The sequence below is a fragment of the Pristiophorus japonicus genome, chromosome 21 (assembly GCF_044704955.1).
Source record: "Pristiophorus japonicus isolate sPriJap1 chromosome 21, sPriJap1.hap1, whole genome shotgun sequence".
In the NCBI taxonomy this organism is placed as follows: Eukaryota; Metazoa; Chordata; class Chondrichthyes; family Pristiophoridae; genus Pristiophorus; species Pristiophorus japonicus.
The window spans coordinates 49,097,499-49,341,722 of record NC_091997.1 but is presented as its reverse complement, the minus strand read 5'-3'; the positions used below and the strand labels follow the sequence as shown (position 1 = coordinate 49,341,722).

Here is a 244,224-nt window from a genome sequence, read left to right as displayed (position 1 = left end):
GGCTGAGCCTCAGCACGCGTCTCTGTCACTTGAGGTGATTCCGGCCTGTCCGGGCTGGCCGCAGGGACTGTGCATGCTGAGGGCTGTCTTTGTTGCTCGTACGCTGGCAGTGGTGTGGGTGCTATCTCATCATGCTCTTCTTCCAGTTCCTCCGTGTCTATGCTGAACCTTATCTTTACTTGGTCCAAGTGTTTGCGGCATATCTGCCCACTGTTTAGTCTGACCCTGTTTTCTTCTTTGCCAATTATGGTGCCCTCAAGCCATTTGGGTCCCAAAGCATGGTTAAGAACAAATACCGGGTCCTCTATTTCTATACACCTCTCCCTTGAGCCTTGATCATGGAGCTCGGTTTGGGACTGGCGCTTGCCCTCAACAATGTCTGCCAGGGCTGGGTGAATGAGGGACAGCCGCGTCTTGAGCGTGCGTTTCATGAGGAGTTCCGCTGGTGGGACTCCCGTGAGCGAGTGCGGCCGGGACCTGTTGGCCAGCATGAGACGCGATAGGTGGTACTGAAGGGAGGGTCCTTGGATGCGTAGCATGCCCTGCTTTATGACTTGGACCGCCCGTTCCACCTGGCCATTGGAAGCCGGCTTGAATGGCGCTGTCCGGACGTGCTTGATCCCATTGCCCGACATAAACTCCTGGAATTCATAGTTGGTAAAACACGGGCCATTGTCGCTGACCAGGATTCCGGCAAGCCGTGGGTCACGAAAACCGTACGCAGACTCTCCACAGTGATGGATGTCGTGCACGAGTTCAATATGATGCACTCAATCCACTTTGAGTATACATCGACAACGATCAGGAACATTTTCCCCATGAACGGGCCCGCATAGTCTACGTGAATACAGGGCCATGGGCTGAGTGGAGCCTCCCTGGGGGCATTGCCCAGCTGGGCACACGTCGTGCACCTGCGAACCCAGTGTTCCAGGTTGGAATCAATCCCCGGCCACCATACATGAAGGCAATGGCCTTCATTAACATGATGCAAGGGTACTCGCTGTGGAGTTCACTGATGAACGCTTTCCTTCCTTTCTGGGGCATGACTACCCGGCTGCCCCAGAACAGGCAGTCGGCTTGGCTGGAGAGTTCATCCATCCGTCTCTGAAGCGGCCTGACTTCCTCGGGGCATGCCCTATGTGCAGGCGCCCAATTCCCAGTCAGGACACATTTCTTTATCATGGATAGGAGGGGGTCCCTGTTGGTCCAGAGTTTGATCTGTCGGGCTGTGATGGGGGAGCCCACAGTGTCAAAAGCCTCAACGGCCATGACCATCTCAGCACTCTGCTCCGATGCCTCCTCGGTGGTGGCCAGTGGGAGCCTGCTGAGTGCATCAGCGCAATTATCGGTGCCTGGCCGGTGCCGTATGGTGTAGTCATACGCAGCCAGCGTGAGGGCCCATCGTTTTATGCGAGCTGACACGATAGCGTTGACAGCCTTGCTGTCGGACAACAGGGATGTTAACGGCTTGTGGTCCATCTCTAGCTCGAACTGTCTACCGAAAAGATACTGGTGCATCTTTTTCACACCGTACACACACGCGAGTGTCTCCTTCTCGACCATGCCATATCCACGCTTTGCCTGGGAGAGCGACCTGGAGGCATAAGCCACCAGTTGGAGTCAGCCGTCATCGCTACCCTGCTGCAACACACACCCAACCCCGTAGGATAACGCATCGCATGTTAAAACCAGTTTTTTACAGGAGTCATACAAAGTCAACAGTTTGTTGGAACACAGCAGGTTCCTCGCCTTATTGAAACCCATTCTTGATAATCCCCCCAAAACCATTCACACCCTTTGCGGAGGAGTATGTGTAACGGCTCCAACAATGTGCTTAAGTTCGGCAGAAAGTTCCCAAAATAGTTCAAAAGTCCCAGGAATGATCACAACTCCGACGTGTTGCCGGCCCTGGGCGCCCGGCAAATCGCCTCAGTTTTTGATTCAGTGGGCCAGATCCCGTCTGCGGCAACCCTCCTGCCCAGGAACTCGACCTCTGGTGCCAAAAACACGCACTTGGCCTTTTTCAGCCGCAAGCCTACCCGATCCAATCGGCGTAGCACTTCCTCCAGGTTGCGGAGGTGTTCCTCGGTGTCTCGACCCGTTATAAGGATGTCGTCCTGGAATACGACCGTTCCAGCGATGGACTTGAGCAAGCTTTCCATGTTTCGCTGAAAGATAGCTGCTGCCGAACGAATGCCAAACAGGCACCTGTTGTAGACAAATAATCCTTTGTGCGTCGTGATGGTGGTCAGAAGCTTGGAATCTTTCGCCAGTTCCTGAGTCATGTAGGCCGAAGTGAGGTCCAGCTTCGTGAACAGCTTTCCACCTGCCAGCGTGGCAAAGAGGTCCTCCGCTCTCGGAAGCGGGTATTGGTCTTGCAGCGACACTCAGTTGATGGTGGCTTTGTAGTCGCCACAAATCCTAACCGAGCTATCTGCTTTGAGGACGGGAACGATGGGACTTGCTCAGTCGCTGAATTCAACAGTCGAAATTATGCCCTCTCTGAGCAGTCTGTCCAGTTCACTTTCAATTTTCTCACGCATCACGTACGGCATTGCTCTGGCTTTGTGGTGCACTGGTCTGGCGTCCGGAGTGATGCGTATCACTACTTTAGTGCCCTTGAACGTTCCGACAACGGGTTTAAAGAGTGACTCGAATTTTTGAAATACCTGCGAGCATGAACTTCGCTCCACGGATGAAATGGCGTGCACATCCCCCTATTTCCAATTCATCTCAGCTAGCCAACTCCTCCCCAAAAGCGCGGGACCATTTCCCGGAACAATCCAGAGTGGCAGCCGATTCTGTAATCCATTATGCGTTACCACCAAGTTTGCACTACCCAGCACTGGGATGATCTCTTTGGTGTACGTACGTAGCTGCGCCTCAATGCATTCCAGTTTGGGCCTGCTAGCTCTGTGTGGCCATAGTCTCTCAAATTGTTGGGCACTCATGATTGACTGGCTAGCTCCCGTATCCAGCTCCATCTGCACTGGGATGCCATTCAGTAATTCTTTCATCATCATGGGTGGCGTTTTAGTGTATGAGCTGTGGATGTCAGCCACATGAACTCTCTGAACTTCAGCATCCATGGTTGTTCCCCAGGCCTCATCCTGCATTGCAGACCCCTCATCTGGTTCCTCTGTCTCGCAGATGAGCTCTGTGTGGCCATAGTCTCTCAAATTGTTGGGCACTCATGATTGACTGGCTAGCTCCCGTATCCAGCTCCATCTGCACTGGGATGCCATTCAGTAATTCTTTCATCATCATGGGTGGCGTTTTAGTGTATGAGCTGTGGATGTCAGCCACATGAACTCTCTGAACTTCAGCATCCATGGTTGTTCCCCAGGCCTCATCCTGCATTGCAGACCCCTCATCTGGTTCCTCTGTCTCGCAGATGAGCCTCGCTACTGCCTTTTTGCACATCCTGGCCAAGTGTCCACTGACATTACAAATCCTACAGGTATAAAGCTGGAACCTGCAGCTTTTACATAAGAACATAAGAATTAGGAACAGGAGTAGGCCATCTAACCCCTCGAGCCTGCTCCGCCATTCAACAAGATCATGGCTGATCTGGCCGTGGACTCAGCTCCACTTACCCGCCCGCTCCCCGTAACCCTTAATTCCCTTATTGGTTAAAAATCTACCTATCTGTGATTTGAATACATTCAATGAGCTAGACTCAACTGCTTCCTTGGGCAGAGAATTCCAAAGATTCACAACCCTCTGGGAGAAGAAATTCCTTCTCAACTCAGTTTTAAATTGGCTCCCCCGTATTTTGAGGCTGTGCCCCCTAGTTCTCGTCTCCCCGACCAGTGGAAACAACTTCTCTGCCTCTATCTTGTCTATCCCTTTCATTATTTTAAATGTTTCTAAAAGATTACCCCTCATCCTTCTGAACTCCAACGAGTAAAGACCCAGTCTACTCAATCTATCATCATAAAGTAACCCCCTCATCTCCGGAATCAGCCTAGTGAATCGTCTCTGTACCCCCTCCAAAGCTAGTATATCATTCCTTAAGTAAGGTGACCAAAACTGCACGCAGTACTCCAGGTGCGGCCTCACCAATACCCTGTACAGTTGCAGCAGGACCTCCCTGCTTTTTACTCCATCCCTCTCGCAATGAAGGCCAACATTCCATGCGCCTTCCTGATTACCTGCTGCACCTGCAAACTAACTTTTTGGGATTCATGCACAAGGACCCCCAGGTCCCTCTGCACCGCAGCATGTTGTAATTTCTCCCCATTCAAATAATATTCCCTTTTACTGTTTTTTTTTCCAAGGTGGATGACCTCACACTTTCCGACATTGTATTCCATTTGCCAAACCTTAGCCCATTCGCTTAACCTATCTAAATCTCTTTGCAGCCTCTCTGTGTCCTCTACACAACCCGCTTTCCCACTAATCTTTGTGTCATCTGCAAATTTTGTTACACTACATTCTGTCCCCTCTTCCAGGTCATCTGTGTATATTGTAAACAGTTGTGGTCCCAGCACCGAACCCTGTGGCACACCACAAACCACCGATTTCCAACCCGAAAAGGACCCATTTATCCCGACTTTCTGCTTTCTGTTAGCCAGCCAATTCTCTATCCATGCTAATACATTTCCTCTGACTCCGTGTACCTTTATCTTCTGCAGTGACCTTTTGTGTGGCACCTTATCGAATGCCTTTTGGAAATCTAAATACACCACATCCATCGGTACACCTCTATCCACCAAGCTCGTTATATCCTCAAAGAATTCCAGTAAATTAGTTAAACATGATTTTCCCTTCATGAATCCATATTGCGTCTGCTTGATTGCACTATTCCTATCTAGATGTCCCGCTATTTTTTCCTTAATGATAGCTTCAAGCATTTTCCCTATTACAGATGTTAAACTAACCGGCCTATAGTTACCTGCCTTTTGTCTGCCCCCTTTTTTAAACAGAGGCGTTACATTAGCTGCTTTCCAATCCGCTGGTATCTCCCCAGAGTCCAGAGAATTATGGTAGATTATAACGAATGCATCTGCTATAACTTCCACCATCTCTTTTAATACCCTGGGCTGCATTTCATCAGGACCAGGGGACTTGTCCACCTTGAGTCCCATTAGCCTGTCCAGCACTACCCCCCTCGTGATAGTGATTGTCTTAAGGTCCTCCCTTCCCACATTCCTGTGACCAGCAATTTTTGGCATGGTTTTTGTGTCTTCCACTGTGAAGACCGAAGCAAAATAATTGTTTAAGGTCACTTTCGTAATCTATCTTTCCTTTCTTTATTGCTTTCTTAGTCATTCTTTGCTGTCGTTTAAAATTTTCCCAATCTTCTAGTTTCCCACTAACCTTGGCCACCTTATACGCATTGGTTTTTAATTTGATACTCTCCTTTATTTCCTTGGTTATCCACGGCTGGTTATCCCTTCTCTTACCGCCCTTCTTTTTCACTGGAATATATTTTTGTTGAGCACTATGAAAGAGCTCCTTAAAAGTCCTCCACTGTTCCTCAATTGTGCCACCGTTTAGTCTGCGTTTCCAGTCTACTTTAGCCAACTCTGCCCTCATCCCACTGTAGTCCCCTTTGTTTAAGCATAGTACGCTCGTTTGAGACGCTACTTCCTCACCCTCAGTCTGCATTACAAATTCAACCATACTGTGATCACTCATTCCGAGAGGGTCTTTTACTAGGAGATCGTTTATTTTTCCTGTCTCATTACACAGGGCCAGATCTAAGATCCCTTGTAGGTTCTGTAACATACTGTTCTAAGAAACAGTCCCATATGCATTCTATGAATTCCTCCTCAAGGCTACCCCATGCGATTTGATTTGACCAATCGATACGTAGGTTAAAATCCCCCATGATTACTGCCGTTCCTTTTTCACATGCCTCCATTATTCCCTTGATTATTGCCCGCCCCACCATGAAGTTATTATTTGGGGCCTATAAACTACGCCTACCAGTGACTTTTTCCCCTTACTATCTCTAATCTCCACCCACAATGATTCAACATTTTGTTCATTAGAGCCAATATCGTCTCTCACAACTGCCCTGATATCTTCCTTTATTAACAGAGCTACCCCACCTCCTTTCCCTTCTTGTCTATCTTTCCGAATTTGGCAGTGTGTCTACCCCGACACCTCCAGCATGAGCTGAGATTGCTGTTAACAAAAGGATTATTCCCAGGCATTCCTCTCTGATGGCCTGTTTGACTGCTTCTCAGCATTCTGATGGGGGGTGTTAATGGTCCCATCATGGGATGCATTGTTCCTCGTGATGGCGTAAATTGCCGATCCCCTTTCCATTGTCCCTGTTGCGGGCCCACCCCGGAGCTTGTTGCTGCCTAGGCAGTGTCGAATTGCCCTTGCCTGTCTGCCTGGGCAGTGTCGAATTGTCCTTGCTTGCCTGCGGTGTTCTGTATCACTTTTACAACATTAACTTCCTGGTTCATCACAACGTTAAAACCAGGGCTGCATTCGTAAATTAGCTTGGTCTCCTCTTCCCCTGCCATAAAGGTCTGAGCTATCAACGCCGCCCATTTTAAAGTCAGGTCCTTGGTCTTTATAAGCTTCCTGAAAATGCCGGCATGATTAATGCCCTCGATGAAAAAGTCCCTTAACATCTTCCCCCTGCAGGCATCGGAGAACTTACAGAGACTGGCCAAATGCTAGAGTTCCGCCACGAAATCCGAGATGTTTTGACCCTCCCAAGGCCGGTGAGAGTAGAACTGGTGCCGGGCCATGTGTACGCTACTTGCTGGCTTGAGATGCTTACTGATCAGCTGGCTGAGTTCTTCGAAGGACTTGTCCGCTGGCTTTTGGGGTGCGAGCAGGTCTTTCATCAGCGCATACGTCTGTGGACCACAGCTGGTCAGTAGATGCGCCCTCCGCTTGTCAGCCACTGTCTCTTCCAGCCAGTCCTTTGTGACAAAGCTCTGCTGGAGTCTTTCCACAAAGTTGTCCCAGTCCTCACCCACACAGTAGTGTTCCTCTGTGCCACCAGTGGCCATCCTCGTGGTTCGGTAATTCCCGTTTCTCGTCGCCAAATATAGTGTCTCTGCACCTTGTTGCAAACTCACATGAAGCATGTATATATCAGACACGGTGACCTTCTTCACCTTTATTCCCAGGACCAAGGAGTGCTGACCCTGGGTGGGACCTCCCCTTTTATACCTGGAAACCTAGGTGAGGAGTGTCTCCCACAAGCTCACCTCCTGTGGTCAGGGTGTGCATTTCAAGGGTACAGGTACAGTGTGCATGAGTTACAGTTACATAACTATTGTCATTGCAAGATGGTGAAATACATGACAACCTCAAATTAAAAATTCTCATTGGGCTAAAAATTTGGGGATTAGCGGCACCCGTTACTGACAGATTCAGCGAAAACAATGGAGTCTGCCGTTATTCCGGGTCCTGTGGTGGCCGCCATTTTCGGGTGGCCGGCAGCGCTGCCAATGTCGGCGCTCACCAAAATTATGTAGATGATGCAGATCGTGATGTCAGTGAGTGTACAATGCTCACTTGACGCCCGATCTGTGAGTTTTGACTTCACCGTTCTACTCCCTTTAGGTGCGACCAGCTGAGTCAGAATGCAGTTGACAAGCAGGAAGAAGGCTCCAGCAACAGTTTGCACTTGACATGTTTCTGCAGTTTGACTGGCTCTGGGCATCTCCAGTAGCTTTATTAACTTCTTTCAAGGTTCTAAGGTAACAGGGAATGTCGTTGCAAGTGGAGAATGCCTTCATTCTTATTTAAAGGCTTCTGCTCACAACACTTGCTCACAGTCATGGGAGCACTGGCAGGTCCCCTTGCGCTCGAATACTTAGGGAGAGGGAGCGGAGGCAACAAAGAAGAGAAGGTGTGTGCAGAGGGAGGAGGAGAGCCAGGAAGGCTCTCAAAATAAGACCTAACCCACCAAGGATATTCCAAGAGCACTTCTCATATCGACTGGTGATCACTGAACTCTGCCACCTTCTGCAACCAGAACTGCAGCCCAAGAGCAGGGCCACCACAGCTCTCCCAGTGGCAGTCAAGGTCACCATGGCCCTCATTCTCTTCGCTGGCGGATCCTTCCAGTCTACAGCAGGAGACATAGCTAACATCTAGGAACAGGAGTAGGTCAAGCATGTTCCGCCATTCAATGAGATCATGGTTGATCTGCGGCCTAACTCCATATACCCACCTTAATACCTTTAATTCACAAAAAGCTATCAATCTCAGATTTAAGATTAACAATTGATCTAGCAACAATTGCCATCTGCGGAAGAGCGTTCCAAATTCTGCCACCCTTTGGCTGTCGAAGTGTTTCGTAATTTCGCTCCTGAAACATTGGCTCCAATGTTTGGAGTATGTCCCCTAGTGCTCGAATCCCCAACCAGTGGAAATAATTTCTCTCCAGCTAAGCAATCTGTTCCCATTAATAGCTCGAAAACTTCAATCAGATCGTCCCCTAACCTTCTAAATTATAGGGAATACAACCCTAATTTGTGTAATCTCTCCTCGTAACTTAACCCTTGAAGTCCGGTTATCATTCTGGTAAACCTATGCTCCACTCCCTCCAAGGCCAATATATCCTTCCTAAGGTGCGGTGCAGTACTCTAGGTGTGGTCTTACCAGGGTTTTGTATAGCTGCAGCATAACTTCTACCCCCTTGTATTCTAGTCCACTAGCTATAAAGGCCAGCATTCCATTAGCCTTTTTAATTATTTTCTGTACCTATTCATGAAATTTTAATGATCTATTACCTGTACCCCCAAATCTCACAGTTCGCCATCCATCGCTGCATCTGGGATGTCATTGAGGCTCTCTACACTAGGCGAAGGGCTACTTTTTCTTCTCTCTGAGCACGTATGTGGCTTTGTTGGGATAGCAGGCTTCCCCATGGTGCAGGGTGCCATCGACTGCACCCACGTGGCTTGCAGGCGCCGCATAACAATCCTGAGATGTTCTGTAGCCATAAAGGCTATCACTCATTTAATGTGCAGTTGGTGTACAACCATACCCAGCGCTTCCTGATGGTCAATGCCCGCTATCCTGGCAGCAGTCATGATGTCTTCATCCTGTGTCAGTCACTTTTTTAAAAAGTGGGGTTTAATTGGCTACCCTCCACTCGATAGGAACTGATCCAGAGTCAATGGAATGTTGGAAAATGACTGTCAATGCATCCGCTATTTCCAAGGCCACCTCCTTAAGTACTCTGGGATGCAGTCCATCAGGCCCTGGGGATTTATCGGCCTTCAATCCCATCAATTTCCCCAACACAATTTCCTGACTAATAAAGATTTCCCTCAGTTCCCCCTCCTTACTAGACCCTCTGACCCCTTTTACATCCGGAAGATTGTTTGTGTCCTCCTTAGTGAATACCGAACCAAAGTACTTGTTCAATTGGTCTGCCATTTCTTTGTTCCCCGTTATGACTTCCCCTGATTCTGACTGCAGGGGACCTACGTTTGTCTTTACTAACCTTTTTCTCTTTACATACCTATAGAAACTTTTGCAATCCGCCTTAATGTTCCCTGCAAGCTTCTTCTCGTACTCCATTTTCCCTGCCCTAATCAAACCCTTTGTCCTCCTCTGCTGAGTTCTAAATTTCTCCCAGTCCCCGGGTTCGCTGCTATTTCTGGCCAATTTGTATGCCACTTTAATACTATCCCTGATTTCCCTAGATAGCCACGGTTGAGCCACCTTCCCTTTTTTATTTTTATGCCAGACAGGAATGTACAATTGTTGCAATTCATCCATGCGGTCTCTAAATGTCTGTCATTGCCCATCCACAGTCAACCCCCTAAGTATCATTCGCCAATCTATCCTAGCCAATTCACGCCTCATACCTTCAAAGTTACCCTTCTTTAAGTTCTGGACCATGGTCTCTGAATTAACTGTTTCATTCTCCATCTTAATGCAGAATTCCACCATATTATGGTCACTCTTCCCCAAGGGGCCTCGCACAATGAGATTGCTAATTAATCCTCTCTCATTACACAACACCCAGTCTAAGATGGCCTCCCCCCTAGTTGGTTCCTCGACATATTGGTCTAGAAAACCATCCCTTATGCACTCCAGGAAATCCTCCTCCACCGTATTGCTTCCAGTTTGGCTAGCCCAATCTATGTGCATATTAAAGTCACCCATTATAACTGCTACACCTGCGTTTTTTAACTTAAAACTTCCTACATACAGGACAACACTACAAAGGGTTAAAAAAACGTTCACTCTGTTGAAAAAGTGGGTGGAGCTAATACAGCAGACAACTCCACTAGTTTCCCAAACAGACTTTCATTCATTCAGCAGTCAAAAATTTTACACAAGCACTCTCACTCAAAGACAGACATTCACAAAAGTTTCTCTCCACTCGACAAAGCTTATTGTTTGGCCGGCTCTATTTTTGGATCCATACATCAACTATCAGGTTTTTCTTTTTTTTTCATATTGATTTACTTCCTCTGTTATTTTTACATGGGCTCGAAGAATCGGAACCCAGGCCTTTTTTTTTACTACTGAACCATCGGATGGAAATGGCCTGTTTTCACCGTTAGTCCACTTTACCCAATTTTTAGGTGGTCAATTGAAGACTGGCCACAATTCTGGAGCATAAAATAGGCTGGTGTGCCCTTTGGTGGTGTTTTATTTGCTCCGGCACCCATTCTGGATGATTAAGATCTTTCACATTTTCTGATCTCACAATCCTTTCAGTCAACGAGTTCTCTACGCCCACTTCTCCTGGCCGTCTCGTGGCCTGAAAAGGCTCTTAATTCAGGCTCAGTCTGGGTGTGTGAGAGATGTTGGCATGAACTGTAGTTGATCAATCAGTCACTGTTTCTTTTCTCAATCAATTTTTGTTTTTCTGAATCACAATTTTCCCTAGTGACTCTTCCCGTTTTGTTAACTGCAATATTGCACAAAAGTACTGAACACAACACTATAACAATGACAATTAAGACAAACAACATCCACGCGGGTATACAAATCATAGCCTTAAACTCAATCTAAACATATAGTCAATTCTCAGTCTGCGTTTTACGTCACTACAGACTGAGTCCTTAACTTATCTAAAATGGTCTTATCCCACAAGGACCCCGATCCTGTCTTTCAAGGATCTTGATCCTATCTTTCAAGGATTCTCACAGGGACCCTGTCCCTTCCTCGCACAGGGACCCTGTCCCTTTTTCGATCGATAGCGCTCTTTTACCTTATACTAATGAAGATCTCCCCGGGCTGTTTCCAGATCGGATATTTTCAGGATCAGATCCCTTCTGCCTACAGGCCGAGAAGGAAATGATTATAAAAATAACTTTAGCTCTTAAATGTCGAGTCTCATAGATCGCAGTACCTTCACTGTGGACAACAGATTACATATGCGATTCAACAGTAAAGAGACCCTTTGCGAGCAAAAGGCTCACCTTATTCTGGTCAGTTAAGCCCTTCACTGAAGAAGCATTATGTCCGCGTCTGTTTACTCACAGAATAGAGGGTACGCGATCTTGGTGGAACCTCCAAGAAACTGTCGAAATCTCGACTCTCAATTGAACTAGAAAAAATGAAACTCTGACATAAACAGCTCAGTAGATGTTGCTTTAATAAGTTTTACTTGCTACAAGGAAAAGCCTTGCTAAGTCAAAGGCTCAGCAAAGACTTCTACAGAGGTTCAAAATCACATTATCTTTATACAGAAGAACAAACAAGAAATTATGGTTCCATCACGTGTATCAGTTCTGTTCTTTCGGTCAGCAAATGCAGATAAGGAGTTCTTCAATAATTAATTAACATTACATCCTTGTTTTAATTCCCTACTTATCTATACAGCCTTTATCTAATACTTCTAAGGTTTAGCACAGCGACAGTTACTAATGGGGAGTATAATTCTAACAGGACATTCTTTCTATTAGGGAGGGTAAATTCAAGGTTCCTTCACTCACACAGATGGCTTCTGCCTTTCTTTAATTAGCTATCAGTAAAGGTTACTATGTTCATGCAGAAACAGGCTGTCTGCTGCAGGGGCTTCTGAGAGAACTGAAACTCCATTTTGTTTTATTTCAAAAGGGTACATTTAACAGAAAATGTAACTTTAAAAGTAAATTTCCACAGCGTTTCCACCTCCACTGTGGGCAACGGCAACCGGCTCAAAGCATCGTCACAATTTTCTGTGCCAGGTCTGTGGCGAATGACGTAATCGTAGGCAGATAATGTCAGCGTCCACCTTTGGATGCAGGATGAAGCGTTGCTATTGATACCTTTGCTCTCGGAAAACAATGAAATGAGCGGCTTGTGATCAGTCTCTAGTTCGAACCTCGACTGAACAGGTATTGATGCATCTTTTTAACACCGTACACACACACGCTAAAGCTTCTTTTTCTATCATGCTGTAGGCTCTTTCTGCTTTAGACAAACTTTTGGATGCATACGCAACAGGTTGAAGTTTCCCCGACTCATTGGCTTGTTGGAGTATGCAACCAATTCCATATGACGATGCGTCACAGGCCAAAACTAAACGTTTACATAAGTCATAATGTACCAGAAACTTGTTCGAGCAAAGCAGATTGGTGGCTTTCTCGAAAGCTCTGTCTTGCGATGCGTCCCACAACCAGTTGTTGCCTTTTCTCAATAGCATGTGCAGTGGTTCTAGTAAGGTGCTCAATTTAGGTAGGAAGTTACCAAAGTAATTGAGTAGACCCAGGAACAAACGCAGCTCCGTCACGTTGTGCGGCTTGGATGCATTCTTGATGGCCTTGGCTTTCACGTCAGTAGGTCTGATGCCATCAGTAGCGATTTTCCTCCCGAGGAATTCGATCTCCGGTGCCATGAAGACGCACTTCGAGCGTTTCAGTCTGAGTCCCACTCTATCCAAATGCAGTAGAACCTCTTCCAGGTTGTTCAGATGTTCCTTGGAGTCACGATTGGTGATCAGGATGTCATCTTGGAACACGATGGTTCTGGGAACGGACTTCAGTAGACTTTCCATATTCCTCTGGAATATTGCTGCAGCTGAGTGAATTCCGAAAGTGCACCTGTGGCAAATAAACAGTCCTTTGTGTGTGTTAATGCACGTAAACTTCTTCGACCTCTCGACCAACTCCTGTGTCATATAGGCCGATGTCAAGTCCAGTTTTGTGAACGATTTCCCTCCGGCTAGCGTCGCAAACAAGTCATCAGCCTTCGGTAATGGGTACTGATCTTGTTTTGAAACCCTTTGATCGTAGCCTTGTAATCTCCACAGATTCTGACTGTGTCATCACTTTTCAGCACAGGAACAATGGGGCTGGCCCATTCATTAAATTTGACCGGTGATATGATCCCTTCACGCTGGTGTCTGTCCAGTTCAATTTCGACCTTCTCCCTCATCATATACGGCACTGCCCGAGCTTTATGATGGACAGGTCTTGCATCTGAGTCCACGTGGATCTGCACCTTGGCTCCCGTGAAGTTGCCAATGCCCGGTTCAAACAGCGAGGGGAACTTGCTCAATACTTGGGCACATGTATCATCCTCCGATGACAATGCCTTTATGTCGTTTCAGTGGCATCTGATTTTCTCCAACCAGCTCCTGTCGAGCAGCGTTGGGCCATTGCCTGGAACAATCCACAGTGGTAACTCGTGAACCACACTGTTACACGACACATTAATTTGTGCACTGCCAATCACCTTTATCAGTTCTTTGGTGTACGTGCGCAGCTTGTCGTTAACAGGGCTCAACCTGGGCCTCACAGTCTTAGTATCCCACAACTTATTAAATGCCCTCTCGTTCATGATCGATTGACTCGCCCCAGTGTCCAGTTTCATCGATACCGGTATCCCGTTAAACTTCACGTTAATCAAAATTGGTTTACTCTTGGTTATGAAGTAGTACAGTCCATACATTTCCTCCTTTGGCATCTCGGATTGCGTATCTGGATCCACGCTAGTCTGACTCTCATCCTCCACGTGGTGTGTCGCAGCTCGCTTGCTCATCTGCGGACACTTGCGCTGGAGATGCCCCACTCTCAGACAGCCTTTGCAACTATATTGCTTAAATCGGCACTGCTGGTGCCGATGATTTCTCCCACAACGCCATCACGGAGAATTCGGATACATTCCTGCTGGCGGACTTTGGGCAGCCACAAGTTTTGCGAACTCAGCCAGATAGGCCCTGCCATGTGCTGCTCTGCCGAACGCCGAATCAATCGCATTTACAGTACTTGCCGAGATTTGGTTCTTCACTGCTATTTGCTTTAGACTCCTGTACGTTGTCATACATGATTGAGCGATGTGGATGGCCCTTTTTAAATCCAACTCCTCCACCGTCAGAAGTTTGCGCAGGATCATCTTGTGGTTGATACCGATAACAAAGAAGTCCCGCAGCATGTCTGCCAACACCGTCCCGAACTTGCATGGTCCCGCTAGATGTCTCAGGCCGGCAACAAATTCCGCTGTGCTCTGGCCCTCCGATCGAACGTGTGTATAAAACCTGTATCTCAAGATGATGTTGCCGTCGTCTGGCTTGAGATGCTCCCATGCCAATGTACACAACTCCTCGTACGTTTTTTCTGTTGTATCACTAGGCATGAGTGAATTCTTTATCAGACCGTAGATCTTTGAACCACACACCGTAAGGAACACGGCCCGGCGCCGATCTGCATCGTCGACCCCCTTCATTTTGTTGGCCACGAAGTACTGATTCAAATGGCTCACAAAGTCTGCCCAATCTTCTCCCTCCACGAATTGCTCTAAAAATTCAATCGTGCTCAGTTTGCAAACAAAGGTTCTTGTATTCTCGTCGTCAAATGTTATATATGCAATAAAGGTTCAAACTGAGTACTTAGGCCCAAAAGTGCCTGACTCTTAAAATGGCTGGCCTTTTATACCTGAGCAGCAGCATGACCGTGCTGTTCAGTGGCCTCGAACAATGGCGCCATCTGGTACCTACAAACAGAATGTACATACATGACAGTTGTGAGGTGTGACTGGTGATAGGTAGAGATTGTTGGTAGGTGAGTGCTGGGGGTGTGGTGCATTGAGCAGTGTGAAAGGCTTGTGGTGCAGATGGTGTGATATGGCATTTGCTGAAGCCTTCACTCACCTTGACCTGCCGTGTGAGGTCATAAAACCTCTTGCGGCACTGGATTGTCAACCTGGAGACCACAGAGTATCTCCTGCCAGAACCTTCGGGATGTCTGGGGGCAAGGGCTTCCTGCCAATCTGTGGGAAGAGGACAGCCCACCTTCTCTCCACGGCTCAAGAGCTCCGTCTGAGAATCTGTGAGCTCTCTCCCTGCGCTGGGGCTCAGCCGTCTGCTTCTAGGTGGAGTTGGAACTGGATTTACAATGAGGTGCTGCAGCATCAATGCATCTCCCCTTTAAGTACTGAATAAAGCCTGTGCCAAACATGACTGGAAATTAGAGTGGACCTGATATTGGCCTATCTGGTGGTGGCTGGTTGTAGTTAGGACACTGGCTTACTGGGAGTATGTCAACATTCACAGGCAATAAGTGGTTTTAGCACTGAGATCAAGACTATAATCATATTAATGCGGACTGAGCACAAATTTTGCATGCTACCTGGACCATTTTGACCTGACGCAGCTTAACATTGTTGGGCCATGACACTGACTGTTTTGTGGCCATATCCAATTTTTAGCCCTAGTGTTTAAATCTCTTCATGAACTTGCCCTCCCAATCTCTGTAACCTCCATTAGCCCAATAATCCTCCACTGCTTGTGGAAAGATAGTGGCTGGGTGTGGTTTAGCTGACAGCTGGTGTTGGCTGGCTGTGGTCATCACAGTGGCTCACTGGGAGTATGTCAATATTCACAGGCAATAAGCCACACAGGAAAACTTTGAAAACCCCTATTGAAGAAGAGGTTGGTCATAACCAGTTCTGTTTATTTATACTATGCACTGAAGGTAAACAGTGAAACATAAAATACAACAAATAGATTCTTTGTAGTGATGCAATTAAGGATGAACTGCCATACATATTAGAATGACATTGGACCAAACAAAAATATGGCACAAATCCACAGACCTTCACCAGCACAGAGTGAGGAGCACTCTGTTAATGTTATGACCCTAATAGAGGTCAAAAGTGTCAGGCTTCCTAGCATTGGGAGTGTCTGGCTTAAAGGTAATGGATTGTATAGGTCTACAACTGAGTTAACAAGTACTCAGGAAAATATACAGAACAGTTGTTGCATTGTGCATTTAAAATTCAAATCCTTTCGGCTTTTCAAGTCTGAAGTTACAGTTTGTCATTACTTGTACATTTGTTTATTGTAGCTGATGTCGTACTGTGAAAACTTACATAAACAATTTTTATAAAGCAAAATGTTACTTGAACTAGGGAAGTGATACAAGTTAATCTACACAAGCTAATAAAAAAGGCACAATGAACAAACATAGTCAAGATCAAGGGTTGCCAATTCTGATTAGACGTATTCCTTGAGGTTTCATCACCTGACCTCCCACCTCCACTCAGTCAAACAGCCTCTTTTCCCATTTTATAACTAATAAATTAAAGTATTCAAAGAAAATGAAAATACAATATGCCTACGATTTTTCTCCCTGGGTTGCCTGTTCCAGGAGATTAATCTTCAATCCCTGGAGACTCCAGGACAATCATGGAGGGTTGGCGAAATGGCGACCCGAACCAGAGATCAAACCCCAGCTTTTAAACACGATGAGCATAGTTCACAGAAGTGCATAAGCAAACTGCAGATTTCAAATCACCTGTGCGATCACCAAACACACAGAGGTCGATTTTCACTGCCTTCGCCTGCATAACAGGGCTGTAATGGCCTCAAAATGGGGTTGGTCGCCTTCCCACCCCGTTAACACCAGCGATGTATTCGCCACCATTTTAAAAGGGGTCTAGTGCCGGGTGACAAAAGCGCCACTTGTTTCGGGCAATAGCCCTTTTAATATGGAAAGCGGGGTCCTATGATGTAAATAGGACCCTGATTGCCATTTTAGGTCGGAACTGGTCAGATCGTGGACCATGCACACGCTGATCAGTTTGATGGGTGATGGAAGAGCAGAGGCCTTCTAATGCTAAGTCTTGAATTCTTTTTGTATGTCCATCAGGAGCGATGCGAACATCCCCCCACCCCCGGCACCTCCCACCCTTCCCCGCAACATACCACTCTGGCAGCAGCTCCAGCCTGATTTCCAGTGTTCAGTCTGGCGAGTTGCATTGACACTGGAGGCTGGAGCCTCAAAGTCAAGGAGGGGAGCTGGGTGCACTTCACCATCATCATAGTCAGTCCCTCGGAATCGAGGAAGACTTGCTTCCACTCTTAAAATGAGTCCTTAGGTGGCTGAACAGTCCAATACAAGAGCCACTGTCCCTATCACAGGTCGGACAGATAGTTGTTGAGTGTAAGCGAGGGTGGGACAGGTTTGCAGCACCTCTTTCCGCTGCCTGCACTTGATTTCTGCATGCACTCGGCGATGAGACTCGAGGTGCTCAGCGCCCTCCTGGATGCACTTCCTCTACTTAGGGCGGTCTTTCACCAGGGACTCCCAGGTGTCAGTGGGGATATTGCACTTTATCAGGGAGGCTTTCAGGGTGTCCTTGTAATGTTTCCGCTGCCCACCTTTGGCTCGTTTGCCATGAAGGAGTTCTGAATAGAGCGCTTGCTTTGGGAGTCTCGTGTCTGGCATGTGGACAATGTGGCCTACCCAGCGGAGCTGATCAAGTGTGGTCAGTGCTTCAATGCTGGGGATGTTGGCCTGGTCGAGGAAACTAATGTTGGTGCATCTGTCCTCCCAGGAGATTTGTAGGATCTTGCGGAGACATCGATGGTGGTATTTCTCCAGTGACTTGAGGAGTCTACTGTACATGGTCCATGTCTCTGAGCCATATAGGAGCGTGGGTATTACTACAGCCCTGTAGACCATGAGCTTGGTGGCAGATTTGAGCGCCTGGTCTTCGGACATTCTTTTCCTCAGGCGGCCGAAGGTGCACTGGAGGCGGTGTTGAATCTCGTCGTCAATGTCTGCTCTTGTTGATAAGAGGCTCCAGAGGTATGGGAAATGGTCCACATTGTCCAGGGCCGCGCCGTGGATCTTGATGACTGGGGGGCAGTGCTGTGCGGCGAGGACAGACTGGTGGAGGACCTTTGTCTTACGGATGTTTAGTGTAAGGCCCATGCTTTCGTACGCCTCGGTAAATACGTCGACTATGTCCTAGAGTTCAGCCTCTGTATGTGCGCAGACGCAAACACAGGCACTTCACTACCTGAATGGGTGGTCGACCATCTCACTCCACAATCGGACACCTAAAAGTCAAAATCTCCCCTGCTGTGCGCAAATTGGCTGCCCCGTTTCCTACATTACCACAGTGACTACACTTCAAAAGTAATCCATTGGTTGTAAAGTGCTTTGGGACATCCTGAAGTTGTGAAAGGTGCAATATGAATACAAGTCTTTATTTTTCTTTTGTACCTCAGAGAGAAGTTCCTTCCACTGGCTAAATTTTACAGAAGTAAATCCGCAATAAATGGTAACAAAAAGCTGTAGAAAGTGCAGGTTGATCTTCCTTCTTATTAACCGGATGCCTCCGTTTTTTTCCCAGTGTTTAAAAGCGTTAACGACATTGATGGCAAATAAAAACACACCCTGGCTTATTACGGTCCTATCAGTCTTGAAATGTAAAACCTTTCACTTGGGTTAATAAGGAAGTTATTTATACCAAGCAAACCTGTTGACCAGGTTTTTGCAGAGTTTAGACACGATTTCAACAATTTTGCACAGCCCTGCTAGAAATAAAGCTTTCCTCACCACAGCACGGGCTCATCAACGGGCAGCACCCGTACACAGACCATGGCAGACTTGGGTACCTGCTCTAATGGTCTTCACTACACATACCGTCGACTAAACTCGGCAGTCGAGCACCCACTGAACACATTAAAGAATCCACCGCATTTAAAGAATGGTTAACTTCATATATTGCACATGATGTCATTTTATAGAAAGAATTACAGTGTTTGCCATTATCTGGTCATTGTCTCATTACTGTTTGTGGGACATTGCTGTGCACAAATTGGCTGTAAAGCGCTATGAGATGGTCTGAGGTTGTGAAAGGCGCTAAAGAAATGCAAGTTCTTTCTTTCTGAGTGCATATAATGTAGTTTATGTGGTGTTACAGTGCTTTTGCGATCATCTAGCTTCCCGACTGCGCTTTGGTTCATGTACGTTTGCTCTGCCTGAGGACTGCCAGAGCTGAAGGTTAGCAGTGAGGACTGGTGGCAAAGGCCTATCTGTGATGTATGTAGGGTTGTCAACTCTCCCAGATAGTCCTGAGGGGGCAAAATTGCCCTGCGCCCCGATTGAGGGCAGTAACATACTGGAGCCGGGACTTTTAGCGCCCGGCGCAGAAGGCCCTCAGCCGCCGCTGAATTGTCCTTACTGCCCCTCAAACGAAGCGTAGTGCGATCTGCGTAGTGCTGATGCGCTTCAACGCCCCTCCCCTTCGATTAAAGGGGAGGGCCGCTGTGCTCTCTGCAAGGCCTCTGATGCTGTCTACTCGACTACCAGGGCAGCGTGCGACCAGGCCTGCAGCTCGGCACTCAAGACGGAGCGTTGGGCTGAAAGATGGCGGCCCAGACCATGCTAGAGCTGCCATCGTTGAGCTGACCCACGAGTCGGCCGGCAAAAAAAGATGGCGGCCTGGGGCGCTGACACCTTCCCCTTTAACTAGCACCCCGAGAGTGGAAGGCGGCCAGCTTTGCGACCCGCTAAGCTGGCATTGACATCCGCTTGTGCCAGCCTTGTGGCCCGTGGGGCATTAAGAGGTCGATGTGAGGTGGTGAGGGGTCACCGCACACGGTGAAGACACCATCGGGTGCTAACCGCGAGGCACAGCACTCCACCAACACCCAGGCAATTTCCCAGGAGGTGATAGTGCCTCCCTCTCAGGCGAAAAGTGTCTTATCCCCCGGAGGCACTAACGGGGCTATAAAAAGGGGCAATTTCGCACCCCTGGAGTCTCCCGGACTTGAAGATTAATCTCCTGGGCACTGCTATTATTGGGGCTTTAAAATAAAATTGTGTATTTTTTAAAATTTTCTTTGAGCAATTTTGTTTATTAGTTATAAAAATATTGCAGGTGGGAAAAACTGCTTTTTGACTGGGCGGAACGTTTGGAAGTGAGTGCTCATGTGATTAATCCTCATCCTCCAGGAATACGTCAAACCAGAGTTGGTGACCCTCGATGTATATGCCACAATGGAAAGAGAGTCATGGGCCTGGATTTTAGCCTGGAGGCGCATTCCGTGCGAGGGGGCTGTTTTGGGTTTCCCAAACATTGTACAGTTCTAACTGCAGGGCACATTAAAAAAAATTCTGTCGGTTTCCAGCCCACAGCCACCCTGATTGACAGGCTGGAGGTATGTCAGGCGGGGAGCCTACAGCACAAGTCCGCAGCTGAGGAGAGCCGAGGTCTGGCGGGGGGGGGGGGGGGGGGGGCGGGGAAATGATCATTGTGGGGTAGGTCACGATTGTGGGGTGGGGAGGGTGTGATCAATATCATGGGGATTTCTGATTGCCTGGGTGTTCCGATCGTGAGGGGGGAGTGTTCCGATGCTGGTCGGGTGGAGCAGATGGTGGTCGGGCGGCAGTGGGGGGGGATAGCAGACAGATCACGGGTGTGCAGTTTACTGGGAAGCGTGTTAGGCCTGGAGGAATCACTCCTGCTCCTCCTGGCCCAGCGGTGCAGTAAAGGCACTTACCTCATGCATTCAGCCCTTCATCCCTCCTTTCACCCGCCACATTTCCCAAGGCCTGGGAAAGCTGGCCGATATGAGTTAAAAAGTATGTCTGTTAAAATGAAGGTAAGCAGCATTATTATAATATTTAAGTGACCAACTCGTCTCCTGCAAGCGGATTGGTTGCTTCCCCCCCCTTTCCGCCTCTGTTAAAAGTGGAAATGGACATATTCGAGGTGAGTTGGATTCCTGTTTCAGATTTTTTTGAATTTTATCCCCTGACCTGACCCCAACCCACCCATTTTTGGGAGTTGATCCAGCCCATGGTCTTTGAAAGTCTTTGTAATACCTGTGCTCAAGATTTGCCCAAGACAGGTAAAACCGATCGTGACTGCTCCTTGGACCTTGAACTGCAAAATATTTCTTGCAGCAATGGGATAATTTATGAGAAATGCTCTAGTTATGTTTTTGGCTTGTGTTACTGAGGTCACCAATGTATTTAACATTGGTAGAGGTTGTGATTGGCTGGGTTACTTCTGCCCACATCAACAAATTTGAAGTCAGTGCTTTGCTAATAAGGTAAACAGCAAAAAAAGACAACTTTTAAAATGTGCCTGATAAACCTGAGAGGAAACCACCCCAGTCCCCTGCCTCCACCACAGAAGATAGTTGTGAGAGAGGTGGTCAGGGTTTGAATAAGCAATGCAGTGAATAAGGGCCCCTCTGGGACATTGCATAAGAAGCTAGAGTTAAAGTTGGGTTTTCTAAATTAAACTAGGTAAATTCTGGAATCATTCCAATGGCTCAGTGGGTATGGTAGTCTTGTGGCTTTATTACTGGACCAGTAATCCAGTGTTCTTGGCTAATAATCCAGAGAATTGAGTTCAAATCCCACCATTGAATGAGAATTTGAATTTAGTTTGAAAAATCTGTAAATAGTAAAAGGCTGTTGAAACCCAACTGGTTCACAAATGTCCCTTAGTGGAAGGAAACTTGCCGTCACTTACCCAATCCGGCCTATATGTGACACCAGTTGATTCTAAACTGCTTTCTGAAGTGGCCCAGCAAGCTTTCTCAGGCCTACTAGGGTTGGGCAATAAATGTTGGCCTTTCTAGTGATATTCACATCCTGAGAATGATTTTTTTCACAAGTTTTAAACAAAGGAGGAGAGCAGCAACAACATACATGTTTTGGTACAGTAGAATCTGGTCATCAAATGTCCACTAAACCTGGCTGATTTTAATGGCTGATTCCCACATGTTCTACTAGTCTGCTGCCGGGCAATTTGATCAGCTTCTGAATCGGAAGTTTCCCTCTCTCTGATCCTCTCCTCCTACTTAGTCAGGTTTATTTAGTCCCATTCATTTGATCCCCAACTCGCACTCGGAGCGGAATGCTGCATAGCGCTAACCGGCAATTTAAACCGAGGAGTGGTGTTTACCAGTGAAATCCTCCTCCCCACCACTTTTCTGAAGGAACCTTCAAACAATTAGGCAGCACTGAAAACCAACAGACCGAAATAAACAAGAAGGGGGAAAAAATAGTGTTCAAAATAATCCAAAACTAATTCACTGGAGTTTGTTTGCTATGTAATAAGATTTTAATGAATAACTTTATATGCACTGCTCAAATTTATGTGTTGCACAAAAATATTTTGAAAACAAGCTTCATTTATTTCAGAATATCCTATAGTTCCTCCAACTACAAATTAAATACACTTGTTCATGAACTATTTAGTCACATTAACAAAAGTAATTTCAGAGATATAGGCATGGAAATAGCAATAAATGGTTAACTGATAGCTTTGCTCTATTTGTTCAGTACAAGATCACGTGCTAGAATAATCTCTCACTGCTTGTGAAACTCTATCTACAGTAACAGGTCAGTCAGCATCTGTGAAGAGAACAGACAAGTTATTGTTTCAGGTGCCATCCCTTTGGCAGAACTGGAAGATATTACAGGTGAAAGGCATTCAAATAGGAACCGAACAAAGGGAAAGACGAGAGAAACACACTCACGAGTAAAGAAATAGAATGACTATAAAGTGCTTAAGTGGAAAACAGAAGATGCTTAAATGGCTGAAGTGATTTTAACATAATACAATAGGAGGCACAATGAGAAATTAAAGATATTTTCTGTTTCTTTTTCAGAATTCCAGCATCTGTAGTTTCCAGTTTATTGAGCTACCTGCTGTAATCTTGTTTTAAAGCACTAAGTAGTCACATAAAAAAGAAAGAAAAACTTGCATTTATATAAGTGTCTTTCACAACCACTGGACATCCCAAAGCCAATGAAGTACTTTGTGAAGTGTAGTCACTGTTGTAATGTAGGAAAAACGGCAGTCAATTTGCATACAGCTTTGAAAAGCTTTGCAAGACTTTGAAACAACATGTGAACAGAACACAGCTGTTTCCTGAGAAATTTCACAACAGAAGTTAAGTTCAGGAGACAGTGGGAGTGCCACTGTGATGACCAGACTTTGAACCAGTGAGTGAGGACATGGTCTATGGAATGGAGGAACAATAAGAGGATGTTACCCAGGAGAGTGCTGCCATGGGGTCACCAGGTCCACATTAATGGGAAAAGTTATGTAAAGGAAAGAAGCAATTAAGGGGCGATTTCATAATTATGAAGGATTTTGATAGAGTAAATAAGGAGAAACTGTTTCCACTGGCGGCAGGGCCGGTAATTAGAGGACACAGATTCAAGATAATTGCCAAAAGAACCAGACAGGAGATGAGGAGACATTTTTGATTGGGAATGTACTGCCTGAAAGGGTGATGGAAACAGATTCAATAGTGACTTTTAAAAGAGAATTGGATAAATACTTGAAAAGAAAAATTTGCAAGGCTGTGACAAAGAGCAGGGAGTGGGACTACTTGGATAGCTCTTTCAAAGAGACAGCACAGGCACAATGGACCGAATGGTCTCCTTCTATGCTGTAAGATACTATCGCCCCGATATTTCCCAAACAGCATGTTTAGAACAGGGGTTGGGGAGGGGGAGTAGTGGGAGGAGTTATGGATGGGAAACCCAGTAATAAGGGTTTCCTGAACGACCTGCAGTTTTTAACTGCAGTATGTCTTTTAAATTTATTCTCCAGGTTTCCCGCCCGACAGTTAGGCTTCCTGTTGGGCAGGAAAGCCTGCAGCAGAAGGGTGCAGGGGAGGGGGTGAGGTGCGAGATGGTAGTTGGGGGGGCGCAAGTTAAAGAGGGGGAGTCGATAATCGTGAAGGTGGGGGTCGGACATCGCGGGGGGTATTACAAGGTAGCTTGTTGGGCTGGGAGGAAACACTCCTGCTCCTTCTTACCTTATAGATCCATTGCTTCTCGCCTCCTTTCACCTGCTGGATTTCTTGAGGCTTGGAAACCCGGTCGACATGAGTTAAAATGAAGGCATGCAGTCTTAAAAGCTGTTATGTCCAACCCACTGTCTGACAGCAGATTGGTCGCCCGCCCCTCTGTCCCATCTTCATGAAAATCGGAATTGGGCGGGTTTGAGGGCTTGGGTTTGAAATTTTAAACATTTTAACTTCCCACTTGACCCAAACATATCCATTCTGGGGGGTTAAAATTACCCCTATGATTCTATGATGTCTGAATGAATAAGTTCCAATGCCGAGCTGTTGGTGATCTGTATGAATAACAAGAATATGTAAAACCATTTAGATAGTGACTGGTTGGATGAAAAGCTTGCATAGGAATACTAATCAATTTAAAGCATCCATTGTGTCATACAAACACTGCTCAGTGCTCTGTGTATCAATGCCATCTTCTGCTTGCAGACCAAGTTGGCCTTCAATGAACAATCACACATTGGTATTTACAGTTCAGGCTGTCTCCTAACATTTTTGTCTTCAACTTTATGTGGAAGTGGGGGTTTCCATATGTAGACTGGATCTCCTGTGAAGTGAAACTTGTATCTCTCTATATGCTGTAAATGGGATAATGGCCTGGCGTTTCTGCTAAGTTGCGCTGTTTTTTTAGTGCAATTCACCCAAAATCGGCTAAACCAGCTAACAGGATAGCGGAATTTCAAACGCAGATTACATCCAACGTAAATCGAGTTTCCGCAATCTTTTGCGCTAGTTTAAAAAATATCGTGCTACAATTGGGCCCACCCATAATATTGGCCACGTCCCCAGATCAAACTAAGCAACAATCCGATTTTCCGCTCGTTACATCAGTTGTGAGCTTTTGAGGAGGTTCTTAAAATTAAACAGTTTTTCTAGGCAAGGACACTAATAGGTGTTAATATATTTTAAAAGCTTTTGAATATAATTTAAAAAAAATTTTACTAAGAAACTGACTACTGTACCCCAATATAACTATCAAATGGTTCTGTATAGTTTGTTAAAGTCAATTTCACTTATTAAACATCAGCTGTATTAATTAAACTGCAGCAAGTTACCACCCTTAACTATACCATGGAATATTTTTTAATGCAAATTTAAAAAAATTAACATTTTAAAATGCTGCCCAAATGTGCAGGTTCATGGTAGATTTTGCGCTCGGCAATATGCAAATGAGTTTGAGCGGAAACATAAGGAAAAAGAACACTTCTCAAACCGGGGGCAATTTTGGGCGCAATATGTGCCCGGACCGCTGATTGCGGCCAAAGCAGAAACTCTACTCCAGTATATTTAGGATTAACAATTATGGTTTCGACTACTGTAGGTCACTTTGGCCACCTGCCCACCAGATTCTCATAACTCTTTTGACTTGTGGAAAATACCATGCCATCGAGCGAGTGTATATAACTAATCGATTCATTTCTCGGTGAATGATACATATAAACAGCAAGACACAACGAGGTCCGGTTGTTGTGTACTGCCCCGGGGCGGATCCTAACTCAAGTCTCACACATGAGATTCTTGAGCCATTTACTAAGGAAGAGTAGCTGAGGAGTGGTTTTCTATTATCTCCCTCACAGTTTTTATTGTCGGAGTATCTTCTTCTAGGTGGGCTGCAACCAAGGCTAAAGTGCCCCAGTTGACCAGATAATGTCATTTAATGATATTGGTTGAGGAATAAATATTGGCCAGGACACCAGGGATAACTCCCCTACTTTTCTTCAAAATAGTGCCATGGGATCTTTTACGTCCACATGAGAGAGCAGACGGGGCCTCGGTTTAACGTCTCGTCTGGGGGGGCAACGTCTCCGGCGGTGCAACACTCCCTCAGTACTACACTGGAGTGTCAGCCTAGATTTTGCCTATTATGAGTCTATTATCCAGGCAGAATGTGAATTCATACAGCGTCGTGCCAGTTGATTACTTCACTAATCACTCGTGCCATTTCACAATCTCTCAGGTGCCATCTCAATCCTCTGCATGTTTCCTGTGAGACTTGCTGCTCACCTTTAATCCAGTCTGAAAGAAAATTCATTTTATGAGATGCTGTCTCATAAATTCATTTTCAATTACAGGCACTAACATTGCGCGGTTTCATGAGGCAATTGAAAATGCTTTCCATCTCACAGAGAATTAAACATCTGCAGCAGACATCTGATAAGTCATAAGGGTATCAGCACAGCAGTTAGTTCTATGATTTGTTCATTAATGCGCCACTTTTTGTAACACCTAGATTGGGAAATTCCAGCAATAAAACTGCAAAAATGCAAGAAATAATTTGATAAATGTTTCTGGCAATTAAAACAAACTCCAAATGAGATATACGGAGGATGATATTTTGCCTGGTATTTAATTTTTATGCTGATTTACTGTCACACAGAAATGGCAGTCTTGTTGTTAGTTAGTATTTACACCTGTCCACAAACTCCAACATGCATTTCAGATCACTTGGAGTACACACATTGATTAGATCAATTATTGGATGGAAGTAGATTCGGCTCTGACCAAAACACCTCAGGAAAGTTATATTGGCTTTGGAGTGGGTGCAGCGCAGATTCATCAGAATGATACCGGGACTTAGAGAGTTAAATTATGAGGGCAGGCTGCATAAGTATCGCAGATTGAGGGTTGATGTGTTCAAGGTGTTTACAATGTTATAAGGATACAGGGAGACTATTTCATCTGACGGGGGAATCAAGAATGTGGGGATATCCTCTTAAAATTAGAGCTAGGTCATTTAGGAGGGAAGTCAGGAAGCAATTTTCCACATAAAGGCCCCGCACTTGGTGGGAGCTGCGGCCCGCCCGTTTCTCGACGGTCTCCGGGCGGAATGAGAGTTTTGCCGCCCACTGCCACTGGGGCCAGTCGGGTGGGAGGTTAGTCGTAGGTTCTGTTGGTGGCAGCGGGAGCGGGAGTTGGCGTGCATGAGTGGACGGCAGCAGCAGTGGGCGGTGGGTGCAGGCCTCTCGATTCGGCAAACATTGGAGGCCGTGCACCGCGCATGCGCGAGACTTAGAATTTTTTTTGTAATTTCTTGTGAGCGATGACATCACTTTCCCCCCGATTGGGGCTGATGGCACAGCTGCACATGCGCATAAAAGCTTGCTACTCACTTCCACCTGCCAGTTGCAGAAGGGTCAGATTTGGAGAGAGAAATACGTGATTATCATCAGCCATCCATCTAAGAAAGCTGTCATAAGTCCAAAAAAAGCTTCCAAGAAGTCTAATGGACGGGGGCCCAGAGCTGCCTGGTTTACTGAAGAGCAGCTGGAGGAACTGGTATGTGAGATGGAGCGCCGTTATAAAGATCTCTCCCGGGATGGTCATGGCAAGCCTGCACCACCCCAATATAGATGCATTTGATGGGAGATTGGGGAGGCCATGTCCTCAGTGGGCAACATTGTGCGGGATGGAGACCAGTGCAGGAAACGATGGAATGATATTGCTGCGTCAGCAAGAGTAAGCAAACATGTATTGTTGCACTCCCGTTCTACTCCAAAATATTCTGTGTCCGTTGTGTCGTATGTGTGTGTGTGTGTGTTGCATGAGCAAAATGGTTAAAGGCTACAACTTTTATCTCTGCAGAAGAAAAGAGCATCCAACGTATCAAAGCAGAGTGGCACGGGAGGGAGCCCACTAGATGTCATCAAGGTGACTAGCCTAGAGGAGCATGCCTTGGCTATGGTGGGTGACCACCCCCATGCCACCACACCACAAATGCATCTATATTGGGGTGGTGCAGGCTTGCCACGACCATCCCGGGTGAGGTCTTTATAACGGCGCTCCACCTCACATACAAGTTCCTCCAGCTGCTCTTCAGTAAACCAGGCAGCTCTGGTTTAGATCCCATGGTGCAGATCCCATGCCAGAGCATGGTAAGCGTATCCAAATCGCCGGTCTGTGTCACGCTCATGTCATGCAAGGTCATGTAATGTTATGTCAGATGCTTTTTACTGCACTGCGTGTCGCCCATTAATGATGTGCTCATGTAGTCCTTGAAGTAAGAATATGAAATGTGACGGTACACATGTCAGTATGACCAACAGCACCGATCAATGCACCCCATCCACCTTTGACACACAAAGGCAGTGTCAAACATTAACGCCTTCCACCTCGACGCAGTTAGCGGCCCAAGACATCAATTCCTTCCTCCACCCATGCCACCCCCCCCACCCCCCCGTCCCCCAGATCACCCCTATCCACTGCATCCACCTCCGCCACCCAGAGTCACGAACACAGGAGGAAGAGGAGGGAGGAGTCCCAGTCTTCGTACCACTTAAGGTCGAGGAGTTGCAAAAGAAGGACTCCAGCCTCCTGACATGTGTGCCACCGGTTCGACCAACATTGGTTTCGGGGTCCGAATTGGACGATGCGGGTACAAGTGTCAGGAGGCACAGAAGCCGTGCCGGAAAAGCTACCGAGCCGCAACTACCCATGATGATGCAACAAGCCGATGAGGATGCAGGATGGGTGGCAGCAATCTAGGAAATGGTCCAGTTGTCGAGGACGAGTGTCGAGATAGGTCGAGATTTGCTGCAGGCCATGGCTGGGATAGCTGCCAGCATCGCCACCTTTGCAGAGAAGCATTCTGCCAGTATGTTGCGGCTGATCAGTACGGTGGAGCGAAACACCGATTCTGTAGAGGCCATGCACCAATCGAGTCTATTGGGTCATTTCATGCAACCCCCCGATGACACACCAGCAAGACCGACAGATCCTGAGGAGCCAGAGGTAGCAGCTGATTCCAGCTCACCCCCTACATTCTCTCCAAGACGAGCACGGCAGCAGCATTCCGGCTGCCCTCCTGCACAACGTCATGGAGCAGAGGTGGTGAGAGACAGGTGTGCATGTTGCTGTGGTGAAGGTGGAGCCATGAAAAGGACGATGGGCCTCTCATCGAGGGGGGAAAGAGAGGTGGTGGTAGTGGATAGAGGGTTGGGTGTTGGTGCTGGTGATATTGTTAAGTGTTCATTAAGTTGTTGCTGTTGTTTCACATGTTCGTTTGGATTGTCACTTGATTGGTTTTGAAAATAATGTACACTTTTTGAATTCACTTGTTTGCATGTTCTGTCACTTGGCATGCTGCACTATTCAATGCAGACACATTGTTCACCAACTGGTCTGTGTTTAACTTTTGTATCATCTGGGGTATGTGCTGAGAAACAGACAAATCTCCTTCAGGTGTACTGGTCTCTGAGCAATATTTTGGTGTCCACATATGGTGCGACTCTTTGATGGGTCCTGTCATCAAGCTATCTCGCAACAAGTAAGGGTGACCAATGCAGGAAGGCTGCTATTGAATGAGAGATAGTTGCACAACTTGGACGCCACACATTAACATTTGCACTTCAGTTCACATTTTCATCGCTGAGCCCCACCCCCGATATGACATGTTTTTCAGTGACATCGCAGTCCAATATATATATTGTCCCGTATTCTATACTTGAGCTCATGTTATTCTCAGGTTCACATCCTGCCACCTGACAGAACCTTACATGATCTCATTAATGCCTATTTACTTTGGCATAAGCTCATACCATCTGAACACTCACGTTGTCTCAATAAATCTGTTGTGCCTGCAACGTTGTAAAAGCCCTTATAGCACATCTCCGTTGAGCTCTGCTGTATTTCGCAGCTCAATTCCGCTTTGTATACCACACCTGCCCTTCAATGGAGTACTTTTCATTTACATCTGTGAAGTCTTTCTGTGCAGTTTAATTGCCATGTGTGAACTCATTCTGAGGGTGTGATAATGGTGCAGCATATGTATGTTACCCGGGATGTGCAACTCTGGACCACTCTGCGCGATTGTACCTGGCGCCCGATTTACAGCCAGCTTAGACCACCTTTTTCCCAGCGGTCATTCTGGCAGGCGGGAGCAGCATCTTAGAGGATCCTAGGCCATCAAAATCACATTTTTGGAGCTTCAGGCATGGGCGGGCGGTATGAAATTGCGCTGGTGGTACTTCCCCGAAGAAACTCCCACCGTGCGGGACATGGGTGGTACACGAAGAATCTTGGCAAAAGATTTTTTGAGGCGCTCGCTTGGCGGCTGTGGGTGGTATTGGGTGGCTCATTCGCCAAGTTCGGGCCCAAAGGGTAGTGGAAATCTGGAACTCTCTCCCCCAAACGGCTGTGGATGCTGGGGGCTAATTGGAGATTTCAATACTGAGATTGATCGATTTTTATTAGGTAAGGTTATCAAGGGATATGGAACTGAGGCAGGTAAATGGAGTTGAGGTACAGATCAGCAATGATCTAATGGAATGGCAGGCCCTGAATAGCCTCTTTAGCCTCTTCCTGTTTCTATTTAACTTCAGTCATTATGCAAATTCTGAATAATTATATGCCACACATTCAACTGGAATTACACTCGCCCCTTGATTTAATTCACATTGGAAGAGTAAGTCATTGGAATGGCAGTTGATTTTTTTAATATTGAAAATAATACAGTCAAAATGTGTGTGCATTGCATTCTAATCCATCCAGAGTTAGTTGCAGTAAGACCGATGAGTTTTCAAAACGTTGGAGCCCACGACAATATCTGAGATAACTGCATTTAAAATAAAAAGAGGAGAAATATTAAATAAACAAATCAAACTCAAAGAGGATAAAAACCCCTGGTCTGGACAGATAATATCCGCACATTTTAAAAGAATCTAAAGAGATAGCAAAAGCTACCACACATTTAATAATTCATTAGAACAAGGTATAGTGCCAGAGGATTGGCGGATAGCTAACATAGTACCCTAATTTAAGAAACGAGATAAAACACAACCAGGGACCTATAGACCAGTCAGCTTAACATCAGTGGTAGGAAAAATAATGGAACCACACTAAAGGAGAAAATAGAAGAAATCTAGAAACCAAAAATATAATAATTAATAGTCAGCATGGATTTGAAAAGGGAACGTCTTACTTGACTAACCTCATTGAATTTTTTGAAGAGATAACAGAGAGAGTAGACGGGGTAATGCAGTAGATGTAATTTATCTAGATTTTCAAAAGACCTTCGATAAGGGAAATCATGCTTGATAAATCTTCTGGAATTTTTTGAGGATGTTTCCAGTAGAGTGGACAAGGGAGAACCAGTTGATGTGGTGTATTTGGACTTTCAGAAGGCTTTCGACAAGGTCCCACACAAGAGATTAATGTGCAAAGTTAAAGCACATGGGATTGTGGGTAGTGTGCTGACGTGGACTGAGAATTGGTTGGCAGACAGGAAGCAAAGAATAGGGGTACTTTTCAGAATGGCAGGCAGTGACTAGTGGGGTACCGCAAGGTTCTGTGCTGGGGCCCCAGCTGTTTACATTGTACATTAATGATTTAGACGAGGGAATTAAATGTAGTATCTCCAAATTTGCGGATGACAACAAGTTGGGTGGCAGTGTGAGCTGCGAGGAGGATGCTATGAGGCTGCAGAGTGACTTGAATAGGTTAGGTGAGTGGGCAAATGCATGGCAGATGAAGTATAATGTGGATAAATGTGAGGTTATCCACTTTAGTGGTAAAAACAGAGAGACAGACTATTATCTGAATGGTGACAGATTAGGAAAAGGGGAGGTGCAATGAGACCTGGGTGTCATGGTACATCAGTCATTGAAGGTTGGCATGCAGGTACAGCAGGCGGTTAAGAAAGCAAATGGCATGTTGGCCTTCATAGCGAGGGGATTTGAGTACAGGAGCAGGGAGGTGTTACTGCAGTTGTACAGGGCCTTGGTGAGGCCACACCTGGAGTATTGTGTACAGTTTTGGTCTCCTAACTTGAGGAAGGACATTCTTGCTATTGAGAGAGTGCAGCGAAGGTTCACCAGACTGATTCCCGGGATGGCGGGACTGACATATCAAGAAAGACTGGATCAACTGTATTCACTGGAGTTCAGAAGAATGAGAGGGGATCTCATAGAAACGTTTAAAATTCTGACGGGTTTAGACAGGTTAGATGCAGGAAAAATGTTCCCAATGTTGGTGAAGTCCAGAACCAGGGGTCACAGTCTAAGGATAAGGGGGTAAGCCATCTAGGACTGAGATGAGGAGAAACTTCTTCACCCAGAGAGTGGTGAACCTGTGGAATTCTCTACCACAGGAAGTTGTTGAACTAGGGGGATCAAGGGGTATGGCGAGAAAGCAGGAATGGGGTACTGAAGTTGTATGTTCAGCCATGAACTCATTGAATGGCGGTGCAGGCTTGAAGTGCTGAATGGCCTACTCCTGCACCTATTATTTCTATTTCTATGTTTCTATGAAAAGGTATCACATAATAGACTGATTTCTTATCTTATGTTCTTATAATAGACTGATGAATAAAGTCAAAGTATGCAGAGTCAGGGGACAAGTAGCAGAATGGAGAGCTCGCTGGCTTCAAGACAGAAAGCGGAGACTGAGATAATGGGTAGCTATTCAGACTGACAGAAGGTGGGAAGTGGTATTCCACAGGGATCAGTGTTGGGACCACTGTTGTTCACAATTTATATTAACGATTTAGACTTTGGAATCAAAAGCACAATTTTTAATTTGCAGATGATACCAAACACGGGACGGGGTGGGGCAGGGGGGAGGGGAGGAAATAGTCAACACTGAGAAGGACTGCAAGAAATTACAAGAAGACTTTAATAAACATGAAGAATAGGTATATAATTGGCAAATGAAATTCAACACAGATAAATGTGCGATATTACATTTTGGTAAGAAAAATAGGGAGGTCACACATTGCTTGGAAAAATATGAATCTAACTTGGGTAGAAGAGCAAAGTACAAATAACAAATCACTGAAAGTAGCGACACAGGTTAACAAGGCCATAAAAAAAGCAAACCAAGCATAGGATTTATTTTTAGAGCGATAGAATTGAAAAGTAGTGAAGTTATTCTAAACTTGCATCGAACCTTGGTTAGACCACACTTGGAGTACTGTGTACAATGCTGATCGCCATATTATAAAAAACATATAGAAGCACTGGATAGGGCGCAAAAAAGATTTACAAAGGTGATACCAGAAATGCGAGGGTAAACCTATCAGGAAAGGATGAACAGGCTGGGTCTCTTTTCTCTTGAAAAGAGAAGGCTGAGCTGTGACCTAATAGAGGTCTTTAACATTATGAAAGGTTTTGATAGAGCAGATACAGAGAGTGTTTCCATCTTTGCGGAAGAGCAAAACTAGGGGTCATCAATATAAGATAGGCACCACAAAATCAAATAAGGAATTCAAAAGGAACTTCTTTACTCAGAGTGTGGTGAGAATGTGGAACTCGCTACCACAGGGAATGGTCGAAGCGAATAGCATAGATGCATTTAAGGGGAAGCTAGATAAGCATATGAGGGAGAAGAGAGGAGGGTTATACGATAGGGTTAGAGGCTCGAGTGGGGCATAAACACCAGCATGGATTGGTTGGGCCGAATGGCCTATTTCTGTGCTGTATATCCCATGAAATCCTATGTAACCAACCCTCGGTATATGCCAATATGGAGTATCCCAAGCTACGGCCTGTGAGTAATCGTCTGCTTTTAACGTACGAAACTCAAGCAACTCAGTCCTCGGCTTACAGTTCTTAACTCTATGGTTTGTTCCATTTGAATTTTGTGGACCTGGAGGGCTTTGACATAACTGTTATTGGTGGCATTGCTTCCATGGTGGATAAATCCTAAATCAGAATAGTAACAACCGCAGCTTGTGATATATGCAAATTAACAGGAAAATAGATTTAAATGTGGCCCTTTGATAAGCCACGATGTCAGCTGTGGCTCACTGGTAGCACTCTCCACTTTGAGTCAGAAGGTTGTGGGTTCAAGACCCACTCCAAAGACTTGAGACTTAAGTCTAGGCTGATGTTCCAGTGCAGTACTGAGGGAGCACTGCACTGTCAGAGGTGCTGTCTTTCGGATGAGACGTTAAACTGAAGCCCTATCTGTCCTCTCAGATGGACGTAAAAGATCCACGGTGCAATTTTGAAGAAGAGCAAGTGAATTCCCCCCTGTGTCCTAGTCAATATTTATCCTTCAACCAACTCCATCTGGTCATTATCACATTGCTGTTTGTGGGAGCTTGCTGTGCTGCCATATTTGCTACATTACAACAGTGACTACACTTCAAAAGTACTTTGTTGGCTGTAAAGTGCTTTGGGATGTCCTGAGGTCATGAAAGATGCTATATAACTGTAAGTCTTTCTTTAAATAGCCCTGAAGCTAAAAATGTGGACAGTGCCGTGTTGGTATATTGCTGTGAATGCACAAACGGGGGCAGATTTATAAGAACATAAGAAATAGGAGCAGGAGTAGGCCATCTGGCCCCTCGAGCCTGCTCCACCATTCAATAAGATCATGCCTGATCTGATTTTGGCATCAACTCCATTTCTCTGCCCTTTCCCCATGACCCTTGACTCCCTTATCATTCAGAAATCTGTCGAGCTCCACCTTAAATATATTCAATGACCCAGTCTCCACAGCTCTCTGGGGTAGAGAATTCCAAAGATTTACGACCCTCTGAGAGAAGAAATTCACTCTCATTTCTATTTTAAATGGCCGACCCTTATTCTGAAACTATGCCCTCTAGTTCTAGATTCCCTGAGGGGAAACATCCTCTCTGCATCTAACCTGTCAAGCCCCCTCAGAATCTTGTATGTTTCAATAAGATCACCTCCCATTCTTCTAAACTCCAAGGAATATAGACCCAACCTGCTCAACCTTTCTTCATATGACAACTCCATCATCTCAGGAATCAACATCGTGAACCTTCTCTAAACGGCTTCCAATGCAAGTATATGCCTCCTTAAATAAGGAGACTTAAACTGTACGCAGTACTCCAGGTGCCCACCAACTTGTTTTGGTACAGTTGTAGAAGGACTTCCCTACTTTTATACTCCACCCCCCTTGCAATAAAGGCCAACATTCCATTTGCCTTCATAATTACTTGCTGTACCTGCATGTTAACTTTTTGTGTTTCATGTACAAGGACCCTCAGATCCCTCTGTATTGCAGCATTTTGTAATCTCTGCCCATTTAAATAATAATTTGCTTTTTTATTGTTCCTACCAAAGTGGATAACCTCACATTTTCCTACATTATACTCCGTCTGCCAATTTTTTGCCCACTCACTTTATCTATATCCCTTTACAGATTCTTCGCGACTTGCTTTCCCACCTATCTTTGAATCATCAGCAAATTTGACTACATTACACTCGATCCCTTCATCCAAGTCATTAATATAGATTGTAAATGGTTGAGGCCCCAGAACTGATCCCTGCGGCACCCCACTAGTTACAGTTTTCCAACCTGAAAATGACCCATTTATCCCAACTCTCTGTTTTCTGTTAGTTAGCCAATCCTCTATCCATGCTAATGTATTACCTCCAACCCGTGAGCTCTTATCTTGTGCAGTAACCTTTTATGTGGCACCTTATCGAAGGCCTTCTGGAAATCGAAATACATGATGTTTACTGGTTCCCCTTTATCGACCCTACTTGTTACATCCTCAATGAACTCCAGCAAATTTGTCAAACATGATTTCCCTTTCATAAAAACATGCTGACTGCTTGACTGCATTATGATTTTCTAAATGTCCTACTAGTCCAGCATTTTCCCAGTGACAGACATTAGGCTAACTGGTCTATAGTTCCCTGCTTTCTCTCTCCTTCCTTTCTTAAATAGGGGCATTACATTTGCCGTTTTCCAATCTGCTTGGACCTCTCCAGAATCCAGGGAATTTTGGTAGATTACAACCATTGCATCCCTATCTCTGCAGCCACTTCTTTTAAGACCCTATCAGGCCATCGGGTCCAGGGGACTTGTTCACCTTTAGTCCCATTTGTGTGCCCAGTACTTTTTCTCAAGTGATAGTGATTGTAAGTTCCCCTCCCCCAATAGGCCCTTGATTATCAATTATTGGGATGCTTTTAGTGTCTTCTTTGAGCCTGCTCTGCCATTCAATAAGATCATGATTGATCTTCTACGTCAACTCCACCTTCCTGTACTATTCCCATATCCCTTGATTCCCTTAATATCCAAAAATTTATCGATCGCAGTCTTGAATATACTCAATAACTGAACATCCACAACCCTTTGGGGTCGAGAATTCCAAAGATTCACAACCCTGAGTGAAGGAATTTTGCTTTCACTCAGTCCTAAATGGCTGACCCCTTATTCTGAGACTGTGACCCCTGGTTCTAGACTCCCCAGCCAGGTGAAACATCCTCCCAGTATTTATCCTGTCATGCTCCTTAAGAAGTTTTTTAAGAATTTTGTTTCAATGAAATCACCTCACCTGCTTCTAAACTCGAGGGAATGTATGGCTAGTCTACTCAACCTCTCAGAAGAAATATAAGAAAATAGGAACAGGAGTAGGCCATTCGACCCCTCGAGCCTGCTCTGCCGTTCAGTAATATTATGGCTGATCTTCTCCCTCAACTCCACTTTCCCGCCCGATCTCCATATCCCTTGATTCCCCTAGAGTCCTATCCTCCTAGGACAATCTCCTTATCCTAGGAATCAGTTCAGTGAACCTTTATTGCACTCTCTCTAAGGCAAGTATATCCTCCCCGCTGTCCTGGCTAATATTTATTCCTCAATCAACATAACAAGAACAGACTATCTGATCATTATCATATTGCCGTTTGTGGGAGTTAGCTGTGCGTAATTTGGCTGCCGCGTTTCCCACATTACAACAGTGACTACACTCCAAAAGTACTTAATTGGCTGTAAAGCACTTTGAGATATTCCGGTGGTGGTGAAAGGCGCTATATAAATACAAATCTTTCTTTCTTCTACCATGAAGACTGATAACTTGTAAAACTGGCATCGCGGATAAGCCGTCCATTATAGATACTGCCCAACTTTCATTTCCGTTGACTTCAACATGAATACATTGTAAGCAACACTCAAGGGATATAATTAGAGCAACATGTGAGTAGATATTCCAGAAGATGTAATAGTGACACCTGGGGGGCTGAACAGTCAGAAAGCTGGTAAAGAGAAAAGTGAGAATAATATTATTTTTTTACTTCAAAATAGTAAAATATCACAGATAAATAAAATATTAGAGTTGGGTATAAGATTATCAGTTAGCTCTACTACAACCTGAGGTTCAGGCTTGCATTGATGAGAAAATGGCCGGGAATTTCCTCCAGGCTACTCCTGCTTGTCTACTGTAACCTCACCGAAAATGCAGTGGAAATCCTGTTTTACCGCGGTGAAGTTACAGCAATGGAGTGGGAGCAGCTCCGTGGAAAGTATCGGGCAATGTCTCATTCAAAAAAACGGGATTGATAAATTGATATATCTTTGAAAAGGAAAGAATTGCACGGCTATGGAAAAAGAGCAGAGGAGTGGGACTAATTGGACAGCTCTTTCAGAGAGCCGGCACAGGCATGATGGACCAAATGGTCTCTTTCTCTACTGTACGATTCTATGATTTCTCCTCCTAATGTCTGAAATATTGTGGTAAATCTGTGCTTGACACAAGCATCATGCATGAAAAAGAAACCGTGATGGTAAAGCAGTAATATTGTGATATTAGTTTCCATGATAAGTCTGCAATGGTCAGAGTAAATAAGTGTCTCTTTTCTATTTACAGATTTAATAACCAGGAGACACTGAGCTTTGGGAAGAGCGACCAATGAACGCTGGAGGAGTAGATACCTGCTCTAAAACCTTTCCTGAAAGGCCTTTATATGATTTAAGGGAGCTCTGAACTGAAACATCCAAGAGCAATGTGAAGGACAGTTGTTAGTTATATATCAGTGTTGTAACTTGGTGAGCCCATCTGTTCTGCTACCTGTGCCAAATTATTAATATTATAAAACTGTGTTATGTCATTCTTCATCTGGGTATTCCCACATTACGCACTGGTCGAACATTGTTAAAAGATTGCTTGAGCAGTGAGTACCTTCCTCCACAGGACACTGTGATATTGGTGGGAGGTTGTTGCAAGGCCCAGTACCATGTCTCGTTTCTATGATATATCTCCTTCTCTGTTGCTTATTTGAGGAACATCAGAGAAGGCTCTTTGGAGGAGTTGGTGTCAAGAATGGAGGGAGAGAGAAAACAGGGCAGTTAGCCTGACATCAATCACCGGGAAAATGTTGGAATCCATTATTAAGGAAGTGGTAACGGGGTACTTAAAAAATGATAATATGATTAGGCAGAGTCAACATGGTTTTATAAAAGGGAAATTGTGTTTAACAAATTTATTAGAGATTTTTGAGGATGTAACTAGCAGGGTAGATAAAGGGGAACCAATGGATGTAGTATATTTGGATTTCCAAAAGGCATTCGATAAGGTGTCATATAAAAGGTTGCTAAGCAAGATAAGGAATCGTGGGGTCGGGGGTAATATATTAGCATGGATAGAGGATTGGTTAACGGACAGAAACAGAGAGTAGGGATGAACAGGTAATTTTTGGGTTGGTAGGCTGTAACTAGTGGGGCGCCATGAGAATCAGTGCTTGGACCTCAGCTATTCACAATCTACATTAATGACTTAGATGAAGGGAACGAGTGCAATTTATCAAGTTTACTGATGATACATATAATATGATTCGGCAGAATCAACATGGTTTTATAAAAGGGAAATCATGTTTAACAAATTTATTAGAGATTTTTGAGGATGTAATTAGCAGGGTAGATAAAGGGAACCAGTGAATGTAGTATGTTTGGATTTCCAAAAGGCATTCAATAAGGTACCACATAAAAGATTGCTTTTCCGTGCCAGGGGCTGGGTGGTAAATGTTCTGACCCCGGAAGGTTACCGCCTCCAAACAGCGCGTGGGGCAATTTCGCCCCCATATAAACAGGAGTAGGCCATTCAGTGAAAAAGGAACAAAGTAGTCTTACACGTTAACATTGTGTTTGTATACCATAGTTCTGGGCTCGCAAGCAAAATTAAACTTACACCATCCACACCTCTCAGGATTTGTAACAACTTGGATTGCTCAAATACTATCTCCTGTATAGGAACAGGAGGAGGCCATTCAGCCCCTCAAGCCTACTCTGCCATTCAATTAGATCATGGACCTCAACTCCATTGACCAGCCTTAGCTCCATATCGCTTGATATCCATAGCTAACAAATACCTATGGATCTCAGGCTTGAAAGTTCCAAATGTCCCAGCATCCATTGACTTTTGGGGAGAGAGTTCCAGGTTTCCACTATTCTTTGTGTGAAAAAGTACTTCCTGATTTCACTCCTGAAGATTATGTCCCCTCGTTCTTGATTCCTCCACCAGAGGAAATAGTCTCTCTGTATTTACATTATTGAATCATTTTAACATTTTAAACATCTCGATCATCTAAACGCAAGCCAAGTTTATGCAACCTGTCCTCCCCCTCATCACTGGTATATCCTGCTGTGGGAAAGAAAACAAGATCTGGGGTTCTCTACTGAGCTGCTCTTGCATGCTTTCTGGCAATTAGTTGAGCAATGTACTGTTGAGGGCCTGGGAGCAGGGGGTGCAAGGAGGTATGTGCTCTAATGGAAACCAGGCTGTGAGAAAGTCTGGAGAAAAATGTTGTGTGCTCTCGCGAAAGAGTGCCTACCCTGAGTAAAATGAAGACAGGCGGTATTATTAACATAATTCCATCACCAAGAGGAATACTGCTGGGGGCAGTGCTGCTTCTGACATCTAGTCGGAGGCCAATGCCACTGTATTGTACCCCAAATTGGTAATCCTTTGGGAAGTTATGGCTCCTTTTAAGTTTGCTATTTGTGGTAAGTTGTTGGAAGCAATTATATTCTGGTTTCAGTGAGAAATTTTAATTGAATGCTGCGACAACAAAAATATTTTTTGAATTGTGAAATATTATTCAAAATTAAGTTGCTAATTAAATGTCACATTATGTAGATAAGATAATACATATTATGATATAATTTATTTCTAGGGTCCATTGGGAAGCATGACTCTGACATTACCACGGCCCAAGCACATACTCTGCAGACAGAATTACTTTTTGTCACTACAATTTAATTTAATTTCCATTTGTTTGGAAGATAAAGATGAATAATAATCATTAGATGATTATTTCATTAACATTTAAATTGCTGACACTTTATTCAGACATTTTAAGTGTGAGGCGTGCAGCCATAATCAGAACTCACAAGGTTACGAGCTGAACAGAATAAGCATTACCAATATCATAATCTGAGTTTATCCAGCCGAATGTATAGACATTTCATCTTTGCGCCGCTGGAACGGCTTTATCTCTTCCTGCATTTCCACTGGGACACTGGACCAGCTCCTGTGAAGCACACAGCTTTTGACTAGAGATAATAAGGAGTCCTGGCTTGTCCAGGTTTTGATCTGCCGGGCAGTTATGGGTGATTGCTCACTCTTAAATGCTTCCATAGCCATGGCTAGATCTGTGGGCTGCGACATTTCCACCTCTGTGGTAGGCAATGGCAGCCTACTGAGAGCATCGGCGCAGTTTTCTGTGCCAGGCCTGTGGCGGATGGCGTAGTTGTATGCGGACAACATGAGTGCCCATCTCTGGATGCGGGCCGATGCGTTGGTATTTATCCCTTTAATCTCGGAGAACAGGGATATAAGTGGCTTATGGTCAGTTTCCAATTCGAATTTTAACCCAAACAGGTATTGATGCATTTTCTTTACCGCATAAACACACGCTAACGCTTCTTTCTCAATCATGCTGTAGGCTCTCTCAGTCTTAAACAGACTTCTTTGCATAAGCAACCGGTTGCAGTTTCCCGAAATCATTAGCTTGTTACAGTATACACCTGATACCATAGGACCAGAACCAATGTCCGAGAGGGGGTGTTTGCTAATGCTGTTGGGGAGGAGTTAAACTAATATGGCAGCGGGATGGGAACTTATGCAGGGAGACAGGGGGAAGTAGAATCGGGGCAGAAGCAAAAGATAGAAAGAAGAAAAGTAAAAGTGGAGGGCAAAAACCTAAGGCAAAAAAGCAAAAGGGGCAACATTACAGCACAATTCTAAAGGGGCAAAGTGTGTTAGAAAAACAAGCCTGAAGGCTCTGTGCCTCAATGCGAGGAGTATTCGGAATAAGGTGGACGAATTAACTGCAGTTAACGGGTATGATGTAATTGGCATCAGGGTGACCAAGGCTGGGAACTCAACATCCAGGGGTATTCAACATTTAGGAAGGATAGACAGAAAGGAAAAGGAGGCGGGATGGCATTGTTGTTTAAAGAGGAAATTAATGCAATAGTAAGAAAGGACATTAGCTTAGATGATGTGAAATCGGTATGAGTGGAGCTATGGAATACCAAGGGGCAGAAAACGCTAGTGGAAGTTGTGTACAGACCACCAAACAGTAGTAGTAAGGTTGGGGACAGCATCAAACAAGAAATTAGGGATGCATGTAATAAAGGTGCAGCAGTTATCATAGGTGACTTTAATCTACATATTGATTGGGCTAACCAAACTGGTAGCAATGCGGTGGATTTCCTGGAATGTATTAGGGATGGTTTTCTAGACCAATATGTCGAGGAACCAACTAGGGAGCAGGCCATCCTAGACTGGGTGATGTGTAATGAAAAAGGACTAATTAGCAATCTTGTTGTGCGAGGCCCCTTGGGGAAGAGTGACCATAACATGGTAGAATTCTTTATTAAGATGAAGAGTGACACAGTTAATTCAGAAACTAGGGTCCTGAATTTAAGGAAAGGTAACTTTGATGGTCTGAGGCGTGAATTGGCTAGAATAGATTGGCAAATGATACTTAAAGGGTTGACGGTGGATAGGCAATGGCAAACATTTAAAGGTCACATGGATGAACTTCAGTAATTGTACATCCCTGTCTGGAGTAAAAGTAAAACAGGGAAGGTGGCTAACAGGGGAAATTAAGGATAGCGTTAAATCCAAGGAAGAGGCATATAAATTGGCCAGAAAAAGCAACAAACCTAAGGACTGGGAGAAATTTAGAATTCAGCAGAGGAGGACAAAGGGCTTAATTAAGAGGGGGAAAATAGAGAGCGAGAAGAAGCTTGCCGGGAACATAAAAACTGACTGCAAAAGCTTCTACAGATATGAGAAGAGAAAAATATTAGTAAAGACAAACGTAGGTCCCTTGCAGTCGGATTCAGGTGAATTTATAATGGGGAACAAAGAAATGGCAGACCAATTGAACAAATACTTTGGTTCTGTCTTCACGAAGGAAGACACAAATAACCTTCCGGAAGTACTAGGGGACCGAGGGTCTAGTGAGAAGGAGGAACTGAGGATATCCTTATTAGGCGGGAAATTGTGTTCGGGAAATTGATGCGATTGAAGGCTGATAAATCCCCGGGGCCTGATAGTCTGCATCCCAGAGTACTTAAGGAAGTGGCCCTAGAAATAGTGGATGCATTGGTGATCATTTTCCAACAGTCTATCGACTCTGGATCAGTTCCTATGGACTGGAGAATAGCTAATGTAACACCACTTTTTAAAAAAGGAGGAAGAGAGAAAGCAGGTAATTATACACTGGTTAGCCTGACATCAGTAGTGGAGAAAATGTTGAAATCAATTATTAAAGATGAAATAGCAGCGCATTTGGAAAGCAGTGACAGGATCAGTCCAAGTCAGTATGGATTTATGAAGGGGAAATAATGCTTGACAAATCTTCTGGAATTTTTTGAGGATGAAACTAATAGAGTGGACAAGGGAGAACCAGTGGATATGGTGTATTTGGACTTTCAAAAGGCTTTTGACAAGGTCCCACACAAGAGATTGGTGTGCAAAATCAAAGCACATGGGATTGGGGGTAATATACTCATGTGGATAGAGAACTGGTTGGCAGACAGGAAGCAGAGAGTCGGGATAAACAGGTCCTTTTCAGAATGGCAGGCAGTGACTAGTGGAGTGCCACAGGGCTCAGTGATGGACCCCAGCTCTTTACAATATACATCAATGATTTGGATGAAGGAGTTGAGTGTAATATCTCCAAGTTTGCAGATGACATTAAACTGGGTGGCAGTGTGAGCTGTGACGGGGACGCTAGGAGGCTGCAGCGAGACTTGGAAAGGTTAGATGAATGGGCAAATGCATGGCAAATGCAGTATAATGTGGATAAATGTGAGGTTATCCACTTTGGGGGCAAAAACGCGAAGACAGAATATTATCTGAATGGCGGCTGATTAGGAAAAGGGGAGGTGCAATGAGACCTGGGTGTCATGGTTCATCAATCATTGAAAGTTAGTATGCAGGTGCAGCAGGTGGTGAAGAAGGCAAATGGTATGTTGGTCTTCATAGCGGATTTGAGTATAAGAGCAGGGAGGTCTTACTGCAGTTGTACAGGGCCTTGGTGAGGCCTCACCTGGAATATTGTGTTCAGTTTTGGGCTCCTAATCTGAGGAAGGACGTTCTTGCTATTAAGGGAGTGCAGCGAAGGTTCATAAGACTGATTCCCAGGATGGCAGGACTGACATATGAGGAGAGACTGGGTCAACTGGGCCTTTATACATTGGAGTTTAGAAGGATGAGAGGGGATCTCATAAAAACATATCAGCTTCTGACGGGCCGGGACAGGTTAGATGCGGGTAGAATGTTCCCGATGTTGGGGAAGTCCAGAACCAGGGGACACAGTCTTAGGATAAGGGGTAGGCCATTTAGGACTGAGATGAGGAGAAACTTCTGCACTCAGAGAGTTGTTAACCTGTGAAATTCCCTGCCGCAGAGAGTTGTTGATGCCAGTTCATTGGATATATTCAAGAGGGAGTTAGATATGGTCCTTACGGCTAAGGAGATCAAGGGGTATAGAGAGAAAGCAGGAAAAGGGTACTGAGGGAATGATCAGCCATGAACTTATTGAATGTGATGCAGGCTCGAAGGGCCGAATGGCCTACTCCTGCACCTATTTTCTATGTTTCTACGACGCATCACATGCTAATACCAAACGCTTACATGGATCATACAGCACAAGATATTTGTTTGAGCATAACAATTTTCTCGCTTTTACAAAGGCATTTTCTTGGCTTTTGCCCCAAACCCATTCGTCCCCTTTTCATAGTAAGACATGCAGTGGTTCTAACAATGTGCTGACACCTGATTAGAAGTTACTAAAGTAGTTCAGGAGTCCCAGAAACGACCGCAGCTCCGTCACGTTTGTGGCCTCGGTGCATTCTCGATTGCCTCCGTCATCATGTTGGTGGGCCTGATGCCGTCTGAAGCAATCCTCCTTCCCAGGAACTCCACTTCAGTAACTAGGAAAACGCACTTCGAGCGTTTAACCTGAGCCCCACGTGGTTGAGTCGACTAAGAACCTCCTCCAGGTTCTGCAGATACTCTGCTCGACTGTGTTCTGACCTGTGACCAGGATGTCGTCCTGAAAGACCACGGTGTGTGGTACCGACTTCAGTAAGCTTTCCATGTTTCTCTGGAATATCGCCGCAGCCGATCGGATTCCAAACGGGCATCTGTTATAAACAAAAAGACCTTTGTGCATGTTGATGCAGGTGAGGACCTTTGATGATCCCTCCAGTTCCTGCATCATGTAGGCTGAAGTCAGATCGTGAACGTCTTTCCTCCGCCAGCATTGCAAAGAAGTTGTCGGCCTTTGGTAGTTGGTATTGGTCCTGCAGGGAGAAACGATTGATAGTTACTTTGTAATTGCCACAGATTCTGACGGTGCCGTCTCCCTTGAGGACTGGGACAATAGGATTGGCCCACTCGTTGAACTCGATCAGGGAAATTATGCCCTCTCTTTGCAGCCGGTCTAACTCGATCTCTACCCTTTCTCTCATCATGTACGGTACTGCTCTCGCCTTGCGATGGATGGGTCGCGCCCCCAGAATTAGATGGATCTGCACTTTTGCTCCTTGGAATTTCCCAATGATGCCTGGTTCGAACAGCGAAGGAAATTTGTTCAAGACTGGGCACAGGAAGTGTTGTTAGCGGGCGATAGCGCTTGGACGTCGTCCCAGTTCCAGCGTATCTTTCCCAGCCAGCTGCTGCCGAGCAGCATGGAACCGTCGCCCGGTACCACCCAGAGTGATAGCTTGTGCACTGCTCCATCGTAGGAGACCTTTATGGTAGCACTGCCGATTACAGGAATCAGCTCTTTCGTGTAAGTTCTTAGTTTTGTGTGAACTGGAGTTAAGACTGGCCTTGAGGCCTTGTTGCACCACAACCTTTCGAAAGTCTTTTTGCCCATGATGGACTGGCTCGCGCCCGTGTCCAGCTCCATTGACATCGGGAATCCATTTAGTTCAACATTCAGCATTATCGAGGGACAATTCATGGTGAATGTGTGCACCCCATGTACCTCTGCCTCCTCGATCTGTGGCCCTGGTTCGTCGTGATCCTCTGTGGATCTGTCCTCCTCTACAACATGGTGGTTTGCAGGTTTAACAGGCTTTGTAACTCGCCTGCGCACTCGTTGGAGGTGTCCCATTGTTCCACAGCCCTTGCAAACATACTGTTTGAATCGGCATGAATGGAAACAATGATCACCCCCGCAGCGCCAACAAGGTGTTAATGGTCTTGATGGTGGACTCTGAGACATCTGCGGATGTGTGGCTGCAGGTATGTGTGACCTGGCCTGTATGTTACGATTCGAAAACAACATCACTTTATTCACAGTACTTGTAGCAACACTTGTGTGCTGAGAGATTTGCTTCATATTGTCACTGGTGGCAATGAAAGCCTGGGCTATCGCTATGGCCTTACTCAAAGTTGGGGTCTCTAGAGTCAATAGTTTGTGAAGTATGGTTTCATGGCCAATGCCAAGTACGAAAAAAACCTCTGAGTATGCGCTCCAAATGTCCTTCAAATTCGTAATGTCCTGCAAGGCGTCTTAGCTCGGCGACATAACTCGCCACCTCCAGGCCTTCAGACCTTTTGTAGGTGTAGAACCGGTACCTCGCCATCAGAATGCTTTCCTTCGGGTTCAAATGCTCTCGAACCAGTGTGCACAAATCGTCGTATGATTTCTCCGTGGGTTTCGCTGGCGTGAGCAGATTCTTCATGAGGCCATATGTTGGTGCCCCACAGACGGTGAGGAGGGTCCCCCTTCATTTGGCAGCGCTCTCGTCCCTATCTAAGTCGTTGGCCATGAAGTATTGGTTGAGTCGCTCCACAAAGTTTCCCAATCATTTCCCTTCTAGAATTTCTCCAGGATGCCCACTGTTCTCTGCATCTTTGGGTTCGCTATCCGTGTCTTGTCGTCAGTTGTAGTGTATGGAGAAAGAGTCAGACTGAACACTGTGAGCTCAAAGTAAAGTGTGACCTTAGTCTTTTATTGCAGGTCTCCAGAGTGCCTCTCCAACCTGTGAAGCCTCCTTAAATACCTGTGCTCCCAAGGGATTATGGGATCTCTTGGGACTCCAGGGGATGAGCCTTCTGGTGGCTGTACAGAGTAAATACAAGTTTACATATATAACAACTTTTATACTGGTTAACTGGCAAATTAGAGCCTTGAGAAGTGTAAACGCAGCATTGTTATGAGAGCATTGTGATTGGTTGGTCTTCAGCCACTCTTGTTATCAAGTTCATATTTCATGCAATCAACTGCAGCAAAAATTGGATGCATCCGCCATTTTGATTGGCAAACATTATAAAGAACATTTTCCTCCCTAAATCTAAAAACTTGATGTGGTCATTTATTTCATTTGTTTGTGGGACCTACATTGCAATAGTGACTACACTTAAAGTACTTCATTGTCTGTAAAATGCTTTGGTACGTCCTGAGGTTGTATATAAATGCAAGTTCTTTCATTCTTTAATACACCTGAGCATTGAGGAAAGCTTGAAGAGCCTAGGATTGTTTACTCTGGAGAAAAGAAGGCTCGTGGGAGACATTATTCAAGTATTTCGGATTCTTCAGCGAATAGGTGCTGCTTGGCCTGTTGTCCACTGATTGAAGTGCGGGCAGGTACAGCAGGAGCGGCGAGGTCAGGGCGAAGGAGCGGCAAGAGTTTGTAGAGGGATGTGATCAGGGCCCAGGAGAGGCATGAGTTTGGGGCCCAGAAAAGGCGAGGGCCCAGGGGCAGCACGGGCCAACCCACACTGTGACATGTGTGTGCACTAGCTCCGTGCAACAGAGCTGGTCTCCAGTCGTCTTGGTTAATCCTTTCCACTGGACCAAGACCTAGCTCTTCCAGCCCGTGTGGTGGCTGGTGTGCAATGGCCACCACACGTTAAAAAACTCCACGCACAGGCATCGTCCACCCTTCAGAATGTAGTTCAAGACCTGGAATATTAGGTCCTTAATTGAAACACCTGTGAACTCATCCCTTTTTGGCATCGAAGCAAGTCATCCTCGTTTCGAGGGACCGCCTATGATGATAAAGAAGCCGCACTACCACCTTCTCAGGGTAACTAGGGATGGGCAATAAATGCTTGCCACATTCCGAGAATGAATATAATAATCATTTAATAAAAAAAAGCGTTAAAAAAAAAACCAAGATCTTGGTAAAAGAGGAAAATATCCCTCAATGGCGGGGTCATATCCAGAGACCCAGCAACAAGCCATGTAAATAAATGAGTGTGAACTGGCAGGAAGGGTAAAATCATCACCACCTTGTCAGTGCAAGTAGGGATGATGTTCACAAGCCGAAAATGAAGTAAAAAAAGGTGGACTCACAATTGGGCATATGTTCAAATTACTGATATTTACTTTCCGTGCTCCTCGTGATGTGAAAACGCTGCCAGTAGCACATATAAATTCTGCAATGTAAATGGAGTAAATCCTTGTTTTCAAATCCCTCCAAGGCCTTGCCTCTCCCTATCTCTGTAACCCCCTCCAGTCCTGCAACCCTCCAAGATCTCTGTGCTCCTCCAACTCTGGCCTCTTCCTCATCCCCGATTTCCATCGCTCCACCATTGGTGGCCGAGCCTTCAGCTGCCGAGAGCCTAAGGTCTGGAATTTCCCATCTAAACCTCTCTGCCTCTCTCTCCCCCGATAAGACTCTCCTTAAAACTTTCCTCTCACCTGCTTTAATATCTTCTTATGTGGTTCGGTGTCAAATTGCGTTTGGTAAAGTTTCTGTAAAGTATTTTTGAAAATTTTACTATGTTAAAGGCTCTATATAAATGCAAGTTGTTGTTTTATTGTAGGTGATACAGCATCAAGAGCTGAAGCATACCAGGGAACCGAGTTCGAGAAAGTCACCTCAGTAGTGCCGGTTTTGGCCTTTAAAAAAAAATGGCATCCATCTCGCTTCCATCCACTTCTGGCGCTACCATTTTGATGAGGGCGCTAGCACGGCTGGTACATGTGATGTCTGGCAGTATGCAGAGTAGGCAGATCACGACGTCAGTCAGCGTCTAATGCTGATTTGATGCACGACCTGCCATTTTGGTTGTTGCCGCTGCATTCAACACCCTCTCCTAAACACGCATGTGCGTTCAGCTGACCGAGGGGCCACCCACCAGCACTACTGAAAGGGATACACCCAACTTGTAGCTAAGTTGCTTATTGCTTTTGTACTGGCTCTTGCAGAGTTTGTGGGAATGCTGGGTTGCTGGAAGAGATTTCAAAGGTTGTTGAAGTGTGCAAGGAGTGCTGCTGGATGGAAGGCGTTGGCTGCAACTGGAAGGCCACCTGCTCCCAGTCCCCTTGCGCTGCAGCATGACAGGGAGATGGAGCAGTGGCAACAAAGAAGGCAAGCTGCTCGCAGAGGGAGGAGGGGATCTCTCAGCAGGATGCCTGACCAACTTCGGATCTTCAGGGAGCACATCTCCTTCCTGCACCTAAGCCAGGAGCAGTGTGTTCAGCGGCTCCGCTTCACCAAGGAGGTGGTCACAGAACTCTGCCACCTCCTGGAATCAGACCTGCAGCCTCAGAACAGGGCGATGATGGCACTGCTAGTGGCCCTCAAGGTGACCGTGAATTTTTTCATCAGCGCATCTTTCCAGGCTGGCCTAGCCGATGATTCGCCGTCCATCGCTGCATCTGGGAGGTCAGAGAGGCTCTGTAAGATAGGAGAGGGGATTTCATTGTCTTCTCTCGAAACAAAGAGAAGTAGGAGGAGTATGCACAGGGCTTTGCCAGGATAGCGAGCTTCCCCATCGCGCAAGGCACCATTGACTGCATGCACGTAGCTTTGCTGGCACCACATCTAAATGCTGAGATGTACCGCAACCGCAAAGGTTATACTCGCTGAATGAGCAGTTGATGTGCGACCATGCTCAGCATATCATGACGGTGAATGCCCGATATCCTGGCAGCAGTCAGATGATTTTATTCTGTGCCAGTCCACTGTTCCCTCAGTCATTGAGCCACCAAGACAAACCAGAGGGTGGCTATTGGGTGATAAGGCCTGTCCGTTGATTCTGCTCCGCAAACCAACCACACTTGGGCAGCATGTGTACAATGAGAGCCATGATACCACACAGAATCTGCTAGAGCAGACCATGGCATGTTTAAACAATGCTTCCGCTGCCTGGATTGCGCTACAGTACTCACCAGAACACATCTCAAGATTTCTCGCGGTCTGCTGTCAGCTCCACAACCGCGCCATTAGGGCACAGCTGCCAGGCATACGGCGACCAGCTGAGGAGGCAGAGGAGGAGGGGAGGGAGGCGAAGGAGGAGGAAATTGAAGAGGAGGAAGCAGAAGGGAGGAAGCAACCCAGACAGTCCCTTTCTACCCGGGCTGTCTGTGATCGACTCATCCGTCTGTGGTACCAGTGAACGCAACAGCGAATCCCCATTCAACAACAGTCCCACATCTTACCTTCCCTCTGTTACTGACACAGTGTCCTCGTGACCACAATGCTGAAATAAAAGCCACTACAAAATAAACATTACAATCCACATTTATAAATCAATCAATCCAATATTACATTAAAAAAGTCTACTAATCACTCTTGTGCCTGCGTGTGCCTTGCCTGTCCTAGTGCTCCTACGAGCATGGCTGGAGGAAGGCTGCTGACTTTCAGTAGGGGAGACTGCAGTTGGCCTTACAGGATGACCTCGAGCAACTCTGGGCCTAGAATGGGTGGCAGCAGTCTGGGCACTGGCGGAGTGGCAGTGGTCATCCTGAGAGAGGACCGCATATTCGTGCTCCACTGCCATTCCCCCAGGAATCCTAGTAATCTGTTAGAGGAGAGATTGATGGTCTGCTGTGATACCTTGCAAACCCCTTTCAACACTGCTAAACACAACCGCGATGGCAGCAGTCTGAGCTTGCATGTCAGAAGTCTGAGCTTCCACAGCAGCATTCAGATATTGGATCGCTTCCGCTTGTGCTGCAATGGAAGCTGAAACATTGGCCATCAGACCCTGCGTCATGGTTGGGTCAACAAGTGCGCGAATTGAGTTTCCCATCACTTCCATCCTGGAAATCACGGGCTCCAAGCACTGCACAAAACCCTGAGCAAAGTTAGTGCCGGACTCTCCCATGCTACTTGACAGTGACAATCGGCCTGCAAGTGCAACAAGCATTTCTGTGTGCATGGCCATCACCCTTCTTCTGTAGGCCACTCCATTGATGTCCTCATCTGAGTCCTCTGCAACAGAACTAGTGTGTGACATCGCCCTATGGGAAGCTGACACTTGCGCTTTCCTTTCCCCCTGCCCTGGCTGCAACAACTCATGCCCGGTCACTCACCATGTGCAGATCTTGCCTCTATACCACCCTCTAAAGTACGTGCAGTGCCAGCTTATGAGCTGGTGCGTGTGAGCGTGAGATCGAGTGACAGTGTCTCTCCTTCTCCATACTTTCCTCTTGTTCTTCCTGCACTGGATGCCCAGGTTGGAGTTCTTGGGTATCTGAAAAGGGAAAGGCACAAGGGTCGGGTTGTGGTGAGGGGAGGGGGTAAAGCAAAATTGCATGCTTACACCATCAACAGCTTGTAAGCGAGAAGAGATAGTGGACTGAGGGGGGAGTGGGATGTGAGAAGGAGGATTAGGTATGAGCATACGGTCATCTTCAATGGTTTCAGCCTCGCCGATCACCATGGCCTTAGTAACAGCCCCTCCAATAATGTCGAACACGGTCTCCTCCAGCTGGGTCAGGATACGCAGGCTTGCTCATACCCCGTCGGTTAGCTGCTGCTGCCTGTGGTTATGCCCTGCAAGAGAGAGAGAAGTGTGTCAGTGAATGTGGTGCAGTGTGCTTGGGTGATGTGCTTGCCATAGTTGGCAGCGTGTGCGAGGAGAGATATGGGTGTGAGGCTTGCAGCAGTGGTAAGTATGTGAGGGTGAGGTGAAGCTATGAATGTGAGGTATGAGTCGTGATTGATAGAGATTGTTGGTAGGTGATTGATGCCGGTGTGCTGCATTGAGCAGTGTGCGTGGCGAGTGGTGCAGTTGGTGGGAGACAGCTTTTGAAGATGCATTCACTGACTTGACCACTCATATGAGGCCATTGAACTTCTTTCAGTACTGGATCCAGGACCTCGGGGCAAAACTACTGGCAGTGACTACTTCGGCTATCTGCTCCCAAAGCCTTCTCACTGTATATCTAGAAGGCCTCTGTGCCCCCCGCGAGTAGAGGACCTTTCTCCCCCTTTCTACCCCTTGCACTATGGCCTCTAGTGCTGCGTCTGAGAACCTTGGTGCTCTTTCTCTGCCCTATTGAGCCATTACATTTAGAGTTGCCCTCACAAGCAGTTCCAGCAGCTGCTGAATGTAGAACGCACCTCACTTTTAAGAAGTGTAGGCTGCCTTTAAAAGCTGGAGGTTAGTTTTAAATAGAGCGAGCCTCGCATAAACTTTGGCCCCTGCTCAGCGCTCAGTTACTCAGCAGTGTGCTCAGCGCTGGGCAATTAGCAGGCAGTACGAAGGTCGTGTGTGACCTGCATTACTTTGAACGGGCGCAGGCTGGTTGCACATCGCTATTCCCGCGCCCATTTTTGTGCCTAATTGAATTTTGAGCCCCATTGTCTCCTAATGAGTTCTATAATATATTGGGGTACTGTTCCTAACCAAATATTTATCCAGCTCTTTTGTACTCCTCCTAATTGACAGACTATGCACCTGCTGCCTTTACTGAGAGGATGAATCATTGTGGTACCTGTCTCTTTTGTTCTGTTGCTGAAACCTGATGCACTGATCTTTTATCTTGCAGCGGTTCTGTGAGGATCTGTTGAATATTGCCATGTCACTCAGTCTTTGTGTGTGTCTTCTATTTGTGAGTTAGTAGCAGGAAGTTTTTAAATGTCTCATTCTGCCACCATTAGAATTCTTTTTGTTGCCTGGGATAGGGCTGATAGCTTGAGTGACTAAGCACTTCTTCATTGCTCTTTTGAATATATTGCAGGGTATCAATGTTTTGCACTGTGTCCCTGAGCAGGGTTGTGTTACAGCTGCTGGCACACTTATGTCAGAGAGTTATTGATGCTTCCCTGTTTCTGTAGGTAATATTTCCAGTGTTGTATCTCTCAGTGCCTTGTCTTGTTGCCTTTGCGGTATCAGCTCCAACTGGAATTGACACTAAACTAGTCCAAAGCTGGGCAGGGGCAGGAAATGTGTGGTGTTAAGGTGAGATCATGGTGGAAGCTCTTCAAAAAACAGATTGAGTATTGATGTTCCGGTCTGAGCATAGACTGAGTGGGGAGGATGGGCACACTGGGTTTTGTCATGTTGGATTGGTTGAATGCTGGCCTTGTTACAATCTCCAGGTTCAACGTCAGTATATTTCCAATCAGCTTCTGGGGTTACAAGCAATTGGACGCTCGTTGCTCCTGTGCTTCACGATTTAAGATTGAGCAGAAGGGGAAAGGGTTTCTTTTGCCAATTAAAGTTTCTTGATTCTAGTGCACCATGTACCCTGTAGTTTCCTGGAAGTGTTACCAGAGCTTGTGAGGAAAAAGAGAAGAGCTGCTAGCCTTGGCACAAAACAGCCAGGAGAACATTGTAATGTACAAGGCACGTCAATGCTCAAAGCAACACACAAAAGTTTTGATCCAAGTCCGTTAAAAGTGTAGCAAACACATCAGGGTAATTAAGGTAGGACTGCCCTGCACTTCTTTTAATGATTTCGGGGGCAAAATTGCCCCTTTTTATAGCCCCGTTAGTGCCTCCGGGGGGCGCTAATGGGGCGCAATGGCGTATTCGCCCGGAGGAGGGGGGCGCTGCTGCCTTCGGGAAAATTGTCCCGGCGGTTTGGGGGACGCTGTCTCGGCAGCGCTGCAGGCAAGCCCCGCGATTAGCACCCCGGGCCGGACATCATCACTGAGTATAGAGGCCGTGGAAGGGAAGATCTCCAGAGGCGATAAGGTGAGTGATAATCTGGGAAACGATGGCTTGATTTTTGGTGGTGGGATCACCAGGAGCCTGGGGAGGATGTAAGAAAGGTTGGAAAAGGAACTGGAGGCAAGTGGGGTGGAAGAGAAGGTGAAGAAATGAAAACAAAATATAACGGGAGAGATGTTTGTGTTCATCAGTAAAGTTATCGGTGACACCGGCAACTGGAGTTAATGGCTGCTGAAAATGGCCGCAACGCTAATGGGGCAAAATTAGTCTGGGGGTTCAGCAGGAGATTGTTGGTGCAGTGCTAACCTACCCTGCAATGCCACTCGAGACGTAGTTCCTGTCCAGATGCGGCATTGCAGCTTTCCACAGCCTGTGGAATCGAGGCTGTGGAACTCACAAGAAATTGTGGGTAATGAAGAGGTCTGAGAATTAAAGGGACCGTGCACACTGAAGCAATACAAGTGAATGAAATGAGGCTATGTAGTTTTCAGCCCTTTCTGCCTTAAAAAAAAATTAACATTAAAAAGAAGTCCCAAATGTGAATATTCAGCTCTTAAAGCTGAATTCCCTTCCGAACCTCAAAAAATTGGAATAATGCCTCAGCACTAACACATGGCTCAGCAATCCACAATCCATGCAGCACTCCAGCTTTGTGCAGGGGATCAACACTGCAAGACTGGCCCTCCACCCACAGGGGCCAGGAGGCCCTCCAGAAAGAATGATGTGGGATTACATCACCGAGATCGTCGCTGCCAGCAGTGTGGCCCCTGGTTCCAGTGCCCAAAGAAGCTCCATGATCTCAGACCACTGGTCAAGGTCAGTGAATGCATCTTCAAAAGCCATCTCCTACCAACTATACCACTAGCCTCACACACTGTTCAATGCATGACCCCCACCCCCAATCACTCACTTACCGACATTATGCAGTAAACACGAGGCATATCTCCCATTCCTAGCCTCACCTCACCCCCTTGGAGGAGACGGTGCAGGCCACTCTTGGCAGGGGCATGGCTGAGCCCTTGACCAGCTGGTCTCCTCATACGTTATCCTCCTTCTGGCATGCACCTCATGCTATCCCGCCCTCCCATCACCACAACTCCATACTTGGGCCTTCCTCATTTCATACCCCCAAGGAATGCAGCCTGCCCTGCCAAAAGGTGACCAAGCAGAGGGAGAGGATAGTGAAGAAGAACAAGAACAGAAGAAGATTAATTTGACACTACCTGCCACCACCTCCTCAAGGTCAACCAACAAGGACATTTACAGTGTCTCCCACTGAAAGTCAGTATGTTCCATGAGCCATGCTGCAGCCACTGGGATAGCACTGCGTGACATCAGTAGGATAAGCAAAGACACACACAAGACAGTCATGAAGAAAGTACATTCGGGTGATGAGTTGATTTTTTGATGTCATATTGGATGGATAAATGTATATAGGTGGATTGGGAAATTTGCTTTGTGATGGCTATTATTTCAACATCGTGGTAAAAAGGACATTGTGATGTCAATAGTAGATGGAAGGTAAGGTTTGGGACAAATGTTGAAAGGGGAATTGGGGCTGTGGTCACTGGAACTGGAGGGGGATGATTCCATCCCGGATATCCTGGCTGGGATGCATCAATCCATCTGATTCCTCCTCTTCTGTGTTCTCCTCTTCCTTCTGCGAGCTGATGTTATAAATCTGGAATGACAGCATAAAATGCTGGAAATACTCAGCTGGTCAGGCAGCATCTCAACCGGAGATGTGAATTCTTGTTTTTCTCTCCATGGATGTTGTGTGACCTGCGGAATATTTGCAGCATGTTCTGTCTTATCAAAGACCTTTATTTGCCATCCGAGTCCTTGTAAGCTTCCAGCAGCACTCCCTACATATTTAAAAAACTTTTCACATCTATTGCAGCAAGCCACCCATTCCATAAAATCAACAAAACCGAGTCCAAATCCTTAAATTCCAAACTAACCTGAACAATGTGTGTGCAGACATCGTCATCGTAAGCCTGTTTGTGCACCTGATTAACCTGGCGTGCTTAGGACCCAGCACTGAATTCAGTGCTGAGGTCGACATAAAGTCGGCATTGCACATTGATTTACGTCACAACACCACCATTTGGTTGGGGATAGTGCTACCAATTACCGGGAGCGCGAAAACGGTAGCAGTTGCAGGAATCGCCAGCAGCTGGCTAAAGATCGGCGGCTGCCATTTTAGCGCAATTTACTGGTGCTACGAAGTGGCGCTAAGGCCACGAATTTCTAGTCCATCATTAAGAAAAAGAGATAATTATTGGGCTGAATACAATGCTCCCATTAAGCTGCGCTGCCATGCAGCGGCCGAGAGGTCCCGCACAGCCGGCTCATAAATGGAAAAATCACACATGCGCAGAAATTTGAATAGACTGCGCAGCCCGTTAAAGGGGCCTCGCACACCCAAAAATAATTTAAAGGAATATTGGCTGGATTTTCATCCATGATCCTGCCTAAAATTGAGTTGAATAGTGACAGCGAAGGGAAAGAAAAAAAGTTGGATGGCAAAGCCACATTCCTGCTTGAGCTCCAATAGTATGGACCATATTCCATACCTTGGGAGCCTACTATCAGCAAGGACTGACATTGATGATGAGGTCCAACAACACCTCCAGTGTGCCAGTGCAGCCTTCGGTCGCCTGAGGAAGAGAGTGTTTGAAGACCAGGAGCTCAAATCTGGCACCAAGCTTATAGTCTACAGGGTAGTAGTGATACCTGCCGTCCTATATGGCTCAGAGACGTGGATCATATTCAGCAGTCATCTCAAAGCTCTAGAGAAGTACCATAAACGCTGCCTGTGCAAGATCCTGCAAATCCACTGGGAGGATAGATGCACCAACGTGTGATCTTGCTCAGGCCAACATCCCCAGCATTGAAGCACTGACCACGCTCGACCAACTCTGTTGGGCAGGCCACATCGTCCGCATGCCTGACACGAGACTCCCGATGCAAGCACTCTACTTGGAACTTCTACACGGCAAGCGAGCCCCAGGTTGGTAGAGCACCTTGAGTCTCATCGCTGAGAACATGCAGAAATCAAGCACAGACAACGGAAGGAGCATGCGGCAAACCAGGCTCCCCACCCACTCTTTCCTTCAACCATTGTCTGTCCCACCTGTGAGAGATACTGTAATTCCCGCATTGGACTGTACAGCCACCTGAGAACTAACTTTTAGAGTGGAAGCAAGTCTTCCTCGATTCTGAGGGACTGTGTATGATGATGATGCTTGAGCTCTATTACCCACACTGCCACTGGGACCACTTCCAGCCACCCCATTCCCACCCGCTGCATGTAAATGGCAACAGGGATAGGGCCCAGCTTCCTGGCCGATTTCACTGCCGTCTGCTCCACCTACCCTCCCTACCGATTCTTCGTCCCATATACCCTCCGCCCCACCTATCCTCCACCCCAGCAGCCCTCCGCCCTACCTGCTCTCCGCAGGGCCAGGATAGCGGCAGTAAAGCCTCAAACTTTTTTTCATAGAAGAAGAGGGCCTAGTATAGGCCTCCCTGCTCGCCACTCCAGCTCCAAAATATTATTGGAATCCTTCTCAGGACTCCTCTGCCCCCTTTAAATGTCCGCTGTCCTCTTCAGGTGCTGCAGCGCTTGTCCCTCTCGGATCCACAAATCCTACCAGCAGCCTGCCTTGCATAGATAACCAGCCTTGACCCAGGATTGGTTGGGGTCTCAGTGGTGTCAGGTGGTGGTCAGAAATCCCACCTTCGTGAAAGGAAAATACAGCCAATAAAACTAAAAATCAAACTGACCTGAAGAGAAATGAAAATAAGGGGAAAAACAAAATGGGATCACTACAATATTATGCACAGGGTTAGGAGTAACCATCTCCTCAGTGCCACTAGTGATAGGAGGACTGAATAGCAAGCATTACAATGGTGCCGATTAAAGGTAATAGAAGTAGGTTTTACTATTGTACATTCGGAGTTACAAAAAATAGAAAAAAACTACTGACTCGTGACAACAGGACATAGGAATGATGAGAAAGAAAGATTTGAATTTATATAGGATGTCCCAAAGTGCTTTGTAGCCAATGAAGTACTTTTGAATTGTAGCCACCGTTGGAATAAACAGGAATACGCAAGAAAGAGTGTTAATATATTAAAGATAGAAGATAATTGATCCATAAGATTGCAATGCCAGTCTTCTGAAACACCTCGCCTCTGGCTTGTTTTTGTCTGATATTTGCTCCGACACAGCAAGCTGTTCCAATGTACATCGGCACCGGCAGTAAGTCTGTGAGTGGCAGGCATTATGCCCGACAGGCTTTTTCTGTTGTATGTGTGAAATCCGCCCACAATGATCTGAAACATCAATTACAGATTTAATTAAGAGGTAATTAGGGACACACGTGCAATTTGCCTTTGAGAATCGATGTTATTTAGACAAAGGATGCTCTATTTCTAAAATCACCAGTGTACTGTAAAATAGTTAATAACCAACACAAACAGGCAGCAAGTAAAGAGGGAATGGCTATAATGAAAATCTTGAAGCAATAGGGATATTGGGAAAAGGTAGCATCCTCCAGAAAAAATCTGTTGATACTGCAGTAATTACCTGACTGCAAGGAAGAGGCCATACCTTCAGGCACTTTAGCCTCAACCGACAGCACATCAAGGATATCTATTAAGAACTGCATAGTGTCAGCCGTGGCTTTGGTAGCACTCTCACCTCTGAGTCAGAAGGTTGTAGGTTCTAAGCCTCACTCCAGAGACTTGAGCACAACACTCTAGGCTTTTACTCCGGTGCAGTACTGAGGAAGTGCTGCTCTGTCAGAGGTGCTGTCTTTCAGATGAGAAGTTAAATAGAGCCTCAGTTTGCCCTCTTTGGTGGACGTTAAAGATCCCATGGCTCTGTTTTGATGAAGAGATGGGAAGTTCTCCCTGGTGTTTTAGCCAATATTTATCCTTCAACCAACATCACTGTAATGTCTGCACCTGTGAGTATGCTCACAGGTTTGTAGAGCTGTTGCCTTGTAAAATTTGTTTTTTTTTAGTGCGCTAAAAAAAAAGGACATTTGAAAAGTGTTTGGAGTGTCCCCTCCCCTTTAATAAGGGGGCACTTGATTTAATGTTTATTTATTGTTCTCTCTCAAAAGAGTTGTAGAGCTGTTGCTTTGTTAAATTTGTGTTTTTTTAGTGCCCTAAAAAAAACAAAAAGAAAAAGGCCGTTTGAAAAGTGTTTGGAGTGTCCCCCCCCCCCCCTCCCGCCCTTTAATCAGGGAGCACTAGATTTAATTGATTTATTGTTTTCTACAGAAATAGTTGTAGAGCTGTTGTGCTATCCTGGGTCGACGTAAGGCGCGCAGCCAATGCCATCGAATCGCTAAAAACAACACTAGGCCCTGACTCCGTTAGCTCTGTCGAGGAGGCTCAAGCACGTGGGGAGATACTGTCCGAACTGATCCCCGCCTGGACGGAATTCCTCATCGGCGCCAAGCCCCAAAACCTCCCTCGGGAGCCGGCGCCTCACAACTTGAGCCTCCTCGAGGAAATCCCCTCCGTGCCTTTCAGTTCTACGCGGAGGGATTTCCTGTACAGGCTGCTCCTACACACTCTCCATGTTGCCGTCCTCGTCTGCCGTCCGGACACACCATGGCGTACCATCTTGCCGTCCGGAGGAGGCGGGGGTCCCCAATGGAGTGCACTCTACGCAGGAATCCTCCCACTATGTATTGGGGACTTGGCCTGGAGGGTGATGCACGGAGCAGGCCCGTGCAATAAATTTTTAAGTCGGTTCATGGGCTCCCAGGCCGCCTGCAATTTCTGCGGTCTGGAAGAGTCTGTGTTCCATGTTTTTTATGGAATGTGAGAGGCTGCAGCCCCTATTCCATTACTTAAAGGGGCTGCTTCTCAAATTCTGATTGCACTTCAGTCCCACACTCCTGATCTTTGGGCACCCTGTGCGGAGGGGAGCGGGTAGGTCCGAGGGACTCCTCATAGGACTGCTCCTGGGCATGGCCAAGGGCGCCATCAGCTGGTCCAGGCAGCGGGTGGTCGAGGGGGTCATTCAGCCTGACTGCCTGCCTCTCTTCCGCGGTTACATCCGAGCCAGGGTGTCCCTGGAGATGGAGCACGCAGTGTCGACCGGTACGCTCGCGGCCTTCTGCGAGAGGTGGGCACCGGAGGGACTGGAGTGCATCATCACCCCTGGCAACCAAATTTTAATTTGATTTTATATGTTTTAAAGTTTAATTGGTTTGTTGTGCCAGGTTTTAGTGTCCCCCTCCCCTTTTAGCCAGGGGCACTTGTATAATTTGTAGTTTTAGTGCCCCCAAAAAAACACAACAAAAAACCCCAAAAAACAAAAAAGGGAACTCGAAAACTGCTTGGAGTGTCCCCCCCTTAAATCGGGGGACACTTGATTTAATGTTTGTTTTTGTTTGCAACAACATAGTTGTAGAGCTGTTGCCTTGTCAAATTTGTGATTTTTAGTGCCCTAAAAAACCCCCCCAAAAAACAAAAAAAAAAGGACATTTGAAAAGTGTTTGGAGTGTTCCACCCGCCCTTTAATCAGGGGGCTCTTGATTTAATTGATTTATTGTTTTCTACAGAAATAGTTGTAGAGCTGTGCGCTATCCTGGGTCGACGTCCAGCGCGCGGCCAATGCCATCGAATCACTAAAAACAGCTCTGGGCCCTGACTCCGTTAGCTATGTCGGGGAGGCTCAAGCACGTGGGGAGATCCCGTCCGAATTGACCCCCGTCCGGACGGAATTCCTCGTCAGCGCCAAGCTCCGAAACCTTCCTCGGGAGCCAGCGCCTCACAACTTGAGCCGCCTCGGGGAAATCCCCTCCGTGCCTTTCAGTTCTGCACGGAGGGGTTTCCTGTACGGGCTGCTCCTGCACACTCTCCACCTTGCCGTCCTCATCTGCCGTCCGGACACGCCATGGTGCACCATCTTGCTGTCTGGAGGAGGCAGGGGTCCCCAATGGAGTTCACTCTATGCGGGAGTACTTCCACTATTTATTGGCCTGGAGGGTGGTGCACGGAGCAGTCCCGTGCAATAAATTTTTACGTCAGTTCCCAGGCCGCCTGCAATTTCTGCAGTCTGGAAGAGTCCGTGTTCCACGTTTTCATGGAATGTGCGAGGTTGCAGCCCCTATTCCATTAGTTAAAGGGGCTGCTTCTCAAATTCTGATTGCACTTCAGTCCCACACTCCTGTTCTTTGGGCACCCTGTGCGGAGGGGAGCGGGTAGGTCCGAGGGACTCCTCATAGGACTGCTCCTGGGCATGGCCAAGGGCGCCATCAGCTGGTCCAGACAGCGGGTGGTCGAGGGGGTCATTCAGCCTGACTGCCTGCCTCTCTTCCGCGGTTACATCCGAGCCAGGGTGTCCCTGGAGATGGAGCACGCAGTGTCGACCGGTATGCTTGCGGCCTTCCGCAAGAGGTGGGCACCGGAGGGACTGAAGTGCATCATCACCCCTGGCAACCAAATTTTAATTTGATTTTATATGTTTTAAAGTTTAATTGGTTTGTTGTGCCAGGTTTTAGTGTCCCCCTCCCCTTTTAGCCAGGGGCACTTGTATAATTTGTAGTTTTAGTGCCCTCAAAAAAACACAAAAAAACCCCAAAAAAACAAAAACGGGCACTTGAAAACTGGAGTGTCCCCCCCTTAAATCAGGGGACACTTGATTTAATGTTTGTTTTTGTTTGCAACAACATAGTTGTAGAGCTGTTGCCTTGTCAAATTTGTGATTTTTAGTGCCCTAAAAAACAAAAAAAAAAGGACATTTGAAAAGTGTTTGGAGTGTTCCACCCCGCCCTTTAATCAGGGGGCTCTTGATTTAATTGATTTATTGTTTTCTACAGAAATAGTTGTAGAGCTGTGCGCTATCCTGGGTCGACGTCCAGCGTGTGGCCAATGCCATCGAATCACTAAAAACAGCTCTGGGCCCTGACTCCGTTAGCTATGTCGAGGAGGCTCAAGCACGTGGGGAGATCCCGTCCGAATTGACCCCCGTCCGGACGGAATTCCTCATCAGCGCCAAGCCCCGAAACCTTCCTCGGGAGCCAGCGCCTCACAACTTGAGCCGCCTCGGGGAAATCCCCTCCGTGCCTTTCAGTTCTGCGCGGAGGGGTTTCCTGTACGGGCTGCTCCTGCACACTTTCCACCTTGCCGTCCTCATCTGCCGTCCGGACACGCCATGGTGCACCATCTTGCTGTCTGGAGGAGGCGGGGGTCCCCAATGGCGTTCACTCTATGCGGGAGTCCTTCCACTATTTATTGGCCTGGAGGGTGGTGCATGGAGCAGTCCCGTGCAATAAATTTTTAAGTCGGTTCCCAGGCCGCCTGCAATTTCTGCAGTCTGGAAGAGTCTGTGTTCCACGTTTTCATGGAATGTGCGAGGTTGCAGCCCCTATTCCATTATTTAAAGGGGCTGCTCCTCAAATTCTGGTTGCACTTCAGTCCCACACTCCTGATCTTTGGGCACCCTGTGCGGAGGGGAGCGGGTAGGTCCGAGGGCCTCCTCGTAGGACTGCTCCTGGGCACGGCCAAGGGCACCATCAGCCGGTCCAGGCAGCGGGTGGTCGAGGGGGTTGTTCAGCCCGACTGCCTGCCTCTCTTCCGCACCTGGAGATGGAGCTCGCTGGTGTACACCGTTACGCTCGCGGCCTTCCGCGAGAGGTGGGCGTCGGAGGGACTGGAGTGCATCATCACCCCCGGCAACCAAATTTTAACTTGATTTTATATGTTTAAAGTTTAATTTGTTTATTGTGCCGGTTTTAGTGTCCCCCTCCCCCTTTTTAGCCAGGAGGCACTTGTATAATTTGTGGTTTTATTGCCCAAAAATACCCCCCAAAACCCAAAAAAACCCAAAAAAGGTCACTTGAAATGTGTTTGGTAATTGCCCCCCCACTTTTAATCAGTGGGCACTTGATTTAATTGTTTTTGTTTTGCAACAAAATAGTTGTAGAGCTGTTGCCTTGTAAAATTTGTGTTTTTTTAGTGCCCTAAAAAAAAAGAAAAGGGCATTTTTAAAATGTTTGGAGTGTCCCCCCTCCCCGCCCACCCTTTAATCAGGGGGCACTTGATTTAATTGATTTATTGTTTTCAACAGAAATAGTTGTAGAGCTGTTGCGCTATCCTGGGTCGACGTCCGGCACGCAGCCAATGACATCGAATCGCTAAAAACAGCACTGGGCCCTCAAGAACATGGGGCGATCCCATTCGAACTGATCCCCGTTCGGACGGAATTCCTCATTGGCGCCAAGCCCCAAAACCTCCCTCAGGAGCCAGCACCTTACAACTTGAGCCTCCTCGGGCACATCCCCTCCGTGCCTTTCCTGTACGGGCTGCTCCTGCACACTCTCCACCTTGCCATCCTCATCTGCCGTCCGGACACGCCATGGCGCACCATCTTGCCCTCTGGAGGAGGCGGGGGTCCCCAATGGAGTGCACTCTACGCAGGAGTCCTCCCACTATTTATTGGGGACTTGGCCTGGAGGGTGGTGAATGGAGCAGTCCCGTGCAATAAATTTTAAAGTCGGTTCATGGGTTCCCAGGCCGCCTGCAATTTCTGCGGTCTGGAAGACTCCGTGTTCCATGTTTTTATGGAATCTGCGATGTTGCAGCCCCTATTCCATTTGTTAAAGGGGCTGCTCCTCAAATTCTAGTTGCACTTCAGTCCCACACTCCTGATCTTTGGGCACCCTGTACGGAGGGGAGCGGGTAGGTCCGAGGGCCTCCTCGTAGGACTGCTCCTGGGCACGGCCAAGGGTGCCATCAGCCGGTCCAGGCAGCGGGTGGTCGAGGGGGTCGTTCACCCTGACTGCCTGCCTCTCTTCCGTGCCTACATCTGAGCCAGGGTGTCCCTAGAGATGGAGCACGCGGTGTCCACCGGTACGCTCGCGGCCTTCCGTGAGAGGTGTGTGCCGGAGGGACTGGAGTGCATCATCACCCCCGGCAACCAAATTTTAATTTAATTTTATATGTTTAAAGTTTAATTTGTTTATTGTGCCGGTTTTAGTGTCCCCCTCCCCCTTTTTAGCTAGGGGGCACTTGTATAATTTGTGGTTTTAGTGCCCAAAAAAACCCAAGAAAAAAAAAAACGCAAAAAACAAAAAAAAGCCAAAAAAGGGGACTTGAAAAGTGTTTGGAAATTGTCCCCCCCCCGCCCCCCACTTTTAATCAGGGGGCACTTGATTTAATTGTTTTTGTTTTGCAACAAAATAGTTGTAGAACTGTTGCCTTGTAAAATCTGTGTTTTTTTAGTGTCCTAAAAAAAAAAAAAAAGAAAAGGACATTTTTAAAGTGATTGGAGTGTCCCCCCCCCCGCCCCACTTAAATCAGGGGGCACTTGATTTAATTGATTTATTGTTTTCTACAGAAATAGTTGTAGAGCTGTTGTGCTATCCGGCGCGCAGCCAATGCCATCGAATCGCTAAAAACAGCTCTGGGCCCTGACTCCGTTAGGTGTTTCGAGGATACTCAAGAATGTGGGGCGATCCCATCCGAACTGACCCCCGTCCGGATGGAATTCCTCATCGGCGCCAAGCCCCAAAACCTCCCACTGGAACTGGCGCCTCACAACTTGAGCCACCTCGAGGAAATCTCCTCCGTGCCTTTCAGTTCTGCGCGGAGGGGATTCCTGTACAGGCTGCTCTTGCACACTCTCCACTTTGCCATTCTTGTCTGCCGTCCGGAGAAGGCGAAGGTCCCCAATGGAATGCTCTCTACACGAGAATCCTCCCTTTATTTATTCGGGAATTGGCCTGGAGGGTGTTGCACGGAGCAGTCATGTGCAATAGGTTTTTAAGTCGGTTCACGGACTCCCAGGCCGCTTGCAATTCCTGTGGTCTGGAGGATCCATGTTCCACGTTTATGTCGCCTGTGTGAGGTTGGTAAAGGATAGCTGGATTTTTGTTAGGTAAGTGTATCAAAGGATTTGGATCAAAGGTGGAAAATGGAGTTGAGGTACAGATCAGCCGTGATCTAATTGAATGGTGGAACAGGTTCAAGGTGCTGAATGGCCTACTCAGGATATGTGTATTTTGGACTGTCCCCATTGACAACAATTGTGGTTTACTGCTGAAAGTAACTGGTGATATAGTGTCAGATCAGATCAGATGTCTGAACAATTGCGTTGTTTATAATACATTGAATGGTGTGCATGCTTTGTCTGGTACACAATCAAATGAATTAGCCTTGAATACAACCCTTGTGCTGATTGTAGACAATGTCATTAAGGTTCCTATGGGAGCTCACTGAGAATCGAACCCTAAACTGGGCAGGTGGCTGTAGAAATTCAGTTGAATCTGAATTCTGAGCAGTCAGATGGAGAGGTTCCAGAACGTAAACTGGTGTTACATACACTGTGAGAGAACAACCCAACAACCTGAGAAATAAGGCTGGACTAATTGTGTTTTAAAGCAATAAAAGACTCTCCTGCTGGTGACACTTATTCGCTAGAAATTCCCCAGCCTGTTGTTATTTGCTAAATAACGACAAAATAGTGAATAAATAAGAATAAAAATGTCACAATTTTTTTAAAGGGATAAATTTGGCCACAAAATACGTCTGTTCGTAAAAAGCGGCGTTCCACGACGATTCGCGTTAAAAACTGTGGTGTCGCCAACTTTAGCCCGAGGCCTATCAACGCAAAAAATACAGGCCCTGGGAGGGGAGAAAACACAAAAAAAAATTGCAAAAAACAAAAAATCAAAAATCACAAAACATTTACAAGACCCTTAACTAAGTGATTGGTAAGCAGTTTTTCTTTTTCTTTTCTATATCAGTAAATAACATTTAGCATTGTTGTTGCCAATTTAAGTTTATCTAGGGGTTAAGTCATGGCAGGACAGCTCGGACACGTGTTATGCTCCTCATGTGCTATGTGGGAAGTCAGAGACGCTTCCGGTATCCCTGATGACTACATGTGTGGGAAGTGTATCTGTCTGCAGCTCCTGATGGACCGCATTGCAGCACTGGAGCTGCGGGTGGATTTACTCTGGAGCATCCACGATGCTGAGAATGACGTGAATAGCACGTTTAGTGAGTTGGTCTTACCGCAGGTAAAGGGTACACAGCCAGATAGGGAATGGATGACCAACAGGAAGAGCAGTGCAAGGAAGGTAGTGCAGGGGTTCCCTGTGGTCATCCCCCTGCAAAACAGATACACCGCTTTGGGTACTGTTGAGGGGCTGACTCATCAGGTGAGGGCAGCAGCAGCCAAGTTCATGGCACCGTGGGTGGCTCTGCTGCACAGGAGGGCAGGAAAAAGAGAGGGAGAGCTAAAGTGATAGGGGATTCAACTGTAATGGGAATAGATAGACATTTCTGCGGCCGCAACCGAGGCTCCAGGATTGTATGTTGCCTCCCTGGTGCAAGGGTCAAGGATGTCTTGGAACGGGTGCAGGACATTCTGAAAAGGGAGGGTGAACAGTCAGTTGTTGTGGTGCATATAGATACCAATGATATAAATAAAAAATGGGATGAGGTCCTACGAGACGAATTTAGGAAGCTAGGAGCTAAATTAAAAAGTAGGACCTCAAAAGTAGTAATCTCAGGATTGCTACCAGTGCCACGTGCTAGTCAGAGTAGGAATCGCAGGATAGCTCAGATGAATACGTGGCTTGAGGAGTGGTGCAGAAGGGAGGGATTCAAATTCCTGGGACATTGGACGGTCTGCACCTGGGCAGGACCGGAATCAATGTCCTGGGGGAATGTTTGCTGGTGCTGTTGGGGAGGAGTTAAACTAATATGGTAGGGGGATGGGAACTTATGCAGGGAGACAGAGGAAAGTAGAATGGGGGCAGAAGCAAAAGATAGAAAGAAGAAAAGTAAAAGCAGAGAAACCTAAGGCAAAAAGCAAAAAGGGCTACATTACACCAAAATTCTAAAGGGGCAAAGTGTGTTAGAAAGACAAGCCTGAAGGCTCTGTGCCTCAATTCGAGGAGTATTCGGAATAAGGTGGACGAATTAACTGCGCAGATAGCAGTTAATGGGTCTGACATAATTGGCATCATGGAGTCATGGCTCCAGGGTGACCAAGGCTGGGAACTCAACATCCAGGGTATTCAATGTTTAGGAAGGATAGACAGAAAGGAAAAGGAGGCAGGGTGGCATTGCTGTTTAAAGAGGAAATTAATGCAATAGTAAGAAAGGACATTAGCTTGGAGGATGTGGAATCGGTATGGGTGGAGCTATGGAATACCAAGGGGCAGAAAATGCCAGTGAGAGTTGTGTACAGACCACCAAACAGTAGTAGTAAGGTTGGGGACAGCATCAAACAAGAAATTAGGGATGCGTGCAATAAAGGTACAGCAGTTATCATGGGTGACTTTAATCTACATATTAATTGGGCCCGAGGGCCCAGTGCGTGCAAAGCAGTGACTTGCATACAGAGTATTGCACGGAAAGGTCACCCCCTCTGACGCCAACCCAGCCAGAAAACAGCCATGATCCATCCAGCATGGAGTCTGCCGACGATTGTAATCCCCTGACCTCCGACTGCGGTGGAGGAGGATTTCTTGGAATGTATGAGGGATGGTTTTCTAGACCAATATGTCGAGGAACCAACTAGGGAGCTGGCCATCCGAGACTGGGTGTTGTGTAATGAAAAAGGATTAATTAGCAATCTTGTTGTGCGAGGCCCCTTGGGGAAGAGTGAACATAACATGGTAGAATTCTGTATTAAGATGGAGAGTGACACAGTTAATTCAGAAACTAGGGTCCTGAACTTAATAAAAGGTAACTTTGATGGTTTGAGGGGAGAATTGGCTAGAATAGACTGGCGAGTGATACTTAAAGGGTTGACGGTGGAGATAGGCAATGACAAACATTTAAAGATCACGTGGATGAACTTTAGCAATTGTACATCCCTGTCTGGAGTAAAAATAAAACAGGGAAGGTGGCTCAACCGTGGCTAACAAGGGAAATTAAGGATAGTGTTAAATCTAAGGAAGAGGCATATAAATTGGCCTGAAAAAGCAACAAACCTGAGGACTGGGAGAAATTTAGAATTCAGCAGAGGAGGACTAAGGGTTTAATTAAGAGGGGGAAAATAGAATACGAGAAGAAGCTTGCTGGGATCATTTAAACTGACTGCAAAAGCTTCTACAGATAAGTGAAGAGAAAAAGGTTAGTGAAGACAAACGTAGGTCCCTTGCAGTCGGATTCAGGTGAATTTATAATGGGGAACAAAGAAATGGCAGACCAATTAAACAAATACTTTGGTTCTGTCTTCACGAAGGAAGGTACAAATAACCTTCCGGAACTACTAGGGGACCGAGGGTCTAGTGAGAAGGAGGAACTGAAGGATATCCTTATCAGGCGGGAAATTGTGACAGGGAAATTGATGGGATTGAAGGCCGATAAATCCCAGAGTACTTAAGGAAGTGGCCATAGAAATAGTGGATGCATTGGTGGTCATTTTCCAACAGTCTATCGACTCTGGATCAGTTCCTATGGACTGGAGGGTAGCTAATGTAACACCATTTTTTAAAAAGGGAGGGAGAGAGAAAGCGGGTAATTATAGACCGATTAGCCTGACATCAGTCGTGGGGAAAATGTTGGAATCAATTATTGAGGATGAAATAGCAGCACATTTGGAAAGCAGTGACAGGATCGGTCCATGTCAGCATGGATTTATGAAGGGGAAATCATGCTTGACAAATCTTCTGGAATTTTTTGAGGATGTAACTAGCAGAGTGGACAAGGGAGAACCAGTGGATGTGGTGTATTTGGACTTTCAAAAGGCTTTTGACACACAAGAGATTGGTGTGCAAAATCAAAGCACATGGTATTCGGGGTAATGTATTGACGTAGATAGAGAACTGGTTGGCAGACAGGAAGCAGAGAGTCGGGATAAACGGGTCCTTTTCAGAATGGCAGGCAGCGACTAGTGGAGTGCCGCAGGGCTCAGTGCTGGGACCCCAGCTCTTTACAATATACATCAATGATTTAGATGAAGGAATTGAGTGTAATATCTCCAAGTTTGCAGATGACACTAAACTGGGTGGCGTTGTGAGCTGTGAGGAGGACGCTAGGAGGCTGCAGGGTGACTTGGACAGGTTAGGTGAGTGGGCAAATGCATGGCAGATGCAGTATAACGTGGATAAATGTGAGGTTATCCACTTTGGGGGCAAAAACGCAAAAACAGAATATTATCTGAATGGCGGCAGATTAGGAAACGGGGAGGTGCTATGAGACCTGGATGTCATGGTACATTAGTCTTTGAAAGTTGGCATACAGGTACAGCAGGTGGTGAAGAATGCAAATGGTATGTTGGCCTTCATGGCTAGGGGATTTGAGTATAGGAGCAGGGAGGTCTTACTGCAGTTGCACAGGGCCTTAGTGAGGCCTCACCTGGAATATTGTGTTCAGTTTTGGTCTCCTAATCTGATGAAGGATGTTCATGCTATTGAGGGAGTGCAGCGAAGGTTCACCAGACTGACATATAAGGAGAGACTGGATCGACTGTAATCACTGGAGTTTAGAATGATGAGAGGGGATCTCATAGAAACATATAAGATTCTGAAGGGACTGGACAGGTGAGATGTGGGAAGAATGTTCCCGATGTTGGGGAAGTCCAGAACCAGGGGACACAGTCTTAGGATAAGAGATAGGCCATTTAGGACTGAGATGAGGAGAAACTTCTTCACTCAGAGAGTTGTTAACCTGTGGAATTACCTGCCGCAGAGAGTTGTTGAGGCCAGTTCATTGGATATATTCAAGAGGGAGTTAGATATGGCCCTTATGACTAAGGGGATCAAGGAGTATGGAGAGAAAGCAGGAAAGGGGTAATGAGGGAATGATCAGCCATGATCTTATTGAATAGTGGTGCAGGTTCGAAGGGCCGAATGACCTACTCCTGCACCTATTTTCTATGTTTTTATGTTTCTAAGTCATTGCTGCAAAAGAATTAAAAAATAAAAACTTTACCTTTTTTGCAGATCTTCCTACTTACCGATGTTTCTGAGGCTGCAACGCCTGCTTTTCTTGTGCATGGTTTTTCTTCTAAAAACGGGTTTGTCGAATGGCTAAACTTCGGCAGTATGGTTTTTATTCATGTTGCACCAGGGTACTCTGCTTTTTGGCGATATTTTGAAAACACCATTCTTAAGGTTTACGGAATTTTTTAACATTTCAGTTTAATGCGAATAAATCATGTTAAACCATGCATCTAGATCTTTCTATGTAATCGAAATTCATATTGTGCTGACTGTTGACCTAGACTGATTTATAGTCATTGTGGATTTCTTATGCATCATTGGGTTATTTGGTTAGGAAATAAGATAGTATAATTGCTTTAGGCTGCATGATGCTGGTTTATGTTTCTGGGGTGTGCAGCAGATTGAGAGTGTAGCATGCACCACACCAGGTACTGCAATTGGGTTTAACGTTATACGTAAAGTCACGCAGTATCTGCAGGGGCAGACGATGTATAGATTTCACATTCATATGGGACGAGGTTCACTCACGGGAAGCACTACACAACGATAAGAAGGTAAAACAGTGCTTATAACACACCCCCCAAGTTGTAAAACTATCCAACTGTTGGCTATTATTAGAGACTGGATACACTTCTGTTGTATGCCCGAGAAGACACAGACAGGCTGATGGAATGGGCGCACACGTGGCAAATGAAACACAGAAAAGTGTGACGTGATACATTTTGCTAGGAATAATGGGGAGAGGCAATATAAACTAAAGGGTACAATTCTAAAGAGAGTGCATGAACGCAGTGACCTGGGTGTATATGTGCACAATTCATTGAAGGTGGCAGAGCCGGCTGAGAAAGTGGTTAAAAAAGCATACGGGATCCTGGGCTTCATAAATAGAGGCATAGAGTACATAGAAACATAGAAATTAGATGCAGGAACAGGCTGCACCACCATTCAATAAGATCATGGCTGATCATCACCTCAGTACCCCTTTCCTGCTTTTTCTCCATACCCCTTGATCCCCTTAGCCGTAAGGGCCATATCTAACTCCCTCTTGAATATATCCAATGAACTGGCATCAACAACTCTCTGTGGTAGAGAATTCCACAGGTTAACAACTCTCTGAGAGAAGAAGTTTCTCTTCATCTCGGTCCTAAATGGCTTACCCCTTATCCTGCAACTGTGTCCCCTGGTTCTGGACATCCCCAACATCGGGAACATTCTTCCTGCATCTAACCTGTCCAATCCTGTCAGAATTTTATGTTTCTATGAATCCCCCTCATCCTTCTAAACTCCAGTGAATACTAATATGTCCTTACTATACAATATAAATGCACACGAGGCCCATACTTGAGAGAAAGTCACTCTGTGACCAGTAACCTTTATTAGCCAGCACTGATGTGATGAAGGTGGGTGGAGCTTCCCCTTTTATCTGCGCAGTTAATTCGTCCATCTTATTGCGAATACTCCTTGCATTGAGGCACAGAGCCTTCAGTCTTTTTAGCACCCTTTGCCCCTTTAGAATTTTGGTGTAATGTGGCCCTTTTTGCTTTTTGCATTGGGTTTCTCTGCCCTCCACTTTTACTTTTCTTCTTTCTATCTTTGCTTCTGCCCCCATTCTACTTTCCTCTGTCTCCCTGCATAGGTTCCCATCCCCCTGCCATATTAGTTTAACCCATCCCCAACAGCACTAGCAAACACTCCGCCTCGGACATTGGTTCCAGTCCTGCCCAGGTGCAGACCGTCCGGACTCCCCCAGAACCGGTTCCAATGTCCCAGGGATTTGAATCCCTCCCCTCTGCACCACTCCTCAAGCCACGTATTTATCTGAGCTATACTGCGATTCCTACTTTGACTAGCACGTGGCACTGGTAGCAATCCTGAGATTACTACGTTTGAGGTCCTACATTCCCTAAAACTAAATCCAGAACTGCACCCTCCATGTTGTGCTTGCTACACACTAGCTAAAAAGTTCTCTTTAATGTATTTTAGGAATTCATGCACCCTCTATACCCTTCACACTAATTTGTCCCAGTTAATATTAGGATTGTTAAAATCCCCTACTATTACTGCCCTATAGTTTTTGCACTTCTCAGAAATGTGCCGACATATTCGCTCTTCTATGTCCCTCTCACTGTTTGGGGGCTTTGGATGCTCTGTCTGCTCTGGAGAACTCCCTGATTGGGGAATGCGTGCAGATGTTGGTTGTCTCACCACCTGCTCTGGGTAGTCCTGCATTGTATTAAATCCTTCTTGGATATTTGCACAGAGGATGGCATTGGAATCTATTGTGACCAAGATGGTCCTTGGTGCCTCCATGTGAGTGTGATGCTCCAGAATCCTTCCTCCTAGAGCAGGAACCCAGACATCTGGGTCGCAGACTCAGAAGCTGGGGCCAAGACCTGCAGGATCTTCACTCTTCATTGTCATGTCCCACTTTCACCTTGAACATCTCAGATACCTTGAGATTAATGAATGAGAGTGTCACACATACAGACAGACAGCAAGGAAGGGTCAGTGCCCAGGTACCTTATCATGGCTGCGCTGATGAGTTCATTGAACTTCCAGCATCGCAAAGAAGTTCAGTGAGTCAAGGAGGTGGCAAACGCTGTCACAGCCTGTAATATCTCCTTACTATACAGTACAAATGCACACGAGGCCCATACTTGAGAGAAGATCACTCTGTGACCAGTAACCTTTATTAGCCAGCACTGAAGTGAAGAAGGTAGGTGGAGCTTCCCCTTTTATATCTGAAAGTCGAGGTTAGGTCAGTTTATTCATGGGTTAAAATCACAGTGGAATACATAACATCACCTCCCACCGAAAGTCTTATTGGGATCACAGGTTAAGTCTCTCTGGTTGTTTACGCTCCCTTGTAGAGCGCCTGAGTTGGGGCTCCGGTTGTTGTGCGCTGGCCTGAGTATCTGCTGTTTGCGGTGCCTCAGGCCTGTCCGGACTGCCCACAGTGAGTGGGCTCTCCTCCACTTGGTTCCGGTGTTCGGTCACCTGTGGTGGAGTGAACTCTACATCGTGTTCTTCTTCTGTTTCTTCTATGGGGTAACCTTCTTTTGTTTGATCCACGTATTTGCGGCAGATTTGTCCATTGGTAAGTTTAACTACCAGAATCCTGTTTCCCTCTTTAGCAATCACAGTACCTGCAAGCCTGCAGCGTAGTTGAGGACAAAGACAGGGTCATTGACATCAATACATCACGCCCTCGCATTCCCGTCATGGTAGTCACATTGTGGAACCCCTGTGAGCGAGTGTGGTCAGGATCTATTGGCCAACAGGAGGCGTGATAAGCGGCTTTGTAGGGAACCCCCTTGGATTCTGAGCATTCCCTGTTTGATTATCTGCACTGCTCGTTCCGCCTGGCCATTTGAGGCCGGCTTGAACGGTGCCATTCTGACATGGTTGATACCATTTCCTGCCATGAAGTCCTGGAATTCAATGCTTGTAAAGCACAGGCCATTGTCGCTGACCAAGAAGTCCGGTAGACCATGGGCGGCGAACATTGCCTGTAGACTTTCTACCGTGGTAGAGGATGTGCTTGAATTGAGAATGTCACACTCGATCCATTTGGAGTAGACGTCTACTACAACCAAAAATATTTTTCCCATGAAAGGACCTGCGTAGTCCACATGGATGCGTGACCATGGCTTGGCGGGCCAGGACCAGGGGCTAAGGGCGGCTTCCCTGGGTGCATTGCCCAGCTGGGCACACGTGTTGCACCTGCTAACACAAAGTTCCAGGTCTGCACCTATCCCTGGCCACCAAACGTGTGACCTGGCAATTGCCTTCATCATGACAATGCCTGGGTGCTCATTGTGGAGTTCTCTGATGAACATCTCTCTGCTCATCTGGGGCATAACTACTCGGTTTCTCCATAGTAAGCAATCGGCCTGAATCGAGAGTTCATCCTTGCGCCTGTGAAATGGTTTGAATTCCTCAGGGCATGCCCCGTACGTGGCTGCCCAGTCCCCATTCAGGACACATTTCTTGACTAAAGACAGTAGCAGGTCTCTATTTGTCCAGACTTTGATCTGACGGGCTGTCACGGGTGAGCCTTCGCTTTCGAAAGCTTCAACAGCCATGACCATCTCAGCAGCATGCTCAGTTGCCTCCTCGGTGGTGGCTAGTGGGAGCCTGCTGTGTGCATCGGCGCAGTGTTCAGTGCCTGGTTTGTGCCGAATTGTATAGTCATAGGTGGCTAACGTGAGTGCCCACCTCTGTGTGCGGGCCGATGTATTTGCATTTATAGCCTTGTTGTCGGCCAAAAGGGACATTAGGGGTTTGTGATCTGTCTCCAGCTCAAATTTCCTGCCAAACAGGTACTGGCGCATTTTTTTTACTGCATATACACATGCAAGCGCTTCCTTTTCTACCATCCCGTAGCCCCATTCTGCCTGGGATAGACTTCTGGAGGCATAAGCTACTGGTTGTAACTGACCCTTGGCATTAACATGCTGCAACACATACCTGACCCCATAGGACGACGCATCGCACGTTAAAACAAGTTTCTTACATGGGTCATATAGCGTTAACAGATTGTTGGAGCTTAACAAATTTCGTGCTCAATCAAAAGCACTTTCCTGGCTGTCCCCCCAGACCCATTCGTGACCTTTGCATAGGAGCACGTGTAGCGGCTCTAACAGCGTGCTCAATTTGGGAAGAAAGTTACCAAAATAGTTCAGGAGCCCCAGGAATGAACGCAGCTCTGTCATGTTACGGGGTCTGGGTAATCTCTGGATCGATTCTGTTTTGGACGCAGTAGGTCTGATCCCCTCTGTTGCTACCCTCATCCCCAGGAATTCTACCTCTGGAGCTAGGAAGACGCACTTCGCCTTTTTCAGTCGCAGACCTACCCGGTCCAGTCTGGTAGCATCTGCTCCAGGTTGCGGAGGTGTTCTTCAGTATCGCAACCTGTGATGAGGATGTCGTCTTGAAAGTCCACTGTCCTTGGAATCGACTTGAGGAGGCTTTCCATATTTCGTTGAAAGATCGTGGTGGCTGAGCGGGTCCCAAACGACCCCTTGTGTGTCAAGATGATGGTCAGCTTCTTCGACTCACTCGCCAGCTCCTGGGTCATGTAAGCTGAGGTCAGGTCCAATTTTGAAAAGAGTTTGCCACCGGATAGCGTAGCAAAGAGGTCGTCTGCTCTCGGTAGCGGGTACTGGTCTTGGAGTGACACCCAATTGATGGTGGCCTTGTAATCACCACATATCCTGACCGACCCATCCACCTTGAGCACCAGCACAATCGGGCTTGCCCAGTTACTGAATTCGACTGGCGAGATGATGCCTTCCCTCAGCAGGCAGTCCAATTTGCCTTCTATCTTTTCCCACATCACGTACAGCACCGCTCTGGCCTTGTGGTGTACTGGCCTAGCGTCCGGGTTTATGTGAATCACTACCTTGGCCCTCATGAAAGTGCCAATGCCAGGTTGAAATAGTGAGTCAAATTTGTCCAGAACCTGTGAGCATGATATTCGCTCCACAGAAGAAATTGCATTGATATCGCCCCATTACCAGTTCATGACAGCAAGCCAACTCCTCCCCAGCAGTGCGGGACCGTCCCCCGGGACAATCCAGAGTGGCAACCTGTTCTCTGAATCTTTGTGGGTCATGACTACTGTGGCGCTGCCTAGCACCGGAATGATCTCCTTTGTACATGTCCGTAGCTGTGCGTCAGTCAGCAATAATTTTGGCCTCCTGGCCTTGGACGCCCACAACTTGTCGAACTGTTTGATACTCATCAGGGACTGGCTGGCCCCCATGTCTAGCTCCATTGATACTGGGATGCCATTGAGGAGCACTTTCATCATCATCGTGGCGTCCTGGTGTATGAACTGTATATGTGCTCCATATGTGTTCCAGCAATTTCCCCCAGTGTCCATTTGGCCTCATAGGGCTTATATCGGGCCCGTCCTCCTCGTACATCAACCTGGCTGCAGGCTTCCTGTACATACGTGCCAAGTGACCACTGACGTTGCAGTTCCTGCAGGTATATTGCTGATACCTGCAAGCTCTGGCTGTGTGTTTGCCTCCACACCTCCAACATGAGCTGTTGTTGGAAACAAAAGATCCATTACCCGTCGATCGTCTCTGACTGTCTCTGTAACTGTCCTTAAATGCACCATTGACAGGTGTTGATGGCCCCATTATTGGCCGCATTGTCCCTTGCGATGTCATTAATCGCCGTTCAGATAGCCATTGTCTCTGTTGAATTCCCCTTTTGGGTTCTACTACATGCTCGGGCATGTCCGATTGCCCTTGTCTGCCTGGAGAACTGTGTCCCGCGTTAACAATGTTGACTCCCTGTCCATTTGCTGCATTTAAACCAAGACTTTTGTCAAACATCATTCTGGTCTCTTCCTCCCCTGAGATAAATGTCTGGGCTATCAGAGCCACTGTTTCCAGGGTCAAGTCTTTGGTCTCAATCAGTTTCCTGAAAACCCCAGCGTGCCCGATGCCCTCAATAAAAAAGTCTCGCAGCATCTCCGCTCTGCATGCATCTGGGAACTTACATAGGCTCGCCAGTCGCCGGAAGTCTGCCATAAAGTCTGGAATGCTTTACCCTTCTCGCCGCTGGTGCGTGTAAAACCGGTGTCTCGCCATGTGCATGCTGCTTGTCCGTTTAAAGTGTTTCCCGATCAACTTATTGAACTCTTCAAAATTTTGTCTGCCGGCTTCTCTGGCGCTAAAAGATCCTTCATCAGGGAGTACGTCCTGGATCCACAAACCGTCAGGAGATGAGCCCTGCGTTTGTCGGCCGAATCCTGTCCCAACCATTCCTTGGTGACGAAACTTTGCTGTCGTCTCTCAATAAAATCGTCCCAATCATCACCGACATAGTACCTCTCATCTGTGCTGCTGGTGGCCATGCTTGCATGGTTTAAATCCCAGTTTCTCGTCACCAATAATATGTCCTTACTATACAGTATAAATGCACACGAGGCCCATACTTGAGAGAAGGTCACTGTGTGACCAGTAACCTTTATTAGCCAGCACTGAAGTGATGAAGGTGGGTGGAGCTTACCCTTTTACACCTGAAAGTCCAGGTTAGGAGTGTCTCCCACAAGTTCACCACCGAGTGGTCAGTGTTCTCACGGTGTACAACTTAGGTCAGTTTATACATGGATTACAATTTCAGTAGAATACATGTCAAATACAGGCCTAGTCAATCCAGTCTCTCCTCATATGTCAATCCTGCCATCCTGGGAATCAGTCTAGTGAACCTTCGCTGCACTCCCTCAGTAGCAAGAATGTCCTTCCTCAGATTAGGGGACCAAAACTGAACACAATATTCCAGGTGAGGCCTCACCAAGGCCCTGTACAACTGCAGTAAGACCTCCCTGCTCCTATACACAAATCCCCTAGCTAGGGAATGGAAGACCAGCAGGAAGAGCAGTGCAAGGAAGGTAGTGCAGGGGTCCCCTGCGGTCATCCCCCTGCAAAACAGATACAGCGCTTTGATTACTGTTGAGGGGGATGACTCATCAGGGGAGGGCAGCAGCAGCCAAGTTCATGGCACCGTGGCTGGCTCTGCTGCACAGGAGGGCAGGAAAAAGAGTGGGAGAGTGATAGTGATAGGGGATTCAATTGTAAGGGGAATAGATAGGCGTTTCTGCGGCCAAAAAAACAAAACTCCAGGATGGGGTTGCCTCCCTGGTGTAAGGGTCAAGGATGTCTTGGAGCGGGTGCAGGACATTCTGAAAAGGGAGGGTGAACAGCCAGTTGTTGTGGTGCACATTGGTACCAACGATATAGGTTAAAAATAAGGATGAGGTCCTACGAGACGAAATTTAAGGAGCTAGGAGCTAAATTAAAACGTAGGCCCTCAAAAGTAGTAATCTCAGGATTGCTACCAGTGCCACGTGCTAGTCAGAGTAGGAATCGCAGGATAGCTCAGATTAATACGTGGCTTGAGCAGTGGTGCAGCAACGAGGGATTCAAATTCCTGGGGCATTGTAACCGGTTCTGGGGGAGGTGGGACCAGTACAAATCGGACGGTCTGCACCTGGGCAGGACTGGAACCAATGTCCTAGGGGGAGTGTTTGCTGTTGGGGAGGAATTAAACTAATATGGCAGGGGGATGGGAACCAATGCAGGGAGATAGAGGGAAACAAAATGGAGACAGAAGCAAAAGACAGAAAGGAGATGAGTAAAAGTCGAGGGCAGAGAAACCCAAGGCAAAAAACAAAAAGGGCCACTGTACAGCAAAATTCTAAAGGGTCAAAGTGTAATAAAAAGGCAAGCATGAAAGCTCGGTGCCTCAATGCGAGGAGTATTCGGACCCCAGGAGAGCGCTCTGAGCTAGTTAGAGTGGGTGAGAGCTCAGATGAACAGGACCCCAAGAAAGAATGCAAAAGGCAGGAGGCAACAGAGCAGAGTAGCACTGGGGTAAGTGTAAACCACAAGGTGATAGGAAGGGACAATATGTATGAATATAAAGAGGCTACAGGAGGGGTCAAAACTAAAAATCATGGTTTAAAAACTAGTATTAAAACACTCTACCTAAACGCACGCAGCATTGGAAATAAATAAATGAGTTGACGGCACAAATCATTACAAATGGGTATGATTTGGTGGCCATTACAGAAACATGGTTGCAGGTTGGCCAAGACTGGGAATTAAATATACAGGGGTATCTGACAATTTGGAAAGATAGACAAGAAGGGAAAGGAGGTGGGGTAGCTCTGTTAATAAAGGATGATATCGGGCAGTTGTGAGAGGCGATATTGGCTCTAATGAACAAAATGTTGAATCATTGTGGGTGGAGATCAGAGATAGTAAGGGGAAAATGTCACTGATGGGCGTAGTTTATAGGCCCCCAAATAATAACTTCACGGTGGGGCAGACAGTAATCAAGGGAATAATGGAAGCATGTGAAAATGGAATGGCAGTAATCATGGGGGATTTTAACCTACATATCGATTGGTCAAATCAAATTGCACGGGGTAGCCTTGAGGAGGAATTCATAGAATGCATACGGGATTGTTTCTTAGAACAGTATGTTACAGAACCCACAAGGGAGAAAGCTATCTTAGATCTGTTCCTGTGTAATGAGATCGGAATAATAAACGATCTCCGAGTAAAAGATCCTCTCGGAATGAGTGATCACAGTATGGTTGAATTTGTAATACAGATTGAGGGTGAGGAAGTAATGTCTCAAACAAGCGTACTATGCTTAAACAAAGGGGACTACAGTGGGATGAGGGCAGGGTTGGCTAAAGTAGACTGGAAACACAGACTAAACGGTTGCACAATTGACGAACAGTGGAGGAATTTTAAGGAGCTCTTTCATAGTGCTCAACAAAAATATATTCCAGTGAAAAAGAAGGGCGGTAAGAGAAGGGATAACCAGCCGTGGATAACCAAGGAAATAAAGGAGAGTATCAAATTAAAAACCAATGCATATAAGGTGGCCAAGGTTAGTGGGAAACTAGAAGATTGGGAAAATTTTAAACGACAGCAAAGAATGACTAAGAAAGCAATAAAGAAAAGAAAGATAGATTACGAAAGTAAACTTGCGCAAAACATAAAAACAGATAGTAAAAGCTTTTACCGATATATAAAACGGAAAAGAGTGACTAAAGTAAATGTTGGTCCCTTAAAAGATGAGAAGGGGGATTTAATAATGGGAAATGTGGAAATTGCTGAGACCTTAAACAATTATTTTGCTTCGGTCTTCACAGTGGAAGACACAAAAACCATGCTAAAAATTGCTGATCGCGGGAATGTTGGAAGGGAGGACCTTGAGATAATTATTATCACTAGGGGGGTAGTGCTGGACAGGCTAATGGGACTCAAGGTAGACAAGTCCCCTGGTCCTGATGAAATGCATCCCAGGGTATTAAAAGAGATGGCGGAAGTTATAGCAGATGCATTCGTTATAATCTACCAAAATTCTCTGGACTCTGGGGAGGTACCATCGGATTGGAAAGCAGCTAATGTTAACGCCTCTGTTTAAAAAAGGGGGCAGACAAAAGGCAGGTAACTATAGGCCGATTAGTTTAACATCTGTAGTGGGGAAAATGCTTGAGGCTATCATTAAGGAAGAAATAGCGGGACATCTAGATAGGAATAGTGCAATCAAGCAGACGCAACATGGATTCATGAAGGGGAAATCATGTTTAACTAATTTACTGGAATTCTTTGAGGATATAACGAGCATGGTGGATAGAGGTGTACCGATGGATGTGGTGTATTTAGATTTCCAAAAGGCATTCGATAAGGTGCCACACAAAAGGCAGAAGATAAAGATACGTGGAGTCAGAGGAAATGTATTAGCATAGATCGAGAATTGGCTGGCTAACAGAAAGCAGAGAGTCGGGACAAATGGGTCCTTTTCGGGTTGGAAATCGGTGGTTAGTGGTGTGCTACAGGGATCGGTGCTGGGACCACAACTGTTTACAATATACATAGATGACCTGGAAGAGGGGACAGAGTGTACTGTAACAAAATTTGCAAATGACACAAAGATTAGTGGGAAAGCGGGTTGTGTAGACGACACAGAGAGGCTGCAAAGAGATTTGGATAGGTTAAGCGAATGGGCTAAGGTTTGACATGATGGAATACAAATATCGGAAAATGTGAGGTCATCCACCTTGGGAAAAAAAAACAATAAAAGGGAATATTATTTGAATGGGGAGAAATTACAACATGCTGCGGTGCAGAGGGACCTGGGGGCCCTTGTGCATGAATCCCAAAAAGTTACTTTGCAGGTGCAGCAGGTAATCAGGAAGGCGAATGGAATGTTGGCCTTCATTGTGAGAGGGATGGAGTACAAAAGCAGGGAGGTCCTGCTGCAACTGTACAGGGTATTGGTGAGGCCGCACCTGGAGTACTGCATGTAGTTTTGGTCACCTTACTTAAGGAAGGATATACTAGCTTTGGAGGGGGTACAGAGACGATTTACTAGGCTGATTCTGGAGATGAGGGGGTTACCTTATGATGATAGATTGAGTAGACTGGGTCTGTACTTGTTGGAGTTCAGAAGGATGAGGGGTGATCTTATAGAAACATTTAAAATAATGAAAGGGATAGACAAGATAGAGGCAGAGAGGTTGTTTCCGCTGGTCGGGGAGACTAGAACTAGGGGGCACAGCCTCAAAATATGGGGGAGCCAATTTAAAACTGAGTTGAGAAGGAATTTCTTCTCCCAGAGGGTTGTGAATCTGTGGAATTCTCTGCCCAAGGAAGCAGTTGAGGCTAGCTTATTGAATGTATTCAAGTCACAGATAGATAGATTTTTAACCAATAAGGGAATTAAGGGTTATGGGGAGCGGGCGGGTAAGTGGAGCTGAGTCCACGGCCAGATCATCCATGATCTTGTTGAATGGCGGAGCAGGCTCGAGGGGCTAGATGGCCTACTCCTGTTCCTAATTCTTATGTTCTTATACCATTTGCCTTCTTCACCGCCTGCTGTACCTGCATGCCAACTTCCAATGATTGATGTACTATGACACCCAGGTCTCGTTGCACCTCCCCTTTTCCTAATCTGCCGCCATTCAGATAATATTCTGCCTTCGTGTTTTTGCCACCAAAGTACAAAAAAAAGGAAGTTATAATGAACATTTATAAAACACTGGTTCAGCCTCAACTCGAGTATTGTGTCCATTTCTGGGCACCACACTTTAGGAAGGATGTGAAGGTCTTAGAGAGGGTGCAGAAAAGATTTACGTGTGGTTCCAGCGATAAGGTACTTCGGCTATGTGGATAGTCTGGAGAAGCTGGAACTGTTCTCCTTAGAGCAGAGAACGTTTAGATGAGATTTAATCGAGGTATTCAAAATCATAAGGGGTCCAGATAAAGCAGATAGAGAGATGTCTAGATATCCTGCTCACTGTTCACTATACTTCCAAGTTTTGTGTCATCTGCAAATTTTCAAATTGTGTCCTTCTCTGTGATTCCTGTCACTCAGCCAATTTCATATCCATGGCTCCCGCTCTTGATCGCTGCCAAGCGACTCTTGCTGGAAAGTGCATGTATGTGGACGCCTGTGGACGATAGGGTCAGACACAAGTCAGATACCCTCTACAATTGAATAGTGAGTGGAAACACACCAATATGGCTGCCGACGGCCCTCAAACGTCAGCACTATTAGGAGAGGAAAGGGGTGAAATTAAAAAAGAAAAAATGAGCATTTATAAAGTGACTTTCATGACCCCAGGACAACCCAATGTGCTTTACAACCGATGAAGTACTTTTGAAGTGAATGCACAATTGTTCTGTAGGAAACGTGGCAGCCAATTTACGCACAGTAAGCTCCCACAAATAGCAATGCGATCATCTGTTTTAATGTCGTTTGAGGGATAAATATTGTCCAGACCACATGGGAGCACTCCGCTGCTCTTATTCAAAATAGTGCCAGGTGATCTTTCACATCCACTTGAGAGGACAGACGAGGCCTCGGTTTAATGCCTCATCGGAAAGAAGGCACCTCTGACAGTGTAGCACTCCCTCAGTACTGTACTGGAGTGTCAGCCTAGATTATGTACTCACACATCTGGAGTTGGACATGAACCCATGACCTTGTGACCCAGAGGTGACAAAGATCAGCAGTGTCATCACTAGGTAGGGGTCACTAGGAAGTCAGGAGTTTTATTGGCCTTTCTGCAAAAATTCTTCTAATGCATCAGGCAATATGTTGCCTCTACTTGTGTAATGTAAAGACATTATACATTAAAACATAGAGGCAGTGCCTGTACTAATGATATACTAGCAATATTCTGGCATGATTTTAAATGTCAGAACAGTTGGAAATACTCTACTTTCAATGCAAATACGTTCATCCGAATCCTGCTGTGTTGTGCATTTTTCACTCTACAAAAGGAAAGAGGAGAATACTAACAATTTACACATGATTTAAACCACACGCACAATTTTTCCATACCCTGAGGGGGTCTTTAATATTTATACTATTTGTGAAGCTGTGTCTCCTCTCAATTCAACAAGCAAATGTCAACCTGCTATCGTTTCCACTCTAAGCGATATAAATCATCTGAATGCACACACTAAGTAAAGATCAATCTGCAAAGCAGACTCGTTAAAAACACCAGCTGCGCTTGCAACTAGTCTCCTGTAGCGCACTGAGTTTCAGTTCTGCGCGGAGGGGTTTCCTGTACGGGCTGCTCCTTCACACTCTCAACCTTGCCATCCTCGTCTGCCGTCCGGACACGCCATGGCGTACCATCTTGCCGTCCGGAGGAGGTGGGGGTCCCCGATGGAGTGCACTCTACGCGGGAGTCCTCCCACTGTTTATCGGGGACTTGGCCTGGAGAGTGGTGCACGGAGCAGTCCCGTGCAACAAATTTTTAAGCCGGTTCACGGGCTCCCAGGCCGCCTGCAATTTCTGGAGGAGTCCGTGTTCCATGTTTTTATCGAATGTACGAGGTTGCAGCTCCTGTTCCATTATTTAAAGGGGCTGCTCCTCAATTTCTGGCTGAACTTCAGTCCCACACTCCTGATCTTTGGGCACCCTGTGCGGAGGGGAGCGGGTAGGTCCGAGGGTCTCCTTGTAGGACTGCTCCTGGGCACGGCCAAGGGTGCCATCAGCCGGTCCAGGCAGCGGGCGGTCGAGGGGGTCATTCAGCCTGACTGCCTGCCTCTCTTCCGTGCTTACATCCGGGCCAGGGTGTCCCTAGAGATGAAGCACACGGTGTCCACCGGTACGCTCGCGGCCTTCCACGAGAGGTGGGCGCCGGAGGGACTGGAGTGCATTATCACCCCCGGCAACCAAATTTTAATTTGATTTTACATGTTTTAAAGTTTAATTTGTTTTAATTGCCGGGTTTTTAGTGCCCCCCTCCCCTTTTATAGGGAGCACTTGTCAAATATATAATTTTAATGCCCCCCAAAAAATCACAAAAAAACCCAAAAAAACAAAAAATATAAAAAAAGAGGGCAGTTAAAAGTATCTGGAGTGTCCCCCAGATCGGGGGGGCACTTGATCTAATGTTTATTTTGTTCCCCCCCCCCAAAAGAGTTGTAGCGCACTGAGACACCCCAACAATCCGGCAGCTTCTGCCTGTTGAAGGGCAATACAGTAATGGCAAGTAGCCAAATTGGTGATCTACTCAGAGGCCTGGTGGGTTACCAACCCTCCAGGATTGCCCTGAAGTCTCCAGGAATTAAAGATTAATCTCCAGGACATTGCTGCGAACAATCCAGGAGAAGATTCATCGGGGCGTTAAAAAATTGTGTTTTTAAAAAATTTTCTTTGAACAATTTTGTTTCTGGCATAAAAATATCGGGCATGGTCTTGACAGTCAAGAATCATCCAATCAGGTAATGAAGAGTGTTCACTTTGCGATTGGCGTGGGAAGGTGAAGCACCGTGAGGATGGACACGTTGGGCGACCAATGGCACAGGTGTGGGGGTGGGGTGATTGTCGGCAGGAGGTCATGTGGTGAAACCTCCAGGAATATGTCCAACCCAACTGGTCATGTGTGTTTTCCAGTGGGTCAAGCTGAGCGAAATGCTACCAGACACACCACAAACCAGAGACCATTTTCAATAAACTCACCGCCTTTGCACTAGTTTCAGATTTGGCCCTCTGGGACGGTGTTCTGTGTCTGTAAGATCATATGTAACAAGAAAGCTGCAAATAATTGGATATCAATCTACAAAAAAAAAAGCACTAATGGCTTACTGAACACCCAGGAGTGCAGAGTCTCATCCTTTACAAGAATAGCTTGGAGAAGCTCAAGCCTCTGACAAGGAAGCACTGGCGATTAAAAGCACATCTTTAAAGACCCAGAGGAATAATGGGTATAGATAGCAAATAACTGGGTCATCTATTAATGTACAATATGTGCTGAAAGTATCAGTGTTTTATCACTATCCACACTGCAATGACAAAAGCAATGTTCAGCACACATGGATAGCCTGTGTTTGACCTGTGAGGCATTAACGCTGCTGAGATAGAGTGACATTCGCAGTAAAGAGCTGCTAACTGAGGGAAATGGTGCATGGCATGTAGTGGGGGAGGGATGAAACATGGGCACAGACAAACAAAAAAGATCTACAATATCCCTAACTGCAGTACTATTTCCCTGCAAATAAAATCTGGTTATGTAACTAAGTTTAATGCCTACTGGTGGTGTTCCTTGATTCTCTTGCATCGTTTTCAATGGCATGAACTAATTACAATCCATTGGGTTTGGATGCTGCGCTCAAGCGGTGCAGTTCAGGCACCAAGACCACATTAGAGGGCCGTAACTTTACAAACATTTTTTGAAGCCTTAATGAGATTAGCACATACACAGGGAGATGGGATCTGTACAAACCGGACGGGTTGCACCTCAACAGCGCCGAGATCAATTTCCTCACGAGGAGTTTTGCTCGTTCTGTTGGGAAGAGTTTAAACTAGCTTAGTAGAGGGATGGTAACCTGAGAACAAATTCAATAGGGAAGGAAGTAAAGCTGAAATTGGAAAGCAAGAATGTAGAAAGTGAATCTGTAAGACAGAGGTATCAGTGGGAGAGCACGTGGGTGCCAGTGACCATAATTCAGTCAGATTCAAGGTAGTTATGGATAAGGACAAGGATAGACCAGGAATAAAAGTCCCAAATTGGGGAAAAGCTAACTTTGCTAAGTTCAGAAGTGATTTGGCCACAGTGGACTGGAAACAGCTACTTGTAGGTGTCGGAACAGCGGGAGGCATTCATGGAGAAGATCCGGAGGGCTCAGGCCAAACCTGTGCTCTTAAAGAAAAAGGGCGGGTCGAACAAATCTAGAGCCCCCTGGATGTCTAGGGACTTACAGGGGAGGATAAAGAAAAAAAGAGAAGCTTATGTCATACCGATGGGTAAATACTGTAGAATCCCTGGAGGAATATAGAAAGTTCAGAGGTGAAATTAAAAAGGATATTAGGAATGCTAAGAGAGAGAGAGCATGAAAAATTCTTGGCACGTAAAATCAAGAAAAACCCCAAAATGTTCTATAAATATATTAAGAGCAAGAGGATAACTAAAGAAAGGGTAGGGCCTAACAGAGACCATGCGGGTAATCTGTGTGGAGGCAGATGTGGGTATGGTTCTTAATGAAAACTTTGCTTCTGTTTTCACAAAGCCTTTGCCACACCCTGGGAGGCCATTTCCATGGCTGTAATGGTACTGGTGGTGGTTGCTTACTTACCGATTGACATGTCGTACACTGACTCACGATCTACTCTATATATTTATCAAGACCTGGCCATCATAAATAACTGCGTGCAAAACTCTTGGTCAAGCACATTCCCAGGTGCTGGTCATGGAGGTCTCCGAATAATTTGGACCTGAATTTATTTGATATAACCACTCTTGCACCCCACATGATACAATCTTTATCAACTGATAATTCATTCCTACGAATTAAGAATGGATGTGTATCTTTGTCTGTTATCTGATTTGGCCATCCATTTGCAATATACTCATACACCTTTGACATCACTGGGTCACGTTTGGTTGCTCTACCAATCTCTTCAGCTGTGACTGGCAGTTCATCAATGTATGAAAAATAAAACACTTCTTCCCTATCGGGTGTAACTTGTGATGGGGAAGGCAATCTAGACATTGCATCAGCATTACTGTGATCAGCTGATTGTCTATATTCAGTATCATGTGTATATGCTGACAAAATCAAAGCCCATCTCTGCATTTGGGCTGCAGCTAATGTTGGAACTGGGGACTTTGGATGAAGGATTGCTGTTAGGGGCTTATGGTCCGTAACGATGGTAAACTTACGACCATACAAGTATTTGTGAAACTTCTTGACCCCAAAAATTAATGCCAAAGCTTCCCTTTCAATTTGCACATAATTACTCTCACTGGCACTGAGAGTGCGTGAAGCAAAAGCAATTGGTCTCTCCTCCCCACTACTTGATACATGAGAGATCACTGCCCCAACTCCATACGGAGAGGCATCACATGTTAGCTTAATCTCCTAAGATATGTCATCGTGAACTAACATGGTGCTCTCTACCAATTTGCTTTTACACCCCTTGAATGCTGTATCACATTCTTTTGACCACTTCCAATGGACCTGTTTTTTCAAAAGTTCATTCAGTGGATGTAATACTGTAGCCAAATTTGGTAGGAACGTCCCATAATAGTTCAAAAGACCCAAGAATGAACGAAGTTCAGTGACATTCCTGGGAGTGGGTGTATTTCTAATTGCATCCAATTTTTCCATGGTTGGATGTAAACCATCTTTGTCTACTCTGTACCCTAAGTACTCCACTGAGTTTTTAAATAACTCACACTTACGAGCAGACACTCGTACTCTGTGCTTCTCTAGCCGTTTGAGGACCTCATTCAATATGTTATTATGAATTTACTTATTTGGTGCTGAAATTAGTATGTCATCCAAATAACATACTACCCCTTCAATACCTTGCAAAATCTAGTTCATCACCGCTTGGAATATGATAGGGGTGGAAGACACTCCAAACGGTAGCCTATTAAATTGATATAGGCCTAGATGAGTATTTATAGTCAAACATGACTTGGACTCCTCATCTAGTTCAAGCTGTAAGTAGGCATTCATAAGATCCAGTTTTGAGAAGATCTGACCACCTGTCAGTGTTGTGAACAAATCTTCTATATTCAGCAATGTATTGGAGACATTACCCTCTAGGACCTGGTTTACGGTTACTTTATAATCACCACACAATCTTACCTTACATAGATGACCTGGAAGAGGGGACAGAGTGTAGTGTAACAAAATTTGCAGATGACACAGAGATTAGTGGGAAAGCGGGTTGTGTAGAGGACACAGAGAGGCTGCAAAGAGATTTAGATAGGTTAAGCGAATGGGCTAAGGTTTGGCAGATGGAATACAATGTCAGAAAGTGTGAGGTCATCCACCTTGGGAAAAAAAAACAGTAAAAGGGAATATTATTTGAATGGGGAGAAATTACAACATGCTGTGGTGCAGAGGGACCTGGGGGCCCTTGTGCATGAATCCCAAAAAGTTAGTTTGCAGATGCAGCAGGTAATCAGGAAGGCGAATGGAATGTTGGCCTTCATTGCGAGAGGGATGGAGTACAAAAGCAGGGAGGCCTGCTGCAACTGTACAGGGTATTGGTGAGACTGCACCTGGAGTACTGCTTGCAGTTTTGGTCACCTTACTTAAGGAAGGATATACTAGCTTTGGAGGGGGTACAGAGACGATTCACTAGGCTGATTCTGGAGATGAGGGGGTTACCTTATGATGATAGAGTGAGTAGACTGGGTCTTTACTCGTTGGAGTTCAGAAGGATGAGGAGTGATCTGATAGAAACATTTAAAATAATGAAAGGGATAGACAAGATAGAGGCAGAGAGGTTGTTTCCACTGGTCGGGGAGACTAGAAGTAGGGGGCACAGCCTCAAAATACGGGGGAGCCAATTTAAAACCGAGTTGAGAAGGAATTTCTTCTCCCAGAGGGTTGTGAATCTGTGGAATTCTCTGCTCAGGGAAGCAGTTGAGGCTAGCTCATTGAATGTATTCAAATCACAGATAGATAGATTTTTAACCAATAAGGGAATTAAGGGTTATGGGGAGCGGGCGGGTAAGTGGAGCTGAGTCCACGGCCAGATCAGCCATGATCTTGTTGAGTGGCGGAGCAGGCTTGAGGGGCTAGATGGCCTACTCCTGTTCCTAATTCTTATGTTCTTATATTCTTATGACTTAGGTACAACAACAATGGGTGTAGCCCAATTACATCGATCTATCTTACAAATAATGTTCTCAGTCTCTAGTCTTTTGAGTTCTTGCTCAACTTTCTCATTGAGTGCATATGGTTCGGAACGTGGCTTGTAGTAAACTGATCTAGCGTCCTTCTGTACCCTGACACTCGCCTTGAAGCCTTGGATCGGACTGCCCGATTCGCAGAACACCGTCGGATACTTCTTGATAACCTCATCCGTTGATGAAAATCTCGCTTCCACACAGAAAATCTTACTCCAATCCAACTTCAGTGAGCTCAACCAATTTCTTCCTCGTAAGGCAGACTTGTCTCCTTTCACTACTATTAGAGGCAAGTTCTGAAATTGATCTTTATATTTCACCCGTACGGTGATACGACCTACCACAGGAATTTTCTCTCCCGAGTAGCCTCGCAGCTCTATCTTGGATTTTTCCAGTTGGAAATCACGCAATTTGTCGAGGTACAGCGACTCCGGTACTACACTCACAGATGCACCCGTGTCAATTTCCATTGGTATCTTGAATCCCGCAACATCTATGTGGATTTTGATGCTTTCCGAATTTCTGTCCGTTAACCTCGTGCTCCTGATGATGTATAACTCTAACATCTCCTCGTCCTGTTGTTGTTCTTCCATGCTATGTAGTCTCTTTGGATTTCTACTCATAGCTTTGAACGCTGGACTCACAGCTTTTAAAGCTGGTTTACCCTTCAGTCAGCATGCCTTCTCAAGATGCCCAGTCTTCCTGCAGAAGAAACACTCTGCCTTCACGAATGGGCAACTTTGAGCAATGTGTTGTCCCAGGCACGACTTCGATGCTCTGTTAGAATTTCCAGCTTCTGAGACTTTGGGCCCCCACCATCTTTTACCTTGAACCACAGGTGATTTACCTCGGTTGACTGACGACCGTAATTATTATTTAATTCTTGGGAATATTGTTCGGCCATGCCCATCGACCTCGCTGTCTGACAAGCAATCTCAAAATTCAATCCCTCATCAATAACTTCCTTCTGATCGCATCATTTTTTACCCCACAAACAAAACGATCCCGTAATGCTCGGTTTTGAAAGTTTCCAAAATTACAGTGCATTGATAGCTTTTTTAATGCTACGATGTAATCACTGATACATTCATCAGCCTTTTGATTCCGAATCCCGAAACGATAGCTTTCAGCAATTTCTAATGGTTTGGGGTTATAGTGCTGCTCCAGCTTTGTTAAAATCTCTTTAGCGTTGTGTCCTTTGGCTCGTCAAGCACAAGCAGGTTTACAAGTGTGTCATACAATGCTGGACCTGCCTCCGAAAAGTAGATCGCTTTCTTACATTTCAACACAGCCCGGTTCTGGACTGCATTGTCTGGAAGTTCGATTATGTTATTTGCAGTGAAATACATTTCTAGCCGACCCACATACGCTTTAAAACATTCCCGGTCATGTCTATATTCCCCCAAATGTCCGATTACACCTGCCATTTTAATCTCTAGCTGTTCACACTGTGTGCTGTATTTTACCTCGGATTTTGTAGCTTTTTTCCAAAGTCAGAAACTTCCAAAATCTCTCTGTCGGCTGGCTGAATTCTTCACCAACAAAATTTAAGCTTTAAATCATCCGAAAAAATCCCATCTCACCGCCAAATGTGATATATTCACAGAGCACAAGCACACACAGCAGGCAGCTCTCTCGGAAGCCTCCGGAAATCTGCCTGGTTCTGTTTAATTATTAACTGTGAAATTGCAGTACACAATACGTCCACATCCATAGTGTGGAGCTACAAACATTACAAGCTTACAGACATTACAGCATCCGGGAGGACGCTGAGCACCTCGACTCTCATCGCGAGAGCATGCAGAAATCATGAAAGCGCAGGCAGCGGAAGGAGCATGCGGCAAACCACCCTTTCCCTCAACAGGTATCTGTCCCACCTGTGACAGGGACTGTGGTTCTCGTATTGGACTGTCAGCCATCTAAGGACTCATTTTAAGAGTGGAAGCAAGTCTTCCTCGATTCTGAGGGACTGCCTATGATGATGATGATGATGATGATGATGCTTGTTCATTGTCTGGCAGGGGATGCTTATCACAGCTTCCTGCCGTGGGCTGGCTCTTTGGAGCTCACGTTAATCCAATTTATTTCTTGGTCTGGCATGCTCTTCAGCTCTCACAATGTGCCACTGGACATCTTACGACTCTTCGTTTCTCTGTCATTGTTTGCAATGTGATTGTCCTGGTGTACCACCCATTTCTTAGCTCTGTATTAACTGTTGTATTTGTTATAAAATGGTTAAAGATTTTATTTTTGAAAATATATTTCTTTACAATATGTGAAATTAAGAATCCACTGCTTTAAAAATATAATAAAAATTATCAAATGAATAAACACAGATAAATTTTAAACATTTACACAGCTCCCTATCAAATACAATAAATTACTTTGAAGTTCAGTGACTATTGGTGTATAGAAAATCATCAGTCTCGCACACAGGAATGTCCCACAGACAACAATGAGATAATTAGTCAGTCAATCTGTTTTTTGGTGGTATTGAGGTTAAGGAAGGAATGTTGGCCATTACACCAGATTTCTATTGGATCTTTAATATCTATCAGAACAGGCATATGTTTAGCTGGAGTGTCAGTTTAGATTGTGTACTTAAACCTTGAATGGAGCTTGAACTTAAAATCATCTGAATCAGAAGTGAAAGTGGTACCAATTGAGTTAAACCTATACTGTTAAATGTATTCACTGTACAATATCATGTTCCAAAATAATTTACATCTGTTCTATTGAGTAGGATTTATCTTCAAGCTGGCAGGAAGAGAGCCTGGAGAACTATAAAATGGTTAAAGATTTGTTCTGAAAATGTATTTCTTTACAATTTTTGAAATTAAGAATCCACTGCTTTAAAAATATAACCCCCCCAGAAGCATTTAAATTGTGGCACTTTATTTGGTACCTTTTGGAATTGGATTTTATTTTATACACTTTACATATTTCAAGGTTCACATGAGCGAATACATCTGAGTGAGCAGGACTGAAATCTGTAACAGTGAATCATGTACAGTACACTGTGGTTGATTCTTGATTCTCTGTTTCTGAAATTCACTGTTGGAAATGTTAACATGGCATTTCTTTGTTCACAATTTTAACACAAGATTTAATCCATTTATCTTAAATGGGTTAAAGCCTGCATTAAAATAATGAATAAATGTTAATATGTTGAGTCATTTTGAGGCTTTGGTCTCAAAATGAATCACTGAATTGCATAGTTTTTTTTTAAAGTCCCTCATTAGAATCATAAATCATAGAATAGTTACTGCACAGAAGGAGGCCATTTGAACCTGTGCCAGCTCTCTGCAAGAGCACTTCAGCTAGTCCCACTCCTCCGCCCTTTCCCTGTAGCCCTGCAATTTTTTTTCCTTCAGGTACTTATCCAATTCCCTTTTAAAAGCCACATTTGATTCTGCCTTCACCACTCTTTCAGCCAGTGCATTCCAGATCCTTACACAATCACAGAAACTTGCAATCTTGATCAGAAGATGACTGCCCACATCTTCTCAACCTTCTGCTATTTTCCATCCTGTGCATTTAGAGCCGGGATTGGATGCATTTCTTTGGATCCGACAAGGGAAGAGATGGTCCATTCAGGTTCACTGCCCGAGACTTGCTGTGTTCGAGATGGGGAATGCTGTTTCTTTGCGATTGCCATTTATCTTTCACTGCTCCGTAACTATTCTGCAACTACATGTAGAATTGGGGTTCACTCAAAATTAAAAGTGGATTAACAAGCTCAATGTATATAATAGTAAATATACCATTGCTCTGGCTCTGGCAAAAGCTGGAAGCACATAGCGGGAAATTGCACAATTTCAGCCTGTGATTTTCATCGACTAATGGATGGAAGATTGCAGGCAAAGAGGAGAATAGAGTGATATGGGGGTAGGGTGCGACAAGGTTCGAAGAGTGGAAGGAGGTTCGTATGAAGTATAAACATCGGCATAGAACAGTTCAGTCAAATGGCCGGTTATGTGTTGTAGCTTTTATGTCATTTGTCTTAAGGATTTTTGAGCCTGCAAAAAGGCTCCAACATTTTTTTTATCACCACATGCAGTTACGAGTGGCTTTAATTTGGACCAGCAGGCCATTAAGGGCTGCAAATTCACAAAATTCCTACAGGACACACCTGTTATGTTCAGAATAACTTCACAAGACTGTATTGTAAGCTCAAACTGTTGTGACCTTGGTCTCTTTATTCAGACTCCAGAGTGAGGAAGCAGCATGGTAGATTACCTTTTATACCTGCTTGCCCAGGTGCACAGGTGGCCCTTCGATCTCCCACAGGTGTGCCCCCTGGTGGCAAGTCTTACATATTGGTGAGGTTTACATATATACATAACATCACTCCCCCCCACAAAGTCTTATGTACAAGTTATTTACAAGTTGAGGTGATCTGGCGCTCTGTGTTCCCGGGTCGATCGCCTGAGTTGAAGTCCTGGCATGGGTGAGTTGGTCAGATCATTGCTGCACGGTCGTGCGGCTGGTCTGATCGGACTGTCGGGCATGGTGGGTTCATCCTTGTGGTTAACAGCGAGGTCAATTGTGTTAGTGGGTCGCTGGGGACCAGGTTCTTTCACAGTGGTTCCTGGTTATCTGTAGTTCGCAGGTTGGTCTGGTCCAAATGCTTTCTGTGTTTGCCCATTACATGGTTTCACAACAAACACTCCATTTTCATCACAAACACTCCATTCCCCTCTTTGGCTAATACAGTGCTAGCAGCTCATCTGGAGCCATGAACATGGTCTACATCATTTATTCTGATGTCGCGTGGAGGAGCCGTATGATCATGGTACATTCACTGCTGATAGCATATGGAAGGCTCAGTTCTGAGTGATTCTGTCCGGTGACTGCGTAGCACCCGGGATACCCGGGTCTGTAGGGAGTCTACGTGTAGTGCTTGGCTTTATGATTTGGGCTGCCCGCTCCGGAATATTATCGCTGACCCTAAGGTCTGGCAAGCCATAGATGGCCGATATGGCCTTGAGACTTTCAGTAGTGGTGGGAGGCCGCGTGGTCCCCATGGATCCTGGGCCATGGTATGGATGTCCCGGACCACCGACTGTGTGTAGCCTCCCTGCCTTTCTTTGTAATGTTGCATTGTTGCCCCATAGGGGGCAATCTGATGGGATGAGCATTTCGTCTCTGTGACGGATAAGCTGCAGCATCCCGTCTAGCGGTTCGCCATTAGCAGGCGGCAATGTGGGATCTTGGCTGGTTCAGGTCCTAAACTGGGGAGCCGTTATGGTTGACCCCTCGCTTTCTAGCACTTCCATAACAACGAGCAGGTCTGCGGGCTGCGCCGTTTCCACCCCGATGGTGGACAACAGTAGCCAACTAAGGGCATCAGCGCCGTTCTCAGTGCCTGGCCCGTGGCGGATCATATTACAGTGCACAGACAGTGTTAGACATATTCGAAACAAAGCATTGATAATAGTGCCTCTGCTCTCCAAAAACTGTGAGATTGGCAGCTTATCTGACTCGAGCAAATATTGGGACACTCTTTGGTACGTTTCTTTTGTCCCGTGAACGCAGGCTACTGCCTTGTTAACTTATTGGATACATTGTTGGGGGTGGTGTGTGGGTCAGGTTCACTTCTGACTTTCTGAGCAGTTCGAATCACTCCCACTCCCTGGGTTCTAGACTTTGGGTTTATTTGGGGATGTGACAAAGTGCAGCAGACAACTGGTTTTGTTGCAAGAAACTTTGATTTTATTCAGGAAAGAAAAGTACAATGTCAAAACTTACAATCTCTAGAATAAGGAACACTTTATTACATATACAAAAGGGGTTACAGAAAATAATACACCTCCCACCTCCCAATGCCTAAATCTGACTAGGTTAAACTCGAGGGCAACAGGGATAATGCTCACCAATCCTCTTATTGACAGTTAGCGGTGGTTCACGGTTTCGGGGTTCGCTGGACTCTGCTTGCTGTACCCCGAACATCATGGAAGACTTCGTGCTGCAGTGTCTTCAGTTGGGTTGAGTCCGCTGATGCGGTAAGGTGCGGTTTGGATTTATGGGGTGAGTAACCACTTTCTTCTTGTAGGAGAAGGGCTTTGGGTTACTTTAGGTAATATTTCACCCGTTGTAAGCCAGGAATAGATTGTAGAGTGGAAAACTTTTGAATCTTTGGTTTCTTCTCGAGTAGTTTCTTTCTTAGGATTCATCGATCGCGGTGGTTCGATGTTACCAAGTTGCCTGTGGTCAGTTGTTGCCGCGATGAGTTGGTGATGTCCGAAATCACTGGGAACTGCTTATCTCTGCCTTTTTGATGATGTTCTTCCTTCTTCTTCGGTAGCAGAGCAATGTAACCCAGGAGTGTCGTCAAGGCCGAAGATGCTGATGGAGCGGATAGTGCAGTGAAGGCTCTAGTTGCTCAGAAGGCTCATCAGAAGGTTCGTTAACCCCTAAAACAGAGCCTCAATTATACTTTGAGAGCCTTGCTAATCTGCGCGCCAAATCAAACCCGATTCTTTGTCTTAGTTTTGGCGGGCTTGATAATTCTTTGTTAAATTTTGGCGGGCTCGTTAACGATGACTTGTTTAGGATGGGTCGATCTGTTGGATTCAAGTTGTGATTGTAAAAATTAGTTTTGGTGTTTACGTTGTCTGCCTAGGCCTGGGTTTTCCATGCAGGCCGGAATAATGATTAACATTACGCATGTGCTGAATGCGTTTCATGCTTAGAGCTATAGCTGGCTATCTCTGGGTCAATTGTTGAAATATTAACGTCTCCTAAGGAGCAGACTTTTTGAGTTTACACAATTCCCCAGACAATTTGTTTAGCTCTAATATCCCAGACAGCTCCAATACCCAAAGACTGGCTTTTTCAGAGGTTAGTAGTCCCTGGTTTTGCAGCCCTTTTCCCTTGCAGACCCATGCATCTTTTAAAATCCCAAAGTTCATCTTAAGCAAGTCCAAAATGATCCTTCCTTAGGGTTTCTTCACACAGAGGTGGAATCTTTGAATTTTGAGAAAACTTCGAGTTTTACAACATGTACAACCGATTGGGGCTCACCCGATACTTTGGCTTGCTGTACAACACGCCCAACCCCGTGTGATAATACATCACTTGCTACAAGTACTTTGTCAGATACATATATGACCGGTTGGTGTTCGCTCGCTACTTTGGCTTGTTGTAAGGCACCCCCGTTCCCATATGATAATACATCATTGGCCATGAAAGAGCGCTCACATGGGTTACACAGTGCAAACAACTTATTGGAACGTAGTGAGTTTCTGGCCTTCTCAGCGGCCACCCCTTTACCTTTGCGCCAAGCCCAGTCATCTTCCTTGCTGGGCAACACATGCCTCTGTTTTGTTGCGGCGACATCCCGTGGTTTGGGCGCTCTCTCATCTCATTGGCTGGACGTACTTTCGTCCTGTGGTCTGGATGCTCTTTCTTTCCGTGGTCTGGACGCACTCTTGTCCCGTGGTCTGGATGCACTTTCGTCCAGTGGTCTGGATGCACTCTCGTCTGTGTCCGTGATGCCAACTGCCGCGATTTTCCTCCCCAGGGATTTTGTCTCTGGCATCGGGAAGACGCATTCTGATTGTTTTGGCTGGAGTCCCACTCTGCTTGATCGACCTGGAGCCTCTTCCATCGTCGCGAAGAGGTCGTCGGGTTTGGGTGGTGGGTACCGCGCCTGTACCGCTGCTCGGTTGATCTTTACCTCCTCGTGGTCATGATGAGCAGCCTGTGCCACGGGGATCTGCCAATGGATCTGCACGTCGATGCCTGGTTCAGCTGAAGGTGGGGGCTTGCTCAGCCTTTGAGCAAGGGAGACATTGTTCGCCGGAGAAGGTACACAGAAGTCTTCCCCGTTCCATCGAATCTTCCCCATCCACCTTCTACCAAGCAGCATTGGCCCATCACCTGAAACAATCTACAGTGATAAATCATGCACTGCTCCCTCATGGGATACTCTCATGTCCACACTACCAATAACTGGTATCAATTCCTTGGTGTAGGTGTGCAGTTTTGCCTGAATCAGGATCAGCTCGGGTCATTGTGCTCTGCCCGCAGCCTCTTGAATGCCTTCTGGTTCATTATTGATTGACTCGCCCCCATGTCCAATTCCATGGAGACTGGAGTGCCGTTGAGTTTATCTTTTAACATTATCGGAGGGCTTTTGGTGGTGAAGGTGTGTATCCCATATACTTCCTCTTCATCCTCAGGTTGAATTGCCTCTCCTGCTCGTTCAGCGTGATCCTCGCTGGATCGGTCGTCCTCTGCTGACTCTGCCACGTGGTGAACCACAGGTCATTTGCACATTCGCTGGAAGTGCCCCATTATTCCACAGCTCTTGCACACATAGTGCTTGAATCGACATTGATGGGCTCTATGACTGCCCCCGCAGACCCAACATGGTGTTAATGGATATGTATTCATGCCCTACGGCGGACTCTGGGTCACCCTAGGTCTGGCCTCTGCGGTCGTGTAGGCCCTGCCATGTACAGTTCTATCTGCTGAAGGCATTATTTTATGCATAGTACTTGCCGGTGAGCTTCGATTCTGTGAAGATATCTGTTTCATGTTGTCGCTCGTGGATATGAAAGCCTTGGCTATCGTGATGGTCTTGCTCAGATCTAGGGATTCGGCAGACAGCAGTTTGCGAAGAATGACCTCGTGGTCGATTCCAAGCACTAAAAAGTCCCGCAACATTTTCACCAAAGATCTGGCAAATTCGCACTGTCCCGCAAGGCGTCTTAGGTCGGCGACAAAGCTCGCCACATTCTGGCCCTCGGAGCGATGGTGCATGTAAAAGCGATACCTGGCCATTAAGATGCTCTCCTTCGGCTTGAAGTGTTCCTGAACCAGCGTGCACAGCTCTGTGTAAGTCTTGTCCATTGGTTTGTCCCGTGCCAGCAGATTTTTGAGGAGGCCATATATCGAAGACCCACATACGGTGAGGAGAATTGCCCTGCGCTTGATTCAGCCTTGTCCAGTTCGTGAGCCACGAAGTATTGGTTGAGACACTCAATGAAGGCTTCCCAATCATCACTCTCAACAAATATCTCAAGAATACCAATGGCAGCCATTACCGTGTGAAAGTTCGTGATCTGTTACTCATCGCCAATTGTTATGTTCAGAATAACTCCACAAGACTGTATTGTAAGCTCAAACTGTTGTGACCTTGGTCTCTTTATTCAGAGTGAGGAAGCAGCATGGTAGATTATCTTTTATACCTGCTTGCCTAGGGTGTACAGGTTACCCTTAGGTCTCCCACAGGTGTGCCCCCTGTTGGCAAGTCTTATATATTGGTGAGGTTTACATACAGATATAACAACACCCTTCACCTCACTCCCTGCACAAGGCTCGATCTGTGCAAGGAGCAAATAATAGTAACTAGCTGGCCAGGTCAGTTCATCATTCTGCCAAGGTGTGCCATGGGACTTGCACAACAGTCCCAGCAGCTTTGTAGCCAGGATCGCTGAATCAGCCCTGTAGCTTGTATATTATGCGGAAGGTATATTGATAAAGACTATGCCCAATGTGCTACGTTTAATCCTCATTCATATTTTAGTATCCAAGAATAAGAACTGAGTGCACCCTCCATCACACCCATGATTTGTTCTATTTGAACATTCTACAAAAGGATTTGCTGCCAATCTTTGGGAAGACCCATCAAATTGAAGGAGCCTCCACAGTCATGCACAGTGTTGAAATTGGGGGTGGGGGTGGGGGGTGATGGGGGGAGTCACTTTAACCCAACCCGACCTGGAAGGAACGTGACAGTTTCGGATCCGGTGACCGTTTTACACTCTGCCCGGAGGTAAAATCAAGTGAGGTGTAACGCGGGTGGCCAATCTGATTCTGTCTGTTTCCTGCCATGCCGGTGAGGTTAAAATTACGCCCCAAGAGTCAATGCGCTGTCTCCTGCTCCAATTCGCCTTTTCCTTAGAACTTTACATTTTGGAACTCCTGCCCTCCTTTAATTTTCACTTTTTACAACCGACAGGCTTTTATAACCCAAGCTAGGTATTACCGAATTACTATTTCCTGATCTTCTCAACCTTGGTGGTCTGCAGTACGGCCCTTGCCCCTTCATTTAGGTTTATCAATTAAATAAAAAGGATCACACCTGCAATAGCTATAGAAATGCATTGGTGATGGTCCTACAACCCCTGCAGACAATCTTCAGTGGGTTCGAGAGGGGCAAATGGGGATATCTTGTAGCTGAGAGGAGGAGGGTTACTGGATTCTGATCTGTGAATTAAGACCAAATGTGAGATGTTAAACAGAGGCCCCATATGCCTGTTCTGGTACATATTAAAGATCCTATTAAATTCCAGTGTCCTGGCCAACATTCCTTCCTCGTCCTCAAAACCACCAAAAAACAGCTGAACTGCTTATTCATTTCATGTTTGTTGTACATGGCAGAGTGGAAAACTGCTAGTGTGTTTTTCTACATAATAAGTCACTCCACTTCAAATGTGACCAGCTGATTTGCAAATTGTTATGCAATATGCATCCTATCTTCATGCAGCGAGAGTCACAAACATTTTGAACAGCCTGATGAACCAGGTACATACAGTGTGTGATGTGGAGTGGGGCCAGGACCTGCTGATAGTGGCTGATGAGCCCATCTGCCTTGGACTCTTGGCATGCGCGGCCCCCCAAAAAATTAGGGGGAACATTATCTGTCTGCCTTCTCAGGTGTATGTATAAACTCCCATGGCACTATTTCAAAGAATATCAGAGGAGTTCTTCCCAGTATCCTGGCTAATATTTATTCCTCAACCGAAATCTCTAAAACAAATTATCTGGTCATTACCTCATTTATGGGACCTTGCTGTGCGCAAATGGCTGCTGCATTTCCCTACATTACAACAGTGACTACACTTCAAAAATGTACTTTGTGAACTGTAAAACGCTTAGTGACATCCCGAGGTCGTAAAAGGCATGGTATAAATGCAAATTTTTCTTTCCTTTTTAAAAAAAGAAGCCTTAAATGAAAATATTTTCAGAGGATGACTGGTTTATTTTGATGAAACAATACATCAAATCCATTGTCAAAATGGTTTGAATGAAGACAAAAGTTTGTCAAGCCTGTATCCCTTAACCTACTTTCTTCAATATTACCATGGACCATATCATGAGCAATTCTGCGGGATTAACAGACACTAAAGTTGGTGAGCAGCCAAAGACAATGCAATAAGACCTGGAAATTTGACGATGATGCTGCTTGCGATGCCTCAGATATGCTGGGGGCAGAGGCGGAAACTAGCACAGGGGTAGGACTCAGACCCCCAAACGGACCATGAAAAGAGGGGTGACATGAAAATACCTGGGGAGATTCAGAGACCTGTTGCAGCAGCAGGATATGAAACCTGCTGCTACTTTAAGGGGAAATGGCACCACTGGAGGAAGCATGCAACCTGGTTGTGAGGGATGGCACCAAGATCTGCATGTCTTCATACCGGAAACATAGAGGAGGAGGGATACAACAACAACTTGCATTTATATAGCACCTTTACATAGAAAACATAGAAAAAAGGTGCAGGAGTAGGCCATTCGGCCCTTCGAGCCTGCACCACCATTCAATATGATCATGGCTGATCATGCAACTTCAGTACCCGATTCCTGGTTTCTCTCCATATCCCTTGATCCCTTTAGCGTAAGGGTCACATCTAACTCCCTTTTGATTATATCTAACAAACTGGCCTCAACAACTTTCTGTGGTAGAGAATTCCACAGGTTCACAATTCTCTGAGTGAAGAAGTTTCTCCTCATCTCGGTCCTAAATGGCTTACCCCTTATCCTTAAGACTGTGACCCCGGTTCTGGGTTTCCCCAACATCGGGAACATTCTTCCTGCATCTAACCTGTCCAATCCGGTCAGAATTTTATATGTTTCTATGAGATCCCCTCTCATTCTTCTAAATTCCAGTGAATATAAGCCTAGTCGATCCAGTCTTTCTTCATATGCCAGTCCTGCCATCCCGGGAATCAGTCTGGTGAACCTTCGCTGCACTCCCTCAATAGCAAGAATGCCCTTCCTCAGATTAGGAGACCAAAACTGCACTCAATATTCAAGGTGTGGCCTCACCAAGGCCCTGTACAACTGCAATAAGACCTCCCTGTTCCTATACTTTGAAGGTATGAGGCGCGAATTGGTTGGGATGGAATGGCGAATGATACTTAAGGGGTTGACTGTGGATGGGCAATGGCAGACATTTAGAGACCGCATAGATGAACTACAACAATTGTACATTCCTGTCTGGCATAGAAATAAAAAAGGGAAGGTGGCTCAACCGTGGCTATCAAGGGAAATCAGGGATAGTATTAAAGCCAAGGAAGTGGCATACAAATTGGCCAGAAATAGCAGCGAACCTGGGGACTGGGAGAAATTTAGAACTCAGCAGAGGAGGACAAAGGGTTTGATTAGGGCAGGGAAAATGGAGTATGAGAAGAAGCTTGCAGGGAACATTAAGACGGATTGCAAAAGTTTCTATAGATATGTAAAGAGAAAAAGGTTAGTAAAGACAAACGTAGGTCCCCTGCAGTCAGAATCAGGGGAAGTCATAACGGGGAACAAAGAAATGGCGGACCAATTGAACAAGTACTTTGGTTCGGTATTCACGAAGGAGGACACGAACAACCTTCCGGTTATAAAAGGGGTCGGGGAGTCTAGTAAGGAGGAGGAACTGAGGGAAATCCTTATTAGCCGGGAAATTGTGTTGGGGAAATTGATGGGATTGAAGGCCGATAAATCCCCAGGGCCTGATGGACTGCATCCCAGAGTACTTAAGGAGGTGGCCTTGGAAATAGTGGATGCATTGACAGTCATTTTCCAACATTCCATAGACTCTGAATCAGTTCCTATGGAGTGGAGGGTAGCCAATGTAACCCCACTTTTTAAAAAAGGAGGGAGAGAGAAAACAGGCTGACATCGGTAGTGGGTAAAATGATGGAATCAATTATTAAGGATGTCATAGCAGTGCATTTGGAAAGAGGTGACATGATAGGTCCAAGTCAGCATGGATTTGTGAAAGGGAAATCATGCTTGACAAATCTTCTGGAATTTTTTGAGGATGTTTCCAGTAGAGTGGATAAGGGAGAACCAGTTGATGTGGTATATTTGGACTTTCAGAAGGCGTTCGACAAGGTCCCACACAAGAGATTGATGTGCAAAGTTAGAGCACATGGGATTGGGGGTAGTGTACTGACATGGATTGAGAACTGGTTGTCAGACAGGAAGCAAAGAGTAGGAGTAAATGGGTACTTTTCAGAATGGCAGGCAGTGACTAGTGGGGTACTGCAAGGTTCTGTGCTGGGGCCCCAGCTGTTTACACTGTACATTAATGATTTAGATGAGGGGATTAAATGTAGTATCTCCAAATTTGCGGATGACACTAAGTTGGGTGGCAGTGTGAGCTGCGAGGAGGATGCTGTGAGGCAGGTTAGGTGAGTGGGAAAATGCATGGCAGATGAAGTATAATGTGGATAAATGTGAGGTTATCCACTTTGGTGGTAAAAACAGAGAGACAGACTATTATCTGAATGGTGACAGATTAGGAAAAGGGGAGGTGCAAAGAGACCTGGGTGTCATGGTACATCAGTCATTGAAGGTTGGCATGCAGGTGCAGCAGGCGGTTAAGAAAGCAAATGGCATGTTGGCCTTCATAGCAAGGGGATTTGAGTACAGGGGCAGGGAGGTGTTGCTACAGTTGTACAGGGCATTGGTGAGGCCACACCTGGAGTATTGTGTACAGTTTTGGTCTCCTAACCTGAGGAAGGACATTCTTGCTATTGAGGGAGTGCAGCGAAGGTTCACCAGACTGATTCCCGGGATGGCGGGACTGACCTATCAAGAAAGACTGGATCAACTGGGCTTGTATTCACTGGAGTTCAGAAGAATGAGAGGGGCCCTCATAGAAACATTTAAAATTCTGACGGGGTTAGACAGGTTAGATGCAGGAAGAATGTTCCCAATGTTGGGGAAGTCCAGAACCAGAGGTCACAGTCTAAGGATAAGGGGTAAGCCATTTAGGACCGAGATGCGGAGGAACTTCTTCACCCAGAGAGTGGTGAACCTGTGGAATTCTCTACCACAGAAAGTTGTTGAGGCCAATTCACTAAATATATTCAAAAAGGAGTTAGATGAGGTCCTTACTACTAGCGGGATCAAGGGGTATGGTGAGAAAGCAGGAATGGGGTACTGAAGTTGAATGTTCAGCCATGAACTCATTGAATGGCGGTGCAGGCTAGAAGGGCCGAATGGCCTACTCCTGCACCTATTTTCTATGTTTCTATGTTTCTATACTCAAATCCTCTCGCTATGAAGGCCAACATGACATTTGCCTTCTTCACTGTCTGCTGAACCTGCATGCCAACTTTCAATGATTGATGTACCATGACACGCAGGTCTTGTTGCATCTTCCCTTTTTCTAATCTGTCACCATTCAGATAATATTCTGCCTTCCTGTTTTGCCACCAAAGTGGATAACCTCACATTTATCTACATTATACTGCATCTGTCATGCATTTTCCCACTCACCTAACCTGTCCAAGTCACCCGGCAGCCTCTTAGCATCCTCCTCACAGCTCACACTGCCACCTAGCTTAGTGTCATCTGCAAACTTGAAGATATTACATTCAATTCCTTCGTCTAAAGCATTAATGCATATTGTAAATAGTTGGGGTCCCAGCACTGAACCTTGCGGTACCCGACGAGTCACTGCCTGCCATTCTGAAAAGGACCCGTTTATTCCAACTCTTTGCTTCCTGTCTGCCAACCAGTTCTCTATCTACGTCAATACATTACCCCCAATACCATGTGCTTTAATTTTGCACACTAATCTCTTGTGTGGGACCTTGTCAAAAGCCTTTCGAAAGTCCAAATACACCACATCCACTGGTTCTCCCTTGTCCACTCTACTAGTTACATCCTCAAAAATTCTAGAAGATTTGTCAAGCATGATTTCCCTTTCATAAATCCATGCTGACTTGGACCGATCCTGTCACTGCTTTCCAAATGCGCTGCTATTACATCTTTAATAATTGATTCCAACATTTTCCCCACTACCAATGTCAGGCTAACCGGCCTATAATTCCCTGTTTTCTCTCTCCCTCCTTTGTTAAAAAGTGGGGTTACATTAGCTACCCTCCACTCCATAGGAACTGATCCAGAGTCTATAGAATGTTGGAAAATGATCACCAATGCATCCACTATTTCTAGGGCCACCTCCTTAAGTATTCTGGGATGCAGACTATCAGGCCCTGGGGATTTATCGGCCTTCAAACCCATCAATTTCCTTAACACAATTTCCTGACTAATAAGGATTTCCTTCAGTTCCTCCTTCTCACTCGACCCTCGGTCCCCTATTATTTTCGGGAGGTTATTTGTGTCTTCCTTAGTGAAGACAGAACCAAAGTATTTGTTCAATTGGTCTGCCATTTTCTTGTTCCCCATTATGAATTCACCTGATTCTGACTGCAAGGGACCTACATTAGTCTTCACTAATCTTTTTCTCTTCACATATCTATAGAAGCCATTGCAGTCAGTTTTTATATTCCCTGCTAGATTACGCTCATACTCTATTTTCCCCCTCCTAATGAAACCCTTTGTCCTCCTCTGCTGGATTCTAAATTTCTCCCAGTCCTCAGGTTTGCTGCTTTTTCTGGCCAATTTATATGCCTCTTCCTTGGGTTTAACACTATCCCTAATTTCCCTTGTTAGCCACGGTTGAGCCACCTTCCTCTTTTTATTCTTACGCCAGACAAGGATGTATAATTTTGTAGTTCATCCATGTGATCTTTAAATGTCTGACATTGCCGATCCACCGTCTGCCCTTTAAGTATTATTCGCCAATCTATCATAGCCAATTCACGTCTCATAGCATCGAAGTTACCTTTCTTTAAGTTCAGGACCCTAGTCTCTGAATTAACTGTGTCACTCTCCATCTTAATGAAGAATTCTACCATATTCTGGTCACTCTTCCCCAAAGGGGCCTCGCACAACCAGATTGCTAATTAATCCTCTCTTATTACACAAGACCCAGTCTCGGATGGCCTACTTTCTAGTTGGTTCTTCAACATATTGGTCTAGAAAACCATCCCTTATACACTTCAGGAAATCCTCCTCCACAGTACCGCTACCAGTTTGGTTAGCCCAATCTATATGTAGATTAAAGTCACCCATGATAACTGCTGTACCCTTATTGCACGCGTCCCTAATTTCTTGTTTGATGCCATCCCCAACCTCCCTACTACAATTCCCACTTACGTTTTCTGCTCTTTGGTGTTTCGCAGCTCTATCCTTATAGATTCCACATCATCCAAGCTAATGTCCTTCCTTACTATTGTGTTAATTTCCTCTTTAACCAGTAACGCTACTCCACCTTTTTTTCCTTCCTGTCTATCCTTCCTAAATATTGAATAACCCTGGATGTTGAGTTCCCAGCCTTGGTTACCCTGGAGCCATGTCTCCGTAATCTCAATTACATCATAGCCGTTAACAGCTATCTGCGCAGTTAATTACGAATGCTCCTCACATTGAGACTCAGAGCCTTCAGGCTTGTTTTTGTAACACTCTTTATCCTTTTAGAATTATGTTGTAATGTGGCCCCTTTTGATTTTGATTTTTGCCCTTGATTTCTCTGCCCTCCACTGTTGTTTTTCTCCTTCCTACCTTTTATGCTTCTGCCCCCTTTTTACTTCCCTCTGCCTCCCTGCCTAGATTCCCATCCCCCTGCCATATTAGTTTAAACCCTCCCCAACAGCACTAGCAAACACTCCGCCTAGGACATTGGTTCCGGTCCTGCCCAGGTGCAGACCGTCCGGTTTGTATTGGTCCCACCTCCCCCAGAACCAGTTCCAATGTCCCAGGAATTTGAATCCCTCCCCCTTGCACCACTCTTCAAGCTACGTATTCATCCTAACTATCCTGATATTCCGACTCTGACTAGCACGTGGCACTGGTAGCAATCCTGAAATTACTACCTTTGAGGTCCTACTTTTTAATTTAACTCTGAGCTCCCTAAATTCAGCTTGTAGGACCTCATCCAATGTAGTAAAACATCCCAAGACATTTCACAGAAACGTTATCAGACAAAATTTGACACCGAGCCACATAAGGAGATATTAGGACAAGTGACCAAAAGCTAGCTTTTAAGGAGTGTCTTAAAGGAGGAGAGAGAGGTAGAGAGGCGAAGAAGTTTAGGGAGTGAATTAGAGAGCTTGGGGCCGTGCCAGCTGAAGGCACGGCTGCCAATGGTGGGGCAAATGATATCAGAGATGCACAGGAGGCCGGAATTGGAGAAGTGCAGAGATCTCGTAGGGCTGATGGGGATTACAGAGATAGAGAGGGGCGAAGGTGGTCAAATTCTAGAGACCCATCAAAAATGTGGTACGTATTTTGTGGAGGAAGCAGGCTGTCATGTATTCCACTGTCATTGTAACCCATGTATAAACTGACCTAAGTTGTACACCGTGAGGACACAGACCACAAGGTGGTGAACTTGTGGGAGACACTCCTAACCTGGACTTTCAGGTATAAAAGGGGAAGCTCCACCCACCTTCTTCACTTCAGTGCTGGCAAATAAAGGTTATTGGTCACAGAGTGACCTTCTCTCAAGCATGGGCCTCGTGTGCATTTGTACTGTATAGTAATGATATATTATTGCCGATGAGAAACTGGGATTTAAACCACGCGAGCATGGGCACTAGCAGCACAGACGAGAGGTATTGTGTTGGTGATGATTGGGACGATTTTATTGAGAAACTACAGCAAAGTTTCGTCACTAAGGAATGGCTGGGACAGGATTCGGCCGACAAACGCAGGACTCATCTCCTGACGGTTTGTGGATCCAGGACGTACTCCCTGATGAAGGACCTTCTAGCACCAGAGAAGCCGGCGGACAAAACTTTTGAAGAGCTCATTAAGTTGATCGGGGAACACTTTAAACCGGTGAGCAGCATGCACATGGTGAGACACCAGTTTTATACGCACCGGCGATGAGAAGGGGAAAGCGTTCCAGACTTCGTGGCAGACCTCCGGCGACTGGCGAGCCTATGTAAGTTCTCAGATGCATGCAGAGCGGAGATGCTGCGTGATTTTTTTATTGAGGGCATCGGGCACGCTGGGGTTTTCAGGAAATTGATTGAGACCAAAGACTTAACCCTGGAAATGGCGGCTTTGATGGCTCAGACACTATCTCAGGGGAGGAAGAGACCAGAATGTTGTTTGACATAAATCTTGGTTTAAATGCAGCAAATGGACAGGGAGTCAACATTATTAACGCGGGACACAGTTCTCCAGGCAGACAAGGGCAATCGGACATGCCCGAGCATGTAGTCGAACCCAAAGGGGAATTCAACAGAGACAATGGCTAGTTGAACGGCGATTCATGCCATCGCGAGGGACAATGCGGCCAGTAATGGGGCCATCAACACCTGTTAATGGTGTGCTTAAGGACAGCTGCAGAGACAGTCAGAGATGATCGACTGGTAATGGACCTTTTGATTCCAACAATGGTTCATGTTGGAGGTATGGAGGCAAACACACAGTCAGAGCTTGCATGTATCAGCAATAAACCTGCAGAAACTGCAACGTCAGCGGTCACTTGGCGCGTATGTGCAGGAAACCTGCAGCCAGGTTGATGTACGAGGAGGACGGGCCCGATGTAAGCCCTTCGAGGCCAAATGGACACTGGGGGAAATCGCTGGAAGCTGAAGTTCAGCGAGTTCATGTGGAGCACATATACAGCTCATATACAAGGACGCCACCGATAATGATGAAAGTGCTCCTCAATGGCATCCCAGTATCAATGGAGCTAGACACGGGGGCCAGCCAGTCCCTGATAAGTATCAAACAGTTTGACAAGTTGTGGGAGGCCAAAATTAGTGCCGATTGATGCACAACTACGGACATACACAAAGGAGATCATTCCGGTGCTAGTCAGCGCCACGGTAGTCGTGACCCACAAAGATTCGGAGAATAGGTTGCCACTCTGGATTGTCCCGGGGGATGGTCCCGCACTGCTGGGGAGGAGTTGGCTTGCTATCATGAACTGGAAATGGGGCGATGTCAATGCAATTTCTTTTGTAGAGCGAATATCATGTTCACAGGTCCTGGACAAATTTGACTCACTATTTCAACCCAGCAGTGGCACTTTCATGGGGACCAAGGTAGTGATTCACATAACCCCGGACGCCAGGCCAGTGCACCACACGTTCAGAGCGGTGCCGTACGTGATGCGGGAAAAGATAGAAGATGAATTGGACCGCCTGCTGAGGGAAGGCATCATCTCGCCAGTTGAATTCAGCAACTGGGCGAGCCCGATCGTGCCAGTGCTCAAGGCGGATGGGTCGGTCAGGATATGTGGTGATTACAAGGCCACCATCAATCTGGTGTCACTCCAAGACCAGTACGTGCTACCGAGAGCGGAGGACCTGTTTGCGACGCTATCTGGTGGCAAACCTTTTTCAAAATTAGACCTGACCTCAGCTTACATGACCCATGAGCTGGCGAGTGAGTCGAAGAAGCTGACCACCATCACGACACACAAGGTGCTGTTTGAGTACAACAGATGTCCGTTCAGGAATCGCTCGGCCGCCGCGATCTTTCAACGAAACATGGAAAGCCTCCTCAAGTCGATTCCAAGGACGGTGGTTTTTCAAGACGACATCCTCATCACGGGTTGCGATACTGAAGAACACCTCCACAACATGGAGGAGGTGCTACGCAGACTGGACCGGATAGGTCTGCAACTGAAAAAGGCGAAGTGCGTTTTCCTAGCTCCAGAGGTAGAATTCCTGGGGGTAAGGGTAGCAGCAGACCGGATCAGACCTACTGCGTCCAAAATGGAAGCGATCCAGAGAGCAACCAGAGTTGCGTTCGTTCCTAAGGTTCCTGAAATATTTTGGTAACTTTCTTCCCAAATTGAGCACGCTGTTAGAGCCGCTGCATGTGCTCCTACGCAAAGATCACGATTGGGTCTGCGGGGACAGCCAGGAAAGGGCTTTTAATAGAGCATGCAATTTGTTATGATCCAACAATCTGTTAACGCTATATGACCCATGTAAGAAACTTGTTTTAACGTGCAATGCGTCGTCCTATGGGGTCAGGTGTGTGTTGCAGCATGTTAATGCCAAGAGTCAGTTGCAGCCGGTAGCTTATGCCTCCAGAAGTCTGTCCCAGGCAGAAAGGGGCTACGGGATGGTAGAAAAGGAAGCGCTTGCATGTGTATATGCAGTAAAAAAAATGCGCCAGTACCTGTTTGGCAGGAAATTTGAGCTGGAGACAGATCACAAACCCCTAACGTCCCTTTTGGCCGACAACAAGGCCATGAATGCAAATGCATCGGCCCGCATACAGAGGTTGGCACTCACGTTAGCCGCCTATGAATACACAATTCGGCACAGACCGGGCACTGAAAACTGCGCCGATGCACTCAGCAGGCTCCCACTAGCCACCACTGAGGGGGCAACCGAGCATGCTGCTGAGATGGTCATGGCTGTTGAAGCTTTCGAAAGCGAAGGCTCACCCGTGACAGCCCATCAGATCAAAATCTGGACTAATAGAGACACGCTACTGTCTTTAGTCAAGAAATGTGTCCTGAATGGGGTCTGGGCAACCATGTACGGGGCATGCCCTGAGGAATTTAAACTATTTCACAGGCGCAAGGATGAACTCTCGATTAAGGCCGATTGCCTACTATGGGGTAACCGAGTCATGCCCCGGATGATCAGAGAGGTGTTCATCCGAGAACTCCGCAATGAGCACCCGGGCATTGTCATGATGAAGGCAATTGCCAGGTCACACGTTTGGTGGCCAGGGATAGATGCAGACCTGGAACTTTGTGTTTGCAGGTACAACACGTGTGCCCAGCTGGGCAATATGCCCAGGGAAGCCCCCCTTAGCCCCTGGTCCTGGCCCTCCAAGCCATGGTCACGCATCCATGTGGACTACGCAGGTCCTTTCATGGAAAAAATATTTTTGGTTGTAGTAGACGCCTACTCCAAATGGATCGAGTGTGACATTCTCAATTCAAGCACATCCTCTGCCACGGTAGAAATTCTACGGGCAATGTTCGCCGCCCATGGTCTACTGGATGTCTTGGTCAGCGACAATGACCCGTGCTTTGCAAGCATTGAATTCCAGGACTTCATGGCAGGAAATGGTTTCAACCATGTCAGAATGGCACCGTTCAAGCCGGCCTCAAATGGCCAGGCGGAACGAGCAGTGCAGATAATCAAACAGGGAATGCTCAGAATCCAAGGGGGTTCCCTATAAAGCCGCTTATCACGCCTCCTGTTGGTCAATAGATCCCGACCACACTCGCTCACAGGGGTTCCACCCTCAGAGCTGCTAATGAAAAGGACGCTCAAAACCAGGTTATCCCTTATACACCCCACCATGAAAGAAATTGTTGAGAGCAGGTGCCGGTCACAATGTGACTACCATGACGGGAATGCGAGGGCGTGATGTATTGATGTCAATGACCCTGTCTTTGTCCTCAACTACGCTGCAGGGCCCAAATGGCTTGCAGGTACTGTGATTGCTAAAGAGGGAAACAGGATTCTGGTAGTTAAACTTACCAATGGACAAATCTGCCGCAAACACGTGGATCAAACAAAAGAAGGTTCAGCAACCCCATAGAAGAAGCAGAAGAAGAACACGATGTAGAGTTCACTCCACCACAGGTGACTGAACACCGGAACCAAGTGGAGGAGAGCCCACTCACTGTGGGCAGTCCGGACAGGCCTGAGGCACCGCAAACAGCAGATACTCAGGCCAGCGCACAACAACCGGAGCCCCAACTCAGGCGCTCTACAAGGGAGCGTAAACAACCAGAGAGACTTAACCTGTGATCTCAATAAGACTTTCGGGGGGAGGTGATGTTATGTATTCCACTGTGATTTTAACCCATGAATAAACTGACCTAAGTTGTACACCGTGAGAACACAGACCACTAGGTGGTGAACTTGTGGGAGACACTCCTAACCTCGACTTTCAGATATAAAAGGGGAAGCTCCACCTACCTTCTTCACTTCAGTGCTGGCTAATAAAGGTTACTGGTCACAGAGTGATCTTCTCTCAAGTATGGGCCTCGTGTGCATTTGTACTGTATAGTAAGGACATATTACAGGCTGTGACAGCGTTTGCCACCTCCTTAACTCACTGAACTTCTTTGCAATGCTGGAAGTTCAATTAACTCATCAGCGCAGCCATGATAAGGTATCTGGGCACTGACCCTTCCTTGCTGTCTGTCTGTATGTGTGACACTCTCATTCATTAACCTCAAGGTATCTGAGATGTTCAAGGTGAAAGTGGGACATGACAATGAGGAGTGGAGATCCTGCAGGTCTTGGCCCCAGCTTCTGAGTCTGCGACCCAGATGTCTGGGTTCCTGCTCTAGGAGGAATGATTCTGGAGCATCACACTCACATGGAGGCACCAAGGACCATCTTGGTCACAATAGATTCCAATGCCATCCTCTGTGCAAATATCCAAGAAGGATTTAATACAATGCAGGACTACCCAGAGCAGGTGGTGAGACAACCAACATCTGCACGCATTCCCCAATCAGGGAGTTCTCCAGAGAAGACAGAGCATCCAAAGCCCCCAAACAGTGAGAGGGACATAGAAGAGCGAATATGTCGGCACATTTCTGAGAAGTGCAAAAACTATAGGGCAGTAATAGTAGGGGATTTCAACAATCCTAATATTAACTGGGACAAATTAGTGTGAAGGGTATAGAGGGTGCATGAATTCCTAAAATACATTTAAAGAGAACTTTTTAGCTAGTGTGTAGCAAGCCCAACATGGAGGGGGCAGTTCTGGATTTAGTTTTAGGGAATGTAGGACCTCAAACGTAGTAATCTCGGGATTGCTCCCAGTGCCACGTGCGAGTCAGAGTAGGAATCGCAGGATAGCTCAGATAAATACGTGGCTTGAGGAGTGGTGCAGAGGGGAGGGATTCAAATCCCTGGGACATTGGAACCGGTTCTGGGGGAGTCCGGACGGTCTGCACCTGGGCAGGACTGGAACCAATGTCCGAGGCGGAGTGTTTGCTAGTGCTGTTGGGGATGGGTTAAACTAATATGGCAGGGGGATGGGAACCTATGCAGGGAGACAGAGGAAAGTAGAATGGGGGCAGAAGCAAAGATAGAAAGAAGAAAAGTAAAAGTGGAGGGCAGAGAAACCCAATGCAAAAAGCAAAAAGGGCCACATTACACCAAAATTCTAAAGGGGCAAAGGGTGCTAAAAAGACTGAAGGCTCTGTGCCTCAATGCAAGGAGTATTTGCAATAAGGTGGACGAATTAACTGCGCAGATAGCAATTAACGATATGATGTAATTGGCATCACGGAGACATGGCTCCAGGGTGACCATGGCTCCAGGGGTATTCAACATTTAGACAGAAAGGAAAAGGAGGTGGGGTGGCGTTGTTGGTTAAAGAGGAAATTAATGCAATAGTAAGGAAGGACGTTAGCTTGGATGATGTGGAATCTGTCTGGGTGGAGCTACGGAATATCAAAGGGCAGAAAACATGAGTGGGAGTTGTGTACAGACCACCAAACAGTAGTAGTGAGATTGGGGACAGCATCAAACAAGAAATTAGGGATGCGTGCAATAAAGGTACAGCAGTTATCATGGGTGACTTTAATCTACATATTGAATTGCCTAACCAAACTGGTAGCAATGCGGTGGAGGAGGATTTCCTGGAGTGTATTAGGGATGGTTTTCTACACCAATATGTCGAGGAGCCAACTAGGGAGCAGGCCATCCTAGATTGGGTGATGTGTAATGAGAAAGGAATAATTAGCAATCTTGTTGTGCAAGGTCCCTTGGGGAAGAGTGACGATAATATGATAGAATTCTTTATTAAGCTGGAAAGTGACACAGTTAATTCAGAAACTAGGGTCCTGAACTTAAGGAAGGGTAACTTCGATGGTATGAGTCGTAAATTGGCCAGAATAGACTGGCGAGTGATACTTAGAGGGTTGACGGTAGATAGGCAATGGCAAACATTTAAATATCACATGGATGAACTTCAACAATTGTACATCCCTATCCGGAGTAAAAATAAAACAGAGAAGGTGGCTCAACCGTGGCTAACAAGGGAAATTATGGATAATGTTAAATCTAAGGAAGAGGCACATAAATTGGTCAGAAAAAGCAGCAAACCTGAGGACTGGGAGAATTTTATAATACTGCAGAGAGGTCAAAGGGTTTAATTAGGAGGGGGGAAATAGAGTATGAGAGGAAGCTTGCTGCAAACATAAAAACTGACTGCAAAAGCTTCTATAGATATGTGAAGAGAAAAAGATTAGTGAAGACAAACGTAGGTCCCTTGCAGTCAGATTCAGGTGAATTTATAATGGGGAACAAAGAAATGTCGCACCAGTTAAACAAATACTTTGATTCTGTCTTCACGAAGGAAGACACAAATTACCTTTCGGAAATACTAGGGGACCGAGGGTCTAGTGAGAAGGAGGAACTGAGGGAAATCCTCATTAGTCAGGAAATTGTGCGAGAGAAATTGAAGGGATTGAAGGCCGATAAATCCCCGGGGCCTGGTAGAAGGCCTACTGCATCCCAGAGTATTTAAGAAAGTAGCCCTAGAAATAGTGGAAGCATTGATGATCATTTTCCAACAGTCTATCGACTCTGGATCAGTTCCTATGGACTGGAGGGTAGCTATAATGTAATACCACTTTTTAAGAAAGGAGGGAGAGAGAAGGCGGGTAATTATGGACCGGTTAGCCTGACATCAGTAGTGGGGAAAATGTTGGAATCAATTATTAAAGATGAAATAGCAGCACCTTTGGAAAGCAGTGACGGGATCGGTCCAAGTCAGCATGGATTTATGAAAGGGAAATTCTGCTTGACAAATCTTCTAGAATTTTTTGAGGATGTAACTGGTAGAGTGAACAAGGGAGAACCAGTGGATGTGGTGTATTTGGACTTTCAAAAGGCTTTTGACAAGGTCCCACACAAGAGATTGGTGTGCAAAATTAAATCACATGGTATTGAGGGTAATGTACTGACGTGGATAGAGAACTGTTTGGCAGATGGAAGCAGAGAGGTGGAATAAACAGGTCCTTTTCAGAATGGCAGGCAGTGACTAGTGGGGTGCCGCAGGGCTCAGTGCTGGGACCACAGCTATTTACAATATACATTAATGATTTGGATGAGGAAATTGAGTGTAATATCTCCAAGTTTGCAGATGACACTAAGCTGGGTGGCGGTATGAGCTGTGAGCAGGATGCTAAAAGGCTGCAGGACGACTTGGCCAGGTTAGACGAGTGGGCAAACGAGTGGCAGGTGCAGTATAATGTGGATAAATGTGAGGTTATCCACTTTGGTAGCAAAAAGACGAAGGCAGAATATTATCTGAATGGCGGCAGATTAGGAAAAGGGGAGGTGCAACGAGACCTGGGTATCATGGTACATCAGTTATTGAAAGTTGGCATGCAGGTACAGCAGGCAGTGAAGAAGGCAAATGGTATGTTGGCCTTCATAGCTAGGGGATTTGAGTATAGGAGCAGGGAGGTGTTACTGCAGTTGTACAGGGCCTTAGTGAGGCCTCACCTGGAATATAGTGTTCAGTTTTGGTCTCCTAATCTGAGGAAGGACATTCTTGCTATTGATGGAGTGCAGCGAAGGTTCACCAGACTGATTCCCAGGATGGCAGGACTGACATATGAGGAGAGACTGGATCGACTGAGCCTGTATTCACTGGAGTTTAGAATGATGAGAGGGGATCGCATAGAAACATATAAAATTCTGACGGGACTGGACAGTTTAGATGCAGGAAGATTGTTCCCAATGTTGGGGAAGTCCAGAACCAGGGGACATAGTCTAAGGATAAGGGCTAAGCCATTTAGGACTGAGATGAGGAGAAACTTCTTCACTCAGAGAGTTGTTACCCTGAAGAATTCCCTACCGCAGAGAGTTGTTGATGCCAGTTGGATATATTCAAGAGGGAGTTAGATATGGCCCTTACGGCTAAAGGGATCAAGGGGTATGGAGTGAAAGCAGGAAAGGAGTACTGAGGTGAATCATCAGCCATGATCTTATTGAATGGTGGTGCAGGCTCGAAGGGCCGAATTGCCTACTCCTGCACCTATTTTCTATGTTTCTATGAAGTTGGATAGGTGGAAGGGGTATCATTGGGAGCACATTTAAGTGCTAGTGACCATAATTCAGTTTGATTTAAAGTAGTTATGGAAAAAGACAAGGATAGACCAGGAATAAAAGTTCTAAACTGGGGAAAAGCCAACTTTACTAAGCTGAGAGGTGATTTAGCCATAGTGGACTGGAAACAGATACTTGAAAGTAAATCAGTGTCAGATCAGCAGGAGGCATTCAAAGAGGAGATCCGGAGGGTTCAGTCCAAATATGTGCCCTTAAAGAAAAAGGGTGGGACGAACAAATCTAGAGCCCCCTGGATGTCTAGGGACATGTTGGGTAGGATAAAGAAAAAACGGAGGCTTATGACAAATACCGAGGGTTAAATACTACAGAATCACTAGAGGAGTATAGAAAGTCCAGGGGTGAAATTAAAAAGGATATTGGGAAAACAAAGAGAGTATGAGAAATTCTTTACAAGTAAAATCAAGGAAAACCCAAAGATGTTTTATAAATATATTAAGAGCAAGAGGATAAAAGGTTACTGCACAAGATAAAAGTTCACGGGGCTGGGGGTAATATATTAGCATGGATAGAGGATTTGCTAACTAACAGAAAACAGAGAGTCGGGATAATTAGTTCATTCTTTGGTTGGCAACCAGTAACTACTGAGGTGCCGCAGGGATCAGTGCTGGGTCTCCAACTATTTACAATCTATATTAACGACTTGAAAGAAGGGACTGAGTGTACCATAGCCAAGCTTGCTGACCATACAAAGATGGGAGGAAAAGCAATGTGTGAGGAGGACACAAAAATTCTGCAAAAGGACTAAAAGACAAAAAGACAGGTTAAGTAAGTGGGCAAAAAATTGGCAGATGGAGTATAATGTTGGAAATTGTGAGGTCATGCACTTTGGCATAAAAAATCAAAGAGCAAGTTATTATTTAAATGGAGAAAGATTGAAAAGTGTTGCAGTACAGCGGGACCTGGGGGTACTTGTGCATGAAACACAAAAGGATAGTATGCAGGTACAGCAAATGATCAGGAAGGCCAATGGAATCTTGACCTTTATTGCAAAGGGGATAGAGTGTAAAAGCAGGGAAGTCTTGCTACAGCTATACAGGGTATTGGTGAGGCCACATCTGGAATACTGCGGCAGTTTTAGTTTCCATATTTACAAAAGGATATACTTGCTTTGGAGGCAGTTCAGAAAAGGTTCACTTGGTTGATTCTGGAGATGAGGGGGCTGACTTATGAGAAAAGGTTGAGTAGGTTGGGCCTCTACTCATTGGAATTCAGAAGAATGAGAGGTGATCTTATCGAAACTTATAAGATTATGAGGGGGCTTGATAAGGTGGATGCAGAGAGGATGTTTCCACTGATGGGGGAGACTAGAACTAGAGGGCATGATCTTAGAATAAGGGGCCGCCCATTTAAAACTGAGATGAGGAGAATTTTCTTCTGAGAGGGTTGTAAATCTGTGGAATTCGCTGCCTCAGAGAGCTGTGGAAGCTGGGACATTGAATAAATTTAAGGCAGAAATAGACAGTTCTTAAACGATAAGGGGATAAGGGGTTATGGGGAGAGGGCAGGGAAGTGGAGCTGAGTCCATGATCAGATCATCCAGGATCTTATTAAACGGCAGAGCAGGCTCAAGGGCCGTATGGCCTACTCCTGTTCCTATTTCTTATTTTCTTATGGTCTTCTAACTAAAGAAAGGGTATGGCCTATTAGAGACCATGAGGGTAATCTCTGTGTGGAGGCGGAAGATGTGGGTATGGTTCGTAATGAATACTTTGCGTCTGTTTTCACAAAAGAGAGGGGTAATGCAGGCACTGCTATCAAGGAGGAGGAGCGTGAAATATTAGATGAAATAAACATAGTGAGAGAGGAAGTATTAAGGGGTTTAGCAGCTTTAAAAGTGGATATGTCCCCAGGCCCAGATGAAATGTATCCCAGGCTATTAAGCGAAGCAAAAGAGGTAATAGAAGAGGCTTTGACCATGATTTTCCAATCCTCTCTGGCTTCAGGTGTTGTGCCAAAGGACTGGAGGACTGCTAATGTGGTACCTTTGTTTAAGAAGGGAGAAAGGGATAGACCGAATAATTGCAGACCAGTCAGCCTAACCTCAGTGGTGGGAAAATTATTGGCAAAAATCTTGAAGGACAGGATAACTCTTCATTTAGAAAGACATGGATTAATCAAGGACAGTCAGCACGGATTTGTTAAGGGAAGGTCATGTCTGACTAACTTGATTACATCTTTCGAGGAGGTAACCATGAGGGTCAATAAGGACAATGCCTATGATGTAGTGTATATGGATTTTAGCAAAGCTTTTGATAAGTTCCCACGTAGCAGACTGGTCATGAACGTAAAAGCCCATGGGATCCAGGGCAAAGTGGCAAGTTGGATCCAAAATTGGCTCAGGCAGGAAGCAAAGGGTAATGGTTGATGGGTGTTTTTGTGACTGGAAGGATGTTTTCAGTGGGGTTCAGCAGGGCTCAGTACTACGTCCCTGCTTTTTGTGGTATACATCAATGACCTATACTTGAATATAGGGGTTAGGATTAAGAAGTTTGCAGATGATACTAAAATCGGCTGTGTGGTTGATAATAAAAAAGAAAGCTGCGGAATGCAGGAAGATATCAATCAACTGGTCAGGTGGGCAGAACAGTGTCAAATGGAATTTAATCCTGAGAAGTGTGAGGTAATACATTCGGGGAGGGATAACAAGGAAAGGGAATACACATTAAATGGTAGGACACTGAGAAGTGTAGAGGAACAAAGGGACCAAGGTGCATGTCCCCAGATCCCTGAAGGTAGCAGGCCAGGTAGATAAGGTGGGTAAGAAGGCATACGGAATATTTGCCTTTATTAGCCGAGGCATAGAATACAAGAGCGGGGCGGGGTTATGCTTGAACTGTATAAAACACTGGTTAGGCCACAGCTGGAGCACTGCATGCCATTCTGGTCACTGCATTACAGGAAGGACGTGATTGTACTGGAGAGGGTACAGAGGAGATTTACGAGGATGTTGCCAGGAGTGGAGAATTTTAGCTATGAGGACAGATTGGATTGACTGGGTTTGTTTTTCTTGGAACAGAGGAGGCTGAGGGGAGAACATAAGAAATAGGAGCAGGAGTAAGCCATTTGGCCCCTCGAGCCTGCTCCGCCATTCAATAAGATCATGGCTGATCTGATCATGGACTCAGCTCTATTTCGCTGCCCAGTCCCTATAACCCTTTACTCCCTTATCGCTCAAAAATCTGTCTATCTCCGCCTTAAATATATTCAATGACCCAGCCTCCACAACTCTCTGGGGCAGAGAATTCCATAGAGTTACAACCCTCTGAGAGAAGAAATTCCTCATCATCTAAGTTTTAACTGGGCGGCCCCTTATTCTGAGACTATGTCCCCTAATTTTAGTTTCCCCTATGATTGGAAATATCCTCTCTGCATCCACCTTGTTGAGCCCCCTCATTATCTTACGTGTTTCGATAAGATCACCTCTCATTGTGTATAGGACCAATCTACTCAACCTACCTCATTGAGGTATATAAAAGTATGAGGTGCCCAGATATAGTGGATAGAAAGGTCCTATTTCCCTTAGCAGAGGGGTCAACAACCAGGGGGCATAAATGTAAAATAATTGATAGAAGATTTAGAGGGGATTTGAGGGGTTGTGGGGGTCTGGAAGTCACTGCCTGAAAGGGTGGTAGAGACAGAAACCCTCACCACATTTAAAAAGTGCCATAACCTGCAGGTTTACGGACCTAGAGCTGAAAAGTGAGATTTGGCTGGGTAGCCTCTTGTTGGCCAGCACGGATACGATGGGCCGAAATGACCTCCTTCCGAGCTGTAAACTTCTATGATTCTATGATTCAAAGTGACTGCTTTGACCAGTGGCCTTCAGGTCAAGGGGGAACATTTGGAGAGAATGATGGAAAGCAGCTTCTGAAAGCTTCAAGACACTTTTCAGGGATTGCAGGGTGTAACTGATACCACCAGGGCTGCCACCCTGCTGGTTAGTGGACTCTTAGATCCAGGACCCAGCACATGGCCTGTCTAGAGTCCATCTTCGTGGTGATGAATATCACTAAAACAGATTATCTGATCATTATCACATTAATGTTTGTGGGAGCTTGTTGCGCACTAATTGGCTGTCATGTTGCCTCCATTACAACAATGACTGCACTTCAAAACTACTTTATTGGTTGTAAAGGGATTTGGGATATCCTGAGGTCGTGAAAGGCGCTATATAAATGTCTTTCTTTCTCTCTTTCTTTCTCTCTTTGTTTTTCTTTATCTCCCTTTTTTTTCTTTCCATCCTCTCTCCTGATAACAGCTCATGTGACTTTTCTGTGGCCTCCTTCTGTGCTATTTGATTCTTTGATTCATTCACTTGGCCCAAAATTATCTTACAACCTTGATCTCCATTTCCCCACAGCCGGGATATTGAATCTGTGGGAGAATATATTTTCATTAACTTGCTTTGGACAGTACAGGAACTAAGAGCTTTATAACAACTGAACTGTTCCAGAGTACAGAGAATCAATAATTAATTTAGTTACTTCAACCACCATAAACACGTTTCATAGTATTTATTATTCAGTTAATTTACACTGCAGTTTACACATGGAAAGACACAGATAATTTGAGAGATTGGAGGCAGAGGCCTCGGGCTGGGAATGACAGTCGTTTATTTTTACTGTATTATAGATTTTTTTGGATAGTTTTGTCAATTGATGTAGTATGTTGTAATATAAATGAGTTGTGAACAACAAAACACTGGTGAGCACTGAACAGATTGTGATTATTGCAACATTTCCTACATTGTCCTTGTCGGTTTCTGACATGGAGGGGTGGGGGGGTTGAGAGGGAAATTTTCAATTTACTGCTGGGCTGTAAAACTGATGCGGGGATTGAGCCCATTATTCAAATGGCTCGGTTTTTCTTTCCGTCGAAATCAATAACCGATATCCAACGTGCAACGCCAAGTTTTACACTCCGGCAATTGCTTCCAGATTCCTGTGTTGTAGTGTGAGTGGGGGAGGGGGGAGGAGTCAGTCAGCAATGTTCAGTCCACGATCGGGGCTGGGGGAGTCCGAAGGCTTTGTTGTGAAGCCTGGGTCAAAATTCCTGCTCCACCTGGCCCACAAAGAGCTTAAAAATAGGCAAAGTTGCAAAACGTACCTGGCCCTCTCCTGGCCAGTCAGCTCCTTCCACCGTGTTGCTGTTGCCGGGTAACTGGCTCCGACTGCCAATTTTGAAACGTGCCTTTGAAGTTTTACCCTCCCTCTAGGCCCGAGCAACAGCACTCACGGGCGTCCCTGTGGGAGTCCCTTTGCCACATAGACTGCAGCGGTTCAAGAAGGAGGCTCATCACCACCTTCTCAAGGGCAATTAGGGATGGGCAATAAATGCTGGCCTTGCCAGCGACGCCCACATCCCATAAACAGATCATTTTTTAAAAAATCCTTGGTGCTAGCATTACTAAGGGCAAAATTGAGAAATACATCATGTGATGTGTTTCTCCCATTTAAGCTCCAACGCTAATTCCGCTCCCCTGCCCCTCAGTGCCCCTGTGTCGCAGACCTGCACTCACTAGCTCCAGGGGTTTTAGCACCAGAGAATTCCGAGACAGATGTTTAAAAGCTACACAGTAAAAGACCAATGAAGAGCTGGGAGCTCTTAATACATTAATTGCAACTAGCTGTATTTCCTCATTTTAATGTAATGCTTTTATTGGAATACACCTAACTTTAACTAGCAGGTGAGGAAACCTTCCTGAACCATTATTAGATCATCCGACTGACAACTGAACTCAGTCCAGCCAACAAACGCCAAACTCCCAACGAATGGCGGTGAGGCCGTGCAAAGGTATTGATACTCTGGGCTGTCTCATTCCACCACATTCTTGGGAGATGGCTCTGGTTCTTACCACTCCATGTTCTTGTATCAAGCTTCACGCCTTTCCCTCCATAACCCATAGGTGTTTTTGACACGCTCCACCACTCAATCTGAACATGCGATGGTGCACTGAATTATTGCACACCATCTCTTCACTATTCTCACTGTCAGTGAGTCCATTCAGAACGGGAAAAAGTTACAGATGTAACAGATTTTAAGCAGGTGCAGAGGTCGGGAAAGGGTGGAGGGAAGGAAAGAACAAAAGGGAAGATAGAGTGGAAGGGAGGAGAGATTAAAAGACAAAAGGGTATTGGTGCGAAGCAAAAGGAGATGGTAATGGGACAAGTAAAGAAACAAAAGATGGGTCTAGAAGAGGTGTAAATGGGAATGGCAGAATTATCAACAGCTGCCATCTGAAAAAATAGGGGCAGAGGATATGGTCTGAAATTGTTGAACTCGATGTTGAGTCCAGAGGCTGTAAAGTGCCTAATCAAAAGATGAGGTGCTGTTCCTCGAGCTTACGTTGAGCTTCGTTGGAACAGTGTAAGAGTCCAGGGACAGAGTGGGAGTGGAGTGGAGAATCAAAGTGACAGGAAGCTCGGGGTCACGCTTGCAGACTGAATGGAGGTGTTCCGCAAAGCGGCCACCCAATCTGCGTTTGGTCTCCCCAATGTAGAGGAGACTACATCGTGAGCAGCGAATACAGTACAGGTATACATATTTGCAAGGAGTACAAGTAAATTGCTGTTTCACCTGGAAGGCGTGTTTGGGGCCTTGGACAGTCGAAGGGAAGGTGCCGTGGGCAGGGGAGGAGGTGCTGGGGGTGATTGAGGAGTGGACCAGGTTGTCGCCTTCGGAATGCTGAAAGGGGAGGGGTAGGGAAGATGTGTTTGGTGGTGGGATCACGCTGGAAGTGATGAAAATGGTGGAGGATGATCCGTTGTACGTGGAGGCTGGTGGGGTGAAAGATGAGGACAAGGGGAACCTATCGTGATTCTGAGAGGGAGGGGAAGGGGCGAGGGCAGAGGTGCGGGAAATGGAACGGACACGGTCGAGGGCAATGCCAACCAGAGTAGAGGGGAATCCTTGGTTGAGAAAAAAGGAAGACATATCGGAAGCACAGGTATGGAAAGTTGCATTGTCAGAACAGATGTGATGGAGATGGTGAAACTGGGAGAATGGAATGGAGTCCTTACAGGATGCGGTGTGGGAGGAAGTGTAATATAGGTAGCTGTGGAGTCAGTGGGCTTATAGTGGATGTTTGTCGATAGCTTATCCCAGAAATGGAGACAGAGAAGTCGAGGAAGGAAAGAGTTGGAGATGGGCCATGTGAAGGTGAGGGAAGGGTGGAAATTGGAAGCAAAGTGAATGAAATTTTCTAGTTCAGAGCAGGAAATTGCAGCAATATAGTCATCAATGTATTGGAAAAAGAGGTGAGGGAGGGGACCTGAGTAGGTCTGGAACAAAGAATGTTCCACATACCCCACGAAAGGCAGGCATAGCGAGGACCCACGCGGGTTCCCACAACAACACCTTTAAATTGGAGGAAGAGTCAAAAGAGTAGTTGTTCAATTTGAGAACAAGTTCAGCCAGGCGGAGGAGGGTGGAGGTGGATGGGGAATGGTTGGGCCTCTGTTCAAGGAAGAAGCGGAGCGCCCATCTTTTGGGGGATGGAAGTGTAGAGGGATTGGACCTCCATAGTGTAAAGAAGATGGTTGGGGCCAGGAAACTGGAAACTGTTAAAGTGGCGGAGGGTATTCGAAGAGTGGCGAATGTAGGTGGGAAGAAACTGGACAAGGGGAGAAAAAGTAGAGTCGGAAGAAATTAGTTCGGTGGGTCAACCAGGGCAGTCCTGTTTGTGGATCTTGGGAAGGAGGTAGAAGCGGGCTGTGTGGGGTTGGGGAACTATGAGGTTGGCGGCCGTGGAGGGAAGATCTCCAGAGGCAATGAGGTCAGTGACAGTCTTGGAAACAATGGCTTGATGTTCGGTGTATATTAGTATTTGTATATATTAGTGTTTGTTTCACTCCATAGTGTGAAGATTTTGAAAAACTATCAGCCAACGAGCTGGCCTGCAACTGGCCAAACCAGCTCTATGTCTGGGAGTGGGGTAAACTAAAATTAGCCAGGGCCCACATCACTATGAAGTGATCCCTTCTGGTAAATGCATGTGGGTGGACACCAAGTGAAAGAATGGAAGACTTGTATTTATATCGTGCTTTTCATAACTTCAGGATATCCCAAAGTGCTTTGCAACCAATTAAGGCCTTTTTAAATGTAGTCACTGTTGTAATGTAGTTACCAAAGCAGCCACAAACTGCAATGTGATAAATGACCAGATCATTTGTTTTTTAGTGATGTTGGTTGAGGGACAAATATTGGCCAGGCCACCAGGGAGAACTGCACTGCTCTTCTTGCAGTCAGGCATTAGGTTCAGCTCCATAGTTAGATAGTCACTCGACGCTCACTGTCCATGTACCAGAAGGTGGACAGTGAACGTGAACCCACGCCCCAGTGTAAATCACTGCTTTGAAGAGACAAGGGTATAAAACCGGATTACAAGACAAACAAAAGCCCAGTTTCCGCAATGGAGGAACCTTGGTGCCAACAAAAAAGTTTTGTTGGATCTAACCCATGGGGGAGGAGGGTCTGAATACAAAGCTGCTGGTAATCAGCATGAATGAGGCACAAGTGTTCAGTCAGTACATGTAATGTTCTCCTACCTACTGATGGATTGCTACACAAATGCAGTCTGGTCCCAGTGGGCCAATGCAGTGTTAGATCTGGAACATTATTACAGCCCTTCAAATGCCACATACCATGCACCTTTGCCTGCCTTTGGAGCCGCATCTAAATTAAGAGATCCCAGGGCACCACTCTCGTTAACCACAATAGAGAGCGCAAATCTTTTTACAGAGCCATGAATTATTAATTATTCTCGGACACCCCACCCAACGTTTTATCTTTACTTATACCGGACTCTGTAATTAGTCAAACAACTGCCGGGGCAGGGGATATTACAAGAGCTAAAGGCTGAAACTGTCCCAGGCTAAAGGTCACGGTTTGAGTCCCAGAGGTACCTGCCACTGCGACTGATTGCCTTTAGTCTTGGGTAGGTTATCGGACGGAGCATTGAGTATTGAGAAGGTCTTTAGTCTTGGTGAAGGAAGTAAAACCGTTTTAATTACAGGACAGCCCGGCTTTAGGGCAATTTCAAAAGATGCCTCTTGAAATCATCCATCACCACCAGGAGTCAGGTGGAAAAGGCCACCACCCCTCCTCCCAGGAGTCAGGTGGAAAAGGCCACCACCCCTCCTCCCAGGAGTCAGGTGGAAAAGGCGGCCACCCCTCCTGCCAGGAGTCAGGTGGAAAAGGCCACCACCCCTCCTCCCAGGAGTCAGGTGGAAAAGGCCACCACCCCTCCTCCCAGGAGTCAGGTGGAAAAGGCCATCACCCCTTCTACCAGGAGTCAGGTGGAAAAGGCCACCACCCCTCCTCCCAGGAGTCAGGTGGAAAAGGCCACCACCCCTCCTCCCAGGAGTCAGGTGGAAAAGGCCACCACCCCTCCTCCCAGGAGTCAGGTGGAAAAGGCCATCACCCCTTCTACCAGGAGTCAGGTGGAAAAGGCCACCACCCCTCCTCCCAGGAGTCAGGTGGAAAAGGCCATCACCCCTTCTACCAGGAGTCAGGTGGAAAAGGCCACCACCCCTCCTCCCAGGAGTCAGGTGGAAAAGGCCACCACCCCTCCTCCCAGGAGTCAGGTGGAAAAGGCCATCACCCCTCCTACCAGGAGTCAGGTGGAAAAGGCCATCACCCCTCCTGCCAGGAGTCAGGTGGAAAAGGCCATCACCCCTCCTACCAGGAGTCAGGTGGAAAAGGCCACCACCCCTCCTACCAGGAGTCAGATGGAAAAGGCCACTACCCCTCCTTCCAACATTTTTCTTCTCCCAGATAACCAGCAATAAGCTTGGAAATCACTTCTGAAAGGAAAATATAAAAGGAAATACTTTAAAGACTTGCATTTCCATAGCGCCTTTAATGGCCACCGACCGTTCCAAAGCACTTCACAGCCAATGAAGTACTTTTGAAGTGTAGTCAAGGTTGTAATGTAGGAAACGCGGCAGCCAATTTGCGCACAGCAAGTCCCACAAACCGCAATGTGATAAATGACTGGATCATCTGTTTTTGTGATGTTGCTTGTGGGATAAATATTGTCAAGACACCAGGGGAAACGCCCCTGCTCATCTTCAAATAGTGCAATGGAATCTTTTGCATCCAGCAGAGAGGGCAGACAGAGCCTGGGTTTAACGTCTCATCCAAAAGACGACACCTCCGCCAATGCAGTCCTCCTTCAATATTGCACTAAAGTGTCAGCCTAGACTTTGCACTCAAATCCCTTGAACCTACAACTTTCTGACTCTGAGGCAAGAGTGCTGCAACTGTATAAACTGTGCCAGTAGGAAATGGATGAAGTGAAATGGAGAGCCTTGCTCCAATTTTGGCTTTCTGTTATACTTTGTCAGTCATGTTTTATAAATGTTAGGGTGTCCAGAAAGTCAGCAAATGTTTCAGTATTTCCAGTTTTGTATGTCTTGGGTTTACACCATGGGTGGCTCCAAAAGGTATATTGTTTATCCACAGTTCATTCAAATCACAGTAATCATACTTTTAATTTATTTCAGCATCCTTTTTAATCCAAGATTGTAAAGGAATAACGTAAGTTGTTTTTTTTGTTATTTAAAAATCAGTATTTCTACAACTTATTACATCTAGTACGACCTTATCTCCACCCTCAAGACTGACACTATTATGAATATATCTACTGCTTTTTCCCCCAACATGTTGGAAAATAGACATTTTCACTTCATTATGTAGCTACTAGATAATATTGCATAATATTTACAGCACAAAAGCAGGTCATTTGGCCCAACAGGTCTATGCCGGTGTTTATGCTCTATATGAGCCTCCTCCCACACTCTTCATCTAACCCTATCCTATTCTTTTCTCCCTCATGTTTATCTAGCTTTCCCTTGCATCTATGTTATTCGCCTCAACTACTCCTTGTAGTAGCGAGTTCCACATTCTAACCACTCTCTGTTTAGTTTCTCCTGACTCCTTTATTGGACTTACTGGTGACTGTCTTATACTTATAGCCCCTAGTTTTGGACTCACCCACAAGTGGAAACATTTTCTCTACATCTACCCTATCAAACACTTTCACAATCTTAAAGACCTCTATCAAGTCACCTCTCAACCTTTTCTTTTCTAGAGAAAAGAACCCCAATACAGCATATTCAGTCTTGTTGGTAACAATCAGAGGTTATAGCTGATAGGTATAACCTTTGATTGTTACTAACAATTCAAGCTGTTTGAAACTTTTCCAATATTCCTCAATATTTACAGTCATCTGAAGACTAGATGGAGTTTGCAACTCCTCCATTTCACTCTTTTATCTTTTGATGCACAAGGCCAGTCTTTTTTGAATGCACTGTGATTATTAGTCATTCCAGATCGATGGAAAATAAACTTGATTAAGGTTTTAAACAGTATACACGAGGACATTTGGCCTTTGGTAACAGAACTCCGTCTGGCAGTCTCTTGGGTTGGGGCAATTTGCTTCAGACCAGTCCCTTAATTGAAACTCTGTCAGCTACGATTGCTAAGGGAATATCTCTAAATTACACACTCAAACCAATCTGTAACCTTGATATTTACTGAAGTAAAGAACCTCTATAAATGCTGACATATCATTACAATCACACTGATATTTTGTACGAGTTTCTATGAGAATTTGTTTGGAATCTATCCTCTTTTAGAAAAAAAATGACAGTGCATATTGACAAAATAATTTTTTTTTAAGATTATGGTTTGTAAAATTGATCTTGTTATGAATATTCATATCATGAATCTTTTCCCCTTGCCTTTATTGGGGTGGGGGTTCCCTGGTGTGAAATTACTGATCAATAATCAGCAACCTAACGGTACAGAAGAAAAGAAACACAGGCAGAGGTTTGAAATATTTTAAATTTACCCAATTTTTCACAAGTCTTTAAAATACTTAACCCAATTATTACCAGAATCTAGATCACTCTGATCCATTCAAGGACAACGTCTAGACATCAGATAGGGCACCAGATACGATGCTGGACCTCCGTCCCATCAATTAGGATGATGCACCCCTTCTAATTATTTAGCTGGCTGCTTTTGGCACTTGTCAACAAAACCCGAACCTTTCGTTTAAGGGATGCCAGTTTAGCTGCTGCTCCCTCTAAAGGTTAATTAACCACTTACTAAAGCAGATGCTACTGGTTTGTAAACATGTTTTTTTCCGCTCACAATTGATTCCATATGTTTTATGTAAAGCTTCTATTCCACTTTGTTGTTTCACATTCGACTTCAAATATTTCATGAATCTTTAAATAGCTTGATCTGGCAAATTGCTGAGGGTTTAATATTATGATGAATTTATGCAGTTCAGGGTGCGGGTAGGATCAAATTTAGATTAGCTGATGAAACTGTTTGATGTTATTACAGGGAATATAACCTAACTACTTATTAATTAATTCACTGGCTTTAATTCAAGATATGTGCCTGTGCAAAATGGGTCTTCCACTGTTTAAGCAGATTAAAGGTACATTAAATAAATGGACACGCCATGCTACTGATACAAGAGCTATGTAAACATGTGATGCATGTGTACTTGGTCACAGGATTAACACATAATATGTTTTAACCAAATGATTGATACATTTATTTAAAAAATGGAAAATGTTTATCAAAGACGCTTATGATGGAAAAATTGAGAAAAATGGAAAGACTGATAATAGAGACAGACGGGGATTGAAAATCACAGTGCCATTGTAGGGTGCTCTTGTGCACCTCCTAGTGACCAGCTGAAGAATAGCATCACAAGAAGCATTGGATGAAATTTTTAGTGACATTGGTATCAAGACAACAATAACTTGCATTTATATAGCACCCTTTAACGCAATAAAACATCTCAAGGTGCATTACAGGAGCGTTATCAAACAAAATTTAACATGCGATATAACTGAAAAATATTAATAGGCATTTATTATCTCTTTCCACCAAATACATTGGCACAGGAGAACACTTAAAATGTTCTATGGCTAGTTATACCTCAGCTAGCAACTGTGTCAGCCGTGGCTCAGTGGGTAGCACTCTTGCCTCTGAATCAGAAGGTTGTGCGTTCAGGTCCCACTCCAGAGACTTGAGCACATAAATCTAGACTGTCACCCCACTGCAGTACTAAGGAAGCGCTGTACTGTTGGAGGTGCCGTCTTTCAGATGAGATTTTAAACCAAAGCCCTGTCTGCTCTCTCAGGTGGCCGTGAAAGATCCCACGGCACTATTTCGAAGAAGAGCAGGAGAGTTATCACCAGTATCCTGGTCAAGATTTATCCCTTAACCAACATCACTAAAACAGATTATCTGGTCATTGTCTCATTGCTGTTTGTGGGAGCTTGCTGTGTGCAAGTTGGCTGCTGCATTTCCTACATTACAACAGTGACTACATTTAATTGGCTGTAAAACGTTTTGGGATATTGTGAAAGATGCTATATAAATGCAAGTCTTCCTTTAATAGTCGCATCCTCCTCACTCAGAACATTCTCAGAGCTCTCAAAATGGATATATAATTTTGAGGTGTAATGCTTCCTTGGAGTACAATCACACTATGGCCAGATCCTGGTCTCGTCTGGTCACCACTCTGAGGGAAATGTGCATCTTCAGGGTTTGGAAGACTGGCCTCCTGGGCTTAACCCAACAAGTGAACTCTTTCTGGGCGAAACCTGATTCTATCCAGCCCCACGGGTATGTGTGAATAATTTAGGGACAGTCACCAGAGTGCTCAAACCTTGATATAATCCCATAATAGATAGCAAACAACAATAACTTGCATTTATATAGCGCCTTTAAGTTAGTAAAACGTCCCAAGGCGCTTCACAGGAGCATTGTGAAAGGCAGTATAGCCCCCTACATTCCCAGAGGAGTTGTGGATTTCCTAATGTCAGAGACACACTGAGGCTAAAATGCCGGACTCCCTGGCGAGGCCCTGCAAAAGCCGGTTTTTGGCGCGCAATGTGCATCTGTCAAGATTTGGCTTGACGCATCATCTCAGCCAGGACATTCGCGCAGGATTGGGCTATTTGCCCAACTCTTGCCCAGTGAATGTCCTTAAAACTCTTGCGCCTGATAAAAGCAGGCGCATGGCCTACTTTTACCAGCATAAGAGTTTTAAAACATAAAAATGTGTATTTAAATTTTATTTTTATATGTTAAAAACCCTGCCCACTAAGGTAAGTTTATTTTAAACCGTAATAAAACACTTTTAAAAAAAAATCCAAAAACATTTTTAATTTCTAAAACATTTAATTAACTTTAATTTCAATTAATTTTAAATATGTGAGGTGTTTTTTATTTTTTAATGTTGTGTTTAATGTGTTTTTTTTTCATTGACAGCAATAAGAACTCAGAGATACGGAGTTCTCATTTACCGTACCGTGACTGGTTGTCCAGTTACACATGACTCCAGCTTCTACATGCGAACCTCGAGGACGGAGGCGTGCTCCGAAACGCAGGAAGAGAAGGCCTCCCACCACAATCACAGGCGCCTCCGAGACCATCAGGTACTTTCGTTAAAAATTCTCGGGTGGAAGGCGTTCGTCCAAAGGAAGCCGAATTTCAGGCCCACTATCTTGCAGAGAATGTGTTACATTCAGTGGACCATTCTGAAGCAGGTTTGTCACAATACTTTTTGTTACTCCCAGGTCTCGGGTGGCATAGCACAGCACAGTCTAGGTTTCACTTCCAAGTCTTTTTTTGTCTGCTGCCTTGTAATTCGGAGGTGCAGTAGAATAGCCTTAAGTCCTCCCACCCTCCTCTCGGGGAAGTGTGTAGTCTTCACTTAGAAAGTTTCTGGCAGTTTGGGGCTCTTCCAGAGCCACCTGACGCAGCTCCTGTGTGCAGCTTTGGGGCAGGTTCTGTTTCCAAAGTTGTAGAAACAGACTGCTTTGAAAACTGACCTCCACACCATGGTGGAAGGTCAGCAGGTTCCCAAGATGCCTTTACAATGGGGCTAGTCCATTTTTAATCTCTGTTTTCCTTGAAACTATGATATCATAATTAATGTCCTTAAACATGTTATCGCCTCTCAAATCCGTGCCCATCCTTTCCGCAACTCTGTGTTTGAACTACTCTGATCTGGTTTCCACCCCGCCACAGCACTGAAACAGCCTTAATCAAAGTCACAAATTACATCCTGTGATTGTGACCATCTCGACCTGTTTGCAGCCTTTGACATGGTTGACCACAACATCCTCCTCCAAAGCCTCTACTCCAATGTCCAGCTGGGTGGGACTGTACATGCCTGGTTCCATTCTTTTCTATCCAGTCGTAGCCAGAGAATCACCCGCAATGCCTTCTCTTAACGCTCCTGCACCGTTATCTCCAGAGTCCTTCAAGAATCTATTTTTGGCCCCCTCCTATTTCTCAAATACATGCTGCACTTTGGCGCTATCATCGGAAAACACGTCAGGTTCCACATGTACTCTGGCAATCCAGGTCTACCTCACCACCACCTCTCTCGACCCCTCCACCACCTCTGATTTGTCAGACTGCTTGTCTGCCATCACTAAAACTAAAACTAGGGGACATAGTCTCAGAATAAGGGGCCGCCCATTTAAAACTGAGATGAGGAGGAATTTCTTCTCTCAGTGAGTTGTAAATCTGTGGAATTCTCTGCCCCAGAGAGCTGTGGAGGTTGGGTCATTGAATATATTTAAGGCGGAGATAGACAGATAAGAAAATAAAGGGTTATGGGAAGGGGTCAGGGAAGTGGAGCTGAGTCCATGATCAGATCAGCCAGGATCTTATTAAATGGCGGAGCAGGCTCGAGGTGCCAAATGGCCTACTCCTAATCCTATTTCTTATGTTCTTATCCATTCCTAGATGAGCTGAAATTTCCTCCAATTAAACATTGGGAAGGCCAAAACCATTGTCTTTGGTCCCTGTCACAAACTACGTTCCCTAGCCACTAACTCTATCCCCCTCCCTGGCCACAGTCTCAGGCTGATCACAATTGTTTGCAACCCCAGTGTCCTATTTGATCCGGAGTTGAGCTTCCAACCCCGCATCCTATCAATCACAAAAAACGCCTATTTTCACCTCTGTAACATCACCCATCTCCGCCCCTATCTCAGCTCATCTGTTGCTGAAACCCTCTTCCATGCTTATGTTACATCCAGACTCGACTATTCCAATGCTCTTCAGGTTGGCCTCCCATCTTCTACCCTCCATAAACTTGAGTTCATCCAAAATTCTGCTGCCCGTATCCTAACTCGCACCAAGTCCCGTTCACCCATCAGTCCTGTACTTGCTGACTTACACTGGCTCCAGGTCCAGCAATTTAGCTGTCTTAAAATTCTTATCCTTATGTTCAAATCGCTCCATGGCCTCGCCCCTCCCGATCTCTGTTACCTCCTTCAGCCCTGCAATCTTCCAAGACTCTGCGTTCCTCCAACCCTGGCCTCTTGCATCCCCACTTCCTTCGCCCCACAATTAGCAGCCGGCCTTCAGCAGTCTAGACTAAGAAATGACATTCCTTCTCCAAGCTTCTCTGCATCTCTGCCTCTCTCTTGTCCTTTAAGATGCTGCTAAAAACCTATTTCTTTGATCAAACTTTTGCTCACCTGTCCGATTGTCTGCTTCTTTGGCTCGGAGTCAGTTTTGTCTGATTGCATTCTTGTGAAATGCCTTGGGATGTTTTACGCCCTTAAAGACACTATATAAATGCAAGTTGTTGTTGTTGGTGTGATCAACACTGCCACTTGCAACATTGAATCCTCCTCTATTAACAATATGGTGTGGTATCAGAAGTTACATCACAGTGACAAGGTTCTACAACGCTTGCTACAAAGCCAGGCTTTCTTCAGACTCTTTGATAAATACTCTGCACATATTCAGGGTGGAATCAGCATATTTTCTTCCAGCTGCCGTCTCAGTCGAACGATTGGGATGACTGACTCAGTCATTCCCACAATACAAAAAGTGCCACAGGTGCCTTGTGATGTCTACGCTCTGTTGTCACAAGGTTTACATGCAACAGTCTCTTCCCCTTTCTCTACCATCAGACCGTTTCCTTTCCCCTCCATGAGAGACCCAGGATGTCATTTACTATTCTCTCTCAAACTGCGTTGCGCTATTGAGCCATTCCCCAAGGCCGTTAGTAAACATTATGGAAGCAGAGTGCCCAGGATTGATCTGGCTGGGACTAAATTCATCACTGCCGCACAGCTTGAACTATTACCAGTTACCGCTTTGTATCGGCAACTCAATTCTGTATCCAATTTGCCACCTCACCCTTGATCCCATAAGGCTTCACCTTTGCTGTAAGTCTTTTGTAAATAACCTTCTCAAATGTCTTTTGAAAGTCACAATTTACAGTTTTGCCCTGACGTATATGAGCTCTTTGCATCTTAAAAAAAATGTAACACATAAACTATAACATTCACACAGGACACTGTACACATTTATATAAAGAAAACGAAAGATCTTGCATTTCTATAGCGCTTTTCACGACCTCAAGACAGCTCACATTGCTTTATCGTAAATTAAGTATTTTGAAATGTAGTCACTATTATAATGTAGGAAACGCGGCAGCTAATTTGTGCACAGCAAGCTCCCACGAACAGCCATCATCATCATATTATCATCATGATAATTACCAGACAATTTATTTTTGTTATGTTGATTGAGGAATAAATATTGGCCAGAATACTGGGGAGAACTCCCCTGCTCTTGTTTGAAATAGAGCCATGGAATCTTTTACGTCCTCCTGAGAGAGCAGACGGGGCCTCTGTTTAATGTCTCATCTGAAAAACTGCACTTCTGCAGCGCTCCTTCAGCACTGCACTGGAGCATCAGCCTGGATTTTGTGCTCAAGTTTCTGGAGTGGGACTTGAACCCACAACCTTCTGACTCAGAGGTGCTACCCACTGCTGACAGAACAGTGGCAATAAGACTGTGAGCAAGGTTCAGAACATTGCGACATTCACCTAAAATTAATGAGGTTCAGCATCCCTGTGGAATTCCTGAAGTTATTCCCCCACAAGATTTCAAGCCTCAGGCACTATGATCCCCTTTCCCTCCCTCCAAGCCTCCTGTGTATGGGTAGAATGTGCAGACCGCAGCCTAACAAAGGAGCATCTGAAAAATTGATCAGGCTACAGGATATGCATTTGTAATAAGACCAAACAGTGTGCTTTCCTCTGGCCCCTGAATCTAGAGTTTCAGGGAGTGAGAAAGAGAAAACCAGGTGTCAGTGGGATGATCAACAACAACTTGCATTTGTCTAGCACCTTTACCATAGTAAAACGTCCCAAGTCGCTTCACAGGAGTGCTCACAAACAAAATTTGACATTGAGCTATATAAGGAGTTATTAGGGCAATGACGAAAAGCTTTGTCAAAGAGGTAGGTTTTAAGCAGCATCTTAAAGGAGGAAAGAGAGGTAGAGAGGCAGAGAGGTTTAGGGAGGGAGTTCCAGAGCTTGCGGCCTAGGCAGTGAAGGCACAGCCGCCAATGGTGGAGCAGGGATGCTCAAGAGGCCAGAATTGAAGGAGCGCAGTTATCTCGGAGGGTTGTGGGGCTGGAGGAGATTACAGAGATAGGGAGGGGGCGAGGCCATGGAGGGATTTGAAAACAAGGATGAAAATGTTAAAATTGAGGCGTTGTTTAATGAAGTAGAAGAAACAGAGACTAAAAATAAGGAGTAAAGAAAAGATCTTTTTTAGAAAAGCTGAGAAGTTAACAAGTATCTGGTGTTTTGATTGACGCCTAACCACCGACCCTGTCCCCACCACCCCCACCTCGCTCCTTCCCAGCAATACTTTCTAGCTTTATTTCCAATGTCTTTGGCTACCAACATAACTCTTCACATCAGCACATTTTTTTTACCAAAGAAATAAACTCCAAGCTGGAGCTGTTTGCGACCATCAATGCAGAGAGTGAGAGCAGGAATCTTACTTCTGTGTGTTGCTATGGAACTGGTTCATTTGGAGAGGGGAAAGTTAAGCATATTTGTGCCAGTAACTGCGAAGAAAACCGGCCCTGGGACGAGCTGCTATTGCTTTTCTCCAGTGGTCGGATGTGCTTGCCGTAGCCTTGTTACCATGGCAACGAGGTCAAAGTGATGGAACCAAAGATGGTCTGCAGCGCAAGCAAGGGAATCCACCTCATGGCAGTTTCCCCACAATTCCATCCTGAGGCTTCGCGGAGAATTTGTAGCAGAAACCTCACCACTTGCTGAAGTGCACTTAGAAAAGATTCTTCATTGGCAGATACTAAACATAGATAGAAAGATAAACCTAATAAACAGTTGGAGATTATCGGTAACAGGAACATTTATTGCAGTTGAACTTTGCCCATGTTATTTGTAGCACATATCCTTTAATTACAACATTTGCTGTGGCTGGAGACTTGTCTGTGATCCACACCACCCCCCTCCTTCCTGGCTCACAAAAGATGCTTTTTCTTGCAGATCCAAGCTCTGGTAATTTATTTTGTAACTTAATTTCCTTTTCCTCCCTTAAGTCTTTGCTCAAGAGGGTAGGCAGAAAGGAAAGGTGTCTTTAGGCCTTCTTGTAAGATATGCAAGGTAGGCCCCGGGTAGCCTGGCCTCAGATTTTCTCTTCCTCCCTGTGGCCACTGCCTCTCCCTGAGGTGACAAACCAGAAATGCAGATCCTACCAGGCACATGACAGTGCACCAGCACCATTGCAACCCCTACATCTGAACAGCACCTGCTGCAAGATATTCGGGTAAGGTGATGTACTGGATATGTTACTGGACTTGCAATTCAGAGGCCGAGATTAATAATTCAGATCAAACATGAGTTCAAATCTCACTGTGGTAGTTTGAAAATTTGAATTCAGTTGAAATATACCTGAAAATATAAAGTTTATATTAGGAAAAGTGACCATGAAGCTGTTGGATTGTTGTAAGAACCCAACTGGTTCACGAATGTCCTTTAGGGAAGGAAACCTGCCGTCCTCACCCAGTCTGGACTATTTGTGAATCTAGTCCCACACCAATGTGGTTGACTTTTACTGCCCTCTGAACTGAAACGGCCACTCAATTGTATCAAACGTGAGCAACTAGGGATGGGCAATAACTGCCAGCTTTGCCAGTGATGCCAACACCCTGAGAATGAGTCATTAATCTTCAAATACTAACAGCTGAGCTACAGGTTTATCAAGCTGAGCAATGATATGGATTAAACATGAGGAGACACAGTAGCTTCTGTGTTATAATGCTTTCTGTGGACTTTGTGATGCTGAGTGACCTGCCTTTGGAGGCAATATCACTGATCCTGTCCGGTGGTAGGCTTGTTGAATGTTTTTATTTCATCCTCGATAACTGAAAATGAACCTACAGGCGTATTTAAATTTGTTAGTGGTTACCAGCTTCCTCAGTGCACTTATATAGAACCACATAGAATCCACAGCACAGACACAGACCATTCGACCAACTAGTGTTTATACTCCACACCAGCGTCCTCCCACTTTAATTACCTATTCCCACCCTTAACATGACCCTCTATTCCCATCTCCCTCATGTATGCATCAAACCTCCCCATCAGCTGGCTATCTGCTTCGGGTGGTGATGTCATGACATCACGACTCCGACCACGCACAGTGTCCTGTCTTCAATTCCTGGAATAGCGAGTCTCCAGAAAGACCAACTGCACGTTATAAAGGTGGACTCAGGACAGTGATGCCGTTAGCTCGTGCGCCCAAGACTCGGCCTACAACAAAAAAGCAGCTTGTGATAGAATGGCATTAGTGAGCCATCTGTTCCACACTCACTCGGGGCGGGGTAGGGGGAGAGAGGAAGGAGGGCAGTTGAGCAGAGCGAAAGCAGCATTAGGCATGCTTCAGAAATCTGTGACCCCATATTTGACCTTTTGGGTTTAAATACACTGAATACATTCACAACTAATGAGGGTAAAACTGCACCAATCAGTGCCTTCAAAGCACAGCTAGGTAATGTGTGATAATTAATGAAATTGCGGGATATATGGGTGAGCACAGATCGAGGTGAGCAAATTATACTTCCTGAGATAGTGCTCAGGGTGATATCAAAGAAGGCAACTGGTCTAGGGTGTATAACGCTGAATGTGAGGTTAGAAAGGTGTTCTGGAGTTTTTCTTGGTTTAACTTCTGGAGAATTCCAGAACCTTTCCTTGAGAGATTGATTGGTTTGAGTAGAGTCTGTAGAGGTGGAACAGACTGTATGTGGGTAATTTGCACCTTCACCGGTTGGGCTAGAGACTGTGGAGCCTATCCACCTACCCATTATGGAACCCGCCCGACTTGGCTGTATAACAGGCAATTGATTCCTTCTGCCAATTCACTGCCCAAACGCTGACAGTGTAAATTACCCCCAGTGTATTTACAGTAAGACCAGGTTTAATGGTTTGAATGATCTTTCATTGTTGCATGCTTTAAGTTTTGCATAGAAGCAAGTGACCTTTTCTACAAATGAGAAAATCAATTAAAAATAGATAAAGCTGCACCTCTCTTTGAAAACAATGGGTGGCCATGAGGTAGGAAACCACATCTAACACTGAGCACAAGGATAGAACATGTCATTTTCAAAGAGCTAATTATTTTCCGACACCTGGCCAATCTGCAAACATGTATCTGTTCCTTTTTCTGTCTCTCACCCATCATCGCTTCTCTCTACTCTCTCCTACTGAATCTGATTCTTTAGCCCCAACTTTAACCTAACCCTTCCTGGTGGGAATGAAATGAGTTTGGGTCGGGCACTCATTTTAAATTTTACTGACTTCAAATTGGGTCACACCCAAAGCCACCCAGTTCCTGGCTGGTGGGTTAGGATAAAACCTTCATGTTTCATCCTGACCATGCTGACTCGCTCCTGGTCTGTACTGAAGCCACATTTTAATTCCCTTTCTCAGCAGAGATTGCTGTTAAAGAAAGGCATTGGGATCGAAATTGGATTATCAAACCACCAGTTACCAAGTTATTTGGAAAAGGGAGAGGGGTTAAAAAGAAGAATAAATGTTGGACTTTTTTCTGATCCTGCAGGCAGCATCTCAGAATTGACAAAACCCCAGCAGTTGACAACAAATTGGGGGAATAGTTAATACTGAGGAAGACTGCAACAAATTACAAGACAACATTAATAAACTTGCAGAATGGGTATATATTTGGCAAGTGAAATTCAAAATGTGAGGTATTACATTTTGATAAGAAAAATAGGGAGGTCACATCTAGAGGGATAGAATTGAAGAGTTGAGAAGTTATGCTAATCTTGTATCAAACCTTGGTTAGACCACACTTAGAGTACTGTATACAATTCTAGTCGCCATATTACAAAAAGGATATAGAGGCACTAGAGAGGGTACAAAAAAGAGTTACAAGGATGATATCAGAAATGTGAGGGTATACTTATCAGGAAAGGGTGTACAGGCTGGGTCTCTTTTCTGTTGAAAAGAGAAGGCTGAGGGGTGACCTATTAGAGGTCTTTAAAATTATGGAAGGTTTTGATAGATTAGATGCGGAGAGAGTGTTTCCATTTGTGGGGAAGATCAAAATTAGAGGCCATCAATATAAGATAGTCACCAAGAAATCAAATAGGGAATTCAGCAAAAATGTCTTTATCCAGAGAGTGGTGAAAATGTGGAACTCGCTACCACAGGGAATGGATGAGGCGAATAGTATAGATGCATTTAAGAGCAGGCTAAATAAGCATATGAGGGTGAAGGGAACAGAGGGTTATGCTGATAGGGTTAGATAAAGAAAGATGGGAGGAGGCTCGAGTGGAGCATAAACGCCGGAATGGACTGGTTGGGCCGAATGGCCTGTTTCTGTGCTGTATATCATATCCTATGTAGTTTTTTGTACTTTTTTAATTGCCTTCTCTCTGAGAGAAATTCAAGGAAGTTTAAGGAATGCTCCTCCGCAAGTTGGGAGCAAGTGAGTCACGACCAACTGTGGAGATTGGGCCGTTAGATTTTTCTGAAATACTGCCAAAGGCCAGGCAGACATCTTTTTTCTTGGCGGTTTCCCCTCCCTTTTGTGAGATTAAAATAAATTGAAGAGAAGCCATGATAAGGTGACTTGTACAATGTGTTGTGAAAGGAATGGCCTTTGATGGGGCAACTAACCTGTCACCATGTCATACCCCCATCGCCATCCCTTTAAGGTATCCCAACATCTTCCGTTTGTGTTCATAACACAAAGGGCAGTGTCCATGGGATGGAGAATACATGGTAGGCTCTGGGTGGCTGGCTCCAGGAAACTCAGGCATGGAGACCGGGGACCTGTTTGAAGCACTCAGCTTGCCTCACAGTTGGTGGTGAGTACAAAGGGAGCTGGGAGCCCGCTCACAAGGTGTGTGTGATCGGCTGATCAGGCCCTTTGAGTTCCGTGCACATCCCCAGAATGCAGCGGGAGTGCCTTAGCAATACTCCAGCCACATAGCACCCATCTGAAATGAAACGGGCCGCCACCGAAAAGCAGCATTATCTTTGCCGCAGGAGTTCTTCTTTTCCTGTTCTATTTGTTCTGAATAAAAGAGAGGGGGGAGAAAAGACTTGAAATTCCTGCAGAGCAACGCTTTCCTCTGTGCAAACAAAATAAGATGTGTTCTTATTCAAAATAAGATGCAAGCTTATTTTTAGGAACTCAGAGCGGTTTTGGGAGGCCCTTGATGCGCCGGCTGCTCCAGTCTGCAATCCGCCTGCTCTCCTGAAATGCTGTACCAGTCTAATTGAACAATGGAACGTACCATCCCATGAAAATTTGTGACTCAATTTGTCTCCCCCCTTTTTTTTGTAAAAGACCTGTCAATCTGATGAAAAGGTTATTTATAATGGGGAGGGGGGTGGGGGGACGATGGGGACCAGTGATGTCCCTCACTAAGGGAGAGGCTGAGCTTTTCAACAGTGAAAAACAGCACCCAGCACTTAAAGAGACACTCCCTCCCGCACTGGTCTATGGAGCTCAGAAATCATGAATATTCAGGAGTCGGATTCAGACAAAAGAGATGACACTAATGATGAAAAATGATATGGTGGACAGCCCCAGAGATAGCCTGAGAAATTCAGTGTACATAAATTTCTTCGCACCAAAAAAATAAAGGATTAAGTAGAAATATATCAAGCTCGTGCATGTCACGACTTTCTGCAGTAGAAGATTAAAACCAGACCTGAATGCCAAGTGAGGGAAGTAGGCATTAGTTAATTACACAAGTACCAATCTCATTAGAATGGCTCAATTACTTAGAGTGAACAGAACTGTGCCTGTGGCTGGAAAGAGAGAGAGATGAGAAGAAAGAGATAATTCCGAAATGTGTGTTTGGGTTCCAGCTCTTTTCCTTTGTTCCCAACAAAAAGCTCCATTTCCATGGGGACGGAGAGAACAATAGTGGGGGGTGTTGGCTGGCCGCTCCCTGGAAAGTCAGGTGTGAAGACTCGAGGCCTGAAGCCTACAACCCGCCTGAGGGAACTCAGCCGGCCGAGGGTTCCCAACCCTCCAGGATTGCCCCGGAGTCTCATGAAATTGAAGATTAATCTCCAGGGCACTGCCCGGGAGAAACATAGAGGCATTCAAAAAAAAGGCATGATTTTTTTCCTAATTTTGTTGAACACTATTGGAGATGGGAAAAAATATTTCGACTGATGGTCAAGAACCATCCAAATAGGTAATAAAGCATCTGTTTACTTTCCAATTGTTCTTAGGTTTGTACTTTGTTCCAATGAAGCTCAACCCTCTGGACAGTAACTTCAGACTCAGCTCTATCCTTATTTTCAAAACTGCTTTAATTCCACGGCTGACCCTGAGGTTTTCCACCTCTCCCATCTTCTGGCATTTCCCTTATCTATGCTCACGGCTGCAGAGAGTGACCCTACTATTCCCGGCCAGAATGAAAACAATTGTGTAATTCCCCCGTCAGTCATAGCTGGAGACCACACTGCTGTGTGACTGGGATTGATTTATCACACATCAATTATATTCTTTACCGATCCTCCACTCACTGCATTTTGCTGGGGAAATAACCCTGCTTTTATCAGGAGACGTTGCTGCAGTTCTGGTCATGATTTCTTTTGCTGCAGTTCATAGAGACTCTTTTCAAATAGACTCTTTGCTGCAAAACCGACTGTTTGCCGTGAGTCCTGCCGTAAGTCCCATCCCACCGCCAACTCATTGGCTGACACAGTGATGTCAATACTCACTGTGTATGTTCGCAGCTTTTGGATCTATAATGTATTCTTGCTTCTATCTATTACTTGACTGAGATGATCTGTCGCATCATCCCACTCATGATTCCTCTCAGTGCTTGTCGATTATTTTCCCCTCCCTCCTTCTGTTCACCTCTTATTTTTCACTACCAGGACCCGAAAAGACAGTCACCTCGACATTCCACCTCAACACCCATCAAGCAAATCAAGCTTTGAAAGTCTCCTTTTGCAACGCAGAGGTAAACCATGCCAAAAAACCCTCCAATTTAGGACGCTTGATCGCACCCTGTCATGTAGACAACATAAGAACATAAGAAATAGGAACAGGAGTCGGCCATACGGCCCCTTGAGCCTGTTCCACCATTCAATAAGATCATGGACTCGGCTCCACTTCCCCGCCCGCTCCCCATAACCCCTTATCCCCTTATCGTTTAAGAAACTGTCTATTTCTGTCTTAAATTTATTTAATGTCCCAACTTCCACAGCTCTCTGAGGCAGTGAATTCCACAGATTTACAACCCTCTGAGAGAAGAAATTTCTCCTCATCTCAATTTTAAATGGGTGGCCCCTTATTCTAAGATCGTGCCCTCTAGTTCTAGTCTCCCCCAAGTGGGAACATCTTCTCTGCATCCACCTTGTCAAGCCCCCTCATAATCTTATACGTTTCGATAAGATCACCTTTCATTCTTCTGAATTCCAATGAGTAGAGGCCCAACCTACTCAACCTTTCCTCATAAGTCAAACCCCTCATCCCCGGAATCAACCTAGTGAACCTTCTCTGAACTGCCTCCAAAGCAAGTATATCCTTTCGTAAATATGGAAACCAAAACTGCACGCAGTATTCCAGGTGTGGCCTCACCAATACCTCATATAGCTGTAGCAAGACTTCCCTGCTTTTATACTCCATCCCCTTTGCAATAAAGGCTAAGATACCATTGGCTTTCCTGATCACTTGCTGTACCTGCATACTATCCTTTTGTGTTTCATGCACAAGTACCCCCAGGTCCCGCTGTACTGCGGCACTTTGCAATCTTTCTCCATTTAAATAATAACTTGCTCTTTGATTTTTTTCTGCCAAAATGCATGACCTCACACTTTCCAACATTATACTCCATCTGCCAAATTTTTGCAACTCACTTAGCCTGTTTATGTCCAGAACCTTAGGAAGAAACTAAAGAGTAGGGTCAACTTGATCCAGAAACTCACCGGATCCACATGGGGAGCAGAATCTCAAGCCCTCCTTATGGTGTACTCTACAGAGAACTGCTTTCCGGCATGGCTATTTAGTCCACATATCAAATCCCTTGATGTCCAGCTGAATTCTACTATGAGAATTATCACCGGTATGCTTTTATCGACACCAACACCTTGGCTGCCTGTGCTTAGAAACCACCACACCTAGGCCGCAAATAATAAAACAAAAATGTTCTGGGATGTGGGTGTCGCTGGCAAGGCCAGCATTTATTGTCCATCCCTAATTACTCTTAATGAAGATGGTTCTGAGCTGCCTTCTTGAACAGCTGCAGTCCTTGTGGTGAAGGCACTCCCATAGTGCTGTTAGGGAGGGAGTTCCAGGATTTTGACCCAGGGACAATGTTGGAACAGCGATATATTTCCAAATCAGGATGGTGTGTAACTTGGGAGGGGAATTTGCAGATAATTGTGTTCCCATGTGTCTGCTGCCCTTACTCTTCTAGGTGGTAGAGGTTGCAGTTTGGGAGGTGCTGCTGAAGAAGTCTTGGCGAGTTGCTGCAGTGCATCTTGTAGATGGTACACACTGCAGCCATGGTGCGCCGGTGGTGGAGGGAGTGAATGTTGAAGGTGATGGATGGGCTGCCAATTAACAGGGTTGCTTTGACCCGGATGGTGTTGAGCTTCTTGAGTGTTGTTGAAGCTGCACTTATCCAGGCAAGTGGAGAGTATTCCATCACACTCCTGGGTCAAAATCCTGGAACTCCCTCCCTAACAGCACTATGGGAGTGCCTTGTAGATGATGGAAAGGCTTTGGGGAGTCAGGAAGTGAGACACTGGCTGCAGAATACCCGGCCTCTGACCCGCTCTGTTGCCACAGTATTTATGCGCTGGTCCAGTTAAGTTTCTGGTCAATGGTGAACCCCAGGATGTTGATGGTGGAGGATTCGGCGATGGCAATGCTGTTGAATATCAAGGGAAGGTTGTAAGACTCTTGCTTGATGGAGATTGTCATTGTCTGGCACTTGTGTGGTACGAATGTTACTTGCCACTTATCAGCCCAAGCCTGAATATTGTCCAGGTCTTGCTGCATGCGGGCGTGGACTGCTTCATTTACTGAGGAGTTGCGAATGGAACTGAACACTGTGCAATCATCAGTGAACATCCCCACTTCTAACCTTAAGATGGAGGGAAAGTCATTGATGAGGCAGCTGATGATGTTGGGCCTAGGACACAGCCCTGAGGAAGTCCTGCAGCGATGTCCTGGGTCTGTGATGATTGACCTCCAACAACTACAATCATCTCATTTTGTGCTAGGCATGACTCCACATTCACCTCACCTCTGGAATTCAGCTCTTTTGTCCATGTTTGGACCAAGGCTGTAATGAGGTCTGAAGCCAAGTGGTCCTGGTGGAACCCAAACTGAGCATCGGTGAGCAGGTTATTGATGAGTAAGTGCTTGATAGCACTGTCAATGACACCTTCCATCATTCTGTTGATGATTGAGAGTAGACTAATGGGATGGTAATTGGTCAGATTGGATTTGTCCTGCTTTTTGTGGACAGGACATACCTGGGCAATTTTCCACATTGTCGGGTAGATACCAATGTTGTAGCTGTACTGGAACATGGCTAGAGGCACGGCTAGATCTGGAGCACAACTTTTCAGCACGACAGCCGGGATATTGTCGGGGCCCATAGCCTTTGCCATATCTAGTGCGCTCAGCTGCTTCTTGATATCACGTGGCGTGAATCGAATTAGCTGAAGACTAGCTTCTGTGATGGTGGAAATCTCAGGAGGAGGCCCATAGGGATCATCCAAATTACACTTCTGGCTGAAGATGATTGTAAACACTTCAGCCTTGTCTTTTGCACTTGCGTGCTGGGCTCCACCATCATTGAGGATGGGGATATTCATAGAGCCTGGATGTGGCAGGACTGCAGCACTTTGATCTGATCCATTGATTGTGGGATCGCTTAGCTCTGTTTATAGCAGGCTGCTTCCGCTGCTTAGCATGTATATAGATCTGTGTTGCAACTTCCCCATGTTGGCACCACATTTTTAAGTACACCTGGTGCTGCTCCTGGCATGTTCATCTGCACTTCTCATTGAACCGGGGTTGGTCCCCTGGCTTGGTGATAATGGTAGAGTGAGGGATATGCTGGACCATGTAGTTACAGATTGTGATGGAATATAATTCTGGTGCTGCTGATGGCCCACAGCGCCTGATGGGTGCCCAGTTGTGCGCTGCTGGATCTGTTTTGAATCTATCCCATTTAGCGCGGTGGTAGTGCCACACAACAGGATGGAGGGTGTCCTCAGTGTGAAGATGGGACATCATCTCCACAGTGACTGTGCAGTGATCACTGCTACCAATGCTGTCATGGACAGATGTATCTGCGACAGGTAGATTGGTGAGGACGAAGTCAAGTAGGTTTTTCCCTCATGTTTGTTCTCTCACCACCTGCTGCAGGCCCAGTCTGGCAGTTCTGTCCTTCAGTAATGGTGCTACCAGCCACTCTTGGTGATGGACATTGAAGTCCCCCACCCAGAGTACATTCTGTGCCCTTGCTATCCTCACTGCTTCTTCCAGGTGGTGTTCAACGTGGAGGAGCACTGATTCATCAGCTGAGGGAGGGATGTAGGTGGTAATCAGCAGGTGGTTTCCTTGCCCATGCTTGATCTGAAGCCATGAGACTTCATGAGGTCCGGAGTCAATATTGAGGACTCCCAGGGAAACTCTCTTTCGTCTGTGTACCACTGTGCTTCCACCTCGGGTGGATCTGTCCTGCTGGTTCGATAGGACACACCCAGGGAGGTGATGGAGGAGTCTGGGACATTGGCTAAAAGGTATGATTATGTCAGGCTGTTGCTTGACTAGTTTGTGGGAGAACTCTCCCAATTTTGGCACAAGTCCCCAGATGTTGGTGAGGAGAACTTTGCTGGGCCGATTGGGCTGGGTATGCCGTTTCCATGTCCACAGCCGGTGCCTATGTCAATGTCGGGTGGTTCGTCCGGTTTTATTCTTATTATTGTTTCTTGTAGTGGTTTGTTACAACTGGCAGTTAAGAGTGGCAGTTAAGAGTCAACCACATTGCTGGGTTTGGAGTCACATATAGGTCATATATAGGCCACACCAGGTAAGGATGGTAGATATCCTTCTCTAAAGGACATTAGGTAGTTTCATGGTCACCATTACTGATTTATTTAATTCACTGAATTTAAATTCCACAGCTGGCGTGGTGGGATTTGAACTCACGTCTCCAGATTATTAGTCAAGGCCTCTGGATTACTAGTCCGGTAACTTAACTACTGTACTACCATTCCCTCTAATGCAGAATATGCAGTCTCCAGATAATACAACCACTACACCAGCAAAGACATGCCAATCTAGGCCAACTTGAACAACCTACCACCAACCCATCTCAAATCTACAAGGCCATTTTGGACCATTGCCAAAGATCTTCAGCGATCTCCCCTCAGCCTTGAAGATCGATGCTGAAATGCTTGGACGAACTGCGACATACGGAATGGATTCCTTATAGAAAACCACACAGTACAACCCGAAGGATCAAACTTTCCTCGCAAACAGTGGACAACCATCAACTGCCTCATGGTAGATGATGCCACCTTCTCCATAGATGGAAGATTAATGTATCCCCATCATGTGGCGGTGGAGCTCCTAATCAGACCGTGGGACACATCATTGAACACTACCCTCAAAGGAAATTCGCAGGTGGCCTATAAGATATCCACGCTGTTACACCAGAAGCTTAGGCCTGGATATCTGACTTAGATATTAACATTTGATTTGCTCTGCTACTACCATATGGAAGAAGAAAAACTTGTCAGTTCTCTCCACCGATGCTGACAGACCTGCGGAGTCTTTCCAGGAGTTCCAGCTTCAGTTCTTTCATTGTCCATTTCGGAATTGCTGCTGTGATATCGGAGAGGTCCTAATGGCCAATGAAAACATTCAAAGATACAGGAGATTGAACCGGTGGGTGGGGGGAGGGGGCAGAGGCTGGTGCGGGGGAGGGGGGCTGTGAGAATTTCCAGGGTTTAGCAGTCAGGGAGCTCTCGTACTACAAGTGTGCCTTTTGTGTAAAAGACATTGCAAGTAGCACAGACACCTCGTTCATTGGTGTTTAATCCCTGAGCAAAGATAATTAATAATTCTGGTCAAAACATGAAATCATCAATTTGAAACTTTACTGGCATCAACACAGGTCCCCTGGTGATCTGCGGTATATTATTTTGTCTGACCTTGCTCTGCTGTCACGGAATTTATGTGCCCTTCCCCCTTCCTCCCAGCTTAAGATATTCGAGATGGAGATTTAATATCGTCCTATTGGGTGATCTCCATCCCCCTTCACATATAGACCTTTTTCAAAATACCAACAAGTCTCCACTCCAGATGTTTCCTTGATTCTTCCCTGGGAAAGTGCCAAGATGCTTTTTGAGGAAAGTAGGGGGACGCTATTTTATTCACCTTAGGGTAGAAACAAAATGCTTTGGCTTCCCTGAAGGCCCTGAAGGACCAAGTAACACAAATGAATCGTGTCATAAATCTGATGAGTCCTCGGTAATTGCCTCCCTCCTCACTGCTCACACGGAACACCTGGCTTGTTTTACAAATGCTTCAAATTATGATCACAGGGACAAGCCAAATTGTTTCCTGTTTTACACTGTGTCACGAAGCAGAGCATGTTACCTCCGCCGTGTGTTATAGGGATAGCACTAGGTGCATTTCACATGCAATATCGCTCTAGAGTTTCAAAGCTTCCATTCTGCTTCATACACGTGAGCCTTGCACTACTTCAGAGGTTTATTGATAGACATGTGAATGAGGCACATTCCCTCAGCTGCATCATTTTGATGGCACTGCTCGAACCTCTCCTACTTATTAGAGAGAGTTTATCTTCAAATTAAGAAATATAGGTGAAGGAACGAGGGCAATAGTGCAAGATGCTACAAATGTTGAAATGAGTAGAAGAGATGAGTTTCATTATAGCAATTTTATAATTTGATTACTAAAAGCATATAAGAAAGGCAGACTTCCAATTATATAGCGCCTTTCACAACCTGAGGACATCCCAAAGCGATTTACAGACGGTACTTTTGAAGTGTTGTCACTGTTGTAATGTAAGAAACGAGGCAGCCAATTTGCGCACAGCAAGATCCCACAAACCGATGTGATAATGAACAGATGTTTTTTTTAGTGATGTTGGTTGAGGAATAAATATTGGTCAGATCACAAGGGAGAACTCACCTTCTTAGAAATAGTGCCATGGGATCTTTCATATCTTCCTGGGAGGGCAGACAGGACCTCGGTTCTGGAGCTGCGCCAACCTCAGGCACCTAAAAGCTGCAGCTGTCCATTGAAATCCACCCTTAGCACAAACTTTTATTGATTGATTGGAAAATTGCCTCAGTGGGTAATTATACCATGTGATGTGTTACTGAATGCCGCAGGCTAGCATGGTCCTGAGTTAGTTAATCTCAGGCAATCTGGCAATGAAGACACTAACATTGGTTCTCAGGCAAACGAGAGGGAAAAATTGGGCAGATTTCCTCTCCATGACCTGTCTAGTGATCTCAGCTGGAATGTGTAAGTTTGGAGACTTTAGGTAAAGACAAGATAATGCTGGCCTCTGATACCAGCCTAAGTTGAATAGCTTGGTGTTACGATTTGCTTTTGTAAAAAGTACCGATTTAACCAGTTTCTTTCCCATGAGCAGAGCTTGTGTCTGCGACTTGGAAACTGCACCTTGACGTGAATCTGCCCTTGTAGAGGGCATGTAACCCGGGATTAGCAAATGCCCAATCTGCACTAATCTGCATATTGGACGTTACATTGATGGTTTTATTGTTACTGCCTCATCAAAGATTCAAAAGGATAATTAATTTTCAGTAGACATTCATAACAACATTAATACTATCTTTTTAATTAACTCAACATGGTGAAATCCTGATCCCAGATCCAAGCTTAATTAACTGATGTACTTAGAGTTTACAGAACAGGAAGAAGCAAGTTAAATAAGATGAAGCAATACTAGAACAGTACAATAATCAATCAGAAATATCATTAGAGATGTCACAAGAGATTAATTACTCTTCTGAAACTTCTGGTAAAGTATTGACAATACTGTAGTCTGTTGGATCTCAGTCTTCCCGGCACATTTTATGAACTCCAGTACTGATAGGAACACTCAAATGAAATGCAAAACATAGTCATCAGCCGGGCACAGCTGGTAGCAAACTCACCTCCGGCTCAGCAGGCTGTGTCCAAGTGCCAATCCAGGACTTTAGCATGGAGTCTAGGCTGTACAGTATTCAGTACAGTAGTGAGAGAGTGCTGGATTGTCAGAGGTGCTGTCCGTCACATGAGATGTTAAAACGAGACCTTGTCTGCAGGTTCAGTTTGGACTATTCAAAGAAGGCCAGGACATTCTCCTGGTGCCCTGACCAACATTCTTTCCTCAACTAAAACACCAAAAATCATGAACTGGTCATTCAGCTCATTGTTATTTTTGGGATCTTGCACAAAATGGCTGCCATGTTTTACATAACAACAGTCACTACCAGGGACGGCCTCAGGGAAAATGGTGCCCTGGCCGAACTTGTATTTTGGCGCCTTCCTTTGAGTTCAAGCCTGTAGTAGTATATGTGAAAATTTCTGAAATAAAGCTGTAATCGCAAAAGATTTTTATAATTTAAATAATAAATGATATGAGTCGTAAAAAATAACATTATAGCGAAGTGACAAATAAACTAAACATTAAACATTAGTACTACAGTCCATTGGGAGCAGACTTTGGAGATAGCCAAGTTCTTCGCAGAGGTCGACACCGATAATGTCAACTTGACCACAGTGCTCCCTGACCATGGTGCCCACCTGAAAGGCCGGCCTTGGTCACTGCAATTAATTGCATGTGAAATGTTTAGAGTAGATGAGCTGTTAATTGCCACAGGGATCGGTGCTGGGGCCTCAACTATTTACAGTCTATATTAATGATTTGGATGAAGGGACCGAGTGTGCTGTAGCCAAGTTTGCTGATGATACAAAGATGGGTGGGAAAGCAAGTTGTGAGGAGGACACAAAAAAATCTGCAACGGTATATATACAGGCAAGTGAGTGGGCAAAAATTTATAAAGTGGGAAAGTGTGAGGTTATCCACTAAAAATAAAAAAGTAAATTATTATTTAAATGGAGAAAAATTACAAAATGCTGCAGTACAGAGGGACCTGGGGTTCTTTGTGCATGAAACACAAAAAGTGAGTATGCAGGTAAAGCAAATAATCAGAAAGGCAAATGGAATGTTGGCTTTTATTGCAAAAGGGGATGGAGTATAAAAGCAGAGATGTCCTGCTACAACTGTACAGGGTATTGGTGAGGCCACACCTAGAGTACTGAGTACAATTTTGGTCTCCGCATTTAAGAGGGATTTACTTGCATTGGAGGCACTAGGTTGATTCTTGAGATGAAGGGTTTGACTTATAAGAAAGATTGAGTAGGTTGGGCCTATACTCATTGGAGTTTAGAAGAATGAGAGGTGATCTTATTGAAACATATAACATAATGAAGGGGCTCGACAAGGTAGATGCAGAGAGGATATTTCCACGGATGGGGGAATCTAGAACTAGTGGGCATAGTTTAAAACTGACATGAGCAGGAATTTCTTCTCTGAGGTTGTAAATCTGTGGAATTCTCTGCCCCAGAGAGCTGTGGAGGTTGCTCCTATTTCTTAGGTTCTTATGCAATTACATATAAGTCTTTCTTTTCTCTTTCTATACTGATCTGATTAAACACATACTCAGAGAAAAAATTGCAGGGCTATGGGGAAAGAGCTGGGGAGTAGGAATAATTGGAGAGCTTTCAAAGGGCTGACAGAGGCATGTTGGGCCGAATGGTAACAAGTGTGATGTGTGATTCTACATCTTTTAGTTGGTGGCTTTTCTGCACAATAGCTAAATATTTTAACACATTGCATCAATTGGATAACAGATCAAACATTATATTCCATCTGCCAAATTCTTACCCACTCACTTAGCCTGTTATGTCCTCCTGCAGCCTGTTTATGTCCTCCTCACACATTACCCATCCTCCCATCTTTGTATTGTCAGCAAACTTGGCTACGTTATATTCAGTCCCCTCTTCCAAGTCGTTAATATAGATTGCAAATAGTTGGGGTCCCAACACTGATCTTTGTGGTACCCCACTCGTTACTGATTGCCAACCAGAGAATGAACCATTTATCCCACTCACTGTTTTCTGTTTGCCAGCCAATCTTCTATCCGTGCTAATATATTACCCCCATCATGGATGCTGCCCTGAAATTTTGCATTTACTGCCATTATAATTTGGTTGTGGTCGACAACGAGTTGCACCTTCAGGGAGTGGAATCCCTTTCATTTCCGAAAAACCTTTGCATCCTGAAAAGGTGCCCGCATGGTGGTGCATACAGTCTATTGCTCCCTGCACCTTGGGGAAGCTTGCAATTCTGGAGAATCCTAGAGCCCTCTCAGTATGTGCCTCTTTGGTCATAGGGAAAGTCCATCCTGCATGCGTAACGGGCTTCAGTCACCTGTTGAATGCAGCAATGTGTGGTATGCTGAGTTATAGTGCAAATATTGCCAGCTGAGGCCTGAAAGGAACCCGATGCATAGAAGGAAAGTGTCGCAGTGACCTTGACCTCAACGGACAGTGCGGTCCTGATGGTGCTGGCAGGCTGCAGCTTTCCCCTAATGAGCTGGCATATCTCATTGATAACTTCTTTCCAGAATCGCAATTTCCTGAGGCACGTGTTATCGGACAAATTCAGGTAAGACCGCTCCTCCCTGTAAGTGCGTAGGGTGTAAGTTCTCGTCTTCCTCAGCAGTCTGCCACCTCTTTGATTGGGCACATGATGCTCTTGAATATACCTTCTGCCATCTCTAGTCTGCAGCATGTGCGTAGTTATCAAGACAGACTGAGAAATTACAGGCCCCATTGCAATCACAATCAGTATTATACCTATTGTTTACAAACAATAAATTTACCTACTAAAACACCTAAAATAAATTTAAATCGTCCACAGTATGATAAGATGTTTGTTCAGATGTTCAAATCACCTTAAAATAACTCCAGAATACATCAAAACTCCCCAGAAGTTGAAGCAGCCTTTTAAATGAAACGACCTCCGATTTACAAAATGGCGTCCATACCGCTGGGTTTAGTTCAGGTGAGAGCAACTTTATCTCAGCGTTTTTTTTGGCGAGCGATATTTTCGACGATATGTGGGCGAGGTGCCGAAAGTAACGCTCGGCGATATGGCCGTAGGGTTTGGCTATTCTGATCTTTACGGCAAAAAAAGGTGGGCGTGTGGTATTATTCATTCTTGGCATTAAGTAAATGCCGAAAGTAGCGCTGGGTGATAAGTGAGTGATAAATGGGCGTTAGTTTCCATTTTGTTGCTAAATGGGCGATATCTGGGCAGTATACCTCATCTCAGTGTTAAAATGGACGTTAAGAGGGCGGTATCGATGCAAAACTAATGGAAAGTCTAACCCCTGGAATCTTGGGCTTTGTAAATAGAAGCACAAAAGCCAGGAAGTTATGTTAAACCTATATAAAACACTGCTTCGGCCCCACCTGGAGTATTGTTTCCAATTCTGGCCTTCACACTTTAGGAAGAATGTGAAGACTTTGGAAAGGGTACAGTAGAGATTTACTAGAATGATTCCAGGAATGAGGGATTCCAGTTATATTAATAGACTAGGAAAAGCTGGAATCAATCTCCTTAGAGCAGAGAAGGCTAAGAGGAGATGTGATAAGAGTTGTTTAAAATCATGAATGGTTGAGATAGGGTAAATAAAGAGAAAGGGGACAAAATTACATACCGCTCCCAGGAACAAGAGGGGCGCAAAATATCGCACTCCACAAAGGGCGCAGGGCTACTCGGTGAGACGCGTTGCGCTGCCGCGTAGACAAGGCCCTCCCCTTCATTAAAGGGGAGGGCCAAGCTGCCGATTCTGAATGTGAGAAACAAGGCCATCCCCGAATCACCAGGGAGCGGGATGTCGTGGCAGCAGCACAAGCGGAATGCCGGCCGCAAGATCGTGGCACGGTCCCCGCTATATCGGCCATTTTCTTTATTTTGAACTCAGCACCTCCCCTTTAATTTTCACCCCGCAAGCGGCCTACAGCCCGGTATGCGTCCCCGGAAGCTGTCGCGGGCATTGCCTGCTGCAGCTTCAGATGGTGCTACTGAATTTTCGCTCCAGGGCAAAAACCGGTGCTGATGTCATCGCCGGCGCAGCGAAGCGCTACTGGTTGGAGTGGGATGCGACTGGATACCGCCGCTGCTAAACTCCCATGGAACTTTGCGGGAGCTGGTAATGGCGCCGCGCCCAAGGGTGATAACGGGAGGTGTAAATGTCCCGAATTTCTCCGACAACTGAAGGGTCAATAACCCAAGGGCACAGATTTATGGTGGCAAAAGATCCAGGGGCGACATAAAGAAAAGCTTTCATGCAGAGTGGTTAGGATTTGGAATGCACTGCCTGATAGGGTGATGTATACAGATTCTATAGGAGCCTTCAAAAGGGAATTGGATAAATACTTGAAGGAGAAAAAATTGTAGGGATATGGAGAAGGAGCCGAGGAGTGGGACTAACTGGATTGCTCTTCGATAGAGCCGGTGCAGACTCGATGGGCTGAATGAATCCATAAGTCACTGGTATGGGACTATGAACCCATAACCTTTTGACTTGGAGGCGAGAGTGCTAAACCTGAGCCGTGGCTGACCCTTAGTGGTGCAGAATATTTATCCATCCTCACATCTACATCGTTCAATGGCAGATTCCCTTCAAAAATGCACCTTCCATCCAACAGTGCAGGAACCATCGTACCGTATGAAGTATGTGTGATCAGTTCAGCCTTTACTTCAAAAAAATGTTTAGTTATGCTCACAACCAGATATTTATTCCATTCTCAGATTGAAGAGGTTAATTAACACAGAGCTCTTTGAAATTGATGCTTGCTCTTGTAAGTAACAGAATGATGAGAGTGCGTTTTCACCGACCTCAAGGCAAAACAACTCTGTATGATTCATCAGGTTAGCGTTTGACTCTTGTTTCCAAGAATGGCATTATCATTAAAATGCAGGAGAGAGACCCGTACTTTGAGCTTACCATGTGACACTGTGTTACTGAAGCTAATGGTGGTTGAACCTCAGTGTTCCAGCAGTAAAGATTTATGGCTTCAAGAAACATAAAAGGCTTTCATGTTATTTTCCGCCTAATCTTTGTAAACCTAACCTAATTGCCTTGGTGATGATGGTAAATCTGAAAAACTGTTGTGAAGGAGAATATTTTATCTGCTGTCTGGGCACAGTACGTTGGTGTGGTAACATGAAATGCATTGAAATATGAGAGGTGCCATTCTACACCCAGAAAGTACTCGGTCTCAACTGTACCATCAAGGGGGAAAAGTCCGTAGTAAATTTAGCAGGTCAATAAAAGGAGAAAAAAAGAAAAGACTTCCATTTATACAGCATCTTTCACCACCTCAGGGCATCCCAAAGTGCTTTACAGCCAATGACTAGATAATATTAAATAAGGCTGCCAAGGTAATGACAGGAGTGTATATTGGGAACGGTGAGTTTTGGACTGAGTCAGAAAGAATTTCTTCACACCAAGAATAATCAACACTTGGAATTGACTTCCAGAAGAGTAGTGGAGGCTAAAACCTCGGCGTCCTTCAGGGGACAGTTGGATGCTCTGATACTAAGATGGGCCAAATAGCATTCCTCATCTGCATTTATCTTTTGAGATTGTGAATCAGGGTTCATGATGATGTCTCACCTTGCTATGGCACAATGTACATTTCCTATATTACAAAGACTACACTTCAAGTATTTCATTGGTTGTAAAGTGCTTTGAGACATCCTGAGGTCGTGAAGAGACCTGCATTGATATAATGTCTTTTACAACCTCAGGATATCCCAAAGCACTTTACAGCCAATGAAGTACTTTTGAAGTGTAGTCACTGTTGTAATTTAAGAAATGTTGCAGCCAATTTGCACACAGCAGGGGCCCACAAATAATGTGAAAATGACCTGAAAATCTGTTTTAGTGATGTTGGTTGAGGGATAAATATTGGCCAGGACACCAGGGAGAACTCAGTTTAACATCTCATTAGAAAGACAGCACTTCTGATAGTGCAGCACTCCCTCAGTACTGTACTGAAGTGTCACCTAGATTAATCTACAGCAGGTCACCTGTTCTGGGAATGCCAATACGCTGATGTCTCAAACCCATCAATAATGTCCATAAAAGTTATCAGTGCCAGAAACATTCCGCAGCTCAACAGCACTTTGTGCAGTTCTTCCAGAGGCAAACACCCCTGCTATTCTGTTCACTTTGGCAAATTTTGTCAAATTACCATTTGATAAACAATGTGAATCGATTGCTGCGAGACCTCACTTCGGTGCCTCAGCCACTCGCTTACTCTGACTGAATAAGTCAAATTACATTCTTATTCCATGGGATTTTCACAGGTGTTTTGAGGATTGTATTCCATCCATTTTACTGTGACATCAATCAGTTGCCTTGCTCATTGGCCTGTGGATGGGTTTCATTTTGAAATATTCCCTGACTCCCAGTAACTCTCTGTTTATAAAAATCAAAGGATTATATATCTTTTTGAATAACACAATTTACCTTGGATCATAATGTTGTTTTTGAGTTTAAATTAATCCCTTTTTTGTTCTTTTTCTCCTCTCCTCCTTCCTCCACACTCCATGCTGAGCAACCTATTTCTACACTTCAGTCAATACCACCCTTTGACCAACCCTGGGAGACTGATGAGAACATCCTCCCTCTGATGGTTCATTCACTTGCCACTCCTTGGGTATGGTAGCCTTGTGATTATGGTTCTGGACTAGCACTCCTGAAGTCAAATCCCACTATGATAAATTGTGGGCTGGCACCAGTAAATGACCATCGAAGCTGCCAGATAGTTCGAGAAACTCAACTGTCCTTCAGCGAGGCACTTACCGCCACCCAGTCTGGCCTACTTGTGACTCCAGTCCCACACAATGTGGTTGACTCTTAATGGCCAGTCAATATTGTCTTGCGTCACCCACATCCTAAGAACAAACAAATGAACAAAATTGGGAGTTGATTTTGGTGGACGATCTCCCGATTGTTTACTGTAACTTCAGCGAAAAATCTGCAACATTTTTATTGAGGTTGCCATAGATCTTCCACCAAAGTTACCGCAAACAATCAGGAGAAGGTCCATCAAAATTTAACCCCCCAATTTTGTTCATTTGTTTGTTCTTGGGATGTGGGTGACTCAAGACAGTATTGATTGGCCATTAAGAGTCAACCACATGGTGTGGGACCGTGGAAACTTTGATAAAATGGCATCGATCTTCTGCTGAGGTTACGGCAGTCGATTGGGAAAATCTCTGCAGAATTTCAACTACTTGGTCCTCGCTCAGAGCCGTTCCCTGAGGCTGAGGTTGGTAACTTCACATAAAGGATTTCAGGAGAAAATTTATACTCCACTTCCTATGGTGTAGCTTGTTGATCCATGGTCCCAACATGCTGGCCTAACAATTGATATTTTTCAGTGGTCACTGTGAGCCCCAGTACAACCAGACAGAGTCGCAATACAAGTTTCTAACTGAATTTGGTCGAGCTTGTGCCAATGTCTTTACTGTGCAACTGGCACTTGGTGACCAGAACTGGGGGGCTGAAGGAAGCAACGCTAAAAGGGCTCAACTGCATAGTGGAGAGCAGCCTCCCCCAGGTAATGACACTATCTCTATTCATGAGCCCCACAGTGACTCTCTACTGCAGTGCCTCTGTCTGTCTTTGTACCATTCAGTTTGTGAAGCTTCAAACAGTTGTAAAAGGTCATTTTTTAATTAATTCTTGGGATATGGGCATCACTGGCAAGGTGAGCATTTATTGCCCATCCCTAGTTTCCTTGAATAGGTGGTGGTGGGCCTTCTTCTTGAACAGCTGCATCCGCGTGGTGAAGGTACTCCCAGTGTTAATAATCTTCGTTACTCTGGTTTCAAGGATGATCTGAATGAAACTTAACATTTTGTTCATTTAAACTGATTAATATTTACTGCTGTTGAATACAGTAATAGAACCTTTTTCTTTTTTAACCTAAAGTTAATTTCAACCTTGTAAGGGGTGGTTTTCAGGGGGTCAGCTTTCCCTTCTGACCTTATATGAGCGGTTTCGAATCGCTCCCACACCCTTGGTTCTAAACTCTGGAATTATGAAGGGACTGTGACAGACTTGGACAGACAATCGGTTTCAAGGTAGGAAGCAGGTATGGCTTTATTGTATTTAAAAAGAAGTAAAAGTCACACCTTTAATAACACACAGAATAGTGATTCCAATACACACTGAGGGATACAACACATGAATAAATTGTCAAAATACAGCCTGTGGGGAAAAGAATACAGCTTAAACTCTAAATGGGGTAAAGAGGGGAATGCAGATACAATTACACACATTATTCCAGCCCCCCCCCTTCCAATTCCCCTAACTAACTAAGTTATAGCTCTTGGGGTTCAGGGGCTATGCTCACCAATCCCTTTTGACAGTTGCCGGTGAATCACGGTTTCGGGGTTCACTGCACTTTGCCTTCTAGGCGAGCCGTACTCCGGACGGAGGAGAGGACTTTGGACTGCATAGTCTTCAGTTGGGGTGAGTCCGTTGATGCAATAAGTTGCGTTTTGGATGTATGAGGTAAGTACCCACTTTCTTTGGTTAGGAATAGTTTTAGTTAGTTCTTTTAGGTAATTTCTCACCCATTGGTTGTTCAGAAGTAGATTGTAGAGTGGAAATAAATGTCGATTCTTAGGTTTTTGCTGAGTTGGTTTCGGTTAGTCGTTTCGCTGGTTGTGGTGGCCCGGGTGTCAATTTGGTTGCTGACAACCTTCCATTTCGTTGGCCTCTTGCTGTCGGCATGCTTGGTCGATCCTTGATGGTTTCTTGAAGTTTTCTCCACTACTCCATTTCTTCACACCCCACCTCCTGCTGCTTTTTTTCTTCCCTTGTAAAACTGGGAATAGATATACCCCAAAAAGGCTTCCTTATCTCCCGCCAAATCTGGCCCAGCTCTTTGTTTCAAGGGAGCTGCTCATTAGTTTTGAGCTCTCTTCTTTGTCAGGATTTGGCGGGCTCGTTCAGCAGTAATTTGATTATGATGTGGTAATGTGGAAAATCACCGGTTGGCATTGTTGTAGCAGTGTTTAAACTCTTGAGCCGTTTGGCTGGGCCCATGATTTCTATAGGCCTATTTGCACATGCATGCCAATAAAGGTCTCCGGTGATTAGCCTGATAGCTCTTGATGCGTTTATGTCCTAGGGAGCGAACTTTTATGTCTCACAGTTCTTGTTAGTTATCGATTTCTCCCAGACAAATTGAATTAGCTCCAATACCCAATTCTTGAGTGAAGTCCCACCCTCTGTTCTGGCAGTCTGTTCCAACATGTTCCTTTAGAGATCTTAAACTTGTAAAGCTCTTAGGTGTTTTCCTCAGAGTTTTTCCTAAGATACCAAAATTTCATTGAGTTCCAAATTAAATTCCCTTTCCTATGAGTCCAAACACTGGCGGGGGCGCGGGGCGGGGGGGGGGGGGCGGTGTGGTCTCCATGAATCCATCCCCTTTTATCCCCTGCAGGCCTCGTCTGCCCTTTAAACTCATTTATGTCCCGAAGTTTTTCCTTCCATGTTAAAAGTCCAAAAAGAGATTCTTCTCCTCTGCAGGGGAAAGATACAAGGAATCTTTGCGAAATATTGGTAAATTCTACAACCTCAATATAATCACGCGAAATCTCTTGTCATAATACTGAAATACACACTGTACAGTATAAGATTAATTGACATTCATATATTCTTGCTCAACAGAGGGATTGCACATGCATTCCTTCATTAAAACAGAAGTTATCTATTGCAGTAACCCCACACAACAGAAGCAATTTCTGAACAGCAGTCTGAGGTGTATTGTATCATTTACCACCATGATAGGGTGTCAGCTGTAGCTCAGAGGTAGCACTCTTGTCTTTAAGTCAGAAGGTCGTTGGTTCATGTTCCAATCCAGACACTTAAACGCAAAAATCTAGGCTGGTACTCGAATGCAAAACTGAGGGAGTTGGAGGTGCAAAGGCCGAAATTCACCGTCCCCAAAGGCTACCGCGGAGTTTGGGCAGGTGATTAAAGAAATCAATCGGCCACTACGGTTGGATGATTTTCCCTCCCCGAGCCATATTCAGCTCGGGTTGGTGTTTGAGCGGTGCACTTCCGCTGGAAACGGCGCGGTGAAGCCACTGTAAAGATGACATTCCAGCAGAGAGCTCTGCAGCGTGCGGGCCGCTCAAATGCATCAAGGACAGGGATTTTCAGCAGCAAAAAGATAAAACTTTTCCCAGTAGTGCCCCTGCGAGGTATTCGAGTTGGTGCTCGAACGGGACACCACTGGAGTGTTGCTGCAATCGGGGCCCTTTGGTAGGGAAATTGTTTTATTAATTTTAGTATTTTTATTTAAGATTACAGCTTCCACTGTATTTATCTTTTAATAGTTTTATTAATTATTAGTGTTTTTATTTACGATTACATCATCCACTGTATTTATCATTTAATAGTTTTATTAATTGTTTTGGCTCCATTCAGCCTGCTGAGTGCTGCTCAGAGGTTTGCACATACTTATGTACAACTTTCAGGTCTGACTCTTTAGTGGAGGCCTGTGGGCTGCAGAAACCTGCTTGGCAGGGTTCACCCTGAAGATGAGAGGGTGACACCTGGTACATCTGCTCAGACGCAGGGCGGCACGTAGGAGAAGGCACCTTGCAGACTGGCAGCGGGCAAGGGAGGCAGCAGCCATGATGTGTTCATTCTGCGCCAGACCAGTGTGCCCGCCGTCTTCACCGGCCTGAATCAGAATTGCGGTTGGCTGCTTGGGGATAAGGGATATCCCCTGTCCACTTGGCTGCTCACCCCACTGCAGAACCCCAGGACAGTGCCAGAGCATGTATACAATGATGCTCATTGTGCCACCAGGTGCATCTTCAAGCAGTGCTTAGACATCCTTAAACAGAGGTTCCAATGTCTGGACCACTCTGGTGTCACCTTGCAGTACTCTCCTCAATGGGTCTCCATAATCGACGTGGTCTGCTGCATACTGCACAACCTGGCCATCTTGAGGGGACAGCTGCTTGAGGTTGAGTCAGCAGCACCACCTGAGGAGGAGGAGCCTGCGCAGGAAGAGGAGGAGATGCAGGAGGGGGAGGTAGTGCAGGAGGAGGAGGAGGTGCAGGATGAGGAGGAGGTGGATCCCTGTCACCCCAGAGCTAAGAGGCATCGACCCATTGCCACCCTGGAAGGGCCGGGTGCAGACTAGTCAACACCCTCCTGGGAGGGTGCATCCTCACATATGGAGGTGCCTGACACCTCCCCTGGAATCTCCCTCCATGCATTATGTACTGCCTGTCTCCCAGGTCTCCCTACGTCAGGAAACAATATTCTTCTTCTGTCCTCCACACTGTCCATCAGTGTCTCCAGCTCTATATTAGTGAACCTGTTGGCTCTCCTTGCACCTTACACCAGCCATCCTTCCAAACTCCTTCCCCCCTCAGAGCCTTGCTGCAAACCCTGCCCTTTAAAAAGGCCAGGGAGCAGCTGGCTCATTAGAAACCCTTACCTGCATGCTGAATTTCTCAATGGTGATGAGGTCTGCCCACCATCAGGGGACACTACTGTCGGAGGTCCTAGGGTCATAGGTACACTCGCGCTGGGCCCGGTAAACCTGAACTTCACCTTTGTATCTTCAGTTCTGGAAGCCATTAAAGACAGACCAGGTTACACCTAGTCACTGGCTCACAGTACGGAGTTCATTGTATCATTTCATACACCACAACTGGCGACGAGGCAAATACGAACCCACGGAAAAGTATAGCGAGCACAGCACGAATTCTCGAGAGATTCAATGAGGGAAAGGATTAGGGAGATTTCACGGATCGTCTTGACCAATATTTCATAGCAAACGACCTAAACAAAGACGAGGATGCAGAGAAGCGCAGGGCAGTTCTTCTCTCCGTCTGTGGCCCCACGATCTATGCACTCATCAAGAATCTGCTCTCACCCACTCTTCCTACAGAAAAGGATTACAAAGAACTGTGTGTTCTAGTTCGGGAACACCTTAAACCCACGGAAGGAATCCTCATATCCAGATATCGCTTCTATACGCACATTCATCCAGAAGGCCAGGACGTAGCAGCATTTGTTGCTGACCTGAGATGTCTTGCAGGGCCTTGCAAATTTGGGCCCGCGTTGGAAGACATACTGCGTGACTTTTTTGTGATCGGGGTTAACCATGAGGCGATCTTAAGTAAGCTGCTGGCTGTGGAGACGCCGGACCTCAGCAAGGTCATCATCATCGCCCAGGCTTGCATGTCCACGCAGAAAAGCACGAAGCAGATATCGCGACAAAACAGGAACTCCACGGCAAGTACTGTGTACAAAATTGTATCGACGGCCGACAGAGCTGCACATGGCAGGGCCGCCTTGACTGCATCTGCAAGACTGGGAGCCGCTCAAAGTTCACCATCGAGGGCCTACTTGACTGTATGCGAGAACGGGAGCCGCTCAAAGTTCGCCATCGAGGGCCTATTCGACTGCGTATGCGAGAACGGGAGCCGCTCAAAGCCCGCCATCGGGTGCAAAGCTGAGATTAACGTGTTGGCGTTGCGGGGGCAATCACCGATCCCATCAGTGCCACTTCAGGCAGTATGTATGCAGAGGGTGTGCGAAGACGGGGCATCTTCAGTGGACGTGTTCGCAGCGGAGCAAGCGAGCTGCGACACACCACGTGGATGATGATCAATTCAGCGTGGATCTGGCAATGCAGCCCAAGACATTTGAGAGCTCCGAGGAGGAAGTGTATAGCGTACGTGCGTTCCTAACAAAGAGCCAACCGATAATGATGGAGGTAAAATTAAACGACGTGCCGGTATCCATGGAATTAGACACGGGTGCGAGTCAATCGATAATGAGCCAGAGGACTTTCGAAAAGCTGTTGGAAACCAAGGCAGAGAGACCCAAGCTGAGTCCGATAAATGCAAAGTTGCGTACCTACACCAAAGAGCTCATACCAGTGATCGGTAGTGCAGCAGTAACTGTGTCGTACGAGGGAGCGGTTCATGATCTACTGTTATGGATTATCCCGGGCAACGGCCCATCGTAATTCGGCAGGAGTTGGCTTGAGAAAATAAAATGGAAATGGTACGATATCAAAGCTTTGTCATCAGTGGGTAATGATTTGTGTGCTCAAGTGCTGAGCAAATTTCCCTTACTGTTTGAACCGGGAATTGGCAGCTTCAAGGGAGCCAAGGTACAGATTCGCCTCAGCCCAGTTGCAAGGCCCATCCATCACAAAGCCAGGGTGGTCCCGCACATGATGAGAGAAAAGGTCGAGCTCGAATTAGACAGGCTACAACACGAGGGGAGTCATCTCACCGGTTGAGTTTAATGAATGGGCCAGTCCCATTGTTCCGGTGTTAAAGAGCAATGGCACGGTCAGGATTTGTGGAGACTACAAGGTCACGATCAACCGAGTTTCAAAACCAGATCAGTACCCGCTACCGAAAGCTGATGACTTGTTTGCAACGCTAGCCAGGGGAAAATCATTCACCAAATTGGATCTAATGTCGGCCTACATGACATAGGAACTGGTTGAATCATCAAAGAAACTTACGTGCATCAACATGCACAAAGGACTGTTTATTTACAACACGTGCCCTTTTGATATTCATTCGGCAGCAGCCATATTTTAGAGAAACATGGCGAGCCTATTGAAATCAGTCCCCAGTACCGTTTATTCCAAGACGACATCCTAGTCACAGCTCGTGTTACCGCCGAGCACCTGCACAATCTGGAAGAGGTTCTGCGTCATCTGGACAAAGTGGGACTCAGGCTGAAACGTTCGAAGTGCGTCTTCATGGCACCAGAGGTCGAATTCCTTGGATGAAAGATTGCTGCAGACGGAATCAGGCCTACAGACGTGAAAACAGAGGCCATTAAAAATACACCCAGGCCCCAGAATGTGACGGAGCTGCGTTCGTTCCTGGGTCTTCTCAACTACTTCAGTAACTTCTTACCCAAATTGAGCAGAGTTTTAGAGCCTTTGCACAAGCTGCTCAGGAAAGGAGACGATTGGGTGTGGGGTGAACTTCAAGACAGAGCCTTTAAGAAGGCTAGAAATCTGTTGTGTTCCCACAAGCTACTGGTACTGTATGACCCATGCAAACTGTTGCACCCCGTTCAAACCACTTGCTCACAGGGGTGTCCCTGGCTGAGCTACTCATGAAAAGGACACTTAAAACCAGACTCTCGCTGGTTCACCCCAACCTGCATGATCAGGCAGAGAGCAAGTGGCAGCAACAAAATGTAAACAATGGTCGCACCACTGTGTCATGGGAAATTGATCTGAATGACCCTGTGTATGTGCTAAACTATGGACATGGTCTCAAGTGGATCGCGGGCACGGTGATAGTTAAAGAAGGGAATAGGGTGTTTGTAGTCAAACTAGACAATGGACAAATTTGCAGAAAGCACCTGGACCAAACGAGGCTGCAGTTCACAGACTGCGCTGAACAACTCACAGCAGACACCACCTTTTTCGAGCCCACAACACACACCCAAAGGATCAACGACACCACCCCTGACCAGGAAATCGAACCCATCACGCCCAACAAGGCCAGGCTCACCCAGCAGCCCTGCAGGACCAACAACACACCAGCCCAGCGAGGGCACAGCCAACACACCAGAACAGACATTTGTACCGAGGCGGTCCACCAGGAAAAGAAAGGCTCCCGACCGCCTTACTTTGTAAATGGTTTTCACTTTGACTTTGGGGGGGGGGAGTGATGTTGTGTATCTGTAAAGCATGCACTCCCATGTTTCGCCACCAGGGAGCGCATCCCATGAAGTCCGAAGGGATCCCAGTATCCCTTGGGAGCACTGTATATAAGCCGGCCCCTAAAGCCTGTTCCTCACTCTGGAGTGTCTTAATAAAGACTGAGGTCACTGTTACTTTAACCTCCCTGTGTGCAGTCTCATCTGTGTTAGGAACACAATACAAAACGTCTAGTTTCGACCTGTGATGCATCGTCCTATGGGGTTGGCTGCATACTTCAGCAAGCCAATGAGTCAGGCAAACTACAACCAGTTGCATACGCGTCTCAAAGACTGTCCAAGGTGGAAAGAGCCTACGGCATGGTAGAGAAAGAGGCTTTAGCATGTGTTTATGGGGTAAAAAAAATGCACCAGTACCTGTTTGGGCTTCGCTTCAAGCTGGAAACCGATCACAAGCCGCTTATATCATTGTTCTCGGAACATAAAGGTATCAATACCAACATGTCGTCCCGCACCCAGAGGTGGGTGCTGACATTATCTGCCTATGATTCTGTCATTCACCATAGACCAGGCACCGACAACTGCGCTGATGCATTGAGCCGGTTACCGTTGCCCACACCGGAGGTGGAAACGCCATTGCCCGCAGAACTACTCATGGTCATGGATGCCTTTGAGAGTGAAGGATTGCCTGTCACTGCTCAACAAGTTAAGACCCGGACCAGCCAGGATCCGACCCTATCGGTTGTAAAACGTTGTATTCTTAACGGGGACTGGTCGACCATCCCCAAGGAAATGGGTGATGAAACCAAACTGTACAGCCATCGCAAAGATGAGCTTTTCATCCAGTCCGACTGTTTACTGTGGGGTAATCGTGTTGTAATGCCCAAGAAAGGCAGTGCGAGATTTGTACGGGAGTTACATAGTACGCATCCCGGTATTGTCATGATGGAGGCCATCGGCAGGTCTCATGTTTGGTGGCCTGGAATTGACTCGGACTTAAAGAGTCATGCGTGCATCAGTGCAGCACTTGTATGCAGTTAAGCAATGCCCCAAAGGAAGCTCCGCTCAGTCTGTGGTCATGGCCATCCAAACCGCGGTCTAGAATCCGCATCGACTTTCGGGCCCCTTCCTCGGTAAAATGTTTTTCGTGGTGGTGGAGACATATTCCAAATGGATAGAATGTGTGATCGTGTCATCCAGCACTTCCACTGCCACCTGGCCTGCCAGACATCGTTGTCAGCGACAATGGACCATGTTTCATGAGCCTGGAGTTTCAAGAGTTCATGAAACACAATGTCATAAAACACGTGAGGTCAGCCCCATTCAAACCCGCGTCCAATGGTCAAGCGGAGCGGGCAGTTCAAACCATCAAGCAGAGCCTGAAACGCGTAACTCACGTTCCTTGCACACGCCTGTCATGCATACTGCTCAGTTACAGGACACACACGCTCACCGGGGTCCTGCCTGCAAAACTATTGATAAAGAGAGGCCTCAAAATCAGGCTCTCTCTAGTCCATCCTGACCTTAACGATCATGTTGAAACCCAGCGTCAACGCCAGCAGTAGTATCACGACCGCGCCGCAGTGTCATGTGACATATCTGTAAATGACCCAGTGTATGTACTTAACCATGCTCAAGGACCCAAGTGGCTCCCGGGCAATGTTACGGATAAGGAGGGTAACCGGGTGTATATGGTTAAGCTCAAGAATGGGCAGATGTGCAGGAAACACATTGATCAAATCAAGCTAAGACACACCGACCAGTTGGAAGAAGACACCGCGAGCTTAGACGACCAACCAACTCACGTCCCGCCATCAGCAGAACCCACTGTGGTCAACGCCCAGCCCCAAGTCATGATAGACTCGGAAAGCACTGGGATTGTACTGAGATGGCTAACCAGGGAGCAAAGGGCTCCGGACCATCTGAACTTGTAATATGGACTTATGCCAAGAACTGGGGGTGGAGTGTGGGGAATGATGTACATAAGGTCTGCCCACTACCAAGGGACACTACCGTCGAAGGTCCTAGGGTCATAGGTACACTCGTGCTGGGCCTGGTATACCTGAACTTCACCTTTGTATCTTCAGTTCTGAAAGCCATTAAAGACTGACCAGGTTACACCTAGTCACGGGCTCACAGTACGGAGTTCATTGTATCATTTCATACACCACAATAACGCTCAAATTAAGACAGCCACACAATTGAAAAATCCACTTTGGAAGAGTTCATGAGCGCTGGAACTCATTTGTTCACTTTTGGAGCTGAATATGGGGTGGCCCAGCCACGAAAACATTTTGGCGCTAATAGCCACAAAAAGGTGGGGGAAGCACCAGCTTTCCAGCGGTACTGAATTTCATAAGAACATAAGAAATAGGAACAGGAGTAGGCCATACAGCCCCTCGAGCCTGCTCCGCCATTCAATAAGATCATGGCTGATCTGATCATGGACTCAGCTCCACTTCCCCGCTCGCTCCCCATAATCCCTTATCCCCTTATCGTTTAAGAAACTGTCTATTTCTGTCTTAAATTTATTCAATGTCCTAGTTTCCACAGCGAATTCTACAGATTTACAACCCTCTGAGAGAAGAAATTTCTCATCTCTGTTTTAAATGAGCGGTCCCCTTATTCTAAGATTATGCCCTCTAGTTCTAGTCTCCCCCATCATTGGGAACATCCTCTCTGCATCCACCTTGTCAAGCCCCCTCATAATCTTATACGTTTCGATAAGATCACCTCTCATTCTTCTGAATTCCAATGAGTAGAGGCCCAACCTACTCAACCTTTCCTCATAACTCAACCCCCTCATCCCTGGAATCAACCTAGTGAACCTTCTCTGAACTGCCTCCAAAGCAAGTATATCCTTTCGTAAATATGGAAACCAAAACTGCATTCAGTATTCCAGGTGTGGCCTCACCAATACCTTGTATAGCTGTAGCAAGACTTCCCTGTTTTTATACTCCATCCCCTTTGCAATAAGGGCCAAGATACCATTGGCTTTCCTGATCACTTGCTGTACCTGCATACTATCCTTTTGTGTTTCATGCACAAGTACCCCCAGGTCCCCTCCTGAGTGGTCCAGACATCTGAAGCGCTGCTTAAGCACAGTTATTGTTTTCTGGATCACATTGTATGTGTCTCTGTGGCTCCGGTTGTATCGCTTCTTGGCCTCGGTGTGGGTGTCACGCAGGGGGGTCATCAGCCAGGTGGCTAGGCCACATCGGTTATCACCAAGCATCCAGCATTGTCCTTGTGGCTGATTCTTAAAGATGTCAGAGACAGCGCTCTCATGCAGGATGTGAGCCTCATCGAAGGTGCTCAGAAATTTGGCATTCACTGCCAGTATGATCTAGTTGTGGTCAACAACTAGTTGGACCTTAATGGAGTGAAATCCTTTTCTGTTACGAAAACGCTCCGGGTCCTGAGAAGGTAGCTGCATGGCGATGTGAGTGCAATGTATAGCTCCCTGCACCCTGGGGAACTTAGCAATGCGATATAATGCTCCAGCCCTGTCAGTCTGAGCCTCCGTGGTCATGGGGAAGCTGATAAAGTCCATCCTTCTCTTGTACAGGGCCTCCGTGACATGTCTAATGCAGTGATGGGTTGCATGGTGAGACAGAGGGCAAATCTCGACCACGGAGACCCGAAAGGAACCGGACGCGTAGAATGACAGTGCCGCGGTGACCTAGACGTCGACCGACACTGATGTCCTGATGACAGGCTGAATATGAGGCCTGATGAGCTCACATATTTCATTGATCACCATCTTGTGGAAGCGCAGTCTCCGAAGGCAGGTGTGGTTGGGGACGTCGAAGTAAGACCTCGTTTCCTTGTACATGCGGGGTGTGTATAGTCTGGCCCTCCTCCTCATTCTTGCATGTCTTAAATTGGGGACATAATGATGTGCATCACATATTGAGCCATCTGCACGCTGCAGCATATGCGTGTTAATCGATGCAGGCTGAGAAATGGCTGGCCCCATTGCAATGAAAATATAATAGCGATTGATCAGAAGCAATGATTTCCTCACTAAAATACACCTAGAGTAAACCCTCAATAGTCCAGAGACAGAAAATATGTCTGTTGAGATGGTCACTTCACGTGAGAAGAACTCCAGTGTCAATGCAAACTCCCCCGAAGTTGAAGCGACCTGCGATTTAAAAAATGACAGCCACACCGCTGGCATTCATTCAGAACAGTTCCACTTTTTCTGGGCGTTTTTTTGAGCGAGCCATCTTGTGTGCGAGGTGGTGAAAGTGACGGTGGGCGATTTCCTGGGCGTTAGTTTCGTCAAATGTGCTCTTTACGACAAAAAAAAGTGGGCGGGCGGTATTATTGAATCTCGGCGTTAATTCCGTACGGAAAGTAATGCTGGGCGATATTATGGGCGTTGATTTTGCCCATTCTGTTAATTCCGCCCAAAAAAATGGGCGGGCAGTAATATTTTTTCCCGGTGTTAAGCACATGGGGAAAGTAACGCTTGGCGATAAGTTTCCTAAAAATGCCCGTTGTTTCCATTTTGTGCCAAAATGGGCGATATATGGGCATTATATGTCATTTCAGCGGTAAAATGGGCGTTAAGTGGGCTTTCTAGCCCTTCGTCCCCTAGTTTTAGTTTCCCCTATGAGTGGAAATATCCTCTCTGCATCCACCTTGTCGAGCTCCGCCGTCTTTTAGATGAGACAGATGAGGTTTGTCCTCCTCAGATGGATGTAAAAGATCTATTGCAAGAAGAGCAGGGGAGTTATTCCAGTTCTCTGGCTAACATTTACATCAACCCAGTACCTAAAACAGATGATCTGGTGATTTATTTCCTTGCTGTGTGTGTGGGAGCAAATTGGCTGCCGCGTTTCCTTTATTACAACAGTGACTACACTTCAAAAGTAAAGTGCTTTAGGAAGTACTGAGGTCATGAAAGACACTTATATTAGAACATAACAAATATGGCCCCAAATATGGCTGATCTGATCATGGACTCAGTTCCACTTCCCCGCCCACTCCCCATAATCCCTTATCGTTTAAGAAACTGTCTATTTCTGTCTTAAATTTATTCAATGTCCCAGCTTCCACAGCTCTCTGAGGCAGCGAATTCTAGATTTACAACCCTCTGAGAGAAGAAATTTCTCCTCATCTCTATTTTAAATGAGCGGCCCCTTATTCTAAGATTATGCCCTCTAGTTCTAGTCTCTCCCATTAGTGGAAACATCCTCTCTGCATCCACCTTGTCAAGCCCCCTCATAATAGAAACATAGAAACATAGAAACATAGAAAATAGGTGCAGGAGCAGGCCATTCAGCCCTTCTAGCCTGCACCGCCATTCAATGAGTTCATGGCTGAACATGAAACTTCAGTACCCCCTTCCTGCTTTCTCGCCATAACCCTTGATCCCCCGAGTAGTAAGGACTTCATCTAACTCCTTTTGAATATATTTAGTGAATTGGCCTCAACTACTTTCTGTGGTAGAGAATTCCACAGGTTCACCACTCTCTGGGTGAAGAAGTTTCTCCTCATCTCGGTCCTAAATGGCTTACCCCTTATCCTCAGACTGTGACCCCTGGTTCTGGACTTCCCCAACATTGGGAACATTCTTTCTGCATCTAACCTGTCTAAACCCGTCAGAATTTTAAACGTTTCTATGAGGTCCCCTCTCATTCTTCTGAACTCCAGTGAATACAAGCCCAATTGATCCAATCTTTCTTGATAGGTCAGTCCCGCCATCCCGGGAATCAGTCTGGTGAACCTTCGCTGCACTCCCTCAATAGCAAGAATGTCCTTCCTCAAGTTAGGAGACCAAAACTGTACACAATACTCCAGGTGTGGCCTCACCAAGGCCCTGTACAACTGTAGCAACACCTCCCTGCCCCTGTATTCAAATCCCCTCGCTATGAAGGCCAACATGCCATTTGCTTTCTTAACCGCCTGCTGTACCTGCATGCCAACCTTCAATGACTGATGTACCATGACACCCAGGTCTCGTTGCACCTTCCCTTTTCCTAATCTGTCACCATTCAGATAATAGTCTGTCTCTCTGTTTTTACCACCAAAGTGGATAACCTCACATTTATCCACATTATACTTCATCTGCCATGCATTTGCCCACTCACCTAACCTATCCAAGTCACTCTGCAGCCTAATAGCATCCTCCTCGCAGCTCACACTGCCACCCAACTTAGTATCATCCGCAAATTTGGAGATACTGCATTTAATCCCCTCGTCTAAATCATTAATGTACAATGTAAACAGCTGGGGCCCCAGCACAGAACCTTGCGGCACTCCACTAGTCACTGCCTGCCATTCTGAAAAGTACCCGTTTACTCCTACTCTTTGCTTCCTGTCTGACAACCAGTTCTCAATCCACGTCAGCACACTACCCCCAATCCCATGTGCTTTAACTTTGCACATTAATCTCTTGTGTGGGACCTTGTCGAAAGCCTTCTGAAAGTCCAAATATACCACATCAACTGGTTCTCCTTTGTCCACTTTACTGGAAACATCCTCAAAAAATTCCAGAAGATTTGTCAAGCATGATTTCCCTTTCACAAATCCATGCTGACTTCGACCTATCATGTCACCATTTTCCAGATGCACTGCTATGACATCCTTAATAATTGATTCCATCATTTTACCCACTACTGAGGTCAGGCTGACCGGTCTATAATTCCCTGTTTTCTCTCTCCCTCCTTTTTTAAAAAGTGGGGTTACATTGGCTACCCTCCACTCCATAGGAACTGATCCAGAGTCAATGGAATGTTGGAAAATGACTGTCAATGCATCCGCTATTTCCAAGGCCACCTCCTTAAGTACTCTAGGGTGCAGGCCATCAGGCCCTGGGGATTTATCTGCCTTCAATCCCATCAATTTCCCCAACACAATTTCCCGACTAATAAAGATTTCCCTCAGTTCCTCTTCCTTACTAGACCCTCTGACCCCTTTTATATCCGGAAGGTTGTTTGTATCCTCCTTAGTGAATACCGAACCAAAGTACTTGTTCAATTGATCCGCCATTTCTTTGTTCCCCGTTATGACTTCCCCTGATTCTGACTGCAGGGGACCTACGTTTGTCTTCACCAACCTTTTTCTCTTTACATACCTATAGAAACTTTTGCAATCCGCCTTAATGTTCCCTGCAAGCTTCTTCTCGTACTCCATTTTCCCTGTCCTAATCAAACCCTTTGTCCTCCTCTGCTGAGTTCTAAATTTCTCCCAGTCCCCAGGTTCGCTGCTATTTCTGGCCAATTTGTATGCCACTTCCTTGGCTTTAATACTATCCCTGATTTCCCTAGATAGCCACGGTTGAGCCACCTTCCCCTTTTTATTTTTACGCCAGACAGGAATGTACAATTGTTGTACTTCATCCATGCGGTCTCTAAATGTCTGCCATTGCCCATCCACAGTCAACCCCCTAAGTATCATTCGCCAATCTATCCTAGCCAATTCACGCCTCATACCTTCAAAGTTACCCTTCTTTAAGTTCTGGACCATGGTCTCTGAAATTACTGTTTCATTCTCCATCCTAATGCAGAATTCCACCATATTATGGTCACTCTTCCCCAAGGGGCCTCGCACAATGAGATTGCTAATTAATCCTCTCTCATTACACAACACCCAGTCTAAGATGGCCTCCCCCCTAGTTGGTTCCTCAACATATTGGTCTAGAAAACCATCCCTTATGCACTCCAGGAAATCCTCCTCCACCGTATTGCTTCCAGTTTGGCTAGCCCAATCTATGTGCATATTAAAGTCACCCATTATAACTGCTACACCTTTATTGCATGCACCCCTAATTTCCTGTTTGATGCCCTCCCCAACATCCCTACTACTGTTTGGAGGTCTGTACACAACTCCTACTAACGTTTTTTGCCCTTTGGTGTTCTGCAGCTCTACCCATATAGATTCCACATCATCCAAGCTAATGTCTTTCCTAACTATTGCATTAATCTCCTCTTTAACCAGCAATGCTACCCCACCTCCTTTTCCTTTTATTCTATCCTTCCTGAATGTTGAATACCCCTGAATGTTGAGTTCCCAGCCCTGATCATCCTGGAGCCACGTCTCCGTAATCCCAATCACATCATATTTGTTAACATCTATTTGCACAATTAATTCATCCACCTTATTGCGGATACTCCTTGCATTAAGACACAAAGCCTTCAGGCTTGTTTTATTAACACCCTTTGTCCTTTTAGAATTTTGCTGTACAGTGGCCCTTTTTGTTCTTTGCCTTGGGTTTCTCTGCCCTACACTTTTCCTCATCTCCTTTCTGTCTTTTGCTTTTGGCTCCTTTTTGTTTCCCTCTGTCTCCCTGCATTGGTTCCCATCCCCCTGCCATATTAGTTTAAATCCTCCCCAACAGCACTAGCAAACACTCCCCCTAGGACATTGGTTCCAGTCCTGCCCAGGTGCAGACCGTCCGGTTTGTACTGGTCCCACCTCCCCCAGAACCGGTCCCAATGCCCCAGGAATTTGAATCCCTCCCTGCTGCACCACTGCTCAAGCCACGTATTCATCTGCGCTATCCTGCGATTCCTACTCTGACTATCACGTGGCACTGGTAGCAATCCCGAGATTACTACTTTTGAGGTCCTACTTTTTAATTTAGCTCCTAGCTCCTTAAATTCGTTTCGTAGGACCTCATCCCTTTTTTTGCCTATGTCGTTGGTACCAATGTGCACCACGACAACTGGCTGTTCTCCCTCCCATTTCAGAATGTCCTGCACCCGCTCCGAGACATCCTTGACCCTTGCACCAGGGAGGCAACATACCATCCTGGAGTCTCGGTTGCGGCCGCAGAAACGCCTATCTATTCCCCTCACAATTGAATCCCCTATCACTATCGCTCTCCCACTCTTTTTCTTGCCCTCCTGTGCAGCAGAGCCAGCCACGGTGCCATGAACTTGGCTGCTGCTGCCCTCCCCTGATGAGTCATTCCCCTCAACAGTACCCAAAGCGGTGTATCTGTTTTGCAGGGGGATGACCGCAGGGGACCCCTGCACTACCTTCCTTGCTCTACTCTTCCTGTTGGTCTTCCATTCCCTATCTGGCTGTGGACCCTTTCCCTGCGGTAAGACCAACTCACTACACGTGCTACTCACGTCATTCTCAGCATCGTGGATGCTCCAGAGTGAATCCACCCTCAGCTCCAATTCCGCAACGCGGACCGTCAGGAGCTGGAGGCGGATACACTTCTCACACACGTAGTCGTCAGGGACACCGGAAGCGTCCCTGAGTTCCCACATGGTACAGGAGGAGCATAACACCCGACCGAGCTCTCCTGCCATGACTTAACCCTTAGATACACTTAAACTGGTAATAACAATGTTAAAAGTTACTGACCAATATAAGAAGAAAAAGAAAAACTACTCACCAATCACCAGCCAATCACTTACCCCCTAGGCTGTGACGTCACCTTTGTTTTTTTGCCTTCTCCCTGTAGCTGCACCGGTACGCCTCTCGCCGACCCCGGACTCGCGCTGCTCCGAGCTCCCGCCTCCTCGACTGACTGCTCGACTCCCGCTGGCCTTTATAGGCCTCTCGCCGACCCCGGACTCGCGCTGCTCCGAGCTCCCGCCTCCTCGACTGACTGCTCGACTCCCGCTGGCCTTTATAGGCCTCTCGCCGACCCCGGACTCGCGCTGCTCCGAGCTCCCGCCTCCTCGACTGACTGCTCGACTCCCGCTGGCCTTTATAGGCCTCTCGCCGACCCCGGACTCGCGCTGCTCCGAGCTCCCGCCTCCTCGACTGACTTATACATCTTATACATTTCGATAAGATCACCTCTCATTTATCTGAATTTCAATGAATAGAGGCCCCAACCTACTCAACCTTTTCTCATAAGTCAACCCCCTCATCCCCGGAATCAACCTAGAGAACCTTCTTTGAACCGCCTCCAAAGCAAGTATATCCTTTGATAAATATGGAAACCAAAATTCCACGCAGTATTCCAGGTGTGGCCTCACCAATACCTTATATAGCTGTAGTAAGACTTCCCTGCTTTTATACTCCATCCCCTTTGCAATAAAGGCCAAGATTTCATTGGCCTTCCTGATCACTTGCTGTACCTACATACTATCCTTTCATGTTTCATGCACAAGTACCCCCAGGACCTGCTGTACTGCAGCACTTTGCAATCTTTCTCCATTTAAATAATAACTTGCTCTTTGATTTTTTTTGCCAAAGTGCATGACCTCACACTTTCCAACATTATACCCTATCTGCCAAATTTTTGCCCACTCATTTAGCCTGTCTATGTCCTTTTGCAGATTTTTTGTGTCCTCCTCACACATTGCTTTTCCTCCCATCTTTGTATCATCAGCAAACTTGGCTACGGCCCTTCTTCCAAGTCGTTAATATAGATTGTAAATAGTTGGGGTCCCAGCACTGATCCCTGCGGCACCCCACTAGTTACTGGTTGCCAACCAGAGAATGAACCATTTATCCCGACTCTCTGTTCTCTGTTTGTTAGCCAATCCTCTATCCATGCTAATATATTACCGCCAACCCCATGAACTTTTATCTTGTGCACTAACCTTTTATGTAGCACCTTGTCAAATGCCTTGTGGAAGTCCAAATACACCACATCCACTGGTTCCCCTTCATCCACCCTGTTCGTTACATCTCAAAGAAATCCAGCAAATTTGTCAAACATGACTTCCCCTTCATAAATCCATGCTGACTCTGCCTGACCGAATTTTGCTTTTCCAAATGTCCTGCTACTGCTTCTTTAATAATGGACTCCAACATTTTCCCAACCACAGATGTTAGGCTAACTGGTCTATAGTTTCCTGCTTTTTGTCTGCCTCCTTTTTTATATATATGCTAGTCTTTCACCGCAAAAAATGTGACATACTTTTGCATGCATTTTATACAATCACGCGATAAAACTACTAAAATGAACCCGAATATGTAGATCAATCTGCTGAAGACAAAGAATTAAAGAAACTCTGGATTTATGGGATATTTTGTATGGGAAACTGTTGTAGTTTCCAGGGTTAATGTATCTGCATTTGCTGGATTTGAAGATTTGTTTTTAGTTTTTAAACATACTGCAATAACAATAGTAATCTCCAGTTCGTGCATATTTGATTTTGCACAACAAATGTTGCTTATCCAGCTCTGTAAGAGCAGACCAACGTGTGATCTCGATCCAGGAATGGCAGCTGCTCTGAAGCAATATGCAGGATCAACGAGCTTTCTACATCAATTCACTTTCACTGAAAACAGGCTGCTTGTTTCTGCTGGAATGGGCCGGCCCTTGGTTCCCTTTCACTTCAGTCAGTACTCACTGGAAACTGGGCAGTGACGCCCGTCGACACAACATGAGCAGCTTACATACAGTCAGCAGTGCTCCATTTCTCATCATCATGAGCAGTCCCTCGGAATCGAGGAAGACTTGCTTCCACTCTTGAAGTGAGTTCTGTGGTGGCTGAACAGTCCAATACGAGAGCCACAGACTCTGTCACAGGTGGGACAGGTAGTTATTGAGGGAAGGGGTGGGTGGGACTGGTTCGCCGCATGCTCTTTCCACTGCCTGCGCTTGATTTCTGCATGCTCTCGGCTCAACGCCCTCTCGGATGCACTTCCTTCACTTAGGACGGTCTTGGGCCAGGGACTCCCAGGTGTCAGTGGGGATGTTGCATTTTATCAAGGAGGCTTTGAGGATGTCCTTGTAGCGTTTCTGCTGCCCACCTTTGGCTCGTTTGCCGTGAAGGAGTTCCGAGTTGAACTCTTGCTTTGGGAGTCTTGTGTCTGGCATGTGAATTATGTGGCCTGCCCAGTGGAACTGATCAGTGCTTCAATACTGGGGATGTGAGCCTGGACGAAGATGTTGATGTTGGTGCATCTGTCCTCCCAGGCGATTTGTAGGATCTTGCAGAGACATCGTTGGTGGTACTTCTCCAGCAACTTGAGGTGTCTGCTGTACATGGTGCATGTCTCTGAGCCATACAGGAGGACAGCCCTGTAGACCATGAGCTTGGTGGCAGTTTTGAGGGCCTGGTCTTCAAACACTCTTTCCCTCAGGCGGCACTGGCGCACTGGAGGCGGAGTTGGCTCTCATCGTCGATGCCTGCTCTTGTTGATAGGAGGCTCCCGAGATATAGGAAATGGTCCACGTTTTCCAGGGCCGCGCCATGGATCTTGATGACTGGGGGGCAGTGCTGTGCAGTGAGGACAGGCTGGTAAAGGATCTTTGTCTTACGAATGTTTAGCATAAGGCCCATGCTTTCGTACGCCTCAGTGAATATGTCGACTATGTCCTGGAGTTTAGCCTCTGTATGTGCGCAGACGAAGGCGTCGTCCCCGTACTATAGATCGACGTCGAGCTCCATTGCTACGCTGCTGTTGTCGGGTGAACTAGGACCTCAGCAATACAGACAATTTCAATGTCGACAAATTAAATAAATGAAAACATTTACCAAGAAGAGGAGCTGAGACTTATTTACCAATCATTCTTTCAGTCCCACTCATTAACATCAGCACTGGAATAATGCTCCACAGGACAGCTTTGACTGGGAACAGTTCAGATTTCTTCACAGTTATCCCAAAGATATATCTGTCCAATGGTGTTATTCTAGGAGCATTCTCAACCCTTTTACTGTTAAACAGAGAAGGTGAAATCCTGGTATTCACCAGGAATTTAAACCTGATCGAATTAGTTTTATTGATGAAGATTGACCAAAGCAGGCCAGTGGAGTTGGTCCCAAGTCCTCAGCACGTGCAGATATCTACAGTCGAAGCCATGTGTCCCAGCTCACTCTTTACCCTTTGTAGACTTCAGCTGAATACGGCCAAGCCTTAAAAAAAGTACCGTGTATCCTAGACACTGCACAGCACCGATACAACTCGCAGTGAGTGGGGGAGGTGGGGATGCCAAGGGGCATCACTCACCAAATGCCATTGGCAGGACATCCACATTTCTCGGGCCTCATGATGTCCATCCTGGACTGGTGGGTCTCACAGTCAAAAAATCGTTTAATAAACTTAAGTGAGTTCTTGTTGGACAACTCTAACATTTTCCAATATGTGCAGTCCAAAATAAACCCAACTCTGACACACAACTCTCCTGTGAGCCTGTTATTATAAAAAAAATTAACCAACGCAAGGTGAATTTTCAGGTCTGTAAATGGTTTTCACTTCTGTGACCAAAGTGGTCGAGACTACGCAATATGACTGAAGACGTCCCAGGTCAGGTAGGATATCTGGAAATCAACCCATTCCATCCTACTTATCAGCAGACAAGGCCAATCCAATTACACAGTGCATTCGAGGTGCCATTCATTATCATTAGTATAAGAGAGAGACAAAATTAGGAGTGGTAAATGAGGAGGCTATAACCCCCAGAAAGATTGGAGGGCTGATATTGTTGCCCCACCCCGGCATTGTGTAGGTTTTTCTTTTATTCATTCTCAAGATGTGGGTGATGCTGGTATTTATTGCCCATCCCTAGTGGCCCAGTTTCTGATGGGTTACTTTACTCTAGCATGGAGGATTGTAGGCCTGTAATTGAAATCGAGTGGGTCCGGTGAGGGGCGTGTGATGCTCCTGCCAGATTTTCCCCTCTGGGCTCTGCCCAGCTAATGCACAACACCCAGGTAGTGGAGATGAAAATCTATCCCGGTGTCCTATCCCATTGCAGCCTGTGGTTCAGTATCAGTGGACAATTAATGGCAAAATAAAAACGCTTCACAACATAAACTTAAAAAACTTTATTCTGAGAATCCTGTTTGGCAAATTTCTCTGCCTGCTGTCAATTTTTGCAGCTCCTCAATCACAAAATAAATGTGTATGTTTTGAAAGCTTGAAATAACTTTCAGTACGGGAATGGGTAAAATCCCCTTCTCATTTCCCCACCCCCGAAAAACTAGCGGATTTTATTCTAAGAATATTTGGAACCCCTCAATAGATGAAATTGGGGTCCGAAATTGGATTCCGCCCCAGTCGATGGGGCGGGGAATCAAGTGATTTTGGGCACTTTAGCCTAGGAAAATGAACGGGATGGTGTTGTAGGTGGAAATGGGCTCTGTGGAGCGTTGTGCGGGCAGGATCACCAACTGAGAACCCAATTTGACCTGACTCGCATTCACTCATAACGAGGCAGCTGCTCCCTGGCCTACTTAAAGGAGAAGTCTTTCAGGTAGGTATTGGTCATTCTGATCAGAGCGATTGGTGTGTGTGTTGATTCTCATCTTGAAAAATGGCAAGTAGGAGAGGTGGCTAGAGGGGAAGCAGATTCACAGATGCACAAATTGAGACGGCTGTGCAAGTTGTGGAGGGAAGGAGGTGCCTCCTATTTCCGGCAGGCCGGCTTGGCAGATCTTCAATAATGCTTGGGCAAAGGTGGCTTCAGCTTCTCAGTACTGGATTGGACGGGCATTCAGTGCCGGAAGAGGTTCAATGACATCACTCAAGTGGTGAAAGTGAGTACATGGTCCCCCTATTATTGAGCTTCGCTCTCTGAGCCTGTCCTTCTCCAACTCTTATTTACCTGCTTCTGTTTGCACTGAGTAAAGCACCACTCACCAGTGGTGAGTCATCTATATGTCATGTGTGCATACTGAGAGTTGAGGGCCCCTTTCATTGGTGCCTTACACTTGCATCTAATGAAGCTGCACATCCATTATTTACAGATGCCTAACTGGACTGCTACTCGCCAACCCTTCTTCGCTTTGTAGGCCAAGATGGCACGTAACTGCAGGGAGTAGCAGGAGGCTGGAGGTGGAGAGGCCGTCCTCCAGCAGTTGACCAATGTTGAGGAAAGGGTACTGCGGCTAATTGGACCACAGGTTGCCTGCCAGTGGTCACAGGCTCCGTGGATCCCGCTGGGGGCAGCATTGGTTAAGTCAAGGCCGTCTTTTAATACCATCTGTTCGTAATTGCACAAACGCTTATCAGTAACGTAGTCAGCAATGTGTGCACCTTGGTTGCTGCATGGTCCACCCTCCTCAATCATGCCACTCTTGTCCCATTTATGCTTGCAGATGATGCCCCGGATACGGACCAACATGAGCCTCAGCCCCCTCAGCCAAATGAGGACAGTGACGAAATGTGGGAGAAGTTGGATGCCGAGGGAGAGACAGCTCCAAGCACTGCGTCACTGCTTCTTACACTGCCATGCACTAGCTCAGATATTGGGAGTACGCGTTCATTGCAGTTTAGCTTAGGAGAGGGGTACTCACTGGAAGAATTTCTTCTCTCAGAGGGTTGTAAATCTATGGAATTCTCTGCCCTAGTGAGCTGTGGCGGCTGGGTCATTGAATATATTTAAGGTGGAGATAGACAGATTTTTGAGCGATAAGGGAATAAAGGGTTATGGGGAGCAGGCGGGGAAGTGGAGCTAAGTCCATGATCTTATTAAATGGCAGAGCAGGCTCGAGGGGCCAAATCGCCTACTTCTGCTCCTATTTCTTATGTTCTTATGTAACACGGGCTGCTGAGTCGGGCGTGGTGTAACACGGGCTGCTGATTCGCTGTGAGCCTGTTTCACGTTATCAGTATAGACCAATTTCACCCGCCCCCACCCCGGTATTGTTTGGTTGTCATCAAGACTCTTTGTAGCTTTGTGCACAGTTCAATATCTCAATAAAGTGCCCTACAGAATTCCTGCTACAGGCATCAGATGCAAAATGGAAAAAAAATGTTGGTCTTCTAGTGTTGCAATCCCTTCATCTGAAAGAACATCAGAAAACAGAAAGATTTATCTCCATCTTAACATCTGGGATGCTGTTAACATTCAGGGCATTTCTTCCATTGCTTTGGACCCGCCCCACTCCAATGGAAGCCAAATGAAAGATACTCTACTCTGCCCTTCAATGGGACTCACATAGCTCACTGCTTGACTGACTGGTGTTATTGTCCCTCTCTGTGTTAGCTGACTGTGACCCCTTACCACAAACATACCTTTACTCTTATCCCAGTTGTTATGTATGTAATAACTCGATAGACTGAATACTGTAAACTAACACAGGTACAAACCTGGGTCTGCTTTATTAGGGCCCAAAGTGATTACATTACAATTTCCCTTGTTAGCCACGGTTGAGCCACCTTTCCTGTTTTATTTTTATGTCAGACAGGGATGTACAACCTAGAAGAGGTTCTACATCATCTGGACAAAGTGGGACTCAGACTGAAACATTCGAAGTGCGTCTTCATGGCACCGGAAGTCGAATTCCTGGGGAGGAAAATTGCTGCTGACGGCATCAGGCCTACGACTCGAAAACCAAGGCCATCAAAAATGCAACCAAGCCTTAGAATGTGACAGAGCTGCGTTCGTTCCTTGGTCTACTCAACTACTTCGGTAATTGCCTACCTAGATTGAGCACTTCATTAGAGCCACTGCTGCTAAGAAAAGGCAACAACTGGGTTTGGGGTGCGTCCCAAGATAGAGCTTTTGAGAAAGCTACTAATCTGTTTTGCTCTAACAAGCTGCTGGTACATTATGATCCGTGTAAGTGACTAGTATTGGCCTGTGATGCTTCATCATACAGAGTTGGTTGTGTGCTCCAACAAGCTAATGAGTTAGGTAAACTACAACTTGTTGCGTATGCTTCTAAAGGTTTGTCAAAGGCGGAAAGAGTCTACAGCATGGTAAAAAAAAAGCATTAGCCTGTGTGTATGGGGTTAAAAAGATGCATCAATACCTGTTTGGTCTTCGGTTTAAACTGAAAACAGATCACAAGCCACTCATTTCATTGTTTTCGGAAAACAAAGGTAGAAATACCAATGCATCGTACTTTTGACAAGGTCCCACACAAGAGATTAGTGTGCAAAATTAAGGCACATGGTATTGAGGGTAATGTATTGATGTGGATAGAGAACTGGTTAGCAGACAGGAAGCAAAGAGTGGGAATAAGCGGGTCCTTTTCAGAATGCCAGGCATTGGCTAGTGGGGTGCCGCAAGTTTCAGTGCTGGGACTCCTGCTATTTACAATATACATCAATGATTTAGATGAAGGAATTGAATGTAATATCTCCAAGTTTGCAGATGTGAGGAGGATGTTAAGAGGCTGCAGGGTTAGGTGAATGGGCAAATGCATGGCAGATGCAGTATAATGTGGATAAATGTGAGGTTATCCACTTTGGTGGCAAAAACAGAAAGGCAGATTATTATTTGAATGGTGACAGATTAGTAAAGAAGGAGGTGCAATGAGACCTGGGTGTCATGGTACATCAGTCAGTCACTGAAGGTCGGCGTGCAGGTACAACAGGTAGTAAAGAAAGCAAATGGCATGCTGGCCTTCTTAGCGAGAGGATTTGAGTATAGGAGCAGGGAGGTCTTACTGCAGTTGTACAGGGCCTTGGTGAGATCACACCGAGTATTGTGTGCAGTTTTGGTCTCCTAATCTGAGGAAGGATGTGCTTGCTATTGAGGGAGTGCAGCGAAGGTTCACCAGACTAATTCCCGGGATGGCAGGACTGACATATGAAGAAAGACTGGATCGGCTAGGCTTATACTCACTGGAATTTAGAAGAATAAGAGGGGATCTCATAGAAACATATAAAATTCTTACGGGATTGGACAGGTTAGATGCAGGAAGAATGTTCCCGATGTTGGGGAAGTCCAGAACCAGGGGTCACAGTCTAAGGATAAGGGGTAAGCCATTTAGGACCGAGATGAGGAGTAACTTCTTCACTCAGAGAGTTGTGAACCTGTGGAATTCTCTACCACAGGAAGTTGTTCTGTCCAGTTTGTTGGATATATTCAAGAGGGAGTTAGATGTGGCCCTTATGGCTAAGGGGATCAGGGGGTATGGAGAGTGGGGTACTGAAGTTGCATGATCAGCAATGATCATATTAAATGGCGGTGCAAGCTCGAAGGGCCGAATGGCCTGGTGCTGCACCTATTTTCTATGTTTCTATGTCTATGTTTCTATGTTCAGATGTTCGGCAGTGTCATGGCCTGTGTCCAAGATGTCATCTTGGAACACAACGGTTCTAGGGATGGATTTCAGTAGACTCTGAAATATGGCTGCAGCCGAGCGAATTCCGAAAGGACACCTGTTGTCGATAAACAGTCCTTTATGAGTGTTGATGCACGTAAGTTTCTTCGCCGTCTCGACCAGCTCCTGTGCCATGTAGGCCGACGTCAGATCCAGTTTAGTGAACGTCTTCCCTCTCGGCTAGCGTTGCAAACAGGTCATCAACCTTCGGTAACGGGTATTGATCCTATTTCGAAACTCGGTTGATCGTAACCTTGTAGTCTCCAAAAATCCTGACAGTGCCATCACTCTTCAACATAGGAACAATAGGGCTGGCCCATTCGTTAAATTTGACCGATGATATGACCCCCTTCATGCTGGAGTCTGTCCAGTTCGATTTCAACTTTCTCCCTCATCATGTATGGAACCGCCTAAGCTTTATGATGGATGGGTCTTGCATCCGAGTCCATGTGGATCTGCACCTTGGCTCCGTGAAATTGCCGATGCCTGGTTCAAACAGCAAGGGAAACTTGCTCAGCACTTGAGCACATGGAGTATCATCCTCCGACGACAATGCTTTGATATCATTCCAATTTCATTTGATTTTTTCTAGCCAATTCCTGCCGAACAGCGTTGGACCATTGCCTGGAACAATCCATAATGGTAAATGATGAATCGCACCATCATACGACACCTTGACTACTGCAATGCCAATCAACATTAGTGTATGTACGCAACTTGGCATTGACTGGACTTAACTTAGGCCTTACTGCCTTAGTATCCCATAGCTTGTCGAATGTCCTCTGGCTCATTATTGATTGACTCGCACCCATGTCAATTTCCATCGATACCGGCACACCGTTAAGTTTTACATTAATCATTATCAGTTGGCTCTTTGTTAGGAACGAATACAGTTCATACACTTCCTCCTCTGGTATCGTATTGCAAATCCGAATCAGCACTATACTGGTCATCATCCTCCATGTGGTGTGTCATAGCACGCTTGCTCAGTTGCGGACACATGTGCTGGAGATGCCCCAGTCTCGAACAGCTTTTACAAATGTACTGTTTAAACCACACTGATGAGGCCGATGATTGCCCCTACAATGCCAACACGGTAAAATCGGATTAATTCCCGTTGGCGGACTTTGGGCAGCCACAGGTTTCGCTTACGCAGTCGAGTAGGCCCTGCCATATGCAGCTCTGCCAAATGACGATACAATCTTGTTTACAGTACTTGCCAAGATCCAATTTTTCGATGATATCTGCTTTAAGTTTTTGTCCGTCATCATGCATGCCTGGGCAATCGTGATGGCCTTGCTCAAATCCAGCGTCTCCGCCGCTAGTAGCTTACGTAGGATCACCTTGTGGTTGATGCTGATTGCAAAGAAGTCCTGCAGCATGTCTCCTAACGCGTTTTCAAACACACGATCCAGCTAGACATCTTGGGTCGGCAATAAATTCCGACACATCCTGGCCCTCAGAACGAACGTGCTTGTAGAATCGGTATCGTGAGATGATGATGCCTTCTTCTGGTTTGAGATGGTCACGTATCAGAGCACATAATTCCTCATAGTCCTTGTCTGTTGGACTTGCAGGCGAGAGAAGGTTCTTTATGAGTCCATAGATTTTCAGACCGCAAACTGAGAGGAAGACCAGCCTGCGCCTAACTGCGTCAGTGGGTTCCTCCATTTTGTTGTCAACAAAGTACTGGTCCAGGCGAGCTACAAAATCTGCCCAGTCCTCTCCCGCCACGAATCTCTCCAAAATTCCAATTGTGCTCATTTGTGCATGCAAAAGTTCTTAAGTTACCTCGTCGCCAAATATTATGTATGGAATAAATTGATAGACTGAACACTATAAACTAACACAGGTACAAACCTGGCTCTGCTTTATTAGGGCCCAAAGTGATTACATTACATGATGGCTTGCCTTTTATACCTGGGCCGCACACCCGTGCGTGCAGCCCAATGACCTCCGACGGTGGCGCCACCTGGTGGCTAGTAACTCCAAGCATACACCTACATGACACCAGTCCTCTCAAACCTTGTGGTAAACCTCCCTCACCTTTCCCCCTGCACCATCTCAATATTCTTTCCTGTCTCGGTATTATTCTTCGCCACTGCTTCCAACACACATACAATCTAACTTCTTTTCCAGAGACCCACAGACGATCACCCATAGGAACATCTCACCTGCTCCACCCCCATGTAAGAGGGTTTGGGCAGCCGTGAAAAATGCTCCAAAACCTTGCGATGGCACTGATCAAACCCAGGATGCTCACCCGCTCTTCTGCCAACTTTAACTTCCAGCAGCCACCTTAACCCTCCAATCACAACTATGCTGCCCAATACATCAGGGACTGCAAGTGCCTCACCAACACAATATAAAGTGACAGAATCTAAAATTTAAATGTACATAAAGTTTTTTTTTTCAAAAGCAATTAAAAAAAACAGCCCAGGGTAACTGCAGCACAAATGACATGGCATGATATTAGTATATGAATCATCACCCTATCGCTTGCTGGTTTAACAGAGGTGTTAAACTAGTTTAAAATAAATGAGATATTGGCTGCCTCATTTGCAGGCTTATATTGGAACAAGTTAGGTAACCAGTTTGATATCTACGTGCTGTATCAGGATTATTGGGCTCTTTTTACGAACCTGTGCTCCTGGTACAGAGCATTGCCTGCTGGGAGCAGTAACTTGGAATTTGGACACATCACCCTCCCCTCATGATTTTCCATCCATTGAAATTTGTGGAAAGAAAGTTTTAGGGTTGGAGTGCCCGAACCTGAAAACCCTGATTCATGCCCCTTAACGGGATCACCAGCTCATGGAATTGCCCCTCATCCCCCAACCCCACTGCGTTTCCTCAGAAGTTGGATGTGAGGAACTTTTCCTTCTGATGAACGTGTTTGATTAGTTTGTATTGACCATGGTGGGCGCAGTTAAAATCCAATGAATGCATCAGCACTTGGCGGAGAGGAAACCTCCTAACGATCCAATCTGATGCGGGCACATATCTTTCACTGATCACGGCTCCACATCATCACTTAAGGAATATTCTCTCATTTCCTCTCCTTGTATCTTCGTCTAACTGGAGTGTTGTCGTGATCTGGGGTCTAAAATATTTCCACAACTCAAAGTTGACATGCTCGATATCATTTTCTGTCTCACTTCCTCCCCCTGCACATTGAACAGGTCACGCATGTCGATTACATTCACTCAACTATTCAATCAGGCTTCTCAACTCCTGACTATCTGATTGTGAATTGGGAACATAGGAACAGGAGTAGGCCATTCAGCCCCTCGAACGTGTTCCACCATTCAGTTAGACCATGGCTAATCTGTACCTCAACTCCATAAACCCACCTTGGTTCAATAACCCATAATACCCTTACTCAACAAAAATCTATCAATCTCAGTTTTGACATTTTCAATTGAGGGAAAAATGTTCCAGATTTCCACTGCCCTTTGTGTGAAGAAGTGCTTCCTGACCTCACCCTTGATCAGCCTAGCTCTAATTTTAAGGTTATGGATTCTTGTTCTGGACTTTCCCACTAGAGGAAATAGTTTCTCTCCATCAACCCTATCAAATCCTTTAATCATCTTAAACATGAGTTAAGTGCGTAACAAGAGGTGGGTCAGCGGAGGTACAAGCCATGCCATGATAATCGGGCACACATTCCAGCCTCTCAGATTGTACAGCGTCAACCTCTGACTATTTTCTGTGCTACTCCGCATCAATAGCTTTTCAAGGTTTCCGGTGGGCTGGACATTAACAATTGCTCACGAGAGCACTTTCAAAGATAGTGTTGACTCCAACCCAGATGCCGTTCACTCAGCGTAAGCACACACGCGCCCCTTCCCGTCTGTGGAAGCACGGGCCTGACAAACAGAGCTGTAAGATTTTTAAATCTCTGGCATTAAATTGATGAGACGACTCTTTTAAAATAATTCAGAAGTTTATTAAAAACACACACATGCACATTTATCAGCAATCGGCAGTTATCCTACGGATCTACCTAGTTACAACAGAGATACAATGAGGTTATAATAACATGGTATACTTTACTTCCCTCTGGCACAGCACACGGCCTGCTTCTTGAAATCTTACAGCTTTGTTTGCAGGACCATCGTAACATGCATTGCACGGAGTATTATTCTGCTGCTAAGGCGGAGTCGTGTCCCTTTAAAGTCACATGGTCTAATTGCTGTAAATAGGTACTTTCTTGGGTCAAGGAAAGGGCACTTCCTCAAGCCGCTTAGAGGGCAATTGTTTCTCTGTGGATTGGCAGCTGGTTGAAAGTCCCTGGCTGCTCCCCTGGGGCAGAGAAAACAGCAGGAAATGACTGGCTTTCTTATTATGAGTGCTTTGCTGTCTCAGATAACTCCTTTGCAGAATTAACTTAGAAAAAAACAAGAGAAGCATACTGAGAAAAGGAAGAAAGGGTGATGGCTTCAGAAGAGGTTTGTGTGCAAATGAACCACCCAACATTATCTGCAGTTATTCACACCAGAAAGGTCCCAGGTTCGATTCCTGGCATCATTGACATAGCTGATTTCAGATGGATCATGGCAATGGCAGAATAATGGGTATGTTTTAAGGAGCATCTTGAAGGAGGAAAAAGAGGGAGAGAGGTGGAGAGGTTTAGGTAGGGAGTTCTAGAGCTTGGGGCCAAGGCAACAGAAAACACCGCACCAATGGTTGAGCGATTATAATCAGGGATGATTAAGAGGGCTGAATTAGAGGAGCGCAGACATCTTGGGGAAATGTGAGGCTGGAGAAGATTACAGAGATAGAAAGGGCGAGACCATGGAGAGATTTGAAAATAAGGATGAGAATTTTGAAATCGAGGTGTTGCTTAACTGGAAGTCAATGCAGGTCAGCGAGCACAGGATTGATGGGTGAGAGGGACTTGGTGTGAGTTAGGACATGGGCAGCTGAGTTTTGGATCACCTCTAGTTTGCGTACGTTAGAATGTGGGAGGTGTTATGTCTCAAATAAAGCATTGTGACTGAGTACTGTAGACTTGAGTAAGTGTGACCTTAGTCTCTTTATTCTGACTCCAGAGTGCTCGCACAGCATGGGAGGCCTGCTTATATGCAGTGCTCCCAAGGGATGCTGGGATCCCTTGGGACTCCAACAGATGCATCCTCTGATGGCGGTAGAATGCTGGTTACAAGGTATTGCATACATAACAGGAGGCTAGTCAGGAGTGGGTTGAAATAGTCAAGTCTAGAGGTAACAAAGGCATGGATGAAGGCTTCAGCAGTGGATGAGCTGAGGCAAGGGTGGAGATGGGCGATGTTACGGAGGTGGAAATACGCGGTCTTAGTTATGCTGCGGATATGTGGTCGAAAGCTTATTCAGGGTCAAATATGACACCAATGTTGCGAACAGTCTGGTTCCAGCCTCAGACAGAAGTTGGGGAGAGGGATGGAGTCAGTGGCTAGGGAACGGAGTTTGTGGCGGGAGCCAAAACCAATAGCTTTGGTCTTCCCAATATACAATTGGGGAAAATTTCTGCTCATCCAGAACTGGATGTCGGACAAGCAGTCTGACAATTTAGTGGAGGGGTCAAGAGAATTGGTACTGAGGTAGAGCTGGGTGTCATCAGCGTACATGTGGAAACCGACGCTGTGTTTTCGGATGATGTCGCCAAGGGGCAACATGTAGATGAGAAATAGAAGGGAGCCAAGGATTAATCCTTGGGGGACACCAGAGGTAATGATGTGGAGGGAGGGTCGAGAATCTGTTGCAGGTGATTCTCTGACTATGATAAGATAGATAAGAATGGAACCAGGCGAGTAAATCTCACCCAGCTGGATGATGGTGGAGAGGCGTTGGAGAAGGATGGAGTGGTTAAATGTATCAAAGGCTGCAGAACAGTCAAGAAGGACGAGGTGGGATAGTTTGCCTTTGTCACAGTCAGAAAGGATGTCATTTGTGACTTTGATCAGAGCTGTTTCGGTACTGTGGCAGGCACAGAAACCAGATTGGAGGGATTCAAACATGGAATTGCGGGAAAGGTGGGCACGAGTTTGGGAGGCGACAACACATTCAAGGACTTTGGAGAGAAAAGGGAGATTGGAGATGGGGCGGTAGTTTTCAAGGATGGAGGGAGTCAAGGGTTGTTTTTTTGAGGAGGGGGTGGTGATGGCAGATTTGAGGAAGAGGGGGACAGTACCGGAGGAGAGAGAACCGTTAACAATGTCAGCTAACATGGGAGCCAGAAAAGGAAGTTGGGTGGTCAGCAGTTTGGCGGGAAAAGGGTCAAGGGAGCAGGAAGTGAGTCTCATGGACAAGGTGAGCTCGGAAAGGTCTTGAAGGGAGATCGGAGAGAAACTGGAGAATGATGTGAGATCAGGGCTAGGGCAGGGAGCTTCGTTAGAGGAAGTTTGGCCCGGTGGGCTTGGGGAAGGAAGGGAAGAGGCAGAGGCGGCCGAACAAATGGTCTCAATCTTAAAGACAAAGAAGTCCATGACTTCTCTTCACACTTTTTGCTGGAGGTGAGGGTGGAGACTGCGGAGAGGGGTTTAGAAAGACAGTTAGCAGTGGAGAATAGAAGCCGGGGTTTATCTTTACATTTCAGAATGATTCTGGAATAGTGAGCGATTTTGGCAGACGAGAGCAAGACCTGATAGTGCTTTATGTGGTCCAGCCAGATCTGGCGGTGAATGGCTAAACCAGTTGTCCGCCATATCCATTCAAGTCTGCGTCCCTTGGACTTGAGGCTTGTACCAGGGGGAATGGCCAAGGTAAGAGAGAGTAATTGTTTTAACAGGGACTAGGGCATCAAAGATGGTGGTAAGGGTGTGATTGAGCAGATCGGCAGCTGCAGAAATGTCATGGTGACTGGAGGGCCAAAGGTTGGACAGTTAGGAGTAGATGAATGCAGTTGTAAGAGAGTCAGGAGAGTTTTTTTTCCAGGAGCGGACACAGGAGGTAGGGTTGGGTGGGGGCGGGGGGAGCGGTGGAAAGGGGATGTGGGCGGAGAGCGATACGAGGAAGTGGTCAGAAATGGCCTTATCTGCGATTGATATAATAGGAGTAGTGAGGCCACGAGAGATGGCAAGTTCAAGATGCTGGCCGTAAATATGGGTTGGGGAGTTTAAATTGAGGGAGAGATTAAGGGAGGATAGAAGGCTAGTAAACCAGAGGAGAGAGAGCATGATGAATTGAGATGGAAGTTGAAATCACCATGGATGAGAAGTTGTTCAGTGCAGAAGCAGAGGGAGGAAAGGAGTGAAGAAATATCGGTAATAACATTGTTATGGTACTTGAGTGGGCAGTAGAGAATGATAATTCTAAATGAGGTGAGAGGGTGGAATAAGGTGAGATGCTCAAAGGAGGAGAAAGTGCCGGATGAGTAGGAGGACAGACCAAGGTGTGATTTGCTGATGAGAGCCACACCGCCACCACGGCGGTCTGAGCAGGGCAAGTGGTGGACGGTATAGCCAGGCTTCATTTAAGGGTGAGTGTCATCACCTCTCAACAAGGTTTCCGTCAGGGTCATTAAACACACTAACTATAGTAACTGCTCTCTCAACTTGAGAAAAGGCACTACATGGGGTGGAACTGTTCAATATGAAGTAGGAAGGTCCATATCCATATCCTTGGTCTCAGTGCACTTGGATGATCTTTGCTGTAGAGTGGATGAGGTAACTAATGATTGGCCTCAGCATTCCTGGGCTAAGGAAGGGGAAGCTTCCACTCGCAACGGCTATCCAAGGGCATTTTCTGAAAATGTTTGCATGGGGATGTGAGACAAGGCCAATATAGGCTAAGTTGTGATGCCGGCTGATGCTCAGCATCTGGGCTTAGGTATGTAAAAAAACCTTTGGGATAACGGGCTGGAGTTTCCGCTCAGTTTCACTGGTTTTTTTCGGTGCAATTCGTCCGAAATCGGCGAAAATAGCGTGAAAATTTTAAGCGCAGATCGAATTTCCACGATCTTTTGCATTAGTTTAAAAAACATTGTGCTGGAAGCCGGCCTTGCCCTCAAAACTGCATCAAGTTAGCACTCTTAAATATAACAAGGAATATTTTTTAAAGCAAAGTTTAAACAAGAAAAATACTTTCTAAAATGCTGCCCGATTGCGCTGGTTCAAGGCGGATTTCATATTTGGTGATTTGCAAAGGAATTTGAGTGGAAACTTGAGGAAATAAAAATACTTCTCAGTACTAGCGCAATTTTGGGCGCAATTTGTGCCTGGATCGCCGATTCCGCCACAGCAGAAACTCTACCCAGTGTACTTTAAGGCTGCTTGTATCCTAGCCTTCAGGAGTGGATGGCAGAGAAATGGTAAAAATTAAATAACGGAATGGTTGACGAACAAAGGATTAACTAACTGGGTGCAAAAGGGTCTCCTCTGTCCCATTATTCTAAGTCACTGACAGCACTACTGTCTCTCCCCTTCATTGTCTGGTCTCTAAAAGCATTTAACATGACATTACACTGATGAAGTTAAAATTTACAGCCTCAGCTCATCAGGGAGAGGGTGCTGCACAGTACTAGATAAGCCCGCTCGTTAAATCGATCAGTAATTAAACGTCCATCGGATTGAACACCTGCTTTTCCAATCGGCACTCACAACCATTCCAATTGTAATTCCAGGAAATCTTTATGACCTGCTCCATTGTTTTTTCAATTCGAGCCACAGATGTTTTGTCCATTGTAACTTGCAGGTGTTTAAACACTAATTACTTTTCTCCACGCTAATCATCACAAATCAGTATTTAAAAGAGACTCAATAGGGAAGTGTTTTCAATGCAAGTCTTTGTCCTTTTATGTCTTCACTGATCTATTTAGTTTTTATATGTCAAAAAACAACCTTCCTTTCAAACAGTATTTGGCAGGTATTGCCATTCATGAATGAACAGTATTCTGACCCAGCTCGCTGTGGTGCAGACACTCACTGACTGAGCACATTCCTCATGTCCACTGGATGCACCTCAGGCCTTTATTCAGCCTGGGCTTAGTGGGTAGTACTCTCACCTCTGGGTCAGAAGGTTGTGGGCTCATAGACCCTAGAGACTTGAGCGCGCAACCTTGGCTGACACCTCCAGGGCAATACTGAGGGAGTGCTGCACTGTTGGTGCCATCTTTCAGATGAGACATTAAACTGAGGCTCCATCTACCCTCCCCATGGCACTATTCAAAGAAGAGCTGGGGAGTTCCCAGTATCCATGCGAATATTTATCCCTCAACCAACATTACTAAAGAAGAGCATCATGTTGCCGTTCATGAGAGCATGCTGTGTGCAAGTTGGCAGCTGTGTTTCATAAATTACAACAGTGACTATACTTCAAAAATATTTAATTAGCTGTGAAGCACTTTGGGATGTCCTGAGGTTGCAAAATGTGCTGTATAAATGCAAGTCTTTCCTTCTTTTACTTAAACATCATGGTGTAAAAACTAATGTCCTTCAAGGAAGAAAACTTGCTGTACTTACCTCGGCCTATATTGGACTCCAGTTACACACCAAAGTGGTCGACTCTTAACTGTCGTCAAAAGTGGCCTATCAAGCCACTCGGTTGTATCAAACTGTTACAAAGAACAGCATTGTGGGACTGCAGCAGTTCAAGGCGACGGCTCGCCACCACCGTCTCAAGGGCAGCTAGGATTTGTAAAAAAATGCTGGTCTTACTAGCAACGCCCACATACCAAGAATGAATAAAAAGCGATCTCCAATGAGCCTCTTCTGGGGTGTATCAGGAAACTGTGCACCCTTGGTACGCTATTTCCATCCATTAACTTCAAAGGACACAAGCTCACCGGCCAGAAGTGTGTTAATTCCCGATATGTATGCCTAGTGTGTGGCACGCTGGAAAGTGATGCTCTGCATGGTGAAGTGATATACCCACATTCTGCTGCATTATACCCGTAGTTCCTTTTCTCCCTTACTGGCAGCAGATCTCTCAGTTGTCTCCCACATCAGATACATCTTAGCTCTGTGTTAAAAATGTCTCTTCCTTGAGGAGTTTTGGCCACGTGTAAAATAAGGAAATTGCTCAGCAGCACATTGTCCGCTCCCCTCTGTGATATGGGTTGTCAGTCAATCCAATTGACAGGATGAAAGTCTTCTGTCTGATGGCTGGAAGGGGCCTGAGGTTAGGGTTGCCAACTCTGGTTGGACGTATTCCTGGAGGTTTCATCACTTAACCTCCTGCCTCCAACTGTCCTGCCCAGTCAAGCAGCCTATTATTCCCATCGCCAATATTTTTATAATAAAGTGTTCAAAGAAAATGAAAAAAAAAACAATGTTTTTTAATGCTCCTATGATTTTTCTCCAGAGTTGCTCGCAGCAGTGTCAAGAAGATTAATCTTCAATTCCTGGAGACTCCAAGGAAATCCTGGAGAGTTGGCAACCCTAGTCCTAAGTTTAACTAGCTTCAGCCCAACTCCAAATGGATGGAGGCTAATACCGCAGTTGGTTATAAATCATCAACCACACTCTGCAAAAGCCAAAGGATTGGCTTTTGTGAACTATCGAGAAATCTCACACTGGTGCAGTAGGAGGTACATTTCTGTGGTTAGGGTTATGGCATTTTGTTGAAGCTTTAGTCTGCCTTACGTAACTAACCTTGGAATTCTCAATGCTGATCCTAAATACTCCAAATCAGAAAACTGTTTCATTTCCCAGCAATGTCATCCCTTATGCTAATGAATATATGCCCACAGTCAGTTGATGAATACGTTGATTTTGATATACAAGATGGCATCTTAATTGGGAAATAAATTAGCTGTACAGCGCTACCTAGGGGCCAGAACCAGCAACTACATTGTGACTGCTGACAGAAAAATCAAAGGGAAAATGTTGACATAGCACTTTACAATGGTTAACATTGACAGAAAAGTGTGACCAAAATTCGTGACAACAACAGTTACATATATCGTATTTATATAGCCCTCTGGGGTAGAGAATTCCAAAGATTCACCACCCGCTGAGTGAATAAATTTCTCCTTATCTCAGTCCTAAATGGCCGACCCCTTATTCTGAGACTGTGACTCCTTGTTCTAGACTCTCCAGCCAGGGGAAACATCCTCCCTGTATCTACCCTGCCAAGCCCTGTAAGAATTTTGGATGTTTCAATGAGATCACCTCTCATTCTTCTAAACTCTAGAAAATATAGGCCTAGTCTACTCAATCTCTTCTCATAGGATAATCCCCCCATCCCTCGAATCAATCTGGTGAACCTTTCCAAATATATCCTTCCTGCTTACCCAATATATTCAGCTTCCAATTGGTTGTCTTGTTGTCAGGTGCCAAGACAAATTTACCCTTTTTGCTGTTCATGAGACTCAGCCAGGCGCCTTTGATGTCATTTTCATACGTCTGTAGGTGTCCCCGTATAAACACGTTCTCAGTCTCATCAAGAATGGCCAACATCTCGGCCCCATGTGCTGCTCAGAAACAATCAGAAAAGGAATATAAAGTAGAGCAACCAGCACAATAATCATTCATCACAGTCGGAGTTGTCCCACAAATCCAGTTTTTATAAGGTGGAAGTGTTCCCCCCATATTAATTGGCGGAGATTTCCTTATCCGCATCATTTATCATATATTTTACGTACCTTTCTGACAGAACTTGGCTGTGTCTTTAGGTGTTGCCTTCTTCTCCAAGTGGAAGGTATAGCAGTGATTACGGAAGGGGATCCATGAAGAATCCTGCAGACTAGTTGGACAAGTTCCGGTGAAAGTTGACTTGCTGGACCACGGGTCTGAGAAGGAAACAATCAGCACGTGAGCAGGAGGAGGTTCTGAATCCAACAGGCAGAAACATCCCCGTTCACAAGGGTTCATTTCATCTTAGTACACTGACCTGCTAGCCCACAAATGACCAGGTTTACTGGAGCATAGGAGCAGGAGTAGGCCATTCAGCCCTTCAAGCCCGTTCCGCCATTCAATTTGATCATGGCTGATCTGTATCTTAACTCCTTAGCCCTTGATACCCTTACCTAATAAAAATCTATATTGAATTAAATTTCACTGGTGGGATTTGAACTTGTGTCCTTTGGTTTGCTAATCTAATACCATAACTACTATATAAGAAACATAAGAAATATGAGCAGGAGTAGGCCATTTGACCCTCGAGCCTGCTACACCATTTAATAAGATCATGGCTGATCTGATCATGGACTCAGTTCCACTTCCCTGCCCGCACCCCATAACTCTTTATTCCCTTATCGCCTTAAATATATTCAATGACCCAGCCTCCACAGCTCTCTGGGGCAGAGAATTCCATAGATTTACAACCCTCTGAGAGAAGAAATTCCTTCTCATCTCAGCTTTAAATGGGCGACCCCTTATTGTGAGACTATGCTCCCTATGAGTGGAAATATCCTTTCTGCATCCAACTTGTTGAGCCCTCTCATCATCTTACATGTTTTGATAAGATCATCTCTCATTCTTCTGCACTCCAATGAGTATAGTCCCAATCTACTCAACATATCTTCGTAAGTCAACCCCCTCATCTCCAGAATCAACATAGTGAACCTTCTCTAAACAGCCTCCTATGCAAGTATATCCTTCCTTAAATACGGAGACCAAAACTGCATGCAGTATTCCAGGTGTGGCCTCACCAATACCCTGTACAGTTATAGCAGGACTTCTCAGTTTTTATACTCTATCCCCCTTGCAATAAAGGCCAACATTCCATTTGCCTTCCTGATTACTTGCTGTACCTACATACTAACTTTTTGTGTTTCATGCATAAGGACCCTCGTGTCCCTCTGTACTGAAGCACTTTGCAATTTTTGTCCATTTAAATTATAATTTGCTTTTCTATTTTTTCTGCCAAAGTGGATAACCTCACATTTTCCTACATTATACTCCATCTGCCAAATTTTTCCTCACTCACTTAACCTGTCTATATCCCTTTGCAGATTTTTTGTGTCTTTCTCACAATTTGCTTTCCCACCTATCTTTGTGTCATTAACAAACTTGGCTACATTACACTCGGTCCCTTCATCCAAGTCATTAATATAGATTGTAAATAGTTCAGGCCCCAGCACTGATCCCTGCAGCACCCCACTAATTACTGTTTGCCAACCAGAAAATTACCCGTTTATCCCGACTCTGTTTTCTGTTAGTTAGCCAATCCTCAATCCATACTAACATATTACCCCCAATCCTGTGAACTTATATCTTATGCAGTAATTTTTTATGTGGCACTTTATTGAATGCTTTCTGGAAATTCAAATACACCATATCCACTGGTTGTCCCTTATCCATCCTGCTCGTTACATCCTCAAAGAGCTCCAGCAAATTTGACAAACATGATTTCCCTTTCATAAAACCATGCTGACTTTGCTTGACTGCATTATGATTTTCTAAATGTCCTGCTACTGCTTCCTTAATAATGGACTCCAGCATTTTCCCAACGACAGATGTTAGAATAACCGATCTATAGTTTCCTGCTTTCTGTCTGCCTCCTTTTTTAAAGAGGGGTGTTACATTTGCGGTTTTCCAATCCGCTGGGACCTTCCCAGAATCCAGGGAATTTTGGTAGATTAAAACCAATGTATCCACTATCTCTGCAGCCACTTCTTTTCGGACCCTAGGATGCAAGCCATCAGGTTCAGGGGACTGGTCTGCCTTTAGTCCCATTATTTTACCGAGTACTTCTTTAGTGATAGTGATTGTATTAAGTTCCTCCCTCCCTATAGCCCCTTGATTATCCACTATTGGGATGTTTTTAGTGTCTTCTACCGTGAAGATCGATACAAAATATTTGTTCAACATCTCTGCCATTTCCCTGTTCTCCATTATTAATTCCCCAGTCTCATCTTCTAGGGGACCAACATTTATTTTAGCCACTCTTTTCCTTTTTATGTATCTGTAGAAACTCTTACTATCTGTTTTTATATTTCATGCTAGTTTACTTTCATAATCTATCTTCCCTCTCTGTTATTTTTTTAATTATCCTTTGCTGGCTTTTAAAAGTTTCTCAATCCTCTGGCCTCCCACTAGTCTTGGCTACATTGTATGCGCTTGTTTTCAATTTGATACTATCCCTTATTTCCTTAGTTAGCCACGGATGGTTATCTCTTTGGGATACATTTTTGTTGAGAGTTCTGAAATATCTCCTTAAATGTCTTCCATTGTTCATCAACTGTCCTACTCTTTAATCTTTTTCCCAGTCCACTTTAGCCAACTCTGCCTTCATACCTTTGTAGTCTCCTTTACTTAAGCTTAGGACACTGATTAGAGATCCAACTGTCTCACCCTCTAACTGATTTTGAAATTCAACCATGTTATGGTGACTCATTCCTTGAGGATCCTTTACTAGGAGATCGTTTATTAATATTGTTGCATTACACAGTACCAGATCTAAGATAGCCTGCTCCCTGGTTGGTTCCGCACGTACTGTTCAAGGAAACTATCCCCGATACACTCTATGAACTATTCCTCAAGGCTACCCTGGCCAATTTGCTTTGTCCAATCAATATGAAGGTTTAAATTGCCCATGATTATTGCCGTTCCTTTTTTACAAGCCTCCATTATTTCTTGATTTAAACTCCATCCATAGCTACTGTTGAGGGGCCTATAGACAATGCCCACCAGCATCTTTTTCCCCTTATTATTCCTTATCTCCACCCAAACTGATTCAACCGGCTGAATTTTCCCAAGTTATGTGCCGTTGTTTGACGTGCGCCGCTTTTTTTGGCGTAAATTAAAATATCCAAGTTTCCCCAAAGTTTCTACGCCAGCATAACTCAGTTAGGTTCAATTTTTTTAGGTTAGTATTTTTTTGCGTCATACCTGATGCCTGCGCCAGTTTGTCACATTTAAGCAAGTTTGGCCAATTTACATTTTTCCTAGGACGGCGTATGTGACCACTCCCAAAAATCCTTCTGGACACTTAAGAAAAACCAGCGCACATTAAGAAATCAGTGCAGAAAAGCGCCATTGTTTTTAGGCGAAGTTTTGGAGGGAGTCAAGAACACAAAGAATATGCATCATGAAGCTTAATTTTTTCAAAGTCAAAAGGGAGAAAATGGAAGTCTAATGCAATTCATTGGAGCCAAAATTGATGGCCTTACCGCCCACATTCCTCTGATCGAACCGGCCAGTGCCACTTTCGTCGTGGCCTGGAGCAGGCGGGAGGGGAGAACCGCCGGGAAGCATCCACCGATGGCCGATGTGCATAAGTACACTCCCGCCCGCCGAGATGCCATATTCATGCGGGTGGGAGTTGGCTGGAGTCGGCAGCAGACCGCTGAGTGCTGGCAGCTCTGTCCTCAACGGTAAGTGTGAAGATACTGTAAAAAAGGTTAGTGAAGTTTATTTAAATTATTTCTTTACAGGTACTTACCTGGATGAGACCCCCTGAAGGTCATCAGCTGTTTTTATTTGTTTTATATGCTTTTTATTTTTAGTTCTTCGACCCTCCGTGGGCTCGACTCCATCCTCAGCAGCACTTGGGCCTTTGCCACCACGTATGAAAGCTCCCATTGGCTGCCGCCCAGATTGGCGGCGTACGTCGCAGATTTGCCACCCGCCGACCTTCGAGGGACCTGGGTGGCACTTGGGTGGCGGAGGCCTTCATCAAATTCGAGCCCTTTAATTTTTGATTTTTTTCAAAGTATCACGCCACCACGGAACATCTCCTCACCAGGCTCGAGGGTCGGCGTGCTGGCTGTCAGAATCGCTCCCTTGCCCGGACACAGGGGCTCGGCTTTAAAAGAAGCCTGAGGGGTGGAGGCCGAACTGAAGGCATGAAAAATCTTAGACTATACAGCAGCTTCAAAAGAAGCCCAGGGGAGGGGGGGAGGGGTGGGGTCGTAGCCAAACTGAAGGGATGACAACCCTTAGACATACAGCAGCTTCAAAAGAAGCCCGTTGTGGGGGGGGGGGGGGGCACGCTGTGCCCGTTTTCGGGCGAGGGAGCAATTCTGCCGGCCGACCCTCGAGCCCGGTGAGGAGACGTTCGGTCGGTGGTGGGGTGGTACTTTAAAAAAAATCTAAAATTTAAAAATTGCATTTGACTTTGTTGCCCCAAATGTCTTCATTGAATGTCTAGCTTCCTGTTTAAGCAAGCCTATTGCGCTTGCGCAGACCAGGGTGTGGTCCATATTAGGGCGTCAACCTTGGGGAGAGAGAGAGAGGAAAGAAGGTTTGAGTGCTTTGTCCTGCTGTTTTGAGCTTCTTGCAAAGCTACAATTTAATATGGGAGCAATATTGACAATGTCATACCTCTGCAAGCCTTCTGCAAGATGGTGCTATTGCGGAGAAGATTGATTAGACATCGTCACATGAGGAATCTCAGAGCACGCAAGATGATGGGCAGGAGACCTTACCCAGATTGGTTATATTGAGACAGGCATTCCATAGAAACATAGAAAATAGATGCAGGAGTAGGCCATTCAGTCCTTGGAGCCTGCATCACCATTCAGTATGATCATGGCTGATCATGCACTTCAGTACCCCATTCCTGCTTTCTGTCCATACCCCTTGATCCCTTTAACTGTAAGGGCCACATCTAATTGCCTTTTGAATATATCTAACGAACTGGCCTCAACACCTTTCTGTAGTAGAGAATTCCACATGCTCGCAACTCTGAGTGAATAAGTTTATCCTCATCTCGGTCCTAAATGGCTTACCCCTTATCCTTAGACTGTGACCCCTGGTTCTGGACTTCCCCAAAATCAGGAACATTCTTCTGCATCTAACCTGTCCAATCCTGTCAGAATTTTATATGTTTCTATGAGAACCCCTCTCATTCTTCTAAATTCCGTTGAATATAAGCCTAGTCGATCCAGTCTTTCATTATATGTCAGTCCTGTCATCCCGGGAATCAGTCTGGTTAACCTTCGCTGCATTCCCTCAATAGCAAGAATGTCCTTCCTCAGAACTGTACACAAATTCAAGGTATGGCCTCATCAAGGCCCTGTACAACTGTAGTAAGACCTCCCTGCTCCTATACTCAAATCCTCTCGCTATGAAGGCCAACATGCCATTTGCTTTCTTCACCTTCTGCTGTAGCTGTATGCCAACTTTCAATGACTGATGTACCATGACACCCAGGTCTCGTTGCACCTCCACTTTTACTAATCTGTTACCATTCAGATAATAATCTGCCTTCCTGTTTTTATCACCAAAGCGGATAACCTCACATTTATCTACATTATACCGCATCTGCCATGTATTTGCCTACTCACCTAACCTGTCCAAGTCACCCTGCAGCCTCTTAGCATCCTCCTCACAGCTCACACTGCCACCCAGCTCAGTGTCATCTTCAAACTTGTAGATAATACATTCAATTCCTTCGTCTAAATCCTAACTGCACCTGAGTGATGCAGATTATGTGCGAAGGCTGCATTTCCAGAAAGAAGTTGTAACCGAGATCTGTGAGTTGGTAAAAGAAGACCTGCAACCTAGAAGCGTCAGGAGGACTGCTTTGTCTGTTGAAGTAAAGATTACAGCTGCACTTTCATTTTATGTATCTGGATCATTCCAGGCCACAACTGGAGATGTGTGCACCATTTCTCAGCCTGCAACACATATCTGCATTTGGCAGGTGGCTGCTGCACTATATGCCTGGAGGAATGACTACATAAAGTTCCCCATGACCATCCAGGCAATGCATGACAGGGCTGTGGGCTTCTCCAGGATTGCTGGCTTCTCAAAAATACAGGGTTGCATTGATTGTACCCACATCGTCTTGCGAGCACCTTTGGAAGATTCTGAGATGTACAGGAGCAGAATCTGAATTAATGGGTCATTTTCCGGTTGGCAAACTGTGACTAGTGAGATGCTGTACGAATCGGTGCTGGGTCCTCACCTATTTACAAACTATCTTAATGACTTGGATGAAGGGACCGCGTGTAATGTAGCCAAGTTTGCTGATGATACAAAGATGGGTGGGAAAGCAAATTGTGAGGAGGACACAAAAAATCTGCAAAGGGATATAGGTGAGTGGACAAAAATTTGGCAGATGGAGTATAATGTGGGAAAATATGAGGTTATCCACTTTGGCAGAAATAATAGAAAAGCAAATTATAATTTAAATGGAGAAAAAGTGCTTCAGTACAGAGAGACCTGGGGGTCCTTGTGCACGAAACACAAACAGTTATTATGCAGGTACAGCAAATAATCAGGAAGGCAAATGGAATATTGGCCTTTATTGCAAGGGGGGATCGAGTATAAAAGCAGAGAAGTTCTGCTACAACTGTACAGGGTATTGGTGAGGCCACACCTAAAGTACTGCGTGTAGCTTTGATCTCTGTATTTAGGGAAGGATATACTTACATTGGAGGCTATTCAGAGAAGGTTCACTAGGTTGATTCCGGAGATGAGGGAGTTGACTTATCAGGATAGGTTAGTAGGTTGGGCCTATACACATTGGTGTTCAGAAGAATGAGAGGTGATCTTATTGAAACTTATAAGATAATGAGGGGGCTCGACAAGGTGGATGCAGAGAGGATGTTTCCACTTATAGGTTAAACTAAAACTAGGGGACATAGTCTTAGAATAAGGGGCCGCCCATTTAAAACTGAGATGAAGAGGAATTTCTTCTCTGAGGGTTGTAAATCTATGGAGAGCTGTGGAGGCTGAGTCATTGAATATAATTAAGGAGGAGATAAGACAGATTTTTGAGTGATAAGGGAGTAAAGATTTACGGGGAGCAGGCAGAGAAGTGGAGCTGAGTCCATGATCAGATCAGCCATGATCTTATTGAATGGCGGAGCAGGCTCGAGGGGCCAAATGGTCTACTCCTGCTCCTATTTCTTATGTTCTTAAAATGATGGAAATACTCAGCAAGTCAGGCAGAACTGTGGAGATAGAAACAGAGTTAACGTTTCAGGTCGATGACCTTTTGTCAGAACTGGTTGAAGTTAGTGCAGCGAAGGTTCACCAGACTGATTCCTGGGATGGCAGGACTGACATATCAAGAAAGATGGATCAACTGGGCTTGTATTCACTCGAGTTCAGAAGAATGAGAGGGGATCTCATAGAAACATTTAAAATTCTGACTGGTTTAGACAGGTTAGATGCAGGAAGAATGTTCCCAATGTTGGGAAAGTCCAGAACCAGGGGTCACAGTCTATGGATAAGGGATAAGCCATTTAGGACCGAGATGAGGAGAAACTTCTTCACCCAGAGAGTGGTGAACCTGTGGAATTCTCTACCACAGAAAGTTGTTGAGGTCAATTCACTAAATATATTCAAAAAGGAGTTGGATGTAGTCCTTACTACTAGGGGATCAAGGGGTATGGCGAGAAAGCAGGAATGGGGTACAAAAGTTGCGTGTTCAGCCATGAACTCATTGAATGGCGGTGCAGGCTCGAAGGGCTGAATGGCCTACTCCTGCACCTATTTTCTATGTTTCTATGTTAGAGATGCAACAGATTTTAAGCACCCACCGACCATCTGTTGAAAGAGAGTTATTTCATTTTGTTTGCAGTGTTCGCAGATTAGCGCAACTTGCACTAATGTGTCACTGGTAACGTTAGGCCGGGAAGCTAATCAGAATGCAGCCGTTCCACTTGTTAAGCCATTAACCCTTACATTTAATTGAGTTCAAACCTGCAAACGTTGCCTCATTTTCCTGTGGAATATGCATGGCTGTCGTGCTTTCATTGGCTTAATTAAAGGTGTCAACTGTGGTTCAACCACAACACCTTGAATTTTTATAGTGCCTTTAACCTGGTAAAACATCCCAAGGATCAGTGGATAGCACGTTCACCTCTGAGTCAGGTCATGGGTTCAAGTCCCACTCCAGTAACTTGAGCCCATAATCTAGGCTGACGTTCCAGTGTAGTACTTGAACAACCTACCCTCAAATCTAGAAGGCCATTTTGGACCATCGCCGAAGCCTTTCAGCGAGCTCCCCTCAGCCTTGATGACCGATGATGAAATGCTTGGAAGAATTGTGACATACAGAATGGATTCCTTATAGTCATCATAGGCAGTCCCTCGAATCGAAGATGACTTGCTTCCACGTCAAAGAGTTCACAGGTGTTTCAATGATGGACCTAAAATTCCAGGTCCGAACTAAATCTTGAAGGGTGGACGATGCCTGTGCTTGGATTTTTTTTAACGTGTGGTGACCGTTGCACACCAGAAACCACACGGGCTTGACAGAGCTAGGTCTTGGTCCAGTAGCAAAGATTAATCAAGACGACTGGAGACCAGCTCTGCTGCACGGACCGAGTGCGCACACATATCGCAGTTTGGGCTGGCCCGTGCTGCCCCTGGGCCTTCGACTCTTCTGGGCCTCGAACTCACGCCTCTCCTGGGCTCCGATCACGTCCTTCTACAATTTCTCGTCGCTCCTTCGCCCCGACCTCGCTGCTCCTGCTGTACCTGCCCATGCTCCAATCACCGACCTGGACCTTGATGAAGTCACTCTTCACTGCCGTTGCTCTCCTGCTCCCTGGAGTGGTATGCCTCCACACTGCTTCTTCCGCTCCCCGACCTGCTCTGATGGTGCTCGCAGGCCGGGGGCCGCACAGACTGCTGGGCTAGGCCTCCCCGCTGCTCCTTTCGCTCCCCAGCCTGCTCCGATGGTGCTGATTCTGATCCATACAGAATGGATTCCTTATAGAGGACCCCACAGTACAACCTGAAGGATCAAACCTTCCTTGCAAACAGTGGGCAACCATCAACCGCCTCAGAAACGGTCATAAGAACATAAGAAATAGGAACAAGAGTAGGCTATACGGCCCCTCGAGCCTGTTCCGCCATTCAATAAGATCATGGCTGATCTGATCGTGGTCTCAGCTCCACTTCTCTGCCCAATCCCTATAACCCCTTATCCCCTTACCGTTTAAGAAACTGTCTATTTTTGTCTTAAATTTATTCAATGTCCCAGCTTCCATAGCTCTCTGAGGCAGCGAATTCCACAGATTTACAACCCTCTGTGAGAAGAAATTTCTCCTCATCTCAGTTTTAAATGGGCAGCCCCTTATTCTAAGATCATGCCCTCTAGTTCTAGTCTCCCCCATCAGTGGACACATCCTCTCTGCATCCACCCCGTCAAGCCCCCTCATAATCTTATACATTTCAATAAGATCACCTCTCATTATTCTGAATTTCAATGAGTAGAGGCCCAACCTACTCAACCTTTCCTCATAAGTCAACCCCCTCATCCCCGGAATCAACCTAGTGAACCTTCTCTGAACTGCCTCCAAAGCAAGTATATCCTTTCATAAATATGGAAACCAAAATTGCACGCAGTATTCCAGGTGTGGCCTCACCAATACCCTGTATAGCCGTAGCAAGACTTCCCTGCTTTTATACTCCATCCCCTTTCCATTGGCCTTCCTGATCACTTGCTGTACCTGCATACTATCCTTTTATGTTTCATGCATAAGTACCCCCAGGTCCCGCTGTACTGCAGCAATTTGCAATCTTTCTCCATTTAAATAATAACTTGCTCTTTGATTTTTTTTGCCAAAGTGCATGACCTCACACTTTACAACATTATACTCCATCTGCCAAACTTTTGCCCACTCACTTAGCCTGTCTATATCCTTTTGCAGAATTTTTGTGTCCTCCTCACACATTGCTTTTCCTCCCATCTTTGTATCGTCAGCAAACTTGGCTACGTTACACTCAGTCCCTTCTTCCAAGTCGTTAATATAGATTGTAAATAGTTAGGGTCCCAGCATTGATCCCTGCGGCACCCCACTAGTTACTGGTTGCCAACCAGAAAATGAACCATTTATCCCGACTCTCTGTTCTCTATTAGTTAGCCAATCCTCTATCCATGCCCCCAACCCCATGAACTTTTATCTTGTGCAGTAACCATTTATGTGGCACCTTGTCAAATGCCTTCTGGAAGTCCAAATACACCACATCCACTGGTTTCCCTGTATCCACCCTGTTCGTTACATCCTCAAAGAATTCCAGCAAATTTGTCAAACATGACTTCCCCTTCATAAATCCACGCTGACTCTGCCTGCCCGAATTTTGCTTTTCCAAATGTCCTGCTACTGCTTCTTTAATTATGGGCTGCAACATTTTCCCAACCCAGATGTTAGGCTAACTGTTCTATAGTTTCCTGCTTTTTGTCTGCCTCCTTTTTTAAATAGGGGCGTCACATTTGCAATTTTCCAATCTGCTGGGAACTCCCCAGAATCCAAGGAATTTTGGTAAATTACAACCAATGCATCCACAATCCCTGCCACTACTTCTCTTAAGACCGTAGGATGCAAGCCATCAGGTCCAGGGGATTTATCATGGTAAATGCTGCCACCATCTCCATAGATGGAGGATTAAAGCATCTCCATCATGCGACTGTGGAGCTCCTATCAGACCCTGGAGCACATTATTGAGCATTGCCCTCAGAGAAAATTCACAGGCAGCCAACAAGATATCCACGCTGTTACACCGGAAGCTTTGGCCTGGTTTCTGACTTAGATATTGACATTTGATTTGCTTTGTTACGACCATACGAGGAAGAATTGCATTACTGAGGGAGTGCTGCACTGTCAGAGATGCTGTCTTTTAGATGATATATTAAACCATCTGCCCTCAAAGGATCCCATGGAACTATTTCAACACTTGTTCTCCATGGTGTCCTGGCTAATATTTATCCTTCAACCAACATCACAAAAAAACATTTTACTTGTCATGCTCTCTATTATTTTTGTCCTGTTTTTCTTGCCAATATCTAGTTTATTTAATCCCTGGCTGGGGTTATGGTAATTGAGTTGGTCGTGGTCCCCATCAAGTTATGGTCCTCGATATTGGGGTTGTTTTATAAAAAAGGTTAGGGTTATGGGGTCAGGTTAATAGTTTAGGTAGAGACCCTGTGTTGGTCTTTTTTCTTTAATAACTTTGAAAATACAAAGGGAAACTTATAAAATTAAATTACGATATTGTTCCTGGCATTCACCAAACACTCCCATCCCACCTGATCGCAGAAGGCATCAAGCGTATCGGTGGGCACCACGTGCTCCCTCTCCAGGGTCACCCAGACATGGATGAGACCATGGAAGAGGTGGGCAGCCAGAGCGATCCCCTCCCTGCAATGGACCATGCCCACCCTGGAGCATGAGACTGAGGTGGAGCCAGAAATTGAGCAGCAGCCACCTTAAATAATGGAACAGGGACTGCAACTCTACGCATTCAACATATACATGAAGCACGGACTCATCCAGGCTGCAACAGTTACAAGCGGCCTGGGAGTCTGTGTATTTCCAATATTTTATACTTTTATTTTCAGTACAGTTCAGTTGTGTCTGTCATTCGGGGTGGGGGGAGGTGGGTCATTTTCAGCTTCAGCAGTGGCGGGACAGTTTGCCCACCCATCCTGGAACCCCGCCTCCATTGATTTCAATCGGACGGGTTCTATAATGAGCGATCGATCGGCTCTGAACAGTTTACCACCAATGGTGGAGGATGAAAATTATCCCTGGGATGTTTTCGAAGCCCAGGCACTTATTACCACAGTGACTACACTTCAAAAGTAATTCATTGGCTGTGAAGCGGTTTTGGACATCCTGAGGTTTCTTTTTAATTCGTTTATGGGTTGTGGCTGTCGCTGGCCACAACCCATCCCTAATTGCCCTTGAGAAGGCGGTGGTGAGCCACCTTCTTGAACTGCTGCAGTCTGTGTGGTGAAGGTACTCCCACAGTGCTGTTAGGGAGTTCCAGGATTTTAACCTAGCAACGACGAAGGAATGGCGATATACTTCCAAGTCAGGATGGTATGTGAAAGACGCTATAGATTAAGAGGCGATCTAATTGAGGTGTTTAAGATGATTAAAGGATTTGATAGGGTAGATAGAGAGAATCTATTTCCTCTGGTGGAGGAGTCCACAACAGGATATTAAGGGTTATGGAAACAAAGCAGGTAGATGGAGTTAAGGTACAGATCAGCCATGAACTAATAGAATGGCTGAACAGGCTCAAGAGGCTGAATGGCCTGCTCCTGTTCCTATAGAAATGCAAGTCATTCTATACATGATATTTGTAGACTCATTATTTTGTACTGTAAGTATTGGAACAAATAGGATACATGGAAGTGTTCGTGAGTTGGCTCCTGGGCTCAGTTCAGAAAAAGTCCTTTTGACATCTGATAATCTGTAAAGATGGTTGAGGAGGACTCTAGCGACAACTTTTCCAGTGGCTGATAGCAGGGAGACTCCTCTGTAGTTGCCGCAGTTGGACTTGTCCCCCTTTTTAAAGACGTCTCCAGGCCAGGTCCAAGACTACCCCAGCCTCTGTCATCGAGCTACAGTATGCGGACGACGCCTGCATCCGCGCACATTCAGAGGCTGAACTCCAAGACTCTAGTCGACGTATTTACTGAGGCGTACAAAAGAATGGGCCGTACGCTAAACATCCGTAAGACAAAGGTCCTCCATCAGCCTGTCCTCGCCGCACAGCATTGTCCCCCAGTTATCAAGATCCATGGTGCGGCCCTGGACAACGTGGACCATTTCCCGTACCTTGGGAGCCTCTTGTCAACAAAAGCAGACATTGACGAGGAGATTCAACACCGCCTCCAGTGCGCCAGCGCAGCCTTCGGCCGCCTTCGGAAGAGAGTGTTTAAAGACCAAGCCCTCAAATCTACTACCAAGCTCATGGTCTACAGAGCTGTAGTAATACCTGCCCTCCTGTATGGCTCATAGAAATGGACCACGTACAGTAGGCACCTCAAGTCGCTGGAGAAATACCACCAACGATGCCTCCACAAGATTCTACAAATCCCCATGGAGGACAGACGCACTAACATTAGCCAGGCCAACATCCCCAGCATTGAAGCACTGGCCACACTTGATCAGCTCCGCTGGGCAGGCCATATGCCAGACACGAGACTCCCAAAGCAAGCGCTCTACTCGGAATTCTTTTATTGCAAACGAGCCAAAGGTGGACAGAGGAAACGTTACAAGGACACGCTCAAAGCCTCCCTGATAAAGTGCAACATCCTCACCGACACCTGGGAGTCTCTGGCCAAAGACCGTCCTGAGTGGAGGAAGTGCATCCGGGAGGGCGCTCAGCGCTTCGAGTCTCATCGCCGAGTGCATGCAGAAAATAAGTGCAGACAGCAGAAAGAACGAGCGGCAAACCTGTCACCCACTCCCTTACCCTCAACAACTGTCTGTCCCATCTGTGGCAGGGACTGTGGCTCTCGTATTGAACTGTTCAGCCACCTAAGGACTCATTCTAAGAGTGGAAGCAAGTCTTCCTCGATTCCGAGGGATTGTCTATGATGATGATGAATCTGTAAATACGTCTGACGGGAAAGCCTCCTTGAAAGCCAATATTCAAATCACTCTTTTTTAGAGAGAAGTGCGATTCACTCATGTCATACAAGTAGCAGGCAGAACATTAGGAGGTGTAATAAATGTCGGGACTCCTGTTAGTAATGTGCTGATTCTCAGCATGTAACCGTTCACAGTGCAAGGTTGACATTTTAACAACATTTTATGTCACTATTGTTGGGCTCTGTTTTCTCAGCTGTTGATACGATGGCCGCGATCTCGCCAACAGTGGCGAGTCTGGTGCGGCCGGCATTCGTGGTATGTGGGGAAGGCACTCCCAGCTCCATCCCGCCCTTTCAACACAATCTTCCCTTGATAGGGCATGGTAAGCCCACCCTGCGAGGTTCCTGGCCAATTAACAGGAAGCAGGTCCGATGACATCATCTGGTGACGTGTCATGTCGGTTTCCTTTAAGGGACCATAGGCAACTTTTTTTTGACAATCGTTCTGTCAGTGCTCTGCAGCACTGAAGTGCTGCAAATACTGACAAGCATTGCACAAAGGTGCATGGCTACACCCAGGCTCTCCCGTGACTCCCTCCAGATGCTTATGGAGGGAATCACAGCACACATTCTCTTCCCTTCCAATGGGCGGAAGAGATCTCCCCAGGGCACCAACACAGCCTAGTTGCACATTGCACAGGAGGGCACAAGCAGGGATGTCGTCAGGAGGAACTGGCTGCAGTGGCACAAACCTTTCAATGATCTCAGTAGATTACAAAATATTACTGCAAAGCCACAATGAAGCTCATCCTGCTGTACCACTCATCACATCCCCATCACTCTGCCTTCCCTACACTCCTGCACATCCTTACTCACACCAATTTACCTTGCACTCATCCCTCTCTCTATCTACATTATTACTTCCCATTTCACTAGCAACCCTTCACACTCATCCTCATCCTTGTCCAACACACACAAGGGTAGGCACTTGAGTGTTTTAGCCTTTGTGCATGTAGAGTTTCTGCTAATGTATTGTCAAACACAGAAATCCTTATTTTGAACACTTTGTGTTCTTGGACAGATTCGTGTGCACCTTTGGAAGTGGCTTATTGAGTTGTGGTAAATAATCAGACATAAGGGTGCCCTGCACAATGGTGATGATAGTGAAAAGAATGACTTGGGCATTGCAGGGATGCTTTATGGTGCTGGTGTGGGGTGATGTCAACCTGGCGCATCATGTGGCAGCCAGGGTACACAGCATCAAATGAAGTAAATCTGGTCATGGTGAGGCCATCCCTGGCGTTCTGAGCAGCAATATGGTCAGGTGCTGATGCCTTGTGCAGCATCAGGAGATTGCAGAGAAGGTTGGTGTTGTTGTTGGTGATGCTGATGTGTTTAGTGATGTTGGTGTTTTGGCTGATCAAGGTCGGATTCTGAGGATCAAGGTGAGATTTTTTCAAGGGCACCGATGCTGCTGGAATAGATGGCATGTGAGGTTGAGATGACAGAGGCGATCTGTCAATGTGAGAGAGGTTGCTCCAAGGAGGTGACAGTGGATAGATAGTTCACTGCAAACACTTCCAAACTTCCAGCATACAACTCAAAAGTTTCTACCAAATCCTGAAGGTTTAAGCATCTGACATTGGAAAGTGAACAGCCGTGAAATGGTAGCTTTTATACTTTTGCAGCTGTCAAATAGCCAAAGCAATAGTCACTGAGAACCCGACACACTTACCTGGCGTGAAATCCGAGGGACGACAAACCTGTTGAAACTTAGTAAAATGGTAAGTGATTGGGTCACGGCCATTTTGATAGCGGGCCCACCTCCAAACCCACACTCGCAGGGCTGGGAAGACGCCGGCTTGTGTGTCACAACAACATAGCAGGTGTCTTGACGTTAACAGTAACGTGTCCTCGGCACTCGTATAGGGGTGTTAGTGCTGTGTGCCACACTTCCTGTAATGTATGTATGCCTGGGTTTACTTGCCACCAGGGGGAGCGACCGTCGGAGGTCATTGGGCCACAGACACACACGTGCAGCCCTTGTGTATAGAGAAAGCCTCCATGTTTAATACTCACTTTGAGAGCTAATTGTTACATATGTAAACCTGTCTATACCTTGGATCCCACAATCCCTTGGGAGCACCTGTACTTAAGGAGGCCTCACAGGCTGGAGAGGCACTCTGGAGACCTACAATAAAAGACTAAGGTCACACTTTACTTTTGAGCTCACAGTGTCTAGTCAGACTCCTTAGTCATATATAACAACTGGCAACGAGATACAGATGACGAATCCAACGATGCAAAAACAGTGGACATCCTGGAGAAATTTTCTGAGGGAGATGATTGGGAAACCTTCGTGCAGCGACTCGACCAATACTTTGTGGCCAACAAGCTGGAAGGAGAAGCAAACGCTGCCAAACGAAGGGCGATTCTTCTCACCGTCTGTGGGACACCAACATATGGCCTCATGAAAAATCTGCTTGCTCCAGCAAAACCCACAGAGAAATCATACGATGATTTGTGCACACTGATCCGGGAGCATCTGAACCCAAAGGAAAGCGTTTTGATGGCGAGGTACCAGTTCTACACCTACAAGAGATCTGAAGGCCAGGAAGTGGTGAGCTATGTCGCTGAGCTGAGATGCCTTGCAGGACATTGCGAATTTGAAGGACATTTGGAGCACGTGCTCAGGGACTTCTTCATACTTGGCATTGGCCATGAAGTGATACTTTGCAACCGTTTGACTATAGAAAGCCCACCTTTGAGTAAACCCATAGCGATAGTCCAGGCGTTCATTGCCACCAGTGACAATACTAAGCAAATCTCTCGGCACACGAGTGCTGCTACAAGTACTGTGAACAAAGTGATGTTGTTTTCAAATCGCAATGTACAGGGCAGGCCCCACATGCCTGCAGCTGCACATCTGCATATGTCTCAGAGTGATAAATGCAAGGCCATTAACACCATGTTGGCGCTGCGGAGGTGATCATCGTTTCCATTCATGCCGCTTCAAAGGGTAATTTGCAAGGGCTGTGGAACAATGGGACACCTCCAACGTATGTGCAGGCGAGCTGCAAATCCTGCTAATCCTGCAAACCACCATGTTGCAGAGGAGGACAGATCCACGGCGGATCACGACGAGCCAGAGCCTCAGATCAAGGAGGCAGAGGTATATGGGGTGCACACATTTACCACAAAGTGTCCCCCGATAATGCTGAAGGTTGAATTAAATGGACTCCCAGTGTCAATGGAGCTGGACACGGGCGCGAGCCAGTCCATTATGAGCAAAAAGACTTTCGATAAATTGTGGTGCAGCAAGGCCTCAAGGCCAATCCTGACTCCCATTCGCACTAAACTGAGAACTTACACAAAGGAATTGATTCCCGTAATCGGCAGTGCTACTGTAAGGTTGTTTCCACTGGTCGGGGTGACTAGAACTAGGGGGCACAGCCTCAAAATACGGGGGAGCCAATTTAAAACTGAGTTGAGAAGGAATTTCTTCTCCCAGAGGGTTGTGAATCTGTGGAATTCTCTGCCCAGGGAAGCAGTTGAGGCTGGCTCATTGAATGTATTTAAATCACAGATAGATAGATTTTTAACCAATAAGGGAATTAAGGGTTATGGGGAGCGGGCGGGTAAGTGGAGCTGAGTCCACGGTCAGATCAGCCATGATCTTGTTGAGTGGCGGAGCAGGCTCGAGGGACTAGATGGCCTACTCCTGTTCCTAATTCTTATGTAAAGGTCCCCTACGATGGAGTGGTGCACAGGCTACCATTCTGGGTGGGACTGGGTGATGGTCCCACGCTGCTCGGCAGGAGCTTGCTGGGAAAGATACGCTGGAACTGGGACGATGGCCGAGCGCTCTCGTCCGTTGACGACACTTTGTGTGCCCAGTTCTTAAACAAGTTCCCCTCGCTGTTCGAACCAGGCATCAGGAAGTTCCAAGGAGCAAAAGTACAGATCCACTTAATTCCGGAGGAGCGACCCATCCATCACAAGGCGAGAGCAGTACCGTACATGATGAGAGAGAGGGTGGAGATCAAGCTGGACAGGCTGCAACAAGAGGGCATCATCTCGCCGAGTGGGCCAGTCCGATTGTTCCAGTCCTCAAGGGAGACGGCACTGTCAGAATCTGTGGTGATTACAAAGTAACTATCAATTGTTTCTCCCTGCAGGATCAATACCTACTACCAAAGGCAGACGACCTTTTTGCGAGCTGGCGGGAGGAAAGACGTTCCTGAAGCTGGACTTGACCTCGTCCTACATGACGCAGGAGCTGGCGGAATCATCGAAGGGCCTCACCCGCATCAACATGCACAAAGGTCTCTTCATTTACAACAGATCCCGTTTGGGATTCGATCAGCCGCGGCGATATTCCAGAGAAACATGGATAGCTTACTGAAGTTGGTCCTGTGCACCGTGGTCTTCCAGGACGACATCTTGGTTACAGGTCGGGACACAGTCGAGCATCTGCAGAACCTGGAGGAGGTTCTTATCGACTCAACCGCGTGGGGCTCAGGTTAAAACGCTCGAAGTGCGTTTTCCTGGCACCTGACGTGGAGTTCCTGGGGAGAAGAATCGTGGCGGACAGCATCAGGCCCACCGATTTGAAGATGGAGGCAATCGAGAACGCACCGAGGCCACAGAACATGACGGAGCTGCGGTGGTTTCTAGGACTCTTGAACTACCTTGGTAATTTCTTACCGGGTCTCAGCACACAACCTGTTAGAACCACTGCACGCCTTACTGCGTAAAGGAGATGAATGGGTATGGGGTAAAAGCCAAGAAAATGCCTTTGTAAAAGCTAGAAAATTGTTATGCTCAAAGAAATTGCTTGTGTTGTTTGATCCATGTAAGCGTTTGGTACTAGCATGTGATGCGTCGTCGTACGGGGTCAGGTGTTTATTGCAACAAGCTAATGAATCTGGGAAATTGCAACCGGTTGCTTATGCATCCAGAAGTCTGTCTAAGGCTGAGAGAGCCTATAGCATGATTGAAAAAGAAGCATTAGAATGTGTTTATGGGGTAAAGAAAATGCATCAATATCTGGTTGGGCTCAAATTTGAATTGGAAACTGACCATAAGCCACTGATAACCCTTTTTCCAAAAGTAAGCGGATAAATACGAATGCGTCGGCCCGCATCCAGAGATGAGTGCTCACGTCGTCCGCATACAGCTATGCCATCCGCCACAGAAAACTGTGCCGATGCTCTCAGTAGGCTGCCATTGCCCACCACGGGGGTAGAAATGGCACATCCCGTAGATTTAGTCATGATAATGGAAGCATTCGAGAGTGAGCAATCACCCGTCACAGCCCGACAGATTAGAACCTGGACAAGCCAGGACTCCTTACTGTTCCTAGTAAAAAATTGTGTGCTTCACGGGAGCTAGTCCAGTGTCCCAGTGGAAATGCGGGAAGAGATAAAGCCGTACCAGCGGTGCAAAGACGAAATGTCTATACAGGCAGACTGCCTTCTGTGGGGTAATCGGGTAGTGGTCCCCAAGAAGGGCAGGAATACTTTCATCCGTGATCTCCACAGTACTCTTCCAGGCAGTGTAACGATGAAAGCGATAGCCAGATCCCACGTGTGGTGGCCCGGTTTCGATGCGGACTTAAGAGTCCTGCGTGCACAAATGTAACACATGCTCGCAGTTAAGCAATGCACCCAGATTATGGTCTTGGCCCTCCGTGGTCAACGGTCCATATCAACTATGCAGGCCCATTCTTGGGTAAAATGTTCCTAGTGGTTGTACTCCAAATGGATTGAATTTGAGATAATGTCGGCAATCACGTCCGCTGCCACCAATGAAAACCTGCGGGCCATGTTTGCCACGCACAGCTTGCCTGATGTCCTTGTGAGCAACAACGGGCCATGTTTCACCAGTGCCGAGTTCAAAGAGTTCATGACCCGTAATGGGATCAAACATGTTGCATCTGCCCCGTTCGAACCAGCATCCAATGGTCAGGCAGAGAGAACAGTGCAAACCATCAAGCAGAGCTTGAAGAGGGTAACTGAAGGCTCACTGCAGACTCGGCCTATCCAGAGTCCTGCTTAGCTACCACATGAGACCCCACTCGCTCACTGGGATTCCACCCGCTGAACTGCTCATGAAAAGGACCCTTAAGACAAGGTTCTCGTTAGTCCACCCTGATCTACATGAACATGTAGAGAGCAGGTGGCTTCAACAAAGTACATATCATGATAGCGCAAATGTGTCACGCAAAATTGAAATCAATGATCCTGTATTTGTGTTGAACTATGGACAAGGTCCCAAGTGGCTTCCCGACACTGTTGTGGCCAAAGAGGGGAGTAGGGTGTTTCGGGTCAAACTTTCAAATGGACTCATCCACCGGAAACACTTGGACCAAATCAAACTCAGATTCACGGACTATCCAGAACAACCCACCTTGGACCCTACTTTCTTTGACCCCCCAACATAGACACCAATGGCAACCGACACCGCGGTTGACCACGAAGCAGAACCTATCATCCACAGCAGCCCAGCAGGACTCACCACACCAGGCAGCCCAGCAAGGCCAGCTGCACAGCAGCCCAGTGAAGGCCCAACAAACAATTCACCAAAACCAGCATTTGCTCCGAGACGATCAACTAGGGAAAGAAAGGCTCCAGATCGTCTCACCTTGTAAATAGTTACACTATTAACTTTGTGGCCGGGGGGGGGGGGGGGGGGGGGGAAGTGTTATATATGTAAACCTATATATATCTTGTGTAGCCACCAGAGGGCTCATCCCCTGGAGTCCCAAGGGATCCCACAATCCCTTGGGAGCACCTATACTTTAGGAGGCCTCACAGGCTGGAGAGGTAGTCTGGAGACCTGCAATAAAAGACTAAGGTCATGTGGAAATGTATTTTTTTAAGTTGCATTACACTGTTTTTTTGTACCCTTTTTGCCATAAAACAAAATGGAGTCCAGGACCTGCTAGAAACTTCTGCAACAGACAATCAGTTTGCATAAACATGCTAACCCTGACTGGAACTGCTGATAGCTGATTAATGGCCATCAGACAACATTAAACTGTCTTGCTGAGATAAGAACCACCCATTGTGCTCTCCGGTAAAGTCTGTCGCTATACCAGACCTTAGAAGGTCTGGATAAAGGTTGTAAAGATGCAACACCAATTCAGCCCCAAGAGATACTCAAATTACCAGCCATTATCTCTTGTACAGAACTCATCCATAATATGCAAGAAGCTAAGTACCCAATCAACCACTATGGAAATCATGGGCCCAAATAACTGGTCAGGAAACTGGACAATCCTAAAACAATGAAAAGTCGGTAATAGCACATTATCACACCCTAATCGAGCCATTGCTGTCTGGCCCACCAAAATCACTCTCAAAAGAGACATTTGAGAAAAATGTAAAGACAAGGATGTGGTAATCATTAACTCTTTATCTGTTTTCGCTGACTGCAAAGGCAGAACCAATATACAGGATGGAACCATAACTTGTTTTTTTACTGTATAAATACTTTGCGAAACTGTATCATTTTGGGAGTCGTCGCTTAGCCTTTGACTGAGTGAGACTCTTCCTTGCTGCAAGTAAAAATTAAAGGAACATCTACCGGAGCTGATTGTGTTAGTCGTATATTGAGAGTTGAGATTTCGACAGTCACACTTTACTTTGAGCTCACAGTGTCTAGTCAGACTCCGTATTCATACATAACACGAATAAAGTAGAGTCAGGTCACACCTGATTGAGTTCACGGTAATAAGCCTATTGAGTTATTGCATATGTAACAATTCCCATCAATTCAGTCTGTGGATTCCTGAATTCTCTCTGCCACTCAAAGTGTTGTTCTCCCAATGCCGACTCAGGTCACTTAACCCAGCAGCTCTGTTCCTTCAATGGCGCTTTGGATTAAACTGAGGCCCTGTCTGCTCTCTCAGGCGATGTAAAAGATCCCATTTTGAAGGGGTTGTTCTCTCCAGTGTCCTGGCTAATTTTTATCCTTCAAGGAATATCACTAAACCAGTACAAACAAAGAAATACGAATGGAAAATGCAAGAAATACACAGTTGTCCGTTAGCACCTGTGAAGGGAAAAGGTGGGTTATTGACTTTTTGAGTGTATAACCCTTCATCAGAACTGAAAACAGAGAGGAAGAGAAATTTTAGTAAAGTGGGAAAAATGAATAGAATAGGGGGAATGGGAGAGAAATGCCAATCACAGAGAGTAAGTAAATGAGTTGAACGACTCATAAAACTCCAGAATAAGAGACTATTAGATGGATCATCAGTAAGGGAATGAATATAAAGAAATAGCTCAGCAGAATGTGTAAAATCATCGATGGTGAAAACACAGGGGAACAAAACAAGGTGAGAAAATAGGGAAAAAGAGAGGAAGTGGAGGAAAGCGGCAAATACAGCGCATCGGAAATTAAACGGAAAATGCAAAACGCCGTGTCGAATCTCTCCCCCTTTTTCTCTTTTGTTTTCCAACCTAACTAAAATGCCTGTTTATCTCTCAGTTTTCAGTTCTGATGAAAGGCGGGATATAGGAGGGTGAGTCACTGCACAGCTCTTGTGCTCGTGATCTGATTCGGGTACGAGAGACAGCTTGGCCTGGCAATTGGTCAGCACACCTGTTTGTCGGGCACCACTCGGACTACGAATAAAAACAGAAAATGCTGTAAATCTCAGCAGGTCAGGCAGCATCTGTGGAGAGGAAGCAGAGTTAACGTTTCGGGTCGATGATCCTTCGTTAGACTACAAACACACATTTCTGTCCGGAATTGCGCCACGAGCCATATTGGATAAAGACAAAAAAAAATCGCGTCCTTTACCCATGCCTGAAACAGGCGTTAAATGCAAATAATGGGCCTAAATCTGTTTAAGGCTCACTCTCCAAGACTGGTTTACCCTGAGGCAGCCATCACACTCAGGGAACCCAGGCTTAGGGATCACCTGCGAGGCCCAACCAAGAAGGTAAGTAACTGAGCAGAATATGCAGCTGGGAGGAGTAGGAGTGTCCGTCCAGACTCCACATTAAAAGGAACCAATCGCCACTGCTCAATCCACCTGTCATTGATGTCTTCGACCCCTCCCGCTGATCTCCTGGCCCAGATTCCGATCTCCCGACTCCTCCCCCTGATCTCCCACCCCGATCCCTCGGCCCCACCCCCTGTTCTCCCTCCCCCTCCCCCTGATCTCTCGGACCCTTCCCCAGATCTCCGGCTCCCATTCTGATCTCTCAGCCACTACCCCTAACCTCCCGCCCCGTTTCATGATCTCCCAGCCCTGACCCGATCTCCCGACCCCTGATCTCCCGCCTGTCCCCTGATGTCCCGGCCCTGCCCCTGGGGGCACTGCAACGCTACCAGCGGCCTGATCTTGCACTACACTTTGCTGGTGGGCTCTGAAGCATTGCTGCCTCCATAATAATGAGGCTTGAGGCCCAATGTCTGGGGAGCCTCAGGCCTTGCCATTCTAGGCCTTTGTTTCTCTACGTGGAGCACAACAATGGCGATAAAAGTGTGGAAAGACAGGAAAGTGTGTTGTCAAAACGTTGTTATAAGAACTACAGAAAGATAGACAGAGAGTGAGTGAGATATTATAGAGAGAGAGAGATATCTATAGAGATAGAGAGAATAAATGAATGACAGGAAGCTGGAGTTGCCTCTGGTAGGCACTAGCTTTCTCTTGCTGGAGAATAAGGGAATGCTGCAGATCCAGGGAAAAACGAACATCTGCCACAAGCAGGGTAGGGAATGTCTTCCATGAAAACTAGAGCCCTTCACTTAGTGGCCTGGCCCTGCCACGATAGTGAGATGAAATATGTGTCACTACAAACTGAGCATTTGGTTAATGGTGCACAGAGCTGGTGCTGCAATCAGTCTTTCCACCAGCAGATGGGGATGCCGGTGTCACTGGCCCTCAATATTGCATTAATCTTTCTAAAAGTGCCAGAAGAACAATAATGTGCTGCAAAAGCGCCACCTACAGGCAGGCTCAGAGGAGGCCCTTCACTTGCATTTGACATGAATGGGGAAGAGGAATTAATTATATTATATTGGGCAGAAATAATTGTTCAATTGTGCCAGACTGATTATTATTAACAGAATGTAGCAAAGAAGTACCTAAGAAATAGGAGCAGTAGTCGGCCATATGACCCTTCGAGCCTGTTCCACCATTCAATAAGACCATGGCTGATCTTCTACCTCGTCTATCTTCCTGCACTTTTCCATATCCCTTGGTTCCCATAGTATCCAAAAATCTATCGATCTATGCCTTGAATGTACTCAATGACTGAGCATCCACAGCTCTCTGGGGTAGAAAATTCAAAAGATTCACCATCCTTTCAATAAAGGTATTTTTTCATCATCTCAGTTCTAAATGGCCGACCCTTTATTCTGAGACGGCGATCATTGGTGATCATTTTCCAACAGTCTATCGACTCTGGATCAGTTCCTATGGACTGGAGGATAGCTAATGTAACACCACTTTTTAAAAAAGGAGGGAGAGAGAAAACGGGGAATTATAGACTGGTTAGCCTGACATCGGTAGTGGGGAAAATGTTGGAATCAATTATTAAAGATGAAATAGCAGTGCATTTGGAAAGCAGTGACAGGATTGGTCCAAGTCAGCATGGACTTATGAAAGGGAAATCATGCTTGACAAATCTTCTAGAATATTTTGAGGATGTAACTAGAAGAATGGACAAGGGAGAACCAGTGGATGTGGTGTATTTGGATTTTCAAAAAGCTTTTGACAAGGTCCCACACAAGAGATTGTTGTGCAAAATTAAAGCACATGGTATTGGGAGTAATGAATTGACGTGGATAGAGAACTGGTTGGCAGACAGGAAGCAGAGAGTCAGGATAAACAGAATGGCAGGCAGTGATTAATGGAGTGCCGCAGGGCTCAGTGCTAGGACCCCAGCTATTTACAATATACATCAATGATTTAGATGAAGGAATTGAGTGTAATATCTCCAAGTTTGCAGATGACACTAAGCTGGGTGGCAGTGTGAGCTGTGAGGAGGATGCTAAGAGGCTGCAAGGTGACTTGGACAGGTTAAGTGAGTGAGCAAGTGCACGGCAGATGCAGTATAACTTTGATAAATGTGAGGTTATCCACTTTGGTGGCAAAAACATGAAGGCAGATTATTATCTGAATGGCGGCAGATTAGGAAAAGGGGAGGTGCAACGAGACCTGGATGTCATGGTACATCAGTCATTGAAAGTTGGCATGCAGGTACAGCAGGCTGTGAAGAGGGCAAATGGCATGTTGGCCTTCACAGCTAGGAGATTTGAGTGTAGGAGCAGGGAGGTTTTACTGCAGTTGTACAGGGCCTTGGTGAGGCCTCACCTGAAATATTGTGTTCTGAAGATGGACGTTCTTGCTATTGAGGCAGTGCAGCGAAGGTTCACCAGATTGATTCCCGGGATGGCAGGACTGACATATGAGGAGAGACTGGATCGACTGGAGTTCAGAAGAATGAGAGGGGTTCTCATAGAAACATATAAAATTCTGACAGGACTGGACAGGTTAGATGCAGGAAGAATGTTCCCGGTGTTGGGGAGGTCCAGAACCAGGGGTCACAGTCTAAGGATAAGGGGTAAGCCATTTAAGAATGAGATGAGGAGAAACTTCTTCACTCAGAGAATTGTGAACCTGTAGAATTCTCTACCGCAGAGAGTTGTTGATGCCAGTTCGTTAGATATGGTCCTTACGGCTAAAGGGATCAAGGGGTATGGAGAGAAAGCAGGAAAGGGGTACTGAGGTGATGATAAGCCATGATCTTATTGAATGGTGGTGCAGGCTCAAAGGGCCGAATGGCCTACTCCTGCACCTTTTTTCATGGATTCTATGTTTTTATACCTAGTTCTAGACTCCCCTGCCTTGTCAAGCCCATTAAGAATTTCATAAGTTTCAAAGAGATCAGCTATCCTAAACTCTAGGGAATATAAGCCTAGTCTACTCAATCTCTCCTCATAGGACAATCCCCCCGTCCCAGGGATCAGCCTAGTGAACCTTCATTGCACTCGTTCTAAGGCAAGTATATCCTTCCTTAAGGAGACCAAGGGGGCGATATTGACAATTTTTATAGTCCCATTAGCTCCTCTAGGGGCCACTAATGGGGCGCAAGACAGTTTGCGCCCGGGGCAGGGGGCACTGCTGCCTCTTGGGAAATTGCCCTGGGAGGTTGCGGAGGTGCTGGCATAGCAGCGCGTGCCCTGCGGTTAGCGTCCTGGGTCACCACACAACCGGTGATGACATCATCACTGTGCGCGGCAACCCCTCACCGCCCCACCCTGACACCTTAATGCTCTGCAGGGGAAATTGACCCGTGGGCCGCAGGGCCGGTGCACAGATGTCAACGCCAGCTTCGTGGGTCGCAAAGCTGGCTGATGTCCGCTCTCGGAACGGTGATTAAAGGGGAGGGTGCCAGCACCCCGGGCCACCATCTTTTTTGTCAGCCGACTCTTGGGTCGGCTCAACCATGGCGGCCCTAGCGTGGTCCAGGCCACCATCATGCAGCACGGTACACCGTCACAGGTGCTGGGCTGCTGGCCCGGTCGCACTCTGCCCTGGTGGCCCAGTGATGGCCATCAGTGGCCGTGCAGAGTGCACAGCGACCCTCCCCTTTAATCGAATATTCAAGGCTGAGATAGATAGATTTTTGGATTCAAGGGGAATCAGGGGAGCTGGGGATCGGGCGGGAAAGTAAAGTTGAGGTTGAAGATCAGCCATAATCTTATTAAATGTGGCGCATGCTCGAGGTGCCGTATGACCTACTCCTGCTCTTAATTCTAATGTTATTATATTCTTACCCCACCAGTTCCGCCTGCTAACACGAAAATGATCTATTCTGTTTTCTGTCCCTTAATCAATCCTCAATCCAAACAAATCCCATTAACCCTAATTTTGTGTAATATCATCATCATCATAGGCAGTCCCTCGGAATTGAGGCAGACTTGTTTCCACTCTTAACATGAGCTCTGAGGTGGCTGTACAGATTAATACGAGAACCACAGTCTCCATCACAAGTGGGGCAGATAGTCGTTGAGGGAAAGGGTGGATGGGATCGGTTTGCCGCACGCTCTTTGCGCTGCCTGCGCTTGATTTCTGCACGTTCTTGGCAACGAGACTCGAGGTGCTCAGCACCCTCCCGGATGTGTAATAACCACCTTATCGAATGCCTTCTGAAAATCCACATGTACTACATACACTGATTTCCCTTAATCTGCCCTGCTAGTTACAAATTTAAAAAACTCAAAGATTTGTCAAACACTATTACCCTTTCATAAATCTATGTTGACTCTGCCCAATCGTATTATGCAGAGCCATTAAACAGCACATTTTATAACAAAACAAAGCTTTTAAACAAGAATATTAGAAAGAAAGAACTTGCATTTCTATAGCGCCTTTCATGACCTCAGGACATACCAATGCATTTTCCAGCTAATTAATTACTTTTGAAGTGCAGTCACCATTGTAATATTAAACAGTTAAACAGCCTTGTTTAATATCCTCTGCCGTTTCATTTTCTATAATGACCTTTCCTCAATAGAGTGCATAAACACTAATTCCTTTAGAGTATGTTCACTCATGCTGAGGAGTACGGGTAGGCTGGCCACCATTACTACACCAATCAGTGGCTGCGCTTTTTCTCTTGTACTCAATGGGTAGCTGGTTTGAAGTCCCAGCACAATACTGATGAGATGATGGTTTTTGGAGGTTCGAGGAATTCATAATGAGGGAATTGAGGAAGCAAAATTGAGTGGAGAACGGGAACTGGCAGGACAATGGACGATGGCGGGGCTTTGGGGGAAGAGGGGATCCAGGCAGGATGATGAGGAGGAAAATGGGGAAGAGCTTGAATCAGACTGTAAGATTAATTCGAAGAAAATACCAAAAAGCTTGAAAAACCCAAGACAATGAAGTGTGAAAAGTACAAAGAGCGAGTGTGAAGGTTGTCAGCTCCCAATCTTCAAAGGGAGTCCCTGCACTATTGGGGGTCATTCTGAGAGGCTTTGTTTGGGGTTTGGAGCCTCAGTAATGCTGAGTGTGGTCGTGGAGTCAGGGCTACAACACTACAGCACTGATTTCCAACGTGTCCTTACTGCTAGTGAGGCTCAGTGCCAGGAGCAGGCCTTTCAACCTTACCCTCGTCATGTTATAACTGAGGGAGCAGTGCAATATGGATTATTACAGCACGTGTGCGATTGTAAGAAAAGGGTTAACCAGAGAAGCCTTTGCTCAAGCCTTGAAGATAAGAATCTGCTTGAGAAAGTCAGGGAGTTACAGATCCGTGTGCTGTAAAGACGGGACAATCAAATCAGTGATGAATGATAACTGTGTATTCGGTTATGCTATGGAACATGTGAAATGTACCTTAGCAGGTTTGGAAAACGTGTAAAAGAGTGGCCATTAAGACAGATACCTCAGAATTTGAAGGTCTGATCAACCTAAAAAACAACCAAGCTGAAACCATAACATGCTTTGGATTCTCCGGTTTTGCCGCAAGTGTGGCTAAGTGTGTTTTTAATATTGTTAAAATGTTATGATCTGGAGTGCAATGCCTGAAAGGGTGGTCAAAGCAGATTCAATAGAGAATTTTAATAGGGAAATTTTCAAAAAGGAAATGGATAAATATTTGAAGGGGAGAAATGTGCCGGGCTATGGGGAAAGAGCGGAAGGAGTAGGACTAATTGGATAGCTCTTTCAAAGAGCTGGCACAGGCACAATGGACTGAATGGCTTCCTTCTGTGCAATATGATTTTATTCTATGAATAATTATTATTGTATACTTAATAAATCTGTGAACATCTGACAATCGCTGCTGTGAACCGTATCATTTTGAGAAATAATTTATAAGAGCACCCATCCTCCAACATTAGCCTCGTTTTTAACATAGAATTTTACAACACAGAAACAGGCCATTCGGCTCAACTGACCGACGTTTACACTCCACACGGGCCTCCTCCCACGCCACTTTATCCAAGTCTATTTAGCACATTCAAACCCATCCGGCTCCTGCCACTTCAGGACATGGAATTCCCCACTCCACCTACCTCTAGCCACGTTGCAGATCACTCCCTTCAGCTTCATGTCACAGTTGGATGTCCGCCACGTGCCATCCACATTTATGTGAGCGCAGCCCGAGACTTGACGCGGCTCCCCGTCCTGCCAGTTGGTATAGTCCGACTCCTCCCTGCCGAGCCAAGGGAAGGTTCTGGCTCCCTGCGTAAAATTACACAGTTACTGAGCACGGCAGCACGGACAGTGAGAAAGCACAGGTCAGAGAGAGAGTGCAAAAGAGGCAACAACCACACAGCGTGTATTTATATAGCGCCTGTAACGTAGTAAAATGTCCCAAGGCACTTCACAGGAGCATTATCAGACAAAATTTGACATCGAGCTACATAAGGAGATATTAGGACAGGTGACCAAAAGCTTGATTAAAGAGGTAGGTTTTAAGGAGCGTCTTAAAGGAGGAAAGAGAGATAGAGAGGGTAGGGGAGGGAATCCCAGAGCTTAGGGCCTAGGCAGCAGAAGGCACGGCCATCAATGGTGGAGCGATTAAAGTGGGAGATGCACAACAGGCCAGAATTGGAGGAGCGCAGAGTTCTCGGAGGCAATGTTTCCATTAAGCTGTGCAGCCGTGCAACGGTCTGGGGGTCCCGCGCAGGCCGTTCAGCAGCTTTTAAATGGAAAAACCTTGCATGCGTGGAAATTTAAATGGGCCGCACAGCCCGTTAAAGGGGCTGCACACCCAAATAAATTAGCAGGAACATTGGTTGTAAGGCTGCAGTGATAGGGAGGGGCAAGGCCAAAGAGGGATTTGAACACGAGTGTTAAAGTCCTGACTCTAATGTACTGACTTACACGAGACACATGCTGAAGTCAAGGCCACTCAGGACCTGCACCTTTAATTCCAGCTCTCCAGTGCTGCACTTGCCTGAGGCCTCCCTTTATATACCACAGTGGGACAGGGATGGAGTGTCTCCTGCAAGTGAACCCCTGGTGGTAAGGTATGCTTATTGTTACAGGCCATATCCAGTTACAGTCATGTATGACATGGTAAGATAAAGTTATATACAGTAATGTGAGATACATGACAACGAGGATGACAATTATAAAATGGAGGTGTTGCTGGACTGGGAGCCAATGTAGATCAGCGAGCATGGGGGTGATTGAAAAGGGACAAGGTTGAAACAAACTCCTTGAACAGGGGCCATGGAGCAGTCATGTCCGCACTCCAGGTTTTTTGATTGCGACCGTGTATCTGTTGGAGTAGCTGTAGAGTGTAAATCCAGGGCTGGTTCTCCACAGGAGAGATGATAGAATAGTCACTTTGGGTCAGCTCTCCGCTTAGAGAACAGCGACAGCCGGAGAAAGTGCATGGAGCGAGAAGATCGCGAGGGGGTGGGGTTGCCAACCCTCAAGGATTGTCCTGGAGTCTCCTAGACATTGCTTCAGCAACTCGGGGGAGGGAAAAAAAAAATAATTGGAACCTTAAACATTTTTTTTTCATTTTCTTTTGTTTATTAGCTATAAAAATATTGGTGATGCAGGAGGACATTTGGTGAAATCTCCAGAGATACGTCTAACCAGAGTTGGTAACCCTAGCGAGGGAGAAATGAGCAAAAGTCACAATTAAAGAGGTGAAATTGTAGCCCCATGTGAGGCACACTCTGATTCAGCAATACTCCTGCCCAATTCTGTCTGAGCGGGTGGGGCCGGTTTACTTTGGTGGGGAGGGGTCTCTGGTGCTTTTTATATACACAGCTGTCAGAAATGGCAAAATGCTAAGTATGGAGATTTGTGATTAAAAAAAAATCGTAAACCCACTTAAACACGAGCCCAGAAACAGCAGTATGCAATATTCACGTAAACCCGTTAAGACAATCTCAGTTCATATCAGCAGAGTAAGTAACGGTTCACGAACAGGGGACGGGTTCAATGCATACATGAACATCGATGGGCTTGTGCTTGCTTTTAACACAGACATCTCAAAAGTTGTAAGGTGCATTTTTAGATGAAAAGGGCCGAACCCTGGTCCAGAGTGAGACTTGACATTGGCTGGGGGATGGGGATATCTGTGTCTTTAACTGTGAGGGGTTAGTAATCAACAAAGTCACAGAAGGGGTCATTTTAACCTGACCCATCCATTGGTAAGCTGATGGAATCAGGCGCAATGCTGGTTCAACATCCAGTCTGATTTTACTCCCCATGGAAGTCAGTTTAGAGCAATAGTGAGCATGGGTACAAAACCTGTGTTCCACCTGAGCCATTTATACAACCGTTATTTATACGTCGTATACTTGCCTGATGTACACCAGCCTGTTATACATGCCACCTGTTGCACACTGGCCCATTGTACATCCGTCCATTATATACCCACCCATTATACACACCCTCCGGTTATCACCCACCCATTATAAACCTGCCCGTTATACACACCCACCCGTTATACACACCACCCGTTATACACCCAGCTTGTTACACAACCTGCCCACTATACACCCCGCCCGTTATACACCCAGCCCCTAATACACCCTGCCCATTACACCCCGCCCCTTATACACCCCGTCCAGGGATCAGTGCTGGGACCCCAACTATTTACAATCTATATTAACAACTTGAAGGAATGGACAGAGTGTAACGTATCCAAGTTTGCAGACGATACAAAGATGGGAGGAAAAGCAATGTGTGAGGAGGACACACAAAATCTGCAAAAGGACATAGACAGGCTAAGTGAGTGGGCAAAAATTTTGCAGATGGAATATAGTATTGGAAAGTGTGAGGTCTTGCACTTTGGCAGAAAAAAATCAAAGAGCAAGTTAGCAAGTTATTATTTAAATGGAGAAAGATTGCAAAGTGCTGCAGTACAGCGTGACCTGGGGTACTTGTGCATGAAACACAAAAGGTTAGTATGCAGGCACAGCAAGTCAACAGGAAGGCCAATGGAATCTTGGTCTTTATTGCAAAGGGGATGGAGTATAAAAGCAGGGAAGTCTTGCTAAAGTTGTACAGCTGGAATACTGTGTCCAGTTTTGGTTTCCATATTTATGAAAGGATATACTTGCTTTGGAGGCAGTTCAGAGAAGGTTCACAAGGTTGATTCCAGAGATGAGGGGATTGTCTTATGAGGTTGGGCCTCTAATCATTGGAATTCAGAAGAATGAGAGATGATCTTATCGAAATGTATACGATTATGAGGGGGCTTGACAAGTTGGATGCAGAGAGGATGTTTCCGCTGATAGGGGAGACTAGAACTAGAGGGCATAATTTTAGAATAAGGGGCCGCCCATTTAAAACTGAGATGAGGAGAAATTTCTTCTCTCAGAGGGTTGTGAATCTGTGGAACTCGCTGCCTCAGAGAGCTGTGGAAGCTGAGACATTGAATAAATTTGAGACAGAAATTGACAGTTTCTTGAACGATAATGATTCTGGACTTTCCCAACATCGGGAACATTCTTCCTGTATCTAACCTGTCCAATTCCATCAGAATTTTATGTTTCTATGAGATCCCCTCTCATTCTTCTAAATTCCATAGAATACAAGCCTAGTCGATCCAGTCTTTCTTCATATGTCAGTCCTGTCATCCCGGGAATCAGTCTGGTGAACCTTTGCTGCACTCCCTCAATAGCAAGAATGTCCTTCCTTAGATTAGGAGACCAAAACTGTACACAATATTCAAGATGTGGCCTTACCAAGCCCTTGTACAACTGTAGTAAGACCTCCATGCTCCTATATGCGAATCCTCTCGCTGTGAAGGCCAACATGCCATTTGCCTTCTTCACCGCCTGCTGCATCTGTATGCCAACCTTCAATGATTGATGTACCATGACACCCAGGTCTTGTTGCACCTCCCCCTTTACCAATCTGCCACCATTCAGATAATAATCAGCCCTCCTGTTTTTACCACTAAAGTGGATAACCTCACACTGATCCACATTATACCACATCTGCCATATATTTTCCCACTCATTTAACCTGTCCAAGTCACCCTGGAGCCTCTTAGCATCCTCCTCATAGAAACATAGAAACATAGAAAATAGGTGCAGGAGCAGGCCATTCAGCCCTTCTAGCCTGCACCGCCATTCAATGAGTTCATGGCTGAACATGAAACTTCAGTACCCCCTTCCTGCTTTCTCGCCATAACCCTTGATCCCCCGAGTAGTAAGGACTTCATCTAACTCCCTTTTGAATATATTTAGTGAATTGGCCTCAACTACTTTCTGTGGTAGAGAATTCCACAGGTTCACCACTCTCTGGGTGAAGAAGTTTCTTCTCATCTCGGTCCTAAATGGCTTACCCCTTATCCTCAGACTGTGACCCCTGGTTCTGGACTTCCCCAACATTGGGAACATTCTTTCTGCATCTAACCTGTCTAAACCCGTCAGAATTTTAAACGTTTCTATGAGGTCCCCTCTCATTCTTCTGAACTCCAGTGAATACAAGCCCAGTTGATCCAATCTTTCTTGATAGGTCAGTCCCGCCATCCCGGGAATCAGTCTGGTGAACCTTCGCTGCACTCCCTCAATAGCAAGAATGTCCTTCCTCAAGTTAGGAGACCAAAACTGTACACAATACTCCAGGTGTGGCCTCACCAAGGCCCTGTACAACTGTAGCAACACCTCCCTGCCCCTGTATTCAAATCCCCTCGCTATGAAGGCCAACATGCCATTTGCTTTCTTAACCGCCTGCTGTACCTGCATGCCAACCTTCAATGACTGATGTACCATGACACCCAGGTCTCGTTGCACCTTCCCTTTTCCTAATCTGTCACCATTCAGATAATAGTCTGTCTCTCTGTTTTTACCACCAAAGTGGATAACCTCACATTTATCCACATTATACTTCATCTGCCATGCATTTGCCCACTCACCTAACCTATCCAAGTCACTCTGCAGCCTAATAGCATCCTCCTCGCAGCTCACACTGCCACCCAACTTAGTATCATCCGCAAATTTGGAGATACTGCATTTAATCCCCTCGTCTAAATCATTAATGTACAATGTAAACAGCTGGGGCCCCAGCACAGAACCTTGCGGCACTCCACTAGTCACTGCCTGCCATTCTGAAAAGTACCCGTTTACTCCTACTCTTTTCTTCCTGTCTGACAACCAGTTCTCAATCCACGTCAGCACACTACCCCCAATCCCATGTGCTTTAACTTTGCACATTAATCTCTTGTGTGGGACCTTGTCGAAAGCCTTCTGAAAGTCCAAATATACCACATCAACTGGTTCTCCTTTGTCCACTTTACTGGAAACATCCTCAAAAAATTCCAGAAGATTTGTCAAGCATGATTTCCCTTTCACAAATCCATGCTGACTTGGACCTATCATGTCACCATTTTCCAGATGCACTGCTATGAAATCCTTAATAATTGATTCCATCATTTTACCCACTACTGAGGTCAGGCTGACCGGTCTATAATTCCCTGTTTTCTCTCTCCCTCCTTTTTTAAAAAGTGGGGTTACATTGGCTACCCTCCACTCCATAGGAACTGATCCAGAGTCAATGGAATGTTGGAAAATGACTGTCAATGCATCCGCTATTTCCAAGGCCACCTCCTTAAGTACTCTAGGATGCAGTCCATCAGGCCCTGGGGATTTATCGGCCTTCAATCCCATCAATTTCCCCAAAACAATTTCCCGACTAATAAATATTTCCCTCAGTTCCCCCTCCTTACTAGACCCTCTGACCCCTTTTATATCCGGACACAACTCACACTGCCACCCAGCTTAATGTCATCTGCAAACTTGGAGATATTACATTCAATTCCTTCGTCTAAATCATTGATGTATATTGTAAATAGCTGGGGTCCCAGCATTGAGCCCTGTGGTACCCCACTTGTCACTGTCTGCCATTCTGAAAAGGACCCATTTATTCCTACTCTCTGCTTCCTGTCTGCCAACCAGTTCTCTATCCACGTTAATACATTACCCCCAATATCATGTGCTTTAATTTTGTACACTAATCTCTTATGTAGGACCTTGTCAAAAGCCTTTTGAAAGTCTAAATACACCACATCCACTGGCTCCCCCTTGTCCACTATACTAGAAGATTTGTCAAGCATGATTTCCCTTTCATAAATCCATGCTGACTTGGACCGATCCTGTCACTGCTTTCCAAATGCGCTGCTATTTCATCTTTAATAATTGATTCCAACATTTTCCCCACCACCGATGCCAGGCTGACCGGTCTATAATTCCCTGTTTTCTCTCCCTCTTTTTTAAAAAAAGTGGGGTTACATTAGCTACCCTCTGGTCCATAGGAACTGATCCAAAGTCAACAGACTGTTGGAAAATGACCACCAATGCATGCACTATTTCTAAGGCCACTTCCTTAAGTACTCTGGGATGCAGACTATCAGGCCCTGGGGATTTATCGGCCTTCAATCCCATCAATTTTCCCATCACAATTTGCTGACTAATAAGGATTTCCCTTAGTTCCTCCTTTTCGCTAGACGCTTGCTCCCCTAGTATTTCCGGAAGGTTATTTGTGTCTTCCTTAGTGAAGACAGAACCAAAGTATTTGTTCAATTGGTCTGCCATTTCTTTGTTCCCCATTATGACTTCACCTGATTCTGACTGTAAGGGACCTACATTTGTCTTCACTAATCTTTTTCTCTTCACGTATCTGTAGAAGCTTTTGCAGTCAGTTTTTATGTTCCCTGCAAGCTTACTCTCATATTCTATTTTCCCCTCCTAATTAAACCCTTTGTCCTCCTCTGCTGAATTCTAAATTTCTCCCAGTCCTCAGATTTGCTGCTTTTTTTGACAATTTACATGCCTCTTCCTTGGATTTAACACTATCCCTAATTTCCCTTGTAAGCCACGGTTGAGCCACCTTTCCCATTTTATTTTTACGCCAGACAAGGATGTACAATTGTTGAAGTTCATCCATGTGATCTTTAAATGTCTACCATTGCCTATCCACCGTCAAACCTTTAAGTATCATTCACCAGTCTATCCTAGCCAATTCACGACTCATACCATCGAAGTTACCTTTCTTTAAGTTCAGGACTCTAATCTCTGAATTGATTGCGTCATTCTCCACCTTAATGAAGAATTCTACCATATTATGGTCACTCTTCCCCAAGGGGCCTCGCACAACAAGATTGCTAATTAATCCTCTCTCATTACACAACACCCAGTCTCGGATGGCCAGCTCTCGAGTTGGTTCCTCGATATATTGGTCCAGAAAACCATCCCTTATACACTCCAGGAAATCCTTTTCCACCGTATTGCTACCAGTTTGGTTAGCCCAATCTATATGTAGATTAAAGTCACCCATGATAACTGCTGTAGCTTTATTGCATGCATCCCTAATTTCCTGTTTGTTGTCATCCCCAACCTCACTATGACTGTTTGGTGGTCTGTATACAACTCCCACTTGCGTTTTCTGCCCTTTGGTGTTCCGCAGCTCTACCCATACAGCTTCCACCTCATCCATGCTAATGTCCTTCCTTAATATTGCATTAATCTCCTCTTTAACCAGCAACGCCACACTACCTCCTTTTCCTTTCTGTCTATCGTTCCTGAATATTGAATACCCTTGGATACTGAGTTCCCAGCCTTGGTCACCTTGGAGCCATGTCTCCATAATCCCAATTACATCATATCCGTTTACCGCTATCTGCACAGTTAATTCATCCACCTTATTACAAGTGCTCCTTGCATTGAGTTATACATGCGCCCGTTGCACACCAGCCCGTTGCACACTACTCCCGTTATACAACCCGCCCACTATATACCTCGCGCATTATACCCCCGCCCGTTATACACCCGCCCATGAAACACCCCGCCCGTTACATACCCCGCTCGTTACACACCCAATGGTATTCACCTGCCCGTTACACACCCCACCCGTTACACACCCGCCCGTTACACACCCCGCCCATTACACACCCCGCCTGTTACACACCCAATGGTATTCACCTGCCCGTTACACACCCCGCCCGTTACACACCCCACCCGTTACACACCCGCCCGTTACACACCCGCCCGTTATACAGCTGTCCATTTCCCCATCCCCGTTACTCTTCGCCCGTTCGAGTGATGGCAAGGGAAGGTAAAAATGGGTGCGGTGTAAAACCATCAGCTATTCAGATTCCCGTTGGGCAGGTTATGTTAAAAATACCCCTTGTTGGAAAGATATGGGAACAAAACGGGTAACTGTTATTAAAACTATTTGCTCTCAAGGAAGGTAAGTGCCGACATGGATTGGTTGGGCCGAGTGACCTGTTTCTGTGTTGTAATTTCTATGTAATCTGTGATTGGGACCAATGCGCCAACATGAGTACAATTGTGTCACTTAAAAATTACAGACACTATTTTTGCACCAATGCCCATTTTACAGTTACAGAACTGTGGTGTAATTCAGTGATTGCAAAAACTCAGTATCAGTGCATCTAAAATCGCTTTGCCAGTTGCATTTATCATTCTTCATGCTACTTACAAAAAGTAAGCGACCAATATGGATTTGCACTGCAGATCTACGTGATACAATCTGATAAAAGAGCCTTGATAGCAGGTGTTCCCTCTTCATTAGACAGCCCAATCCAGAGGGCAAGTTGGAAGCTGTTCATGACTGTGAGGAAGGCCTGATGGTAGGGATCCATCACAGTGACCAGGGTCTCGTTGCAAGTCTTGCAAAGCCAGGCAGCTTCCAGCCAAGTGAGAGGCTTCTGGATAACTCGGTAGGTGCTGTTCATGTAGTTCAGCTTTGATGTCAAGGGAGGTAGGAACTTTGCAGATGTTGATGAAAGGGACAGGTCTGAATAGAAATGAAGAGAGCTAGGGTCAATGGAAAAGTGCAAAGGGACTTTTGCCCCAAGGAAGAGTCATGCTTCAAGCTAGATGATTGATAAAGAGATAAAGTCACAGTCCCCTCACTGTACCCACTGTTGTAACTGCTGGCCATTGTCTATCCAATACTTAAGATGTTTGCTACAGAAGAATAGAATCACATAAAGGAAAGCAAAGTGGTTATGTTACTGGAGTAGTAATCCAGAGAACATGAGTTCATATCCTACCACGGCAGCTTATTAGGAATTTGAATTCAGTTTAAAAAAGGAAATCTGGAATAAAAGTGAGCATGAAGCTGTCAGATTGTCGTAAAAATCCAACTGGTTTACTAATGGCCTGTAGGGAAAGCAACCTGCTGTCCTTACCTTCTCTGGCCTATATGTGACTCCAGACCCGCACCAACATGGTTGACTCTTAACTGCCCTCTGAAATGGCCAAACAAACCATTCAGTTCAAGGGCAACTCAGGATGGGCCTTGCCAGTGATATCCACATCCTGAGAATTAATATATAAATTGAGAAAAGCTGATGAACAATTTCGAAACGTTGACATCTCAGAACAGTCTAAAATTCTAAATGAACCCTGATTAAAGGCTAATCAGGGCCATTGGTGATTTAATGTTATTTTTTAGTGACACAAGTTTTCAGGATTTTTACCAGTGTTTTGAGATCACATTCTGCAATTCAGCTCGTTTTTCTGTACAAACTGAAACCCGGGCCCTGCCTTATGTATTATGTGTGGAACGAGTGCTGCAGTGGGACAGACAATGGTTGTAACTTAAGCTGCTGATGCATCCAATATTCCACACAAGTACGCAAATTGTGTTTTTTATTGCAGTGATTGATTTAAACTGAGAACGGACAATGTAAAATGTATTTCCTAGGGATGTGTGAGGTGTGCCTTTCTGGGAAATGTTGATTTTTTAATGCTTTTAATGGTGTGTTTCCCAGCACTTTGCAGCCTACTCTAATTCTGCCTTTGAAACTAAAACTGGTGAACAAAGCACACTGCATTCCCAAGTGAGTCGTGTCAGCCGTGTCCCAGTGGGTAGCACTCGTGCTTCTGAGAAGGTTATGGGTTCAAGCCCCGCTCCAGGGACTTGAGCACTAAATCCAGGCTGACACTCCAAAGTCAGTACTGTCGGAGGTGCCGTCTTTCAGCTTTCTGCCCTCTAATGTAGACTTAAGAGATCCCATGACACTATTCAAAGAAGAGCAGGTGAGCACTCGCTGGTGTGCTTGGTAATATTAACAAAATCACTAAATCAGATTATCTGGTCATTATCACATTGCTGTTTGTGGGATCGTCCTGTGTTCAAATTGGCTGCCATGATTCCTACTTTACAACAGTGACTCACTCCACTTCAAAAAAGTACTTCATCGGTTGAGGTCGATAAAAGCATTATATAAATGTCAATTCTTTCTTTCAACAACACATCATCTGTGAAATTTAACTCTGTAATTCCTTTAGAGTAGTCAATAGCCATCCTTTCTGGTAACTGACTGGACAACCTTGCCTCACTCCTACTTTGAGAGATCATCAGGGTGATTTTCTTCCATTTTAGGGCGAGAATGGAGCAGTATTGCGCAAATAGAGAGGCTGCATGCCTCTAACAATCACAACCCTTCTCCTTTGCACCAGGTATGTCTCCTACCAACGTCTGGGCCGTGAACCGGTGGGAGTTCCATTATCCCCTGCAAATCAGGGCCCTCCGATGTCCATTGGAACTCGATGCAACCTTGAAGTACCAATGGGCAGAACATCACGCTCCTCCTGGCTTCACAAAAATCAAACCTCTACCCAATACCCGTCCCTCCCTGGCCCTCCCCAGGGATCGCCCCCCCACCCCCCCCACCATTTACTGGGCTTGGCTCAGCTCCGCACAAGAGCTGTCAGATGGTCATTGATGAAGCAACTGAAGATAATTGGGCTGAAGATGCTTCGCTGAGGAACTCCTGCAGAAATGTCCTGGGACTGAGATAATTTCCCTCTAACAACCACAACCGTTGTCCTTTGCATCAGGTATGACTCCAGCCAGTGGACCTTCGATGGCTTCAGCTTTGCTAGGGCTCCGTGTTGACAAGCTCGGTTGAATGGTGCTTTGATGTCGAGGGAAGTCACTCTCATCTCCCTGATGGTACATTTTACATCAAGTCTCCAATATATTACACATCATCAATCTCTGCCCGTGAGAGATTCCATGTCGTGCTCTGGTGTATGTGCACTCGCTCTATGGACACATTCTGCACGAGCGGACGGTATTCCTGCAGCATTCTGGCTCAATGTCAGGGCAGTAGCTGGGCTGATGCCTGTCAGCAAGCACTAACACACAGAGGCAATATAAAAAATGCTGATTGTCAGCGGGAAACGGTTGACGTCTAAGGCAGCTATTTATTAAAAAATCGCTGCCAACTTTACCTGTTCTGTTTGATCGGCTGCTCCTCTTATCATGTATGGCTCAAACTCCTGACTAAACTTTCCCCAGCTCTCTCACACATTCTCTTCCAGACTCAGTCCCCTATGTGGCTGCTATACACTGACTTCTGTGGTATTTCAACTGACTCATTACTTTTGACACAGGCAGAGAGACACCATCTGCTTTTAATCAGAGTTCATTGAAAATGTTCTTACTTGCAATGCCACTTATATCCAGCAGGTGCCTCCCTAATGCACTGTTCCCTAGGGTAACTAACATTATAATGGATCCTTAGCTTTATAAATAGAGGAATAGGGTACAAAATCAAGGAAGTTATGATAAACCTTTATAAATCACTGGTGTCCAATTCTGGGCATCACACTTTAAGAAGGATGTTAAGGCCTTGAAGAGGGCGCAGAGATTTGCCAAAATGATACCAGTGATCAGGGACTTCAGTTATGTGGAGAGACTAGAGAAGCTGGGAATGTTCTCCTTAGAACAGAGAAGGTTAAGGGGAAATCTAATAGAGGTAGTCAAAATTATGACGGTTTTGATAGGAGTAAATAAGGAGAAACTTAAAGGTTTAAATAGGACAAACTTCAATGTTATATATAAATGACCTGGACTTGTATATAGGGAGTACAATTTTTGAAGTTTGTGGATGATACAAAACTTGTCAATGTAGTAAATAGTGAGATTGATAGTAGCAGTTGGTGAAATGGGCAGACACATGGCAGATGCAACTTAATTCGGTTAAGTGCGAAGTGATGCACTTTGGGAGAAACAACATGGAGAGGCAATATAATCTGAACAGTACTATTTTGAGGGGCTGCAAGATCAGAGGGACATACGGTGCATATTCACAAATCCTTGAATGTGGAAGGGAAAGTTGATAAGATGGTCAGGAAAGTGTATGGGATACTTGGCTTTCCAAATAGGGGCAGTGAATACAAAAACAAGTCATGCTAAACCTTTACAAATGATTGGTTAGGCCTCAGCTGGAGTATTATGTACAATTTTGGGCACCACTATTTAGGAAGGATGTCAAGGCCTTGTAGATGGTACAGGGGGGTTTAAAAGGATAATACTAGGGATGAGGGACTTCAGTTAAGTGAAGTGATTGGAGAAGCTGGGATTGTTCTCCTTAGAGCAGAGAAGGTTTGGTGAGATCTAATCGAGGTAGTCAAAACCGGGTCAACCGCAGGCTTCCCACCACCTCACCCATTGACGACCTCCGACGTCCCCCAGCGACCTCCGGAGGCGGCGCTCTCAACCTGGACCTGGCTATCGGGCCTCCACGGCCCCCTCCAGTGATGATCGGAATACCTCCAGCGGTGGCGGATGGGCCTCCCCTCCACGACAGAGTCTGGGCCTCCTTGACGACAGCTGGACCTCCCGTGGCGACAGACAACCTCCTCCTCAACGACGACCGGGTCCCCCTCACCCACATCGGCGACTGACCTCCCCTCCTCCTTCAGCGACGAATGGAGCTCTCCTTCCCCACCGGCGACCTGGCCTCTTCTCCACTTTCAACACGTGGTGAGTACCATGGCTGTGACCCCTCTGCCCTGCCACCCTGAACCCCGGTGGGCCACTAACCCTCCCAATGCCTGTCCCCAACTAGGGCTCGGATCACCTACCACCAAGGGCGCTACCCAGCGCTGAGCCTGCGGCCAACATCTTGCCACAGGCAACTAGGCCCATATAGCAGTGCCTGGTCTCCAATCGTCTTGGACCCCCTTGCCACTGGATCAAGACCTCGCTTAGCTAAGCACATGTGGTAGCCGGTGTGCACCGACCACCCCACGTTAAAAGAACTCACGCACAGACATCTTCCACTCCGTTAACATGAAGTTCGGGACCTGGATCATCAGGACTCTCATGGACAACCCCAACAGCGACAGGTCGGAACGCCATACTGCCATAGTTGCCCGGGAACTTAGACGCTTTGATATCAACATCGACGCCCTAAGCGAGACCCGGTGGGCAGGGGAAGGCCAGCTCAAGGAACAAAGTGGAGGTTACACCTTCTTCTGGAAAGGAAAACCAGAAGAGCGCCCCCTCCATGGAGTCGGCTTCGCCATCAAAAACGAGCTGGTTGACCGCCTCAAAGACTCCCCGTGCGGGGCTAACGAACACGTCATGACTCTTCGACTCACCCTATCCCGGAACCAGTGCGCCACAGTCATCAGTGCACCAGCCCCGATACTCGATGCAACTGATGAGGCCAAAGAAGGTTTTTACACCAACCTCGAAAAATCCCTGTCCTGCGTCCCCGCGGGTGACAAACTGATCCTCCTTGGTGACTTCAACGCCAGGGTTGGCAACGACACAGACCTCTGGGGGGGGGGGGGGGGGGTGATTGCAGAGAGGGGGTAGGGAAAGCCAATTCCAGTGGTACCCTACTCCTGACAAAATGTCAAGAGCACGAACTTGTCATCACCAACACCTTGTTCTGCCAGAGGGACAAATACAAGGCATCGTGGCAACACCCTCGCTCCAAGCACTGGCACCTGCTTGATGATGTCAAGCAGGGATCGCAAGGATGCGCGCATCACCCGCGCCATGACGGGAGCCAACGACTGCTGAACGGACCACCGCCTAATCCGATCCATCATCGACATCAACATAGCCCCAAAGCGGAGGGGGCAGCAGAAGCAGTGCCACAAAAAAGTCAATGCCGGAGCACATAAGGATCCAGCTAAGAGAGCCCTATATAGTCAACGCCTCACAGCTAACCTGGCATGCCTTGACAACCCCGAGACGCAGAATGCACACAGCGCTTGGTCTGCCCTCCAGGCCTCCATAACCAGTGCCTGCAAAGAGACACTTGGTTACTCAACCAGGAAACACCAGGACTGGTTTGATGAGAATGATCAGAAGAACTAATCCAACAGCTACTAGATCGCAAGCGCAGGGTATTTCTGAGCCTTAAACAACAACCCAATGCGGGAGCAGCAAAACAGCATTACAGACGGCTCAAGACTGAGGTCCAATAAAAACCCGGGACCTAAAGAACAGGTGGTGGATGGAGAAAGCACAGGAGATACAGCAGCTGGCCGACAACCATGATGTGCGAGGATTCTTCATCGCAGTCAAGACCACCTATGGGTCCAACACCCAAGGCCCCATCCCACTGCTGGCCAAGAACGGGGAAACACTCATCAAGGACACCGAGGCAGTCAGGGCCCGCTGGAAGGAGCACTTCGAAGATCTCCTCAATCGAGACTCGGCCTGTGACTCGAGTGTTCTCGATTCCATCCCGCAGCATGCTACCCGCCACCACCTCAGTGAGACCCCAACACTGCACGAGGTAGAAAAAGCCATAAGACAGCTCAAAAACAACAAGGCTACGGGTGCGGACGGAATCCCTGCTGAGGCATTGAAATATGGCGGAGAAGCACTGCTGGCGTGAATACACGACCTCATCTCCCTCAGCTGGAGGGAGGAGAGCATGCCGGGGGATCTCAGAGATGCAGTAATCGTGACCATCTTTTAAAAAGGGGACCAGTCTGACTGCAGTAACTACAGAGGAATCTCCCCGCTATCAGCCACTGGGAAAGTCGTCGCTAGAATCTTCCTCAACCGTCTTCTTCCCGTGGCCGAGGAGCTCCACCCGGAGTCACAGTGCGGATTTCGTCCCCTATGGGGCACAACCCACATGATTTTTGCAGCTCGACAGTTGCAGGAAAAATGCAGGGAACAGCGCCAGCCCTTATACATGGCCTTCTTCGACCTTACAAAGGCCTTTGACACTGTTAACTGCGAGTACTATGGAGTGTCCTCCGCCTGCTTCACGACGACATGCAGGCCATGACCCTTACCAACGGATCCATTACAGACCCAATCCACATCCGGACCGGGGTCAAACAGGGCTGCGTCATTGCCCCAACCTTCTTCTCAATCTTTCTCGGCGCCATGCTCCACCTCACAGTCAACAAGCTCCCCGCTGGAGTGGAACTAAACTACAGAACCAGTGGGAATCTGTCCAACCTGCGCCATCTCTAGGCCAGATCCAAGACCACCTCAACCTCGGTCGTCGAGCTACAGTAAGCGGACGACGCCTGTGTCTGTGCACATATAGAGGCTGCACTACAGGACACAGTTGACGTATTTACTGAGGCGTACGAAAGCATGGGCCTTACGCTAAACAGCCGTAAGATAAAGGTCTTCCACCAGCCTGTCCTCACCGCATGGCACTGCCCCCTAGTCATCAAGGTCCACTGCGCGGCTCTGGACACCATGGACCACTTTTCCTATCTTGGGAGCCTCCTATCAACAAGAGCAGGCATCAACGACGAGATCCAACACCGCCACCAGTGTGCCAATGCAGCCTTTGGTCACCTGAGGAAAAGAGTGTTTGAAGACCAGGCCCTCAAAACTGCCACCAAGCTCATGGTCTACAGGGCTGCAGTAATACCTGCCCACCTGTATGGCTCAGAGACATGGACCATGTACAGTAGACATCTCAAGTTGCTGGAGAAATATCACCTACAATGTATGTATCTGCAAGATCCTACAAATCCCCTGGGAGGACAGGCGCATCAACATTTGCGTCCTCATTCAGGCTAACATCCCTAGCATTGAAGCACTGTGTGGTGTCCCTGCACCGTACTACAAACTCACACGAGGCATGTACTGCAGCCACAGTCACTGCGTGACCTTAAACTTTATTCCCAGGACCAAGGAGTGTTGACACTGGGTGGGACCTCCACTTTTATACCTGGAGACCCAGATGAGGAGTGTCTCCCACAAGTTCACCCCCTGTTGTCAGGGTGTGCATTTCTAGGGTATAAGTACAGTGTACAAGAGTTGCATGAAGGTTACAGTTGCATGAAGATTACCGTTGCATGATGGTTGCATATATGACATCACCTCCCCCCTTACGTCTTTTTGTGTCAAAGGTTAAGTCTTTCAGGCGGTCGACGCTCTCTCGTGGAGTGCCGCAGTTGTGGCTCTGGTGGCTGAGCCTTGGCACGCGTCTCTGTCACTTGAGGTGATTCCGGCCTGTCCGGGCTGGCCGCAGGGACTGTGCATGCTGTGGATCGTCCTCTTTGCTCGTCCACTGGCAGTGGTGCGGGTGACATAGAAACATAGAAACATAGAAAATAGGTGCAGGAGCAGGCCATTCAGCCCTTCTAGCCTGCACCGCCATTCAATGAGTTCATGGCTGAACATGAAACTTCAGTACCCCCTTCCTGCTTTCTCGCCATAACCCTTGATCCCCCGAGTAGTAAGGACTTCATCTAACTCCCTTTTGAATATATTTAGTGAATTGGCCTCAACTACTTTCTGTGGTAGAGAATTCCACAGGTTCACCACTCTCTGGGTGAAGAAGTTTCTCCTCATCTCGGTCCTAAATGGCTTACCCCTTATCCTCAGACTGTGACCCCTGGTTCTGGACTTCCCCAACATTGGGAACATTCTTTCTGCATCTAACCTGTCTAAACCCGTCAGAATTTTAAACGTTTCTATGAGGTCCCCTCTCATTCTTCTGAACTCCAGTGAATACAAGCCCAATTGATCCAATCTTTCTTGATAGGTCAGTCCCGCCATCCCGGGAATCAGTCTGGTGAACCTTCGCTGCACTCCCTCAATAGCAAGAATGTCCTTCCTCAAGTTAGGAGACCAAAACTGTACACAATACTCCAGGTGTGGCCTCACCAAGGCCCTGTACAACTGTAGCAACACCTCCCTGCCCCTGTATTCAAATCCCCTCGCTATGAAGGCCAACATGCCATTTGCTTTCTTAACCGCCTGCTGTACCTGCATGCCAACCTTCAATGACTGATGTACCATGACACCCAGGTCTCGTTGCACCTTCCCTTTTCCTAATCTGTCACCATTCAGATAATAGTCTGTCTCTCTGTTTTTACCACCAAAGTGGATAACCTCACATTTATCCACATTATACTTCATCTGCCATGCATTTGCCCACTCACCTAACCTATCCAAGTCACTCTGCAGCCTAATAGCATCCTCCTCGCAGCTCACACTGCCACCCAACTTAGTATCATCCGCAAATTTGGAGATACTGCATTTAATCCCCTCGTCTAAATCATTAATGTACAATGTAAACAGCTGGGGCCCCAGCACAGAACCTTGCGGCACTCCACTAGTCACTGCCTGCCATTCTGAAAAGTACCCGTTTACTCCTACTCTTTGCTTCCTGTCTGACAACCAGTTCTCAATCCACGTCAGCACACTACCCCCAATCCCATGTGCTTTAACTTTGCACATTAATCTCTTGTGTGGGACCTTGTCGAAAGCCTTCTGAAAGTCCAAATATACCACATCAACTGGTTCTCCTTTGTCCACTTTACTGGAAACATCCTCAAAAAATTCCAGAAGATTTGTCAAGCATGATTTCCCTTTCACAAATCCATGCTGACTTGGACCTATCATGTCACCATTTTCCAGATGCACTGCTATGACATCCTTAATAATTGATTCCATCATTTTACCCACTACTGAGGTCAGGCTGACCGGTCTATAATTCCCTGTTTTCTCTCTCCCTCCTTTTTTAAAAAGTGGGGTTACATTGGCTACCCTCCACTCCATAGGAACTGATCCAGAGTCAATGGAATGTTGGAAAATGACTGTCAATGCATCCGCTATTTCCAAGGCCACCTCCTTAAGTACTCTAGGATGCAGGCCATCAGGCCCTGGGGATTTATCTGCCTTCAATCCCATCAATTTCCCCAACACAATTTCCCGACTAATAAAGATTTCCCTCAGTTCCTCTTCCTTACTAGACCCTCTGACCCCTTTTATATCCGGAAGGTTGTTTGTATCCTCCTTAGTGAATACCGAACCAAAGTACTTGTTCAATTGATCCGCCATTTCTTTGTTCCCCGTTATGACTTCCCCTGATTCTGACTGCAGGGGACCTACGTTTGTCTTCACCAACCTTTTTCTCTTTACATACCTATAGAAACTTTTGCAATCCGCCTTAATGTTCCCTGCAAGCTTCTTCTCGTACTCCATTTTCCCTGTCCTAATCAAACCCTTTGTCCTCCTCTGCTGAGTTCTAAATTTCTCCCAGTCCCCAGGTTCGCTGCTATTTCTGGCCAATTTGTATGCCACTTCCTTGGCTTTAATACTATCCCTGATTTCCCTAGATAGCCACGGTTGAGCCACCTTCCCCTTTTTATTTTTACGCCAGACAGGAATGTACAATTGTTGTACTTCATCCATGCGGTCTCTAAATGTCTGCCATTGCCCATCCACAGTCAACCCCCTAAGTATCATTCGCCAATCTATCCTAGCCAATTCTCGCCTCATACCTTCAAAGTTACCCTTCTTTAAGTTCTGGACCATGGTCTCTGAATTTACTGTTTCATTCTCCATCCTAATGCAGAATTCCACCATATTATGGTCACTCTTCCCCAAGGGGCCTCGCACAATGAGATTGCTAATTAATCCTCTCTCATTACACAACACCCAGTCCAAGATGGCCTCCCCCCTAGTTGGTTCCTCAACATATTGGTCTAGAAAACCATCCCTTATGCACTCCAGGAAATCCTCCTCCACCGTATTGCTTCCAGTTTGGCTAGCCCAATCTATGTGCATATTAAAGTCACCCATTATAACTGCTACACCTTTATTGCATGCACCCCTAATTTCCTGTTTGATGCCCTCCCCAACATCCCTATTACTGTTTGGAGGTCTGTACACAACTCCTACTAACGTTTTTTGCCCTTTGGTGTTCTGCAGCTCTACCCATATAGATTCCACATCATCCAAGCTAATGTCTTTCCTAACTATTGCATTAATCTCCTCTTTAACCAGCAATGCTACCCCACCTCCTTTTCCTTTTATTCTTTCCTTCCTGAATGTTGAATACCCCTGAATGTTGAGTTCCCAGCCCTGATCATCCTGGAGCCACGTCTCCGTAATCCCAATCACATCATATTTGTTAACATCTATTTGCACAATTAATTCATCCACCTTATTGCGGATACTCCTTGCATTAAGACACAAAGCCTTCAGGCTTGTTTTATTAACACCCTTTGTCCTTTTAGAATTTTGCTGTACAGTGGCCCTTTTTGTTCTTTGCCTTGGGTTTCTCTGCCCTACACTTTTCCTCATCTCCTTTCTGTCTTTTGCTTTTGGCTCCTTTTTGTTTCCCTCTGTCTCCCTGCATTGGTTCCCATCCCCCTGCCATATTAGTTTAAATCCTCCCCAACAGCACTAGCAAACACTCCCCCGAGGACATTGGTTCCAGTCCTGCCCAGGTGCAGACCGTCCGGTTTGTACTGGTCCCACCTCCCCCAGAACCGGTCCCAATGCCCCAGGAATTTGAATCCCTCCCTGCTGCACCACTGCTCAAGCCACGTATTCATCTGCGCTATCCTGCGATTCCTACTCTGACTATCTCATGCTCTTCTTCAGGTTCCACCGTGTCTATGCTGAACCTTTTCTTTACTTGGTCCAAGTGTTTGCGGCACATCTGCCCAATGTTTAGTCTGACCACTATGACCCTATTCCCTTCTTTGCCAATTACTGTGCCCTCAAGCCACTTGGGTCCCAAAGCATGGTTAAGAACAAATACCGGGTCATCCATTTCTATACACCTCTTCCTTGAGTTTCAATCATGGCGCTCGGTTTGGGACTGGCGCTTGCCCTCAACAATGTCTGCCAGGGCTGGGTGAATGAGGGACAGCTGCGTTTTAAGCGTGCGTTTCATGAGGAGTTCCGTCGTGAGCGAGTACGGGCGGGACCTGTAGGCCAGCAGGAGGCGCGACAGGCGGTACTGAAGGGAGGGTCCTTGGATGCATGGCATGCCCTGTTTTATGACTTGGACCGCATGTTCCGCCTGGCCATTGGAAGCCGGCTTGAACGGCGCAGTCCGGACGTGTTTGATACCATTGCCCGACATGAACTCCTGGAATTCATGGCTCGTGAAACATGGGCCATTGTCGCTGACCAGGATGTCCGGCAAGCCGTGGGTCGCGAAAACCGTACGCAGACTCTCCACGGTGATGGATGTCGTGCATGAGTTTAATATGATGCACTCGATCCATTTCGAGTATGCATCGACAACGATCAGGAACATTTTCCCCATGAACTGGCCCGCATAGTCTATGTGAATACGTGACCATGGTCTGGTGGGCCAGGGCCACGGGCTGAGTGGAGCCTCCCTGGGGACATTGCCCAGCTGGGCACACGTCGTGCACCTGCGAACCCAGTGTTCCAGGTCTGAGTCAATCCCTGGCCAACATACATGTGACCGGGCAATGGTCTTCATTAACACGATGCCAGAGTGCTCGCTGTGGAGTTCCCTGATGAACGCTTCCCTGCCTTTCTGGGGCATGACTACCCGGCTGCCCCATAGCAGGCAGTCGGCTTGGATGGAGAGCTCATCCATCCGTCTCTGAAACGTCTGACCTCCTCCGGGCACGCTCTGTGTGCGGGCGCCCAATCCCCAGTCAGGTCACATTTCTTTATCATGCATAGGAGGGGGTCTCTGTTGGTCCAGAGTTTGATCAGGTGGGCTGTGATGGGGGAGTCTGCGGTGTCAATAGCCTCAACAGCCATGACCATCTCAGCGCTTTGTTCCGCTGCCCCCTCGGTGGTGGCCAGTGGGAGGCTGCTGAGCACGTCAGCGCAATTTTCAGAGACTGGCTGGTGTCGTATGGTGTAGTCATATGCAGCCAGCGTGAGAGCCCATCGCGAGCTGACGCATTGGCATTGACAGCCTTGCTGTCGGACAACAGGGATGTTAACGGCTTGTGGTCCGTCTCTAGCTCGAACCGTCTACCAAAAAGGTACAGGTGCATCTTTTTCACACCGTAAATACAAGCGAGTGCTTCCTTTTCGACCAAGCCGTATCCACGCTCTGCCTGGGAGAGGGACCTGGAGGCATAAGCCACCGGTTGTAGTCGGCCGTCGTCATTACCCTGCTGCAACACACAGCCAACCCCGTAGGATGATGCACCACACGTTAAAACCAGTTTTTTTTTTTTTACAGGGGTCATACAAAGTTTGTTAGAACACAGCAGGTTCCTCGCCTTATTGAAAGCTCGTTCTTCACAGTCCCCCCAAAGCCATTCACAACCTTTATGCAGGAGCATGTGTAACGGCTCCAACATTGTGCTCAAGTTCGGCAGAAAGTTCCCGAAATAGTTCAAAAGTCCCAGGAATGATCGCAACTCCGACGTGTTGCCGGGCCTGGGTGCCCGGCGGATCGCCTCCGTTTTTGATTCAGTGGGCCGGATCCCGTCTGCGGCAACCCTCCTGCCCAAAAACTCGACCTCTGGGGCCAAAAACACACACTTGGCCTTTTTCAGCCGCAAGCCTACCCGGTCCAGTTGGCGTAGCACCTCCTCCAGGTTGTGGAAGTGTTCCTCGGTGTCTCTTGGAATACGATTGTTCCAGGAATGGATTTGAGCAAGCTTTCCATGTTCCGCTGAAAGATAGCTGCCGCCGAACGAATGCCAAACGGACACCTGTTGTAGATAAATAATCCCTTGTGCGTCATGATGGTGGTCAGAAGCTTGGATTCTTCAGCCAGTTCCTGAGTCATGTAGACCGAAGTGAGATCCAGCTTCGTGAACAGCTTGTCACCTGCCAGCGTGGCAAAAAGGTCCTCCGCTCTCGGGAGCGGGTATTGGTCTTGCAGTGACACTCGGTTGATGGTGGCTTTGTAGTCACCACAAATCCTGACCGAGCCATCTGCTTTAAGAACTTCTTGCGGCATTGTATGCCAGTTCTGGCCACCATGTCTGCTGCTGACACCTCCGGGCTATCTCCATCCATATCCTTTTAAAGATGCTAGGCACGGGCCTCCTTCCACCTACCTGATGGAGTGCAGGCTACCTCCTCTCTATGGCCTGCACTAACGCCTCAGCAGCCGCTGGAGAGAATCGCATTGCACGTTGTCTACCCTGCTGCTGCGCCATCTCTCCCGCTGTGTTGGAAGTGGGGCAGTTCATCTGCACCTGCGTAAAGGAAATCGCCACGCCCTAAAGTTTCACCTGCGCCTGGGAATTTTGGAACGTATCTGCGCATGTGCGAAATGTCGATCGTTTTTTAACGCTGCAATTTCCGGATGGGGCGCAAAAAATTCCCTTGTGTAACGCCTGATTTTGCGCCCCTGATCATGGAAACTCATTTTTTGCCGAATTTTGCTGATGAGGGCGCAACTTTTTCCAGGCGGTATCAGGACCACCCCATCGCCATAACCGCCATGAAATCTCAAAAGCCGAAAATCCAGCCAAAAGTCTGTTTACTAGTATATAAGACACAAAGGGGGTGAAATTGCCCCGTGCCCCGATCGGGGGTGATAACCTTTCGGGGCCGGGACTTTTATCGCCCTGCCCAGAAGTCCCGCCTCCCAACGCGGAATTGGGACTATCACCCCTCAAAGAAAGCAGAGTACTAATGAGCTACAATGCCCCTCCCCTTCCATTAAAGAGGAGGGCCACTGAGCACTCTGCATGGCCGCCACTGGGCTACCAGGGCAGCGTGAAACTGGGCCAGCAGCCTGGCATCCAAGATGGAGTTCCAGGCTGCACGATGGCGACCCAGACCACGCTAGGGTTGCCATCGTCGAGCTGATCCCTGAATCGGTTGACGAAAGAAGATGGCGGTCCAGGGCGCTGCAGGCCGCCCATTTAACCAGCGGCCTGAGAGCGGATGTCCGCCAGCTTCGCGACTGGCGAAGCCGTCATCGCCGGTTGCATGGCGCCTGGGGCGTTAACCATGGTCGCGGCGCTGCCAAGGCAGTGCCTCCCAAACCTGCGGGGCAATTTCCTGGGAGGCAGTGCCTCCCAAACCTGCGGGGCAATTTCCTGGGAGGCAGTGCCTCCCAAACCTGCGGGGCAATTTCCTGGGAGGCAGTGCCTCCCAAACCTGCGGGGCAATTTCCTGGGAGGCAATGGCGACCCCCTCCCCCAGGTAAAAACTGCCTTAGCGCTCCTGGAAGTGCTAACAGAGCTGTAGTAAGTGGCAAATTCACCCATTAAATTTTTAATAATAAGCTAGTCAATCTCAGTATTGCACACGGTACAACAGAGAATATAGGGGTCGAAATTTAGTACCGCCATTTTCTGAGGCGGCGTCACCGCCTGAGTGCTGATTTTACCGCCAGGCGTTAGGTGCAGGCTCAAACTGCCAAATTCAGTTTTTACGCCCAAAGATGATAAAGCAGCGCTAAAAAGTGGCTTTGCACAATCAGCCTCAGACGGGAGCTCAGGAGGCCTACTGAATTTCGCATCAGGAGCCTGCCACCATGCTAGCTGGAAAACGGGAAAAAAAGGAAGAAAGAAAAAAAACCTGAAACTTTTCTGACCCACTCACAACCTTCCCCATTGTTACTACTACATGTTGAACCTCACTTATCCGGAACCCTCGAGACCTGGCCTGTTCTGGATATGGAATTTTTCTGGACCAGGGGTGGTCACGTTAAATTGGATGATACAAGGGGATATCGGGGTGGGCTGGCTGGCTTGGGGCTGGGAGTGCGGCAGAGAGATCATTGGAGGCGGGGGGGGTTCGGTGGATCGCGGGGTCAGGCCAGCGATTGTGGGAATCGGCAGCTAGGAAGAACTTCAATTTGTTCATGTTAGAGTTCTGCGCATGCGCCACCCAGTGGCTGGGAATGGCTCCAGACGAGGGGTGGTTCCGGATAAGGGAGTTCCGGATAAGGGAGGTTCAACCTGTAATGAAAAAACGAAGAAATAAAGAAAGAAAGAAATTTACCTTGCTCTCTGGCCGATTCCAGCCGAGTTCCGCTGCTCCACCCCACTTTTTCCAGACTGTAAGAATGCTTGCCAGGAAGGCCAACATTCAAACTAAATATCGCGTTAGAGGCGCCATGGAGGTGTTGCATGCTAGATGACGTTAGCCGGCGCAACGTTAGCTCTTGGCGCCTCTGCCAAAGATTCGACTGAATTTCTGCGTAGGTGTGGATGTTGCTTACCGTCAAAGGTAGGCTTTTGGAGCCCGTTAGCTGCCTCCCGCTGGTGATAATGGGTGGCGGTAGAAACTGAATTTTGATCCCATAGTTTTTTATGGCTAATATGGTAAAGATGAAGGGATCATCAAATTGAGGTGTTTAAGATGATTAAAGGATTTGATATGGTAGATAGAGAGAACATATTTCCTCTTCTGGGGAGTCCAGAACAAAGTGGCATAAACTTCACGTTAGAGCTAGACCGTTCAGTGGTAATGTCAGGAAGCATTTCCTCACATATGAGTCTGGATTTTCCGGTGCTATCGGCCTCTGTTTTCGCCCCGCAGGGGCGGCAATGGTGCGGTGAGCTCTTCTCGCCGGGCAGTCAGCTTCCAGCGCCCCGCCGGGGTTTTTGGGGCCGGTTTCAGCGGGGTGCGGAGCTTTACCACCGCTTTTTGACTCCCGCCCTGCAACGGCCCTGCTGTGACCGCCTGTGAAAACGGGTGCTCCGAGCTGTCGCGTCCGCAGTGAGGTAAGTAATGTCCACCAGGTAAGTATGATTGTTGTTTCTTTTTTTTTGCAATTGATGTTGTAACAGTGTGGGCTATTTATTGGGAATGTTTTTGATTTTTTTCCCCGTTTTTTTTTCTCCCCAGGCCTCTCCTACAGCGCTCCCGGGCCAGCTGTTTAGCTTGTGATTTTCGCATACTCAGCCAGCCAAGCGCCCTAAGAGAGGTGTGCAACACCTTCCTTAGCACTCCGCCCCACACTCAGGGCTCAGTCAATTTTGCTGACTGAGGCGCAAACTGTTCAAGGGCTTTACCGCTCTGCCGCCATTACCGCCCTGAAATAAGCAATGCTGAAAATTCAGCCCAAAAGTTAGTGGAATTCTGGAACTCTGT

The 244,224-nt window shown here is 46.1% G+C and overlaps 1 protein-coding gene across 1 annotated transcript; it reads right to left on the bottom strand.

Moving 5' to 3' along the window:
* Positions 1 to 57,104: 57,104 nt before the first annotated feature.
* LOC139233987 (uncharacterized) lies at positions 57,105 to 227,736 on the bottom strand. Its single transcript, XM_070864757.1, has 6 exons — positions 227,659 to 227,736; positions 219,255 to 219,423; positions 194,092 to 194,310; positions 190,621 to 190,767; positions 190,270 to 190,449; positions 57,105 to 57,422 (listed from the first exon to the last, which is right to left on the bottom strand). Exons 2-6 carry the CDS (start codon positions 219,289 to 219,291, stop codon positions 57,220 to 57,222), a joined length of 786 nt encoding a protein of 261 aa, XP_070720858.1. The 5' UTR covers positions 219,292 to 219,423; positions 227,659 to 227,736; the 3' UTR covers positions 57,105 to 57,219.
* Positions 227,737 to 244,224: the final 16,488 nt, after the last annotated feature.

Excerpts from the sequence above, each read along its gene's own strand:
- LOC139233987 (XM_070864757.1), bottom strand. The coding sequence starts at position 219,291 with ATGAAGCTGAAGGGAGTGATCTGCAACGTGGCTAGAG. Across the intron at positions 190,768-194,091 it reads CGATCAGAGGAATGTGGGCG|ACCCGTGGTCCAGCAAGTCA; the intron begins GTAAGGCCATCA and ends TTTCCTTCTCAG. Across the intron at positions 190,450-190,620 it reads AGCCAAGTTCTGTCAGAAAG|CACATGGGGCCGAGATGTTG; the intron begins GTACGTAAAATA and ends GTTTCTGAGCAG.